This window comes from Narcine bancroftii, chromosome 3, assembly GCF_036971445.1.
Source record: "Narcine bancroftii isolate sNarBan1 chromosome 3, sNarBan1.hap1, whole genome shotgun sequence".
NCBI lineage: Eukaryota > Metazoa > Chordata > Chondrichthyes > Torpediniformes > Narcinidae > Narcine > Narcine bancroftii.
The window spans coordinates 159,049,746-159,338,103 of record NC_091471.1 but is presented as its reverse complement, the minus strand read 5'-3'; the positions used below and the strand labels follow the sequence as shown (position 1 = coordinate 159,338,103).

General features: G+C 40.9%; 5 protein-coding genes across 25 annotated transcripts in view; 3 read left to right on the top strand and 2 right to left on the bottom strand.

The window, feature by feature from the left end:
• The window catches only part of metap1 (methionyl aminopeptidase 1), a 78,600-nt gene extending 21,322 nt beyond the window's left edge, over window positions 1-57,278 (top strand). For 3 of the 5 annotated variants that reach the window (XM_069925625.1, XM_069925626.1, XM_069925628.1), the window contains 10 exons: window positions 29,300-29,351; window positions 32,841-32,947; window positions 37,074-37,134; window positions 40,990-41,081; window positions 42,940-43,023; window positions 47,327-47,465; window positions 48,933-49,064; window positions 52,308-52,451; window positions 55,476-55,541; window positions 56,315-57,278. In XM_069925625.1, coding sequence (XP_069781726.1) covers window positions 32,885-32,947; window positions 37,074-37,134; window positions 40,990-41,081; window positions 42,940-43,023; window positions 47,327-47,465; window positions 48,933-49,064; window positions 52,308-52,451; window positions 55,476-55,541; window positions 56,315-56,481 — 948 coding nt within the window. In that variant the 5' untranslated portion in view covers window positions 29,300-29,351; window positions 32,841-32,884 and the 3' untranslated portion in view covers window positions 56,482-57,278. Of the gene's footprint in view, window positions 1-9,108; window positions 9,245-29,299; window positions 29,352-29,802; window positions 29,897-32,840; window positions 32,948-37,073; window positions 37,135-40,989; window positions 41,082-42,939; window positions 43,024-47,326; window positions 47,466-48,932; window positions 49,065-52,307; window positions 52,452-55,475; window positions 55,542-56,314 lie in introns of those variants that run through there. The other 2 variants (XM_069925624.1, XM_069925627.1) reach the window with 2 other exon arrangements.
• Window positions 57,279-61,426: 4,148 nt separating this feature from the next.
• Window positions 61,427-88,262, bottom strand: LOC138757771 (alcohol dehydrogenase class-3). 2 transcript variants are annotated; one of them, XM_069925622.1, is made up of 9 exons: window positions 88,173-88,261; window positions 83,531-83,632; window positions 82,595-82,736; window positions 81,338-81,425; window positions 74,715-74,934; window positions 68,518-68,778; window positions 67,532-67,667; window positions 64,803-64,941; window positions 61,427-61,619 (listed from the first exon to the last, which is right to left on the bottom strand). In XM_069925622.1, the coding sequence occupies exons 1-9, from the start codon at window positions 88,191-88,193 to the stop codon at window positions 61,595-61,597; spliced, it is 1,134 nt and encodes a 377-aa protein (XP_069781723.1). In that variant the 5' UTR covers window positions 88,194-88,261; the 3' UTR covers window positions 61,427-61,594. The 2 variants fall into 2 exon arrangements, with proteins under 2 accessions (XP_069781723.1, XP_069781724.1); XM_069925623.1 differs by lacking the exon at window positions 68,518-68,778 and having other exon boundaries at window positions 88,173-88,262.
• A 31,296-nt stretch (window positions 88,263-119,558) lies between these two features.
• On the top strand, window positions 119,559-150,498 carry LOC138757773 (protein TBATA-like). Of its 7 annotated transcripts, XM_069925633.1 has the most exons (11): window positions 119,962-120,037; window positions 123,200-123,275; window positions 126,114-126,289; window positions 127,227-127,436; window positions 136,999-137,081; window positions 137,727-137,870; window positions 139,773-139,854; window positions 140,462-140,633; window positions 142,537-142,589; window positions 142,952-142,992; window positions 147,680-147,890. In XM_069925633.1, exons 2-11 carry the CDS (start codon window positions 123,211-123,213, stop codon window positions 147,701-147,703), a joined length of 1,050 nt encoding a protein of 349 aa, XP_069781734.1. In that variant the 5' UTR covers window positions 119,962-120,037; window positions 123,200-123,210; the 3' UTR covers window positions 147,704-147,890. The 7 variants fall into 7 exon arrangements, with proteins under 7 accessions (XP_069781732.1, XP_069781731.1, XP_069781734.1 ...); XM_069925631.1 differs by lacking the exons at window positions 119,962-120,037; window positions 142,537-142,589 and adding an exon at window positions 119,559-119,697 and having other exon boundaries at window positions 147,680-150,498; XM_069925630.1 differs by lacking the exons at window positions 119,962-120,037; window positions 142,537-142,589 and adding an exon at window positions 119,559-119,758 and having other exon boundaries at window positions 147,680-150,498.
• LOC138757775 (tRNA methyltransferase 10 homolog A-like) lies at window positions 141,132-203,416 on the bottom strand. Of its 5 annotated transcripts, XM_069925638.1 has the most exons (9): window positions 203,246-203,416; window positions 197,987-198,259; window positions 195,336-195,498; window positions 194,572-194,643; window positions 182,956-183,030; window positions 175,738-175,887; window positions 152,931-153,036; window positions 152,473-152,689; window positions 141,132-143,234 (listed from the first exon to the last, which is right to left on the bottom strand). In XM_069925638.1, the coding sequence occupies exons 2-8, from the start codon at window positions 198,220-198,222 to the stop codon at window positions 152,508-152,510; spliced, it is 984 nt and encodes a 327-aa protein (XP_069781739.1). In that variant the 5' UTR covers window positions 198,223-198,259; window positions 203,246-203,416; the 3' UTR covers window positions 141,132-143,234; window positions 152,473-152,507. The 5 variants fall into 5 exon arrangements, with proteins under 5 accessions (XP_069781739.1, XP_069781741.1, XP_069781742.1 ...); XM_069925640.1 differs by lacking the exons at window positions 141,132-143,234; window positions 152,473-152,689 and adding an exon at window positions 143,251-145,018; XM_069925641.1 differs by lacking the exons at window positions 141,132-143,234; window positions 152,473-152,689 and adding an exon at window positions 143,251-145,010.
• Window positions 203,417-203,538: 122 nt separating this feature from the next.
• On the top strand, window positions 203,539-274,768 carry mttp (microsomal triglyceride transfer protein). 6 transcript variants are annotated; one of them, XM_069925616.1, is made up of 21 exons: window positions 203,539-203,654; window positions 205,231-205,408; window positions 207,392-207,463; window positions 220,612-220,690; window positions 230,604-230,791; window positions 233,106-233,249; window positions 240,163-240,270; window positions 244,729-244,845; window positions 247,187-247,326; window positions 248,030-248,180; window positions 248,370-248,527; window positions 251,307-251,475; window positions 252,654-252,761; window positions 254,540-254,752; window positions 257,020-257,231; window positions 257,929-258,026; window positions 258,764-258,885; window positions 259,049-259,276; window positions 262,777-262,901; window positions 272,056-272,226; window positions 272,880-274,768. In XM_069925616.1, the coding sequence occupies exons 2-21, from the start codon at window positions 205,373-205,375 to the stop codon at window positions 273,043-273,045; spliced, it is 2,805 nt and encodes a 934-aa protein (XP_069781717.1). In that variant the 5' UTR covers window positions 203,539-203,654; window positions 205,231-205,372; the 3' UTR covers window positions 273,046-274,768. The 6 variants fall into 6 exon arrangements, with proteins under 6 accessions (XP_069781717.1, XP_069781722.1, XP_069781721.1 ...); XM_069925621.1 differs by lacking the exon at window positions 272,056-272,226 and adding an exon at window positions 271,469-271,549 and having other exon boundaries at window positions 272,880-272,968; XM_069925620.1 differs by lacking the exon at window positions 272,880-274,768 and adding an exon at window positions 271,469-271,549 and having other exon boundaries at window positions 272,056-272,142.
• Window positions 274,769-288,358: the final 13,590 nt, after the last annotated feature.

Sequence of the window (288,358 nt, the reverse complement as noted above, 5' to 3'; positions counted from 1 at the left end):
ATCCCAAGGATGTGTCCTTAGTCCACTGCTCTACTCATTATACACCCATGACTGTGTGGCCCGGGTACGATTCCAATCTACAAGTTTGCTGATGATATCACATTTGTTGGCAGAATTACAAATGGAAATGAGGGATCCTTCAGGAGGGAGAGAGATCAGCTCATTGAATGGTGTAATGACAACAACTTTGCACTCAAGGTCAGCAAAACCAAGGAGATGATTGTGGACTTCAGGAGGAAGTTATGGGAACACAACCCAGTGTTACGAGCCCAGAGGACCGCAAAACACAGCAGCAATAGATATTCACCAAGACAAATCGTTACTTAAACAAACATTGCTTTTTAATTTAAAAACAGAATCACACTTTAACTTATCACTATTGACTTAACTATCCTAACTTAACCCCTTCTAATTCTAAGTGCACGTGTATGTAATGTGTGTGTAAGTTCAGAAAAAGTTCTTTGATTCACAGTCCAATCTCACTTCTCATTCCTCCAAGTTCACTGGTTGCAGGCAATTCTTATACTGTGCACACAATTTAACATTTATAAAGTTCACCAGGCTTTGGTGCTTGAAAGGTAAATGGTTCCCACTCAGCAAGGTTCTTGGTGGTTTTCAGAGAGATTTGTTGTTTGTTGGACATCCACAACTAATTCCTTTAAATCGGCCACTTGCTGAAGAAACTTGGCCCCTCAAGGTTCTCCAGATGATAATCTCTTTCTTTCAGGTCACCACAGAGTGCCTTTTTGTTTCCCTTATTTCAGGTGAAACATTATACATCCAGTCCTCTCCTCTTGCATGAACCACAAGGTCTTTGACCAGGCTGAACTAAGCACTCACAACCCGTCTTCCAAATGGGGTTTTCCACAAGCTTTCCAGCTTGTCCTGTTCCAGTTCCATTTGCTGCTGCTGACTGTAGAACTGATCTGTGTGTGTGTGTGTGTGTGTGTGTGTGTGTGTGTGTGTGTGTGTGTGTGTGTGTGTGTGTGTGTGTGTGTGTGAGAGAGAGAGAGACACACACACACACACACACACACACACACACACACACACACACAGAAAGCCCGTTTTACTCTCCCTGCTTGCAAAACCACATGACCCTCCAAGTTCCACTCCAGACAGAATCCGGTTCCAACAAGCTCTATCATCTGTTGCCTTTTTGTAAAGAACAATCCATTAGTGAAGTCTCTTGGGCACTCTCCAAAGCTCCAGCAAAGGTTCTGGGCTGATATGTCTCGCATTAGCAGAGCTCCAGCATTTTAAATAAGATCTGTTTTAAAGTCTTTGTATGTGACCTACACTAAAAACCCTGCCCCAATTTATCTCTCATAAACATTTCTATATTCTGTCACACTTATCTTCATCAAGGGATCAGTGGTGGAGAGTATCAAGAACTTCAAATTCCTGGGTGTTAACATCTCCGGGGATCTATCCTGGAGCTTCCATGTTGATGCAATCACAAAGAAGGCTCGCTAACAGCTATACTTGGTGAGGTGTTTGAGGAGATTCGGTATGTCACTGAAGACTCTCATTAACCTCTACAGGTATACTGTAGAGAGCATTCTGGCTGGCCGCATCACCACCTGATATGGAGGCGCCAACTCTCAGGACAAGAATAAACTCCAAAGAGATGTCAACTCGGACTGTGACATCACATGCACCAGACTTCACTCCATCGAGGACATCTACATGAAGCAGTGTATTAAAAAAGCAGCCTCTATCCTCAAGGACCCCCACAACCCAGGACATATCCTCTTCACACTGCTACCATCGGGGAAAAGGTACAGGAGGTTAAAGATGAACACTCAACAGCACAAGGACAGCTTCTTCCCTGCTGCCATCAGATTTCTGAATAATCAATGAACTTTTCGTGCATTATTATTTTAACTTTTTTTATAGTAATGTTGTAAGGTGATTATAATATGTTTGCACTGTGATGCTGCCACAAAACACTGAATTTCATGACTTATTCATGGCAATAAATTCTGATTCTGATGGATATCAGTACCACTGGGTAGCATTAATTGAGACAGAAATACTAAAGGAACTCAACAGGACTCATAGGGAATAAAGATATATCACCAATGTTTTTGGCTTGAGCCCTTCTTCCATAATGAGTTAAAAGCAGGCAGGTGCCTGTATTAAAAGAAAGGGCAGGGGAGGGAATATAGACCAACAGACAAAAGGTATTAATTGTATAGGGATAGAGCACAGGAGAGAGGAAAGGTGAGGTTTGATTGGGGAGGGGGCTGTTTGCTCTGTGAATGCAGAGCTGGGGGAAAGAAAACAGAGGGAAAAGGGAAGAGACAGACAGACAGACAGACAGACAGAGCTAGATGAGAGGACACATGGAGTCCCCAGACAGAATATGAAGTTTTGTTCCTCCAATTTGTAGGCGGCCCCAGACTGGCAGTGCATGAGACCATGGGCAAGGGAATGGGTGACCACAGAGAAATCCTCACTATTGCGGGGACATAGCAGAGGTGCTTAAGGAAATGTCCTGTCCCTGCAACGTAGAGGAGACCACAATGGGTGCACCAGATGCAGTAGATGACACCTGCAGATTGCGGGGATATAGCTGAGGTGCTTAAGGAAATGTCCTGTCCCTGCAATGTAGAGGAGACCACAATGGGTGTACCGGATGCAGTAGATGACACCTGCAGATTCACAAGTGTAATGTTGCTTCATCTGTAAAGACTGCAGCAGACATGTCTTCCCTTCTCCTCTCCATGCCTTCTAGGGGGACAGTTCCCTCTGTGGCTCCCTTGTCCACTCATCTATTCCCACCAATCGCCCCCTTGGTGTCAACTCTTGTGACTGCAGGATGTGCTGCACTTGTACCCACACCTCCTCTCTCACCACCATTCGGGACTCTAGTCAGTCCTTCCAAATGAAGCAAAAGTTAATTCATGTTAGTGTGATTGGTAACAAAGCATTTGCCAGGTTACTTGTTGTTGAAGGGAACAGAGCAGCAACAGTTTTAAACAGAGAATTTGTCTTATTATGGCCATGTGATAGAGAAACAAGAGACCTGTCAAAGTAATGTTCACTAAGCTTAACAATGAAGCCCATGCAACAGAGAAGACTTCATTTTTACTGAAAAATCAGTCTTTCAAAGCATAAAGAATGGAGAAACACAAATGCTATCTCTGGCAGCTGATGAATATTAATTTAGGGCACAGACTTTTGTAACAGCTAGCATTTATCTATGATTTTAATGTGGCAATATATCCTAAAACTTATCACAATCGCAGATTCAGATATAACAAAGAGCCTCATATTTGTACAGGTAACAAAACACTTGATCATTGTAAAAGGGAAGAAAGGTGTATTTTTTTTAATTGCAGGAGATACAGGAGATCTGAAATAAAAAAGCGAATGCAAAAAGCCCTCAGGGATGTCTGGAAAGAGGAATGTTGGTAACAGTTCAGGTCTATGAAGAGTCTTGGACCTGGAACCTGAACCCTTTCTTTGTTTACATTTCTCTCTTTTGCCTCTTTTCTTGAGTGCAGTTTTTTTGCACTACTGATAAGTAGAAATTATGCCTGGCCCGCAGGAAAAAAGAATCTTAGGGTTTTATGTGATGTGATATATGTACACAGACAATACATCTAAATTTTGAACTTTTAAGTTGTTGCTACTCTACTTGGACCGGAGCAGGCTGAGTGGGCACAGGTGTACAAAATTGGGGGTGTGGAATGATGGTGTAGGTGGGAGATGTGGAAAAATGCCTGTCTTGGCAGAATTAATTATTTTTTTAAAAATTGAATAACTTTAAAGATCTCTCGTAATGGCTACAAGAAATCTAAAGCTCAAACTGTAAAGAAAATGGCTACAACAGAAGCAACAGTAATGGAAGAAACTGAGTTCAACCTCAGTTTTGATTCCTCTCCAGCTTCTTTCGGTGCATCCTCCTTGGGTGAGAATTCCACCTCCAGCGCCACTTCCTCAGGGAATTGAAGAAGATGGCACTAGAGCATGGAGGAAGACTGCAGACATGACTCAGGAACAACTGCGCATGTGTGGATCTTTGCGCATGCGCACAACAGAAGCAGCCTGCATGGAGCCTGCGGGCCCCTGTATCAACCAGCATTGTGGGCCCTGTGTCGACCAGCATTGCTGGCCAGACAAGGGCCAGGCAAAGGTCTCGTGTACAGGCTCAGCTGCTGACAACATCAAGAGAAGAGGAAGAGATCAGAGTAGAAGAAGAAGGATGTGTGCCACAGTCACAAGGAGAGGAATCAAAAGATGAGGGAAGAAGTCAGTACATTCAAGGTAAAGTGGGGACATACTATGTTACTCCAGAACCACTGCAACCCCAAATTTTTCATAAAATTTCTGAGCAAATAATTTTAATGAATGAGAAAATAGATAAAAATTTGCAGAAGTAAGAACAGAATTTACTACACAATTGGGAGGTATTAAGGAATAAGTTACTGTAATGAAAACTAATATGGCAAAATGTATAAAAACTGTTGACAGAATTAAAATTAAAGTTCTAAATTTGAAAATTTTAAAGATTGTCATATGGAAATAGAAGAATGAAAAGATACAATTAATAAGATAAAAGACTCTTTTACAGCGTGGGAGGTTCAGAAAAAAGACTTGTTGCAAAAAGTTGATATGTTAGAAAATCAGAGTAAAAAAAATGTCAAAATTGTTGGACTTCCTGAAGATTTTGAGAGCACTAATCCAGTACAGTTTGTTTCAAAACTAGTTATCTGAAATTCTGAGGTCTGAAAATTTTCCGAATGGACTGGAACTTGATAGAGCACACGAGAGCTCTTAGAAATAAACCGTATCCAGTAATCTATTTTGATTAAGTGTTTACATTACAAGATAGAGAAATTATATTGAAATTGGCAGTTCAAAAGCAAGGGAACAGCAAGGAGTGTTAATGATTCAGAATAATAGGGTATTATTTTATGCAGACCTGAGTAATGCTATTGTTAAGAGAAGAAAATAATTTAATCCAGCAAAATTAGTTTTATGGAAGAAAGGATATAAATTTGCTTTTGATATCCAGTCCTTAAAAGCCTTTTATGAAGAATACCAAGCACAATTTTTTTGGTAATGAATCTGAAGCTTTGCTAATGAAAAATAACCAGAATCTTCAACAGAAAGCCAGAAGCCAACTGAAATTGAAGTTGAAATTGATGATGATGAAGTCAATAGAGATCTTGAAGAAGCTTATCATACTTGATTGACGGACTCATATTGTTTTTGATATTCTTTCTGGTGGAGGCAGACTCTTTTATCTGTCTTCTCCTTCTGAGGCTGTGTGCCACTAGTGGCAAGTGGCACTTCCTGTAATAAAGGGGTTTAGTGCTGATTCTATCAGTATTTTTTGGGGTATTTTAATTTTTTTTATTATTTGGGGATTTCCTACTTTTCCCTATTTGGAGATGTAGTTTATTTTTAAGATTGGCTGTGGAGCTGACACATGCTGTGAGTCAAATATCTTTGAAATTATATTATATTAGTTTGAATTATGTAACATTTAATGTGAATGGGCTCAATAACCCAATTAAAAGGAAGAAAGTTTTAGCTTTTATTAAAAAGTTAAAAGTTGATATAGCTTTTTTGCAGGAGAACCAAGTAACAGAGAAAGAACATCAAAAGTTAAAGAGAGAATGGGTTGGTCAAGTTATGGCTTCGTCTTTTGATTCTAAAGCAAGAGGAGTAGCTATTTTAATTAACAAAAGTTGCCATTTAAATTAGAATCACTGGTTACAGACCCTATGAGAAGATTTATTTGGGAAAATTGCCAAATTTATTCAGTTTTGGACTTCTATGAATATTTATGCACCTAATGTAGATGATGAGAAATTTATTCAGGACACTCTCCTTAATCTTGCAGAAGCAAATGAAAATGTAATAATTGGTAGATATTTTAATTGTTGCTTAGACCCAATGTTAGATAAATCTCAAAAGTCTTTAACAAAAACAATAATTGCAAAAATAATTCTGACCTTAATGAAAGATTTGAATTTAGTGGATATTTGAAGAAAATTGAATCCAAGGGAAAGAGATGATTCATTTTATTCAGATCAATTTGATTCTTATTCAAGAAAAGCTTTCTTTTTAATTTCTGCTCAATTGCAAGGATGAGTTGTATATGCACAATATAAACCTAGAATCATATCAGATCATTCATCATTATTGATTTCATGTTCAAGTTTTGATAAAGTTGACTCAACTTAGAGATGGAGATTTAATTCTTAGTTATTAAAAATGTTGACTTTTGCAATTTTATAAGAAATCAAATACAAATATATTTAGATATAAATACTAATTCAGTTGATAATAAATTTATTTTATGGAATGAATTAAAAGCTTACTTAAAAACTCAAGAAATAAGTTATTCAACTAAGATTAAGAATGATTATCTTAAAGAGGTAAATAAATTAGAGAAATAAATAGTAATCTTGGAAAAAAATTTACAAAAAGATTCTTCCGATAAAAAGAGGGTAGAATTAGTAAATAAGAAAATGCATTATAATTTGATACAGATATATAAAACAGAGAAGTTAATTGAACAAACTAAAGAGAAATATTACGAACTGGGAAAGAGAGAGCACACAAGGTTTTCAATATTGCTAAATTAATCAGTTTAATTCTTGCATCTCAGAAGAAGTGAGATTTAGCCTTAATTTTATCATTAGATGCTAAAAAGGCTTTTGATAGATTGGAATGGAATTATTTATTTAAAGTCTTAGAAAAATTTCAGTTTGGACCAATTGGATTAAGACTTTATATAAAAATCCTTGGGCAAGAGTAGTTACTAATAGACAAATTTCTTCTTTTTAGTTAACTAGGTCTGCCAGACAAGGTTGTCCTTTGTCTCCAGCATTATTTGTTTTGGCAATTGAACCATTGTGTAATTAATAAGTATAGATGTTAGTATTAGAGGAATTAAAGTTAAGAAGGAGGAATTTAACATTACTATGTTTGCTGTTGATATTTTAATTTATATCAGAGATTCTGAAAATTCATTATGTTCATTATATAAGAAATTAGAAAATTTTGGAGAAATATCTGGTTATTAATTGGAACAAAAGTGAAATTATGCTGTTAGTTGAAGGGGATTATGATCGACGTAAACAAATTGCTCAATTTAAATGGACACAAAATCCAATTAAATATTTAGGTATTAAAATTGATAAAAATTTAGATAGTTTATATAAGTTAAACTATTTACCATTATTTCATAAAATTAAGAAATATTTAAATCGGTGGAATGATCTACCTGTAACTTTAACAGGTAGAGTGAATTGTATTAAGATGAATATTTTTTCCAAGGATCCAATATCTTTTTCAATCTATTCCTTGCCAAATACCTCAAAACATTTTAAATATCCTATTGTTAGGAATTTTTTAATGGAATGGAATAATGGCAAGAGAAGCCTTGGAAATTTTAACTTGGAAATTTTAATTAGGTGGTTTACAACTTTCATATTTTCAGAATTATTATAAAACGGCGCAACTGAAATTTATTTATTATTTATTGATTTAAATAATAAATTATCAGTATGGGCAAATATAGAATCAGCTAAAATTGATGAGGAATGTATATAAGGTTACCAATTCTAAGGGAATTGGTCACATGGGTGAATTTGGGCACCATAGTCACGTGGGCCAGAATGGCCTGTTACCATGCTAAATCTCTTTCTCTCGCAACCTAAACGCTAAACTATGTTAACACTCCAAAACAATAGTGAAAAAGTACCACACTCTAAAAGGTGCTGTCTTTGTAACTCAATTTAATTGCAGAAAGATTTTAAAAGATTGACAAAGTTCTAAAAACAAAATGGAAAAGGCTGGAGACATAGCAGCTCAGGCAGTATAAATGAAGAAAAACAGAGGCATCGTTTTCAGTCAATGACTCCTCACACGATAAAATGCTCTGATATTTTCCTTAAAGAGAATGTCTGTGGACCAAGAACAGCTGGTTTTCCCCCCAAACAGCTGTCAGAACATCCTGAACTGGCCTAAACATAAATTACTCTGGTACCGTCAAAAAGTCTGTCTGAACTATTGAAACAATGTAAATAATTATATTATCTGTATTTGCGTCATGGCAAGTTGTCATAATTTAAATATATACTCATGTTATTGGTGTACTTGTGGAGCTGCAACAGTTAAGAATTTCAGTGCAGTTATACATTGTATTTACATGTGTGACGCTAACTTCTGATATTTCACACCCTGGCAGGCTGGTAACTTGGGTAACCCTAAAACTGAGCAACTGTCCTAAATCTTCCCTGTTCCCGTTATTATTTTTAAAAATCAAACCCCCACCTCCCCTTTGCATTCTTTCATATTGCGAGAAACAGAAGTACCTTCACAGAAATTGCTCGAGACAAAAATTGAGAACAAAGAACATTTATTATACAACAATGCAAAGTTGGGTGCTTTCCCCTTACCCTGGGAATACACACATACACTGGGGCTCACCCAACTTTTATACAGTTGATTTCAGTATAGAAATACCTTCCCCCTTACATTCTTCTGCCTCCTGGATGAGTTTGGCATTAGGCAAATCCTGTTTGCCTACGTGCTGTTTCTGTGAACTTGGAGGACCAGGGGGTATCCTGTCGGTGTCCCATCATGTCATTGTCCTTATTCACAAACCTGCCTTTGTTCTAATTCACACCTTTCCGACTCTCAGGGCTACAACCTTCTTATATGCAGAATTTGCTAATTCGTCTAGGGCTAGAAGACCCTTATCTTATTCAGACTAACTTTACTTCCTACATCCTATTATCTATCCTTATCTCATTCATACTGGCGAACTTGCTGATTCTGTCTAAAAGGTTAGAAGACCCTTACCTTATTCAGACTAACTCTACTTCCTACATTCTAATATCTATTCTTATCCTATTCATACTGGCTTTATTCATTACACATATAGTTTCCTCATCTTCATATTTTTATCTCAGTTTTACTCATCTCTCACAATATGTACCTGTAATTTGGGAATGGACCACGTTGAACATGCATTAATTTCCCATTTAACATCTCACCCACACACAGTTACATTCAATCTCACGTTGTGGTCAGTGGCGCAGGCGCAGCTGCCCGGGTCCTCCCACTTCCCGTCGGTCTTTCGGATAGTGTCATGGCGTCGGACGGGGAAGTCGTGAGGCGCGTGTGTGAGACGGACGGTTGCGATAAGGAGGCGCGGCTCCAGTGTCCTATCTGCATTAAACTCGGCATTCAGGGCTCTTTCTTCTGTTCGCAGGTAAACCGTGGGCTTTCCCCTCCCTCCACCATTTGCCAATGATCCCTAGCTTGTGGTTTGAAGCGGGCGTTTTGAATGGGATGGTCATTGAAATCAGAGTCTGGGCTCCTGAGGCCCCGCCGTTTCACTCTCAGCCGGGGCCCTGACCCCATCTCCTTCGACCCCAAGGTTCGCCTTCAACCAGGACCTTTCGTGGGTCCTCCAGTCCCGCACTCTACCTGTTCCCCGGAGTCCTCGCCGCGGGCCCTGCTCTAACTCTTTACACCACCCCCCCCCCTCCCGGGAATTGTGCTGCCACCTTACTCCCTCCTCCCCAGGATCCTGCCCTGAATCCTCGAGTCCCGCCCTCCACATGGCCAGCAATTCCAACTTCACCACTACTTCGTACTTTAATCCTCCACTCTTGTTTCCCCTTCCTAATTCTAACAATCTCTACGTTTTGCATTCTACTCTCACCCACTTATTGCGACTCATTTCACCATCCCATCCCATTCAACTGAATCTCCAGATCAGCCTTTTCACATCTTGCAGCTCTTGCTGGATGTCTATACAGGAAGCACTTAAAGCCCTCCACTGGAGCAATCTACTCCCCCAATGTACTTGCATGGAATGCATACAAACAGTGAGAAGGTGGAGGAACTCAAGTGGGTCAGGCAGCATCCATGGACATAAATGATTAGTCAATATGTTGGGTTGAATTGGATGCAACTAACCTCCATTCTGCACCATTCACCCATTTTGCTTGTCTATCCCACACATAGCAATTCCTCCCAGTTGGCTTTATCAGGAGGTTCATTATTGAAAGGGCTTGATTCTACTTTGATGTGGGTTTATTGATAAAACCTATGTGGGGACTGCAAACTTTTCCACAGATGGGGTAGATGGCTGGTTGGGTGAGGTGCTCCTTCTGCCATTTATGGAGGGATTCCATGGATTCTAATGTTGGTACCATCCTAAATGCTTCTCCACTTTGAGGACTCATGAGGTAGGAACATCAAGAGTTGATGAGAATGTTCATTTGTTTTCTGGTGAGACTTTGAGTATAACTTTAAATATTTTCCTCTGTCTACCTTGTAAAGAGCTTTGAGTGGGTGCAGTTCTGGTTACCCAGTTTGAGAAAGAATGTCATGGAGCTAGAAAAGGTGCAGACAAAAATCGCAGGGCTGTTCATTGGGCTGAAGAGTTTAAGCTATATGATTGTCTTAGACATTTCTCCCAGGAATGTAGGAAGGAAAGGGGGGAATCTTGGAGGCATATAAAATCATGAGGGGCTGAGATAAATATAGTCTTTCTCCCAGTGAGTCTAAAACTACAGGGAATGCATTTAAGATGCAAGGGGAAGGATAGTTGAAAGGAACATGAGGGGCACCATTTTCATACAGAGGGTGCTAGTTATATGGGCCAAACTGTCAGAGGAAGTACAGAGATGGGAACAATTTGCAATTTTCAAAAGTCATTTAGACAGGTCCATGGATGGGAACAGTTTAGAGAGAGATAAGGCAAATGCAGAAACTAGAAATAGCTTGGATAAATAACTTGATCAACATACGTGGAGTTGTTGGGCTGGAAGGGCCTGTTTCTATGCTGTAAGACTGATTTGTGGGTGCCAGTTTTTGGAGTCTGATCTTGGGCAGATAAATCATATAAATTGGTGTAATTAGCACATTATTAATGGAAATATTGGCTGGGATTGGAAACTGATATTGCATTGCTTAACCTAGTGAATTTATAAGATTTTGTGGAGATTCTGTTGGTGGTACCTTTACAATATTTTGAGGTGTTGGCCAGGTCTCAAGCCCAAGAGGACAGAAACTCATTGGCCTGGTATATCATAGAAACATAGAAGATAGGAGCAGGAGTAGGTCATTCGACCCGTCGAGCCTGCTCCGCCATTCAACGAGATCATGGCTGATCTTAAAGTTCAGTACCCCGTCCCCGCCTTCTCTCCGTAACCTTTAATACCCTTATACTGAAGAAATAGATCTAATTCCCTCTTAAATATATTTAATGAACCTGCCTCTACTGCCCTCTGTAGCAATGAATTCCACAGATTCACCACCCTCTGGGTAAAGAAATTCCTCCTCATCTCAGTCCTAAATGGTTTGCCTATTATCCTCAAACCATGGCTCTGGGTTCTGGATTTTCCCATCATTGGAAATATCCCATCTGCATCCATTCTGTCCAGTCCTGCCAGAATTTTATGTCTCTATGAGATTCCCCTCTCAATCTTCTAAACTCCAGCGAGTACAATCCCAATTTGCGCAATCTTTCCTCATAAGTCATTCCAGGTATTAGCCTGGTGAATCGCCTCTGCACTCCCTCCATTGCAAGAACGTCCTTCCTTAGATCAGGTGACCAAAACTGCACACAATACTCCAGGTGTGGTCTCACCAAGGCCCTGTACAGCTGCAGAAAGGTATCCTTGTTCCTATACTCAAACCCTCTTGATATGAAGGCCAACATACCATTTGCTTTTTTAACCGCCTGCTGTACCTGCATGCTCGCCTTCAGAGACTGATGTACAAGTACCCCTAGGTCTCTCTGCACTTCCCCATCTCTTAATCTATTGCCATTCAAATAGTAATCTGCCCTCCCGTTTATATTACCAAAGTGGATAACCTCACATTTATCCACATTGTAGTGCATTTGCCATGTATCTGCCCAGTCCCTCAATTTATTCAAATCAACTGGAGCTACCTGACCCCCTCTTCCGTGCACACAACCCCTCCTAGCTTAGTGTCATCTGCAAATTTGGAGAAATTACATCCAATCCCCTCATCCAGATCATTAATGTAAATTGTGAACAGCTGGGGTCCCAGTACAGATCCTTGTGGTACCCCACTGGTCACCGCCTGCCACTCAGAAAACGAGCCATTTATCCCAACTCTCTGTCTTCTACCTGCCAGCCAGTTCTCAATCCACATCAATACTTTGCCCCCAATCCCATGAGCCTTGATTTTGGAAGCCAGTCGTTTATGCGGGACCTTATCGAAGGCCTTTTGGAAGTCCAGGTACACCACATCCATTGGCTCTCCCCCATCTATTTTACCTGTCACCATCTCAAAGAATTCCAATAGATTTGTCAAGCACGATTTACCTTTTGTAAATCCATGTTGACTCAGTCCGATTCCTTCTCTGCTAGTCATATGCTCTGCTATTACATCCTTAATAATGGATTCCATCATTTTGCCCACTACTGATGTAAGGCTCACCGGCCGATAATTCCCCACTTTTTCTCTACTCCCCTTTTTAAATAGTGGGGTAACATTAGCTACCCTCCAATCCATGGGTACTGATCCTGAGTCTATCGAGTTCTGGAAAATAATTCTTAAAGCATCTGCTATCTGAATGGCCACTTCCTTGAGTACCCTAGGATGTAGATTATCAGGCCCTTGGGATTTATCTGCCTTCAATCCCATCAATTTCACCAAGACCATATCCTTAGAGATACTGATTTCTTTCAGTTCCTCCCTTGCATTAGTCTCTATGTTTCCCAACATGCTTGGGAGGTTATTTGTATCCTCTCTTGTAAAAACAAAACTAAAGTAAGAATTTAATTGGTCTGCCATTTCCTTATTCCCCATTATATATTCCCCTGATTCCGACTGCCAGGGACCTACTCTGGATTTCACCAATCTTTTCCTCTTGATATATTTATAAAAGCTTTTGCAGTCGGTTTTTATATTTGCTGCAAGCTTACTTTCGTAATTTATTTTTGCTCTCTTGATTAATCCCTTTGTCCTCCTTTGCTGCATCTTGAACTGCTCCCAGTCTTTGGTTGCGGTACTTTTTTTTGGCCAATTGATATGCTCTCTCTTTGGACCCAATGCTGTCTCTAATTTCCCTTGTTATCCACGGTTGAGTTGCCTTTTTTGGTTTATTTTTATGCCAAACCGGTATAAACGATTTTTGCAATTTCTCCATTAGATCTGTGAATGCTTTCCATTGTCTATCCGCAGTCAACTCCCCCATAAACACCACCCAATCAATCTTACTCAACTCCCGTCTTATACCATCATAATTCCCTTTATTTAAATTCAGGACCTTAGTCTCGGTTTTAATTTCATCACTCTCCATGTCAAGTGAGAATTCGATCATATTGTGATCGCTCCTACCCAAAGGGCCTCGCACAACAAGATTGCTGATTAGCCCCTTATCATTGCATAATACCCAATCTAAAATGGCCTGCTCCCGAGTTGGTTCCTCGACATATTGGTCTAGATAACCATCCCGTAAACATTCAAGGAATTCCTCCTCCTCAGTATTTTTACTAATTTGGCTAGTCCAATCTATATGCAAATTAAAGTCTCCCATGATGACAGCTGTTCCCTTATTGCACGCTTTTCTAATTTCTCTTTTAATGCCTTCCCTCACCTCTACACTACTATTTGGAGGCCTATATACCACCCCCACTAATGTTTTCTGCCCCTTGCTATTCCTCAGTTCTACCCATATAGATTCCACATCTTCTGAGTTAATATCCTTCCTGTCAATCGTGTCGGTCCCTTCTCTCACCATCAATACTACCCCACCCCCTTTTCTTTCTTGCCGATTCCTCCTAAATATCGTATACCCCGGGATGTTAAGTTCCCAGGCTTGCCCACCCTGCAGCCATGTTTCTGTAATCCCAATCAAATCATATTTGTTTATCTCAATTTCCACAGCTAATTCATCTACCTTGTTCCGAATGCTTCTTGCATTAAGATATAAAGCCTTCAGATTTGCTTTTTTCACCCTCCTTGCTCTTTGTATCAGATCTTGATTTTCAGTAAACCTCTCCAGCATGAAAATAATCACCATTTTCCTTTCTCAATTATCATTCCTTCTACATTCCACAATCACACCCTTCTAGGCTCCCTCAATGATCATTTAACACACCCACCCTGCCCACATTTTGCCTTGTCCACTCCAACTCTATCCACCAGTAAATTTGTGGGTCAATGAAAACTTTTAGTTCTGAGCTTTATAAATTTGTGTTCAACAAGTGGATTAGGAATTTAGAACCACAAGAAGTTAAAGATGATACAGACAGATACTGTGATGTATTTGAATGATAGAACCAACTCCAAACTGACCGGCTTTGTTCCTCTGAACAATACTGACACAAATGTTTGCATAATATTACATCTTCTCGAGGTCCAAGCATGATAAGGTTTGAGCCATCCATTGAGCATAACTGGGAGGATTAGCAAAATACATCTTCTAGCCATTAAAGTGGCAAAAGCTATCACATGACAGTATGACACTGATAATCGACTGTTCTCTATCTCCACAGCAAATAAAGCTGGGATGAGATTGAATTGTAGCTGAGAAAATGTGGGAAAATGCATTTTAAAAATTTCCTTCCAATAGTGATCTAATGCTGAACAGGACCAAATCTTAGTACATAGCTAATTTATCTTTGGATAAATATGCTCTATCTTGAATTGAATAAGTGAATGATGTGCATAAGTGAAGAGGAACCGACCAATTTTAAACACTTGGTCCATATGTCCTTAGAATAGTTTAAGTCACTCTCCCAAGCACTCTTAATTTTGTTCACAGAAATGCAACATTTTTCAGAAATAAATCCATAAATGAATCTTATTAAACCCTTTTGACAAGGATTTAACCAAAAAAATAAGTTAATACAATTACTATCAAGGGAGAATGGAAAAGTAGTAACTTAGTTTCTCAGAAAATCTCAAACCTGTAAAATTTTTTTTTTAAAAAAAGGATATTAGGGAGATTAAATTTATGTGACAAATGCTCAAATTCATAAAACAGCTGTCTCCAAATAAATCAAAAAATGAAGTCATACCCTTTTCTCTCCATTGATGAAAAACACAAATTAGATGTAATGTTTTGAAAACTTAAGTTTAATAAAATATGGCAAACGTTTATGGAATATTTTAATGTTTAATGAATTAAACAGTAATTTACTGTTTTGTATGCAACATGTGAAGTGTTTGTAGTCTCTTCCTGAACTCAATTATTTATATATAAGGCAATTCACCAACGTACTGTTATCCTTTTGGAGGTTTAAGGCGTCCCAATGCTTTTTCTCTCTTTTTAGTTTAGGGATATAGATTTCGGATTAGTTGGTCTTTTTTTTCTGCAAGAATAGGAGATATAATATTGAATTCTGTTTGTTTATTATTAGTTGCGATGTTCATTTTTATTATAGGATGCATTGTAATTACTCTGTACATGCGCAGCATTATTTTTCTCGTAATTCAATAAAAATTATAAAAATATTTGCATAATATTGGATATTTACCAACAAAGAGCAAGAGTTCAGGGCAGCTTTTATTTCATCAACGAGTTACCAAGGCCAGTTTCAGTGCTGCCTGGCTCATGGGGAACATCACAAACTTTAGCTGTTTACAAATTCTAATTGCATTATATCCATATGAGCAATGTTGTGAGGCTAAAGTGTTGTCTTGAATAGATTGTCAAGTATTTGTTCTGTATTATGATTCCTGTTTTTAGTCGCCTCGTGAATTTGATGGAGGTGTTGAAATGTGGGTGAGTAATGTGTAGGATTTGAAGGTATGTTGAATATGCATGTTGTTTGACAGTGAAGTAAAAGAATCCTTTCTCTTTCATTGTGGATTACAGGGAAATATTTGAGAAACTTTGCCATTTAATGTTTTGCAAATGTGAAAAAGATATGTTTGTGTGTTATTCATTTTACTATGACAAGGAAGAGTTTATAATCTTTGTAAGAGATAGGAGTGGGCTTTATAGATTTTTGACACTTTTTTGCCTGTTTGGGGCATGCTATTTAAACTTAAAAAAATGGATTTGGGGGATGTATAGCCTGCCTTTTATCCCTTGATATTTATTCCTATTCTCCCGCACACACCAACACTACTTCCTCCACAATCATCTCCATCTATTTCTCAGAAGAATGTCCTTCTCATGTACTCTGCACTGGAAAATTCTTGCCACTGAGGGATTGCCATTTACTTATTGGCACTTGCTTGTATTTCCTTCCTTTCCTTTTTGGTGCCCTTGACCTATTTTCTGAATATTTAATTATGGCAACGCACGTCTGTAGTGGCAAACCAGCCCGGCTTGTCACGTGCGGTTGGCGGGGCAGCCGCGTCAAGGATGGCATTGTGGGACTGTCTCTTCTGGTCATCAGGATGCACACGCCGGGATTTTCGGGATGGGACCCAGGATGTCCTTAAAGGTTACAGCGCAGAATACAAAATAAAGAAATTGTGAACCCAGAGCTCACAGCCAATTGTCTCAGTCTCTTTCCTGCACTCGCTCACAACCTGCTACATGTCCTGAAGACTCAACGCCTCAGAACAAGCAGTTGTAGGCACCATCCATAGAAGCTGCTGACTTTCTGGACAAGCAGGTCCTGCACTTGGTTCAGCCTCATTCAGACACTGCCAGAGGAAGGTAAATACATGGCTCTGAAAAACCTCCTCATCAGCACATAAAGCCTCTCACAAAGCGAGTGAGCAGCCAGGCTCTTGCACTTGGGTGGTCTGGGCAATTGGACCCCCTCTGCCCTCATGGATGAGATGCTTATGCTGGCGGAAGGGCACAAGCCCTGCCTCATGTTTGAGCAGGCATTTCTCGAGCAGATACCCGAGGACGTCAGACTCCTGTTGGCCGACTCTGACTTCAGCAACCCACGCAAGGTTGTGGCACGAGTGGATGTTCTTTACCGTTTGAAATGCAAAGCCATAGACTCTCAACCGTGTTATGTGGCCACCACCAAGGACAACACCCAAGTCTAGTCCACCACGTGAGCAGGCCCTGCCCCGCCAGATGGAGAGGTCCGATCCCAAATGGTGCTTCCACCTCTAATGTCAGATGCTGCCAGCCATGTTCAATCCCAGGAAACTATATGGCCAGCTGCCTTAAGTGGCTGCAACACCTGGCTGACCAAATAGTCTTCTCCACTTCTCCGGCCACAGGTTCCTCATGGACATGGGGATGGAGATAAGCGTCATAGTCCCTACGGAGCTCGAGATGTGCACGAGATCCCACAGCCCTTCCCTCCGGGCTGCCAATTGAACCTTTGTAAAATGGTGGATTCCTGAATGTTTCAGCGACACCACATTCCAATAGTTCTTCACCCTCGCTTCGCTGGACAAACCCTGCCCGGTGAGATTTCATCCAGGTCCACCTCCACCTCCAGGGCACCTCCACCTCCAGGGCAGACGGCTAGTTCACACTAAGACTTTCTACAAGGTGCCCCTCGGCAAGGTCAACAAACCATCTACCCAACTTGCTTCAGTGAAAACCAAACACAGCTAGTATAGCCACCTCCTTGCAGATTTTCCCTCCATTCTGTGCCCCCAGTTCACTGTAGCCATGTCAAAACATGGCGTCAAACACCATATTGCTACCACTGGCCTGTCGCCTGGCCCCAGGCAAACAACCTTGCCAATGAAGAGTTTAGGCGCATGGAAGAGCTTGGCATTGTCCATTGTTCCAATAGCTCGTGGGCCTCACCCCTCCACTTGGTGCCTGTCCAATGGCAGCTGGAGGCCCTGTGGCGATTACAGACACCGGATCACCCAATCCCCCATATCCAGGATTTTACAGTGAATCTCCATGGTGTAAAGCTTTTCTCCAAAGTCAACTTAATTCAAAGATGCCACCAGATCCCTGTGTACTCAGATGATGTCCAAAAGACGGCTATCATTACCCTGTTCAGCCTGTTTGAATTCCTACACATGCCATTTGGTTTGGAAAATGTGGTGCAGACCTTTCAGTGTCTAATGGATGTGGTCGGCAGGGACTTTTCTTTCCTCTTCATTTACCTTGACAACATCCTGGTAGCCAGCAGCTCGTCTGAAGAGCACACGATGTACCTCCACCAACTTTTCACTCCCCTCACCCAGTTCAGCCTCACCGTTAACCCAGAGAAATGACAGTTCAGCCTCCTGGAAATAGACTTTCTGGGCCACAAAATTACCCCAGCCAGTGCCAGCCCTTTACCAGACAAAGTGGATGCCATCAGGCGGTTCGCCAGACCGACAAATTCGTGGGCATGGTGAATTTCTACAGGGTCATCCCTGTGGCAGCCAAGATTATGCGCCCTCTCTTCACGTTAATGTCTGGCTCGTTGATGGAGCTTAAATGGGAAGATGAGCCAACAGTGTGTTCGAGCAGACTAAAGAAGCCCTGGCCCATGCAACAGTGCTAGTGCACCCATAAATGGATGTACCAACAGCCATCACAACACAGCCATGGGCACTGTCCTGGAACAGTTCGTTGATGGCTCATGGCAACCCTTCGCTTTCTTCAGTCGACACCTGCGGCTGTCCGAATTGAAGTACAGCGCATTTGACAGGGAACTACTTGCCCTCTACCTGGTCATCCACCACCGAATGGGTGTCCGTTCACTGACTACAAACTGCTTACTTTTGTCTTCTCAAAGTCCTCCGACCTGTGGTCTGCCTGACAACAAAGATACCTATCCTACATCTTTGAATTCACCATTGCTATCTGACACCTGGCAGGAAAGCACAACATGGTTGCTGATGCACTTTCCAGTTATGTCACAAGACATTGACTACCATGATCTGGCTCAGGCACAACAGAATGACCCCGAGACACTCAGCCTCAGAACAACAATCACGGGGTTGCAGCTCCAAGACTTCCCACTTGACACCAATGGGACTATGCTCCTCTGTGATGATTCCACTGGCCAGCCCTGCCCTTTCATCCCCACCCAGTAGAGGAGAACGATCTTCAAAATAATTCACAGTTAGTTGCACCTCTCCACCCACATGACAGTGCGGCTAGTATCCGCAAAATTTGTTTGGCACGGCCTGCATAAACAAGTCATGAGTGGGTGAAAAGCTGCACAGACTGCCAGACGTCCAAGGTCCAGCAGCACACCAGGCACCAACTCCAGCAGTTCGATGCCCCAACCCGAAGGTTCCAACACATCCATCTTAACATAGTTGGACCCTTGCCTGCCTCTTGGGAGTCCGTCTACCTATTCAAGGTGGTGGACAGATTCTCGCTGGGTGGAGTCCATACCCATCCCGGATGCCGCCACATAGATGTGTGCCAGGGTTTTCCTCACCACGTGGGTCTCCTGCTTAAGTGTCCTGACATGTTACATGTGACCGGGGGGGTGGGGGACAGTTTACCTCCACCCTGTGGACACAGCTCTCAAAACTCCTGGGCACCCAGCTGCACCATACCACAGCTTACCAACCTTCAGCCAATGGGCTCGTTGAGCATTTCTACCGTCATCTCAAATTGGTGCTGATGGCATGCTCAATAAGCCTATCTGGGTGGATGGACTGCCCTGGGTTCTCCTGGGCATTCACACAGCACCCCTAGGATGACCTCTGGACCTCCTCAGCCAAACTAGTCTATGGAGAGACCATCGCAGTGTCTGGACAATCCCCTCCAGCAACCAAGCAAGACCCCATTGTCCTTGAGAGGCTGCGTGACAAACTGAGCTCCATCGCACCACCTCCATCATTGCAGCATGGTCAACTGCCCTGCAACTACCCGTGGGGCTTGACTTCTTGTGAGTTTGTGTTCGTGCGCAGGGGTGCACACAGGACTCCCCTTTAGCAATCTTATGAAGGTCTATACAAGGTGCTTCACTCCAATGCTTCAACGTTCACCCTTGACATTGGGGGCAAGGAGGAGTTATTCACGTTGGACAGTTTAAAACCAGCTCATGTGGTCTTGTCCCAGCCAGTAGCATTTCTTCCACCAGTGCAGCGAAACACCACACCTCTCCCTCAATGCATCCGAGATCATCAGTAGTGGTTCTTACGGGGGGGGGGGTGGTGTTGTGTGGCGACACACATGTTTGTAGCAGCAAATCGGTCACGCGCAGTCGGTGTGGCAGCCATGGCAAGGATGGCATCGCGGGACGGTCTCTTTCGGTCCAAACTGAAAGGTCACACACACACTTGTGTCATTGGGATGCAAGACTGGTACGTTAGGGGCAGGACCTAGATCAGGCTTAAAGGCTGCAGCACAGAATTCAAAATAAAGCAGTTGCGATACCCGAATTCACAGCCTGTCGTCTGTCTCTTCGCTGCGCTCACTCACAACACTACATAATTATATTAAAATTATGCAGCTCCATTTCTTTATGCAAATACCATATTTGGAGCTTCAGTTAATTAAGCTGAACACTTTTTGTCTTGTTGTTTGTACTCAAAAGTCCATTTCAGACTCCCTCTTCACTGTTATTTAAGTAGAATTCCAATAATTATTACTGATTTATCTTTATTCTCAATTTCATGTTTCCTGTGTAAACTGTATCATGGAATCTCCTGCATTGTTTTTCATTATCAAAGGTTATAGTTCAGTGGTTCTCAACCTTTTTCTTTCCACTCATATACCACTAAGTATTCCTTATGCCAGAAGTGCTCTGTGATCAGTAAGGGATTGCTTAAGGTGGTACGTAGGTGGAAAAAAGTTTGTAAATCACTATTTAAATTGTACTTAATTGACTCGTTGTGTGCACGGTTTAATAACTCCAAAGGAATTTCAATATCAATTGGGTCTAGAGCAATGGTTCTCAACCTTCCCTTCCCACTCACATACCACATTAAGTAATCCTTTAATCACAGAGCACCTATAGGATAGGGATGACTTAAACTGGTATGTGAATGGAAAGAAAAAGGCTGAGAACCACTGTTTTAGTTGCTTGTGGCTTGGTGTCATATTTTGTTTGTCAAAGCCCTATCCAATGAAGTAGCTTAGAACATCTAACTGCATTAAATGTGATATCAATACATGTGATTGTAACGACTTGTATTAAATCTTGAATCCCTTCCACAGGCATAGACTTTGCTCTTTATTGTGCCCTTTCTTTATTTGCTACTTTCTACTTGTGCTCCTCTGACTCAAAGAAATTTGTGTCTAAAACTCTGCCAGAGATTTACTTGGATGGTGAAGATCAATACATTTTTTACTTTGCTGTAATGGTTACCTATATGTACTTGCATATACATTTAAAAAACCCTGGTATCCAGCACCTATGGGGATTGAGAGATGCCACATAAGTTTTTTCCAGTTGCTTGAGACTTGCTCTTACAATGCCTAATAATACACTTGCATTAAGAATAAAAAGTTTAAAAGACAAAAAAAGCCTATACTGCACTTGCATGAATAACATTGGATGAATATATAAACCTTAAAGCCTTTTGCTTTATTTTCAGATACATTCTTTGACAACACAACTTGCGCTGCATCTGCAGGTTCTTCCCCACCCCACCTCCATGGAACTGCCCGAAAGACAGGCAATAAGATTATAGTAATTAACCCCCTCTCCCACGTTTACAGATAAAGCCTCTCACTGGGGCAACTCTTACTGAGCAGGGATAACGAGACACTTTAAGTGAGTCGCCTCAATGGTGAACGGCATCAACTAGTCTTCACACCATTACTGTTTCACACAACTTTATTGAAACAGCTGCTTATGAGCAAAGCATGACCAAAATGGTCCACTGGCTGAATATTTGATCCCTTCACAAAAGGTTTGGGTGTCACTTTAGAGAATATTTAGTTTTACAATTTTAAATATTTACATTTTTTACCTATAATTTTATTCTTATTTATTTTAATTTTTAATTTAATTTCCTTTTTTTGCCAGTTGCTCTAAGTGTGGATGCCAGGGGTTTACTGTATGCAGCATTTTTAATGCAATAGAAAGTAACCAAGTAGTTTACAAGAATATTATTAAACAAAGTATAAAAAACATGGAACAGTACTACACATTTCATTGTATACTTTTTAAAAAACCTTATCTGGTAACGCTTATCTAAACTTTCCTCTCTTGTATATTAATATCTTCTAGTATTTGTCATTTGCATCTTGGGAAGAAGGGGTAAATCTGACTATCCTTTCTTTTGTCTCTCATGATTTTATATCCTTCTCTCAGGTCACCCTTTACCTCTGATGCTCCAGAGAAAACAATGCAAGTTTGTCCAACCTCTCCTCTCTGTTTACACACTCTAATCCAGGCAATATTCTGGTGATCCTCTTCTGAACCTTCCCTAAAGCCTCCAATTCCTGTGTTCTGGTGATTAGAATTGTACACAAAGTCTAATTATGGCCTAGCTAAAATGTTACATTGCTGCCAGGTGACTAGCCAACTTTTATACTATAAGAAACCCTGAATGTGGCAAGTATGACATATATCTTCTTTATCACTCTATCTATTTGTGTTGCCATTTTTAGGGACCTATGGACTTACACCCCAAATCGTCTGTACATCAATGCTCTTAAGGGTCCTACAATTTACATTTGACCTCACAATTGTCTGGATTAAACTCTTGTCTGCTGTTCTCTGCCCATATCTTCAATTGATTTGTATCCTATATTAGGCAAGAGCCTAAAGATGAGCACTCAGTGGCATAAGGACAGCTTCTTTCCTGCTGCCATTGTATTCCTGAATAATCGATGAACCAAAGACACTGCCTTACTTTTCGTGCACTTTTATTGTTAGTATTATTTTATTTTTTATAGTAATGAGGTAAGATGGTTATAATATGAATGTTTTCACTCTGTCGCTGCTGCAAAAACAGAATTTCATGACTTGTTCATGACAATAAATTCTGATTTTTGTCAATATATTGACAGAATAACACCCCTCCACTACCCTTTGTCTTCTATGGACAGGATAATTTAGGGACTTGGTCAAATAATGTACTAAAGTTCATGTAGACAACATCTATTACCTTGTCCTCATTAATCACCTTTGTGATTTAAAAAAAAAATTAAAGTATTAATCATTGCACCCCTTCTCCTTCCTGATCTCGCTGTTTACCATGTCCTTCTCATTTGTCACAGTCACTAAAAGACTGTAGCAGAAAAAAAACTTGGTCAAATTATAAGTTTTGAGCATCACTTTCAAGGAGGAAAGCAAAGGGTGAAAAACTACAGCATGCTGTTGTGCAGAGGGACTTGCGAGTGTTTGTGCATGAATCGCAAAAAGTTAGGTTGCAGGTGTAGCAGGTTATTAAGAAGGCAAATAGAATGTTGGCCTTCATCGCTAGATGAATTGAATTCAGGAGTAGGGAGGTAATGTTGCAACTGTATAAGGTACTGGTGAGACCGCACCTGGAGTACTGTGTCCAGTTCTGGTCTCCATATTTGAGGAAGGATATACTGGGTTTGGAGACAGTCCAGAGGAGGTTTACTAGGTTGATCCCTGGGATGAAGGGGTTGACTTGTGATGAAAGATTAAATCGTCTAGGATTGTATTCGCTCGAGTTCAGAAGAATGAGAGGAGATCTTATAGAAACATATAGGATTATGAAGGGTATGGAAAGGATAGATGTAGGAAGGTTTTTTCAGCTGGCCGGGGAAACTAAAACGAGAGGACACAGGAGGATACAGTCTCAAGATTCGGGGGAGTAGATTTAGGACTGAGATGAGGAAAAATAGTTTTTCCCAGAGAGTAGTGAATGTTTGGAATTCTCTAACCAGGGAAGTGGTTGAGGCTGCCTCATTAAACATATTTAAAATTCAGTTACATGATAGAGGAATTAGGGGATATGGGGAGAAGGCAGGTAGGTGGAGTTAGGTCATAAATTAGATCAGCCATGATCGATTTGAATGGCGGAGCAGGCTCGATGGGCCATTTTTGACCTATTCCTGTTCCTACTTCCTATGTTCCTAAGACCAAGAGAGTTAAGGGGGAAAATAACAGAATGTATATTCTTCTGTTATGCTGATTGGATTCGAGATTGAGAGACTGGACACTGAGGAAACTTGGTACTGGAGTAGTTTATGGTATCACTTAACTGAGTGGTTCATTAATGTTCTTAATATGAGTTGTCAGAATTGGCCTTTCAAGCTGTCATAATTATATATCTATTTTTTTAAACTTCCTCAATAACTCAAGACCACAGTTATAAATGTCATTTTGGGTGTGTGAGTGGTATTTGGAATTTAGTTGTTGACCTTCATGTCCCTTTATCTCTGATTTATTTTTGTGGTATTTAATTGCCTTTGTGAAAATAAATTTCTCAATTGTTAAATGGCAAGTGATAACTGTCAGTGAAACTGTTTATGATACGAGGCCTGTGGATATTTGCATAAAGAGTTATTATTGATCACTTATGATGTATAAGCTTTATGACCATGAACACTTTTTTAGACATACAGAACGGTGATATGACATTTCACCCCATGAGTCAGGCTGCCCAATATACACTCAATTAACTACACCCCCAGTACATTTCAAAGGGTAGGAGGAAACCTGAGCCCCTGGAGATAACCCATGCAAACACAGGGAGAGTGTACATACTCCTTTCAGACAGTTGCTTTATCCAAGATGGTGGGTTTTGGAGAAGTGCTTGTCAAGCAAATGACAATTTCAATTTCATTACACCTCTAACCTTGTGATTTGTAGGTACTGACAAAATTTGGTAATGAGCCTGTACTACCTGCTTCTGCCTCTCACCCGCCCTCCAGAACTGGGGATTCAGTTTTATTAACATCTTTGATAATCAAGGAAAGATGGTTAGATTCTCTTATTGGAGATGATCATTGTCCCATATTAGTTGATTTCGAGTCCATGTAAGAGTAAATAACATGGATCAAAGAGTTGATGGACAGCAAAAATAGTATCAAGTGGATTGAATTAGTGCCATTTGGATGAGCAATAAAAAATGTTGATATCTCTGTAATTTATCAGATATCCAAAATATATTTATTAAAATACACTTGAATATTGACTTTTTTTAAGAATGGTGATTTCTGGGGGAATTTTATTGATAAGATTATATAGTGTATGTTAGATTTGGATTTGTGAAATTGTATTTCTCTTTGGACTGCTGGAGATCTTGCCAGAACAGTTAGTTTGTGCTTATGGGTGTTTTGGCCATGTTGAATTATGCATTTCAAGGATAATGCAGTACTGAATATGGAGATGCCACCTACAACCACAAAAGAAGTGGTGACCTTGCACTTGTGCAGTGGAAAAGCACATACTATTCATTTGATTAACTTTTAGAGGACATCTGTTTGTAACAGCTAATAATGCGACTAGATGTGAAGGCAAGGAAAGTTCGTAAATCTGACACGTGATCTGGATTCCATTAACCAATCTAAATGATGCCAGTTTATTGTGGTTACCTGAGATTGAGCATAAAATCGTAGACTGATATACCACTGCAAATTTAAAAGCGCTATCTTCTATCTAGATGGGGTGGCATAGTTAGCATAGCGGTTAGCTCAATGCCAGTGATCAGGACCGGGGTTTGAATCCCACGCTGTCTGTAAGGAGTTTGTACGTTCTCCCCGTGTCTGTATGGATTTTCTCAGGGGACTTTGTTTTCCTCCCACCCTTCAAAACGTACCGGGGTGTAGATTAATTGGGTGTAGTTGGGCAGCACTGGCTCATGGGCCGAAATGGCCCATTACCATGCTGTTATGTCTACATTTTTTTTTAAATGAAATTTTAAACAACATTAAGGCTCCTCTTCACATCAGCAGAGGCCTTATCCCTGCTATCTTGCGCATTTTCAGAATTGTAGGAACAACCTATTTGATCCTTGTTACGTTGCAGTTTTGAACACATTACTGAGAGAATTGGCATTGCATTTTATATTTAATTGACCAGAAAGCAGTAAGGTACTTCCTGAGGTTGTGAAGGGTCGGGTTTTAGTTATGAACATCAATCTACCTTCCTGTTTGTCATTCACATAAATAATTCTTGCTCAAAAATGTGCCTGTAGAAAGTTGGTGAAATCCTACCAATTTCCTTCATGGCTTTTGGGCATTTGTTGCTCTTTGTAAGGACATTTGCGTTTTGCTCCACTCTATTGCCATCTTGTACATGACCCTGTATTTTTCCCATAATCCAGTAGCTGAGCAACTTCCACCCATTTAAACTATTGATGGAATAGGACTCCACTGCCTTTTAAGGTAAAGAATCTGATTACTTTCTGAATGAAAACAACTTTCTCCATTTTGCTTGAAGGGAATAATTTTCTGTATTTCAAAATCTCTCAATCTTCTATTTGGTTGCTCCTTTACCAGCCTCAATGGGTGAATATTTGTTCAGATTGGATCATGGCACTGCACGGCACATGACTGCTTTGGTGTTCCAAATGCTGGCACCCATAGAACTGTAAAGTGGAAAGGATTCTGTAGCAAGATAAAGCTTGCAGAGGGAAGATAATGGAAAGTTAATAATTCTGAAGCAAAAGGAGAGCAAATGCTATGCAGATGGTGTTTGATTTTTAAAAATATCTTGAATCAGGCTGAAAATTAATTTTTAAAATTAGTAAAATGAAAGTGAATTCAAATATTTTTTTTCCCCAGAGGCTATTTGGTTTGTCTTTGGTAAAGTTAGTGCTTAATAATTCAAGTAAAGAAGACAAGGTTTAGGGAAATAGTGAGAGGTGTGTTAAGAAGAGGTTTTGAAGTTGAGCGAAATTTAGTGTGTTATGGTCGAGTGAAGAATTTGGAGAAATTCCATATGGTGCCAAAAGATCAAGGTGCTGAAGGTGAGTCAGTATAATGGGTGTGCAGATTAGAAATTTGAGACGTTTTGAAATTATTGCCATAGAAGTGGGAAAACCAAGGGTGATCTGCAATTGATGGACAGGATTTTTGTTGTCGGATATTCTGCCAATAATTTCGTACAGTCTGAGACTTAAAAAGATGATGAGTTTAATTCCAGGTTTGTGTACAGCTAGGATTGCAGTGGGTTAGTCCATATTTGTATCTTGACTGAAGGTGGGAATTTTTTTTATAAAGTCTCACTTTGGATTCCTGCCATTAACTAGGGAATGAAGAATATGGAAACTTTTTTTTTACACCATAAATCACATTAACCATGATGCACACTTTTTCCTTTTCACACGTATACAGTGCCATTTTCTCCCCCCCCCTCCTCCCATCCCACCCTCCCTACCTCCCCCCTCCCGTCCATTTAAGGTACAAAATCTAGGATACATTAAACCAGTCAGACAATGTTGTCATTCAATAAAAATACACCAGAAATTCCACTGAGTCCATTCTTTTCATTTCCTTTTCCTTCCGTTAACTTAGGTAGTGATTGTCTCCAGTAGGTTTTCGCTATTGTGTTTCATGTAAGGAAGAATATGGATACTTGATTCAGTGTGCTTCCCTGAACTTAGACTGTTCGAGGGTTCCAGGAGCATGTTGTCCTACTATACTGTAAGTGTCAGCATGACTATCGAAAGTATCTGGATACCTTTGCATCATAGTTCAATCCTGCCTATATTTTAAATCCACCTGAGCACTCTTTCAACCCAATTCCAGTGATGGAATCAGTGAATTACTGGAATACAAGGCAGCCATATTGTAACTGTGGTACATGAAAAGATTGTAGCATTATTAATCTCAACAGGGATCATGGTCTGGAGTTCAGGTTTTCTGGCTTAAGGAGATACAACTTTTATTTGCATATTGGGATATTTTGATTTTCTTTGCAATCAATAAAACAGTTCAAAGTCTATTTACTGTTGTGATTTGGAGAATATGGCAGCATCTTTGTGCACAGCAAGCTCTCACAAAATGCATTGTAACATTGACCAGATAGTCTATTATTTTCTTAAATTTTGATGAGGGATAAATATTGGCCAAGGCCAGTGACAGCTTCTCTGCCACTCTGTGGAGTCAACTTGAAAGAGCAGATGTGGCCACAGTTAAATGTTTGATCTGAATACATTACTTGCATTTTGAAAGTCAGCCTCTGTTTTTGTGGTTCAGTCTCAGGAGTGAGATTTAAGTCCATGAACTTCTGGCTCACTGTCAAGAATGCTACCCACAGATCCTCCTGCTGACGCCAAGAGTAGAACTTGAACTTTCTTGGAGTCAGTGTATGCTAAAATTAATTGGAGCTCCTAACTAAATTTATTCTGTCAAGAACTGAATTGTATTTTTTTTTTTAAATCGTTTGATTGTTCAATACATTACTATTACAAAGTACAACTTAACAATTATAAATGCAAATTTATAAATGTGTATTTACAGATTAGTGCATGAGCATTATGCCTTCCTATTTGGAACTTTATATTTAGCTTATTTCTTCTGAAATAAGCCATTAATGCCCCTTGTAAAGGTTGAGAATTCATTTTAGCCTATAATGTTATTCAGTGCAGTGCCACCCACCATAAATCTGATCAGCAATTGCTAATATTGTAGGAAATATGATCAGCTCTTGTAAAACATTTGTTTACATCAATCTCCACTGCTTAATAAATGAAATTCCTTTTTAAAATTCCTCATCTCACACTATTAACTAAGCATTAATGACTCCTCCGTCCATAAGTAAGCAAGGGTCAAGTAAATTATGGTAATGCTGGTGGGGTAATTAGTTCATCCAGGGATCAGTGAATAAACTGTATGATGTGATTTCATCAGAGACTGGCCCAGTGATTTATGGAAGACATCTGTTCTCCACATCATGGAAATGCCACTAACGACATTTGAACTATGTAGCCCTGTGCAGGGAAGGAAAAGGTGCTTAATTTGCAAAATTAATAATGCTGTTAAAGGCTTACTGTACATGTGTAAAGCAGTCAAGAGAAGTTAACTTTTATTAAAGCAGCATCTCATTTTGAGTTATAGTTGAGTACTTTGAAACTTAAGTTTCCCCATTATATTTCTGGATGCATGAATTGTTATCTTGATGTTTTTGGTCATCTGTTTTTGATGTCAAAAATGAGCAGTTACCTGGCTCAGAGTAATCTGTACTTTAGTCATAATTTTGTGCAAAAGTGCCTCATTCTTAAGAATGCTGATTGCACACAGGGCGAAAGTTATTTGATTTAAATTGAAGTCTATGAAGTGGTGGTAGTTTCAAAAAGTAGCTGTAATTTGAACTCTCTTTTAAGCGAATGCTTGGAATTTCACTTCAAATCTGAAAATTATCTAGAATTGTTCGTGCTTGGCCAGTTTGAAATCATCTTGGGTGTTTGGTGATTTGTTTTGTGAAGTTTATTGCCTGAACAGCCAAGACTGAGAAATAAACTGGGAATTACTAATCTGGACAATGACATGTTCACATTATGCCTTAAATTGTGATGAATCTACTATTTTCATGTTAAATTAGATTTTATTTGTCAAATTTTTCAGGAGTGCTTCAAAGGAAGTTGGTCAACTCATAAGCTGCTTCATAAGAAAGCCAGTAAGTACTTTGAAGGGATTGCCCATGTCTAACATGTGGCAAGATGATTGTTAAATTCTTGAATGTCAGTTTTTGAATCATGTCTTCACCATGATCTTGCATTGTTCCTGAATAATTGTGGCATATAAATGAAATGTAATTAATGCAGATAGGTAAGTCTCCAATGAGAAATGCCAAGAACATGTGAAGATAAAAAAGCATAGTAAATAACTTGTGGATATACCAATTCTAGTAGTTGCAAATGGTTATATAGGAAGCAAAATAAGAATAAGGTGCATGGAAATTTGAACTACGTTGGCTGTGTGATTTGGTCCTAGGCAGATCTCCGAAACTTAAAAATGTTGAGACTCGTGGTTTTTAGACGGCAGGCATGTTACAGCACAATCAAGGAATTTTGCCGCTAGACGGCAATTCCTGCACCGCGATTTATCCTGAAGGACCCCTACGAGTTTTGGAGGAAGCCTGCAGAGTAAATGATACCGGAAAAATTTGTTGACGGTCATCCACTCTACTGCACGTCAAACCACCAGAACTCTTGCACTCAGGTACTTGCAGTCTAAAAAGGCGCCCAGTGTGAACAATCACACGGGTAGTAATTATGTTAATTTTTTTCTGCAATTTTCTTGACATTGCAGTCTAAAAACCATAACTATTTAACATCACCACTGAATGACAGGACCTAACATTGAAGCACTCCATTGTTGCAAGGTAGTTTTTATGTTGAAGACTCAAGTGAACCCATAACTTTCGGACACAATCTGTGAAGCAAGAAAAAACTTTCCACATCAGTGATGAAATGTTTGCCTTTCTCTCTTCTTCATTGCTGCATTAGTATGCTCAATCAGCATTTTCAATTTTTGATTTCTGGCATTTGTAGATTCTTTTGATTTATCAAATTACAACCCACTGAGTCAGAGAGGTCATCCTAAAAGATGCACTAAAAATAATTCTTGAATTTAACATTCAGGTTATTTATTGGGCATGCAGTTTTTAAAAAAGTTGTAATTATTCAAAATGGAAGACTTAGAAATTGTTCAACCTTATTTGTACGTGTCAAGGAAGCAGCAGTCTACTTTCTAATAGGCATATATCTATAACATGTTGTTAACTTCATACTGAAGTGCCTGTGCATGGTTGATGTGGCAAATTGAAAAAATTGTTATTGTAGGATAGTTGAAATGCAATACAGTCTATGCCCTCTCTCTCGAATAACATAAACTTCTTGCGAATAACAGGAAAACTAAATGCAACCGTGTCTGCCTGTCCCGCATCGGACTTGTCAGCCACAAACGAGCCTGCAGCTGACGTGGACTTTTACCCCCTCCATAAATCTTCGTCCGCGAAGCCAAGCCAAAGAAATGCCATTAAGTACTCTCCTTTATACCTAATACACTTGGCCATAAAACTCCCAAGGAAACAGTGGAGGCTGCTTCATTTAATATATTTAAGGCTCAGATAGACATTTTATTTCCATAGTTGGAGTTATGGGGAAAAGGCAGGTAGCTGAGTCTATGGCCTTGTCAGCCATGATCTTGTTGAATGGTGTCGCAGGCTTGACGGGCAAGATGGCCAACTCTTTATTGTTTAAACATCCTTATAATGTTCAAAATAACATGCATGATAAACACATTAAAATATTTAAATACCTAAAAAGAAATATTTATTAGCTAACATACTGCTTCCACTTAATATATGGATACTTATGAGCAATAATGGAGTTTAAAATTATACGGTGCAGCTATGTAAACAAAGAAACCTCTTGAGGAAAAGTACAAGACACAAGTGGTCTGGAAACTGATAACACAATACAGGAAAGTACTGGAGAATCTGAGCCAGTCACACAGCATCTATAGGAAGCAAAGGGATACAATTAATGTTTTGGGCCGGAGTCCTTCAAGTTATGAGCAACAAGAAGGTGCTTGAATAAAAAAGGTGGAGAGAGGAGGGAAGGGGGCGGGGAAAAGCACAGGCCAACAGGCAAGAGGTTATAGGTGGATAAGGGTGGGAAGGTAGAAAAGTAAAAAGCTGAGAAGTGATGGGAAGATAGCTCTGTGAATGGAGGGGAGCTAGAGGAAAGGAGACAAAGGTGGGGAAAGAGAGAGAAGGGGAAGGCCATAATGGAAACCTTAGTTAACCCCCTTCTAATTCTAAGCGCACATGATGTTAATACCATCTCATTGGAAAGTGCCTAGATGGAATATTAGATTTTGTTTCTCCACTTTGATGATTGCCTCAGTTTGGCAATGGATAAGGCCACTTGAGGCATGGGAATTAGGTGTGGAATTGGAATAGTTGGCCACTGGGAGGTACCTGTTGCAGGTGACAAACCAAAGGTGCTCAACAAAACTCTCTCTCAAGCATCCCTGCCTTTAGAAGTTATGAGAAAAGTGTAGTGGCTGATAACTGTGAGGTTGATTTTTTATAAATAAAAGCAAACAATTAGAATTAGTACAGTATTTAAGTTGACTAATGAAGGAAATTAACATAGTGTGACATGTTTCTGGGAGATAAGTTGGGAAAGGTTTGTTAGAGTAGGTCACATAAAAACACTTTAAAACAGATCTTATTTGAAATACTGGAGACGTAATGGCTTCTAACACCTTTTTTCAAAAGCTTTGATGAGTACTCAAGAGGTGTCACTAATGGATTATTGTTTACCAAGGCAACAGATGAAAGAGCAGGCTGGAACTGCTGTTGTCTGAAAGGAGAATTTGCTGTTGTAAGCAGAGAGAGTCAAACAGGCTTTCTCCCAGTCTCAGTGTGTGTGTGAGAGAGATAGAGATAAGCAGAGATCACTTGACAGTGTCAGGCAGCAGAAGTTGCTGGGATTGAAACAGGATAAGCTGGCAAGCTTTTGGAAGATAGCCTGGTTGAAGCCCTTGTTGCTCATGCAAGAGGAGAGGACTGGCTGTCTAATGTTTCACTTGGAAAAAGAGAAACTAAAAGGAACTCTGTGGTGACCTGAAAGAAAGAAGTTATCATCTAGAGAACCCTGAGGGGGGAAGTTTAGTCAGCAAGACACTGAGGTGACTGATGGAAGTATATCAGTTGTGGATGTCCTGGAACAACACATCTCTCTGAAAACTAACAAGAACCTTCTTGAGCAGAAACCATTTACCTTTTGAGCACCTGAACTTTATAAATGTTAAATTCTGTGCACAGTATAAGAATTGCCTGCAACCAGAGAACTTGGAGGAGTGAGAAGTGAGATTGGACTGTGAACCAAAGAACTTTTCTAAACTTACACACATGTGCGCTTAGAATTAGAAGGGGGTTAACTAAGGTTAAGCAAATAAATGGAGTTGTTAAAGTTTGATTCTATTTTCATGTTTAAAGATGATTAAAAGCAATTTTTGTTTAAGTAACCATTTGTCTTGATGAATATCTATTGCTGCTGGGTTTTGGGGTCCTCTGGGCTTGTAACAATGGAAACCGATTATGATGTTGCAGGAATTGCAGCATCAATTATATCTTGTCTTTCCACTTCAGAAAATGAAAAGTCTAAAGAATCCCCCAAGTCTGAGAAAGGTGAAATGAATACAGATCCCTGGCCTGGATATCGATACACGGGAAAATTGAGGCCACACTATCCATTGGTATGTCTCTTACTGGCTTTTAACTCTTGTAAAACAATCAGAAAGGAACATTTGTGAGATAATTGGTTCCTCAAATTAAAGTGGATGACTCACAGGGAGGGCACTGATTCATTAGAACTTGTGGAATTTGACCATCAGAAGAACATGGAAGGGGAGCATTTAGTACATTGATGCTTTCTCTAGGTCCAAGGAAGAACAGCTATTCAGATGCTCCTCTACTTACAATGGCTTGACTTACAATTTTTCAAAGTTACGATGGTACCATAGTGATACACATTCTAATGAAAATATTTTACCTGTATATAGTCACTTGATACTGTAGTTTAACAATTTGCAGCATGGTGGTGTTGGTGCGACTGTCGTTACTGGTAATCACACAACAGCTGATGGATGCTTTAGCTGGTGCTATATTTATTATTTTTAAAATTGTTTTTTTCAGTGTGGAATAAAAAGGTATTCAACATCTAATTCTAAAATAGGCTTTGTTTTAGATAAATTTGCCTGGCTGTAGGCTATGGTAAGTGGTCTGAGCACATTTAAGGTAGGTAGGCTATGATGTTCGGTATGATTTTCAACTTACGATTTTTATGCTTACGATGGGTTTATTGGAACTTAACCCCATCCTAAGTCAAGGAGCATCTGTACAGGTGTACTTGGTTCTACATCCTCATAGTTGAGTGCATGTTCAATTCCTTTCTAAAATTACTTATAGAATCTTTTCAAGTGTAACAGGCCATTCTGCCCATTTGGTCATTTGTGTTCCACTCAAGGAGATGTTTGTTCTGTCTTTGAAGCCATGCAGAATCTTAGACCCAGTTTCAGAACACTTCTCAGAATTTATTTTTCAAGTAAGAAAAATCAGCTTGTGGTTTATTGATAATCTCTCAGTTCTAATAAAATTTTTACACTATCTTTAGTACCACTGTTAGTGATTGATATTTGTACTCTGAACCTTTTTGTTTCTCAACCCTATTTAGATTTCACTTAATAATTCTTACTTGTAAGGATATAACATTCTATTTCACCCATGTTAAAATGTACTTGCTAACAAGTCTGTTTTCCAAGATTATTCATGCCAACATGTAAATTGCTACACACCTCCTAGATATTGATTGCCTTTACCTGAGCCACCAACCCCCATTGCCTGCTTCCTTTAAAACTGATTGGAGAAAAGAAAAAAGCTAAACTGAATCTTGGAACATCCAATGCAAAAAAAAAAATCCATACAGTTAAACCCTTGGCTTCACTTGAGCCTGTTTCATTTCCATACCAATACTTTCTCTTTTATTCTTTTCACTTCTATCTTATCACCGAAGTTCCTGTCTGGCATTTTATGGATTTAGCTTCTAAAAATCATATATTTAATATCGATTGCTTAACCTTTAAGCTTCCTTGTGTCATGAACTATTCAATCAAGATTTTTGGTTATCATTTTTTTAACATATTCAAGAAAGCTGCCCTTGAATTGAACAAATCTTTCCAAATTAGTTTTTCTTTTGTTTCCCTGTTTAGTGTCTAACAACTTACCCACCATTAATAAAGAAACAATAGCTGCAGATGCAGGCAGTCTCGATTAAAGGACAGACAAATGTGACTGATTGTTTCTACTTGTGGATGCTGCCTGACTCGCTGAGTCCCTCCAGCTTCATTATTTTACCACAATCAAAATTTGTCTGACTTGGATGAATCCCTGCTCTCTTATCCGAATAGGTATATAATCTCAACAGTCCTTGGCCAATATTGTATTTGCTGAGGGATTGAAAGATGACAAATGGTGTCTGTGATTGTTTCTTTCTTCTGCTAATATACAACCTGTTTGGATAGAGCACAGTGAAAATATCAAGTGATTTAAAAAATATATATATATATTAGTATAATTTTTCCATCTAGTATTATAGAATCATGAGAAGTTTGAGACTGAAGGAAGTCATTTGACCCATTGTGTTATTACCAACCAAAGAAGAACAACCCAGCTCAGTCCACCTCCCAGGATTAGTCTTTTGTCTTGTTGTTCAGAGCTTGCATGCATATTCAGGTGCTGCTTCCTGGAGCTATGATTAACTCATCAACTTTATTCACTTTGCTAACTTTCACTCCGATCTTAAATTCAGCTTGTTCGTCTCTGGCAACACTCTCCCCTTTCTTGATCTTTCTGTATTCATCTCGGGAGATGAACTCTCTGCAGATAGTTTCTGCAAACCAACCAGCTTCCAGAGTTACCTCGATTGGACTTCTTCACATCCTGTATCTTGTAAGGATTCTATTCCTTCCTTTCAATTCCTCTGTTGTATCTGCTCCAGGATGTGGCCTTCCATTCCAGAACATCTGAAATGTTCTCGGTCATCAAAAGGCGTGGCTTCCCCTCTATTGCCATCAACTCAGCAGCACTTCCTCTATTTCTTGTACATCTGCTATGGCCCCCTCTGTCCAAAATGCAGTAAGAAGAGGATTCCTCTTGTCCTCATCTGCCACCCCACCAACCTCCACATCCAACATTTTAGGCTCCACAATTTATGTGACCTACAACATGACCCTACCACCAGATGTACATTTCTCTCTCCTCCCCTCGCCACCTTCTTCACTTATCCTACTTCTCGCTTCTTGGAATCTAGCCCTGTGACTGCAAGAAATGCTACACTTGCTCCCACACCTCCTTCCACATCACCATTCTGGGCCCTAAATTGTCCTTCCAAGTGAAGCAACACTTGTGAATCTGCAAGGGTCATCTACTGCATCCATGCTCCTGTTGTGCCTCCTTTGCATTGGAGAGACTAAATTTAGACTGGGAAATTGTTTCATTGAGAATGATAACTGGGATCTCCCTGTGGCCAACCATTCTAATTCCACACACCATTCTCACACCAATATGTCAATCCGTGGCCTCCTGCAGTGCCAAACCAAGGATACCTGCAAATTGGAGGAATAGCACCTAATAGTCCATTGACTGCAATTTCTGTTAAATGTCTCCATCAAATCTCTTTCCCTAAATCTTTCTCATTTGCCTCCAACTCTTCCCTTTCCTCTCCATTCAGAGCTACTCCCTCCCCATCACCTCATCTTTTTTTCTCTTCTTCCCTCTCACCTATATCCACCTCTTCTCTCCTTGTCCCTTCCTCCCTCTCACCTATATCCACCTCTTCTCTCCTTGTCCCTTCTTCCCCCTCACCTATATCCACCTCTTCTCTCCTTGTCCCTTCTTCCCTCACCTATATCCACCTCTTCTCTCCTTGTCTCTTCCTCCCTCTCACCTATATCCACCTCTTTTTTCCTTGTCCCTTCTTCCCTCTCACCTATATCCACCTCTTCTCTCCTTGTCCCTTCTTCCCTCTCACCTATATCCACCTCTTCTCTCCTTGTCCCTTCTTCCCTCTCACCTATATCCACCTCTTCTCTCCTTGTCCCTTCTTCCCTCTCACCTATATCCACCTCTTCTCTCCTTGTCCCTTCTTCCCTCTCACCTATATCCACCTCTTCTCTCCTTGTCCCTTCTTCCCTCTCACCTATATCCACCTCTTCTTCTCTCCTTGTCTCTTCTTCCCTCTCACCTATATCCACCTCTTCTCTCCTTGTCCCTTCCTCCCTCTCACCTATATCCAGCTCTTCTCTCCTTGTCCCTTCCTCCCTCTCACCTTTTAGTTCAGGTAGCTGCCTACTTTGTTTCCTTGTACCCTGACAAAGGGCTCAGGCCCAAAACTTTGATTTCCCCCACCCCCCCCCCCCACCCCACCCCCTTTTTCGTGACCTGCTGAGTTTCTCCAGTACTTTTGTCTTCCACGTAAATCTGGTAAGAATTTTCACCCACATCATCCTTTCAAATAGCAAGTCTGGTTTTCCACCTCAATTATGAAAACTCTTTAATAATTAATGCTCATCCTCCAAAAAGTCTTGTGTTCTCAATTTTTGAATTTATTTTGATCTGTATTCGGTTTGTTGGGAGAAAAAGTTTGATTTTCCCCTGGATATTGTGTAAAGAAGCACCTTTGACATGACTCCAGTCAGTCTAATTTTATTTCTTTGTTCTGGACTTCTCAATTTTGACATGAAAGGAAACCATTTAATATAAATATTTGCAAGTGTATTCTAAAATTGAAAGAATGTCTAATATTATGCATTTTATTCTTCATAGACTTCCATGAGAGCTGTTCCGAGTTATATCCAAGGGCCTGATTATGCTGATCATCCATTAGGTAGCCTGATATTCACTTGCAACTAACATAAATTCATATTTATATATCTTGAGACCTTGCTTTGACTGATATCAGCAGTTGATTATTAAGTTGTTTGATGTGTTTTGCTTCTAATTAAGCTTGGAGATCTTGTCACTTGCAAAATTGGAGGCTATCACTAGGTTTTAGTTACTGAATCATTGCTCAGTAACTAATAGATCTGGTATATGTTCATTTGGTGACAAGGTAAAAATGTTGTGGTGGAGATCCAAGGGCCTGCAGAGGCTGGGATCTGGAGTGAAACACAAACTGCTGGAAGAATTCAGTAGGTGAGGCAGCATTTCTAGAAGCAAAGGGATGGCTTGTGGCAGTGTGAGCAGTAAGAGAGAGACACAACCACCACATTGAGGGTTGTTAACGACTGTTTTATTTGAATTTGGCATGTGCCCCTTTAAGGGCAGCGCTGGCTCAGTCACCCTGTGCGTGATGATGTCACAGCAGCTGCCTGGGGCGCATGCCACGCGGGAGATTTGACTGGGGAAGAAACGCCCGACGATGCCATCTTCCCAGGGCTGCCCTACCACATGGCGTTATAAGTGGGGCTGGTTCGCCCTGAGTGAGTGCGTCGTCGCAGGGTGATGTTTCTGATCTAGGGTCTCAACCCAAATATCAACCTTTGCCTCCACAGATGCTGCTTGACTCGGAGTCCTTCCAACAGTTTGTGTTTTGCTGAATGTTGTAGTGAACCAGTATCTGTTGGGCAAGAATCTACCTGGTTTATGTTCATCTTTAAGCCATCTAATTGTCTACCCGACCTCATTTTGCCAAATTAGATGATTGTTTTTGTTTTTTTCCCCTCTTAGTCATCAAGTATCTCTTTATTTACATCTTTGTTATTTGCTTCAAAGCCAGTTCTATATTCTTCTTGCCCATTGAGCAAAGATGTTCTAAGTTACCTGTAAAATGATATAACAAAATTCATGTACCTGCAATCATTGGGCTCTGGTCTCTCCCAGATGTTGAAATATTTCAATGTCCAATCCCTTGAATCTCCATAATGTTGAACCAACTCCCTTGGGTCATCCTTCAGCATTTTTCTTTGATCAAGTATCCTTGCCCATTACATGTAAATGAGTAGGCCAGTCATACTTTGAGCCTGCTTGACCACTCCTTCTGACCATTACCTCAACTCCACATCCCTTGTGACCTCTGGTAACCTTTCCCCCTCTCTTTGTATCTGCTTGAAAGCTACTCAAGACTTTGCCTGCACTGCTCTTTGAAAAGTTCCAAAGCCTCTGCCCTGGACATGTTTACTATTGAAGAAAGGGCATCATGGAGCAGGATCAAAGCTGTTGCTTCATAGTTCCAGTGAGCTAGGTTCAATCCTGACTTCTGTTTCTCCTGCTGAACATGCGAGTTTTCTCCTTGTGTTCCATTTCCCTCCCTCATCAAAACGGGCAGGATTTTTGAATATTTTATTTAAAAAAATTTTCCATCTATGTAATTGTATACTGTACAAGCAAAATTTGATTAAATTTTAAATTACAATGATTACATGATGGTGTAATCCCCACCCCCTTTACTCAACTGGCAGGTTGTTGGATTAATTGGCTGCATTAAATTCCCCAAGTGTGTAACTGAGTTGCAGAATTTGGGGGTGTTGTTGGGTTGAATGAAATAATTAAATTGTGAGATGCAGCATGGTAGGTAGGGCTCTTCTGGCCCAAGAGCCCATGCAGCCCTAATTAACCTACTAACCCCGTACAACTTTGGAATGTGAGGAAAAAAATCAGTACACCCAGAGGAAACCTTCATGGTCACAAGGAGAACATGCAAACTCTTTACTGATTGCAGCGGATTTGAACCTGGATCGCTGGCATTGTAATAGCGTTGTGCTAACCACTACGGTAATCTGAGTCTCTGCCTAATTCCCATGATCAAAAAGAATGCTTCCTTTCTTGAATGAGAGGCACCTTTTATTTTTAAACACTGACCCTTCATTTTTAGATTCTCCTACAAAAGGAAACTTCTTTCCATGACCTCTCAGGGTCCTGTTTCAAATTTTTGAATTAAAAAAAAATTTAGATATACAGACGGTAACAGCCCATTTCAACCCATGAGTCCTTGCTATCCAATTTATACCCCATTAACCTATACCCCTGGAATGTTTTGAACGGTGGGAGGAAACCAGAGCCCCCGGAGAAAACCCACGCAGATACGGGAAGAATGTACAAACTCCTTACAGGCAGCGTGGAACTTGAACCCTGGTCTGGTCCCTATCGCTGGTGCTCTGAAGACGTTGTGCTAACCACTATGCCAACCTTGCTGCCCAATCCAAGATGCTCTGTCTTCCAAATTTTGAACACCCTTTCCTCATTTTAAAAAAAACCTTGCCATTCCCATTATTGTAGAGTTCTGACTAAAGATCTTTGACCTGAAGCCTTAAATCTGTTATCTTTCCACAGATGCCTCATCTGAGGTTTTCCAGCATTTTCTGTTTTTGTTCCACACACTTGTATTCAGTTCCCTTGGCATAAATGATGCATTGTTAGATTTCCTCACTACTTCTGTTTTTTTAATATTCTCATCAATTGTATGTTTAAATCTGCCTCCCATTTCTGTCTAGATTTATGAGCTCCCTGTTTGATAGTACCTGCTTGTAATAAAAGGTACATTGTGAAATAATTTTTTTAGTATAACCTCTAATAAGAAATTCCAGCTCACTACAAGCTGGTAAGAACACTGTTGAACCTAATTTTTCAAAAAGTATCTTCTCAATTGAAGATGCAATATTGAAGATGCAATAATATTCTCATCAATTGTACGTTTAAATCTGCCTCCCATTTCTGTCTAGATTTATGAACTCCCTGTTTGATAGTACCTGCTTGTAATAACAGGTACATTGTGAAGTAATTTTTTTTAGTATAACCTCTAATAAGAACTTCCAGCTCACTACAAGCCGGTAAGAACACTGTTGAACCTAATTTTTCCCACAAGTATCCTCTCAATTGAAGATGCAATAAAGTGTATTTGAATTTATTCCATATTTATTTAATTGTTGAAATAACATCAATTGACCTTGTACACAACAATCTTCTACATTTTTAATACCATTAAGATACCAAATATTTGAAAATTGGTTGTCTTTAGTAAAAGGTATAAGATTATTTTGAATCAAAGGTACCTTGGATGATGTATACCTTTTGTTCCAATTTCATTATTTATCTTGTCCCAGATAGAAATAAAATGTTTAAGCAAAGGTGCTTCTTTCACACCAGTTGTTAACTTTGAATCCCATTTATATATAAATTCCTCCTCTAATTTCTCTCCTATTTTCTCCATCTCATTTTGACCCACACTGGTTTTCCTATCTCTCAAATAAAGACGTAGGAAATCTCAATTGAGCCACTTGATAATAATTCTTAAAATTAATAGGTGACAAACCTCTCAATCTTCTGGATTTAATGCAGAAATACACTGGAGTATATCTGTATTCTCTTGCCATTTAGAGAATTTTTTTTTTGCAATTCTTGTTAACAGTTATAACCTATAGTGGCATCATTGAAAATCTTTATTGCAACTTTTCCAGTGCCTATTGTGTCCTTTGTATAACGATCAAGATTGTCCTCAGTTCTCCAACAGTTGTACATGCAAAGATTTATTTTTCTATTTTCTAATCTTAACGCTTTAGAAATTAAATTAGTGGTTTGTTTGCATTTTTTAAGTGACCTTGACAGGGGGTTTGAAAATAGTTTGTCTTATCTTTCTTGTAGCTTTCTATCCAACTAAGTCTTAAATGCTATTTAGGCTAGTGTGCAGTATGAAAAGAAGTGTGTTGGAACTTTGTGTTAATTTGTGTTCTCTCTATTTTTCAAGGAGTTTCTGAATCTGAACAGTCCTTAAAGGGAACATCCCAAATCAAAATTTTGCCTCCAGAGGACATAGAAGCAATGCGGGTAGTATGTCGCGTGAGTTGTGGAGCTTCATTTTATCTTTTAAGGTGCTGAAATCAGAATATTGCACTGTCCTTTTTGGCTCTTCAATCCTAAATTAGAATATATGATGATGAATTTATTGTTATACACATTGTACAATGTACATGTGCCCTGAAATTTCTGCTGTAGTTGATCAGGTACTTGTACAAGAAAACTAATAGTAAATTAAATTAAATGAGGCAATAAATGCCCAAGATGGTCTAATATTCACAATGATCTTCATTCAAAAAGTGACTTGGAATAGAGCAGACAATTCTTCTGTGGTGTCAGAACAGTCCAAGAGTAGTGTAATAAAGAGCTTAATATTTGCTCAAAACAAACTGTTCTTGAACCTAGAGCCTTCTGGTCTTAAGGCTTCTGTAACAACCTGACTGCAGGAGACAGTGAGAAGAGGTTGTGTCTCGGGTGATGAAATCCTTAATGTTGTCTGCCTTCTTTCTATATGCAGCTTCTCATAAATGCAGTCAATGGATGGGAAGTCAGAGCCTGTGATGATGAATCTGGCTATGTTTGCTATCTTCTGCTGCACCTTAAAACTGTGCCCCCTCGTGTTAGCCATTTCAAACTTATGGGTGAGGGAGAAGCCTCTGGCTATCCACATAATCAATGCCCCTCATCATCTTGGACACTATTTTGTGGCATCTTCTAACTGTTAATCAAATGACTCAGCACTTCTATTTCTGAGATTGTACCATAAAGGGTCACAAAGTGCAAAAGTGCTTTAACAAGTTTGAGAGATTGGACTGAAATGAAACTTACTGTATCCTCTCCAACAATTTTCTGGTTCTTTTGGCAATTAACAGGAATGTTGGTAAACAAAATTTAACACTATGACAGCCATTCTCAACCTTTTTTGGCTATGGCTCCCCTTAGGACTCTGCTCAATGTTTATGGGACCCCTTCCCTGTGAAGCAGCTTAGTTTGTGTCTTCCGTACTTCTCTCCTACTGACTACATAAAAATAACATTTTATGGTTTCAGGCTGTGCCCCTAGTGGGGCTGTAAAGGCCCCTTTGAGTATGACTGACTCAAGAAGTCATTGATTTTTAAAAAAAAAAAGCTTGGTCAAAGTAATGTTTTAAGGGAACAAGAGAAGTAGGGAGTCGATAAGTTTTTGTGAGAGACTTGAAAGCTTTGTAGGGTTGAGACAGTAGTAGAAAGCCTCATTTAAAGATGGCTGCCAGATCCAGATGCTCAAAAAAGAGCAAGCTTCAAAAGGTATTTGCATCCAGAAATTGGGTGTTAATTTTGTTACCAACGTGCAATGTGGTCTTGTTCCTGTGTTTGTTATTTTCATATAGGACTCCCACTCAACTTATCAATTAGAAAGTTGCTGCTAAATGTAATTCCCAGGTAAATCATTGTAAAAAGTCATAGAATTTTTTTTAATGCTGTTGCATAATGTGTCAAAACAAGTTTAAAAGCTAGTTTCCACCTTGTATTAGAAACTTTGAAAATAGTTGCAGAAAAATGCCATTCAGCCCTTTGAGCCTGCACCAATATTATCATGGCTGTTCATATGACTTCAGTACCTTGTTCCTGCTTTCTCTCCATACCCTTTGAGTGCAAGAACCACATCTGACTCCCTTTTGAATATATCTAATGAACTGGCCTCAACAACTTTCTATGGCAGGCATTTCTACATTAGCCAAGAAAAGTCAAGATTCTGAACACCAGTTTAATCATTTAGTTTGTTTTTCCATCAAAATGTGGTGAGACAAGAATTAAGATCTATACAGTACATATAATGCCGTAAAGCAGTTGCAAACTCAAAAAAGGCATTGTGGGCCTTTTTGTGGTGGTAGAATTCACTTATTGTCCTTGCGTTGCAGCTTGCTCGAGAAGTTCTAGATGTTGCTTCGATGATGGTTCGGCCAGGAGTCACAACTGAAGAAATTGATCATGCTGTTCATATGGTATGGAGCTTTTATCTATTGAAAGCAATAGAAAGTGGCTGAAATTGAGCCAAGTTTGGCCAAAACCCCTAACCTGTTAATCTTACCTGTAGCTTTTTCCACTGACTTTGTCATTTTGTTGGGTAGTTGAGCAGGGGTAAGTTTTTTTCTGATCTAAAAGTGAAATACTATGGGAGCTGCAAATTTAAATTAAATTTTGTATTTGGACATGCAGCACAGTAACAGGCCCTTTTAGCCCATGAGCCTATGCCACCCAATTAACCTACAAGTCCTGGTATGCTTTTTGGATTGTCGGAGGAAATGTACACAAACTTGGGGAGAATGTACAAACTCCTTACAGAGAGCGCAGGATTTAAACCCAGGTCACTGGCACTGGACAGCGTTGTGATAATCGTTAAACTAAAATAAAAACAAAGTAAATACTCAAAGGGTCAAGGAGAGAGTCAACATTTCAGGTTGATGGCTCCTGTCAGTTATTAACTTGAAATGTGCATTGTTTCCTTTAACTGAAGGACCCTAAATGTTTCTACATCCTCTTTATTTTGAGCTGACCTGTAGGATAATGTATTTATGGGCAAATAAAGATCTTTATAATGTTCACTTTATCCAGTCAGCTTCAAAACATGATTGTCCCAAGCCCAAAGAAAGTTTCTCTAAACATTCTGAGGGTATGGGTAGAGTTATGCCGACAATGTGAATTGAAGTTTCCCAACATTAAAACACTAACCCCTTCATATTATAAGCACTGTTTCCACTACTTTAATAAATAGTTGTAGCCTTAGAGTTGATGAATCTTGCATTAGAGGACCTATTTAAGGTGAGAGAGGAAAATTTAAAAGGGATTGATGAGCAACTCTTACACCAAAGGTGGTGGGTATATGGAGTGAGCTGGCAGAGTGATAGAGGCTAGTGTTACGAACCCAGAGGACCCCAAAACCTAGCAGCAATAGATATTCACCAAGACAAATGGTAACTTAAACAAAAGTTGTTTCTAATTATCTTTAAGCATGAAAACAGAATCCACTATTGACTTAACTAACCTAACTTAACCCCCTTCTAATTCTAAGCACACATGTATGTACGTTCAGAAAAGTCCTTTGATTCACAGTCCAATCTCACTTCTCATTTCTCCAAGTTCACTGGTTGCAGGCAATTCTTGTACTGTGCACAGAATTTAACATTTTATGTTCACCAGGCTTTGGTGCTTGAAATGTAAATGGTTATTGCTCAGGAAAGTTTTTATTTAGTTTTCAGAGAGAGATTTGTTGTTCCAGGACACCCACAACTGATTTACTTCCATCAGCTACTTCAGTGTCTTGCCGAAGAAACTTGCCCCCTCAGGGTTCTCCAGATGATAATCTCTTTCTTTCAGGTCACCACAGAGTGCCTTTTTGCTTCTCTTATTTCAAGTGAAACATTAGGCAGCCAGACCTTTCCAATTGCATGAACCACAAGGGCTTTGACCAGGCTGAACTAAGCACTCACAACCTGTCTTATAAATGGGGTTTTCCACAAGCTTGCCAGTTTGTCCTGTTCCGGTCCCAGCTGCTGCTGACTGTAAAACTGCAGAACTGATCTCGCTGTGGCCCGTTCGTTTTCTTCCCCCACCCCCACATCTCCCACACAGAGAAAAGCCTGTTTTACTCTGCTTGCAAAACCACATGACCCTCCTAGAACAGCAAGTTCCAGACAGTCTGCGACTCTGACAAGTTCTTTCATCTGTTGCCTTTTTGTAAACAACAATCCATTGGTGAAATCTCTTGGGCACTCTCCAACCCTTTTGCAAAGGCTGTTGGCCCCAACATGTCTAGCATGAGCAGAGCTCCAGTATTTTAAATAAGATTTGTTTTAAAGTGTTTGTATGTGACCTACACTAAAAAAACCTGCCTCAGTTTATCTCCCAAAAACATCTATATACAATACAAACACAACATAATCTTTCACGCTAGGACAATTATTATGTTCAAAACACATTTAAATACATTAACTGGATAGGAAAAGTTTAGTGTCAGTGTCTCCAAAGTGGTCGATATCATTGATAAGGGGTTGATAACATGGGGGGGGAGGCAGTTGATGTAAAATAGCGCCTTCCTTGCCTGTTTCAGCACAACTGCTGCCAACCCCTCTCCCTGGTCCAGCACAGCTGTCATCCACCCCCACCCCCCAGTTTAAGGTGGGGAGGCTTACCTGCCATGAACCGTGCCCTGCCATCGCACTTCCCCTTCATCGCATATGTGCCAGCTGGAAGTGCACAGCCTGCGGATCCCAGGATGCTGCATTTAACAGGTAAGTGCGCTTTCTGAAGGACAAATGTAATGTCTGGCTTGAGGTGCCACCAGACGGAGGATAGAGGTCTGAAAAGCCAGACTGTCTGGCCTATAACTGGATATCTGACCACCCTACCGAGTGTCCCCTGTCCAGCAGCCCCCCCCCCCCCCACAGTGCAGCACCAGATTCCATGACTGGGGGTCAATGAGGGACCATATTCCCTGAAGAGGTTGATGTTCTAAAAAGTTTGAGGACCCCTAGTTTCAAGGGAATACCCAAACACAGGCAAATGGGACTGGTATGATTAGTATGGGCTGTCAAACTTTAATTCTATTTAAGTGCCCACTTATTTTAAACAATTTATTTTCTCTTGTTCAAATTATTGTGGTTAAAAGTACAAAGTATCTAGTGAAGGTAAAAGTTGTCAATAATAGCATATTCATTGCTCCACTCAATTTGGGGAAAAAAACCATTGTGTTTCCTCACTGGCTAACATCTGGTTAGTATCCACCACATGCAAGTACAAGAGTATTTAAATAATAAAGTATTTTACTTAAACTTTACTCCTCAAAGCCTGTAAGTGGTTGTGGAGTTGCAGTCAATAAACAGGCTGCAGTCATAATGGGGCCACACATGCAGAACATTTTAATCATTTGGTGGTGTGCTGCTACCCACTTTGTACTAGCTCATCGTAGTATTATTCTTAAAACACCCACATTAGCACTGTGGTGTAAAGCTACAAACAATTTTAGGTTAGTGTTTTTTTTCCCCAATCATTTGGAATGCAGATCCCATACAGTGCTTGTATTGATTAAGGTATTTTTAAATTAATCAACTGATACAGTGGTGCCAGAGTGGGTCACTCAGAAGGGACCTGGTAAATTGGTACTATTTATAATGGCCTTTGGAAGCATTGGCAGAGAAGTAGATCATTAAGTCCTTCAATTTATTGAGCTTGTGGTTGATCAGTAACCTAGCTCTGTTCACTTTCCTTGGTTTGTTTTTATCTCCCCTTGTTGAGCAAAATTACAGCTCAAATTTAAAATTGTACATCAAACATAGTGTTCTTTAATTTTTAATAATAACTGATTCATCACCAATCTTTATCTCCTTGGCAAATTTGGATGCATGGCTCACTGTGGTATCTTAGTAATTCCTGATATTTATTAATGACTGAAAGCTGTTAGACTGTGTGAATAACCATAATCATTCCCTTGTCTTCTGCGTTACAGCTATTCTAATAAGCTCAGTAAGGTGTTTTAAGATCATTGAGGAATTTTAGCTAGCGAAGGTGGTAGGAGGAGGAGGAGGGGGGAGGGAGGGAAATAGAAGTACTGAAGGAGATGGTGGGCAAGGGTTTCAATGCCATGCCATGTGTATCAGAGAACAAGAGTTTGATGTTATGCCTTGAATTATTATTACTGTATTTTGTAAAAATGAAATTGTAGTGGTATCTGTAATGGAATCTATATAATAAAAGTACTGTACAACTCTGCCAGAGATGTGGGGTCAAAGTTTTAAAAGAAATGACTGTGGCCACTTCCTGTCAAAAATGACTTTATAATTTAACGTTTTTAATTAAGGTCAAGTTTCAAATTGTTGAATAGTGCACTCGCTGGTGTGTAACTTTCACTTAATTTGAGGCATGCATACACAAATCTAGCAGTAAATATATAATATATATATAATGACAAAAATTGCTGGGACATTTCCTTAACAAAGTGCAGGAAATATGCTACAAGTCAGGCAGCATCTATGGAGAGAGGAGTTAACATTTCCAGTCCTTCAGAGCTGTAATGTTAATACTCTTTACAGATACTCTCTAATTTATTGAATATTTGCAGTACTTGCTGTTTTTTACTTCATCCATGTCAATGGATTGCTTCAAAATGTCTTAAATGTGATCATTGAAACAGTTTGAAATGGGGAAATAACAATTAAGGATGGTTATGTGAAGTCTGGTATTTAAACAGTGGATCAGCAGATCGAACTTTCAATGAGAATTGCTAACCACTGGCTACTTTAATTTATTTAGGCCTGCTTGGCAAGAAACTGTTATCCATCACCACTAAATTATTACAATTTTCCCAAGTCATGCTGTACATCAGTTAACGAGGTGATCTGCCATGGGATTCCAGATGCACGGCCGTTACAGGATGGTGATATAGTTAACAGTGAGTATTTGTGCAGCAAGTAAAGATTAATTGTGTGGACCATTGCAAAGTTGGATTGTGTGACTTATTGCTTTCCTTGCTAATACAGCAGAATATCCATTATCTGCCACCTTTGGGGGTTGTGGATGTTTGGTATGCAAATTTTCCAGTTGATTGAGACTCACTTTTCCAATGCCTAACTAATAAGCCTTCATTAAGAATATACTGTTTAAAAGACAAAATACAGTGCAAAATGTAAAGTAATTAAAAAAAAAATAAAATTATTGTAGTCTTTGGTTCATTTAATCAGGCAATTGCTGTAAATTTAAATTTGAACCCCTGTCACTGGTACTGTAACAGTGCTGTGTTTGCCACTAAGCTAATTGTGCTGCTGTCATAATTAAGTCCCGCCAATTTTAAAGTTTTTTTTTAACCATATAGAACAATCCTCAAAACTTAAAAATTTCGCCTCAAAATCACTGGGTCTAAAATCCGAACCTTGACAGCGAAGTTTCATCACTGGTGCCATTTTCCCCTCCCCCTTCATATCCTACTCCCATCCCACCAGGTCTAACACCAGTGTCCCTGTTAGGCCCTGGATGTACACTACCACCTTCCTTGCGCTGACAACCATGCAAGTGGCAACAGCGAAAAGAATGCGTACGCATTGAGAGGGCATTGCTAGTTCAGCAGGGCAAATCTGCATGAGTCCAACAAAATCTCAGTGCTCCCACACGGAGTCCATATGCTCAGTCTTATTTACTTGATTGAATTCTGGATAATTGGGATTCTACTATATTCCAAAGTGCAACTTCACTTATTAAGACTGGACAAAATAGGAGGAAGTATAGGGTGAAGACCATTGAAGCAAGCTTTGCCATTCACTAAGACCTTCTGGCTTCCCTCCAATTCTATTTGAGCTCTAAATACCATTGTGCCCCAAAATCTACCCTTTTGAACATCCACAGTCCAATGGAAAAGAGACCGCAAAGATTTGAAGCTTATTTTGAAAAAAAACAAATTCTACTATTATTTGTTCAATTTAATAATGAGCTGAGCCCAAAACCTCTCTATCACACAACACAGCTTCATGCATCTTTACAATGTCACTGCCACCTCAGTTTGTCAACTGTTTAAACCCCATTTGTGCTTTTGTTACTTCCTGACTGCAGCATTCTAGCATTGCCAAACTCCTGCTGCACTTTGCACCAGTGCTCTGCGTAATTAATGAGATCTTCATATTTTGAAAACTTCAACTTATCATCTGTACTGGTGATTGTCCCTGATTCTTAAACTCAGGGCCATAACCCCTGTCCCCAAACTCCCTGCCTTTCCTCTTAAAAGATACTTCTAAAAGCCTACAAACATTTGTTCACCTATCCTAATATACATTTCTTGTGGTCCCTTGCCTAAGAACAATGTTTGTTGCACAAGATTCAGCCATTGTTCAGAATTTAAGTATCCTACAACTGAATTTTTCTTTTATAGTTGATATTACGGTCTACCACAATGGTTTCCACGGTGATTTAAATGAGACATTTTTTGTTGGTGAAGTTGATGAAGGATCTAAGAGGTTGGTGCAGACAACATATGAATGCCTAATGCAGGCTATAGATGCAGGTGAGTAAATGGCAAAGAACTGATCTATCATGAGCAATAATGGGGACAGTATAGGAGCGAGATTATATATTGGTATATTTCTTAATTGTAGTAACTTTAATAATTTCTGCTTTTACTCAGTATCGTAGAATCAATTAAAACAAGCCTCAAAACTGGGCCAGTGGAATTGTTTGGGCTGCACCCTGTCTTGAATTATCTGCATTGTTCTCGATGATCTACAATTATTTTATATTTAATGTGTTCTACCATATCACAATTTCCAAAGTCAAAGGGTTTCTCTTGAATTCCCTGGGATGTATATACTGTACTTTTGTTTCCTCCCAAGTCAAGTCACCTTTATTTATTGTTCTTATAAATAATGGTGATTTGACTGTCAGAACGATTGTTGCTGTTTTCTCATTTCCATTTTCTTTCTTATTCTGTTCTTATTCTATCGGTTTTTGCAATCTTGAAGCACACTGCCAGATCAGCCTTCCCTGGTGCTGTTGATAATAAAGCTCAGCTGTGGAGTTTCTGAGTTTGAAGGCTTTTAGAAGCATCTAAACGGTGTATTTTTAATGCAGTCAGCAGTCTTCATTGTGTTCTTTGTATTTGTTCAGAGCACCTAACAAGTAGAGCTATAACTTTTATTACGAGGCGCGCCACGTGATGACGTGGGGCTAGATTTGGAATCTCTTCTCTCTCCAAAAAAGTTTCAAAAAAAGAGTTTAAAAAATCTGAAGTGATTAAAAGAAAAGCTGTTGGCCTACAGAACAACTCAGAATGCCACCTAAGAAGGCTAAAACAGTTACTATCTTTCAAGAACTTGAACAAGAAAAGAAAGCAGATGAAGAAGAGGGGCCTACCTTGAAGGATCCTGGCTCTGTCCTAAAGGTAGGAGCTCGTAGGGATAAGCCTGGAGCTGGGGAGACCTTGGATGTGGCTCACCTACCACAGGAGAAATGACTCTGCGCATGAGCGAGTTGCAAATATGCAGAGCGCAGAAAAAAAGGGAGGCAATTTTTAAAAAAGGCTCAAGAAGCCTCCAGCTCCAGCGATCAAGAAGAACAGGAAGAAGAGGAAACCTATGTAGAACAAAGAGTTTTGGCTAAAAAAACAAGAGAAAACAAAAGGGACATGTATCTGCAACAGAAATGAAAAAATATATGGATACTTTTCAGGAATTGACAATGGCAAGTTTAAAAAATGTAATGAAAACAAATATAATTGAAAACAAGGGTTATACAAAAAGGTGGAAAAAATATTGTTGCAAATGGATAAAAAATTTGAAGTGTTGGAAGAACAAAATTAAAGGGAATTAATTTGATATTCAAAATGTTAAAGAACAAGCGAAAAAAGTTCAAGCAGAAACGGCCGCAATAAAAAATCAAGTAACTCAAAAAAAATTGCTATGTTAGAAAACTTCAGTATAGGAAATAATATAAAAATTGTTGGACTTAAAGAAGGCGATGAAGGAAAAGACATGAAGAGATTTTTGCAACGTTGGATCCTGCAATTTTTGGGGGGTAACTGAATTTCAAGGAGATATCGAGATTGAAAAAGCCCATAGAGCATTATGACCAAAACTGCAGCCAGATCAAAAACTACATTCGATATTATAGACAATAGGAGCTGGAGTAGGCCCTTCGGCCTGTCGAGCCAGCACCGCCACTTTACAGATCATGGCTGATCACTGCCATTAGTACCCCTTTCCAGCCTTATCCCCATAACCCTTAACTCCTTTGCCCACTAGAGTCTTATCTAACTCTCTTTTGAACATAATCAGCGAATCTGCCTCTACCACCCTCTGTGGCAGAGCATTCCACAGATTCACACTTCTCTGGGTAAAAAAAATGTTTTCTCATCTCCGTCCTAAAGGGCCTACCCTGTATTCTTAAACTATGCCCTCTAGTCCTCGTCTCCCCCATCATTGGGAACAAGTAATCAGACTTCACCTTGTCTATCCCCCTGATAATTTTGTATATCTCAATCATGTTCCCCCTCATCCTTCTAAACTCCATCGGATACAAGTCCAGTTTTTCTTGCCTTACAGCATATGTCAACCCCGCCATCCCTGGAACTAACCTTGTAAATCTGCGCTGCACACCCTCTATAGCTAGTATGTCCTTCCTCAAAATTGGAGACCAGAACTGGACGCAAAACTCCAGGTGGGGTCTCACCAGGGCCCTGTACAACTGCAGAAGGGCGTCTCTGTTCCTATACTCCAATCCACTCTTTATGAAAGCCAACATGCTATTAGCCTTCTTCACAGCTTTCTGAACCTGCATTCTAGTCTTCAGTGACCGGTGAACAAGTACTCCCAGATCCATTTGCTCCTCCCCACTCCCTAGCTTGTCTCCATTTAAATAATACTCAGCTTTCCTATTATTGACCCCAAAATGGATAACCTCACATTTGCTTACATTGAACGTCATCTTCCATTCAGCAGCCCACTCCCCCAACCTGTCCAAGTCCCTCTGCATTTTCCTGACATCCTCCTCGCACCCCACACCGCCACCCAGTTTCATGTCATCTGCAAATTTGCTCAAATTATTAATTGGACAAATTACTTTGTTATGAAGTGAGGGAAAAGATCCTGGAACTAGCGGTGAAACAAGCGGAAGAGAGGCAATCTCCGTTAATTTATAATAGAAATAAGGTCTTCTTTTACCCTGATAAAAGTTTTGATTTGTTGAAAAGAAAAGAATTCAATGCTGATAAAAATGTATTATAGAGAAAAAGTTATACTTTTGTTTTAAGGTACCTGGCAGTACTGAAGATTTTTGTTCCTGTAGGAAAAATTTTTTTCAGAACCCAATGAAGCAGAAGTGTTTGCAGAAAGAGAGACGACAACTGGGTGATGTTTGAAATGAGAGAAGAAGCAGAAAGATGTAGAAAAAATGTTTGGAGAGAGAATATTAGGGAGGAATGTTCTTACCCGGTAGATCTATGTAAAACTGAAATTGGTCAAGATTGAATAGATCGAAGGCAATAAAAGACAGTATAATATTTTGGGGAGTTAGTTGGGAGCATGAGCCTGGCCTCTGCAGAGACATGCGAGCGGGTGTGATTTCGATCACAACTCCTATAAATTAGGGAAGTAAGGACGTATTACTAATAATGTAAGCCTTTGGGTGGGGGTTCTATCTTTTTCTGTATTTCTTTTAATTTTTTTAAAATAGGAATAAAAATTCTACTGTCTTAAATATTGCTTTGATCTTTTTAAACTTAATTTTACTGAATGTTCTTCAATTTTCCTTGCAGTAAAGCCAGGCGTACGATACAGGGAATTGGGCAATATTATACAGAAGCATGCGCATGCAAATGGCTTCTCAGTAGTTCGTAGCTATTGTGGACATGGGATCCATCGACTCTTTCACACTGCACCTAATGTGCCACATTATGCTAGTAAGTAGTTTGGAATGTTCTAGGGAGTGTAATCCAGTTTAAAACTCCTTGTGGTGTGTATAGCCATCTCTAAAGATTTGTTTCAGTAATTTCTTGTTTCAAAACCACAATATCAAATCTGTGAAGTGAAACCAAACATTTAAATTAATATAAACTTAACTGTGCATTAAAGAAAATTAAGATATAGAATTGTGCCCAGGAGAGCAGAATGGACATCCTGGCTATAAAACATTTATAGTTAATGATTCTGAGAGTGCATCAACTTGTTGGCATAGCAGTTAGCACAATCCTTTACAGCATCAGCATTCTGGACCAGGGTTTAAATCCCTTGCTGTCTGTAAGGAGTTTTGTACATTCTCCCAATGTCTGCGTCAGATTTTCTGGGGGTTCCAGTTTCCTCCCACCATTCAAAACATACCAGGGTTTCGTTTAATTGTGAATAAATCGAGTGGCACAGACTCATGGCCTTGGCGAGTCTGTTGTCTATCTCATTGTCGATCCTTGCATCTGATGAAATGGTGCAGCCGAGATAGGTAAACTGGTTGACCGTTTTGAGTTTTGTGTGCCCGATGGAGATGTGGGGGGGCTGGTAGTCATGGAAGACTACACAAAAGAGTCTGGAAAAACAACCAACTGAAAAACCTCACAAAGATAAGCGTATACAGAGCCGTTGTCATACCCACACTCCTGTTCGGCTCCGAATCATGGGTCCTCTACCGGCACCACCTACGGCTCCTAGAACGCTTCCACCAGCGTTGTCTCCGCTCCATCCTCAACATCCATTGGAGCGCTCACACCCCTAACGTCGAGGTACTCGAGATGGCAGAGGTCGACAGCATCGAGTCCACGCTGCTGAAGATCCAGCTGCGCTGGATGGGTCACGTCTCCAGAATGGAGGACCATCGCCTTCCCAAGATCGTATTATATGGCGAGCTCTCCACTGGCCACCGTGACAGAGGTGCACCAAAGAAAAGGTACAAGGACTGCCTAAAGAAATCTCTTGGTGCCTGCCACATTGACCACCGCCAGTGGGCTGATAACGCCTCAAACCGTGCATCTTGGCGCCTCACAGTTTGGCGGGCAGCAGCCTCCTTTGAAGAAGACCGCAGAGCCCACCTCACTGACAAAAGGCAAAGGAGGAAAAACCCAACACCCAACCCCAACCAACCAATTTTCCCTTGCAACCGCTGCAATCGTGTCTGCCTGTCCCGCATCGGACTGGTCAGCCACAAACGAGCCTGCAGCTGACGTGGACTTTTTTACCCCCTCCATAAATCTTCGTCCGCGAAGCCAAGCCAAAGAAAGAAGACAGACTCATGGGCAGAAATGGCCTGTTACCATGCTGTATGTCTAAATTTAAATTTGTCATTATCTGCAAACTATTTGCTCCAAATGCCAATGGTAAATCCATAGAAGCTAACCGAATATTTCTGAAGCTGATTCTGTGACCTCAAGATAATTTACACATTCATTAATTCCTTATCAGACTAACAAAGCTCCATCTTCAAGTGACTATCTCAAACTCCTGGAGTTATTTCTACTCCTGTTCCAGTGCTGAGATGAACACATGGTGTACCCAATGACGCGCTAGGTAGTGTGGCTACGTCTCTGCCCCAATAACCTGGGTTCAGTCCTGACCTTGGGCACTGCCTGTGTCCAGTTTTTTTTTTCAAATCTCTGATTTCTTCTGGGTGTCTGGCTTTCTCCCCATTTCAGAAATGTGCGGATGGGTAAATTTAATTGGCCATTGTAAATTGCCTCTCATGTAGATGGGTGGTGGGAGAATTGATGGACATGTGAAAAGGAAATGGTATTAATGTGCTGAGAGCCAGCATACTCCCGATAGGCCAAGACACTTCCTATAGAGTAAGGGGAATAACATGAAATTGACAAAATCCTTGTGTAATTTTTTTTATTTCTCTTACTTGGAGTCCATGTTACTTTAATGTAACTGGAAAAAATGAGGTGAGATTTTGATGCTCCCTTTCCTCAAGCAGTTTCTGAGCTCTTGAGTAACATATAATCTTGACTGTTCTTCATTGGTGAGGGCATTGAGTACAGGAGCCAGAATGTCATTGTAGAACTGCACAGTGTTGTTGAGACCATAGTTGGAGTTTTGGTCATCCAATAATAGGAAATAAATATCTTTAATCTGGAAAAGGTATTGACATGATTCATAAGAATGTTGTGGGGATTTGGGGGCTTACATTATAAGGAAAGGCTGGGGCTTTTCTCCCAGATGTATGGGAGGCTGATGGGGAACTTTAAGATTTATAACATCATGAGGGGTATAGATATGGTAAAGAGTCTTTCTCCCAAAGTTGGAGAGTCAAAAACTTGAGGGCATACATTTAAGGTGAAGGTAAGGGGGGGGGGCGGGGGCGGGGGGAGATTTAAAGGGACTTTGGGAACATCGCACAGGGTGGTTAATATGTGATAGAAGAAGTGGGGACAATTGTTACATTCAAAAGACATATTTAAACAGATACATGGATAGGAGAGGTTTGGAGGGATATGGGCCAAATGCAGGCAAATAGGACTGGCTTTGTCAGGATGGGCTGAAGTGCCTGTTGCCCTGCTGCAGAACTCTCAGGGTGAAGTTTGAACAAATTACATTATCGCCTTAATGTAATAGAATGTACAAAAGGAATGCCTAGGAATGGGCTACTATATCACTAATATGTTGTGATTCAAACCATGGCTTCCAATTCAGCCCAATTAACCCTTTTCTCATTCTTCCACTTGCTCCCATTGACCATTCCATCTGTATACTTGGAAATCTAAAAGGCTGACATTGGGAAGGATATGGGAAGAAAACTAAGGAAATGGGGGCAGGATTAAGCGACCAAACCCCTGAAGCCTGCTCTGCTATTCAGTATGATCCGAGCTAATCTGCCCCAGGCCTGTCTTCTCAAAGGCAGTCTGTATGGTAGGCCTGGTTGAGTGTATCTACATGAGGCTACAAGAGCACTTTTAATATTGAGATTTAAAAAAGAAAGTTTAATAGTCTTTGATTTTTTGCAGAAAATAAAGCCGTTGGAGTGATGAAACCTGGTCATGTGTTTACCATCGAACCCATGATTTGTGATGGTAAGTTGTGCTTTTAAATTTCTCCTTTCCTTGGCCCATTGGAAATCTATGGAAAGTTGGCCAAGTCTGCACTGCATTTAATAGAAAGTTTGTAAACTGAGTCGAAAGCATTTCTTTCTGAAACCATTCCCAGTGAGTAAGTGAACTCGGTTGGCAATTACAGATATTAGGTTTTTTTTACTGTTGTGTTTTTGTAAAATGAAGAGTACTGCAAATGAACAGGAGTCAACATTATTAGTGTGATGCTCATTAAGGAGACTGATAGTGGTGGGCAAGAAACTGTCCTTAAATCTGATGATGTATGAAGCCTTGTGAATCCGCTTCCTGACAGGAGGAGATAGAAGACAATGTAGCCGGGGTGGGATTGATCTTAATACATTGGCTGCTTTTCCAAGACTGCTGGAAGTATATTTGGAGTCATGGGAGGGGAGGTTTGAATGATGGTCTGAGCTGTGTTCACAATTCTCTGCATTTTTGAATGGAGCAGTACTTTCCCCATGCCGTGATGCATGCTGACCTGATACTCTTGACGATGCACCTGTAAAAGTTGTTGGATTCCAGGGACGTGCCAAAATCCTGATATTGGTGCACATTCTTGTTTGGTTGTTGCAGGATAGGTTGTTGGAAGAGATGTGGACTGTAGCTGGTGGTGGTTGGATATCAAGATTACCCCTAACAGCACGATGGCCTGAATGGATTCCTTCTGTGCTGTGACTTTCTGTGATTTGTGTAGTCTGTGATGTTAACCCTGTGATGTATTTTCTACATTGTAGGGGCTTGGCATGATGAGACCTGGCCAGATAGCTGGACGGCAGTAACGAAGGACGGCAAACGCTCTGCACAGTTTGAGCACACACTTCTGGTCACAGAGACTGGTTGTGAGATCTTGACACGTCGCTTGGAGGACAATGGACACCCTTATTTTGCTTCGCAGTTGTAGCCTGGTAGCTATACTGCCCTTTCCAGCGGCAGCCTCCTTGATGTCTTCACCTCAAGTTCAGCCATTGCCTTAAGGCACTGATTCATTTGTTATTTTTTTGGGGAGGGAGGGTTTGGATGCTGTAAAGCACCAGATACCCAAACAACATGCCTTTTTTCCTCATCCTGTTTGAGTGCCTCTGCTCCTAACATCACTTCTTACTGCCTGTATCTTAATTATTTCTTGATAGAATAAAATTTGTGGCTCTATTCATGGATTGTGGGCTATTGTTTAAAAGGAAATTGAAGTTCTTGCCGGTGATTCTGAAAGGTGAGCTGGTAAATTTTCTCTGGTAATTTATTCCTGTGAACATGCAGGTGTGAAAATGATGGTGAAAGTTTTGACTCCAGAGGAACCAATCATTTGTAATTTGCTAATCAGTCCTCTGGTTTTCTAATTAAAACCCTGAATACCTTGTTGACTTTATTAATATCAACACTCAAATTTGTGTGACCAGATTGAAGAAGTTATTAACTTTGTCTTGATCAGACACGTGACAAGATTTAACTTAAATATGTAAGTCTTTTTTTTCTGATAAGTAAATGCTGGTCATTATTATTGCTGCTAGGAAATTGAAATTTAGAACGGGGGAGTGAAGTTTTGTCCCTTTTTAAACTTTTAATGTGACCCTTTTGCTGACTTCAAATATGAGATCATATGATGTATGGATTAGATGGTTACGCTGCCCTCACGTTAAAGGCAAAAACTGGCCCATGTAAAGCAACAGAATTTTAAATTATTAAAGAGATTTAACACTATCCTGGTCACATGGTGATATCCTTGCAGTGTGTGTGATGTTTAGATTTGGAGAGTTAGAAAAGTCATCTTCGTAACGTTCAAATATTTAGTTTTCTGAGGCAGAGGTGGAAATGACAAGATGTGAGTAAAACAGACACCCCAACTGTGTCAACTGGCTGATATGAACTTGATTATGGATGAACGGGCAACTTGATGCTTAAAGAATTACTGTCTCAGATTAGTGAATTAATAATGAAATGCACTCACTGAAGCAACATGGAAATAATTAATCTTTCTCACATTGCACTGAATTTCCTGAAATCTTTCAATCTTTTCTTTCAAGTCTAAAAGATGGGTAACTCTGATTGTTTTGTGTGCCAGATGTAGAGGAAAATTATTGAAGATTCCCCACTGATTGCCCTCTTTTGTGAATGTAGCTCCATGGGTTTTGCTGCAGACATCATTCCCTTTGGTTCTAACCCTTCTTGATTCTTGCCCTCCGTACAGCCTAACTCAGCTGGGTTCTTGCTCCTGACCTCTAAGCTGTACAGCACTGAAACAGTCCCTTTAGCACATGTCAACCTAATTATTAACTTGAACTAGTATGCATTTGGTTCATATACCTTTAAATCTAATCCATGTATCTATCTGAATATCTTTGCAATTGTCTCCATCTCTACAGCTTCCTTTGGCAGCTTGTTTCACATACCAACTAGCTGTGTGTGAAGAAGGGCCGTGTTCCTTTTAAATCTTTCCCCTCTCACTTTAAATCAATGCTTTCTGATTTTATATTCCCCTCCTCTGGGGGGGGGAACTGACTATTCACCTCAGTCAATACCCCTCATTTTATATTGTCACCACTCTGCCTCCTGCACTCTAGAATATTAAATGAACAAAAGTCAACCACATCCTAATTAGTTGCCTGAGATAGCAATAAAATGGCTTTTGTTTTTAAAAAGGCTTTTCCTGAAGAATTGTAGTTTGTTGTCGATGTTGTTCACTGCATTGTGGAAGTGGGAGATTATTGTCACAAAAGGACCCTGCAAATGAAGATCCTCAGTCATGTCAGCCGTCGAGCTGAAACTGGGTAAATGTCAGATAATGCATCACCACTGGACTAGAGGTGTTGCATGCAACTTGGACACAGATTGGGGGGGTGGGGGGGCCAAGATCCTCTTGCCTTGCTTCAATTGGAATAAATGTCACAAATTTGTTGGTCCTTGAGAGAAGAGTTTGTCCTTGACAGATTTACCCTCAGTCCCTGTTCTATGTGACATGAACTTAAGGAGCCTTGATTTCACTGGATCTTTATTTCAGTTGCTCCCATCAGTCACAAATGTCACACAATGCTACAGGTGCTATAATCCTGAAATAGCAGCAAAATACAAAAAAAAACTCAACAAAAGCATTATCTGTGGATACAAACCTTTTAAAATGGACTGTAAACCAGTGAGGGTGGTTGAATAATTATCTGAGAAACTGGCTCAATGAATTTTGGATACTTGGAGAGATTCTTTCAAGTTTTTGTTGATTTGTTGTTCTTGTAAATTGATGCTTTTCCCGACATGGTCAGAACCCATATCTATTATCTACTTGTAAAATTCCTTCCAAACCATAAACTTAAAAATGTGTACAGCATATAATAATTTAGTTGACAGGTATGCTGAGGAGAATTTGCCTGAAGTATTAAAGGGAGCATTTGATAAAATTACATCTGGTCTTGTCAGCAGTGGTAAGAGTAAGTTCATTTGAGGAAATTGACTATTTAATCTTCATCGACAACCCCAAATGTATTTGAGGTTTGTACCAAGTCTACAATGGTTCATTTCAGTGGTTTTCAAATCACTCTTTCCCCCCCCCCCCACCAACTCACATCCACTTTAAGTAATCCCTTTGCCATAAGGCAGGGGTTCCCAACCTTTTTGTTCCTCTGTACCTCTTGGGCATTTTTCTAGGTTCCCGTGTACCCTTAAAAATGAAGGATTAAAAACACACAACATTGTGCAATCTGACTGCAGATTACAACACCATGAATTGTACAGTAGTGGTTATTCTCTCAGACCCAATGTACCCCCTGAAAAGTACAAATGTACCACTGGGGGGGGGGGGGGGTACATGTACCCCAGGTTGGGAACCCCTGCCTTAAGGAATTAGTTAAGGTGGTATGTGAAGTGGGGGGGGGGGGGGGGGGGTGGGAGGTTGAGAACCTTTGGTCTGCTCTAGACCCAATTGTTACTGATACTTTGCTTGAGAAAAATTGTCATTGGTCCATTTCCTTTGTGAAACCATGCACGAGTCAAACTTTTTCTTTCCACTCTGATACCACCTTAAGCAATCCCTTACTAATCAGAGCACTTACGGCATCGGGATTGCTTATGGTGGAATGTGAGTGTAGAGGGGCAGTTTGAAAGCCACTGGTTTGGATTAATTTGTCCACTTATCCACTTTGCACCTAAATTACCTGAAAATCAATAATTTTGATCTGTAATTTCTATTTATTTAACATTTGGTGCCAATATCTGACATTTGATGAGCTTGTTTTGGTATACTTAAACCATTCTGGATCACTAGAAGTTGCCACTGAAATGAGCAGTGTTCAATTTTGAATGAATGATTCATGCACACACATCCTTTTGCTTATCTGAATACAATATTACAAAGTGACCATGTGGATTTATCAATCCCATCTGTTGGTCATTAAGTTTTAAAGTAAAATTTAATAAGATATGGATGGCAGCTGAATAAAGATACAGCCAAGGATTAACAGGATGGCCTTTTCCTGGCAAGATGCTCATGTTATGGTTCATTAAGGGATGTTCTATTAGCCTCAACTGCTATTAGTTCAGCTAATGTCTGCAAAGACTGAGAATGAGGAATCTAGATTAGACACCGTTAAATGTGATGGATCTTGAAATAAATTTAATACCAATTTCATTTGGTGTGTCATTATTTTGCAACATGTAAATAGGCCTTTCAGCCCAATGTTCATGCCAGTCAAATTGCCTGCATTTGGTTCAAATTCCTCTAACTCTTTGTACCTGTCTCAATGTCTTTTAAAAGTTACAATTGTCTGCATCTATCACTTTCTCTGACAGCTTGTTCCATAAACCCAAACACCCATTTGACTAGAAATACCATCATGTTCTTTTTGGAATTGCTTCAGATGAGTATTTGAGAATCTTCATGAGTCACTCTCCAGAAGAAGAAACTAGACCATTCCTTAGTTGTCTGATCTAACTGCTACTGCTTTTCCAGGGACTTTCACCTTAAAACTCTGCACCATTTCCCAGGATTTTTTTCTCGTTCAGTTTCTTTCCCCACCCCCAATAAGGTAGTAACAGAAATGTGCTTCCACAGCCACCTCAAAGTTCCTTACATCCAGATAGCAAACGTTGCACATATCAGCACTGTTTAAACTCAAAAACTCCTGATCTGACCTCTTTGGATTTATTTGCTGCTCTCTGTCCTTGCTTTAACTTTTTTTCCCCCCTCCCCCATCATCCTGAACTTTTTCTTGCTACTCACTCAGGATTGCTGCTGTTATGGTTTGGTGAACTGAGCTATGCCTCTTAGCAGCTTCTTGGAATCACTGAATTGTGACCACCCTTGAATATTATATCTAGTCCCCAGATAAACTTTCTTCTGGTCTCAGACCTCAATTGCTAGCCCTATTTATACTCCTGCAGGACAAATACTAATATCAGCCACTGCATTCTTTTGCTAGTACTGTGCCCCAAGGTCATTAAACTATCAAATATTGGGAAGTAATCAAAATTATGTACACTACTACATCATCTTATCCACCCTGTGTACCCTCCTCAGCTCATTGGTGAAATTCCTTAATCCTGGAACCAACCTCAATATTGACTTTCAGTGTGATGAGACTGGGATAGGAGACTAATCTCCACAGGGCTCATCGATTGAACATCTTCACTTGGGGCCATTTCTCACCCACAAATTAATCTGGTGCATTTTAGCTACACAGCCTGCCTTAGGTAATTGAAACCAATTCTCTTTTATGCATTTGAACCCGGCTCAACAGGAACATTCACTTGAAACCCTGTTTAAATTTTAAAATGAAAAAATAGCACTTATGAAAACCCCCTATATGTGGCCCTCTACAAATGTCATTTGGCAGGAACTTTTATTGGAGTGACAGACTCAAAACTTTCAAAGAATAAAGTATCATTTTATTTTGTCAAGTTACTTTAATCTTGCAAAGCAACCATGGCAGTTCAACAGTTAAAGACTGGGTTACCAATATAAACAATCATCAAGGCAATTTTCAAAGTACTTTCCGCACCGATTAAGTCTCTTCTGGATGTTCCGACTGACTTTAATATAAGAGGACCGTTCGAATGCTTTTTTAAAAAAAAGAAAAAAGGATTAGTTTAAACTTGAGATTATACTATTAAAATAATTAAGATTTATTTCCCTTCACCTATCATACAGTGGGATGAGCCATGGATTGTTATGATACAGATGGACTATTAATTCTACATCAAGATTTTTCTTGCAATCCATAACACTAGTGGACTATCTCTTTATTTCCATTGAGGGTCCCACTTTGCAATTTTGCTGTTCACCCTTTTTCCATTCCTGTCGTACTTATAAAGTACTGGGCATCTCCATATTCTATGAATAAAGAACATCCACTGTAAATTCACAATCAAGAAAAACAAATTTTGACAGCAGGTGCTGCTGTCTGGGTAGATAGATGAGTTCTCTGTACTATCTGAAGGCTACAGAAGATCACTCAGTACTCTGGCCAATAGTCTGCCATTCAAGGTTTAAATAAATTCCAGATAATCTGGGATACGACTCTTATGGTCATTGTCACATTGACTTTTGTGAGATCTTGCTCTGTAAACTAGCTGCCATGTCACTACATCTCAACAGTGGCTTACTGATAGTATACTATGGTTTCACAACATCACAGCAGTAAAAGCACAAGTTCCTTCTTCAGACTAGGTTAAGTGGAAAGCTTTGGTTTACTTAGGGAAGAGAGAGCTCCCTGTGGCTGATAGAGGAATTTAGAATAAACCATCCATAGAACATTTCAGCATAGAAACAGGCTCTTCAGTTCATCTAGTCTGTGCTGAACTATTTATTCCACTTAATCCCTCTATACCCATCTCATCCATGTCCCTATCCAAATTTCTATTAAATGTTGAAATTGAGCCTGCAACTACTATTTCTGCTGGTAGCTCATTCCACACTCTCACCATTAAGTGAAGTTCCCCTTGAACATTGTACCTTTCATCCTTAACCTATGTCCTCTAGTTCTTGTCTCAGCCAACCTCAGTGGAAAAAAATTGCTTGCATTTACTCAATCTATAGCCCTTACAATTTTGAAGACTTCAATCAAATCTCACTTCATTCCCTGGATCGCCAAGTTGCGACTGATTTAACTTTTCCCTGCAACTCAGCTCAAGTCCCAGCACATCCTTGTAAACTTTATCTGGATTCTTTCAACTTAATTGATATATTTGCTCTTTTCCAATCTTATTGGTATGTTAGGATAATTTAGTTCGTGGAAAAATAAAGTCTCTAACTACGTAGGTGTAGCTCACTACAAGAGTCACTCAAGGGGAGAGATATCATAGTTTCAGTCCTTGCAAAACAAGATTTTTCTCTACCCAATCCAATGAACTAAAGCTTCAGGATCAGAGGTTTGCAGCGCAGGGGGTTATCACAGCCTATTCCCCACTCAGTCGTTGGCCTGTTATGTATCACCACCTTGGAAGTGTGACAAGTATTTTGAAAGTGACGAAAGGTTCTGCAGTCACCACTCTCGCAGTCAAGAAAGTTCTGGATTTCCTTTGCAGTACACAAAAGTGCTGAAGAAACTCAGCAAATCATTCAGTGGCCATATAAAGCAAAAGGCAGTCGATGTTTCAGGCCTGAACACTCTGCTCAAAATGTTGACTGCCTTTTCTTTCCATGGATGCTGCATGACCTGCAGAGTTTCTCGAGCACATTTATGTACAGCACTAGACCCCAGCATCTGCAAGTTTCTTTTTTTTTTAAAACCTAGATTTACTTTCATCAACATCCTTCTAATCCTTTAACTGGTACAGTACAAGTTCCATCTGTCATATACATGAACTAACAGAGGCCTGTTAATTAAATATGTTGGTTATCAATAGCTGACCTAACTCAACCTTCAGCACAGCCCTGCTCCCTTGGCATCACTTTTCCAAGAACTTCACCCCTTTGCTCTCAACTGACCCTGCCCTGGCACCCCTCCTTCATTCCTAGTGAAATGTCACTCACTCGTCTAAAGTCAGATTTTACAATACCATATACTAAATTGTTCTCAAGGACCCTGTTCTCTGACATCTCTATTAAAAGGAAATAAAAACTGCCTATTCAAACCTCTCATTTCATACACCCCAGTTAAATGTTCCAAAGAAAACTGCCTCAGCCCTGGACCTGGGATGAAGGGGTAGACCAAGAACTCTTGGGGAGGCATAGAAGAAAATTCCCATCTTACTGAAGCAAGGTTTAAGAGGCATTTAGACAGGCACGAATAGGCAGGGGGTGACAGGATATTAACCGTATGCAGGCAGAAGGTAATAGTTTAAATTGACATCATGGTCAGCACAGAACATGGCCTGAACGGCATGTTCCAGAGCTGTTCTATGAGGAGTCAGGATTTTTGTGGAGAGGCTTATGCTCCTGAGATTCCATATCTAAGAAAACACTTACTGGAGCTAGCACATTGAGGCGACTGACACACCTCCACTTTCCAAGAGGTCTGAGGAAATTTGGCATGTCGTTAGATACTCCATCAAACTTCTAAAGGTGAACTGTGGAAAGTATACTGACTGGTTGCATCACAGCACTAATCCACTGTCCCTTTTGGACCTCTCCCTCAACAGTTACTGACACTACTTCAATGGTCCAGCACAAACTGAGGAACAACTCTTCATCTCCTGCCCAACCACCTTTGACTTGATAATTTGTCCAAAAGAGTTGCTCCATTCTCCTTTTACTTTCAGTTTTCAGAAATTGCTCGCACCTGTATTTTACAGCTTTGTTCAGCTCCATTGTTAATTTCTAACTTCCCTCAAAAGTTAATCAGACTGTTCCCTAAACATTGGAATCATCCCTGATAACCCTGGCATCACTCAGTCAACCCTCCCCCACCTTACACTATACTTAAGATGAACATTTTTTTTAAAAAACTCATTCCCAATTCTGATGAAGAATCTTTAATCTCACTTTTCTCTCCAAAGGCTGGCCTGGTTACAGGCTATCCCCATATTACAACTGCCATGGGCTACTATGGACATCCCCACATACCAACAAACTCATTAAAATCAGAAGTCTGACATATAAACATTCACAGCTTTTCTGCACAGTTCCATGGATCGACAGCAAGCCCAATGTGGAAGTGAGCCCTTGATGTGGAGACTGCACCTCTGACACAGCAGTGGTTAGAATGTTGAGCCATTTTCTCAACATGTCTAACTATATAATTAGGAGTGAGCTTCCTACTGAACCACCTCAATTACTTCAGTAAAAACTGTAAAACTTACCTCTTCCCAGTATGCATCAGATCAAAGCTCTCATTGATCTGATTGAATGGAAGTGTGAAACTCACAAACTCATCCACCTTTAGTTTTTTATCCATGTATTCTTTCACCAGCTTGGGAATACTCTGCACACTCTTCCATCCTGTGTAACAAGGACAAATGTCTCAACAGCTACATAACTGCCAGTGACTGGAATGTTCACTTAGAGGAGAATCGTGGAAGTGGATTAAGATAAATGTTCAAGTGAAAAAGGTACACATTTGAAAAGGAACAAAACTTCAGGGTTGTGGGTAAGCCAAGAGAAGAACTACAGAAATCCTGCAACAAAATCTGGTCTTACTGGATCCAAGTTCTATTATCTCCACATATGAACCACCCAGGCAGCATTATTGGCAAAAAGGTTAGTGCAACGCCTTTACAGCGCCAGCAATCAGGATTCAAATCCCATGATGTGTCAGGAGTTCTCCCCGTGTCTGCATGGGTTTTCCTGGGGGCTCCAGTTTCCTTCCTCCATTCAAAAGGTTAGTGGGCAGTAAATTGGACTGTACAGACTCGTGGGCTGAAATGGCCTGTTACCGTGATGTATGTCGAAATTTTTATAAAAATTAAACTCACCATGGATTAAAAATGGATGGATCATCAGTAAAAACAAAAAAAAGATGAAGTTTAACTCAACATTGAGGGACAGTGGCAGAACTGGTTGAGCATCAAGCAACCTGGGTTTGACCTGGATCGTCGGAACAGTTTGCATACAGCTTGAATATACTCTCTGTGACTGCATGCATTTCCAACGCCCCCAAAGATATGCAGAATGGTGGGTGAATGGGCTGCTTAATTGCTCCTAGGGTGTAGGTGAGAGAATAATCTGGGTAAATGTTGATGGCAAAGTGAGGAAATAAAATGGAAACATGTCAGACTGATGTACATGGGAGTTTGATTGTTAGTGTGGACTCAGCTGGTCAACTAAAAAAAAACAATAGATTGCAAAGCACTTCAAAGCCTCTGCTTTCTAAGAAGTCTGAGGAAATTCGGCATTGCATTGAATACTCTATCAAACTTCTACTGGTGCACTGTGGAAAATATACTGACTGGTAGCACCACAGCCTGGTTTGGTAATTCAAGTGACCAAGAAAGGGGCTCCAACCTCCCATCCATTGAAGATATACATCTATGTGAGGCACTACTTCAAGATGTCAGCTGACATCGTAAAGGACCTCCATCACGTCCTCTTGCTGCTACCTTTGGACAGAAGGTGCAGAAGCCTGAAGGCTGGCACCTTTAGGTTCAAGAACAGTTTTTAACCACCACCACCCCCCCCCCACCCCGAACAACTCTTGAGCCTTCCCCTTCTTACACTGATCAGGACCGGTCCACCACCACAAAAGGACTTATCTGAACTATTCCTGTCACCTTATTTTACACGAGAATAACTGAATATAACTTTTTTTGTTGCCTCTTTAATTGAATTGTATTGTCATCGACTTTTAGCTACAGCAAGAATTTCAGTGCATATGTACATTGTATATGACAATAAATTCATAATTATTGTGTCCTATAACTCAATTTTAGAATTTGGTTGCTCACTGGTTTAATAAAAGGTGCTGACATTTGCTAAGAAAGTTTAGTTGAATCTGTGGCTGGATCAAGGTCGAGTTTTAGAGCATGGAAATGGGACCTTTGACACAATTTGCCAGCAAAGATGTCTACATGAAGTAATTCCCCATATTTGGCCCAGTTCCCTCGAAACCTTTCCTATCCATGTTTGTTTAAACATTGTAATTATTCCTGCCTCTACCACCTCCTCTGACTGCTCATTCCACACACACATGTGCTTCTCAGGTTCCTTTGAAATCTTTCCCCTCTCACCTTAAATCGATATCTTTTAGTTTTAGACTTCCCTGTTCTGGGATAAATAGACAGTGACCATTCACCTTCAATACACATATGTGCTGGAGAAACTCAGCAGGTCAGCCATCAACCGGAGGAAGTAAGTACTGTTTCATGCCTGGGCCCTTTATGAGGCCAAAGAAAAACAGCCAGACCTCAAAAAAACAGATGGAGGGTGTGGAATGGGAGGAGGAAGAGGAAGGAATGGCAAGGGAGGGGCAGAAAGATGAGCATAGGCTAATAAGTAATAAGTGGATACAGGTGGGAGTGTAGAAGAGAAAAAAGCTAAGATGTGATGGGGAAGAGGACAATCTCCTTGATAGAAGGGAAGGGGGTGGGGAGCTGGAGGAAAGTGGATAGAGGGGGAGGGAGAGATAGGCATAGGGGAGAGAGGTTAACTGATAGAGTAGAAGTTGATGTTAATACTGTCTGGTTAGAGTGCCCACACTCCTACACTCCAAGAAAGAAAAAACCCAACCTATCTAGTCTCTTCTTGCAACTCAAACCCTCCAGTTCCAGTAACATCCTGGTGAATCTTTCCTGCACCCTGTCCAGTTCAAAGATATCCCTCCCTAACACTGGGCAACCAGACCTCCATGCATTAACGAAACTGCAAGCAATCACTCAGGTGGTGAGGAAGAAGGGACAAGCTGATTAAGAGGACAATCAGGAAGAAAAATTAAAAGATTGTCACCAGGGCTTGTACTTTATGCTTCCCTTCCTCGTTCTCTCCTCCTGCATGGACACACCTTCCAAAATTGCAATTACCAAAAAGGGAAAATGGGAAAGATCGTTTCCAACTCAAAGTTGTGAAGCAAAGTCAGTGTGACAAGCGCAAACATCACCTCCAAATGCAGTTCCTTTCCAGATACGACCAGTCACCAGCTGGAAGGGACGGGTGGCGATTTCATGACCTGCAGGAGCCACCCCTATGATGACACTGGTCCCCCAGCCCTTATGACAGGCTTCCAGTGCTGCTCTCTGTGAAGTGTGCGTGTTGGGGGGGGGGGGGGGGGGGGATGGATTGAGGAATGCAGAGAGAAATAGAAACACAGGAAACAAGACAAGTTAGAGGTCATATAAAAGTTTTGTCATAATTACCAAGAGTTTAGCAATAGCAACAACTTCCATTTCTATAGCACCTTCAATGTGCTCTGAGGTTGAAGAACTTTACAGGAATAACTCCAGCAGGAATCATTGTCAAAAGGCTGGTCAGAGAGAGGTTTTTAAACTATTACACATAGGAGCAGAATCAGGCTATTTGGCCCATCATGTCTGCAACACCATTTGAATCACAGCTGATATATTTTTCCTCTCAACCCCATTCTTCTGCCTTCTCTCTCTGACCATTGACACCCTTACTGACCAAGAATCACAGGTGGCAAAACCCTCCTGAAATCAAGGTTAAAAACTTCCAAAAATTGTCAGCCATTTTGGAAGCTCATTAATCTGAAATATTTTCATCCTCTCTCCAAATATGCTGCCTGACCTGTTGAGTATTTTGAGCATTATATCTCATATTACTGCAGCAGACTCTGGGTCAGGTGAAACTACTGAAGCTGAGTTTCATAAGTTTTTGTTAAGCATAAGGATACTAAAGGTCACAGAACCAGAACGTGCAGAGTAAGTTAAAGGACAGATCAGCCAAGATCTCTCTGGATGCCAGAGTAGATCTGATGAGCCGAACTTTCTCCCCAGAAAAGAACGCTTCCTTTCTGCCTCACTCTTTCACAATGGGCATTTTTGCTGAAACCACGTCTCCTCTCCCCAAATACAAAACGTGTACTTATCTTTAGCAATCCCTCTCAGGCGAGAGGATCTTATCACTCACCATAGTAATGACATTGCCAATACACTCAAAAGAGTAGTCGACACCACCATCAGTTAGTGCCATCAAAACCTCCTGAATGGGTTTCTCGTGGTCCCTGGGGTTCACACATTCTGTCACACCAAACTCCTTGGCCTTTGCAAACTTATCCGTGTTGACATCAACACCAATGATCCGGTTGGCACCTGCAACCTTGCACCCCATGACAGTCGCCAGTCCCACTCCGCCCAGTCCAAATATAGCGCAGGTGGAGCCTGGTTCAACCTGGGATTCAGAGAGAAGCAACGTCAGGCAGGCAAAGACCAACCAATGTCCCAATGCATTTCTGAATAGGATAGCCTTTCCCAATGAGATCACAAGAACACAGGACACCACTTGGCCCCTCAAGGGGTAATCGTTTAACACAAAATCTACTTCCTCCATTTATCCCTTCACCCTGAATAAACATAAAAATACAATCTCCCAATTAAATATACAGGGACTCCCAGGTTATGAATAATCTAATTACAGAAATCTGATATTATACAAGTTCTCCCTTGCATCTGCGTCGATCTGTCCCAAGTGGAGGAGTCTTCATTGTGAGCACCAAATACAATAGTTAAAATCCACTGTCTGGGTCCATGGATGGTGGGAAGACATCTCCAATAACTGCCATAATAACTGGGTTGAGGAGGAGAATGATTGGTGAAGATGAAAGAGAGGGCCAGGGGAGCAGTTCCTTCAGAATGTTGAAAGAGGGGAATCTTATTGAAGGTGCCAGAAATTGTTACCTTTTGTGTTCATTCTGTTGAAGGTGTAGGCTGGTGAAGTGGAAAGTGGGGATCTAAGAAATTCAATGCTGGGAATTACTATCCAGGAGAGCATAGTTGTAGGAAATAGACAAAGAGTGGTCCACAGCTCTATCAAATTTACCCGAAGGGAAGCCACAAATCAGAACGACATCAAATCTTGCCATCTGAGCAAACACACTGAGTCAATGTTCATACATTTAACCATATAACCACTTACAGCACAGAACAGGCCAGTTCGGCCCTACTAGTCCATGCCGTAGCAAATCCCCACCCTCCTAGTCCCACTGACCAGCACCCGGTCCATACCCCTCTAGTCCCCTTCTATCTATGTAACGATCCAGTCTTTCCTTAAATGTAACCAATGATCCCGCCTCGACCACGTCTGCTGGAAGCTCATTCCACATCCCTACCACCCTCTGCGTAAAGAAATTTCCCCTCATGTTCCCCTTATAATTTTCCCCCTTCAATCTTAAACCATGTCCTCTAGTTTGAATCTCCCCCTTTCTTAATTGAAAAAGCCTATCCACATTTACTCTGTCTGTCCCTTTTAAATTCTTAAACACCTCTATCAAGTCCCCTCTCAATCTTCTACGCTCCAGAGAAAAAAGCACCAGTCTGCACAACCTTTCCCTGTAACTCAGACCCTGAAATCCTGTCAACATTCTCGTGAACCTTCTCTGCACTCTCTCTATTTTGTTTATATCTTTCCTATAATTTGGTGACCAAAACTGTACACAGTACTCCAAATTTGGCCTCACCAAAGCCTTGTACAATTTCATCATAACCTCCCTACTCTTGAATTCAATACTCCGATTTATGAAGGCCAACATTCCAAATGCCTTCTTCACCACACCATCTACCTGAGTATCAGCCTTGAGGGTACTATTTACCATAACTCCTAAATCCCTTTGTTGCTCTGCACTCCTCAATTGTCTACCATTCAATGTATATGACCTATTTAAATTTGCCTTTCCAAAATGCAGCACCTCACATTTCTCTCTATTATAAATTCCATCAGCCATTTCTCAGCCCACACCTCCAGCCTTCCTAAATCACCTTTTAATCTACGGTAATCTACCTCACTGTCCACAACACCACCAATCTTTGTGTCATCCGCAAACTTGCTTATCCAATTCTCTACCCCTACATCCAGATCGTTAATATATATAACAAATAATAGCGGACTCAGGACCGAACCCTGAGGAACTCCACTAGTCACCGGCCTCCAATTGGAAAAACAATTTTCTACCACTACTCTCTGACACCAGCCATCCAACCACTGCTGAATCCATTTCACTACCTCCTTATTTATACCTAATGCTTCCACTTTTTTTCCTAACCTCCTGTGGGGAACTTTGTCAAAAGCTTTACTAAAGTCCAAATAGACAACATCCACAGCTTTCCCTTCATCAACCTTTTTTGTAACCCCCTCGAAGAACTCAATCAGGTTTGTCAAGCATGATCTACCCCTGACAAAACCATGCTGATTACTCCCTATCAATCCTTGTACCTCCAAAAATTTGTAAATAGCATCCCTCAGAACACTTTCCATCCCTCAGAACACTTTCCATCAACTTGCCCACCACAGACGTCAGACTTACAGGCCTATAATTCCAGGTTTGCATTTGGACCCTTTCTTAAACAGAGGAACTACATGCGCCACCCTCCAATCCTTTGGTACCACCCCCGTGGCCAGTGACATCCTAAATATCTCTGTTAATGGCCCCACTAACTGTCCACTAGCCTCCCTAAGTGTCCTTGGGAATATTTTGTCCGGTCCGGGAGATTTATCCACCTTTATATTTTTTAACACAGCCATCACTACCTCCTCGGTTATCCTTATATGCTTCATGACCTCCCCACTATTTTTCTTTACTTCAACTGGTTCAACATTTTTTTCCCTAGTGAATACCGAGGCAAAGAAATCATTCAAAATTTCCCACATTTCCTCAGACTTCTCACTCAGCCTACCCTCACTATCTACAAGGGGTCCAATTTTATCTCTCACTAATCTTTTACTTTTAATGTACTTATAGAAACCCTTTGGATTTATTTTTACTCTGTCAGCCAAACCCTCTTCATACCTTTTTTTGGCCTTTCTAATTTCTTTCTTAAGATTCCTTCTACACTCCTTGTAGTCCTCCAACTTCTCAGCTCCCTGCTCTTTATACCTCTTGTACACCTCCCTTTTTCTCCTAACCAAATTTCCAATATTCCTCGAAAACCAAGCCTCCCTATGACTTCCAGCCTTTCCTTTGATCCAGACTGGGACATAACTACTCTGTACCCTCAAAATTTCTTTTTTGAATATCCTCCATTTTTCATTAACATCCTTACCTGAAAATATCCTGTCCCACTCAATACTCCCAAATCCCTTCTTATTCCTACGAAATTTGCTCTTTTCCAATTCAGAACCTCAACTTTAGGCCTCTCCTTGCTCTTCCTTAAAACTACCCCAAAACTAACAGAATTATGGTCACTAGACCCAATTGGTTCTCCAACATTAATGTCCGCTACCTGATCTAGCTCGTTCCCTAACAGGAGATCCAGTATTACATCATCCCGAGTCGGTTCTTCTACTAACTGATTTAGAAAACAATCCTGAACACATTTAACGAACTCCAGCCCATCCAGCCCTCTAACCGTATGGGTATCCCAATCAATGTGTGGGAAGTTAAAATCTCCCATGATCACTACCCTATGATTTTTACACATATACGTTATCTCCCTACAAATTTGTTCCTCTAATTCCCTTGGCCCATTTGGTGGTCTGTAATACACCCCTATTAGCACCCTCTTGCCTCCTTCACCCCTCAATTCCACCCAAACAGCCTCACTGGTCGATCCCTCCATACCATCCTGCCACCTCACGGCAGTAATGTCCTCCCTAACAAGCAGAGCAACTCCTCCTCCTTTTTTACCCCCTAATCTATCACATCTAAAACAAATGTATCCTGGAACATTAAGTTGCCAGTCCTGCCCCTCCTGTAGCCAGGTCTCACTAATTGCCACAATATCGTGACCCCAAGTATCTATCCATGCTCTCAGCTCATCTACCTTGTTCACTATGCTTCTTGCATTAAAATATATGCATCTCAGAGAATGCATCTCATATGCATATGATGTAGATAAAAAGGAAATTATTACTTGCTGCAAACAGGTACTTCGTAATAAAAAAACTACATTAAAATCACCATACGGAAAGATAAAATATAAGATAAATCATGCAAGGAAAAAAAGTGGCATTTCTATAGGGAAAACAAGTCTTTGTGGTGTTGGAACAGTTTATCAATAGGGTAAGACGGGAGGTTTAAAAATCTGATAGCCCTTCGGGAAAAAACTGTTCTTGAACCTAGAGGTTCTGGAATTCAGACTTCTGTACCTTTTGCTTGAAGGGAGCAGTGAGAAGTTTTTACCAGTATGATGGGTGGAGGGAGGGGGCCTTTAGGATGTTGACTGCCTGCTTAAAGCAGTGTCTTCCAGAGATGTCTGCAATAGATGGGAGATCAGAGCCAGTGATGGACATGGTTATGTTTTGTTACCTTTTGTGTTCATACGCATTGAAATTCCCAAACCAGCCTGTGATATAACTAATCAGTATACTTTCAACATTTCAACTGTAGAAATTTGTTAAAAGTATCTGACGATGTGCCAAATATCCTCAGAAAGTAATGGTGTGCCTTCTTCACGGTTGATTTAAGGTGTTGATTCCAGGTATCCTCTGATATATGGAATCCCAGGAACTTGAAGTACTAACCCTTCCCATCTTCTTCCCATCAATGCAGGCAGACGTATGGTCCCTCAGCTTCCCCTTTTTTAAAATCAACGATAACCTCCACGATCTTGGTGTCACTGAGAGCAAGATTGTTGTTCAGTACTGCCCAACCAAGTTTTCAATCTCCATCCTGCAATCTGCTTCATCATTTCCAGTTATTTGGCCAACAACTGTGGTGTGAATTTATAGATAATGTTGGAACCGAACTTGGCTCTGCAGTCATGAGGGAATTTAACATACAGAGTTGAGTTCCTACAGGAGGTTGGTGTGATAAGTATGGGTGAAATACTGTGCGAATCTGTGGAGACGCAATTGGTTGCTAACACTTCCCCAGAGATAGATTCAGTGTAGGAGGGAAGCAAAGAGTTAGAGGGACCATATGAAATTGAAAGGAGGGTGGAAATTGAATGCAAAAGCAATGACATTTGAGTGTTGTATTGTAGTTGGGTGAGTCCTTGGGCTTGTAATATCCCTTAAGCCAAAATCCAAATTAATTTACCTTTGAATGTACTCAATGATATGCACCACAGTTCTCTTAGATGGTGAATTCCAAAGATTCACATTTCAATGCATTCAGAATTTTTTATAATGACCACCCCCCCCCCCCCCCCTAACCTGAGACCAAGTTCCACTTTCCTGCCTGAGAAAATAGTTCTCTCAATGTCTCAGCTACCTTTCATTCTTCAAAAGTCCACTCAATGTGAGCCAATTCTACTTGCTTTCTCCACACTGGACCACCCCAAGAATGAATCCACTGAACACAAACCACACTGAGAGCCGCAAGGGTATTGTTCTTGAGGTATGAACACCTAAAATGAATAGAGCAACAAGTCTTGTAAAATCATCAATAGCTGGCAAGAAACTACAGTATCCTGTCATGCAGAAGGACTGGGAGTGCTTGTGCATGAATCATAAAAGGTTGGTTTGCAGGTGCAGCAGGTTATTAAGAAGGCAAATGGAATGTTGGCCTTCATTGCTAGATTGATTCAATTTAGGAGCAGGGAGGTTATACTGAAGGTACTGATGAGGCCGCATCTGGAGTACTGCCTACTGTTCTGGTCTCCTTACTTGAAGGCAGTGCAGAACAGGTTCACCAGGTTGGTCCCAGAGAGAAGGGGGTTAGCCTATTAGGAGAGGTTGAGTCATGTGGGACTGCATTTGCTGGAATTTAGGAGAATGGGAGGGGGTTATCTTAAAGAAACAAAAAATTATGACAGGCATAGATCAGATAGAGGTAGGTAAGCTGTTTTCATTGGTTGGGGAGACTAGAACTAGGGAACATAGTCTCAAGATTCAGGGTAGAAGATTTAGGATGGAGATAGGAAAGAATTCCTTTTCTCAGAGGGTGGTGAACCTATGAAATTCTCCTGCTCATTGAAGCAGTAGAGGCTACCTTAGTAAATAGATTTAAGATAATGTTGGATAGATTTTTACATAGATGGGGAATGAAGGGATATTGGGAAAAGGCTGTAGCTGGAGTCAAGCCTATCATTAGATCAGTCATAATCTCATTGAATGGCAGATGGCCTACTCCTGCTCCTATTTCTTGTTCTTAGTTCAGTCCTGTGCTCCAGAAACAATTCTGAAATATCTGCTTGAAGAAAAGAAGGATTAAATACGTTATACAAAAATACCTTGGCTACATTGACAACAGCTCCATAGCCGGTGGAAATACCACAGCCGAGAAGACAAACTTTTTCCAGAGGAGCTGCGTTGTCTATCTTCGCCAGAGATATATCAGCAACAACGGTGTACTCGGAGAAGGTGCTGGTACCCATGTAGTGGTAAAGTTGTTGGCCTTTACAGGTGAATCGGCTGGTCTTATCTGGCATCAGACCCTGCCCCTGGGTCACCCTGAGATACAAACCAATAAACATTCCATCAATCAAACCACAATTCTGCCACTAATACAATAGAAAATTGACCATGCAAAAGGATAGATTATAAAGAAGGGCTATGGAACATTTGGCTTCATTGGGCAGGGCATTGAATACAAGACTAAAAAGGTCAGTTAGGCTGCACTTGGTGTATTGCGTGCAATTTTCATTGCTCTATTACATGAAGGATATGGAGGCATTGGAAAAGGTACTAATTCTTTTACCAGGATGTTGCCTAGTTTGGAGGGTCTAGTGAGTAAGGAGAGGTTGTTTTCTCTGAAGTGTCAGAAGCTGAGGGGAGACAATATAGGTGTTTATAAGATCATGAGAGATTGATAGGGTAGACAGAATAATTTTTCCCAGGGTAAAATATATTAGAGGACATGCATTTAAGGTGAGAGGGTGAGAGTTTAAGGGAATAGAGAAGATTTGCAGAGCATATACTTTTTAGAAGCTTTCAGTTAAGCACAACAGATTGTAGAAACAGCAAACAGAGAAGAGTACACAATAGGAAAAGGCCCTTTGGCCCAAATGTTTGTGCCAAACCTGATGTCCAAATTAAATTACAACTCCATTGCTTGCACATGATGGATATCCCTCCATCCCCTTCATATTCATGTGTATACCTCAAAGCCACTTAAACACTACTAATGTATATGGTTCCATCACTACTCCTGTTAGCTCATTCCAGGCACCCACCACTGTGTAAATATGGCATCATGTTCAGCGCAGACATTGCAAAGGCCTGTTCCTGTACTGAACTATATCAAGTCAAGTCACCTTTATTTGTCGTTCATACCATGCCTTGCACAGTATAGACAAAATAGCACATCTCCAGGAACACAGAGCATATTTACATAAATAGAAGTTAAAATAGGGAGGAGTCACGTGATGGATTAGTGGCCGGTCGGGGAACTCCAGCCCTCTCCGGAAAAGTTTAAAAAAAAAACACAGAAAACACAAAGGCACAAACACAAAAATTAAAATAAAATGAAACTAAAGGTGGGAAGAAAATGGCAGCGAAGAAAGAAAAGTCGAAAGCAACGGGAAGAAGAGAAGAAGAAGACATCAGAAGAAGAAGGTGAAGGCCTTACCTGTCCGAGGAGGCCCGCCGCGGAGAGAGAAGCCCGCTCCCTCAGGTCAGTCAAAGTCCCGAGCTCGGGACTACAAAAATGGCTCGCAGAGCCAAGCAAAAGTGCGCAACCGCGCATGACAAAAAAAAACACTGACGGGAGGGGGGACCAGCTGAGGAGTCGATCTCCACAGCTGAGAATGACAGCTACAGCACAACAACAAGAAGAGAACATAGAAAACAACGAGAACAAGAAAGAGAGTAAAAAGAAATCAAGGAAACAACAGATGATCAACCCAGAGGAAGAAGAAGAAGAACATAGAGAAATGAAAGAAGAAGGGAAGGGCAAGACAATGGATATATTTTTTTTAAAGAATATATGGAATCAGTAAAAGAATGGCAATCACAAGAATTTAGTGAAATAAAAAGAAGAATAAAAAGTACAGAAGAAAAAATGAATAGATTAGAGATGGTCATGTCAGATATAGGAAAAAGAGTGGACAAGGTGGAAGAAAGAGAAACAGCCATAGAAATGGAAGTAGAGGACTTAAAAAAGAAATTAGAAGAATCTAATAAAAAAGTTAAAGAGACACAAGAACTGTTAGCTCAGAAGATAGATATAATGGAAAATTATAATAGAAGAAATAATATAAAGATAGTGGGCCTTAAGAAAGATGAAGAAGGCAAGAATATGAGAGAATTTATAAAAGATTGGATCCCCAGGGTCCTAGGAAGACCAGAATTACAGGAAGAAATGAAAATAGAAAGGGCACATAGAACATTAGCCCCTAAACCACAGCCACAACAAAAACCAAGATCCATTTTAGTAAAATTCCTAAGATATACAACAAGAGAAAATATATTGGCGAAAGCAATAAAGAAAATAAGAGAAGACAAAAAGCCACTGGAATATAAAGGTCAAAAAATTTTTTTCTATCCAGACATAAGTTTTGAACTCCTGAAGAAGAGAAAGGAGTTTAATACAGCAAAAGCGATCCTATGGAAAAAAGGATGTAAATTTATGCTAAAGTACCCAGCGGTACTTAAAATAGTTATTCCAGGGCAGCAAAACAGACTATTCTCGGATCCGGAGGAGGCACGAAAATTTGCAGAACAACTACAAAACAGACAGAGAGATGAAGACATGTAACGAGAGCAAAAATGACCACGAACTATATGTATGTGTGTATATATGTGTGTACATGAGTGTATCCGTATTTAAAAGAAAATATATAGAGTATAGATAAGAATTAATAAGGGAAAGAAAGGGAAGAGAGGAAGTAAGGAGGGAATTAAGAGAGTGACCTTTGTTATATATGAAAATTAAAATCTTTTCTGGGGGGGGCTGGGTGGGGAGGAGTTACGGTCACTGCGAAATCAGTTGACGCTTGCGAGTGAATTCGCAAATCCAAATGGAGAGGGGAGATGTGGTTGCCCGACAAGGGATAAAGGGCAACTCAGGAAGGGGAGGGGATAGTGGGGTTAAAGAAATTTTAGATAGGAGAATAAGGGAAATGTTTGATGTTTTAGAAATGTTGTCTTATAAAGTGTTCAAAACAAGAAAGCAGAAATGGATAAGAAGGAAAGGTGATGATGAGGAAACGGAAAGGAAAGATAAACAAAGTATGAAATGGCTATGTTGAACTATATGACTTTAAATATTAACGGAATACATAACCAAATCAAAAGGAAGAAACTGCTAAATTTACTGAAAAAAGAAAAAAATTGATATAGCATTCGTGCAAGAAACACACTTAACTGAAATGGAGCACAAGAAATTAAAGAGAGATTGGATAGGACATGTAACAGCAGCGTCATAAAAAGCTAGAGGAGTAGCTATATTAATCAGTAAAAATGTACCAATTAAAATAGAAGAGGAAATAATAGATCCAGCAGGGAGATATGTAATGATAAAATGTCAGATATATTCGGAGTTTTGGAATTTACTCAATGTATATTCACCTAACGAAGATCAAAAATTTATGCAAGATATTTTTTTGAAGATAGCAGACACGCAAGGGAACATACTAATAGGAGAGGATTTCAACCTTAATTTGGATTCAAACATGGATAAAACTGGGAAAAAAATTAACAGAAAGAACAAAGTAATCAAATTTATAATTAAATCGATACAAGAAATGCAACTTTTGGATATATGGAGGAAACAACACCCAAAGGAAAAGGAATATTCATATTATTCGGGTAGACATAAAACATACTCAAGAATAGACCTATTCCTGTTATCAGCTCGCATGCAAGACAGAGTTAGAAAAACAGAATATAAAGCTAGAATATTATCAGACCACGCACCCCTGATATTGACAACAGAGTTAGAGGACATCCCTCCAAGAATGTATAGATGGAGATTAAGCTCCATGCTACTTAAAAGGCAGGATTTTAGAGAATTCATTGAAAGACAAATTAAAATGTACTTTGAAATAAATACGGAATCAGTGAAAGATAAGTTTATACTATGGGACGCAATGAAAGCATTCATCAGAGGGCAAATAATAAGTTATGTAACCAAGATGAAGATTCATGTAGAAAGGAATAAAACAAATTACCAACTACCAAAACTAATACTGACGCAAAATCAGCTAATCCCTTTTACAATAGATAACCTTTCCTTTAGAGAATGGGAGAAAAAAGGGATCAAAAGAATAGAAAATTGCTTTTCAGGAAATAAATTATTATCCTTTGAACAAATGAAGGATAAATATAACTCACGATACAGTGTTGGCATACTACCAACTGAAATCCTACTTGAAGGACAAATTGGGAAGCAGTCTGAGGTTACCAGAGGGAAGTAATTTTGAATATGTGATTACAGACACAATGATAATCAAAAAATTTATAACAAACATGTATATTAAACTACAAGAAAAGGAGAATGAGGAAACAAATGGTAAAACTAAACAAAAATGGGAACAAGATCTAAACATAAAGATAAAGAAGGAAACATGGGAGAAGTTATGCTCAGGAATTATGAGAAATACAATAAATACGAGGTTATGTATGATACAATATAACTGGATACACAGGCTATATATTACACCTCAAAAGTTAAATAAATGGGACCCAACAGTATCTGACAGATGTTTTCGTTGTAAAAAGGAAATGGGAACAACAATTCATGCAATCTGGATATGTGAGAAAGTGAAAAAATTTTGGGAAGATCTAAACCAGATATTAAATAAAATCACAAAAAGCAATATACCAAAAAACTCAGAGATCTTCCTCCTAAGTAACATAAAAAAACAAAGAATTTGGACTTGATTTGGATGGTGCACAAAAAAGATTTGTTAGGATAGCCCTAGCTGTAGCAAAAAAATGTATTATGTCAGCCTGGAAATTAGAAGATAACTTGAGAATACAACAATGGTATTTAGAAATGAATAAATGTATTCCATTAGAAAAAATAACATATAATTTAAGAAATAATATTACAATATTTGAACAAATATGGGAGCCATACATGAAACACAATAGAGAAAACCTACCGGGGACATCTACCACCTAAAATGACAGAAGGAGAAGGGAATGAAAAGAATTGACTCAGTGAAATTTCTTGTTTATTTTTATTGAGTGACAACATTGTTTGACGGGTTTAATGTATCTTAGATTCTGAACTTTAAATGAATGGGAGGGGAGGTAGGGAGGCTGGGATGGGAAGAGTGGGGGGGGGGGAGAAGGCGACACTGTATAGTGTGAAAAATAAAAAATTTTTAAAAAGTAGAAGTTAAAATATTGAGATATATACAATGAAAGTTCACAGTATACTATCCACATATGTTCTGGGAATTCAGGAGCCTGATGGCTTGGAGTAAAAAAAACTTTGTAAGAGCCCGAGTGTTACAGTACCTCCTACCAGATGGCAGAAGGGGGGGGGGGGGAGGTGTATGAAAGTCCTTCACAATGTTTATTGCTTTTTGCATGCATCCTGTGTTCTAGATGTCCATCATGGTAGGAAGAGAACCCCCAATGATCTTTTCCACTGACTTCTCTATCCTCTGTAGGGTCTTACGGTCGGAAGTGGGTCAGCTTCCAAACCAGGTGGTGATGTAATTGCTCAGGATGCTCTGAATATATCTTCTGTAGAATGTAGTGAGGATGGAGGGTGGGAGAACTTTCCTCAGCCTTCACAGGAAGTAGAGGCGCTGCTGAGCTTTTTTCGCTAGGAGCTGGTGTTAAGGGACCAGGTGAGATTCTCCACCAAGTACACACCAAGGAACTTGATAGTCTAGACGACCTCAACCGTAGAGCTGTCAATGGTCAGCCAAGAGTGATTTCCACCAGGCCCTCCTGAAGTCGACAACCATCTGTTTTGTTTTATTAATGTTCAGATACAGGTTGTTGGCTCTGCACCAGTCCATTAGTGATTGTACTTCATCTCTGTACGCTGACTCATCATTCTTACTAATAAGGCCCAACACGGTCATGTCATTAATGAGCTTGATGATGTGGTTCAAGCTGTGTTTTGATGCATAGTCATGAGTCAGTAGAGTGAACAGGAGTGGACTAAGCCCACAGCCCCGGGGGGCCCCGTGCTCAGTGTGATGGTCTTGGAAGTTCTATTTCCAATCTAGACTGCTTGAGGTCTCCCTGAAAGTCAAGAATCCAATTGCAGAGGGAGGTGTTTAGACCCAGCAGGCTCAATTTCCCTATCAGGTACTGAGGTATAATTGAGTTGAATTCCAAAATGAAGTCAATAAACAGCATTAGAACAGAACATACATGACCTTATCTTTCCAGGTGGGTGAAGGCATCATCCTTAAAGCGGCTGGATATATAATCCTTTCACAAATATATGTCCACAAGTTTCTTGAATACTTGAAGAAATGCCTCTTATTTTTAAAAATTGCATTTGTTTCCTCAACAAATTTCTCTAGAACTGGCATGTTACATGATTGTAGCATTAACTTGAAGAAAGACCTTCACCTTTAATGAAATGCTACTTCAAAGAGAAAGAACAGCAGGAGAGGTTGATAGGATTGGATAATACAAGAGAGTGGGTGGACGTAAGAGCTTACTGTGCCAATGGCCTGATATTATGTTGAAAATTAGGAGACAATTGACTGCTTATTGTGTTAGGGATAGCCAGGAAGTAATGAGGAATCTCTCAGGAATCTGTGATGTCCCAGGTGTAAAGTATTGAAGAGCAGTAAAAGCAAAACAATAACTGCAGATGCTGAAATCTTGGGCAATGAGAAACTAGAGGGACTCAACAGGCCAGGCAGCGTCTGTGGGGAGAAACGGCCAGTCAACATTTTGGGTTGTGACTATTTATCGAACAACAGTAACAGCCTACCTGATCTTCTGGCAGAGATTGGTCTTGGGATTGAGACAAAACTTGCATTCCCCACATTGTGGTATGTAAAGTGGAATCACTCGATCACCTTGCAAACAAGAGAACAGATCATTGGACAAAATTAAAGCCTTCAGCTCTTCGATCCATCACAAAAGTAGTGGGGTTGAAAAAAAATGTCTTATTTTTATTTTTCCATATTTCATTCCACGAGTGCAAGAACCAAGAACAGGACAAGGCTATTCAAAACCTCGAACCTATTCTTATTTCATAAATCAGAGGTGCAGGTGGACCTGAGCGTCTTCATGCAATATTCCCTAAACTTTCATGTAACTTACTGACTTGTAAGACATTAACCAGTCCACTGTTTTGGACTCCTTATCCAAGGAAAGATAATAATTAGCATTAGAGAGGGATCAGAGGAGGTTCACAAGAATGATCACTGGAATGAAAAGGTCACTATAGGAGGAGCTTTGATGGCTCTGAGTTTAGGAGGATCTCATTGAAACCCATCAACAAATGAAAGGACTGGATGGAGTAGATATGGAGAGGATGTTTCTTATGTTGGGGGAGACCGGGACCAGAGGTTATAAAAATACTAGATGGGATACTTGAGATAAGTCATCCCATTTATTTCAATTAGTGCCTTTAGCTCTTGCACATGCACCCAAGACAGCTGTTCCATCATCTCACCCAAAGGCGACTTCCTGCATCCTAACTCTCCTTGTACAGTGGAGCATAAAGCCGCAACTTTTTCCAACTCAAGACGTATCTCACCCAGTGATAGAATAAAAATCTTTTTCTTTCTCTTTTTCTTTCCTGGAAGGATTTTAAAACTGTTGAGTTTTTTTTACTATTTTATTTGGACTGGTCGGCTTGAATTAGAAGAAGCAGAGACTTTTCTCTCTAGAGTGTGAGACGCTAAAGGTGGGATCTTCGAGAGGTTTAGAGTATGGATGAGGTGAATGGACTTTTTCCTCGGGTAGAAGAATCTAAAAATAAAGAGCATAGATTTAAGTAAAGAGGGGAAAGTTTTTAAAAGGGACCTGAGAAGCACCTTCTTCGTACAGAGGGTGGTGGGTGTGTGGAATGAGCTGCCAGAAGATGTGGTAGAAGCAGGGACAATAGCAACAATTAAAGATATTTAGATGGGTACATGGATAGAAAAGGTTTAGGATATAGGCCACACACAGGTTTAATGGGCAAGTTGGGCTGATTTGCCAGTTTCCACTCTGTAAAATGTCATGACCAAATTTTTACCTGTTTTGAAGGAGGTCACTCCCTCTCCAACACTCTCTACGATGCCAGCTCCTTCATGGCCAAGGATAACAGGGAAGCGACCCTCGGAATCAGAACCACTCAGAGTGTAGGAATCGGTGTGGCAGACACTGGTGGCAACAATCTGATAGGCAAATTACCCAACTTCATTAAACAGGAAACATATCTATCCATCAGTGTTTTACAAGCAAATCCAAAACAGAATGACCCGAGGCAATAGATTATTTTCACCAGGAGAAACTACGGCCTGGGGCCAAAAACTAGGAACACTCTTTCAAAAAAAGGTCATCAAGTGAGAAAGATGAGAAGGGATGTTAACTGACCTATATCAAACACCTTCAGCTGTTATTTTGCATTATTGCAAACAAGATAGACAAAAATCCAAGAATGCAATTATTTTGTTACTCAACACATCAAACATCACCAGCATGTTTGCTGTTTATGCATTCAGAGTGTCCGAGAAATCTAACTCACACCAAGCAGACTTCAGGAGAAAAAGGCTTTTTTTCCATTATATCAGCTGGCTGAATTTGGATTAACCAAGGACTCTGAAAGGCTCTCAGCGCCCCCTCCTTTATTCAGAGATACAAGCAAGTTGTCATAGAATGTTATTTACAAAGATAACTCTTACAATCACAAAGGTAGTTAAAACAACTCCAACTGAATAACTGTCAGCATGTTTTTATTTATACAAGATGGAAATTATTGTATAATCATCAGTAAAATTCCATTTGTACAGAACCATAAATACCAGACTAACAGCTATGGCCGCAGTTGTGACAACTCTCCATGAAGCATTTGACTTTTAAAAGTTAGAAATTCAACTTACAGAAGAATTTAAAAGTTACCAAAAGGTTCTTTACGGAAACTCCTAGGAGTTTGAAGTGAGGCTTGTCGTGGCCAGGTTTCACTCATTACCTGAATTCGAACTTCGTGGGCTTTTGGAGGAGCCACTTCCACCTCCTCGATAGAAAGGGGCACCCCTGCTTCCCAAGCGACAGCAGCTTTGCATTTGATAACCTGTCAGAACAGAAGATTTCACCAATTGTTGCAAATGCTTGAGCCTGCAAGACGACATCACCTTAAAATCCACACCCAGCCATGCTAAAGCATCAAAGGGAATGGAAGCCTGGAACTCTTCCATTTAATCCCCTCCTTGCAAAACGGCAAAGATACGGAGGTTAGTTAAGGGAATAAAGTGGCCTATTGGCCTTCACTGCAAGAAGTCTGGACACAGAAGCAGCAAGGTCTTACTGCAGTTGTGTAGGGTGATAGTGAGGCCACAGCTTGAGTATTGTGTGCAGTTTTAGTCTCCTTATCTAAGGAAGGACATTTGTGCCATTGCACCAAAGATTTCAGGGAAGACAGAGCAGCACAGTTAGTGTAGCGGTTAGCGCAACACTGTTATAGCACTAGCAATCAGGGTTCAAATCTGCACTCTCTGTAAGGAGTTTGTATGTTTTCTCCCTGTCTGCATGGGTTCCCTCCAGGTGCTCCACTTTTCTCCTACCATTCAAAATGTACAAGGACTTTGTAGGTCAATTGGGTGTAATTGAGTTGCACAGGCCCATGGGCCAAAATTTAAAGACTGGATAGACTAAGGTTGTACACATTGGAATTTAGAAGGAGAAGGGAATCTCATTGAGATGTAAATTTCTGATGGAACTGGATAGATTAGATGTAGAAAGAACGTTCTTGATGTTGGAGAAAACCAGAACAAGGGGTCACAGTCTAAGGAAAAGGGGGAAGAGTACCAAGATGAGAAACCTTTTCACTCAGTTGTGAATTTGTCATATACCCTGCCACAAAGTTGTTGAGGCTGGTTCATTAGATATGTTGGACGTTGCCCTGCTAGCTGATGGGATAATGGGTATAGGGAGAAAACAGGGACAGGGGATAGAGGCTATATTTTTGGCCCAGGACGTCAGGGCTGGGGTGCTGGGGCGAAGAGGCAGCGGGGAGGGGGGCTGTCAAGCACTCGCCAGCTGATTGTCATCCCTGTTTTCAGGCGGATGCATTCAGGTGCCTAGCGTCAGTGCTCCGGCGATTATCCCTCTCGGAGGAGAATTGGAAAGTGCGCCTTGGCGGCGCCACCTGCTCTTTCAGGTGGCCTCCCGACAGCCGTATGGGGTACAATATGCGGCTTTACAACGGGTATTTTGGCCACCTGAAAGTGCCTAATGTCAGAAAGTGTACAGTCATGCATTAATGGTAGAAAAAAATAAATGGAAATAAAATTGAAAACACGCCGATGAGAAGGGACCTGGGACTCGTCTTGCAGGATAGCCTCAAAGTAAACAAGGTGAAGACAAATGCTGGCAGTCATTTCATGAGGAATAGAATATAAGAGCAAGGATGCGATGTTGAGGCTTTATAAAGATCTGGCTCCTCATTTAAGAAAAATTGTGCTAATTTTGGCAAGGGTTCAGAGGAGGTTCACAAGGATAATTCTGAGAATGAAAAGTTTATCATACGAGAAGCTTATGACAGCTCTTGGCCAGTATTCGTTGGAATTTAGGAGAATGAGGGGGAATCTCATTGAAACATTTTGAACGTTGAAAGGCATCAACAGAGTAGATGTAAAATGATTGTTTCCCATGGTGGGAGAGTCTGGACAAGAGGGCTCAACTTCAGGATTAAAGGGCATCCATTTGGAACAAAGATGCAGAGGAATTTTTTCAGCCAGAACATGGTAAATCTGTGGAATTTGATGCCATAGGTGATTGTGGAAGCCAGATCTTTGGGTATATTTAGGTTCTTGATTAGCCAGGGCATCAAAGGTTACAGGGAGAAGGGCGGGCAGTGGGGTGGAGTGGGAGAATGGATCAGTTAATGACTAAATGGCAGGATAGACAAAATAGCCTATTTCTGCTCGTCTTTTGGTCTAATTATGGTCAATATTTCTCAGAATAGATCTCCATGAAGCTTCTTACATTACAAAAATACTTCATTGCCTGTGAAGCACAGAGTCCACAGAAAACACAAATTGAGGTTTGTTTCCCACCAACAGACTGATAAATAACAGCAAGTTTAAAAGGTTTACTGCTGGGGAAAGGCAGTTTGGAGATCAAGAGAGCCAGAACAGACACAATGGGCCAAATGGCCTCCTCCAAAGATGTAAATCCCCTGTATAATTCAAGTTTAGTACAGGTATGCACCACTTAATATCCATGATAAGTTCTGTGAAACTGGGTGTTATGTGATGTGGACGCTGTGCCAACACTGTATTACTGTATATACTTACCAAAACTTTAATTTTTTTAAAAACTTATGTCAACACTTTATTATCCTATATTGCACATAATTTAACAAAGAGGATCAGGATCATCCACATCACTGTTCTCAACTTCCTTGTCACATTGAGCTTCAGGGCCTCCTTCCACACCTACACTTGTAACCAGTCCAAAGTGCTTTCACCTTGTACTAAAAGGCCAGTAGGTTTTGGACAGAATAAAGTATCATAGAAAAACCTGATGAAAGTCAGTCCTCATTTACCCATCATTCCCATAGAGGAATGGGCCTCTGACTGCAGGCTTTCCACCACCTTCCACAGCCAGAGTGATGGAAATATATGGCAATGACCTTAAATTAAATACAGAACTGCCACTCCAGCATAGATTTTACACTCCATTAAGTTCTTAGTTATGTAAAAAATCTCCAGCGACTTGTCCTGGTCCACGCACGTCAATGTAGTGACCAAGGAAGTGCACTAGCACCTCGATTTCCTCAGAACTCAACACCTATCACTGCATTCTGGAACATATGGCAAGAAGCCTGAACTTGAACCTCAACCATATCTTTTTGGCTCATTGTGCATTGTCCATTGAACCACAGCTGAAATCCTAAAATCCATCTCCCTCACCAAGTCTTTTGGCAGCCAAGCTCTTTGTTTGGTGGGGGTGGGGGGGGGGGGGGGGTTTGCAGTGAAGTGCTGTGCTGCCATCTAGCCAAGAGAGGAAGCTTTTGAGAATTGAACTCAAATTGTGCTGTTATTTTCAGAGAAAGTCATGACGCAATGAGCAGAATTTCTGAATCCAAGTTAAACGTGGCGAAGATTTGAGCACAGAAACTGTGGCAAGATGCCAATACTATAATTCATTAAATAACCAAATATATGCCAATGCGGAGGGTCATGGACTGCTGACTACAGATGACGCAAGATATATGGAGTTGTGTCAAAGTATAAAGTGAAAAACAACAACAGTAAAATGAAAATTTGCTAAAGTTAGCAACCTTTCTAACTAGAGACACACACATACAGGCGACTTCAGCTGCTGGAATATGAGCAACAAGCTGGAAGAACTCAGCAGTCCAACATATTTAGTGGAGGAAACGGATGCTCGACACTTTGTTCCTTAGTTAACTAACATGTGCCAGAGGGAGGATGAGCAAACAGAGAGAGACAGAGGGAGAGAAAACAGTTTGAATCAGAGAAACAGGACTTAATGGGGTCAGAGAAACAGCAATGAACTTTGCCAGTTTTTCTCAAAATTACTATGGATGACATCTTCTAGATTTTAAAGCAAAGCCATATCACTAGTAAATACAATTTTATCTTCTTCTTTGGCTTGGCTTCGCGGACGAAGATTTATGGAGGGGGGTAAATGTCCACGTCAGCTGCAGGCTCGTTAACCGCAGAGGCTGCAGTTTGGACAAGAGGGGGGAAAAAAAACAAACTACTGGAGGAATTCAGCAGCAGACAGCATCTGTGGAGGTAGAAGAATGGTCAATGTCTTGGGTTTGACACCTTGAATTAGGGCTGATTAATTTCAGACAGTTAAGAAAAGCTGTCATGCTTAATACTCTGCAAGATCTGCTGAGTTTTGTTTATTGCACTCGACCCCAGTATCTGCAGACTTCCTTGTTTAACTCCTGTCATGTTTACACCTACTGACAACACTTCAAAACCAAAGGCAAACTGTAAAAGTTCAAAATCTGAAATAGAGAGAAAAGTTCGCAAGTTTTCAACACGCCAATGGTATCAGAGGTAATGTTTCAGATCAGTGAATTTTTACTGTTTTTCTTTCCACAAATGCTCTCACATCCTTCAGGGTCACTCATTGGCTCAAAGTACAGCTTGAGAAGCTGAAGGCTTTCCACATGAAAGTTTTTGCTTTTAACCATTTGTGTGGTTTTTGATTTTTTTTCTCCATTTGCACTCTTAAACTAAAATGTTGCTTATTTAGAAAATGTAACGAGAAAAATGTCTTAGAAACATTACACACTCATCTGGATAAAGCACGAATTTAAATTCACTGTTGCCGTCAGATGGTCCTAACTCATTCTTTGTCTTCTTTCCTGCCCCCGCTACCCCTCCCATCCAACTCCCCTCTGCTACCCGAGAATGAAGATCACATGCCTCAAATAGGCCGCTGCCCACAATCTCCCGTTAGTGCACACCATTCGACCCTCCGTGGAGCCGGCGACCCGCCGCAGCGCTCCGATCAAATGTTGCGCGGAAGTCGAAGGGTGCAGCCCCACCACGGATATATGAGCTGGACCCCTTGTGTCGCCGCCTTCCCCCAAACCTGGCTCCCAGCCCAGACACCGCGCTCCTCACCTGGCCTGCAGTCCCCGCCATGCTCCCCACGCCGCGGGAGGCAACTGGCTGGCTGGAGGGGGGTGGGGCGGGGAAAGCCCGCAGGGTCAACACGTGAATGGTCGGCGTTGATGTCAATCATCAACATCCTGTCTTCTGGCTGGTCGACTGGTGACGTCGTGCTTTGGGGGAGGAGAAATTACGTCACTATTTGAGGGTTGGACTGGAACCGTGTGGTCGAAGGTCAGGGAATGGTAAGGGGAAAGTTCTTAAGACACTGAATTTATTGTCATTCCACTGCACGACAGCATCATAGTGCAATCATTTCTATCAACCACATTTTCAAAATAAATAAAACAGCGCAAGGAAAAGACAAAGTAGGGCAGGGTCTTGGTTCATTGATCATTCAGGAATCTGATCACAGTGGGGAAGAAGCTGTCCCTGTGCTGCTGAGTGCTGGTCTTCAGGGAAGAGGGCATGGCCTGGGTGGTGGGGGCCTTTGAGGATAGAGCCTGCTTTTTTAAGACACTGACTCATGTAGATGTCCTCGATGGAGTGAAGTCTGGTGCCTGTGACGTAGCTGGCTGACTTAACAACCCTCTGGAGATTTCTGATCATGAGCGTTGGTACCTCCATACCAAATAGAATGATCTCCACGGTAACCTGTAGGTGTTTTTGAGAGTCTTCTGTGACATACCAGATCTCCTCAAATTCTTCACAAATTATAGCCGCTGGCGAGCCTTCATTATTGCACTGACATGGAGGCTCCAGGACAGATCCTCGGAGATTTTGACACTCAGGAATTTGAACTCTTGATCCTCTCCACTGCTGACCCCTCGATGAGGACTGGTTTGTGATCTCGTGATTTGCTCCTAAAGTCCACAGTCATCTTTCTGGTTTTTCTAATATTGAGTGCAAAGTTATTGTTGTGACACTACTCAGCTAGCTGATCAATCTCCCTCCTGTATGCTTCCTCGTTGCCATCTGTGATTCTGCCGACAACCACGGTGTCATTGGCAAATTTGCAGATGAGGAAGTCAAGGATACAGTTTCAGGTTCAGAGGCCCAGGGTTTGGAGTTTGCGACCAGCACTGAGGGAATGATGGTGTTGAAGAATGAGCTGTAGTCAATGAAGATTAACCAGATGTACGTGTTGTGTTGTCTAGGTGATCCAGAGCTGAGTGGAGAGCCATCTGCACCTGCTGTGGAGCAATTGTAACAGTAGGCGAAATGGAGTAGTTCCAGACCTCTGCTTGGGTACGTGTTAAATGTGGCCATGACCAATCTCTCAAAGCATTCAATCACAGTAAATGTAAGTGTTGCTGGGCGATAGTGGTTAAGGCAACTCACTCTGCTCCTCTTGGGCACTGGGATGATTGATGCCCTTTTGAAGCAGGTGGGAACCTCCAACTGCAGCTTTGAGAGATTGAAAATGTCCATGAACACTCCAGCTAGTTAGTTGGAACAGATTTTCAGTACCCTGCCAGGTATGATATCAGGGACTGATGCATTGCGAGGGTTCACCGTCTTGAATGATGTTATGACATTGGCCTCAGAGACAGATATCACAAGGTCCTCAGCCTTTTCAGGGATTCTCATAGGCACTGTTGAGTTCTCCTTCTCAAAGTGACCATAGAAGGTGTTCAGCTCCTTGCGTAGTGAAGCATCACAGCCATTTATGGTGTTTGACCTCACTTTGTAGGATGTAATGGCCTTTCTTCTTACAACAGAGGAGTGTTGTATGTGGAAGAAACATGGCCTCCCTGCCTGTCTGGAATGTGTGTATTGTGGATGGTCACGTGTTCTCCCCGTCTAAAACATAATCAGAAGTCACATCACCTGTCAATCAAGGTTGGACTCTGCCCACCAATTAGTGCACACCTTGCCATTGGCCAACCATCACATAGCACATTCTCTCTCTCTGCCTTGTGATCCAAGCTCAGGACATCACACCATGTCAGGTCGCTACTGTGGATATCATAGAACCATAGAACAATTAGAGCACATAAACAGGCCATCTCGGCTTCCCTGGTCCATGCTAAACCATTTCTTTTCTTAGTCCCACTAACCTGCACCCAGCCCATAGCCCTCCACACCTCTCCCATCCACTACCTGCTCATATTCTTTTTAAATGTTCAAATTAAGCCCAGATTTACCACTTCAGCTAAAAGCTTGTTCCACACTCCCACCATTCCCTTTAACCATATAACCATATAACCATTTACGGAGCGGAAACAGGCCATGTTGGCCTTTCGAGTCCACACCAGTTCACTGATTTTGTGCGCCCTCTTCAGGCATTGGTGATTTTAAGTGTAGTGTATCTTTGAGAATTTTAACATCTATCCATAGGTACTCTATACTTTGGATGTGAAATCTCATATAAAAATATTCAAAAACATTGGCTGTGTGGGAGAAGCCAGTGAGTGGCTGTGGACAATAGCTTCTTTGTAAAGAAGTTCCCCCTAAACTTTTCCCCTTTCACCCTTAACCCATATCCTCTGGTTTGTATCTCATCTACCCTCAGTGGAAAAAGCCTATCTATATTTATCAGTCTATCCCCCTCATAGTTTGAAATACCTCCATGAAATCTTCCCTCATTCTTCTCCGTTCCAGGGAATATAGTCCGAACCTGTTTAATCTTTCCCTGTAACTCAGTTCCTGAAGTCAGGGCAACATCCTAGTAAATCTTCTCTGTGCTCTATCTTATTGATATCTTTCCTGTAGTTAGGTAATCAAAACTGCACACAAAACTCCAAGTTTGGCCTCACCAATGTCTTATACAACTTTAATATAACATCTAAGTGCAGTGCGCGCAGTACTGGCCCCACCCTTTACACCCATGGTTCGTGTGCCGTGGCCAAGCAAGCTGGGACGTGGCAGCGAGGTCCTTGGGTCGTAGGTTTTATATCGGAGTGGCCTTCTCCTATGCAGGTTTCTTACCCGGGCTGGAGGGGCCTGCCTCCCCTCCTAGGTCGGTCCATACTGCCCGGACCGGGGCCGAGGCCGCTGCTGCTCTCCCTGTGCCCGTACTGGGGCCGCCGCCTCCCACTCTCTGCCCGGATCGGGGCCTCCGCCTGCCCCACTCGACCGAGGCCGGGGCTGCCGTCTCCCCTTTGCTCCTGCCCGAATTGGGGCCGCCGCCGCCTACCCTCAGCCCGGACCGGGGCCGGGGCCGCTGCTGCTCTCCCTGTGCCCGGACTGGGGCCGCCGCCTCCAACTCTCTGCCCGGATCGGGGCCTCCGCCTGCCTCACTCGACCGAGGCCGGGGCTGCCGTCTCCCCCTTGCTCCTGCCCGAATTGGGGCCGCCGTCGCCTACCCTCAGCCCGGACCGGGGCCGGGGCCGCTGCTGCTCTCCCTGTGCCCGGACTGGGGCCGCCGCCTCCAACTCTCTGCCCGGATCGGGGCCACCGCCTGCCTCACTCGACCGAGCTGGGGCCGCCGTCTCCCCCTTGCTCCTGCCCGGATTGGGGCCGCCGTCGCCTACACTCAGCCCGGACCGGGGCCGGGGCCGCTGCTGCTCTCCCTGTGCCCGGACTGGGGCCGCCGCCTCCCACTCCCTGTCCAGACCGGGGCCTCCGCCTGCCTCACTCGACCGAGGCCGGGGCCGCCGTCTCCCCCTTGCTCCTGCCCGGATCGGGGCCGCCGCCGCCTACCCTTCGCCCGGACCGGGGCCGGGGCCGCTGCTGCACTCCCTGTGCCCGGACTGGGGCCGCCGCCTCCCACTCCCTGTCCAGACCGGGGCCTCCGCCTGCCTCACTCGACCGAGGCCGGGGCCGCCGTCTCCCCCTTGCTCCTGCCCGGATCGGGGCCGCCGCCGCCTACCCTTCGCCCGGACCGGGGCCGGGGCCGCTGCTGCACTCCCTGTGCCCGGACTGGGGCCGCCGCCTCCCACTCCCTGCCCGGACCGGGGCCTCCGCCTGCCTCACTCGACCGAGGCCGGGGCCGCCGTCTCCCCCTTGCTCCTGCCCGGATCGGGGCCGCCGCCGCCTACCCTTCGCCCGGACCGGGGCCACCCCAAGGCTGCTGCTCTCCCTGTGCCCGGACTGGGGCCACCCCAAGTCCAAAGCCCGCTGCGCAGCTCAGACGGCAAAGTCCTCCTCAGCGACAAGATCTCCATCCTCAACCGATGGTCAGAACACTTCCAATCTCTTTTCAGTGCCAACCGCTCAGTCCAAGATTCCGTCCTGCTCCAGCTTCCTCATCAGCCCCTAAGGCTAGAGCTGGATGAGGTTCTCACCCTGGATGAGACATATAAGGCAATCGAATAACTGAAAAGTGGCAAAGCAGCAGGTATGGATGGAATCCCCCCAGAGGTCTGGAAGGCTGGCGGCAAAACTCTGCATGCCAAACTGCATGAGTTTTTCAAGCTTTGTTGGGACCAAGGAAAACTGCCTCAGGATCTTCGTGATGCCACCATCATCACCCTGTACAAAAACAAAGGCGAGAAATCAGACTGCTCAAACTACAGGGGAATCACGTTGCTCTCCATTGCAGGCAAAATCTTCGCTAGGATTCTACTAAATAGAATAATACCTAGTGTCGCCGAGAATATTCTCCCAGAATCACAGTGCGGCTTTCGCACAAACAGAGGAACTACTGACATGGTCTTTGCCCTCAGACAGCTCCAAGAAAAGTGCAGAGAACAAAACAAAGGACTCTACATCACCTTTGTTGACCTCACCAAAGCCTTCGACACCGTGAGCAGGAAAGGGCTTTGGCAAATACTAGAGCGCATCAGATGTCCCCCAAAGTTCCTCAACATGATTATCCAACTGCACGAAAACCAACAAGGTCGGGTCAGATACAGCAAGGAGCTCTCTGAACCCTTCTCCATTAACAATGGCGTGAAGCAAGGCTGTGTTCTCGCACCAACCCTCTTTTCAATCTTCTTCAGCATGATGCTGAACGAAGCCATGAAAGACCCCAACAATGAAGACGCTGTTTACATCCGGTACCGCACGTATGGCAGTCTCTTCAATCTGAGGCGCCTGCAAGCTCACACCAAGACACAAGAGTAACTTGTCCATGAACTACTCTTTGCAGACGATGCCGCTTTAGTTGCCCATTCAGAGCCAGCTCTTCAGCGCTTGACGTCCTGCTTTGCGGAAACTGCCAAAATGTTTGGCCTGGAAGTTAGCCTGAAGAAAACTGAGGTCCTCCATCAGCCAGCTCCCCACCATGACTACCAGCCCCCCCCACATCTCCATCGGGCACACAAAACTCAAAACGGTCAACCAGTTTACCTATCTCGGCTGCACCATTTCATCAGATGCAAGGATCGACAATGAGATAGACAACAGACTCGCCAAGGCAAATAGCGCCTTTGGAAGACTACACAAAAGAGTCTGGAAAAACAACCAACTGAAAAACCTCACAAAGATAAGTGTATACAGAGCCATTGTCATACCCACACTCCTGTTCGGCTCCGAATCATGGGTCCTCTACCGGCACCACCTACGGCTCCTAGAACGCTTCCACCAGCGTTGTCTCCGCTCCATCCTCAACATCCATTGGAGCGCTTTCATCCCTAACATCGAAGTACTCGAGATGGCAGAGGTCGACAGCATCGAGTCCACGCTGCTGAAGATCCAGCTGCGCTGGATGGGTCACGTCTCCAGAATGGAGGACCATCGCCTTCCCAAGATCGTGTTATATGGCGAGCTCTCCACTGGCCACCGTGACAGAGGTGCACCAAAGAAAAGGTACAAGGACTGCCTAAAGAAATCTCTTGGTGCCTGCCACATTGACCACCGCCAGTGGGCTGATAACGCCTCAAACCGTGCATCTTGGCGCCTCACAGTTTGGCGGGCAGCAACCTTCTTTGAAGAAGACCGCAGAGCCCACCTCACTGACAAAAGGCAAAGGAGGAAAAACCCAACACCCAACCCCAACCAACCAATTTTCCCCTGCAACCGCTGCAACCGTGTCTGCCTGTCCCGCATCGGACTTGTCAGCCACAAACGAGCCTGCAGCTGACGTGGACTTTTACCCCCTCCATAAATCTTCGTCCGCGAAGCCAAGCCAAAGAAGATAACATCTAAACTCCTGTACTCATTATTTGATTTATGAGGCAAATATGCCAAAAGCTCTTTTTACAACCCTATCCACCTTTGATGCCACTTTCAGGGAATTATATATCAGTATTCCCAAATCCCTCTGTTCTTCTGCACTTGTCAGGGCCCTACCATTTACCATGTATGTCCTTTCTTGGTTTGTCATTCCAAAATGCAACACCTCACTCTTGTTTGCATTAAATTCAATCTTCCATTTTTCAGCCCATTTTTCCACCTAGTCCAGATCCCTCTACAAGCTTTGAAAACTTTCTTCGCTGTCCACAACATCTCCAATTTTAGTGTCATCTGCAAACTTATTGATCCAATTTACCACATTATCATCCAGAGATAGATGAAAAACATCAATGGTCCCAGCACTGATCCCTAAGGCACACCACTGGTCACTCAGCTCCAGCTTCTCATGTCCACCCATTGTTTTTTTTTAAATTTTTTATTTTTCACACCATAAATCACAATAGCCATGATATACACTTTTTCTCCCCCCCCCCCTCCTCCCAAGCCACCCCCCCACCCCCCCCCTCTCATCCATTTTAGGTATACAATCTAGGTTGCATTAATTCAGTCAGACAATGTTGTCATTCAACAAAAATACACCAGAAATTCTACTGAGTCCATTCTTTTCTTTTCTTCTCCTTCCATCAACTTAGGTAATGTTTGTTCCCGGTAGGTTTTCGCTATTGTATTTAATGTAAGGCTCCCATACTTGTTCGAATATTTCAATATTATTTCTTAAACTATATGTTATTTTTTCTAATGGAATACATTTATTCATTTCTATATACCATTGTTGTATTTTCAAATTATCTTCCAATTTCCAGGTTGACATAATACATTTTTTTGCTACGGCTTGGGGTATCTTGACAAATCTTTTTTGTGCATCTTCCAAGTCAATTCCAAATTCTTTATTTTTTATGTTACTTAGGAGAAAGATCTCTGGATTCTTTGGTATATTGTTTTCTGTTATTTTATTTAATATCTGATTGAGATCATCCCAAAATTTTTCTACTCTCTCACATGTCCAGATTGCATGAATTGTTGTTCCCCTTTCTTTTTTACATCGAAAACATCTATCAGATACTGTTGGGTCCCATTTATTTAACTTTTGCGGTGTAATGTATAGTCTGTGTAACCAATTATATTGTATCATACGCAGCCTCGTATTTATTGTATTTCTCATCGTTCCAGAGCATAACTTCTCCCATGTTTCCTTTTTTATCTTTATATTTAAATCTTGTTCCCATTTTTGTTTAGTTTTACCATTTGTTTCCTCATTCTCCTTTTCTTGCAGTTTAATATACATATTTGTTATAAATCTTTTGATTAACATTGTATCTGTAATCACATATTCAAGATTACTTCCCTCTGGTAAACTCAAATTGCTTCCTAATTTATCTCTCAAGTAGGATCTCAGTTGGTAATATGCCAGCGCTGTATCTCCAGTTATATTGTACTTATCTCTCATTTGTTCAAAGGATAAGAATCTACTTCCTGAAAAACAATTTTCTATTCTTTTAATCCCTTTTTTTTCCCATTTTCTAAAGGCAAGGTTGTCTATTGTAAAAGGGAGTAGCTTATTTTGCGTCAATATTAGTTTTGGTATTTGGTAATTTATTTTATTTCTTTCTACATGAATCTTCTTCCATATATTGAGGAGATGGTGTAATACTGGAGAAGTTCTATGTTGTACCAATTTTTCGTCCCATTTATATAATATGTGTTCAGGTATCTTTTCCCCTATTTTATCTAATTCTAGTCTCGTCCAGTCTGGTTTTTCCCTTGTTTGATAAAAATCTGATAGGTACCTTAATTGTGCGGCTCTATAATAATTTTTGAAGTTTGGCAATTGTAAGCCTCCTTGTTTATACCATTCTGTTAATTTATCTCGTGCTATCCTCGGTTTCCCCCCTCTCCATAAAAATCTCCTTATTATTTTCTTTAACTCTTTGAAGAATTTTTCTGTCAGTTGTATTGGCAATGCCTGAAATAAGTATAGTATCCTTGGAAAAATGTTCATTTTAATACAGTTTATCCTTCCTATCAGTGTTAGTGGTAGCTCTTTCCAATGCTCTAAATTGTCCTGTAATTTTTTCATTAGTGGATTGTAATTGAGTTTATATAATTGGCCTAGATTTTTGTTTATTTGCACACCTAGGTATCTTATTGCCTGCATTTGCCATCTGAATGGGGATTCCTCCTTAAATTTTGAGAAATCCGCGTTATTCATAGGCATTGCTTCACTTTTATTTACGTTTATCTTGTATCCCGACACTTCTCCATATTCCTTCAATTTCTTATATAGTTCTTTTATTGATAGTTCTGGTTCTGTTAAGTACACTATCACATCATCCGCAAACAGACTGATTTTATATTCCCTGTCTTTTATTTTTATTCCTTTTATATTATTATCTATTCTTATCGATTCTGCTAGTGGTTCTATAGCTAGCGCAAACAATAATGGTGATAGTGGGCATCCCTGCCGCGTTGACCTGCTTAAGTTAAATTGCTTTGATACATGTCCATTTACTGTCACTTCCGCTAACGGTCCCTCATATAATGCTTTAATCCAATTAATAAACTTCTCCGGTAAACTGAATTTTTGCAATACTTTGAACAAGTAATTCCATTCTACTCTGTCGAAGGCCTTCTCTGCGTCTAAAGCAACTGCTACTGCCGGTGCTTTATTTCCTTCTACTGCATGAATTAAGTTAATAAATTTACAAATATTGTCTGTTGTGCGTCTTTTTTTGATAAATCCAGTTTGGTATGTCCACCCATTGTTGAATCCATTTCAGTACTTCATTATGAATACCTAGAGTCTGAACCTTCCTGACTAACCTCCCAGGCGAGACATTGTAAAAGGCCTTACTAAAGTCCATGTAGACAACAGACACAGCCTTTCCTTCATCAACTTTCCTGGTAATCTCCTTGAAAAACTCTTTAAGATTGGTTAAATATGACCTATCACGCACATAGCCATGTTGATTAACCCTAATCAGTCTCTGGCTATCCAAGTAATTGTATAACCAATCTCTTAGAACACCTTCCAATAATTTATCTACTACTGATGTCACGCTCACTGGCCTATAATTTCCAGGGTTACTTTTGCAGCCTTTTTTAAACAATGGAACATTGCTGGAAGTGTCACGGATAAGATGTGCACTACACTGAAGCTCAGTCGTTAGTATTGCGATAGGTTGGTACTTGCAGAGAGCTGCCACCCCGTTGGTCAGGGAACCAGGTGTGTGTGTGTAAGACTCCCTGTTTGTCGTGTGTAAGCAGGTTGAGTATAGGTTTACTGTTGTGAGTGTCCAACTGAAATCCGAAGTGAATGTCTATATTTTTGCTTAAGTGATTGAATACCATTTAATGTTCTCCCCCGTTTGTTTCCTGTGTGCTAATAAAAGTTCTGTGTGATTTTAACAGACTCATCTCTCTGTGAACTCACCAAACCCGATACTCTTCTCAGTACACCAATTGGCACCGCGAGCAGAGTTCAAAGAGTTTTGGCCGGACACGTGGAGTCTTAACCATGTGGGAGTGGAAGATCTTACTAACAATGTGGGAGATCGTATTAACAAGCATGTGTGTAGGTGTCCTGTTGCATGCAAGAGTGATTGCGTTCCTGCTCACAAATGGGGGCAGCAGGAGGTGATCCACAGATAGGGAAGGGACCCCAAGGTCAGATTATAAAATTCCAATGACTGTCAAAGATTCAGCTAATTGGTAAGCCACGCCATGCCATTTGATAAGGTTGACAGGTTGGACCCCCACGGAGAGAAGCTATGGGAACCACTTGGTCTCCTTTCTGGGGTTTCCCCAAGACCGGGGGGGTGGGGGGGGGGGTGGAGTTGGCAGGAGCCCTATGGTTACTGATAACCCAGTGGGATATCACATCTGAGTTAAGTAATCAGGGCACACAGAGAAATAGGGAGATAAAATCCCTGCAACACGAGGCAGAGCAGATTGCCCAAGTGACTAACTTAGAAATTAAAGTATGGAGGCAGCTTCTAAGCTGATTGAAATGCAGCAGCTGGAAGCAGTTCGCTGGTCTGACTCGCAGTTTGACTCAGGAAATGTACAAGCCATTATCCAATGGGGGGAGGGGATCAACACATTTGGGGGATGGGTATGTGTGGATGGATGGTGATATCTATGAGGAAAGTGAATCCCATGGCACATTTCCTCCTCCCTGGGTGCCTGAGCCTTTACAAGCCTGACCAGTGACCACACAGTCTAGGACTGCCATGAGGGGACCCTGCCGACCCTCCAAAAGGGGAGGGGTGTAGCAACTATGTTTCAGTATGCAGTGGAGAATGAGAAAATTATCAGACGTGGTCAAGTCGAAGTTCAGTAAAAGTAATTTAATCAAACAGTCACCTGCAGCTTTTTAAAACCCCGCGTGTTCCAAATGACGTCGCATTGTGACACCACTTGGAACCTCCCGAGCCGGTTCCATTGAGCCACTACATGGTGCCTCCCCACCCCCAAAACCAGCAATAGGAGGCTAAACCTCTGGTGCCATTACTGTCCATCGGTCTTGGGCAGTCATCCACCCCTTCACATCGGGGGTCATGGCGAGGGTTGAACAAGGTTGAGATGAGCAGGCTTTAGTCGGCCTGGATGCCCCCCAATGTCCTGTACACAAGTTGTACGATTGTTTCGTAGCACTCTGAAGGGGCCCTCATACAGCCTCTGTAAGGGTGGCCCAAGTGCACTCCTACACACAAACACAAACCCACAGTCCCAGACTTCCATTGGGATGAAGGGTGTTGTTGTTCCATGCCTTGACGTGGGAACTGGGAACTCCTGTCCGCATGCTGCGGGCACAAACTCCCCAGGTACAATGAGTGGGGCTTCATAAACAAACTCTACCGATGAGGAGTTGAGATCCTCCTTGGGTGCTGTTCTTATTGCCAGAAGGATCCAGGACAGCTCATCTGCCCAATCAGGTCCCTGGAGGCAAGCCATAAGAGCAGCCTTTATGTGCCTATGGAAGCACTCCACCAGGCCATTCAACTGTGTGTGGTAGAGCTGCATTCCTAGTAGTTGCGACAAAACATCCCAGAGTGTGGATGTAAACTGTGGGCCTCTGTCGGAGGTGATGTGTGTGGGTAGGCTGAACTGAGATACCTAGGCAGAAATAAAAACTCTGGCTCATGAATTGGTTGATGAATCCGTCATAGGAACTGCTACCTAGTGAATCTGTCAATGACTGTTAACAAGTACCTAGACCCTCATGACAGCAGAAGCGGGTCAACAATGTCAACATGGACGTGGTTGAATCTGCACTGCTGTGGCTGGAAAGGCTGAAGTGGTGCCTTTGGTGCTTTTGCACTTTTGCAGATTGACACTCCATGCATGTCTTTGCCCAGTACATGACCTGCTTTTTGAATCCATGCCATATAAAATTGTCGGCTATCAGGCAGACCATCGCTTGAATTGAGGGGTGGGACAGTCCATGAATATCATCGAAATGCAATATCTCCACACAGTAGGGATGATAGGATGAGACTGACCTGTGGAAACATTGCACTGGAGAGTGGTACCTTGCAGCCCAAAGGCTACATCCTCGAGTTGCAGGTTTTTTTTAAAATTTTTTTATTTTTCACACCATAAATCACATTAGCCATGATACACACTTTTTCCTTTTCACACATATACAGTGACATTTTCTCCCCCCCCCCTCCCTCCTCCAAACCCACCCCCCCACCCCCCCCATCCATTTAAGGTATACAATGTAGGTTACATTAAACCAGTCAGACAATGTTGTCATTCAACAAAAATACACCAGAAATTCTACTGAGTCCATTCTTTTCTTTCCTTCTCCTTCCATCAACTTAGGTAATGATTGTCACCGGTAGGTTTTCGCTATTGTATTTAATGTAAGGCTCCCATATTTGTTCGAATATTTCAATATTATTTCTTAAACTATATGTAATTTTTTCTAATGGAATACATTTATTCATTTCTATATACCATTGTTGTATTTTCAGATTATCTTCCAATTTCCAGGTTGACATAATACATTTTTTTGCTACGGCTAGAGCTATCTTAACAAATCTTTTTTGTGAATCCTCCAAATCAATTCCAAATTCTTTGTTCTTTATGTTACTTAGGAGAAAGATCTCTGGATTCTTTGGTATATTGTTTTCTGTTATTTTATTTAATATCTGATTGAGATCTTCCCAAAATTTTTCTACTTTCTCACATGTCCAGATTGCATGAATTGTTGTTCCCATTTCTTTTTTACATCGAAAACATCTATCAGATACTGTTGGGTCCCATTTATTTAACTTTTGAGGTGTAATGTATAGTCTGTGTAACCAGTTATATTGTATCATACGTAGCCTCGTATTTATTGTATTTCTCATCATTCCAGAACATAATTTCTCCCATGTTTCCTTTTTTATCTTTATATTTAAATCTTGTTCCCATTTTTGTTTAGTTTTACCATTTGTTTCCTCAGTTTCCTTTTCTTGCAGTTTAATATACATATTTGTTATAAATCTTTTGATTAACATTGTATCTGTAATCACATATTCAAGGTTACTTCCCTCTGGCAAACTCAAATTGCTTCCTAATTTATCCTTCAAGTAGGATCTCAATTGGTAATATGCCAGCGCTGTATCTCCAGTTATATTGTACTTATCTCTCATTTGTTCAAAGGATAAGAATCTACTTCCTGAAAAACAATTTTCTATTCTTTTAATCCCTTTTTTTCCCCATTCTCTAAAGGAAAGGTTATCTATTGTAAAAGGGAGTAACTTATTTTGCGTCAATATTAGTTTTGGTAATTGATAATTTGTTTTATTTCTTTCTACATGAATCTTCTTCCAAATATTGAGGAGATGATGTAATACTGGAGAACTTCTATGTTGTACCAATTTTTCATCCCATTTATATAATATGTGTTCAGGTATCTTTTCCCCTATTTTATCTAATTCTAATCTCGTCCAGTCTGGTTTTTCCCTTGTTTGATAAAAATCTGATAGGTATCTTAATTGTGCGGCTCTATAATAATTTTTAAAGTTTGGCAATTGTAAGCCTCCTTGTTTATACCCTTCTGTTAATTTATCCAGTGCTATCCTCGGTTTCCCCCCTCTCCATAAAAATTTCCTTATTATTTTCTTTAACTCTTTGAAGAATTTTTCTGTCAGTTGTATTGGCAATGCCTGAAATAAGTATAATATCCTTGGAAAAATGTTCATTTTAATACAGTTTATCCTTCCTATTAGTGTTAGTGGTAAATCTTTCCAATGCTCTAAATCGTCCTGTAATTTTTTCATTAGTGGATAATAATTGAGTTTATATAGTTGGCCGAGATTTTTGTTTATTTGTACACCTAGGTATCTTATTGCCTGCATTTGCCATCTAAATGGAGATTCCTTCTTAAATTTTGAGAAGTCCGCATTATTCATAGGCATTGCTTCACTTTTATTTACGTTTATCTTGTAACCCAACACTTCTCCATATTCCTTCAATTTCTTATATAATTCTTTTATTGATAGTTCTGGTTCTGTTAAGTACACTATAACATCATCCGCAAATAGACTGATTTTATATTCCTTGTCTTTTATTTTTATTCCTTTTATATTATTATCTATTCTTATCAATTCTGCTAGTGGTTCTATAGCTAACGCAAACAATAAAGGTGATAGTGGGCATCCCTGCCGCGTTGACCTGCTTAAGTTAAATTGCTTTGATACATGTCCATTTACTGTCACTTTCGCTAACGGTCCCTTGTATAATGCTTTAATCCAATTAATATACTTCTCTGGTAAACTGAATTTTTGCAATACTTTGAACAAATAATTCCATTCTACTCTGTCAAAGGCCTTCTCTGCGTCTAAAGCAACTGCTACTGCAGGTGCTTTATTTCCTTCTACTGCATGAATTAAGTTAATAAATTTACATATATTGTCTGTTGTGCGTCTTTTTTTGATAAATCCAGTTTGGTCTAAATTTACCATTTTCGGTACATGCTCTGCTAATCTGTTTGCTAATAGTTTAGCTATTATCTTATAATCTGTGTTTAGTAAAGATATTGGTCTATATGACGCTGGTGAGAGTGGATCTTTCCCTTGTTTTAGTATTACTGTAATTATTGCTGTTTTACATGAATCTGGTAAGCTTTGTGTTTCATCAATCTGGTTGATTACATCCAGGAGGGGCGGAATTAATAAGTCTTTAAATGTTTTGTAGAATTCTATTGGGAATCCATCCTCTCCTGGTGTCTTATTATTTGGTAATTTTTTTATTATCTCTTGTATTTCTACTATTCCAAATGGTTCTGTTAATTTATTTTGTTCCTCTATTTGTAGTTTTGGTAGTTCAATTTTAGTCAGAAATTCATCTATTTTCCCTTCTTTCCCTTCGTTTTCAGTTCGGTATAATTGTTCATAGAATTCTCTAAAGTTTTCCTTAATTTCTTTTGGATTATATGTAATTTGTTTGTCTTTTTTCCTTGATGCCAATACCATTTTCTTAGCTTGTTCTGTCTTAAGCTGCCATGCTAGGATTTTGTGCGTTTTTTCACCCAGTACATAATATTTCTGTTTTGTCTTCATTATGTTCTTCTCCACCTTATATGTTTGTAGTGTTTCATATTTTATTTTTTTATCCGCCAATTCTCTTCTTTTAGTTGTATCTTCCTTCATTGCTAATTCTTTTTCTATATTTACTATTTCCCTTTCCAACTGCTCTGTTTCCTGATTATAGTCCTTCTTCATCTTGGTTACATAACTTATTATTTGCCCTCTAATGAATGCTTTCATTGCATCCCATAGTATAAACTTAGCTTCCACTGATTCCATATTTATTTCAAAATACATTTTTATTTGTTTTTCAATAAATTCTCTAAAATCCTGCCTTTTAAGTAACATGGGGTTTAATCTCCATCTATAAATTCTGTCAATATTAAGGGTGATTGGTCCGATAGTATTCTCGCTTTATATTCTGTTTTTCTTACTCTATCTTGCATACTAGCTGATAACAAAAATAGGTCTATTCTTGAGTATGTTTTATGTCTAGCCGAGTAATATGAATATTCCTTTTCTTTTGGGTGTTGTTTCCTCCATATATCCAAAAGTTGCATTTCTTCCATTGATTTAATTATAAATTTGGTTACTTAGTTCTTTCTGTTAATTTTTTCCCCAGTTTTATCCATATTTAAATCCAAATTCAGGTTGAAATCCCCTCCTATTAATATGTTCCCTTGCGTATTTGCTACCTTCAAAAAGATATCTTGCATAAACTTTTGATCTTCTTCATTAGGTGAATATACATTGAGTAGATTCCAAAATTCCGCATATATCTGACATTTTATCATTACATATCTCCCTGCTGGATCTATTATTTCCTCTTCTATTTTAAATGGCACATTTTTACTAATTAATATAGCCACTCCTCTTGCTTTTGAATTATACGATGCTGCTGTTACATGTCCTACCCAATCTCTCTTTAATTTCTTGTGCTCCAATTCAGTTCAGTGTGTTTCTTGCACAAATGCTATATCAATTTTTTCTTTTTTCAGTAAATTTAGCAGTTTCTTACTTTTAATTTGGTTATGTATTCCATTAATATTCAAAGTCATATAGTTCAACGTAGCCATTTTATACTTTGTTTATCTTTCCTTTCCGTTTTTCCATCATTACCTTTCCTCCTTTTCCATTTCTGTTTTCTTATTTTAAACCCTTTATAAGACAACATTCCTAAAACATCAAACATTTTCCTTATTCTCCTATTTAAAACTTCTTTAGCCCCAATCTCCCCTTCCCCTCCTGTGTTGTCCTTTATCCCTTGTCGGACAACAACATCTCCCCTCTCCATTTGGGTTTGCGAATTCACTCGCAAGCGTCAGCTGATTTTGCAGTGACCGCAACTCCCCCCCACCCAACCCCCCCCAGAAAAGATTTCACTTTTCATATGTAACAAAGGTCACTCTTTTAGTTCCCTCCTTATTCCCTCTATTCCATTTCCTTCCCTTATTAATTCTTGTCTATACTATCTATACTTTCCTCTAAATACAGATACATTCACGTATGCACATTATACATATACACACTTATACTTCTTTACCCACATACATATAAATCGTGGTCATTTTTACTCTTATTACACGTCTTCATCCCTCAGTCTATTTTGTAATTGTTCTGCAAATTTTCGTGCTTCTTCTGGATCCGAGAATAGTCTGTTTTGTTGTCCTGGAATAAATATTTTCAATACAGTTGGATGCTTTAGTATAAATTTATACCCTTTCTTCCATAAAATCGCCTTTGCTTATTGAACTCCTTTCTCTTCTTTAGGAGTTAAAAACTTATATCTGGATAAATGAAGATTTTTTGTCCTTTGTACTCCAGTGGTTTGTTGCACTATCTTACTTTTTCCATTGTCTTCTCCAGTACCTTTTCTCTTGTAGTATATCTTAGGAATTTTACTAAAATAGATCTTGGTTTTTGTTGTGGTTGTGGTTTAAAGGTCAATGCTCTATGTGCCCTTTCTATTTCCATTTCTTGCTGTAGTTCTGGACATCCTAGGATCCTAGGGATCCAGTCTTTTATAAACTCTCTCATATTCTTGCCTTCTTCATCTTCCTTAAGGCCCACTATCTTTATGTTATTTCTTCTGTTATAATTTTCCATTATATCTATTTTCTGAGCTAACAGTTCTTGTGTCTCTTTAACTTTTTTATTAGATTCCTCTCATTTCTTTTTTAAGTCCTCCACCTCCATTTCTACTGCTGCTTCTCGTTCCTGCACCTTGTCCATTCTTTTTCCCATTTCTGATAAGGTCATATCTATTTTATTCATTTTCTCTTCTGTATTGTTTATTCTTCTTCTTAAATCATCAAATTCCTGTGCTTGCCATTCTTTAAATGACTCCATGTATTCTTTAATAAGAGAAAGTAAATCCTTTATCTTGCCTTTCCCTTCTTCTTCTATCTCACTGTACTCTTCCTCTTCCTCTTTTTCTTCCTCTGGGTTGGCCACCTGCTGCTTCTTTGTTGCCCTTTTCTTCTCTTCTTTCTTGTTTTCGTTGTCTTCTGTGTTCTCCTCTTGCTGCAGGTGCTCTGCAGCTGTCGTTGCCGGCTGTGGAGATCGACTCCCCAGCTGGTCACCCCTCCCGTCGGTGTGTTTTTTTTCATGCGCGGTTGCGCACTTTTACTCGGCTCAGCGAGCCATTTTTGTAGTCCGGATTCTACCGACCTGAGGGAGCGGGTTTCTCTCTCCACCGCGGGCCTCTTCGAGCAGGTAAGGCCTTTTCCTTCATCTTCCGTTGTCTTCTCTTCCTCTCTTCTTACCATTGGTTTTGACTTTTCTTTTTTCGTCGCCATCTTCTTTGCACCTTTATACTCACTTTTCTTTTACTTTTATTTCTGTGCCTTTGTGTTTTCCTTTGTTTTTTCCGACTTTTCTGGAGAGGGCTGGAGTTCACCGTCCGGCCACTACTCCATCACGTGACTCCCCCCCCTCGAGTTGCAGGTTTATGACAGTAGTTCTATAAGCTGGGAGTTCATCATCCTGGCACTGAGCTTTGACGAGCGCCTTGTAGTCTACACACGGAGAGAAGGCACGTACTGCTTGAATGAAGAAGCGGGACAGGGCATCAGCCACCACATTACTCTTACTGGAGATATATTTAATCCTGGTTGAAAACTTGGATACGTACGATAGGTGGCATTGCAGGGATCTGATGTCTTCATGAAGACGAATGCTAGCGGTTTGTGGTCAGTAAAAATCGTGAAGTCCCTGCTTTCCAAAAAATAGCGGAATTGTCTGACCGCTAGGTTCAGTGCTAGCAATTCCCTATTTAATGTGTCGTGTTTCATTTCTGGAGGGTGGAAGTGTCTACTAAAAAACGCTAGAGGCTTCCATCGTCCATTGGTGTAATGTTCCAAGACTCCGCCTACTGTCACGTCAGATGCGTCTATTGTCAAGGCGGTTGGACCAGCAATGTTGCCTTCATTAGGGTGTCTTTGGTCTGTTGGAATGCTACTGACATCTTCTTTGTCCATTCGGGTTCTTTGGCATCGCTGGACATGAGGTTTCGTGACATGAGCTGCAGAGGGTAGAAAGCGATGATAGAAATTGACCATCCCCACAAATTCCTGGAGTCCTTTGATGGTATCGGGCCTTGGGAATTTGAGGATGGCTTCTACCTTGATAGGCAATGGAATGACACCCCGGCTGCTGATCTGATGTTCCAAGAACTCAATAGAGGATTGCCTGAATTTACTCTTGGCAGGGTTCAGAGTTAGCCCGAACTCCCGTAGGCAGCGGCAGAGTAAACACAGATGTTTCAGGTGCTCTTTGTGGGAGTGGCTGGTGAAGAGTATGTCATCCAAGTATATATGAAAAGAACGTCCATGCCATGCCTCATTGTGTTCATCAATTGCAGAAATTAATCCGCAGAATTTTTGAGCCCAAAGGCATTCTCTTTTTTTTGAATATTTTTGATTTTTTTTTCAAAAATATACAGAGTAACATTTTAAATATAAAATATATTAAACTTTTTCTTACAAACACAATAAATCCCCTTCCTTACATGCAGATCCATTCACCATCAAAGCTTACATATATTTTAAGTATATAGAGAACAGTTGGGGAAATTACACTTTTGTATATATAACATTTACGTTTATACCCTTTTTTTGTTCCTTTTTATTACTGTATCTGGGCCCCTGTGTGGTCCAGGTATGGTTGCCAGACCTTTGCAAAAGTGTCATATTTATTCCCATAGATATGCATTTGTTCATTTCCACAATTCATCATGTTATAAGTAGAGGGGTGTAGGACTTACAAATGATTAAGATACATTTTTTCGCTACCGCCAGTGCTATTATTATAAATGAGATTTGATACTTGGTCAATTTGTTGCTTATTTCCATAAAATTACCTGATAGATTTAGTTCTGGGTTGCCCATGAAGGCCACTACTGTTATCCTGGTTAATTTTTCTGCGATTTCTTGCCAAAATGGCCTCACCTTTACGCACAACCATGTGGCATGTAGAAAGGTTCCTGTCTCAGTCCCACATCTGAACACACACCTCTGAAATTTCAGTTTTTGATCTGTGTAACTTTTGTGGGGTAAGATATAATTGGTGTAAAAAAATTATACTGATCTAGTCCATATCTTGCATTTATAATTGATGTCATGCTGTCTTAGACCAATCTGACCAGCATTTTTCTGAAATCACCACACCCAAGTCCAACTCCCATCCTTCCCTTGACCTCTGCAACCCTGGTTTTGCACTTTTGCTCTGGAGAGCACAGTACATTTTTATTATAAATTTGGATGTATTCTCCATCCAGACCATTTGTTCAGTTTCACTAATTTTAGGTGGGGTCAAATTTGGTCCCCATCTTTATCTTAAGAACAATCTAAGCTGGAGAAAACAGAAGAAGGTCCCATTGGCCACTCGTATTTATGTTTTAATTGTTCGAAGGACGTAAGAGTTCCTTCCATGTAGCAGTCTTCAATATATCTTATACCTTTGTCATACCACAAATTTAATATTCTATTGCCCATGTTCATGGGAAATAACACTTTTTTACACAATGGTGCTTTTATTGACATCCTTACATTTTTTACCATATCTTCATTAAATTCTGGCCACTTTCTAATCATATGTATTAGAATAGAATTATCTGTCTTTTTCTTTTGTGATTAGACACTCATTTATAGATAAAGTCCTTTGCTTCCCCCTCCTCCATTGAGTACATTCCCATTTGAACCCCAGATGGGCGGTTGTCTTTAGTGAAGAAGACTGCGAGAAATCTAGCCTATGCAGCTGGGTAATATTTTTTGAAATCTGGGTCTAAGTCCTCCCTGCCCGTAGTCCCATGTCAGTTTTCCATTGGAATTCTTGTTATCTTTTAATTCCATAGGAACTGTATAATATGGTTGTTTAGTAGCTTTAAAAAGTTTTTAGATAATGGAATAGGCACCGATCGAAAAAGCTATTTTCATCTTGGCATCACTTTCATTTTTACGCAGTTAACCCCTCCCACTAAAGTAATCGGTAAGTCTCTCCTTTTCTGTTGGTGTCTTTCTGTCTTCCCAAGAAGAACATAATTTAATTTGTACAGATTTTACAAGTTATTGTCAGTTGTAGTTCCAAGATATTTTATTCCACCCATCTTCCATTTAAATTTACTTCATTTTTGGTATCTTTCATATACAAAATTTGTAATGGCATTATCTTATTTTTATCCATATTTATTTTGTAGCCTCATATTCTTCCATATTTTTCTAGTGTTACTTGTAATTTTTCGAAAGATTTAGCTGTGCCTGATAGGTACAATAGCACATCAGTGAATAGACTGATTTTGTATTTTTCTTGCCTGACTTTGAAGCCCTTTATATCCAAATCCCTTCTTATTATCTCTGTCAGTGGTTATGTTACTAAAATAAAAAGCAATGGGGACAGGGGGCATCCCTGTCTGCTAAATCTACTCAAGGGGAACACTGCCGACATCTGATTATTTTTTATTACTTCAGCTTTTATTGTTATTGTCATTATTTGTTATTATTTTAGTTTTTAATCCAATTTATAAATGTTCTGCCTATACCAAATTTTTTCCAGTGTTTCAAATAAAAAGGACAATTCCAAACATTTGAATGCTTTTTCCATGTCAAAGGACCATTCAGATTTTGACATGTATATTATATTAATTTTCCTAGACTATTTGAGGAATGTCTTTCAACAAATCTTGCTTAAATATGCATAAGTTTTGGCAAGTATTGTCCTAACCTATTAGCCAATGGTTTCACTAGTATCTTATAATCAGCATTTAACAGGAATATTGGGGGTTCCTATTTTTTTTGTAACAGTGTAATAATTGTGGTTGAGAATGATTCCAGGAGGATCTGTTTCAACTGCTTGGTCCAGTACATCCATTACCAGGGGCATTAATAATTCTTTTAATTGTCTGTAAAATTCAGGTGGAAATCCATCCTCCCCCAGTGATTTATTAGCCTGAAGGGTGCCCAGGGCCTTTTTGATTTCTTCCCTTGTGAAAGGAGTATCTCATTCTATCCTTTCTCTCTCTTCTAGTTTTGGAAGTTCGACATTCACCAAAAAAAATTCCATTTCATTCTCACCTTTTAGTAAATCTGATTTGTATAATTTTATGTAATATTCTCTAAAATGTCATTAATTTATTTTTGCTTGTATATTAGGGTATCTGTTTTTATAGCATTTATCATTCTTGACGACTCCTCTGTTTTAATATGCCAAGCTAAAGCTTTGTGCTTCCGTTCACCCAACTTATTGTTGTTTAGTTTTTAATATAGCTTTTTCTGTCCTATATGTTTGTATTGAATTGTATCTTAGCTTTTTATTCTCCAATAATCTTCTTGTGGTCCTGTTCTTTGACTTTTTTTCTAATTCTTTAATATCTTTCTCCAAACTGTTTACTTCTGCTAAATGTTCCCTCTTAAGATTTTTTGTATAGGATATAATTTGTCCCCTTAAATATGCTTTGAGCATGTCCCATATCAGAAAACTATTATTAATAGATGGCAGGTTTGTTTCACAAAATATTTCTATCTCTTTATAAATTTGCAGGTCTGTTCATTTAAGCAATGTAGTACGAGGCGCCATTGGTATATATTCTCTTGCTTTTCCATTGTTGCTATAGTTAATATCTGATAGAAGCCTCGCTAGATATTCTGTTTTTATCACTCTATTTTTTAACTGGGCAGACATTAAAAATAAGTCAATCCTTGTATGTGAGTCATGCACCCTTGAGTAAAAAGAGTAGTCTCTATCTGTTGGATTAAACTGCCTCCATACATCGATAAGATTTAGATCTTTCATAAATGTAATCATGGTTTTTGCTGCTTTCACCCTTGTTATTGTTCTTGCTAATTTATTTTGTATTGAGTCCAAGCAAAAATTAAAATCTCCTTCAATCAATATATTTTGTCTTTCCTCTGCTGTTTATTAGAAAATATCCTTCATAAAGGTTTCATCATCATATTTGGAGCATAAATATTCATAAATGTCCATGGTCCTCCATAAATATAACAATGTCCAATTACATATCTTTGAGCATGATCAATCGAAGTATCTTCTGTTAACACTGGTGTATTTTTATTAATTAGAATCGCCACCCCTCTTGCCTTTGAACCAAAGGAAGACAATATTATTTGTCCCACCCATCCTCTTTTTAATTTATCATGTTCCAGTTTAGTAAGATGTGTTTCCTGCAAAAAGATTATATCCGCTTTTAATTTCTTTAAGTATGCCAAGACCCTCTTCCTCTTCACCACCCGTTTATCCTGTTAATATTAGGACTAATAAACTTTAGTGTTTTATCCATACCATTTTTCAAACAGATATTATATAAAAATGAAATCTTTCCAATTTTTAAAATACTATTGTAACATTTCCCTTTTAAGAGGCATTACCAACACTTACATTTCCCCTTTAAGAAACACACATCCATCCCTAGGTCTGATGGTGATGTTAACCCAGAAGTCCACGGATTCTTCCGAAGAAGAAGACAAAACCCTCCCTTTGGTGCCATCTTTTAAAACTGCTCCTCTCCCAGTGCCTTCTTCTTTCCCCCGCCCCCCCCATCGGAGTTTCCACCTTGCTGCTTTCCTTACTACCTTTCTGTCTTTTCAGAGCTCTCCATCTAAACCACAATGGTTTTTCTTTTATCGGTGAAAACAAGATGGTTCAGTACTACTAAATATAAATAAAAAGATGCATCTTTCAGATAGTCCCGTTTTGAAATGGTCTTTTCAGTCCTTTCAGTTGGCAGCTTTAATTTTTTCACAATTTTCTTAAAAATTCTTCCTCTTCTTCTTTACTCTTGAAAATTTGTCTATTGCTTTCTGAGGCATCCACCCTCAATTTTGCTGGGTAAATCATTGAGTATTTGAAGTTTTTAGATCACAGTTGTCTCTTTACCTCATCAAATTCCTTTCTTTGTTTGACGAACACAGGGCTGAAGTCTGCAAAAAAAATCACTTTTGTATTGTTCACTACTAATGGGACATTATTATTTTTTGAATATTCATATAAGATCAGATCTCTCTCCTGGTAACTTAAAAGTCTTACAGGACTGGTTGTGGTCACTGTTCGCCAGTTCTTCTGGGTCTGAGGGTCCAGTGAGCCCTTTCAATTAGCAATTAGCTTCTTTGCATTTAACTTATTTTGTCCCAGCATTTGTGGGATCCATGTTTCAAAGAAACTCTGTCTTTTCCCTCTATTCCTTCTCTCAGTCCAATGATTCTTACATTGTTACATCTGCTGATAATTTTCCATATGATCAATCTTATCCACCACTCCTTTTTTTCTCTGTGTCCCATGTTTTTGCTTTTTATTCCAGTGCCTCTAGCCTGTCTTTTTTTGTCCAACTCAGCCACTGAACAAGTCATTCGTTCCATTAAGTCTTCCGTGACTTCTTTGATTTCCATCACCGTTTCTGATATGTCTCTCATCGTTGATTCCACACTCGTGAAATAGTGCATAAAAATTCAATTTTGTTCAGGATGTTGGTTATATCTCGAGCCAACCCACCCCCAGCTCTGCTGGGTTCAGCCAGTACAAAGGCCTCTCCTGAGTCGCTCATTGGGCTTCCACTTGATGTTCCTGGCTGAGCTGTTGTTTCTTCAGTTTTGGTTTTGGTTGCCTTGGTTGTTTTGGCACTTGTTTTATTCATTTTTGACACTAAAATTCTGGTTTTGAGCTTTCTAACCATCTTGTAAATACTTTTTGTGGAGAGCTTTCAAAGCACATCCGCTCAGCTCCTTAACATGGCCACCTTAAGTTTCCCTACATCATAAATGCTCTTTGTTCTGTAAGGAACTGCTTTAGGTGGTATGTGAGTGGAAAGAAAAAGTTTGAAAACAACTGTTTTAATTATACCTAATTGACTCGAAATGGGCCAATGACAATTTTTCTCAAGCAAAATATTTCTGTAACATTTGGGTCGAGAACAGTGGCTTCTCAACCTTCCTATCTCATTCACATATCCCGGACAAGTCCCCACTTGTTACGAACCCAAAGGACTCCAACTGCTGCTGTAGAACTGACTTCTTTCTCTTTCCCTCTCTAAAAGAGAAATCACCTGTTTGTTTTTCCTCTCTCTGCTTGTAAAACCACATCACCTCTTCCAGGGCTCAAACCCAATCTTTGACAGATCTTATCAGTATCTCTGAGCCTGGACTTCATTGCCTGTACACAACAGATCAGCATTCTTCGTTGCTTCTTCTTCTTTTTTTTTAAAATTTTTTATTTTTCACACCATAAATCACAATAGCCATGATATACACTTTTTCTTTTCCACACATTTACAGTGACTTTTTCTCCCCCCCCCCTCCTCCCAAGCCACCCCCCACCCCCCCCCTCTCATCCATTTTAGGTATACAATCTAGGCTGCATTAATTCAGTCAGACAATGTTGTCATTCAACAAAAATACACCAGAAATTCTACTGAGTCCATTCTTTTCTTTTCTTCTCCTTCCATCAACTTAGGTAATGTTTGTTCCCGGTAGGTTTTCGCTATTGTATTTAATGTAAGGCTCCCATACTTGTTCGAATATTTCAATATTATTTCTTAAACTATATGTAATTTTTTCTAATGGAATACATTTATTCATTTCTATATACCATTGTTGTATTTTCAAATTATCTTCCAATTTCCAGGTCGACATAATACATTTTTTTGCTACGGCTAGGGCTATCTTGACAAATCTTTTTTGTGCATTTTCCAAGTCAATTCCAAATTCTTTATTTTTTATGTTACTTAGGAGAAGGATCTCTGGATTCTTTGGTATATTGTTTTCTGTTATTTTATTTAATATCTGATTGAGATCATCCCAAAATTTTTCTACTCTCTCACATGTACAGATTGCATGAATTGTTGTTCCCCTTTCTTTTTTACATCGAAAACATCTATCAGATACTGTTGGGTCCCATTTATTTAACTTTTGCGGTGTAATGTATAGTCTGTGTAACCAATTATATTGTATCATACGCAGCCTCGTATTTATTGTATTTCTCATCATTCCAGAACATAATTTCTCCCATGTTTCCTTTTTTATCTTTATATTTAAATCTTGTTCCCATTTTTGTTTAGTTTTACCATTTGTTTCCTCAGTTTCCTTTTCTTGCAGTTTGATATACATATTTGTTATAAATCTTTTGATTAACATTGTATCTGTAATCACATATTCAAGGTTACTTCCCTCTGGTAAACTCAAATTGCTTCCTAATTTATCTTTCAAGTAGGATCTCAGTTGGTAATATGCCAGCGCTGTATCTCCAGTTATATTGTACTTATCTCTCATTTGTTCAAAGGATAAGAATCTACTTCCTAAAAAACAATTTTCTATTCTTTTAATCCCTTTTTTTTCCCATTTTCTAAAGGAAAGGTTGTCTATTGTAAAAGGGAGTAGCTTATTTTGCGTCAATATTAGTTTTGGTATTTGATAATTTATTTTATTTCTTTCTACATGAATCTTCTTCCATATATTGAGGAGATGGTGTAATACTGGAGAAGTTCTATGTTGTACCAATTTTTCGTCCGATTTATATAATATGTGTTCAGGTATCTTTTCCCCTATTTTATCTAATTCTAGTCTCGTCCAGTCTGGTTTTTCCCTTGTTTGATAAAAATCTGATAGGTACCTTAATTGTGCGGCTCTATAATAATTTTTGAAGTTTGGCAATTGTAAGCCTCCTTGTTTATACCATTCTGTTAATTCATCTAGTGCTATCCTCGGTTTCCCCCCTCTCCATAAAAATCTCCTTATTATTTTCTTTAACTCTTTGAAGAATTTTTCTGTCAGTTGTATTGGCAATGCCTGAAATAAGTATAGTATCCTTGGAAAAATGTTCATTTTAATACAGTTTATCCTTCCTATCAGTGTTAGTGGTAGCTCTTTCCAATGCTCTAAATCGTCCTGTAATTTTTTCATTAGTGGATTGTAATTGAGTTTATATAATTGGCCTAGATTTTTGTTTATTTGCACACCTAGGTATCTTATTGCCTGCATTTGCCATCTGAATGGGGATTCCTCCTTAAATTTTGAGAAATCCGCGTTATTCATAGGCATTGCTTCACTTTTATTTACGTTTATCTTGTATCCCGACACTTCTCCATATTCCTTCAATTTCTTATATAGTTCTTTTATTGATAGTTCTGGTTCTGTTAAGTACACTATCACATCATTCGCAAATAGACTGATTTTATATTCCCTGTCTTTTATTTTTATTCCTTTTATATTATTATCTATTCTTATCGATTCTGCTAGTGGTTCTATAGGTAGCGCAAACAATAATGGTGGTAGTGGGCATCCCTGCCGCGTTGACCTGCTTAAGTTAAATTGCTTTGATACATGTCCATTTACTGTCACTTTCGCTAACGGTCCCTCATATAATGCTTTAATCCAATTAATATACTTCTCCGGTAAACTGAATTTTTGCAATACTTTGAACAAGTAATTCCATTCTACTCTGTCGAAGGCCTTCTCTGTGTCTAAAGCAACTGCTACTGCCGGTGCTTTATTTCCTTCTACTGCATGAATTAAGTTAATAAATTTACAAATATTGTCTGTTGTGCGTCTTTTTTTGATAAATCCAGTTTGGTCTAAATTTACCATTTTCGGTACCTGTTCTGCTAATTTTGCTAATAGTTTAGCTATTATCTTATAATCTGTGTTTAGCAGAGATATTGGTCTATATGACGCTGGTGAGAGTGGATCTTTCCCTTGTTTTAGTATCACTGTAATTATTGCTGTTTTACATGAATCTGGTAAGTTTTGTGTCTCATCAATCTGGTTGATTACATCTAGGAGGGGCGGTATTATTAGATCTTTAAATGTTTTGTAGAATTCTATTGGGAGTCCATCCTCTCCTGGTGTCTTATTATTTGGTAAATTTTTTATTATCTCTTGTATTTCTACTGTTCCAAATGGTTCTGTTAATTTATTTTGTTCCTCTATTTGTAGTTTTGGTAGTTCAATTTTAGTCAAAAATTCATCTATTTTCCCTTCTTTCCCTTCGTTTTCAGTTCGGTATAATTGTTTTCCTTAATTTCTTTTGGATTATATGTAATTTGTTTGTCTTTTTTCCTTGTTGCCAATACCATTTTCTTAGTTTGCTCTGTCTTAAGCTGCCATGCTAAGATTTTGTGTGTTTTTTCACCTAGTTCATAATATTTCTGTTTTGTCTTCATTATATTCTTCTCCACCTTGTATGTTTGTAATGTTTCATATTTTATTTTTTTATCTGCCAATTCTCTTCTTTTGGTTGTATCTTCCTTTATTGCTAATTTTTTTTCTATGTTTATTATTTCCCTTTCCAACTGCTCTGTTTCCTGATTATAGTCCTTCTTCATCTTGGTTGCATAACTTATTATTTGTCCTCTAATGAATGCTTTCATTGCGTCCCATAGTATAAACTTATCTTCCACTGATTCCGTATTTACTTCAAAGTACATTTTTAATTGTTTTTCAATAAATTCTCTAAAATCCTGTCTTTTAAGTAGCATGGGGTTTAATCTCCATCTATACATTCTTGGAGGGATGTCCTCTAGCTCTATTGCCAATAACAGGGGTGAGTGGTCCGATAATAGTCTAGCTTTATATTCCGTTTTCCTAACTCTCCCTTGAATGTGGGCTGATAACAGGAATAGGTCTATCCTTGAGTATGTTTTATGTCTAGTCGAGTAGTGTGAGTATTGCTTTTCTTTTGGGTTTTGTTTCCTCCATATGTCCACAAGTTTCATTTCTTGCATTGATTTAATTATAAATTTGGTTACTTTGTTCTTCCTGTTAATTTTTTTCCCCGTTTTATCCATATTTGGATCCAAATACAGATTGAAATCCCCTCCTATTAGTATGTTCCCTTGCGTATTAGCTACCTTCAAAAAGATATCTTGCATAAACTTTTGATCTTCTTCGTTAGGTGAATATATATTAAGTAGATTCCAAAGCTCCGAATATATCTGACATTTTATCATAACATATCTCCCTGCTGGATCTATTATTTCCTCTTCTATTTTAAATGGCACATTTTTGCTAATTAATATAGCCACTCCTCTTGCTTTTGAATTATACGATGCTGCTGTTACATGTCCTACCCAATCTCTCTTTAATTTCTTGTGCTCCAATTCAGTTAAGTGTGTTTCTTGGACAAATGCTATATCTATTTTTTCCTTTTTCAGTAAATTTAGTAGTTTCTTCCTTTTAATTTGGTTATGTATTCCATTAATATTTAGAGTCATATAGTTCAGCGTAGCCATTTTATATTTTGTTTATCTTCTCTTTCCGTTTTTCCATCATTACCTTTCCTCCTTTTCCATTTCTGTTTTCTTATTTTCAACTCTTTACCAGACAACATTCCTACAACATCCAACATTTTCCTTATTCTCCTATTTCTATCTTCTTTATCCCCAATCTCCCCTTCCCCTCCTGAGTTGTCCTTTATCCCTTGTCGGACAACCACATCTCCCCTCTCCATTTGGATTTGCGAATCCACTCGCAAGCGTCAACTGATTTTGCAGTGACCGCTCTTTTCCCCCACCCAGCCCCCCCCAGAAAAGATTTCACTTTTTATATGTCACAAAAGTCACTCTTTTAATTCCCTCCTTATTCTCTCTATTCCATTACCTTCCCTTATTAATTCTTGTCTATACTATCTATGTTTTCCTCTAATTACAGATATTTCACGTATGTCCATTGTCTCTATTCACTCTTATACCTCTTTACCCGCATACATATCAATCGTGGTTATTTTTACCCTCATTACCCGTCTTCATCCCTCAGTCTATTTTTGTCTTTACCCACATACATATCAATCGTGATCATTTTTACTCTCATTACCCGTCTTCATCCCTCAGTCTATTTTTGTAATTGTTCTGCAAATTTTCGTGCTTCTTCTGGATCCGAGAACAGTCTGTTTTGTTGTCCTGGAATAAATATTTTCAATACCGCAGGATGCTTCAGTGTAAATTTATATCCTTTCTTCCATAAAATCGCTTTTGCTGTATTGAACTCTTTTCTCTTCTTTAGGAGTTCAAAGCTTATATCTGGATAAATGAAGATTTTTTGCCCTTTATACTCCAGTGGTTTGTTGCCCTCTCTTACTTTTTCCATTGTCTTCTCCAGTACCTTTTCTCTTGTAGTATATCTTAGGAATTTTACTACAATAGATCTTGGTTTTTGTTGTGGTTGTGGTTTAGGGGCCAATGCTCTATGTGCCCTTTCTATTTCCATTTCTTGCTGTAGTTCTGGACATCCTAGGGCCTTAGGGATCCATTCTTTTATAAACTCCCTCATATTCTTGCCTTCTTCATCTTCCTTAAGGCCCACTATCTTTATGTTATTTCTTCTGTTATAATTTTCCATTATATCTATTTTTTGGGCTAGTAATTCTTGTGTCTCTTTAGTTTTTTTATTAGATTCCTCCAATTTCTTTTTTAAGTCTTCTACCTCCATTCCTGCTGCTATTGCCCGTTCTTCCATCTTGTCCATTTTTTTCCCCATTTCTGTTAAGATCATATCCATTTATTTTCTTTTCTGTGTTGTTTATTCTTCTTCTTAAATCATTGAATTCCTGTGTTTGCCATTCTTTAAATGACTCCATTTATCCTCTAACAAGAGCAAGTATATCCTTTACCTTGCTTTTCCCTTTATCTATTTCACTGTATTCTTCCTCTTCTTCTTCCTCTGGGTTGACCATCTGTTGTTTCTTTGATGCCCTTTCCTCCTCTTCTTTCTTGTTTCTATTGTCTTCTGTGGTCTCTTCTTGCTGCAGGTGTTCTGCAGCTGTCGTTGCCGGCTGTGGAGATCGACTCCCCAGCTGGTCCCCCCTCCCGTCAGTGTGTTTTTTTTCATGCGCATCGCGCATGCGCGACTCCTCGCGCATGCGCGGTTGCGCACTTTTACTCGGCTCTGTGAGCCATTGTTGTAGTTCTTTTTCTACCGACCTGAGGTAGTGGGGTCCTCTCTCCACAGCGGGCCTCTTCGGACAGGTAAGGCCTTCACCTTTTTCCTCCGTTGTCTTCTCTTCCTCTCTTCTTTCCGTTGATTTTGATTTTTCTCCTTTTGTCTCCATCTTCTTTCCACCTTTATACTCACTTTTCTTTAACTTGTATTTCTGTGCCTTTGTATTTTCTCTTGTTTTTCCAGACTTTTCTGGAGAGGGCTGGAGTTCACCGTCCGGCCACTACTCCATCACGCGACTCCTCCCTTCGTTGCTTCTTCAAAGTCAACCTGAGCCTCACCATCTAGCTTCACCAAAGCTCTTGCATTTTAAATGAGATGTGTTTTGTGAAGTGTTACTCTGAAGTGTAACCTAAACTAAACCTCCACAATCTATCTCTTTTAAAGACATATTTTACCCATAACTATTTTGACATGCTCCGTAACACCACCTTAAGCAATCCCTTACCAATCACAGAACAGTTAGGGCATGGAGAATACTTAAGGTAGAATTGAGGTTTTTTTTAAAGTTGCCCATCCCTGTTCGAATGGGCCACTTCAAAATGGGCAATTGGCTCAGGGCCTGAGTTTGGCTACTTGTGACCTAAACAATGGCTGCTGTAAGGTGAGTGGTAGAACCTGGGGTACAGTTGATAGAAAAGTGTGAAGATTAGAAATGGGACTACTTGAACATCGTGGGCCAAAGGGCCAGTTTCTGTGCTGTATTGTTCTGCTCGTGTCAAGAGGAATTTGAAGGGCAATGCAGACTTGTTCCTCTGTTGTATATTGCGGGACACCTCTCTTCCCATGTTTGAAATAATACGTGGGTTGTGTTGGAGAAAAAATAAACAGAAATTTGGATTATATTTTATCTTTAACAAAAAGTTACCTCAAGCACTGTTGCTCTCCTTCAGTACTATACTATGGCTGACAATATTTTTGCGTTTGCATCTCTGAAGTGGGATTTTAACCCACAAGCCAGGTCTTGTTCTCCACAGGGGTTTCTGCTCAGGGCAGGGGAGAATCATACGAAGAGGAAATGAAAATTTTACAAAATTGCAGATGCTGGAAATCTGAAATAGAAGCAGGAAGTGCTGGAAACACTCAACCAGTCAGGCAGCATCAATGGAGAAAGGAATAGTTAACTTTTCAAATCGAAGCTCCTAGGGCAGGGATTGGACTTGTCAGCTCCCCTTTGTTGAGGTGTGGCTGTTCGTCACTGAACATTTAGGTGCGTTCACTGTATTGTGAGCTCGCCGAGCACAATGATGCTGAGATCGAGGAGATTTCATTCCGACCTTCCAGCTCAGGGATTTCAATGCGAATGCTCAAGTGACTGGGTGCCTTGGATGGCCTCTGTCCAGTTTGGCCTTTTGACTTGGGGGCGGGCGTTGGAGCCGCTCAAAGAGGGGAACCAAGGTGGATGATTGGGTGTGGTCGTTGCACCTCACGTGCTAATCAGGCGCCGCAGCCCCGGGACCGCAAGGAGCGAGCTGGGCGCCGAGGGAAGAGCCTCTCCGAGCGGAGGTAATACTGTCGCGGGCTGGGACCAAATTCATGAAGAACCGGGTGAAGGTGATGGATTAAGGTGGATAACGTTGTTTCTTTTCACACGAACCGTTGGATATGAGTGAGTGAGGGAAATGGACCTTCTTCCCAAGGCGAGGTTGGAAAATCGGATCGGTTCCAAAGCAGTGAAAGTCTCCCATGTATGAGCCTGGCGTATTTGTAACATGAAGGGATTTATCCCCACCCCCCCCCCCCTCCAAACAAGATTAATTTCGTAACAATTGCTCTTTCTTGAACTGTTTTGTGTCGTTTCTAGGTGCTAGTCCCTGTGTGATTTATGTGCGGAATGGCGAGAGAGGTTGGTTCAGACGAGTATTGTTTTGCCAGGACGGTTAAATCTTAACATAGATAACTCTCACACCCTTAAAGTGCTTTTTGAAAATAAAAGCTGAGGAGTCATTTAAAATATGTGACTAACGCCGTATTCAGATATTATATTCGCGTCTGGGTTTCTTTTCAGAAGCGAGGTGGGTGATTATCCCATCGCGGTTCTTTTGGGAGACTTGGGAACAGAAGCTCAGAGTTTATTGTAACAAACTTACTTGCTACGGCCAAGCGGGAGCTTCGTGAAAGCTGCTACCATAGACATTACAAACCCTGCCAGTTTGAGCCACAGGAACTTTTGACTCTGCAGTCAAGAGAGTGTTTCGTGTGGTGTGATTTTTAGGGAGAATTTGCCAAGGTTTTATATGTGGATGGCTAATGAACGCACTCATTCCTCATACACCCATGATCTGTTTCTGGGTTTTGGACTTGGCCGGCAGTTACTGTCAGAACTGAGGAAGTTAAGAGCTAACCAAATTATTGGGTCTGGAGTCGTATCTATTTAGGTTTCCTTGACTTGAAGGAAGCTAGTGGTTCCGTGGACTTTTAATGGTAATTTCATGGTCACCATTACTGATACTGGCATTTTATTCCAGATTGATTTAATTGCCCAAATTTAAATCCCTTCGTTATTGTGGTGGAATTTACACTCAGGTCTTTGGATAGCTTGCCCAAGGTTCTGAAAGCTAGTCCAGTACTCTGACTGTTACATTTGTAACATCCCTGTGATAGAAGCTTCTGATCCAGAGGTTTAGTACAGGCCACCGTCGGCTGAACTCTGCAGCAGAGCCTTAAAGTTGCTGGTTTAATGGGGCACGCTTTGTAGAAAGATTACAGTGTGAACCGTCACAAATCTGGCTGATACTCAAACTTAATGATTCTCTATCTCGTGCTGTCCTTGATGTACAAACCATTTGATAGCATGTAGTGGAGCTTCTCACAGCCTTATCTTTAACCTTGGCCTTATCTCTGCAAAAGTACTTTGGAAAGAAGGAACAGGAGCCAGAATTCTGTAGCACAGAAACAGGTCCTTCAGCTCATCGTCCTTTTTTATTCATTCAGAGATGTGGGCTTCATGGGCCACATATACATAATTACTCAATTACCCATTCATAATCCCTCTTGAGAGGGAGGTGAAGAGCAGCCTTCCTGAACTGCTGAGGAGATTGAGATGTGGGGGTGCTCATGTTGTTGGAGGGGATTTGGACCTAGCCACAGTGAAGAATGAGCAATATATTTCAAAGTCAGGATGGTGTGTAGCTTGAAGAGTGACTTCCAGATGATGGTGTTCCTGGACTTTTGGTGCCCTTGACCTTCTTGTGCAGTGCCTAACCTTTTATCTGGGATTCTGAAAAATGGCAACCTCCAAAAACTGGCACTTTTTTTGGTAGATGACATCTGCTCATCAAAGATGGAGTTTGGTGCCAAAAGTGACCTTTGCTCAACTCCCATGTATCCTGTAGTGTTCCATGTCAGTAATCCTCCTCCCCCCCCCCCCCCCAACCTATTGTCTCCCACCCTCACCAAACCCAGTCCCTTTTGATCGGATATCTCTCGTATTACCCCACACCTTGATGAAGGGCTCAAGCCTGAAATGTTGGTGAAGCATCTTCACCTTTGCTACGTGAAGGCACTGTTTGACCTGTTGAGTTTCTCCAGCATTTGTGTTTTTTTTCTCACTTAACCACAATGTCAACAGAATCCTGTGTTTTACCTTGCTAAACACTTTATAAGTACCTTACCGGTCAAGCATAATCCTCACTCAACTCCCGTTGGAATATCCTGTCTTGTTCCACTACTTTATAAGTGCCTCCAAATCGCTGTATACTGACATCCATCCAGTATTGCAGAGCTTTCAGTCTGCCCGACGGTTGCCCAATGCGGTATTAATGGCAGTTGTTACTACCCATGATCCCTCATGCAGCTGAAAATACTGTACCAGCACCAGCGCAGAGGAACCAAGAAGGGTGACATTACCGGCAGTGCGATGCGGGTAGGCAGGGGAAGAAGACATAGGTGTGACGTGGGAGAGATAGAGACAGCAGCAATACTCGGGTGGGCGAGGGGAGGGGAAACGGCAGCGTGTCTTGGGTGTGCGAGGGGAGGGGGAAGACGGCAGCGTGACTTGGGTGGGCGAGAGGAGGGGAGACGGCGGCGCGACAGGGGAGGGGGAGACGGCGGCGCGTCGGGGAGGGGGAGGCGGCGGCGCGTCGGGGAGGGGGAGGCGACGGCGCGTCGGGGAGGGGGAGGCGGCGGCGCGTCGGGGAGGGGGAGGCGCGTCGGGGCGGGGGAGGCGTCGGGGCGGGGGAGGCGTCGGGGCGGGGGAGGCGGCGGGGCGGGGGAGGCGGCGGGGCGGGGGAGGCGGCGGGGCGGGGGAGGCGGCGGGGCGGGGGAGGCGGCGGGGCGGGGGAGGCGGCGGGGCGGGGGAGGCGGCGGGGCGGGGGAGGCGGCGGGGCGGGGGAGGCGGCGGGGCGGGGGAGGCGGCGGGGCGGGGGAGGCGGCGGGGCGGCGGCGGGGCGGCGGCGGGGCGGCGGCGGGGCGGCGGCGGGGCGGCGGCGGGGCGGCGGGGGGGCGGCGGGGAGGGGGAGGCGGCGGGGAGGGGGAGGCGGCAAAGGAGAGAGACAGCAGTGCGAATCTGGCAGGCGAGGGGCGGGGGAGGAAGAGATGGCAGCGCGACTTGGACGGGTGGGCTTAAAGGGACTGAAAGCAAAATGATTCTGAAATCCTGAAGATACTTGTCTTGTATATGTATTGTTTGTCTTCTATGTGTTATGTCAGATTGTGTGCCTGCATGTTTTGCACTGAGGACCGGAGAACACTGTTTTGTCAGGTTGTACCTGTGCAATCAAATGACAATAAACTTGTCACCACAGCCCTGCTTTCTACAGGTTGAGCTGCCACAGTGGATCAGCTGTTTGGAAGAAGTAGCTGCCAAACTATGAGAATGCAGTAATTTACTAAAGTTCCCATAGCCTTATTTAAGCAATTGGTTTGGACCGAGACAAAATTTAAGACTGATATATTTACATTGTAAACTTTGGAGATTTTATATTCACACCAGGCATTATCATGGTTAACATTACAACTTCCAAATAGTCTCCTAGAAGTGGATTGATCTTTTGTTTCTCTTCCTCAGTGGTGTGAGCCATGTCTGAGGCTGTAATGACACCAGCGATGAATTTTCAAGTGGGTCCTACCAGTTTCAGAATGAAGTAAGTTTGAGTTTTTCATCCACTTTTTTAATATGGAATTTCAAACATAGAAACACTTGATTAGATCTCTCCTGTCCATGACAGTCCTTATGTTCCATGAGAAACCTCCTCTACCTTGCCTATTCCTCTATTGCTCATGTGTTGGTCCAGATTAAACGTTGCTTTTTTGGACATCTCTCTCACTCTCTGTATATGTATTGTTTGTCTTCTATGTGGTTTCACAATTGAATTAATTAGTGTTGTATGATTATGGCCCATAATTTTGGTTTTGCCCATATAATATTTATTTTCTCCACATCTCTGGTTGAAGTATTAATGACTGGCTCTGGGTTATAGAAACAGGCCCTTCAGCCCATTGAGTCCAAGCTACCTCCCAAACATCCATTTATATTAATCCCATTATTTCATTGCATTTTCATTGACTAACCATAAACTACTCTAGGACCACCAAAATAAAAAAAATTTATCCTTTTATCTCTCTGTTCTCTCTCTCTCTCTCTCTCTGTGTTTATTATGGTAATTTCATTTATCTTGTTTACATTTCAGGGTATCTGTGCTTTATACATGTGTATATGGACTATGAACCCTCATATCATGTATCATATCGACTCCCCTCAGATTCTGCCACGGAACTACACACTAATAGGGCAATTTACCGCAGCCTATCAACCTTGCACACCTTTGAGATGTCAGAGAAAACTGGAGCACCTGTGGAAACCCACATGGTCACAGGGAGAATGTCCAGGTTCTAAAGTGGAGTAAAAGACTACACTTGCACCCACACCTCCTCCCTCACCACTATTCAGGTCCCAAAGTGTCCTTCCAAGAGAAGCAACACTTGTGAATCCACAGGGATCATTCACTGAATCTGATGCTCTGGCTGTGACCTCCTCCACATTGGTGAGACTGAACACACATTGGTAGATCCTTTCGTTAATCATATTAGTTCTGTCCACCGCAACAGCGAGGTCCTCCCAGGGTCCAGCCATTTCAATTACACGCACCAATATGTCTAAAATGCCCTGTGTACTGCCAAACTAAGGCTACCTGCAAATTGGAGGATAACTCCTTTATTCCGTCTGGGCACTCTCCAACCAATGGCATTAACATCGACTTCCAAGTTCCATTAACTCCCTTCCATGAGTCTCTCTCTTTTCCAACTCCTCTGTGTCCTTTCCTCTAGCTTTCCACCACCTTCTGTTCCTTCTATCAGGGCTACCCTTGGACCTCTGTCCTGTCATTTTTTTTTCCTATTCTACCTTCCCACCCATATCTACATCCCTTTGTCCCTTCCTCCTCTCCTGTTCCCCAACCCCCTCCCATCCCCATCTTTTTATTCAGACGTCTGCCTGTTTTTGCTTGTACTTGATGAAGGGCCCAGGCTTGAAACATTGGTTACTCTTTACTTCCTATGGAAGTGTGTGTGATCTGCTGTGTTTCTCTGGCACATTTGTGTATTGCATTGGACCCCAGCATCTACAGACTTTCTTGTTTAACTCTCAGGCCAGGATTGAAGCCAAGAGGCAGGGGCATAAACTATCTTCCTGTTCATGACTTTGTGGGTTATGGAGATTCTCATTCCCAATGCTGTCGCTGTCTGAATTTCTTCATTTTAAACAGAAAGTCCTGTTACCAATAATGAAAGGATTTTTCTACCAATCTCTAATTCTTCTACCAGTAACCTTGCAGTTACTTGATCACTGCCCTTACTTCTAAGGGGAATAGTTGCTTCCTATTAGTTCTACTGGGCTTCTTTTAACTTCATAGAAAATCCACATTTATCAGTCACAAAATTAATTTTGAGATTCCAGTAAATCTGTGGAACTTCAACTATCACCTTGGGAATCTTAACAATGCAGATATGTTCCAATTGCTCCAGACCATTGGTTTTCAAATTGCCCCCCTCAACTCACATCACCTGAAGCAACCCCTATGCCATAAGTGCTCTGTGATTGGTAAGGGATTGCTTCAGGTGGTATGTGAGTGGAAGGGAAGGTTGAGAATCACTGCTTTAGACCCAATTGTTACTGAAATATTTTGCTTTTCCTTTGGAGTTGTGAAACCATGCACATAACGAGTCAATTAGGTATGATTAAAACAATGGTTTTCAAACTTTTTCTTCCCACTCACATACCAGTTTACTAATCAAAGAGCACTCATGGCATAGGGATTACTTCAGGTGAATGTGAGTTTAGAGGGGCAGTTTGAAAACCACTGATCTAGATGAATGTTTGGCATCAGTTTGCAATCATTTGCAATGATTGCATGCACTTCATTGCCTCAGGTGTTAAGAGCTTGTTTATAATTTTTGTTTAATTCTTCCTTTGATTTTCAAGTTCATATTAGTTGTGATCCTAAATTTCTATCACTCCCTTGTTGGTGTGTGTTCTAAGCTTTGGAGTTATCCCATGGATGTTCAGCCTCTTGAATTTGTTCAGAGAGATGGACATCTTTATGGGTCATTAAGACCACTCTCTTTCGTCCATTCGGACACCTTTTCTCTTGAAGATGGTAAATAAATGAACATAGATTTAAAAAAAAAAAAATCAGCATAATTAATACAATTTGACATTGATCCAAAAGAAAGTTTGACTAAGTTATGGAGACAGTTTTACAGCATGTAAATGGGCCCTTCAAGCCAACTTGTCCATGCCAACAAAGTGGCCAAGTGCCTATTTACATATATTTGGCATTTTTATAACTCTTTCCTATTTAAGTACCTCTCCAAATATCTTTAAATGTGTTCAGTTGATGAGTCTTGACCTGAATCCCTTCTTGCTCCACAGATGGTGGTTAACTATGCTAGTGGTTAACTATGCTATTATGTTTACCTTTCAGTAATTTTGAAAATGAGTTTAGAAATGAACAACTGCTGCCTCGAAGCAGGAATGGGCTGCCCTTGCCTTCGCTGGGCAACAGTAGACCTGCAACAACCAACACCTGCAAGTACGCTGTGGACTCTTCGTTCTACACCAGGAACAACCCTCATCCCAAGAGGGTCTATCATATCAAAGGTAACCTGTGATGTGCACAGTAACCCCTTAACCTTCTGGGCCACCAAAGGGGTTGGAAAAAGCAATCACGTGGAAACTGAATAAAATGGAATTGTTATGAATACAACAGTTGAGACATTATGTTGTAACTTTATAAAACACTGTTAGGTCACCCTTGGCGCATTGGTGCAGTTCAGGCCACCACGCTGCAGGAAAGATGTGCTTGTGTGAGAGTGAGGAGAGGGGATTCACCAGGATTTTACTTGGATTGGAGGGCTTTAAATATGGAGTAAAACGGAATATGTTGAGCTTGTTTTGCCTGGAGTGAAGGAAGCCAAGGGGATGATCGGAATAGAAGTTCACAAGATTATGAGAGGCATAGATAAGGTAGTCTAAATCAACTTCCCATGGTAGGGTTATTGAAAGTAAGAGTGTGTAGGTTTTGGATGGGAGGCAGTTTTAATGGGGATCAGAGGGTAGGTTCTTTTTACAGGGAGGGATTGATATCTGGAACTCAATGCCAGAGGTGGTAGTGGGATTGGATACAATTACGCAGCAGGCGAAGCAGCATCAGTGAGAAAGAAAGAATGATTGCCATTTTGGGCTGGGATCCTTCATTAGGATTTTTGATCAAAATCTGGCTCAATGAAGGGCTCTGGCTGTAAACGTCGACCATGTTTTATTTCCCACTGTTGCTGCTTGGCCTGTTGGGTTTCTCCAGCAGCTTGTGTTGGTCCAGAGTCTCTTGTGTCCCTAGCTGTATGAATAATCTATCTATGGTTTAATTTCAATGCAAGTATAAAACTAGTTGGTCATATAAGGCCAGGATCAACAAAAAAATGGTATCTTCTTTGACCTTCAGTTTGCTTAAATGTGTCTCTGAACATTGGTGTAGATTCTTCAGCAAATCCCTATGAGCTTATGTGCCTGTTCAGATTTATTCTTAACTGTGTTGCAGGTTTGAACAATGCGCTGGTGTGTAAGGTGGATGATGGTGTTTGTCACAAAGTACCAGTCAGATCACCAACACCTAAACAAGAGTTCATCAAATCTAAGCGCCCAATCACTGCCAATGTTCCCATCACTCCTCCATACCCAGCACATCTCATCACCGGATTGCCACTGTCCCCGTGTAAAGAAGTTGTTCACCCTGACATCGGCTTGTTATGTGAGTATTAATGGGTCCAAGGGTGTGGTGGGGACTATTCTAGTTCAACAATTTGCCAGCAGACCAATCAAGTGGCAGTGAGAATGCGATACCCAGGTTGGGGAGAAGTGTTTAAAATGAGGAGCTTGTCACGGGTCTTGGCACATTAGCAGCAGACCATTCAAGTGGCAGAGTGAGAAAATTGCACTGGAGCAGGAGCAAATAAAAATAAAGCAGGCACAGCGCAGAGCAGCTAGTGTGTGAGTGGCTCAGTGTAGGAGTGGATATTTGAGGATTTGGTTTGCGAGACTTCAGCGAACAGAGGAGAATGTCCAAGAATTGAGGCAAGGAAAGGATGGGTTTTTACTCTTTTTTTTCTATTTCGTAGATAATGGGAAAGACAGCCAGGGCAAGGACGTATTCCTCTGGCAGAATGCGGTAGTTAGCAAAGCCAACACTATCCATGACTACTTCATCTGTGAGAAGTGCATCCAACTACAGCTCCCTACAAATGGAGTACAGATTTGGAGCGGGAGTAGAAGAACTCCGAATCATTTGGGAGGCTGAGGGAGTGATAGACGGGAGTTGCAGTGACACTATCACAACTAAGAGGCAGGCAGATGGGTGACAGTCAGGAGAAGGAAAGGGAACAGGCAGGCAGTGCAGGGCACCCTTGAGGCTGTTCCTCTCAATAAAAAAGTATACAATTGTGGACACTGTTTGGAGGGGGTGGGGGGGAAGAGAAACAACCTACCAAGTACAAGCCACAGAATTCGGGTCTCTGGCACTGTCTGGCCTTGTGGCTAAGAAGGGAAGGGAGGAGAAGAGTGAGCTGTAGTGATTGGGGATTCATAGATACGGGGACAGATAAGAGGTTCTGTGAAAGAGAGTGAGAATCCTGGAATATGTTGCCTCCCTGGTGCTAGGGTCTGAGATATCAGTGATTGAGTTCACAGAAGGTAGGATGAGCAGCCAGATGTCATGGTCCATGTAGATACCAATGACATATGTAGGAAGACTGATGAGGTCCTGCAAAGAGAGTTCAGGGAGTAAGGCACTAGATTGAAGGGCAGGACCTCCAAGGTTGTAATTATCAGGATTGTTACCCATGGCACATGCTAGTGACGTTTGAAGTAGGAGGATAATGCAGTTTAACCCGTGGCTAAAGAGATGGTGCAGGAGGGAGGGCTTCAGGTTTCTGGATCAATGGGCTCTTTTCCAGGGACCTGCTCCAAAGGGATGGCTTGCATCTGAACTGGAGGGGGCTAATATCCTTGTGGGAAGATTTGCTAGTGCTTCTCTGGTGGGTTTAAACTAGATTTACAGGTGATGAGAATCAGAGTGTCAGAGCAGATAGTGGGAGTGCAGTGGAGAGGGAAAATATGTGAAGACTGCATGTAAATTCAGAAATCAAAGGGTTGTAGGTGGTGGAAATGTTCTCAGGTCATCTATTTCAATGCAAGGAGTATTGGAGAAAAAGCAGATGAGCTTAGAACGATGGGCACATGGAATTATGACACTGTGGCCATTAGTGAAACTTGGTTGCAGGAGGGGTGGGACTGGCAGCTCAATGTTCCAGGCTTCCAAGGTTTCAGATGTGATAGAACAGGGGAGATGAAAGAGGGAGGAGTGGAATTGTTAGTCAGGGAAAATATCACAGCTGTGCTCAGGCAGGACAGACCAGAGGGCTCGTCTACTGGGGCTATATGGATGGAGTTGAGGAAGGGGAAAGGTATGGCCACATTCATGGGGTTGTATTATAGATCACCCAATAGTCAGTGAGAATTGGAGGAGCAAATCTGTAGAGAGATAACAGATGGCTGCAGGAAATATAAGGTTGAGATTGAAGGAAATTTTAACTTTCCACATGTTGACTGGGACTCCCATACTGTAAAAGGACTGGATGGCTTGGAGTTTGTCAAATGTGTTTGGAACATTTTCTAAATCAGTAATAGTTCTCAACCTTTTTCTTTACACTCGTATTCCACCTGAAGTAATCTCTTATCAACCACAGACCAGCTATGACATCCTATGCCATAGCTACTTTATGGTCAGTAAGGGATTACTTAAGGTGGTATGGGTCTGGAGAAAAAAGGTTGAGAACACTGAGGAAGAGGTACCAACTAGAGAGAGTGCAATACTGGATCTCCTCTTAGGGAACTGGACAGGTGCAGGGGTGCAGTGCTAATTGTTTAGGTGTAGGAGCTCACTAAAAACAGCAACAAGGAGGTGCCGAGTATGTGTAAGGGAACATTTTGGGTGCAATGATCAGGTTGATTATGAAGGATAGGTCTGGTTCTCTGGTTGAGATTCTAAATTGGAGAAAGGCCAATTTTGAGGAAATGGGAAAAGATCTAGAAAGTGTGGATTGGCAAGTGGAAGCCTTCAAAGACAAAATTTTGAGAGTAAAAAGTTTATATGTTCCTGTCAGCATTAAAGGCAAAGTTAACAGGTTTACGGAACCTGTTTTCAAGAGATATTGTGGATCTGGTTTGGAAAAAGAGAGAGTTGTAGAGCAGGTATAGGGAACATATACGCCCTATATACGCTCTGTATACGTATACAGAGCCGTTGTCATACCCACACTCCTGTTCGGCTCCGAATCATGGGTCCTCTACCGGCACCACCTACGGCTCCTAGAACGCTTCCACCAGCGTTGTCTCCGCTCCATCCTCAACATCCATTGGAGCGCTTACATCCCTAACGTCGAAGTACTCGAGATGGCAGAGGTCGACAGCATCGAGTCCACGCTGCTGAAGATCCAGCTGCGCTGGATGGGTCACGTCTCCAGAATGGAGGACCATCGCCTTCCCAAGATCGTGTTATATGGCGAGCTCTCCACTGGCCACCGTGACAGAGGTGCACCAAAGAAAAGGTACAAGGACTGCCTAAAGAAATCTCTTGGTGCCTGCCACATTGACCACCGCCAGTGGTCTGATAACGCCTCAAACCGTGCATCTTGGCGCCTCACAGTTTGGCGGGCAGCAACCTCCTTTGAAGAAGACCGCAGAGCCCACCTCACTGACAAAAGGCAAAGGAGGAAAAACCCAACACCCAACCCCAACCAACCAATTTTCCCCTGCAACCGCTGCAATCGTGTCTGCCTGTCCCGCATCGGACTTGTCAGCCACAAACGAGCCTGCAGCTGACGTGGACTTTTTACCCCCTCCATAAATCTTCGTCCGCGAAGCCAAGCCAAAGAAAAAAAGATAGGGAACATGGAGCAAATGAGGTACTTGTGTGTATTTTTTTAAAAAGTTTTTTCCTTGCATTAAGAACAAAACCAGGAAGGCAAAAAAAAAAGACATGAGGTTTCTTTGGCAGAAATGTGAAGGAAATTCCAAAGGTCTTCTACAGATATATGAAGAGCACAGGGTGGTCAGCAAGAAAAGAAGGGCGAGATTGTAAATGTTTTTTTTTTTGCATCAGTATTTGCTCAGGAAACTGGCAGAGTCTAGGGAAGTTAGGAAAGCAAAGAGTGAGGTCATGGAACCGATAAGAATTAGAGGAAGAGGTGCATGCTGGTGGATAAATCCCCAGGGCTTGACAAGATATTCCATTGGATCTTGAAGGAGGCTAGTGTAGAAACAGGTGCCCTGACAGAAATAATTAAAATGTACTTCGCCAGAGGTGAGATGCTGGAGGATTGGCTCATGTTTTTCCATTCTTTAAAAAAGACGCCACAAGTAACCCAGGAAATTATAGGCTGGTGAGCCTGATGTCAGGAGAAAGTAATTTATTGGAAGGTTTTCAGAGATTGGAGTTGGAGGTCTCGGGGCGCTGGAGGTCTCGGGGCGCTGGAGGTCTCGGGGCGCTGGAGGTCTCGGGGCGCTGGAGGTCTCGGGGCGCTGGAGGTCTCGGGGCGCTGGAGGTCTCGGGGCGCTGGAGGTCTCGGGGCGCTGGAGGTCTCGGGGCGCTGGAGGTCTCGGGGCGCTGGAGGTCTCGGGGCGCTGGAGGTCTCGGGGCGCTGGAGGTCTCGGGGCGCTGGAGGTCTCGGGGCGCTGGAGGTCTCGGGGCGCTGGAGGTCTCGGGGCGCTGGAGGTCTCGGGGCGCTGGAGGTCTCGGGGCGCTGGAGGTCTCGGGGCGCTGGAGGTCTCGGGGCGCTGGAGGTCTCGGGGCGCTGGAGGTCTCGGGGCGCTGGAGGTCTCGGGGCGCTGGAGGTCTCGGGGCGCTGGAGGTCTCGGGGCGCTGGAGGTCTCGGGGCGCTGGAGGTCTCGGGGCGCTGGAGGTCTCGGGGCGCTGGAGGTCTCGGGGCGCTGGAGGTCTCGGGGCGCTGGAGGTCTCGGGGCGCTGGAGGTCTCGGGGCGCTGGAGGTCTCGGGGCGCTGGAGGTCTCGGGGCGCTGGAGGTCTCGGGGCGCTGGAGGTCTCGGGGCGCTGGAGGTCTCGGGGCGCTGGAGGTCTCGGGGCGCTGGAGGTCTCGGGGCGCTGGAGGTCTCGGGGCGCTGGAGGTCTCGGGGCGCTGGAGGTCTCGGGGCGCTGGAGGTCTCGGGGCGCTGGAGGTCTCGGGGCGCTGGAGGTCTCGGGGCGCTGGAGGTCTCGGGGCGCTGGAGGTCTCGGGGCGCTGGAGGTCTCGGGGCGCTGGAGGTCTCGGGGCGCTGGAGGTCTCGGGGCGCTGGAGGTCTCGGGGCGCTGGAGGTCTCGGGGCGCTGGAGGTCTCGGGGCGCTGGAGGTCTCGGGGCGCTGGAGGTCTCGGGGCGCTGGAGGTCTCGGGGCGCTGGAGGTCTCGGGGCGCTGGAGGTCTCGGGGCGCTGGAGGTCTCGGGGCGCTGGAGGTCTCGGGGCGCTGGAGGTCTCGGGGCGCTGGAGGTCTCGGGGCGCTGGAGGTCTCGGGGCGCTGGAGGTCTCGGGGCGCTGGAGGTCTCGGGGCGCTGGAGGTCTCGGGGCGCTGGAGGTCTCGGGGCGCTGGAGGTCTCGGGGCGCTGGAGGTCTCGGGGCGCTGGAGGTCTCGGGGCGCTGGAGGTCTCGGGGCGCTGGAGGTCTCGGGGCGCTGGAGGTCTCGGGGCGCTGGAGGTCTCGGGGCGCTGGAGGTCTCGGGGCGCTGGAGGTCTCGGGGCGCTGGAGGTCTCGGGGCGCTGGAGGTCTCGGGGCGCTGGAGGTCTCGGGGCGCTGGAGGTCTCGGGGCGCTGGAGGTCTCGGGGCGCTGGAGGTCTCGGGGCGCTGGAGGTCTCGGGGCGCTGGAGGTCTCGGGGCGCTGGAGGTCTCGGGGCGCTGGAGGTCTCGGGGCGCTGGAGGTCTCGGGGCGCTGGAGGTCTCGGGGCGCTGGAGGTCTCGGGGCGCTGGAGGTCTCGGGGCGCTGGAGGTCTCGGGGCGCTGGAGGTCTCGGGGCGCTGGAGGTCTCGGGGCGCTGGAGGTCTCGGGGCGCTGGAGGTCTCGGGGCGCTGGAGGTCTCGGGGCGCTGGAGGTCTCGGGGCGCTGGAGGTCTCGGGGCGCTGGAGGTCTCGGGGCGCTGGAGGTCTCGGGGCGCTGGAGGTCTCGGGGCGCTGGAGGTCTCGGGGCGCTGGAGGTCTCGGGGCGCTGGAGGTCTCGGGGCGCTGGAGGTCTCGGGGCGCTGGAGGTCTCGGGGCGCTGGAGGTCTCGGGGCGCTGGAGGTCTCGGGGCGCTGGAGGTCTCGGGGCGCTGGAGGTCTCGGGGCGCTGGAGGTCTCGGGGCGCTGGAGGTCTCGGGGCGCTGGAGGTCTCGGGGCGCTGGAGGTCTCGGGGCGCTGGAGGTCTCGGGGCGCTGGAGGTCTCGGGGCGCTGGAGGTCTCGGGGCGCTGGAGGTCTCGGGGCGCTGGAGGTCTCGGGGCGCTGGAGGTCTCGGGGCGCTGGAGGTCTCGGGGCGCTGGAGGTCTCGGGGCGCTGGAGGTCTCGGGGCGCTGGAGGTCTCGGGGCGCTGGAGGTCTCGGGGCGCTGGAGGTCTCGGGGCGCTGGAGGTCTCGGGGCGCTGGAGGTCTCGGGGCGCTGGAGGTCTCGGGGCGCTGGAGGTCTCGGGGCGCTGGAGGTCTCGGGGCGCTGGAGGTCTCGGGGCGCTGGAGGTCTCGGGGCGCTGGAGGTCTCGGGGCGCTGGAGGTCTCGGGGCGCTGGAGGTCTCGGGGCGCTGGAGGTCTCGGGGCGCTGGAGGTCTCGGGGCGCTGGAGGTCTCGGGGCGCTGGAGGTCTCGGGGCGCTGGAGGTCTCGGGGCGCTGGAGGTCTCGGGGCGCTGGAGGTCTCGGGGCGCTGGAGGTCTCGGGGCGCTGGAGGTCTCGGGGCGCTGGAGGTCTCGGGGCGCTGGAGGTCTCGGGGCGCTGGAGGTCTCGGGGCGCTGGAGGTCTCGGGGCGCTGGAGGTCTCGGGGCGCTGGAGGTCTCGGGGCGCTGGAGGTCTCGGGGCGCTGGAGGTCTCGGGGCGCTGGAGGTCTCGGGGCGCTGGAGGTCTCGGGGCGCTGGAGGTCTCGGGGCGCTGGAGAATAGTGGTAGATGATTGCTTATCAGACTGGAGGCCTGTGACTAGTGGTGTGCCTTGGGGATCAGTGCTGGAACCATTATTGTTTGTCATCTATATCAATGATCTGAATGATAATGTGGTAAATTGGATCAGCAAGTTTGCTGATGACACTAAGATTGGACGCATTGTATTCAGCAAAGGTTTTCAAAGCTTGCAGAGGGATCTTGACCAGGTGGAAAATGGGCTGAAAAATGGCAGATGGAATTTAATGCAGACAAGTGTAAGGTGTTGCATTTTGTCAGGACAACTCAAGAAAGAATGTACATGATAAATGGTAGGGCATGGAGGAGTGTGGTTGAACAGAGGGATCTGGGAATACAGATACTTAATTCCCTGAAAGTGGCATCACAGGTAGATAGGGTTGTACAGAGAGCTTTCCGCATATTGGCCTTCATTAAATCAATCATTGAGTATTGGAGTTGGGATGTTATGGTAAATTTGCATAAGACATTGGTGAGGCTAAATTTGGAGTATTGTGTACAGTTTTGGTCACCTAACAACAATAATGTTGAAAGAATGTAGAGAAAATTTACTAGGATGTTGCCTGGACTTCAAGAACTGAGTTACAGGGAAAGGTTAAACGGGTTAGGACTTTATTCCTTAGAGTGTAGAGGAATGAGGGAAGAATTTGGAGGTATACAAAATTATGACGTGCATAGAGAGAGTAAATGTATGCATCTGGTAGGCTTTTTCCACTGAGGGTGAGATACAAACCAGAGGATATGGGTTAATGGTGAAAGGGGAAATGTTTAGGTGGCATAAAAGAGTGAACTTTTCATGCAGAGAGTAGTGGGAGTGTGGAATTAGCTGACTGCTGAAGTGGTGAATGTGGACTCAATTTTAACTATTTATAAAAGGAGCTAGAAGGGATGAGTGGCCACTTCATAGTGGGTGGAACTGTGGCACAGAGGGTAGTTGTCTCACCGCTCCAATGATCCAGGTTCAATCCTAATATCCATGTGGAGTTTGCACATTCTCCCCATGACAGTGTTGGGTTCTGTCCCATCCAAAGCTGCCCCCCCCCCATTATTCTAGTTTCCTCCCACAGGGTGGTGTGTTAGTTGACTGCTGCAAAAGTTGCCCTTCATCTGGTGCGTGACTGGGAGCTAGTAAGAGGAAGGATGATTTGAATCTTGGGGGGAATAGGTAACTGAGATTTGTAGGGTTGCTATGTCAGACTGAATACATTAGATGGACTGAGTGGCCTTTTATCTATGAAAAGAATTATAAATACTTAAAAAGATAAAACATGAGAAAAGGCCTTTCATTTGTCATCAGGTGCTCAGTATCCTGTCGTACCATTCCCTATTTGTATTCCTCACTCAGGCCCAAGCCTAGTTCCACTGAACAGAGTTTTAACAATTAGCCTGGCAAGGAAGTTGGAACTAAAGGATGCATGTTATTGAACAGTTTATATCTCAGGGAGTAGACATCTGGAATTTTTCCCACACAAAATAAATGAAATGCTAGCTCAATTAATAAGCTGAGAGCAATAGGTTTCACTAGATAAGGATATATGGAACCCATACAAATGGATGTTGTAGTGAATGCCCTTCATCTCTTTGAATTGTACAAAGGGCTGAATGGTCTCTTCCTGTTCCCAACAGAAAACAGCCATTTGGGCCAGTGAACCTGTGTGCAAGGTTCCCAATTCCACTCATTTCCCCTCAATTGCCTCATTTTCGTGCCACTCGATAAGAATTCCATTCAAGTTAATTGTCACATGCACCAAGACACTAAGATAAAGGTTGTTTTATGAGCAATCCAGCTGAACATTTCATGCATAGTGCAACAGTTAAGGCACTGTCCAGAGTTACAGAGAGACTGAGCATAGTTTCACTATTTTGAGGTTAATTCAGGAAACAAAGGGAAAGAAACTATATGTGATCTCACACTTGTGAATCTTCTTCCTGATAGGAAAGGATGAAGAGAGTGGGACCAGAGTGGTAAAAACACGAAACTCAGCAGATCACAGTGTACTTTATATAGCAAGGATAAAGATACATAACCAATGTTTCAGGCTTGAGCCCTTTATCAAGGTATGAGCAAAATGTAGGCAGGCGCCCAAACAAAATGGTGGGGAGCACAGTCCCTCAGGCAGGTAGGCAGGTGCCCAAACAAAATGGTAGGGAGGAGCACAGTCCCTCAGGCAGGAGATCATGGGTGGAGAAGGGAGAGAGGGCATACCAGCAAACCAGGGGAAGGGGATGACTCTGTGAATGGAAAAGCTGAGAGTTGGAGGAAAGAAGGCAGAGGGTTGAGGAAGAGAGAGAGAATGGGGAGTAGGCTAGCAGAAACCAGAGATATTGATGTTAATGTCATCCAGTTGTAGAGCGTCCAGATGTAAAATTAGGCGTGGCTTCTCCCATTTTATGAGTGGCCTTAGTGTGACAGTACATGAGGCCATGGACAGACATGTCAGTGCATGAGTGGGGCACAGAATTGAAATGGTTGACTACTGGAAGATCTCTGTCATTGATGCAGACAGAGTGAAGGTGCTCAGCTATGTGGCAAGGGTGGGATGAGTCCTTTGTTGTATCTGTAACCTCTACCAGCTGTGCTTGAAAGAAGTGTTACTTTGGAGCATCTTGTATTTTCTATTGACTGGTTCTAATAGTAAAGTAAAAGAGGTTTTTTTTTATTATGATGATGCATTTCCTCTCAAAAGCAGAAGATGGAGAACTGATCTAATTTGGGGGCTTGAAAATGGTGATCTTTCGGACATGGAAAACATGTTCTCACATGAGGGAAGTCCAGAACTAATCATATCAATTCTGATGAACTATTTCTTTTTGTACCGGGGTGGGGGGGGGGGGGGGAATGGGGTGTGTGGAGCAATGTGGGGGAGGTGCAGAGAGGAATGCTAGAGAGAGAAAGAGTGACCATCTATGTTCGACCTATACTGTCTGACCAGATGAATATTTCCAGCTGTTTCTCTTTAATTTGTATGTACAGTATCTGCATTATAATTCTGGGTAGAAGCTCCTTTTCATGGTCCCTATTCTGCCTTGAGTTTTGTACCAGGTGCCAGTTTTGTGCCAGTCACTCACTTTGCATATTAAGGAATATCTTCAGTAAAAGTTTAAGGATGGTATATATTCTCTTCTGTGGCTCTTTGTGCAGACTCCCAGGCTTGGCGGGAAGCACTGTCTGATTTGACGGCCCGAGTGGGAATCTTTGTTGAACCAGGACGAGAAGTAAAAGAGGTGATTTACACTGCTCGTGACTATTAGTCAAAAAACATCAGCCTAGAAAAAAAATTAAAACCTTAAAAACTGCCTGCAATCCTCTTTCAAATATATCCTAAACATGACCACCTCAAATTGACAGACGATACGTTTTACTCTTTTTCAGCGGTTTTACTCTTTAATCTTTATCTCTGAGCAGCATTCCTGCTCCCTGCTCTACCTCCCCAAACCTCCCCCTACCCCCCTTTTTAAAAAAAAACCCGCTCCACCGTCCACCATCTTTAACCTCTCCTCAGTTCACCCACTAACCCCACCTTGTCTCCTCTTTAAATCTTTCCTCACCTTTCTCAGTCCTGAAGTAGCTCACTCTGGCCCATGAAACCTGTGCTACCCAATTCACCTACCAACCACGTACATTTTGTAGGGTGGGAGGAAACCAGAGCACCCAGAGGAAACCCATACAGGTCCCTAGGAGAATATACTCCTTGCAGACAATGTCCAATTCGAACCCAGATTGCTGCCACTGTAATAGCATTGCACTAACCATGCTGCCCTCTGTTAGCTGTGCTGCCACACCTGCTGAGTTTATTCAGCAGCGTGTGGTTTGCTCAAGATTCTAGCATCTGCAATTTTCACACTAAAATGTAATTATTTTAAAAACAGGAAGAGAAATGGGCCAACCAGTATTCTGGTGAGAGAGGGAGTCTTTGTACTTCACCATCTCGGAATCCCTCCAGATCAAACTCGCGTGCAGGGACGGGCGAATGCATAAGACCAGTTCTCTCTGTGGCTGAACGAGAAATCCTCGTGAGTACTGTTAGGTCTGCTTTGTTCATGAATGAGTGAGACAAACACCAGACTGAGTCGAAATCAGGGTTCTTTGTTCTTTATTACCGGATTGTAACACTTGCAACTAACAATGTTAGTTGGAGAATGCATTCTGCCGTTATCAGCAAAATGATGATTTTTTATACCCTTGGATACGTGCTTAGAACATCATCATATCATTACTTGTCCAATGACTAAAACTGTTGCTATCCTTTCCCTGCTAGCTTCCTGCCTCTCAATCCATCAATGTCTCTCTTATCTTGTAAGTACAAGGATGCATTCACATCTTGTTACAGCCCTGCACAGGGTAACTCCTTACACATTCCCATCTCATGATGTTTTACCTTACAGTACTCCTAAGATACATTGTGTTACCTATTGGCCCAAACCCTTTTGTCATAGTCTTCCAAGTCCCTCACCAACCACCTACAAGTTGCTCATTGGGCTCATGTGAATGCAGCCACCTCCAATCCACCTGCCACCCTGCACTGGATTGGTGTCATTTTTCCTTCGTTATCATTGGATGTAAACTCAAGGATTTCCTATCCTGTGTTCTGTGAGAGTGTCTTCACACACTGACTACAGCCATTAGTGAAGGCATCTCAAAGTCTAGACACAGATGGACAATAAGGAATGGCCTTGTCAGTGATTTCAACACCAGATAAATGAACAAAAATAAATCCCTGTGTATTTTGTCTTGGCATGAGTTGTTAAGGCTCCATAGTATGATTGCTCAATCTTGGTGATCTGAGGTCTCATTCTAGGTTACAACATCATGGGCTCAAAAATCCAAAGGTTTAAGCTAACATCCCCAGCACTGTACCGAGAGAATGCTGCACCAATGGATGTACCAATCAGTGGTGCAATGCACTTGTCAAGAAAATGTAATGATGTGCAATTTGTAAAGGAGGGCCTTTGGATGACGAACCAACGCAGTTGCACAGGCATATATGATTTATTCAGCATCTCAGGAATATAGGAAAACAAGATCCCCGAAAGCCTTCTACGGCCAAACCATGCCTTGTCTAGTTGTCAAATAATTGTTTAGGTTATGGTTGCCCCATTATGGGAAGGATGTGGAAACTTTAGAAAAGGGAACTGAAGAAATTAACCATGATGAAGGTGTGAATTATGGGGATAGATCGAACAAACTTGGGTTGTTTTTTTCTGGAGCATCGGAAGCTGAGGGGATATGTGATATAAGTTTATAAAATTATGAAAGGCATTGATAGGGTTAACGGTCAGAATCTTTCTCCCAGGGACAAAATATTACACACTGAAGGGGATGCATTTAAGGTGAGAGGGAAATATTTAAAGGTGATGTATAGTTTTTTTCTATATACAAAGTACCTGGAATGGGCTGCTAGGGGTAGTGGTGGAAGCAGATACAATAGAGGTGTTTCAGGTGCAAGCAGCAGAGATCTGGTTTAATTTGGCATCATGCTCAGCACAGATGTGATGGGCTGAAAAGCCTGTTCCTGTGAAGTAATGTTCGATGTTCAGTTGCTTTTCAAACCCTGAGAGTTCTGAACTGATCTTTTGAGGGATTCCATTTTCTTCTGAAGCAATGGGAGAGGATAGAATTGTAGATATTTTCTCAAGAGAATCGTGCCCATTTTAAAAAGTCTGATTTGTTGTTGTAACCCAGTAGGGACAAGCATGGGAAATAAGAAAACATGCAAAAGTTGTAAAGCATTGTGGCCACCTTGTATCACTGATGCAATGGACTTCGATGAGTTCCATTTCAATGCAACATTAACAGTCTCTTGTGTCCCACCACAACTAACTGTCTTACTGCTGGCGGTGGGGGTTGTAGGGAAGATGTGTATCCTTGTCAGAGAGTTGGTGAAATGATTGTGTGTCATGTACTGCCCTTCACAGGTCCTGGAGTTGCTATCTCAGATCCTGCAGACTGATTCCCTCCAAGCAGTCCAGCAATGGTTACTTGTAACCAGTCCAAAAGGTTGGTGATCCATCTCAGGATTATTAGAGATTAACCCTCTGAATACATTGCCTTTCTGTTGAACCTTGCTAATACACACTTGTTCCGTAAAGCGCAACAAATGTCATTCCTGGTTTACTTTATTTGCCTCAAAGTAGTTCTGGATGCCTTCAGGAAAGGTGCTTAAAACATCCCAAGTCTTTCTACTGTTGACACCAGGCATCTCCCATCTAGAATAAATAGTAAAATCCCTCTTATCCAGCACCTATGGGAATTGGCAGATCTTGGATAAGCTTGTTTTTTCAGTTGCTTGAGACTTCCTCTTACAATACCTAACTAATACACCTGCTTTCTATACCTGGTAGATATTTGGATTGGGGACTTTTCCCAATCTGCTCTAATATCACTTCCCTTGCCTGGAATAAGCTTTAAATACAAATACTTTTCTATGCAACAATTGGAATGCTCTATTCTGTTAAAACCAATGTAAATATTGTGATCTTCTTGGTTGAAGCAATGTAGTTGCCACTTTTAATTTCTTGTCAGATAATTTTGAGGACTGCCCATTAAACTAGATAAAATGGCGGATCTTCTAATGGTATCCTTCCCACGTTTTATCTCTCTTTAGACAAAGAGGCAGTGTTGGATATGATTTGTATGGCGGTAGGTAACACGAAGCAGGTCAATTCAAATGGGCCAGCGTGTCCCCTGTCAAAGGATGGTTTCGCTTTGCGGCACTTAGCTGAAGACCCAGAAGCAGTATTCCGTGCTCCAACAGCCTGCGAGAGGCGTCGTGCTAGGTTTGTGACCTCTTCAATTCTGCGCAAGATGCATGCTTACTTATTGTCACAGGAGTCCAATGTACTTTTCAAAAGCATTTGGGGAAAGCCAGGCATAGAATGATATGGTCTTGATGCAGGCAAGTGAGATTAGTGCAAATGGGCCAAAAGGATCAACATGGTGGGCCAAAGGGTCTGTTTCTTTACAGTATGACTATTTTTCCATTTCCATTTTGCAATCCTTCTAAATAGTCAGACTTAAAAGCAGAAAATGCTCGAAAGTTTCAGAGTCTGGAAGGTTCTACTGTGCTGTTTTATTTTCAAGAAAAGGTGTGCACATCCATCCATATAAAATTGCTAAAGGGGATTGGTCATTATTTTCTGTGAGAATTTGCTGAACATTAACTAGTTTTTTGTTTTAACATTATAATAGTTTCTACACTTAAGGAAAAGTTCTTAATTGGGTAATGAAGAACTTCACAATCTCTTGAGTTTAAAAAAAAATACGTAAAATATCAGAATCAGGTTTATTGTCATGAACATGTTTTGTGGCAACGGTATTGTACAGAACAAGGTGCAAGATTTACTATAAATTACAATTTTGTAAATATAAGATTTAAAGAAATAAGTAGTGCAAAAGAGAAAATAATAAGGTAGTGTCCATACTGAAATCTGATGGCGGAGGGAAAGGTGTTTTTATAATGATTGTATTTCTTTTATTTTGTGATTCTTTATTTATCGGACTATGAACCAAATCAACCAACAGATTTATCTCTTTAAATATTCAGTGACATTTTCTCTTTTTTCTCCCCATCCCTCCCTTTTCCCTTTTCACCGCCCTCCAAAAACAGTAAATATTGAACATACAAAATACAATAAAACAATATCTTTGTACAAAAGGAATACGTCTTTTTTGTTCGTATCATCTACTTATACACATTAAATCTGATCGTGTTTATCTTCTTATCATTTTAGGTGGTGGTGGTCCAAGGCCTGCTCTTTCTGTTATGTTCCATATATGGTTCCCAGGTTTTTTTTTCAAACATTGTAACTTTGTCTTTTAAATATGTGATTTTTTTTTTCCCAATGGGATACATTTAAACTTGTATTCTGTTAATGTTTATAGTCATATAGTCCAATGTGGCCATCTTGTATCTTTATTTTCACTTCTTTTCTGCCTTTTCACTACCTCCATCCCTTTTTTTCCATTATTTTTTTTTAAGTTTTCCTTTTTAATCTCCATATATGACAACGCACTTAAGACATGAAAATACCCCAACAATCCCCATAGGCAATAACCCTTGAACCCCAAATGAACCTCCCCTCCTTGGACTGCCCCTTGTCGGCAACCACAACTCCCCTTTCCATTCGGTTTGCGAACTTACTCGCAAACGTCAACCAATTTCGCAGTGACCATTATTCTCCCCCCCGAGAACACTATTTTCCTATTCATATAACAAAGGTCTTTTTTTCCCTTCTCTTATCCATCTTTAAATCTATATATACATGATCTTTACTTTATATTTATTACATATTTTTGTATGTTTTCTTGCCGATCTTCCTTCTTGTCACTCCTCCTCCTCTCTTCTGTCCTGCAAATTCTTTGGCTTTCTTTGGGTCCGAGAACAGTCTATTCCGTTCCCCAGGAATAAATACTTTAGAGTACTGCTGGATGTCTTAATATAAAGTTATACCCTTTCTTCCATAAGATTGATTTTGCCATGTTGAATTCCTTCATCTTTAAAAGTTCGAAGCTTCTGTCAGGTTAAAAAAATATTTTTTGTCCCTTATATTCCAACGGCTTATTGTCTTCTCTAACCTTTCTTACCTGCTCCAGTATGTTTTCTCTTGTCATATATCTTAGAAATTTTACTAATATGGATCTCGGTTTTTGATGTGGTTGTGAATGATTGTATTTCTTCAGGCTCCTGTACCACCTTCCTGATGATAGCAATGACAAAAGACATGACCTGAGTGGTGAGAGTCCTTGATGCTAGAAGCTGCCTTCTTGAGACACTATTTCTTAAAGATGTCATTAATAAAGGGAAGACTAATGCCCACGATGGTGCTGGCCAAGCCTAGAACCCTCTGTAGCCTATTCCTGTTCTGTGCATTGGCACTTCCATACCAGACAGTGTTGTAACCAGTCAGAATGCTCTCCACAGTACATCTGTAGAAATTTGCTGCTGCTGTATCTTATTCATGATTACATTGAATGGTGGCCTCAGGATAGGTCTTCTGTTGACTCCCAAGAATCTAAACATTTTTGTCCTCTCCATATGAATTGTTCTTTCATAAAATGTCAGCTGTAAAGTATTAATGAACTTTTTTTTAAACAGGTCACAACAAAGATTGCAGACAATCTTGGAGAAAGAGCCAGGTATTTAAATTCTGAAGCACTGTGTCCTCACGCAATTTCTTACCATTGTGGCAATCTAAACTGGTTTAAGATTGTAATTTGCAGCAACATCATGAATAGAAGATTGCATGGATGAATTGGGCCAAAGGGCCTATTGTATGCAGTAGAACTCGAAGCAATTTCCATGTCATTGAGAGTCCATCTGATCTAAGACACCATAATGAGATCTTGGTATCACCAATGTTTTATACTTCCAACACCATCTAATAACCAAAATAAATTGAATTTTGTATGGATTAATCAGGCCAGATAACGTCTTAACCTCCTTTTCCCTTTCCCCGCTTAGTGCATCAAAAATTTCAGATTAGATAATGTGACTATGAGCAAGTCACACATTAGCCCTGGCAGGGTATTAAGTATTTCTTCCAGCCAGCTGGAAGATTGTTAACAATAGTGGGCAAAGAAGCTCGATGGTTTATCTTTTGTAATATGTGAATGATTTGGACCTGCTGTTGAGTCCAGAAAAGTTGCAGAGATCTAAAAATTGTTCAGGTGGTTATCTGACATGTGAAGCTTTAGACTGCAGAAAGATGTAGCTGATTCAGTCACTTTGGTGGAAAAGCAGAAAATACAATTTAATCTTGGCAAATGAATTTGGGAAGATGCAGGAAGTCAGGGGAATGGAACATTAAACAAGCACTTACCTGTGCGAAGTTTGATGATGATTATTCGAGTAATGGGAGTTGGTGAATCAATGTGAGATCCCATCTGTGCATGGGCAGCCCGGAGGGGAGAAGCCACTGAACTTAAATAAGCTAAACGAAGAACCAACCATAACTCAAACCTGTGACTGAACATGTTTATTTCAACCAAAACATCTTTATCTATAAACAAGAAAAAGAGGGGCTGGGAGAGGTGGGCACGTTGACTCACCAATTCCCATTACTCGAATAATAATCAAACTTTGCACAGGTAAGTGCATGTTCAATGTTCCATTATTCTTTGCAATGTACATTGGTTCACCAATGTGAGAGTTTGTAGCTCAGTGGCTTATCCCCTGCGGGTGGTCTGAAAGTCCATATTCGGTTCAATGGGTCCCCCTTCTACGGCCTTATTCAATCTGCCGCGTGTAGGATGGAAGCGTGAAACTCTGCCCCTCTGAATTTAAAGGTTTGTTGTAGAACCTATTAAAGGTTCTCACATTACTTCATCCCGCCTGGTGAAGGATATCCCATTTAGGGACCTCTGCCTTATGGACTGCCAAGGTCGCTGCTGTTCGAGTTGAATAAGACCCAAACTGAGAAATATCCACTCCAGCCACTTATGACCTCCCGCAGCCATCTGGGGGTAGCCTGCTGATGCAATTTCTTATAGTATATCAAGAGGTATTTCTCATTTAGTCTAATATGTTTTGTATGTACAATGTAACTTTTTAAACAATCCAACACATAATCTTTCATCTTCTCCATATGCATACAATGAAAATTTTGTCCCAATTCCCCCTTGCCTGTTATGTGTCAAAACGTTTGTAACTTGAATGCTAACACAGTCCCCCTCCCAACGAATGTCAAGCCCACCAGCATAATCAGCTTATGGGACAGGCTACGCAAGTCCAAACTGGAAGTTGGTGACGATAACCTTAAATAGTCCAAAACAATCTTCACGTCCCAAATATCCTTGTTTCAGAGTACCAGAGGATGCAAGTGGAACACTCCTTTCATAAATCTTTTGATCGAGGGTGGTTCATCATCTTGTGCCCAGATTCCTGGAGCGTCAAGAAAGCAGCCAGTGCACTCTTTGCTATAGTCACTGCACTGTAGCTGGCCCCCTGCACACAGAACATATCAGTTATAAAACTCAGTACACCTCCGATAAAGGCTGACTGTTCATTCAGTCCGATTTGTCCACAGTACTTTTTCCATCTCCCCACATAGGAGGAATACTGTTTCTGAGTAGATTTTCCCCAAGATGCCTGCAGGATGTCCAGAGTTCTAGGCTGCAGAATGTTTATGTTGATCCTCGCTCTTCCATCCTGCAACCTGACAGACTTAAGTGAGACAATGGATGAAATATCGTTGACACTGGTTGGATTAGCAGACCTCTGCTTTTCATGAATGTTAATGGAATCCCCACCATAAGCCTAAGGAGTTTGGGGAACCAGCATTGGGAAGGCCAATGAGGCACTACCAGCAATCCCGAGGCACCTCTTCCTGTATCTTATTCAGACACTTCGCCACCAAGGCAAACGGGGGAAACGCGTTAAAGTTAAATTTTGACCAGTCTAGGGTAAAGGCGTCAATGGCCTCCACTTGAGGATCCGGCAGCCAGGACACGAACCTCTGAATTAAGCAAACAAATCCATCTCCGGCATGCCAAAGTTGTCTGCTTGCCATTTAAAGTATTTCTTACCCAGAGTCCACTCAGTGCTATTGTTGAATTTCCTGGACATCAGGTCCGCCTGTACGTTGATCCAACCCAGCAGGTAGGTGGCAGTATCCCAAGTGCTCCTCTGAATACACCAGCAGCAAGTCTCAATGGCTAACTTATTACAGGAAGGAGATTTAAGACCTCCCATATTATTGAGGTTGGCCACAGCTGAAATGTTATCTAACCTCAGCAGTACATGAATGTCAGCTTCCCTCGCATAGAAAGACTTTAGTGCTAGAAACTCCACTAGCATTTCCAAATGATTAATGGCTGATTTAGAGGCTTCCCTGTGCTCTCTGTCCATCCATTTTCCCCCAGTAGAGATCTTTAGATTTGTGGCTCCCCGACCTTCGCCACTGGCGTCTGACCTGATCTCCAGATCCTCATTCCTGAGCTCGACCCTCGCGTAATCCCGTGAGATATAGTCGATCCACTATGCCAGGTTGGATCTGGCCTTGCTTGTTAGCCTCATGGGCCTGTCAAAGTGTCCCCTGGCTGCCTTAAGAGCAGATATTTTGTTCCTTTCCAGGAACCTATAATGTAGCAGGCCATGATGTACCGCCAGGAAAACCACCACCAGTTTCCCAATCAACCTGGCCACCTTTCATATGAAGGGACGACACTCTGTCATGATCCCTCTGCAGGCAGACCTGATCTCTGCCACTTTATCCTCTGGAAGGGAAAGTCTCATGTCTTCTATATCAATAATGAAGCCGAGGAATTTTAACCTCTTAGTAGGCACCAACACTGATTTCTCGGGATGTATGAGAAACCCCACATGGCTTAATAATATCGAGGTGGCTGCTACTGCCCTTTTTGTTTCCTCGAATGATCTGCCCACGATAAGAGTATATCCATTACCATGTGACCCTCTTTCCTGAGCCTGGCAAACACTGCTTCAGTGTTCAATGCCCTGGGTGCTGAGCTCAGCCCACTCGACAAATCCTTATACTGCCATAGCTCTCCTTTCCAGGAAAATTTCAAGAACTTCCTGTACTGTGGGCAGACCATGACTGGATAATCTGCAAATCTATTGAGGCCATGTAATAGCCCTTACATTACATATGCAACACAGAATATGTTATCCATTTTAAAATGCCTCAACAAGACATATTCGTTAAGATCAGATAGATCCAGTATCACTCTAGTGCCGCCACTTTTTTTTGGTCATGTGAAGATGCTTGATGCAAACTCCTGTTTTTCAAGGCTATAACATTTTTCCTTTTTAACGCCATGATCTTGGCATGTACAACCTCCATCAGTTGTGTGTTGTGTGTGTGTGTATTCTTGTAATTATCAAGAGTACTCAACTGTAAATGCTTCCTCGACCTGCCTTGTCTGTGGGATGGTACATTCTGGGCCGACCTCTGTGAAGCACTTTGAGCGGGAAAATTCTGCTGTTGCTCTCTCCACAGATGGCGTTCTCCTGCTGATTGTCCCAGACCTTTTCTGGTACACCTCCACTTCCGGAGGGCTACACTGGGACCCAGCAGTCCTGGAATTTTTACTGCTTGCCTCCTTCTCCAGAGGGCTCGTTTGGGGGGGTTTGATTCCATTTGTGTGGATCGCTCTCCTGCAATCTCCCTCAGGGCTCTGCTCCTGCAGGCCCACTATTTTTGTGCATTTTTTGGGGTTGCTCTACTACGATTTCCCAATGATTCAGTGCTTAATTGGTGAATTCACGTGCCAAAAAACATACTGCTCCTCTCAAGTCAATGCAACGCATGTAATGGCTGCACATGGGCGGATGGGATCTCATGTTGGTGAACCAACGTACATTGCGAAGAATAATATGTATTGATTGGGAAGATGATGAGTGGGGCAGTGAAACAGAGCTTTCAATGCAAGCCCATTGATCTTAAAGGTTATATGGCAGGTAGTCAAAACTGCACACAGAATGTGTCCCTTTATTAGCTGACTCTACCGGGAAGGGGGGGGGCATTTGTGTTATCATTCAGGAGGCTGATGGGGTACACAAAAACAAAGGGATTTAAGAAGGTTGGTAGGAAATGGGTTAAATAAAAGGTGCATAGATTTAAAACAATTGGAAGAAAAATTAGGAGTTTTTGTGTATATATAAATATATATTAAAAAAATTACATTGCCCAAAAAGGTGGAGAAACTTTTCTCCTGTTGATGTGTACTTAAAACCCCATGTGCTTCAGGGCACCCTCCTTCTGTAATTCCTTTTTAATTAGCAAGGACCTGATTGTTTAAATGGGGCTAATTATATCATGAATTTTCTGATTTTACTCATGCACTTACATTTTTAATCTTTCAGATAATAAAGATTTCCAAGTACTAGAAAAAACAAAGCCATCCTATCCTTGCCAACAAAATGCCCAAACCAAAACTGTAAAGAAGTCGAAAGCACTTGGAGATGTGAAGAAAATATTCATTGTGCCTTCTTCACCTATAATGGACGGGAAGTTGTGCCATAGAAAGTCTGATTGATATGAAACTGAAAGAACACTTTAGGAGTTTGCAACAAATGAACTTGTAGAGTTATCAGTAAAAATATTATGATGGAAGCATTGATGTGTAGGTTATGTCATCCAACTTCCTTAATCTAAATTACAGATTGGTCCAAGTACTATCTGCTATGTAAAGGAAATACAGGAATTGTAAGGAGCTTTTGTGCCACTGTACTCAATTTTAAAATAGCAATGTGGTTGTAAGTGACTGTGCCATTAAATATGGCATTTCTTGCTCACTGAATCACAGATCCAAAAATACAAGCACTTTATTATTTCAAGATATTTCTGACAGCAATTATTACCTATCCCTAATTATCAATTAAGCAAGTAGCTTTTTTCAATGACCCCTCTCCTCTGGGTTGGGAATCCTGTAAGAGCCCAGACTTAAAATGATTTTCTTTTTGTAAGAACTAAAGACAAAATGTTTCTTGTTTAAAACAATCAGTGCAATTGATCTTAATTTGTAATACAAAATGTTTGCAATTTAAATTCCCATCAGCTGTTTGGAATTTGTACCACCATTAGATTAAGCTGCATGAGCTACCATTAATTTAGTTACCCTACTCCAATTCAAAGTCCAACAACCAAATTCTTTTTAATGCATGTTGATCAACCAACAGGGTGCAATTTGATACCACCTTTGATAGATCTGCTGTTCCATGTTCCATAATCAAATCTCTTGAAGTAGCCCATAACCTATTGAAACCAACTTTCATAACCACTTCAGTGGACTTTCTACATCCCTTCCTTTAAATTCTGACTGCTATTTTTATTCTTAATCTTACTTTGTACTCATGTATTTGAACATATGAGCAATTAGGAGTTATTTTTGAAGTTACTGCATTTGTGCTACTCCAGAATAGTTTTTTTGAAACAGTTTGTTCTCATGAGAATGGAACTACAAATCCATATTTGTTGTTTGTCTTGGATACTTGGAGGGCAGGAAGACTCCACCATAGTGTGGAGCTGGAGTTGTATAGAATCAGACAAATATGGGATGTCAGACTCTTGTCAGTGAAGTAGCTGAGATTTTTAAGATGATCCTAAATCATTGTTTATGTTGTCATTTTTTGACAACAGAAAAGGACATTGAGTCCATGCCAGTTCTCAGAGCAATCCTGTTCCTTTACTTATTTCCCTGTGACCTATTCTCTCTTGCATTCTCACCAGTCCCTCACTATGGGTAGATTAAAGTTACTAATTAATCTACCCATCATGGCTTTGGGGTGAGGAAGGAAAATTAAGAACTGGGAGTGGGGGAAAGGAGAACCCAAGTGGTCATGGGGAGAATGTGCAACTTCACAAGGCAGCACTGAGGTAAATGGGTTGCACAGACTGTTACATCCTTCTCTTTGCCAGTCCACTATTTACCAGGTTTACTATGGTATTAAATTTAACCTCCCATAGTGACAAATGTATCAAAATCTTTCCATTATCACCATTAAATGAAACTAATCTAAGTTTTGTTCCATGTTTGAAGATAGCTTAACAGAAACACAAGACTGCAGATGCTGTAATCTCGAGGGGGGGCGGGGGGAGAAAAAAAACTCAGCAGGTCTGGCAGCATCAGTGGATGGCTGAGGTTTTTGTGGTCTTGATGAAGGATCCTGACCTGAAAATATTGGACATTGTTTTTTCTCCCACTGATGTTGCTTAGCCTATTGAGTTCTTCCATCAGATTTGGTTGTTTTTTCGCTAGCTTTCACAATCTTTGAGTAGGTTATGCCTAAATTAGTACATTTTTTTTAAACAGCAGGAACTATTCTGCATTTATGTTCTTTTGAAATTAAGGGAGAATTTTAAAAATAAGAGTTATTTCTGTCATCATGAATATATGATGGCTCTTTACGCACACACTTTCATATTTTACCAAAGGTCTTTCAATATTAACAACTGGGACTTTCTTGGAGCTGACACTGTTTAAGATTAAATTGCAATGACATGCAAGAACTAAGATTTTTTTTCCGTTTTGCATGATTATTAATCTGTTATAAGAATGTTAAGCAATTGTGGAGGAAATCAAACGACAAGATTTGTACAGATAGCTAACATTCTGCTTTCAGATTGGTCCATGTTTCAGGACCAATCACAGTGATGTAGTGTTGAAGAGATGTGAAATGGATATGCCTTCACAGAAATACCCAATCAATGTTGTTAACCATAATTACTGAGGCATCATTTTTGGCTGATTTGGGTCTAGACTATACAATTATGTGTAAAATAGATACCTAAATACAATTTATTTTGCATATTTATGATTTTTGTAATCACATTGGTATTTGTTGTTCTAATAATCTACATATTTGGTATTTTTCATTTTTGTCAGTTCTAAAACTAGGCACCACCTCCAACTCTCAGCCCAATTTAGAAAACTCTCACTTGATATCAGCAGAATATCAGTGTTTTCAGTTTAGCTTGTCCAATTGCAGAAGCAAGGCCTTGTGCGATGAACCCATGCATCAGGCATGATGATAAGATAATGAGTGAGAGATAATGCAAATTGTCTGACATATTTACATTTTTTTAATGAGTTCTTTTGGCTCCAGTAAGGAATACTGATGATCATTACAGATGCCATTTTACTATATTGATGCTGAACTCAAATAAAAGGTTTCAACATTCAGCACTTGTGTTTTACTCTAGATAAGTAGTGTTACATGTGCCAGGAGGTTCTCCCAGTTGGCTGAGAAAGCTTTTGCAGAATATCAGGCCTGATATGTTTGACTTGGTTCGATGGCATAATTATCACAAATACTACAACACAAGGATATAATCCTTAAAAGCAGATTTTTTGACTTGCTTTTAAAACCAGAGTTGAATGTGTCTGAAAATCAGTGGTTGACGAAGAGGAAGTAGATTTAAATGTGACTTTTGTAAAGGGGATCAGAGAGCAGAAAAAGAAAAAAAACCATACATTATAGGCAATGTTTCCTGTAATGTTTAGTTGTCAGCGTGTCCAAAAATCTTATGTTGTGCAAATTTTTTTTTCCTGTGACCAATGTAACTTGAAATTGTTGCAAGATCATTTTCAAGGTAACTAACTTTTTTCTGGGCATATTAATTTCCTTTGCAGCGGTTGTAAAGTGTGTGTATGTGTGTATACACAGCTTAGAGGGAACAGTGGTTATATAGACAGATGAAAGTACAAATAGCAAGACTCCCAAATCAGACCTCTGTAATATAAATCCTGTTGCAGTGGCACTATTGGCACCTTTCACATAACAAGATATCACCAACTACTTCAGATCATGAGGAATAAAGGAATTTTGAGAATCTTGAAAATAAAATTGCAGATTCAAGGAGGGAATTTCAGCACTTTTAGTAAATTAAGATAATTTTAAAAAGTAGTTTGGTGGAAAGGGAAGGTAAACATCTAGAAGTCATAGTGGTACAAGTAGCTGTTGCATGTAAAGAGAGTTGAACAGCAGATTAATGAGTAGTGTCTTTGAGTTTTGAATCTCTGGGTTACTTTTAGCAGCATGTGGGAGTGAGTAGAGGATTAATCTGATAAATGTATGGCTAAAATGATGGTGTCGGGAGGGAGGGTTTTGGATTTCTGATTCTCTTGCACTAACAATGGGGAAAGGAGTGAACTGAAATGTCCATGATAATTGCAGGGAGATTTGCCAGTACTGTGAGACACTGTAGATAAAGAATTGGAAGGGAGATGTATTTACAGCACCATCAAACTGGGTTTGAATCTGGCACTGTCGGTAAGGAATTTGTACGTTCTCCCTGTGTCTGTGTGGATTTTCTCCAGCATTCTGGTTTCCTCCCACCTTTCCAAAATAAATGGGCTGGAGGGGCCTGTTACCATGCTGCATGTCTAAATTTAAGAATGAGAAAGCAGTTCATTGAATAATGCAATAGCCTACTCTTGAACAACAATTTAAAAAAAAACAATTATTTGAACTGAGGTTATCAACAAATGAAACCAAGCAATTTTTTTTTTTTAAAAGTTTTTTCCACAGTCAAACTATTAATTACATAATCCTGAGATGGAAGATGACATTTCTGAATTATTTTGATAATCAGGTTGCTAATTCAATTGTTCAACAGTGTAGCAAACTGAAATCAAAATAAGTACTGTATATTACTTGGCAACCATCAGCTTGGCCCTTTTTAAATCAATATTAACAATTTAAAAGTGGCCTCCCTACTTACTCTTATTAATCTTTAAACTATGTGTAGTATTGTATGTACTTAATTTTCAGAATAAATTGACAATAATTTCCACTTGGTTGTGACTTCGTAAAGTAATTCAGTACATACAAAATCAGAATGAACTAAAAAAAAGTTTGTGGCCCTGATTGAAGACAATGTCATTTTAACATTTCAGTAACTAGATCAATGATTGACGAGCTTCAGTGGGAATGATAAAATAGTGTTCATTCTTCACTAAAATACTTTCAATTAATAAAATTAATTTTACCAGAAGTATTTCTCTGGACTCAGTGATTTAAATATCACATGAGCTAAGAGGATTGAGAAGCCAAATTGAAAGACTTTCTTTTGCATCATTTAAGCCATACAAAGGACAAAATAAATAAAATTGCAGTCAAGTATGGAATCAAATTGAGAAAGGGTTATATTTTACCACATTGTTCTTCCATTATTCCTAAGCTTCTCGTCTTATGCACAAGCTTCTGCTGCCATCCTAGTTTCTGCCGATTCACAAGTGTCCGAGTCAGCATTGTATTGTTTGGTGCTACAAAACTCTCCTGCAGGAACTGCTCCTTTGCGCTGTGGCAGGACTGTGAAAAAGGCTTTTTCCCAATCTTGTTTTTCCAAGTATGCTAGGATTATCTCAAATACTGCAGGAATTAAAATAAAATAATTCCCATTTCACAATCGAACTACACAACTTGAAAACTAGATAAAAATAGCTTTCTGTCATTTACACCTATTGGAGGAGGCAAAAAACAGTACATAACTTTTGTCACGATTAGCCATTGTTATCTCGTTAATTATTATTACAGACTTGCATGTAATGTACATTTAATATACAAACTAAAAAAATGTGCACATATGTCACAAAGAAATCATGGTACTTACCATGATTTACGGTTAAGACTTTGCGGCTATTCATTTTCACGTAACTTCCAAGAGGAAGTTGGGCGTGCGTGATTCCCAATTTCTCGGCATTGTCATGTGTTAAACCCTGGAATGGCAGCCATGTAAACATGAAAAGTCACATATTTCAAAGCACTTATTTTATTTTGTTTGTAGAAATGCAATTTTAACATTTTAAATTTAAAAACACAACGAAATAGGAGCAGGGTCAACCATCCTGCTTTGTTACTCAATAAAATAGCTGAACTGTCCGTGGACAGTTCAGGTTTATTTTTAAGAGTACATATTGTACATGACATACAATCCCAAGATTTTTTTTTCTTCGGGCCAGGCAGAATTTCTACTTATTGGAGTAGACAAGAGAGAAATGTAAACAAGAAGGTAGCACAGACACTGTGCAGTAGAGAAAATAAATATTCAGTAATAAATAATGTGCAAAGTAAGTCCTTAAATGAGCCTCTGATGGAGTCTGATGGTGGAGGGGTTGCAACTGTTCCTGAACCTGGTGATACTAGCCTTATGCCACCTATACCTCTTTCCTGATGACAGCAGCGAAAACAGAGTGTGTTCTGGGTAGTGTGGATTTTTAAAATATAAATATACACAGTAAAATCTTTAATATCACAATATATTAAACTTTTTCATACAAAAAACTGCTCCTTCCTACAAAATATAAATCCACACACTGTCAGCTCACATTTATACTATCCATAAAAAAATCTATGTAGGGAAGTCGCAATGTTTATATTGTAACAGCATCTGTATTATCATTATTATAATTGAGCCCCTATATGGTCCAAATATGACTCCCATATCCTGACAAATGTGTCATACTTGTTTTTTTTAGATTGTATGTAATTTTCTCCATATGTATACAACTATTTATCTCTGCAGTCTATCGTGCTATGAGCAAGAGAGAGTCAGACTTCCAAGTAATTGCAATACGTTTCTTAGTCCCTGCTAAAGCTACTTTGACAAAAGAAGTTTGGAATTTAATTTATTACTTATTTCAATAAAATTACCCAAAAGATTAATCTCCAGGTCGTCTGTGAAGGGCATTACTGTTATCCTTGTTAATATTTCAGCCATATCCTGCCAAAAAGGCCTCACCTTCACACACAACCACATAGCATGTAAAAACATTCCTGTTTCAATACCACATCAAAAACACATCTCCAATATTTCAGATTTTAACCTATGTAGCTTCTGTGGTGCAAGATATAATTGGTTAGAAAGTTATATTGAACCAATCCATATCTTGCATTTATAATTGATGTCATACTATCCAAAACACCAATCAGTCCAACATCTTTCTGATATTACAACACCTAAGTTTGAATCCCATCTCTCTTGACCTTTGTAAACCTGGTTTTGCACTTTCAGTCTGGAGAGTATAGTACATTTTTGTTATAAATTTGGTGTATTCCCCCGCCAGATCATTTGCTCCATTTCACTAATTTCAGGTGAGACCAACATTGGCCCCCCATCTTTCTTTCAAGAATTATTTTAGCTGGAGAAAACAGAAGAAAGTCTCATTAGCTACTCCATATTTCTGCTTTAATTGACCAAAAGACACGAGTCCACTTTGTCATACCAGGAGTTTAATATTCTATACCTATCTTCATAGGCAACAACACATTCTTACATAATGGTGCTCTTAATGATATCCCTGCATTTTTTTCCCCCAATACTCTCATTGATTTCTTGTATTAATATAGGATTATCGGTCTTTTTTGTTATTGACTTAACACTCCACATAGATAAAATCCTTTGCTGCCCCCTCTTTCATTGAGTATGATCCTATCCAAATCCAACAAAGGGGGGGGGGGGGGGGTGTGCTGCCTTCCTCAAAGAAAGATGAAAGAAATCTGGCCTGTGTTGTCAAATAATAGTTTCTAAAATCTGGTTACCTAAGCCCTCCTAATTTATAAACCCACATTAATTTTTCCATTGAAATTCTCGGCACTTTATTATTCCATAGGGATTGCCTAATACAATTATCTAATAATTTAAAGAATTTTTTGGCAAAGAAATAGGAAGCGATTGAAAAGGATATTGGAATCTTGGCATCACTTTCATTTTGATACAGTTAACTTTAACCAAAGTAATCGGCAAATCTTTCCATTTCTGCAAATCCTTCTCTATCTTCTCCAACAGGGAGTATAATTTAATTTATACAAATTTTGTAGGTTATCATCAATCATGATTCCTAAGTATTTAATCCATCTACTTTCCATTTAAATCTATTTCCTTTTGATATCTTTCATAATCAAAATTCATCAATGAAATTATCTCACTTTTATCCGTATTAATTTTATAACTTGAAACTCTTCCATATTTTTCTAGTTTCTCCAGAGATTCAGCTGGATCAGATAAATATAATTGCAAATCATCATCAAATCGGCTGATTTTATGTTCTTCTTGTCCAACTTTGAAGTCGCTAATGTCCGGATTTCTCTTTATAATCTTTGCCAGCAATTCAATCGCAAGAATGAAAGCACTGGGAACAGGGGACACCACTGTCTATTAAATCTACTCAAAGGGAAAACTGCTGACGCTTAACTATTAGTTATAATTTTGGCTTGTGGTTTAAGATAGAGTTTTTATCCAATTTATAAATATTCTACCTATTCCAAATTTCTCCAAGTTTTAAACAAGAAAGGTCATTCTGAACAGTTAAATGCCTTTTCTGTGTCAAGGGACACTGTTATACTGGAATTCAATTTTGATTTAGCCATAAGTATTATATTGAATAGCCGACCAAGACTATTTGAAGAGTGTCTTCCTTTTACAAATCCCACCTGATCTGTATGTATCAATTTAGGTAATACTGTCCCAGTCTATTAGCTAACACCTTCGTCAATATCTTATAATCAGAACTCGCTTCTTCCAAAGCTTTCAGCTTTTCTTGCATTTTAATCAAGTCAACTTCCACTTGGCCCATTTGTTCTATTAAATCATCAACTAACTCTTTAAAAAATTCAGTCATTTTCTCTGACATATCTCTTATTGCTGTTTCAACAACTGCAAAACGATTGCATAAAGTCTCCAACTTATCAAGGATATTATTCTAGTCACGCGCCATCCCACCATCACTGCCAAGCTCAATAAGTCCCAAGACCATTCTTATGCCACTCCCTTTTGGGATTTCACTCAATGTTCCTGCTTGAGGGGGGCGCGTGGCAAGATGGCGTAGAGGACAGACGTGCGGTCCCACCCTCCCTCAGCTAGTTTTTAAAGCACCAGTTTTTAAAGTTTATAAAAGAGATTAAAAGTTATATTTTTATTTTGGGGAACATTAGTGAGTTAGAATGGCTACTAATGTAAAATAAACGAAAACTCAACTGCAGAAGAAATTACCTTTTAAAAGTGCTGAAGAATTGAGGCCTACCTGTTCAATTGAAGCCACGGACCTGACGTTTGGAACCTACAAGGCGCAGAGGACTCCTACCCGGCTAAGTATGATGCCAGCACTGACCTTGCCTCTGCAAGATGGCACCTGCTTGACGACGAGTTCAGCCGGTGCCGAACCATGCGTCCACGATGTTGGGCGCATGGGCGACCCGGCTGAGAGAAGAGCCCTTGAGCCCGGGCTGCCATCAGGTGGGCTGGGGATGTGCAGAATGGCGTCGGAAGTCACACCTTGTGCAGTTCCTGGCCTTACCGGGCATGTGCGGTGCTTCAAGGGTCTGGGACCTGTTGGACCATGTGTGGGCTGTGGGTGGGGCCTGAGCGGCGCCATCCCAACGTGGTCAGGACGCCGTCGTCGGGTGTACAGACCCACAGTTGCACCGGGAGGGGTCTGACAACGCTGGAAGAAGCAGACTTGCCTTTACTGAGCATCTTACAGGAACAATTGGAGGTGGAGACCAGAGAAGGTAGGCCTCAAAAAGTGGAACTGGAATGGAGTCTGTGTTTACAGTTCTGGAAGGGATTGCTTATCAAATCGACAATATGTGTAAAGAAATGACTTAAGGATTTTTAGAAGTGACAACCAAAATAACTACTATGGCTGAAGATAAGTCTGCAGTTAAGAGTGATGTTAATCACTGTATTAAATTAGTGGATACAGTGCAAGAAAATTTTTTACAAATTGAAACAGCTTTTCTTGAATGTAAAGATCAAGTTGAACGTAATAGGGAAAGAATGGAAAAAATGGAAGATTCCTTTGTGGATTGGGGAATTCAGAAGAAAGACATTGAAAAAAATTGATTCATTGGAAAATCAAAGTCGGAGAAATAATGTGAAAATTGTGGGTCTCCCAGAAGATATTGAAGGGTCCAATCCAATAAAATGTTTTAAGAACTGGATTCCAAAGGTGTTGGGCAGGGGTGTCAAACTCAAATTCACGGAGGGCCAAAATTAAAAACTTGGACTAAGTCGAGGGCCGAACTAAATATTTATTGAAAATTTTCAACAACATCTGCATGTTTTCTCTTCTTTCAACATATGTAATGTTAAACTTTAGGATATAACTTTAGGAGGATAATGTTACAGGTCAGGAGTAGGTAGCTCAAGTTCACCCTTTGCTTGACCTGAGGGAAACATATTTGGTCCCTGTGGAGATGTAGTCAGCATTCACAGGCTGTGTCCATTTTGGCCTGCATCAGGATTCAGCATTTCCTGCTCACTCCTCAGGCTCTAGGCCTCTATTCACCCTCGACCCACCATCCCTCTACCTGACCAGTCCTTTACCCAACCTCTACTCACCCCTCACTCCACTTGCTCTGCCTCTACCCACCCCATCCTATACACGCCCCTCTACTGCCTCTCCCCTCAACCTGTTCCTCCCTCTACCCGTCTCCCACCCTCTAATCACCCTCCCCTACTCGCCCTGCCCCTCCCCTTTTACCTCTTCCCTATCCACCCCTCCTTCTACTCATCCCTCCCTCTAACTGCCCCTCGCACCACCATAACTTCCCCTGCCCATTACTCCTCACCTACACCCTCTGCCCACCCCTGCTTACCCACCCACTCAGGCCCAGCGCGCTGCCGATCAGCCTTTGCAGAACAGCGGGGGCCGTGCGCAGCCTGCATTTACGTCGCGCCGACAGGAAATCACAGGCGCTCGCCAATCCGCCACACCGCTCGACAGGTGGGAGAAGTGACTGGTTGTGCAGGGAGCCTTCCAACTGGCTTGCTGGCTGATGACATCGACAGACTTCTCGTGTTACTATTTTGTTTTCTCAAAGTTTGCACGGTCAACCTGCAACACTCTTGCTCCCTCTGCTTCCCGTAGATCTGATGCCCGGGTGTTGTTATGATTCCCAGCAGAAGGTTTGTGGAACTTTACCATTCTGGATTCCTTTTTGAGAATATTCTGGCCATCTTTTAAGGGGGGTGGTTTTAGGGGGGTGGTTTTAGGGGGGTGGGGATAGTTAGGGGGTGGGGAAGGATGTGCAATGAAGGGGGAGGATGGTGGGGGTGACATTACCAAAAAACAGCATCAGCTCTCGCTGCAGGGCGGGCCACCTCTAATACATTTTTGAAATGATCTTGCGGGCCAAATATAATTATATCGCGGGCCAATGGGCCAGAGTTTGACATGTGTGGTGTTGGGCAATGAGTTTTTTTTGGAAGGCTTAGAATTGGAACGTGCATATAAACCGTTACGAAAGAAACTGTTACTGAGACAACCGCCACGGGCGGTTTTAATTCGTTGCTTGAAATACCAGGACATAGAAATGATATTACGGTACTAAGATAGGTGGAATAGTGGATAATGAAGAAGGTTTTTAAGGATTGCAGAGGGATTTGGGCTGCTTAGAAAAGTGGGCTGAAAAATGGCAGATGGAATTTAATGCTGATAAGTGTGAGGTGCTTCATTTTGGTAAGAAGAATCAGAACAGGACATACGTAGTAAATGGGAGAGCATTGATGAATACAGAAGAGCAGAAGGATTTAGGAGTAACGGTACATTGTTCCCTGAAGGTAGAAACTCATGTGAATAGGGTGGTGAAGAAGGCTTTTAGTATGCTGGCCTTTATCAATCATTGCATGGAATATAGGAGTTGGGAAGTGATGTTGAAATTGTATAAGGCGTTGGTGCGGCCTAATTTAGAGTTCTGTGTGCAGTTCTGGTCGCCTAATTATAAGAAGGATATAAACAGAGTGGAGAGAGTGCAGAGAAGATTTACCAGAATGTTACCTGGGTTTAAGCATCTAGAGTACAGGGAGAGATTGGGCAGATTAGGTCTTTATTCTTTGGAGCGTAGAAGGTTGAGAGGGGATTTGATAGAGGTATTTAAGATTATGAAAGGGATAGACAGAGTGGATGTGGATAGACTATTCCCGTTAAGAGTAGGAGAGATTGAAACAAGAGGACATGAGTTAAGAGTTAAGGGGCAGAGGTTTAGAGGTAACTTCTTTACTCAGAGAGTGGTCGCGGTGTGGAATGAGCTTCCGGGAGAAATAGTGGCGGCAGAGTCAATTTTATTATTTAAGAAAAAGCTGGACAGGTCTATGGATGAGAAGAAGGTGGAGGGTTATGGTCATTGTGCAGGTAGGTGGGACTAGAGAGGAGTGTTTGGTTCGGTGTGGACTAGAAGGGCCTAATGGCCTGTTTCCGTGCTGTAATTGTTATGTTATGTTGGCGGTGCAGAAAGCACGACAAAGTCAAACTCCAATGATGGTCCAAAACAACAGAGTATTTTTCTATGCAGATTTGAGTCAAGAGATTATTAGGAAACGTCGGGAATTTAACTCGGCTAAAGAAATATTGTGGCGGAAGGGTTACAAATTTGCATTTCGTTACCCTGCAGTCTTTTATGGTAATTTTCAATCTCAATTTTTTGAAAATGACCATGATGCATTAATTTTTGCTAATTCACTACCTGATTTGCGAGGATATGGAAGATCTTCGCCGCCGTCGCCTAACAAGAAGACAAATGGAAATGGGAATGGGAAGAACAGGAAAAATGGGAAGAATGGAAAGAAAGAAGTTTTAACACAAAGTCTTATTGACATTGAAGATCCGGAACAATCATTGGGAATGGAGTCACTGGGATGAATATATTTACAGTATTTGATTGTGTTGATGTGAATAATGTATTTCTGACTGGCGGAGGGGGATAGCACTGAAATCTTTGATAGTCATCGCAACTAGTGGGGTTTACCACATCCAGTTTTTTAGGGTGTTACTACCTTTGGGTAGTGTTTTTTGGATAGTTATAATATCTAGGGGAGGGATAGTGATTTAAGTTATTATAAGGGGAGTGATATTTTGTAGTGAGAGATTATATTGTTAATTTGTAAGGATGTTTAATTTGAAATTTGCAACTTTTAATGTTCAGGGGTTAAATAATCTGATTAAGCAAAAGCGAGTTTTGGCTTATATTAAGAAAATGAAAATTGACATTGCCTTTTTACAAGAAACTCATTTAACTGAAAAAGAATATTTGAAATTGAAGAGAGATTGGGTTGGACATGTGTTCTCTTCTTCATTTAATTCTAAGGCAAGAGGTGCAGCAATTTTAATTCATAGGAATTTGCCTTTTGAATTACAAAATATGGAAGGAAATGTTGGACGGGTCTTAAGGGTGAATTGTAAAGTTTTTGTTGAACCTTGGACTTTGCTCAATGTTTACACACCTAATGTGGATGATGAGCGTTTTATTTCTGATGCTTTTTTTTAAAAAATTTTTTATTTTTCACACCAAAAATCACATTAGCCATGATATACACTATTTCTTTTTCTCACATATACAGTGACTTTTTCTCCCCCCCCCCCTCCTCCCAAGCCACCCCCCCGCCCCCCCTCTCATCCATTTTAGGTATACAATCTAGGTTGCATTAAGCCAGTCAGACAATGTTGTCATTCAACAAAAATACACCAGAAATTCTACTGAGTCCATTCTTTTCTTTCCTTCTCCTTCCATCAACTTAGGTAATGTTTGTCCCCGGTAGGTTTTCGCTATTGTATTTAATGTAAAGCTCCTATACTTGTTCGAATATTTCAATATTATTTCTTAACCTATATGTTATTTTTTTCTAATGGAATACATTTATTCATTTAAATTTAGTAGTTTCTTCCTTTTAATTTGGTTATGTATTCCATTAATATTTAAAGTCATATAGTTCAGCGTAGCCCTTTTATATTTTGTTTATCTTCTCTTTCCGTTTTTCCATCATTACCATTCCTCCTTTTCCATTTCTGTTTTCTTATTTTCAACTCTTTATAAGACAACATTCCTACAACATCCAACATTTTCCTTATTCTCCTATTTCTATCTTATTTATCCCCAATCTCCCCTTCCCCTCCTGAGTTGTCCTTTATCCCTTGTCGGACAACCACATCTCCCCTCTCCATTTGGATTTGCGAATCCACTCGCAAGCGTCAACTGATTTTGCAGTGACCGCTATTTCCCCCCACCCCGCCCCCCCCAGAAAAGATTTCACTTTTCATATGTCACAAAGGTCACTCTTTTAATTCCCTCCTTATTCTCTCTATTCCCTTACCTTCCCTTATTAATTCTTGTCTATACTATCTATATTTTCCTCTAAGTACAGATACATTCACGTATGCACATTGTCTCTATTCACTCTTATACCTCTTTACTCGCATACATATCAATCGTGATCATTTTTACTCTCATTACCCGTCTTCATCCCTCAGTCTATTTTTGTCTTTACCCACATACATATCAATCGTGATCATTTTAACTCTCATTACCCGTCTTCCTCCCTCAGTCTATTTTTGTAATTGTTCTGCAAATTTTCGTGCTTCTTCTGGATCCGAGAATAGTCTGTTTTGTTGTCCTGGAATAAATATTTTCAATACCGCTGGATGCTTTAGTATAAATTTATACCCTTTCTTCCATAAAATCGCCTTTGCTGTATTGAACTCTTTTCTCTTCTTTAGGAGTTCAAAACTTATATCTGGATAAATGAAGATTTTTTGCCCTTTATACTCCAGTGGTTTGTTGCCCTCTCTTACTTTTTCCATTGTCTTCTCCAGTACCTTTTCTCTTGTAGTATATCTTAGGAATTTTACTACAATAGATCTTGGTTTTTGTTGTGGTTGTGGTTTAGAGGCCAATACTCTATGTGCCCTTTCTATTTCTATTTCTTGCTGTAGTTCTGGACATCCTAGGGTCTTAGGGATCCACTCTTTTATAAACTCCCTCATATTCTTGCCTTCTTCATCTTCCTTAAGGCCCACTATCTTTATGTTATTTCTTCTGTTATGGTTTTCCATTGTATCTATTTTTTGAGCTAGTAGTTCTTGTGTGTCTCTTTAGTTTTTTTATTAGATTCCTCCAATTTCTTTTTTAAGTCTTCTACCTTCATTTCTGCGGCTACTGCCCGCTCTTCCATCTTGTCCATTTTCTTTCCCATTTCTGTTAAGGTCATCTCTATTTTATTTATTTTCTCTTCTGTGTTGTTTATTCTTTTTCTTAAATCCTTAAATTCCTGTGTTTGCCATTCTTTAAATGACTCCATGTATCCTTTAATAAGAGAAAGTATATCCTTTATCTTGCCTTTCTTTTCTTCTTCTATTTCTCTGTACTCTTCCTCTTCTTCTTCCTCTGGGTTGGCCATCTGTTGTTTCTTTGGTGCCCTTTCCTCCTCTTCTTTCTTGTTTCTATTGTCTTCTGTGGTCTCTTCTTGCTGCAGGTGTTCTGCAGCTGTCGTTGCCGGCTGTGGAGATCGACTCCCCAGCTGGTCCCCCCTCCCGTCGGTGTGTTTTTTTTCATTCGCATCGCGCATGCGCGATTCTTCACGCATGCGCGGTTGCGCACTTTTACTCGGCTCTGCGAGCCATTTTTGTAGTCCATTATTTACCGACCTGAGGGAGCGGGTTTCTCTCTCCGCAGCGGGCCTCTTCGGACAGGTAAGGCCTTCACCTTTTTCCTCCTTTGTCTTCTCTTCCTCTCTTCTTACCGTTGCTTTCGATTTTTCTTTTTTTGTCGCCATCTTCTTTCCACCTTTATACTCACTTTTCTGTAACTTTTATTTCTGTGCCTTTGTGTTTTCCTTTGTTTTTCCCGACTTTTCTGGAGAGGGCTGGAGTTCACCGTCCGGCCACTACTCCATCACGTGACTCCACCATTTCTGATGCTTTTTTGTTGTTAAATCAAGCTAATGAAAATATCATAGTTGGGGGAGATTTTAATTGTGTTTTGGATCCTTTACTGGATAGACCTCGAAAAAGTATAAAGAAATCAAAGATGGTGACACAAATTGGGGCCTTGATGAAGGACTTAAATTTGGTGGATATTTGGAGAAGGGTCAATCCTACGAGAAGGATTTCTCTTTTTATTCGTCCCGACATGATTCATTTTCTAGAACAGATTTTTTTTTTTAAAAAGTATCAGCACATTTACAAGGAAGAGTTTTATAGGCAGAATATAAAAGTGGGGTTATATCGGATCATTCTTTATTATTTTTCTCTTGAGTAAGTTCAGAATTGGTACGTTCATCTTATAGATGGAGATTTAATACAATGTTGTTGAAAAGTCCAGAATTTGTTACTTTTGTTAAGGAACAGATTACTTTGTTTTTGACTGAGAATGCTAATTCTGTAGATAGTTGTTTTGTATTATGGGATGCATTAAAAGCTTATTTAAGAGGGCAGATTATTAGTTATACTACTAAAGTTAAGAAACAGTATATGGCAAAGAGTTTGGAACTGGAGAAGCAAATTGCTGAATTGGAGAAGGAATTTCAGAAAGATGTAATGGAAGATAAACAGTGGCTTTGGCTAATTTGAAATTACGTTATAATACATTGCAAACTTATCAATTTGAGCATTTAATTAATCGATCTAAGCAACGTTGTTATGAGTTGGGTGTGAGGGCACATAAGGTACTAGCGTGGCAGTTAAAGACGGAACAGGTTTCACGGACTATTAATGCTGTTAAAAAGAATTCAACAGTTACTTATAAACCTCAAGAAATAAATGACCAGTTTTATTCATTTTACAAAAAATTGTATATTTCTGAGGGGGAAACAGGATAGTGATTCTATTGAATCTTACTTATCTAAATTAATGTTACCAGCATTGGAAGAGGAGGATGTTATGGAATTGGAAGCTCCGTTTACAGAATTTGACATTAAGGGGACGATTGATTTTCTGTGGAATTTTATAAAAACTTTTATGAAGATTTATTGTCTGTGTTTGAGGAGGTGTTACAACAAGTAATTGAAGAGCATGAGTTGCCGGAATCTTGTCTTAGTGCTTTAATTACTGTGATTCCAAAAAAAGATAGAGACTTGTTGAAAGTGTCTTCGTATAGACCTATTTCTTTACTGAATGTAGATTATAAAATCATAGCGAAAGTGTTAGCAAATCGACTTGCCAAGTATTTACCTAAATTAATACATATTGATCAAACAGGTTTTATTTAGAAATGAAATGCTTCAGATAATATTCTTCGATTAATTACTTTGGTCAATGCATATCGACAACAGCCGAAAAAGCTTTTGACGAGGTTGAATGGGATTTTTTTATTTAAGGTGTTGGAAAAGTTTAAATTTGGCCCTTTTTTTAATTGGTTGGGTTAAAGCTTTATATACGAATCTGATTGCCAGGGTGGTGACAAATGGTCAAGTTTCATTACCGTTTAAATTGACACGTTCAACCTGACAAGGGTGTCCATTGTCACCAGCCCTGTTTGCATTGGCTATTGAACCGCTAGCTCAAACAATAAGACAGAATGAACAGATAAGAGGGATGAGAGTTATGGATGAAGAGTAAAAGACTAATCTATTTGCAGATAAGGTTTTTATATATTTGACAAATCCAGAACAATCATTGCCGCATTTGCGGGAATGTTTATTAAATACGGAACATTATCTGGATACAAGGTTAATTGGGATAAGAGTGAAATTTTGCCAGTTGGAGAAGGAGATTATTCAGAATATAAAAATATTATTAAATTGAAATGGTCTGATAAAATTAAATATTTAGGAATAATGGTCAATGTTGATTATCAATCTTTATACAAGTTGATTACATTCCTTTATTAAAAAAGATTAAAGCAGATTTAATTAAGTGGAAAGATCTCCCATTAACTTTAATTGGCCAAGTTAATTGTATTAAGATGAATATTTTTCCTCGAATTCAATATTTATTTCAATCAATACCATATTCTCTTTCAAAGGGATTTTTTCAGGATTTAAATAAAGCTATGAGAGAATTTTTATGGAAAGGTAAATTACCTCAGGTAGCATTATATTAACTTACTTAGAAGTATGCGTAGGTGTGTTTCAATTACCCCATTTTCAAAATTATTATGAAGCAGCCCAGTTGAAATTTATTAGTAGACTGATGGATTTGGCCCAACCCCCGAGATGGGCTAAAGTTAAGATGGCTTGTATTTCTGAAGTTGAGGTGCATCAATTTATATTTCGATGGAATGTAAATTTGTTGCGGGAATGTAATATGCAGATATTAAAACATCTATTCAAGGTACGGACTAAAAAAAGTAAGATTTTAGGATAAAAAGATAAACTGTCAATTTTAACTCCACCTACGGCTCCTAGAACGCTTCCACCAGCGTTGTCTCCGCTCCATCCTCAACATCCATTGGAGCGCTTACATCCCTAACGTCGAAGTACTCGAGATGGCAGAGGTCGACAGCATCGAGTCCACGCTGCTGAAGATCCAGCTGCGCTGGATGGGTCACGTCTCCAGAATGGAGGACCATCGCCTTCCCAAGATCGTGTTATATGGCGAGCTCTCCACTGGCCACCGTGACAGAGGTGCACCAAAGAAAAGGTACAAGGACTGCCTAAAGAAATCTCTTGGTGCCTGCCACATTGACCACCGCCAGTGGTCTGATAACGCCTCAAACCGTGCATCTTGGCGCCTCACAGTTTGGCGGGCAGCAACCTCCTTTGAAGAAGACCGCAGAGCCCACCTCACTGACAAAAGGCAAAGGAGGAAAAACCCAACACCCAACCCCAACCAACCAATTTTCCCCTGCAACCGCTGCAATCGTGTCTGCCTGTCCCGCATCGGACTTGTCAGCCACAAACGAGCCTGCAGCTGACGTGGACTTTTTACCCCCTCCATAAATCTTCGTCCGCGAAGCCAAGCCAAAGAAAGATATATCAATCAGCTTATTCCTTTTTCAATGTTTAATAATCATTTAAAGAGTTGGGACTCTAAGGGTATAAAGATGTTACAGGATTGTTTTGTAGAAAGACAGTTTCTTTCTTTTAATCAATTGAAAGAGCTTTTTGATATTGCTGAAAATTCTTTGTTTGTTTATTATCAACTTCGAGCTTTGGTGAAAGATATGTACGGTAGAGAGATGATTTTACCTATATTGACAGAATTCGAGTCTTTGATTTCTTCTATACCAAAAAGGGTTATATTTCTGTTATGTACCAAGTATTACAAGACAATATGGATAAACCGGAATGGGAGAAGTCTAAGCTTAAATGGGAAAATGATTTAGCCTTTGTTTTTCCTGAAGACTATTGGGCAGATATGTGTCATGACAGTGTTACTAAATTGATGCATGAGCGGTATGGAATGGTTAATTATAACTTTTTACATCAGTTGCATTTAACACCAGAGAAATTGAAAAAATATGGTTTTAGTAATTCAGACTCTTGTTTTAGATGTGGTGTATGTACCAGTACTTTTTCTTTTTTTACATGCTGTTTGGTCTTGTGTTTATGTACAACCATTTTGGCAAGAAATTAGGTTAACTTTGGAAAAACTATATGACATTAAGTTACCACTAGATCCATCTATTTTTTTAATGGGATATTATTCCTTTAAAGGGTTGGATAAATTTCAAATTGCTTTTGTACGCTTAGCATTTTCTGTAGCTCGAAAATATGTAGCAAGTACATGGAAAGATAATATAGTGATTAATATAATGCGATGACATAATGAATTGAAAGCTTGTAATGTTATGGAAAAAATTACATATGATCTGCATGATAATTTTTTTGTTAATAAGTGGTTACCATATTTGGAATATATGCATTTAGATGTATTTTGATTTATTATATATTCTTAGTTTCTGTTTATATATTTTTGGCTCTCCTTAAGAGAGCTGGCTGATGGGGTGGGAGGGTGGGTGAGGTCTTTTTTTTCCCTGTTTTTAAAAAAAATATATACACTTATATAAAATTGTCTATATGGAATGTATGCTGTATGATTACTAATGATCTTTTAAATAAATAAAGTTTAAAAAAATGTTCATGCTTGAGTTGGCGTCTCCTCCGATATAGGTTTTTGATGTCTCGGCTTCTTAACTGTTCATTTTGTTCATCCACAGTGAAAAAATTCTTAACTTTAAACTTTTAAACCGTCTTTTTAAAACTCTAAGGAGAGCTCATCCAAGACATGTCTGCTAGTTCTTTCGCATGACCATGCCCCAGTGGCGTGGATCCTTGATGATTGTTGCTGCTCTCTGATGGAAGTGTTCCATGTAGATTTTCTCAATGCTGGGCTGTGTCCAGTGCCTTTTTCAGGGTTCTCTGCTCAAAGGTAGTGGTGCTCCCACATCAGGCAGTGATGCAGCCAATCAGCACATTTTCCACGACATACGTGTATAAGTTTGCCAAGGTTTTCGACGTCATGCCAAATCTCCGCAAACTCGTCTGTTCCCCACAACCCTTAGTTATCCTACTATTCAAAAAGACTATCTGTGTCTTAAAATACATTCAAAGAGGAAACTTCCTTTACTTCTTTGGCAGAGGATTCCACAGATATATTACAAAAAAAAAAGAAGTTCACACCAGTCATGTCAGCTCTGTATAATGATAAAATTTCCTATCCAACATGTATTTTCTATAATTGAGAAAAAAAACAGAAAAAGAAATACGATTTGGACTTTCAAACTGGAGAATTGGACTACTAAGTTATTGAGCAGTTTTAACTTACTGAATGAAGTGAGCCAGACTGCAGTAATCTGTGGAGCAGATCACTGGAGATGCATGGGAGGCTGTCAGAAGACAGAAGCATGGCAAGCAGGCTGGCATCAGGATTAGACTGAGTTAACCCATTCAAACCTGCACCCCCTATAGCCCAATTCACAAATGTAGACTGCTTGAGAAAAAAAATGGATTACTTAAGGCTGCATCTGAACTAGAAAGAACGACAAGGCTGCTGTGCTCTGGTCCTTACACAAGTGTGGCTCCAGGACACCATTCCAGATTCAGCAATCCATCTAGATGGTCTTCTCTCCTTTCAGGCAAACGGAGATGCTGCTGCTTCTGGCTAGACTTGAGGAGGGGTGTGTGCATTTACATCAGTGAGAACTGGTGCACAAGAGTACCTGGTGGTAAAATACAGACCCAGGGAATTCATGTTTATGCTGATTGCCACAGTTTACATTCCGCCTTCGACAAATGAGGGTGAAGCCATGAAAGAACTTTATGGTGCCAACTGTGAAGCCCAGACATTTCACCTTGAAGGTTGTGTGATTGTAGCTGGCAACTTTAAACACATCAACCTGAAAACTATTATGGTTTCAACAGAATCATTTCGACACCAGACAAGAAAACACCCTAGATTGAATGTACACTAACATTCCTGGTGTTTATAAAGCTCCCACCTTGGATACATGAATCACATATCCATCCTACTAACCTTGGCATACAGACCATTGGATAAATGAACAAAGTCAGACTGCAGGGAGACCAAGATGTGGCCGGGGTGGGGGAGGCACAGTAGTGCTACAAGACTGCTTCGAGGCCAAGGATTGGAGTTGTTTCTGAGAGGCATTCACCTACAACAGCTACGTAAACATCGATGAGTACATGAGCTCAGTGATAGGCTACATTAGCAAGTGCATCAAGAATGAAAAGGAGATCAAATGCTACACCACAATGCTAATTGAAAACCATGGTTGGCAGAGATCAATGCACTTCTCAGATCTTGAGATGCAGTCTTCTGGACAGGAGACAAATTAGCATTAAGATCAGCCAGGGCTGAACATCTCCGTGTAATCCAGAAGGCAAAGTCTGGGTATGCTCAGAGGATCCATAATCAGCTGACTGACACTGGCAACACGAGGTGCATGTGGCAAGGTATCTAAACAATATACAGATCACAATACAACCTTGCAAGTCAACAACAAGGACACCTCCCTTCTGGAGAGACTGAACATCTTCCACACATGGTTCCATGAGAAGAACAGGCTGACGCCAAAGAACATTACAGCACAGGCCCTTCAGCCCACAATGTTGTGCTGACCCATATATACCTACCATGATAAAAACCTCTCCCAACCTTATAACCCTCTATTTTTCTTTCATCCATGTGCCTTTCTAAGAGTCTCTTAAATGCCCCTATTGTTCCAGCCTCCACCACCATTCCTAGTAATGCATTCCAGGCACCCAACAACTCTGTGTAAAAAAAAAAACTTATCCTTGATGTCTTCCCTAAACTTCCCTCCCTTCAGTTTGTACAGATATCCTTTGGTGTTTGCTACTCCTGACCTGGTAAGAAAGTACTGTCTACCTTATCTATGACTCTTGTAATCTTGTAGACCTTTAGTAATTCACCTCTCATCCTTCTTCATTCCAAAGAGAAAAGCCCCAACTCTGCTAACCTTGCCTTCTAAGTCACATTTTCCAATTCAGGCAACATCCTGGGTTCTGTACCATCACCAAAGCTTCCACATTTTTCTTGTAATGAGGTGACCAGAATTGAACACAATATTCTGCGTGGTCTCGCCAGAGATTTATAGAGCTATAATGTTACCTCACAACTCCTAAACTCAATCCCCCAACTAATGAAGCTTAGCATACCAAAAGATTTCTTAACTGCCCTATCAATCTGCATGGCAACCTTGATAGAACTATAGATTTGGACCCCAAGTTATTCCATAATGTCAAGTATCCTACAATCATGTATTCTGCCTTCAGGTTTGACCTTCCAAAATGCATCACCTCACACTTATCCAAATTGAACTCCACCTGCCACTTTTCCACCCAACTTTGCATCCTGTTTTAACCTATGACAACCTTTAATTTTTAATTTAGACATACAGCATGGTCACCAGCCCTTTTGGTCCATGAGCCTGTGCTTCCCAATTACACCCAATTGACCTACAGCCCCCATTATGTTTTTTTTAATGATGGAAGGAAACCGGAGCCCCCTAAGGAAACCCATGCAGACGTGGAGAGAACGTACAAATGCCTTACAGACAGCATGGGATTCAAACCCAGGTACCAATCGCTGACACTGTAACAGTGTGGTGTTAACCACTATGCTAACTGTGCAGCCCTAACACTATCCACAACATCTCCAACCATTGAATCATTTGCAGATTTACTGACCCATCCTTCTGCTTCGTCATCTAGGTCATTTATAAAATTCAGAGCAGGGATCCCTGAACAGATCCCTAGGGGAACTCCACTGGTCACAGACCCCCAGGCAGAATACTATCCATCCATGACTACCCTCCACTTTCTACAGGCAAGCTAATTCTGAATCCACATAGCCAAAGTTCTATGGATCCCATGCCTTACGAGTTTCTGAACGAGTCCATATACATCACATGCATCACCTTATCTTCATCAATTTCTTTTGTTACTGCCTCAAAAAACTCAATTAGGCCTGTGAGGCAAAGCCTTCCCCTCACAAAATCATATTTACTTATCCCCAGGATTGTACTTCTCTAAATGCTCATGAATCTCATCCTTAAGAATCCTCTCCAATAGTTTGTCCACCACTGACGCAAGACTCACTGAATTCTCCTCATTACATTTTTTAAATAAGGGAACCACATTGCTATTCTCCAATCCTGCAGTATCTCCCCTGTGGCCAAGGTGGATGCAAAGATCATTGCTAATGACCTGCAATTTCTTCCCTCCCTAATGCAAAATCTAATTTATGCTTCCTTCTTCTTAACTAGCTGCCTCAACTGTTTTGTCAACCATCTTTTCCCTGTCTCAGTGGAACAGAATCCCAGGCAAGTGGTCTTCCACATTACTTCTGTGCTTTTTCCCCCCAAGAAAATCTATTCTTAATTTACTCTCCCTAGTTCTTGCCTCATCCCATCATAATTAGCCCTTCCCCAATTAAACACTATTATTTGGTCTGCTTTTATTCTTGTCAGGAATCCTTCCTGGACACACCTGACAAATTCTGTCCAATCACTCCCTCTTGCAGTAAGGAGGTGCCAGTCAATATTTGGGATGTTGAAATCTCTCACAACAACAACTTGTGTTATTTCACATCATTCTAAAATTTGCCTACTTATCTGTTCCTCGGTATCCCAAGCGCTATTTGGGGACAATAGATTACTCCCAATACAGTGATTGCTCCCTTCCTGATTCTGACTTCCACCTACACTAACTCAGAAGACAGTCCCTCCATAGTGTCCTCCCTTTCTGCAGTTATATTAAAGCATCTAAATCCCAGTACCTGGTAATCCTGTCCTTGCATCAGTCATGTCTCCGTTACAGCTATATCATTATAATTCCATGTACTAATCCATGCTCTAAGTTAATCTTTAGTCCTAATACTCCTTGCATTGAAATAGATACATTTCAAATTCTCCAATTGACTACTTTATGGTCCCTATCCTGTCTGTCCTTCCTCACAAACCCACAACACACTGAATCAACTTTTCCACCTTCTAACCTATCTTCTGCCCTCACATTCTCCCTTCCTCCTTCCCAAACTAGTTTAAACTCTACCCAACAGCTGTAACAAACCTGCCTCCAAGGATATTGGTCCCTCTCCAGTTCAGGTGGAGCCCATCCTTTTTGTACAAGTCATACCTTCCCAGAAGAGATCCTAACGATCCATAAATCTGAACCCCTGCCCTGTGAACCAACTTCAGCCACACATTCATCTGCCACAATTTCCTATTCCTACCCTCACTGGCAGTAAGATTACCACCCTTGAGGTCTGGCTTTTCCATTCTCTATATTCTCTCTTCAGGACCTCATCCTTAATCCAATCTATGTTATTGGTAACAATGTGGATCACAACATCTGATTGCTCACCCTTCCACTTGAGAATGCTGCAGACTTGATCTGAGATGTCCCTGATCCTGGCACGTGGGAGGCAATATGTCATCTGGGAGCCTAACTATTTGCCCAACATCGAATCCTCAATCACTTTTGCTCTCCTCTTCTTCCCCTTCCCTTCTTAGCTGAAGGGCCAGACTCCGTGCCAAAAACCTGACAACCACAACTTGTCCCTGGTATATCATCTCCTCCTCCCCACCCCCAAACAGTATCCAAAACATTATACTTATTGTTGAGGGGGAACAGCCATAGAGGTGCTATTCCCCTTCCCTCTCCTAACAGCCAACAAATTATCTGTCTCTTGGCTTTTGGCTGTAACTCTCTCCTTATAGCTTCTGTCTATCACTTGCCCTGCCTCCCGAATGATCCAAAGTTCATCCAGCTCCAGCTCCCTAAAACAGCCGGATGCACATCTTGCAGGTGAAGTTATCAGGGATAATTGTGCTCTCCCAGATTTCCCACATCCTGCAATTAGAGTATTCCATTGTCCTTGCTGCTATCTCCACTACCTACTCTTTGTTACTATGCAAAGATCTTACCTGACCTTATCTATTATACATCCTCAGCTTCTGCTCTTTGAAGCCTCTTGAACCAAAGCCTCTCAATCCCCACTCCTACACTGAGCCATGCCTCTCAAACCAAAGCCCCTAAATCTCCACTCCTGCTTTGAGCCAAGCCTCTCGAGTCAAAGCCTCTAAATTCCTATTCCTGCACTGAGCCAAGCCTCTTGAGCCAAACCTCTAAATCCCCACTACTATAATGGGCTACTCACAGACTGGCTGTTCTGCTTGAGGTTCTCCTCTTTTTAATGCCTACAGCTAATTGGTCAGTGGAGAAATTTAAACAAGCACCGACCTCTTCTGCTGTATTTTCATTGCTCCTCTTCTCATTCACAGTTCCGATCTCTCAGTCCCTGACAGCTCCATCTCCCCCTGAAGAATAGGCTTCTCGCATAGCCACAGCCAAGATGAGGAGAATCCTATCTAGAGTGAACCCACACAAGGCAGTGGGGTCCAGACAACATATCCGGTCAGGTTCTGAAGGACTGTGCAGACCAACTGATGGACGTTCCTTACATCATTGCAGCAGTCCATCTTCCCCACAGGTTTTAAGGTAGCCACCATCATCCCAGTGCCAAAGAGGATGACAGTAACAGGTCTCAACGATTACCGCTCAGTGGCACTGACCTCCACCATCATGAAATGCTTCAAGTATCTGGTAATGGTACATATCAAAACACACCTCCTAGAGACATAGGACTCATTTCAATTTTCCCACAGACAGAACTGTTCCACTGATGACGCTATAGCTTTTTCCCTCAACTCCGTGCTGACCCACCTGGAGAACAATGCCTCATATACCAGGCTGCTGTTCATCGACTTCAGCACCTCTCTCTGTAAATGGATTTTGGACTTCCTCACAAAAAGACCAGAGTCTGTCCAGGCTGGCAGCAGAACGTTGAGCACCATCACATTGATCACTGTGCTCAGCCCGTTTCTGTTCATGCTGCAATGTCAAATCCAGCTCCAACAGTCATCAAGTTTGCAGAATGACACGATGGCCTGATCAGCAACAATGAGTCAGTCAGAATTTATTGTAATTTTTAAAACCGTAAAACAGTCATAAAAAGGAAAATGCATTTCTCCAGGACAAGGTGTTACTTAATAACAAATACTATACACAAGACCAAACAAAGAAGTGGGTAAAATGGCACCGTAGCAAGAGGCAGCTGCAAGCAACTGCCGCGCAGCCATCTTGAACCACCATCTTATCCCAGCCTCCCACTTACAATTTTATCCCTTACATTAGATTTAACTTTAAAACAAATTACTCATCAGAATGTACAAAATAATGGTGAACGGAACAGGTTTATAGACCGAAGCCAGTGCATGAGCTCAGTAAGATAGGATAGCAATGTCCAAATCAGCATAAAGTGACTCCTGGCTAAACAGTTGCCACTCCCCCGTCCAGAGGGTGCTGCAGCCTTCCGCGGTTTCCAACGACTACCGGGCCACAGATGGTAGCGCAAGTCCTCCAGCCTATTTTTCAGGGAAATTCCCCTCAGTCTACAGTTCCTCGGCACCTTGGCCCCGGCATTGGGTGCTGCTATACCCGCATTCCCGGCTGACACGCCCGTCATGGGTGCCCACCGTTCCAAACACTCAGGCTAATTCCTTAACTCTTCACTGTTCTTCCAACCAACAGGATGGTGCCACCAGCAATGCAGAAGGCCCTCACCTTGAGGCTGCCGGCCGCTGCCCTGCTGACTTCAGCCTTGAGGTACTCCAGCTTTCTCCACCTACTCTGCTCACTGCACCACCATCCCCGACACTGTGGGTTAATTCGTGACCAATGAGCTCTCTACCGCCAGCACCAGCCATTCAAGTCAGACCTCAACAACTTCAAGAGATCTGCTTCTTTTGTGATGTCTCCAGCATTGCCTTTCCTGTTCCCCATCGTTCCAGAGACCGTCCTCGATTCATTTCAGTGTTCCTTCACGGCACCTACTTAGGTAAATGTAACACCAGTGTCCGGAGAGGTCACTGTGAGCTGCAGTCGTGTCACCATCTTGGATCGCAAAACAGTAAAGAGGTGGAAAATCTTGTGAAATGATGTGAGAATAACAATCTGAGTCTCAAAGTGGACAAGATGAATGAGATGACTGTGGACTCCAGTAGGATTAAGGACGACCACCCTCCACCACTCATTAATAGCTTGGAACTAGAGAGTGAAAAGCACCAAGTTCCTCGAAGTCCACTTAAGAGGTGACCTATCCTGGATATACAACATCTCCTCACTTGTCAAGAAGGTGCAACAGGACTTCCTTAGAAGGTTGAGGGCCACCATTCCGTCAACTTTCCACAGGAGCTCTATCGAGGGCATCCTGGCCAGCTGCATCACAGTGTGGTACAGTTGCTGGAAAGCATCAGATTGGAGGTTAATCCACAGGACCATAAAAATAGCAGAGAGGATCACTGGGATCTTCCTCTCCCTAATGATGTAATTTACTGGGATTGTTGTTTAGAGGGCTCGCAAAATCCAGGAGGACCCATATCTCTGTCCTCGCTCGCAGTATCTTCTAGCTACTCCCGTCAAGAAAAAGATACAGAAGTTGAAAAGCTGAGGAATGGCTTTTCCCATGAATAGAAAGACTCCTGGTGAACTGCTAAAACAACTCTCCACGATGCTACTATTTACTGATAATATTTATTTTAATATACATACACATATGTACTGTGTATATGTATCATTGGTCTATATATGTGTTATATCTATAAATATGTTTATACTGTTCTGTACCATGGACCAGAGAACGCCATTTCATCAGGTTGTACTGGTACAATCAGATGACAAACTTGAACTCTCTGGGAGAAGCAGTTCCTCCTTATCCACCCCCTAATCTTCTTATGTTCACTAGTTTTAGTCTCATCCACCAGTGGAAACAGCTCCCTGCTTCTATATTATGTGTTCCTTTCATAATTTGAAAAGTCCCCACCCCATCATTCTAATTTTCAGGCTTCTCAATCTCTCTTTATAAGCTAACCCCATTTCCAGAATTAACCTCTACATCGCCTCCAAAGTTAGTCCAGCTTTTCTCAAGTAAGGCAACCAGAATTAAACGCAACACTTCAAGTGCAGCCTCACCAGTACCCTGTACAGTTGTTACAGACCCTCCCTGCTTTGAACTTAATCCCTTTAGCAATGAGGGCCAACATCCCATTCACCTACACTTGATTACCTGTTGCATCTACAAACTATCCTTTGTGATTCATGGACAAGTACACCAATCTCAATCTCAATTAATGTTGGCTTTAAAGGTACGGATGTTGCACTTTACCTTGTGGTGATTATGGTCCACCAAGCCACCAATGACATAAGCTTTGCTTGCATCCAGCTCATTAAGCATGTTAGGGGAATCAGAAGTGAGATAAACCAGATCTTCATTCTTTATTACTTCAATGAAATGCTTTGCAGTAACAGTGATTCCCTGAAAAAAAAATACAACAAAGCAAGACATTACTGCAACATCAAGTTACAATAATATCTTTTGGCATTATAAAATGTCCCAATGCACTTCACAGGAGTTACATCATGCAAAATTTTCTCCAAGCCATAATCAAAAATATTAGGATAGTTGATGACGTTTGGTTAAAGAGTTTGGTTTTTAGCAGCATCTTGAAATGGGTCAAGAATGGAAAGAAGAAGAAAGGGAGTCACGTGATGGAGTAGTGGCTGGTCGGGTGGAACCAGCCCTCTCCAGAGAAAAGAAAAATAGTGTGAAAAAACAGAGCCCAATAAACATACAAGCTCAATACAGGAAGAAAAAGATAAAGTTACAGAGAAGAGACAGAAGATGGCACCCAAAAGAGAAAAAGTAAGATTAACAGTGAAAAGGGAAGGAGGAAAAGCACAGGAGAAGAAAGAAGAGAAGAAGGCCTTAACTGCACGTTGGAGCAGAGAGCCACCGTGGAGAGGAGCGGCCGATCTCCGGTGTTGGTGAGTCCCCAAAGGAGCAGTGTCCTCACGACCAGCGGACTACAAAAATGGCTCGCAGAGCCAAGAATTAGGTGCGCAACTGCGCAAGTAAAAGAAAAGTTTAACGCTGGCAGGAGGGGAACTCAGATGAAGAGCGGCCAGCTGAGAGACGCCCAGTATCGGGGCGTTCGGCTGGGGGAAGCAAGCAAGAAAGAAAAGAAGAGTGGTGAGAAAGAGAATGAAGGGCTGGAAGAGGGCGAGCAGCAACGGGGTGATTGGCAGGGGGATGACCTACGGCAGGAGGCCCAACAACAGAAGCAGCTCACCAGAGAAGGATGAAGACACACAGCGGCACAGAGCGGCACAGAGCGGCACAGAGCGGCACAGAGCGGCACAGAGCGGCACAGAGCGGCACAGAGCGGCACAGAGCGGCACAGAGCGGCACAGAGCGGCACAGAGCGGCACACAGCGGCACAGAGCGACACACAGCGACACAGAGCGACACAGAGCGACACACAGCGACACACAGCGACACACAGCGACACACAGCGACACACAGCGACACACAGCGACACACAGCGACACACAGCGACACACAGCGACACACAGCGACACACAGCGACACACAGCGACACACAGCGACACACAGCGACACACAGCGACACACAGCGACACACAGCGACACACAGCGACACACAGCGACACACAGCGACACACAGCGACACACAGCGACACACAGCGACACACAGCGACACACAGCGACACACAGCGACACACAGCGACACACAGCGACACACAGCGACACACAGCGACACACAGCGACACACAGCGACACACAGCGACACACAGCGACACACAGCGACACACAGCGACACACAGCGACACACAGCGACACACAGCGACACACAGCGACACACAGCGACACACAGCGACACACAGCGACACACAGCGACACACAGCGACACACAGCGACACACAGCGACACACAGCGACACACAGCGACACACAGCGACACACAGCGACACACAGCGACACACAGCGACACACAGCGACACACAGCGACACACAGCGACACACAGCGACACACAGCGACACACAGCGACACACAGCGACACACAGCGACACACAGCGACACACAGCGACACACAGCGACACACAGCGACACACAGCGACACACAGCGACACACAGCGACACACAGCGACACACAGCGACACACAGCGACACACAGCGACACACAGCGACACACAGCGACACACAGCGACACACAGCGACACACAGCGACACACAGCGACACACAGCGACACACAGCGACACACAGCGACACACAGCGACACACAGCGACACACAGCGACACACAGCGACACACAGCGACACACAGCGACACACAGCGACACACAGCGACACACAGCGACACACAGCGACACACAGCGACACACAGCGACACACAGCGACACAGACACACAGCGACACAGACACACAGCGACACAGACACACAGCGACACAGACACACAGCGACACAGACACACAGCGACACAGACACACAGCGACACAGACACACAGCGACACAGACACACAGCGACACAGACACACAGCGACACAGACACACAGCGACACAGACACACAGCGACACAGACACACAGCGACACAGACACACAGCGACACAGACACACAGCGACACAGACACACAGCGACACAGACACACAGCGACACAGACACACAGCGACACAGACACACAGCGACACAGACACACAGCGACACAGACACACAGCGACACAGACACACAGCGACACAGACACACAGCGACACAGACACACAGCGACACAGACACACAGCGACACAGACACACAGCGACACAGACACACAGCGACACAGACACACAGCGACACAGACACACAGCGACACAGACACACAGCGACACAGACACACAGCGACACAGACACACAGCGACACAGACACACAGCGACACAGACACACAGCGACACAGACACACAGCGACACAGACACACAGCGACACAGACACACAGCGACACAGACACACAGCGACACAGACACACAGCGACACAGACACACAGCGACACAGACACACAGCGACACAGACACACAGCGACACAGACACACAGCGACACAGACACACAGCGACACAGACACACAGCGACACAGACACACAGCGACACAGACACACAGCGACACAGACACACAGCGACACAGACACACAGCGACACAGACACACAGCGACACAGACACACAGCGACACAGACACACAGCGACACAGACACACAGCGACACAGACACACAGCGACACAGACACACAGCGACACAGACACACAGCGACACAGACACACAGCGACACAGACACACAGCGACACAGACACACAGCGACACAGACACACAGCGACACAGACACACAGCGACACAGACACACAGCGACACAGACACACAGCGACACAGACACACAGCGACACAGACACACAGCGACACAGACACACAGCGACACAGACACACAGCGACACAGACACACAGCGACACAGACACACAGCGACACAGACACACAGCGACACAGACACACAGCGACACAGACACACAGCGACACAGACACACAGCGACACAGACACACAGCGACACAGACACACAGCGACACAGACACACAGCGACACAGACACACAGCGACACAGACACACAGCGACACAGACACACAGCGACACAGACACACAGCGACACAGACACACAGCGACACAGACACACAGCGACACAGACACACAGCGACACAGACACACAGCGACACAGACACACAGCGACACAGACACACAGCGACACAGACACACAGCGACACAGACACACAGCGACACAGACACACAGCGACACAGACACACAGCGACACAGACACACAGCGACACAGACACACAGCGACACAGACACACAGCGACACAGACACACAGCGACACAGACACACAGCGACACAGACACACAGCGACACAGACACACAGCGACACAGACACACAGCGACACAGACACACAGCGACACAGACACACAGCGACACAGACACACAGCGACACAGACACACAGCGACACAGACACACAGCGACACAGACACACAGCGACACAGACACACAGCGACACAGACACACAGCGACACAGACACACAGCGACACAGACACACAGCGACACAGACACACAGCGACACAGACACACAGCGACACAGACACACAGCGACACAGACACACAGCGACACAGACACACAGCGACACAGACACACAGCGACACAGACACACAGCGACACAGACACACAGCGACACAGACACACAGCGACACAGACACACAGCGACACAGACACACAGCGACACAGACACACAGCGACACAGACACACAGCGATACAGACACACAGCGATACAGACACACAGCGATACAGACACACAGCGATACAGACACACAGCGATACAGACACACAGCGATACAGACACACAGCGATACAGACACACAGCGATACAGACACACAGCGATACAGACACACAGAGATACAGACACACAGAGATACAGACACACAGAGATACAGACACACAGAGATACAGACACACAGAGATACAGACACACAGAGATACAGACACACAGAGATACAGACACACAGAGATACAGACACACAGAGATACAGACACACAGAGATACAGACACACAGAGATACAGACACTGAAATTCTTGGTCTTCTTCCTCCTCTTCTTCTAAGGACAGAAGAAGGTAAAATAGAAGGACAAAGTTTAGATAAAGCCTTTTTCGAAGAACACTGACTGAATTCCTGAGTTTATGGTCTCAAATGCTGAAGACACAGCACACAATAACAAAGTGATTAAAATCAAAACATACATCAGAGCAAAATCACTACAGTCAGAGATCTGGGAGAGTAGCAAAGGTCTGAAGAAATTACAAAGATTACAATGATAATTAAAAGATTTATAACAAACATGTACATCAAATTAAAAAGAATGGCTATCATTAGAATTTAGTGCAATCAAATGAAAAATGAAAAGAACTGAAAACAGAATGCAAAGCTTAGAGTTGGTCATGACTGAAATAGGGAAAAGAGTAGAAAATGTGGAGGAACGAGAAGCTGCTGTAGAAATAGAGATAAATGATTTAAAAGGGAAGTTGGAAGAGAGCGAAAAAAAATTAAAGAGACACAAGATTTATTGTCACAAAAAATTGACGTATTGGAAAACTACAGTAGGCGAAACATAAAAATAGTGGGCCTGAAAGAAGGCAAAGGTCAGATATGAAGGAATTTACAAAAGGATGAATCCCAAAGGTGGTGGGAATGACAGATTCACATGAAGAAATAGAAATCGAAAGGGCATACAGAGGGCTAGTACCGAAACTGCCACCACATCAAAAATCGAGATCCATATTGTTAAAATTTCTAAGATATACGTTAAGAGAAAACATACTGGAGCAGGCAAGAAAGAAGGTTAGAGAAGACAATATGCCGTTGGAATATAAGAGACAAAAAATTATTATTTTTTTTTTAATAAACGCGGACATAAGCTTCGAACTTTTAAAGAAGAGGAAGGAATTCAACACGGCGAAAACAATCTTATGGAAGAAAGGGTATAACTTTATATTAAGACATCCAGCAGTACTCAAAGTATTTATTCCTGGGGAACGGAATAGACGCTTCTCAGACCCAAAAAATGCCCAAGAATTTGCTGAACATTTTCAGGACAGGAGAAGAGAGGAGGAGGAGTGACAAGAAGGATGACCGGCAAGAAAATATTCAAAAATATGTTAAAATATAAAGTAAAGATAATGTATATAAAGATTTAAAGATGGATAAGAGAAGGGGGAAAAAGAGAAAATAGGCGAGAGCTTTGTTATAAGTATAGGAAAATAGTGTTCTCTGGAGGGGGCTGGGGGGGGAGAATAATGGTCACTCCGAAATCGGTTGACGCTTGCGAGCAAGTTCGCAAACCAAATGGAAAGATGGAGGAAAAAAGAGAAAATGTCACTATGAATATTTAAAGAGATGCATCTGTAAATATATTGGTTGATATGGTTCATAGTGCGATAAATAAAGTATTACAAAAAAAATGGAAAGAAGACTGAATTCCTGAGTTTATGGTCTCAAATGCTGAAGACACAGCACACAATAACAAAGTGATTAAAATCAAAACATACATCAGAGCAAAATCACTACAGTCAGAGATCTGGGAGAGTAGCAAAGGTTTGAAGAAATTACAAAGATTACAATGATAATTAAAAGATTTATAACAAACATGTTCATCAAGCTGCAAGAGAAGGAAAATGATGAAATAAGCTACAAATCCAAACAAAAGTGGGAACAAGATCTAAACATAAAGACAAAAAAAATGAAATATGGGCAAAGCTTTGCTCCGGAACTATGAGAGATATAATAAATACAAGGTTACGCTTGATACAATATAATTGGTTACACAGGTTATATATCATGCCCCAAAAGTTAAATAAATGGGATCCAACAGTATCAGACAGATGTTTTCACTGTAAGAAGGAAATGGGAATAACAGTATATGCAATTTGGGCATGTGAGAAAGTGGAAAGGTTTTGGGAAGATCTAAATCAGATATTAAATAAAAATCACAAAAAGCAACATACCAAAAAATCCAGAGATCTTTCTTCTAAATAATAAAAGTAAAGAATTAGGCCTCACACTAGATGAAGCGCAAAAAAGATTTATTATGATAGCCTTAGTTGTAGCAAAAAAATGTATAATGTCAACTTGGAAATCAGAAGAGAGCCTGAGAATACAGCAAGGGTACATGGAAATGAATAAATGTATTCCATTGGAAAAAGTAACATACAATTTAAAAATTAAGACACATTATTTGAACAAATTTGGGAACCGTACATGGGACGCAACAGAGAGGGCCTACCACTGAACTTCACCCCCTAAAATGATAGAATGAGAAGAAGACGAAATGAACTGACCCAGTGTGTAAAAGTAGATGACACAATTTTCTTGTTTATTTTCATTGTGTGATGACATTATTTAATGGTTTTATTGTATTGTATATGTTGAACGTTTAATGGGTTTGGAGGGGGGTGGGAGGGAGGGAGGGGGAAAAAAGGGGAGAAAATGACACTGTGTATATTCAAGAGAGAAATGTTTGTGTGTATTTTAATTAATATGGTTCATGGTGTGAAAAATTTAAAAAAAATTAAAAAGAAAATTACAAAGATTGGGATTTGAAAACAAAGTTGGGAATTTTAAAATTCAAGTGTAACTGGACTCAGAGCCAAGACAAGATAGCTGTCGTGGCTTTCCCTTTTGAAAATATATATCTGCACCCTTCTCCAAAACAGAATTTACAATCAAGACCAAGCACTCTTGTCTATTGGTATGAGTAAACATGCCCAAGTGAAGCAAAATGTGAAGACCAGACCCAAAGGTTTAAGAGAAATCAGCAGGAAAATTATTCTGTGCTGGAGGATTTTAAGCTAATTTGAGGACTGCTCAGCAAGTTCTGACAAAATATCCAGTCAGAACACAGACTAGTGGAAGCAATGGTCATTTGACCAATCAATCACAACTAATCCATGAGAGCTTTTTTTGTACCTTCCAGTTTACCCATCCTTTGTCATTCTCATCCATATTTTTCTTCAGCTGTCCATTATGACTGGTTAAATACATCTAGTGCAAAAGGAATATAAAAATTAATATCTACTCAACAGGTCCTGAGTTTGTTATCATAATGATAAACTGTCAACATTTAGCATCACAGGTTCTGGAGAACACTGACAAAGTCACATTGAAAAAAATCCAGAAGTGTCTGTCACTTGTTACGTGGCTGGACAGAATCATTGTTTCTCCAACATATTCAGAGTAATCTTCTGAAATCAGTCAACTGATTAAAACTTAGCATTATCTCTATATAAAAAAAATAACCTAGAGATATTCTGCTTTATTGCACTAAAAAAACCCCACATTTTAACCCCTTAAAATAGTGTATTAATTTACCAAAAAAATTTTTTATATCAACTTCAACCTTAATATTATGTATGTCCCAATATTTAACTCACACTTAAATAAAAAAGTTATTTTTAACTCCTGGTTTGGCATCTATGACATTTGGCTGCTCAACTTAGTTGATCAGACAATTGTTGGTAGATCCCAGATGTTACTCAGAAATAGGTGTTGGGAAACAAACAAAAATAGAGACACCAAGATCTTTGAAATATGCTATTTTCAAGGTTAACTTTCCTATCACTCTAGTACCTGGGCCCATAAAGTTCTCCTCATCCATAAATTACTTTGTACCATTCCCTTCTTTTTTTTTTTAATTAAATTATCTTTGCAGACTCAAAGAACACATTTTTTTCCATTAAATACTGCCTGGAACCTTTTATATCTATCAGAATTGATAAGAATATCCTCATTTCACATTATAGAAAATGTTACCCCTGTAAATGCAGCCCTCTCAGTTTGGACGGCACAGTTAGCACAATACTATGGCAGTGCCGGCGACTGGATTTGAATCCAGTGGTCTGTAAGGAGTTTGTACCTTCTTCCTATATCTGTAAGGGTTTCCTTCGGGTGTTAAAACTTATTGGGATTGTAGATTAATTGTTGCATTTGGGGAGCACAGGCTTGCGGGTCTGTTACCATGCCATTATATCTAAATTTAAATATTATGAACAAGAAGTCTGGATAAATGTCCTCAAATCTCAGCAGAGTTTCTGAAACAATTGCCAAATCAAATCCTACTCTGGATACCCAGGCATACCAATCGAAATTCAGACTCCTATGCAATACTTTCAGATGAGACAGGAAATCAGCCATTGCCTATCTTTGAGAGACATGTAGAGCAGGCGTGGGCAAACTACAGTCTCTGTGCCAACTGTTGCCCATTTTTAAATGGTCGGTTAGAAAAAAATGGCAGCACTGCTGGAGCTGCTGTAAAAGAAGCGCAACCATTGGTGCAGACCTACAGAGAACGAAGTCTCAGCTCTCCCCCGTGCGTTCCATCTGGCCAGTATAAGTGCCATTGGCTCTGTACAGGCTTTAAGTGGACAGTTAAAGGAGTCAACGGTGATTGTAAACTGTCGGGCTAATATCATTTAGCTCATGGCTCCTTAATTTTTCTGTATGTGCCCCATAACCAAAAAGGTTTGGCCACTCTGATGTAGAAAATTCCACTGGCAATATATCAAAAACAGCAATGATATCAGGACAATGTCCACTTTAGAAGACCAAAAAATTCGCTAGGAGAAAGAATTACACATAGATCAGGGAGAAGCGATAAAAAGGAGTGTTTGCAGAGTTTGGGGTAGGATCTTTTCATAGTGGCCCAGAGTGGGTAGTGGAGATGGCAGCTAGGGCAGTGATATGCTCCAGTTGCAGCATGTGGGAGATCTGGGACAGCATGAGTATCCCTGATGACTATACCTGCAAGAGATGTACTCTGCTGAGGGTCCTTTATGGACCTTGTTAGGGAGCTGGATGAACTCCGGATCATTTGGGAGGCTGGAGGAGGGGAGGGGGGTGTTAGTGATAGACAGAGCTATAATGAGATAGTCACACCTAAGAGACATGTGACTGGGTGACTGTCAGAAGAGGGAAGGGGAATAGGCAGTCAGCATAGAGCACCTGGGACATTCCTCTGAACAATAGGCATACTGCTTTGGATACTGTTGGGGGGGGGGGGGGGGGGAGGTGGAGGTATGGGACAATCTGCCAGGCTCAAGTTGTAGTGGTCGGGTCTCTGATGTAGAGTCTGACCCTTCAGCTCAAAAAGGAGTAGGGGAGAGGAGAGCTATGGAGATTGGGGATTTGGTAGTCAGGGGGATAGACAGGGAGGTTCTGTGAACAAGACAGACTCCCAGATAGTAGGTTGCCTCCTAGGTGCCAGGGTCAGGGACATCTCAGATCGAGTCCACAGCATTCACAAGCAGGAGAGTGAGTAGCCAGATGTTGAGGTGCACATTGGTACCAAAGACATCAATAGGAAAAGAGATGGCAGGAGAACGGCAGAGCAGAGCTGGAGTTTCTGTGAGAAATTAGGAAGGGGCAAGACAACAATATTCCAAAAAAAAAAAAAAAAAATTTGAAAAGAAAAATAGCACAATTATGGCTGACAAGAGAAATCAAAGCCAAAGTAAAAATCAAGAGAGGCCAAACAAGGAAGTAAGAATACAGGTACCCACCACTATTCAAAAGTTCGCTTTGCGCCATTTCACTTTTACGAAAGATCTTCATTAGTACCTGTTTTTGCTCACTGAAAGAAGATTTTTGCTTTTATGAAAACAGATACCCGAGCAGCGAGAGTGCCGCCACCAAACTCCTTCCCCGGGAACTACACTCAGCATCAAGCCTCATTAGCTTTGAACAGAAGATGACCCTCTTCTTCTGTCTCCTACACCCCAGTCTCCTGTACCTCCCACCACCCCAACCTCCGTCGACTCAGCCTAACAAACCATCATCACACCTCTCAGCTTTCCAGTGTGCTTGCTGCTTTCCCTATTCTGGTAAGTGAAACGACACTGTACATACATTATTTCTATTTTATATAGGCTGTGTACCATATGTGACAGCATACAAGGCCCACAGGCTTATAAGACACCCCTCAATTTTATCAGGAAATTTTAGGAAAAATTTGTTTGTAAAACTTGGACAAAACATGCAACTAGGACAATGGTAAAAATTGTTTTAATAATACTGCTGAAATTAACAAGAGAAAACCTTTTATAAGAGAACATTAAATCAAGTAACTATCATAAACAAAAACACAATAAAAGGTTTGGAGAACATCAAAAACTTTAGTGGCTTTCTCTACATTGGAGAGACCAGTCACACAATGGGAGATCGCATCGCTGAGCACCTCCTCTCTGTTCACAACAACAGAGACATCCCAGTAGCCAACCATTTTAATTCCGAGTCACTCTCGCAGAATCACATGTCTGTCCATGGCCTTGTGTACTATCCCACCGAGACCATCCACAAATTGGAGAAACACCACCTTATTTTCCTACTGGGCACTCTCCAGCCAGAAGGCATTAACATTGACTTTACTGCTTTCCACTAAATTGGCTCGCCTTTTCTTTCCCATTCCTGTCTTTCTAGTTCTTCCACCCACCCAGCCATCCCTCCCTCTTTTCACCACCTATCATCTCCTGCCTATGCCACCCCCCCTTCCCCCTCTCTTTTGTTCAGACACCTGCTGGCATTTTCTCATACTTAGATGAATGGCTCAATCCCAAAACATCAGTAACACTGACCTGCTGAGCTTCTCCAGCTTTTTGTGTTTTTACTTCAACCAGTGTCTACAGATTTTTGAGATTTACTTCTTCCTTTCAAAAAAATTATCAGTATCAACACCTATCAAAAAATATACCAATTAAAATAGAGGAAGAAATAATAGATCCAGCAGGGAGGTACGTAATGATAAAGCGTCAGATATACTCAGAATTTTGGAATCTGCTCAACGAGGAGGATCAAAAGTTTATGCAGGATTTTTTTTTGAAGATTGCAGACACACAAGGAAATATATTGATAGGAGGGATTTTAACCTTAATCTGGACCCAATGTTGGATAAAACTGGACAAAAGACAAGCGAAAAGAATAAAGTAGCCAAATTTATGGTTAAATCAATGCAGGAAATGAAACTTATGGATATATGGAGGAGGCAACACCCAAGAGAGAAGGAATACTCATATTATTCAAGTAGGCACAAAACTTACTCGAGGATTGATACGTTTTTGCTGTCAGCCCATATTCAAGGGAGAGTTAGGAAAACTAAGTATAAAGCTAGACTACTATCAGATCATTCACCCCTGTTATTAGCAATAGAACTGGAGAACATCCCACCAAGAACATATAGATGGAGGTTAAACTCCATGCTACTTAAAAGGCAGGAATTTAGAGTTTATTGAACGCCAAATTAAAACACATTTTGAAATAAACACAGGATCAGTGAAAGACAAATTTATTTTGAAAGCCTTCATTAGAGGGCAGATAAGTTATGTGACTAAGATGAAAAAGGATTACAATCGGGAAATCTTTGGCTTGGCTTTGCGAACAAAGATTTATGGAGGGGTAATGTCCACGTCAGCTGCATCACCTTTGTTGACCTCACCTCACAATCAGGAAATAGAGCAGTTGGAAAGGGAGATAGTAAGTACAGAAAAGGAACTAGTAAAAAGGGATGATATAGCGAAAAGGAGAGAATTGGCGGACAAAAAAATAAAATCTGAAACATTACAAGCCTATAAGGTGGATAAGAACATAATGAAAACAAAGCAAAAATATTGCGAACTGGGATTAAAAAAAAACCACACAAAATATTAGCCTGGCAACTTAAAACAGAACAAGCTAAAAGAACGGTTCTGGCATCAAGGAAAAAGGACAAACAAATTACATATAACCCAACAGACATTAAAGAAATTTTAAGGAATTTTATGAACAATTGTATCAAACTGAGAACGAGATGATAAAATAGAAGAATTTTTAGCTAAAATTGAACTACCAAAATTGCAAGAAGAGGAACAAAACAAACTAATAAAACCATTTGAAATAGAGGAAGTACAGGATATATTAAAAATGCTGCCAAACAATAAAACACCAAGAGAAGATGGATTTCCAATAGAATTTTATAAAACATTTAAAGAGTTATTAATTCCTCCTCTCCTGGAAGTAATGAACCAGGTAGAAGAACACAAAACTTGCCAGATTCATGTAAGATAGCAACAATTACAGTAATACCAAAGAAGGGGAAGGATCCATTAACACCAGCATCATATAGACCAATATCTCTACTTAACTTAGACTATAACATAATAGTGAAATTATTAGCAAACAGATTGGCCGATTGTGTACCTAAAATAGTAAAACAAGATCAAACTGGATTTATTAAGAAAAGACGAAAAGTGGACAATGTCTGCAAACTTATTAATCTAATTCACGCTGTTCACGGAAATAAGAAACCAACAGTGGCTGTTGTTCTAGACACAGAAAAGTATATAAATTGGATTAAAGCATCGTATAATGGACCATTGGCGAAGGTAGCAGTAAATGGATATGTGTCGAGTCACTTTAAATTAAGTAGGTCAACTAGACAGGGATGTCCACTATCCCCCTCATTGTTCGCCTTAGCAATAGAACCTTTGGTAGAACTGATAAGAATTGAAAATAAAATAAAAGGGATAAAAATAAAGGAGAAGGAGTATAAAATCAGCTTATTTGCAGATGACATCATAGTATACCTAACAGAACCAGAGGTATCAGTAAAAGAATTACATAAGAAATTGAAGAAAGATGGAGAAATATCGGGGTACAAGATCAACGCAAATAAAAGTGAAGTGATGCCAATGAGTAATGCAGATTATACAGAATTTAAAAAAGAATCACCATTTAAATGGCAAGCACAAGCAATCCGATACCTAGGGATCAGGTTAGATAATAATTTAACCACTTGTACAAACTAAATTATCAACCACTAATAAAGAAGTTGCAGGAAGACTTAGAACATTGGAAAGAATTACCGCTAATGTTGATAGCGAGGGTAAACTGCATTAAAATGAACATGTTCCCAAGGATATAATACTTATTTCAAACACTACCAATTCCTTTAACAGAATATTTTTAATGAACTAAAGATAAAGAGTAAGGAAATTCTTGTGGAAAGGGAGGAAACCAAGGGTAGTGTTAGATAAATTAACAAAGAGATATAATCAAGGTGGTTTGCAGTTACCAAATTTTAGAAATTATTATAGAGCTGCACAATTAATTTATTTATCAGATTTTTACCAGACAAGGGAAAAACCAGACTGGACTAAGATAGATCTAGATAAAATAGGGGAGAAGATACCGGAAAATATACTTTATAAGTGGGATGAAAAGCTGGTGCAATATAAAAACTCACCAGTACTGCATCATTTACTTAATACATGGAAGAAGATCCACTTAGAAAGGAAAAAAAAACAAATTACCAAATACCAAAATTATTATTGACGCAAAATCCGCTAATCCCTTTTACAATAGATAACCTTTCCTTTAGAGAATGGGAGAGAAAAGGAATCAAAAGAATATAAAATTGTTATTTGGAAATAATTTATTAACATTTGAACAGTTGAAGTACAAATATGGAATAACTCATGGTACAATGTTTGCATATCATCAATTGAAAGCTTATTTAAAGGATAAATTGGGAAACAGCTTGAGATTACCTGAAGGAAGCAGCATTGAATATGTGATTACAGACACAATGATAATTAAAAGATTTATAACCAACATGTACATTGAGCTGCAAGATAAGGAAAATGAAATAAACTATAAACCTAAGCAGAAGTGGGAAAAGGATCTAAACATAAAGATAAAAAATGAAGTATGGGAAAAGTTATGTTCTGGAACTATGAAGAATACAATAAACACAAGGTTATGCATGATACAGTATAATTAGTTACACAGGAAATATATTACTCCTCAAAAATTAAAAAAATGGGATTCAACATTATTGGATAGATGTTTTCACTGTAAGAAGGAAATGGGAACAACATTACATGAAACTTGGGCATGTACGAAAGTGAATACGTTTTGGGAAGAACTAAATTAGATACTAAATAAAATTACAAAAAAATAACATACCAAAAAAACCAGAGATATTTCTTTTAAGTAACATAAGAAGTAAAGAATTAGGCCTCAAATTGGATAAAGTGCAAAAAAAATTCATTATGATAGCCTTAGCGTTAGCAAATAAATATATAATGTCAACTTGGAAAATGGAAGAGACCATGAGTATACAGCAATGGTACATGGAAATGAATAAATCTATTCCATTGGAAAAAATAACAATTAAAAAAATAAAGTCACAATGTTTAAACAAATTTGGGAATCGTACATAGAACATATCAGAGAGAGCTTGCCTATGGCCTCCATCCCCTAAAATGTGAGAATGAAAATGATAAGACAAAATGACTAGATGCAGTGTGTAATAGATGATGCATTTTTCTTGTTTATTTTCCTTTGTGTGAAACTATTGTTTTATGGTTTTATTGTATTGTATATGTTGAATATTTATGGGTTTTAGAAGGGGGTGGGTAGAAGGGATGGAGGGTCAAAGGGAAAAAAGGGAGAAAAGACCACTGTGTAAATTTAATGAGAGACGTTTGTACATATTTTGGTTGATATGGTTCAAAGTGTGAAAAATAAAAAATTATAATTAAAAAAAAAAGCCGTTTCGGCCCACGAGTCCGTAATTAGGTATGAGTTAATTCTGGGCATGACCAACCTCTCAAAGTAGATGTGAGTGCTACTGGGTGATAGTCAATAAGGCAGCGCACTGCTCTTCTTGGGCTCTGGATGACTGATGCCCTTTTTTCAAAATAATATTTTATTTATTTTCCATACATGTAGTTAGCAAATAGTTAATACAATAATAAAATGCAAAAAATACACATATTTATAAACCCTCCCCCATTACCCACAAAAAATTATTTAAAAGTATAATAATATAGTAATGTAAAATAAAAAAAAGAAAAGAAAAAAAAAGAAAAAGAAAATCTTCAAGTGTTACTCTGAGATGCACAATCAAACACACAGGACATTAACCAAGCTTCTATATAGTCAATTTAGAGAGGATCAATATTGGACTATGCTCTTTTGAAGCAGGTGTAGCAATGAGAGCTTGAAAATGTCCATGAAGACTCCAGCTAGTTGGTTGGCACAGAGATTCAGTATCCTGCCATGTATGGCATCAGGGCCTGACATCTTGCTAGGGTTCACCCTTTTGTGAGATGTTCTGACATTGGCCTCAGAGACAAATATCACAAGTTCACCAACTTCTGCAGGGATTCTCATTGGGACTGTTGAATTCTCCTTTTCAAAGCAAGCATAAAAGGTGTTTACCTCATCAGGTAGTGAAGCATCACAGCTATTTATGATGTTAGGTTGCGCCTTGTGGAGATCTGGATCACTGATCTTAAACCTATTTACCTTTCCCTCAGTAGGTTGTGATTCCTTTGATTCATCCACAGCTTTTGAAGGTTGGGGTACTCAGGGTATGTGCGTGTGGGCACACACTCATCCACACAGGTCCTGATGTAGTCGGTGACAACCGTGGAACCCTCATTTAAGTTTGAAGGTGAGTTCTTGAATATGGCCCAGTCCAATTCATAGCAGAGGAATTGAATGAGCATTTTGCATCAGTCTTCACTGTGGAAGACATTGGTTGTACTGATTTTTCAAGGGTGTCAGGGAAGAGAGACGAGTGCAGTCACAATCACCAGAGAGAAGGCGCTTGGGAAGTTGAATAGTCTAAGGGAAGATAAGCCTCTCAGATCAGATGAATGCACCCTCGGGTTCTGAGAGAAGTAGTTATAGAGATTGTGGAGGCATTGGTAATGATCTTCCAAGAATAAATAGATTCCAGCATGGTTCCAGAGTACTGGAAAATTGAACAGGTCACTCCACTGTTTAAAAAGGGTCAGAGACAGCAAAAATAAAATTATAGACCCATTAGCCAAACATTGATGTTGGAATCGATTGGAGGTGCATGACAAAATAGGCCAAAGTCAGTATGGTTCCCTTCAGGGAAAATCTTGCCTAACAAAATTACTCAATTTTTTTGAGGAAACCACAAGTAGGCTAGACAAAGCAGATGAAGTGGATTTTGTATATTTAGACTTTCAAAATGACAAGATGCGAGCCCATAATATTACAGGAAAAATACTAGCATGGGTAGAGCATTGGCTGATCAGCAGGATCCTAGTAAAAACACAATGCTAGAGAAACTCAGCAAGGATAAAGATACATAATTAAAGTTTCAGGCTTGAGCCCTTCATCAAGGTATGAGCTAAATGTAGAGAGGCACACAGGAGGTAAATGAAGGAGGGAGGGCATATCAGCAAACAGGGGGAGGGGAAATGGCTCTGTGAATAGAAAGGGAAGGGGTGGAAAACTGGAAGAAAGAAGACAGAGGGATAGGGAAGAGAGGGAATATGTGACTGGGCTAACAGAAACTGGAGAATCAATGTTAATGCCATCTGATTGGAGAGTGGCCAGATGGAATATTTGGTGTTGCTCCTCCGATTTACCTGTGGTCTTGGTTTGAAAGTACATAAGGCCATGGACAAACATGTGAGGACAGGAGTGGGATGCAGAATTGAAATAGTTGGCCACTGGGAGATCCCGGTCATTGAAGGTATTCAGTGAAGCGATCTCCCAGTTTGCATCCAGTCTCTCAGAGAAGTCCACAATGGGAGCACCGGATACAGTAGATGACCCGCACAGATTCACAGGTGAGGTGTTGCTTCATCTCGAAGGAATGTTTGGGGGCCCTGAATGGAAGTGAGGGAGTAGGTGTGGTTGCAAGTGTGGCACTTTCTGCTGCTGCAGGGTAAGGTGCTAAGGAGGCAATTTGTGGAAAAGGACAAGTGGACAGATGGAGTGGTACCTGCAGAAGGCTGAAGAGGGGAAGATGTGTCTGGTGGTGGGATCATGTTGTAAGTGACGGAAATTGCGAAGGATAATGTGCTGGATGTGGAGGCTGTTGAGTGGTGACCAGGGAAATTCTGTTTTTGTTATGTTTTAGGGTAGAGGGGGCCAGGGCAGGGCCAGGATGAAGAACATCTTGGATGAGTTGTACTGGAACTCTTCATTTTTGGAGCAGATACAATGGAGATGGAAGAATTGAGAGAAAGGAAAAGAATCTTTGCAGGGGACTGGGTGTGAAGAAGTGTAGTCATGGTATTTGTGGGAGTTGGTAGGCTGTTAAAAAAATGTCTGTGGAAAGCTTGTCTCCCAAGATGGAGACAGAGATCAAAAAAGTAGAGTGTTGCTGGAGATGGACCAAGTGAATCTGAGGTTAGGAGTGAAAGTTAGCAGCAAAGTAAATAAAGTTGATGAGCTCATAACAGGTGAATGAGGCAGCACCAATGTAGTTGTTAATGTAGCAGAGGAAGAGGAGGAGGCTTGTCTGTGTCGGCTTGCAGCAAGGATTGCTCCACAAAGCCAACAAAAAGGCAGGCATAGTTGGGACAAATGGCTAATCTTTTGATTTACAGAAAGTGGTATGAGCCAAAGGGGAAGTTATTGATAGTGATCCTATTGTGGATGGCTACTGGTTATTCGTGGTGTTCTGCAGGGTTCAGCGTTTGAGCCACTTTTTAGGTTGCATGTTAATGAGTTGGATTGCAGAATAAATAGCTTTGTGGCAAAGTTTGAGAAGATACAAAGATAGATAGAGGAGGAAATGAAAAAGAAAGAGAGAGTAAAATGGGCAAAGAAGTGGCAAATAAAATATAATGTTGATAAGTGCACATTGGTGGAAGGAATAAAAGGGCAGACTATTATTTGGATGAGGAGAAAATTCAAAGGTGCAAAGAGACTTGGGACTCCTTGTGCTGGATGCCCTAAAGGTTAACCTACAGGTTGAGTCAGTGGTGAAGGAGAATGCAATATTGACATTCATATCTAGAGGATATGAGCAGGGATGTGATGTTGAGACTTTATAAGGCACTGGAAGATTCCTGGAATGAACAGATTAGCAAATGGGGAATGCATGACAGCTCTTGGACTGTTCTCCTTAGAGTTCAGAGAGGGCACCTCATAAAAGCATTTAGAATGTTGAAAGGCTTGGACATCTACTCTGGGCAAGTTGTTGTTTCCCTTGGTAGGGAAGTCTAGGACAAGAGGGCACACTTCAGATTGAAGGACACCCATTTAAAACGAAGATATGGAGGAATTTCTTTATCTAGAGAGTGGTGAACATCTGGAATTTGTGACCACAGGCAGCTGAAAAGGCAGAGATTGATAGGCATCGGAAAAGCCAGAGTATCAAAGGTTGTAGGGAGAAGGCAGGGGAGCAGGGCTTAGCGGGAGAATGGAAATAGCTCATGATGGAATGGTGGAGCAGACCTGATGAGCCAAATGGCCAACTCCTGCTCCTATATCTTATAGTTATGCTCTTGTGTTTACCACTCAGATTAAACTCATTGAAGCAGAATATCAAGATATACTCACATTACAGTTTGTGGGTCTATTCTATGTGTAAAAATTATTTCTGTATAACAACAGTATTCACTGCTTTGTTGGATATTAAATGGTTTGGGATATTTCTGTCTGGTAAAAGTAAATGTTAGGGATACTAAGTACTAGAGACAATTGGATATGAGAGTGAAATTCAACATATTATTTTTCTCATCTCTAGAAAAGCGACTGAAACTGGTTGGGAAACCTCACCTTAACAGGATGTGCTGCTTTTCGATTTTCTGCATAACACCTCTGAATCTGATTATGAAGCTTTTTGATATCCTAAATTAAATAAAACCATTTTAATCACCATGCATTTGGTAATGTTGTAAAATAGATCAAAAGTTTGATAACAAAATAATATAAACAAAGCACACAGTGGACACATACAAATCACATCTCATTGTTAGTTCTAAAAACATTCTTCTCAATACTAGAAAAATCTCATTCAGTGATGGGACAACAGAATGAGAAGACACAGGAAATTCAGAACACGAGTACTGAACATTTTTACAAATTATTTGGCTAACTTCCACTTTGTTTTTAAACTCAGACAAAGAGTTCATAGAAAAGGGAACTAAGAGAAATGAGTACTTTCAAAGGAGAGAAGGAAGTAGAGGACAGAAATTTTAAATTAAGAGAGATGTGGAGTACATATTTTAATTTACAAGTTTTCCGCTCTACAAGACATCTGGGGGAGAGATGAGAAAGGACACATAGCACACTAAGTGCTAACCCACTGATTTGTTAAAACTCTCTCGGCCTCCAGTTTGGACACTCAAAACGAAGTACCCCTTTATACTTAAAAAAAAACATCAGCTCAGACTGTACAGTTATAGTTTAGAAACCAGTTATGAATCTTTATCATTGCTGGTGCTCCTGCAGCTAATACCAACAAAGCTTGCTATAATAGAGCGATTCCCAGGCTGGAGAGAGCAATGAATTCTATTAAAAGTATTTCAACTCCTCCTTACCTTTAACGCCATCAAACTATCAAAGCTACAATCCAGTACCACACGAATGTTACTTGGAGTGACATCCCTCTTTAAATATTTCCTTGCAGATTCTTCAATCCCATCCTCGTTTCGAGTTTGACGTTCCCGTCTCTTTTTCACTTTCTTCTCTTTACGTTTCTGCCTAACCAGAGAAAGTAAAAGATCAGTCAAAAAGATGAGTTTAAAATTTTAATTCCACTGTTATTGGATGAAAGAAACTAGCTCATTTGTAACAATTTAATATAAAAGTTCCTATTATTATTATTTTGAACTAAGTTGGACAACACCAATGGTGACTGCAGAGGCATTATTGAGTGGAGAAACTAGGAAGTTGTTGTTACATTGTATTTTCATAAAGTTTGTTCCTCTGGTATTTTGTCGAGGTACTTTGATTGGGTTGAAATTGCAATTCTTATCAAGGAAATAGCACATGATAGTTAAGAGACACAAGAAACTGCAGATGATGGAATCTTGAGCAAACAAAATGGAGGTCAAATAAATAACTGCTGGAGGAACTCAGCAAGTCAGGCAGTATTCATGGATAGAAATTGCCTATCAACGTTTTAGTCCAGGATCCTCAAAAAAGGTTTCAGACTCAAAATGTTAATAGTTCATTTCTCTCCATGGATGTTGCTTAACCTGCTGAATCCCTCTAGTTCCTTTATGTTTGCACATGAACAGTTAATGTGCAATTTTGCTATTCCCGACAAAGGTTTTCAGCCTAAAACATTGACTATTTATTGTCTTCCATGGAAACTGCCAGACCCAGTAAGTTCCTCCAGTATTTTGGGTGTATCTCCATCTTTTCTTGTTTACTAAATTTCTCACAAAGTTCATGTGTGATACCTTAATTTCTTCCACTTTCCTGCACTAAAAATCAACTCAAGTTTATTGTCATCTGGTTGAACAAGTACCACATAACAAAACAGTGCTCTCCAGTCCTCGGTGCAAAACATGCAGACACTCAACCAGACATAACATGCATACAGACAAATAATACATATGCAGGACAAGCATTTCATCTATAAAAATAAATAAATATTGTTTTGTACAAATGAGAGTTGGATGGTTATTGTGAGCAGTTTCTTTGGTTGTTCAGCATTCTCACTGCCCTTGGGAAGAGTTGTTCCTCAGCCTGTGGTGCTGGCTCTGATCCTCCTGTATCTCTTCCCTCATGGAAGCATCTGAAAAATGCTGTTTGCAGGGTGGAAGAGGTCCTCAACTTTCACTAGAGTGAACTCTTGATCCTTCTGATTGATGGAAATAGTTTTGCTAAATGTTGGTGTTCATGTTTTTCTCATCTCCATGTTTTTTTTTGTATGGTTTGGCAATAGATTAACAGAGTGTATCAAAAAGACACAAGAGTTATAGGAATTTTGAAACAAGAGGGAGGTATATCTTGCATTCTCTATTAACACTGTTACAAGATCAAACCAGCAACCACAAAGAAGGCATATCACACAGGGGTAAAGATGAACAATTACTTTATTAACAAAAAAATTCACCTTCAAACTTTAATTCAAAATCCAATTTTTTTTAATAACAATGCCCTCTGGTTACTATGCAAAACTGTGTAAAACTAATAAATTCCCCAGCCTAAATATAACATATGTAATCAAAGTCTAAGCTACACTTCCAATCAGCCCACAGAAAAACTTAGACACAAAACAAACAAAACACACAAAACTTCGATCTCAACTGAAGCAAAGATCATAAACAAAATTCAGTTTGTTTGGTAAACTGAAGCCAAAAGATATTTGAAAGAGAGAGAGAGAGCAAAAAATTTGAAGTTGTCTTGTTGCTTGCAGAGAGGAACAACTGGCTTGGTCGGGATCCTTCTGGCTGCCTTCAGAATGTTCATCATTTTTGAAAATCCCAACATTCTAAACTGTCCTTCAGACCATGACTCAAGCTCTGGGCCTCCTTCCACTCTACACTCTACTTGGTTTATCATCCAAGTCCAGAAATTTTTAGATCATTCTCTGCACATGCTCAGTCCATCTCCCACTCTCTCAGCAGTCCACCTTCACCTTGGCTCTCTAAGGCAAACTGTCACACAACACATAGGCCAATACACAACACAGAACTCTGTAACAACACTTTCAACAACTTTTGTATTCAGTCATCCTATTCCAGGAGGTTCTTTTTCCATTTTCTCTTAAATCACCCTCATTTAACTATAACCAGACTGCTCTGAAAGTACTAAATGACAGTCCTTTTATTGTTTCCAGTCCTCTCTCTTTTCACATTCACTTGTTTTCTCACTTTTCCAGTTCTGATGGAGGGTCACTAGAAACAAACAAAGGTTCTCCCCCTACTTATGCAGCCTGACCTGCTAAGTATTTTTATAGACTTAACAGTTACAACTACTCCTTATATTTTCATAGTTCCATTATTCAACAGGGTACTTACCTTTACTTCCCGAAGATCTAATTTCTTTCAGCAGTGTACTTTTGCTTCACAACTGCTGGTGTTATTAAAAGAAAATAAAGGATGCAGATTATAGCTTGCAAAGTATTGACAGAAGTAACAACATTCCATTTCAGAAGAATTTTGACATTTATTCAAAGAAGAGTATGTGGGACCTAAAGAAATTAAAAGCGAGACATACTTTGTCCAATTATACATACTTGCGTTGTTCTTTTTGTTCGTGCCATCGTTTCTCTCTCATTAACTTCTTCATCTGTCTTTTTGACATGGGTTCCCTTCTGCCAATATCCCATTCATTCTCATTCACTTGATTTTTCTCATCCATGAACTTGCAGTTACTGATTCCGTGCTGTTCTAGTTTTTTATCCTTTGAATCCATGTCTTCCATTAAGGCTGCAGTAGGTTCTGCCCCTTCACCTTCTTCCTGAGATCCCATTATGGATAGGATTTTTGCTACCTCATCACATTAAAAGCTGGGGAAAATAAATACATTTTGGATTTAAATCATAAAGAAATACAAATATAATGCAAAAACAAGACATCCTTGTTTCAATGTTTTAGTCCAGGATCCTCAAAAAAGGTTCCAGACTCAAAATGTTAATAGTTCATTTCTCTCCATGGATGTTGCTTAACCTGTTGAATCCCTCTAGTTCTTTTATGTTTGCACATGAACAGTTAATGTGCAATTTTGCTATTCCTGACAAAGGTTTTCAGCCCAAAACATTGACTATTTATTGCCTTCCATGGAAACTGCCACACCCAGTAAGTTCCTCCAGTATTTTGGGTGTATCTCCATCTTCTCTTGTTTACTAAATTTCTCACAAAACATTAATTGTGCAATTTAGGTAGGCACAAACCTCGATGTTATGAATACTGCCCTAATCACTGATTACCTCACTTCTTTGTAGCAACATTATCTCGATATACAAAGCTGCCATCTCTTCAATAAAAGTAGAGGTAGGAAAATAAAAGAAACTGACTAAATGTTAATTAAGATGCTGAAAAATGGCAACACTGGCAGAGCTGTTGTATTGGCAACACTGCCACTGATGAGGACCCACGGAGAGTGGAGAGACAGCACTACCATGGGCTCCAACTGCCCATCCGACTGCTGTCAGCTCTGTACAGGCTTTAACCAGCCTGTTAATGGAGCCGACAGTGATTTTATTTTAAAATTCTATGATCAGCAGCAATCACAAGGGGTTGCATTTCTCAATCTCTGGTCCATGGCCTGGTGTTACAAGACAGTCTGTTGTGACATGAAGACAAATATATAATAAACTAATATGCAAAACAAGGTTGTAAATATTACGACAAATCCTATCAAAACAGAACAAAGTCTTGTTGGTCTGGGAATGGGCTCAAAACTAGCCAGCACCCATTCCCATTGGTGATCTGAGTTTGTCCTTAGTGGTCAGTCCTAAATAAAGGAATCAATGGGTGAAAAAGAGGTTGAAAAGCACTTACTTTATACAAACAGGCCAAAAAAAGGGGGCATGGATGGGCCATCAAACCCCTCAAGCCTGCACCACATTCAACAAGGCTGATTATGCTGGCCTCAACTACTCTTCTGCACAAGTTCACATCCCTTGATGATCCCATCCTGACCATGTCTGTGGATGACGTGCGTGTTGCCTTTAGGAGTGAATCTGAGGAAAGCATTTGGTCCGGATGGAGTACCTGGATCTGGATTAAAGATCTGTGCTGTCTAATCTACCAAGGTATTCACGGATATCTTCAATAGCTCACTCCAGCAGCGTGTGGTAACCACCTGTTTCAAACAGACATCATATAGAAGCCCAAGAAGAGGGTTGTAACCTGCCTGAATGACTATTGACCAATAGCATTTATACCAACAGTGATGAAGTGTTTTGAAAGGCTGGTGATGAAGCAGATCAGCTCCTGTCTGAGCAGTGATACAGATCCATTTTAGTTCATCTATTGTAGAAAGAGGTCTATGGCAGATGCCATCTCACTGACTCTACACAAAGCCCTGGAACACTCAGACACTGCAAAAATGCATACATCAGGATGCTCTTTATTGACTACAGTTTGGCATTTAACACCATCATCCTCTCAAAACTGATCAGCAAACTCCTAGACCTGGGAGTTAACACCCCAATGTGTAATTGGTGCTTCCTCACCTCCAGATCACAATCAGTGAAAATTGGTAAGAACTTCTCCTTCACAATCTTCGTCAGTACAAGAGCACCACAGGGCTGTGTTCTTAGTCTCCTGCTCTACTCACTTTACACTTATGACTGTGCAGCTTGGTACCACAATAACACCATCTACAAATTGCCAATGATACAATGGTCATGGGTTGTATAAAGGATGGGAATGAGTCAGCATACAGGATGAAGATTGAAAACTTGGCTGAATGGTGCACCAACAACAACTCAATGTTACCAAAATTAAGGAGCCGATTGTTGACCTCGGGAAAGCCAGAGGTATACAATCCAGTGATCATCAGGGGAATCAGAGGTGGAGAGGGTGAACAAATTTAGGTTCTTGGGAGTCACTATCTTGGAAGATCTTTCCTGGACCCAACACACTAATTGGATCATGAAGAAAGCACCTCTACTTCCTCAGGAGTTTGCAAAGGTCTCTAGAGGTGTGGCGGAAAGCATGCTGACGAGCTGCATCGTGGTCTGGTATGGGAACGTCTATACCCCTGACCATAAAGCCCTCCAAAAGGTAGTGGACACAGCCTAGGACTCTTCCCATTATTGAGTGCATCTAAAGGGAACTCTACCATTGGAGGGGAGCAGCAATCATCAAAGACCCACACCACCCAGCACATGCTCTGTTCTCACTACTGCTATCAGGAAAGAGGTATAGGTACCACAAGACTCATACCCACCACTATCAGACACCTCAACGACAAAAAACTCAATAGAGATTCATTTAAGGACTCTTCCTTGTGCACTTTATTGATTTTCTTTTGTTCTCTCTATATTGCAGTTTGTTTACTTTTGTTATCTATTTACAGATCTTTTACTTGTTTATATTGTGTAGTTTATTTTTTACACAACCAATTAGTGGCAATTCTGCTGCACCCGCAGGAAAAAGGAATCTCAGGGTTGTATGTGATATCGTGTATGTACTTTGACAATAAATCTGAAATCTCTCACCCTCAATTTCACCTCTACCCTCAATGGACTATCCTCAGCTCGATGCACAGTTACCAGTGGACCCTCACTCTCTTGCTACCACAGTTTGGTACCTCCCTCACCACGATCTGCCACAAACTTCTCCTACACTTCATCTGCCACAGGATCCACCATTCAACCGCCAATTCTACACACACCTGGCATCCATCGAGGATCAGAAGCTTATGTTCCTGGAGAGTCCGCCTCGGAGACCTCCCATGTAGGTCTCCACTCAGTGGTTTACAGTACCTAGCTCCTGATGTGGGTCTCCATCTTGGCCCCAGCAACCTACAGGATCAAGCCTCTGACATGAACTTTCACCCTAAACTCGGTGACATACAGAACTGAGCATTGGATGCGGGTTTCCACAGCCTACAAAACTGAGCCTGTCGCCAACTCCACCCTCGCTCGTGAGTGCACAGGCCTCTCTCCACCCTGACTTTCTCAACCCTCCCCTGGACTCTTCCTACTGTCCACTTCCTGATCCACCCAACCCTCCTCCCCAACACCCTCCATCCCATTGAACCTCCTCCAAACTCCTGCCTGGTCTTCACTATCCCCTCTTGGAGACTGAACCCTCTGTTCAGTACAAGTCAACCTTTGTCCCCCTTAGCCCACACACGCCTTAATGAGTTTCACGCACGCCATGATGCTGAACTCTTCTTCCATTGGGTCTAACTCCAAGCCTACTCCCACAACCACAATTCTCCCCCTCCCCCCCAACCACCACCACAATTCTCCCCCTCCCCCCCAACCACCACCACAATTCTCCCCCTCCCCCCAACCACCACCACAATTCTCCCCCTCCCCCCCAACCACCACCACAATTCTCCCCCTCCCCCCCAACCACCACCACAATTCTCCCCCTCCCCCCCAACCACCACCACAATTCTCCCCCTCCCCCCAACCACCACCACAATTCTCCCCCTCCCCCCCAACCACCACCACAATTCTCCCCCTCCCCCCCAACCACCACCACAATTCTCCCCCTCCCCCCCAACCACCACCACAATTCTCCCCCTCCCCCCCAACCACCACCACAATTCTCCCCCTCCCCCCCAACCACCACCACAATTCTCCCCCTCCCCCCAACCACCACCACAATTCTCCCCCTCCCCCCCCAACCACCACCACAATTCTCCCCCTCCCCCCCAACCACCACCACAATTCTTCCCCTCCCCCCCAACCACCACCACAATTCTCCCCCTCCCCCCAACCACCACCACAATTCTCCCCCTCCCCCCCAACCACCACCACAATTCTCCCCCTCCCCCCAACCACCACCACAATTCTCCCCCTCCCCCCCAACCACCACCACAATTCTCCCCCTCCCCCCCCCCCCAACCACCACCACTAGAGATCCATTCTAGATCCCTTCTGCTTTAAGCCATCTTCCTCCTTCTGGACACATTCTGGTCTTCTGCCTGCTCTGGACCTTTATATTTCCAATTGCCACCGTGACATGAACCATATTGACTTCCTCACTCATTCCAATCTCACCCCCTCAGAACACATGGCCCTCCACTCTCTCCACACCAATCAGAACCTCACCAACAAACCTGCAGTCAAGGGTGGCACTGTTGTGGTCTGGCACACTGACCTCAACCTGATGGAAACCAGAGGACAACTTCTCAGACACCTCCTCTCACTTTCCCCTCCAACAGGATCCCACCAAAAATCAAACCACAGTATCAGTTCCATCTCTGAAATCATCACTTCTGGTCACCTCCCCACCTACATCCTGGACACCCTCCATCACTTCAACAGCTTCCAGTTCCCTGAACTCGTTTGCCTCATGTTTATCATGGATATCCAATCCGTATACACCTCCATCTCCCGTACTGAATGAAGGTCTCAAAGCTCTTCGTTTCTTTCTGGACAAAAGAACCAATCAGTCCCCCTCCACCACCACCCTTGTCTGGCTGGGAGAGCTTGTCCACATCCTCAATAATTTCTCCTTTGACTCATTCCACTTCCTCCAGGTTAATGGAGTAACCATGGGTACCCATATGGGCCCCAGCTACGCCTGCCTTTGATGGTTATGTGAAGCAATTATGCTTTGGTGCTGCCTCATATATCCATGACCATGAACTTTGCTGCCAACTTCCACCTCAAGCTCAAATTCAGTTTACAGGATCAAGAGGTGATGGGATGCTGAACAGACGAGGGTGGAAGAGGTCGAGTGAGTTGGAGGGCATCATGGTCGGCATGACCACACACCGCCGCCGCGAGCACAGGTTCAAACCCCGAGTGGGAGTAAAACGTTGACCGCATCCGAGTGCCTAGTCATTGGGACGGCGGATTTACCTGCTCACAAGCCGCCCTCTTACGATGGGAACTCAGGTAAGCAGCGAGGATTACCCTGAATCACAGCTGCCGATGCCACGGCTTCGTCCGTCGCCACCAGACCGAATTCAACAAGAATATCTGCAGATGCCCACCACCTCCCCGAGCAGGGAACGCATGGTTTTGACGTCATCACCCCGCGCCCACTGGGGTGGGAGGGGTGGAACCTCTCCGTCACGCCGCGAATCAGAGTGGACGCGCCGATCGGACCCGTTCCCATGGCGACGCTCGGAGCGACCAATCAGCGCGCGCTCGGCGTCAGTGGCGGGACTCTGGCAGTCTGTCAGCGTGCGGTGGAGATCTGTCCTGTTCCCTGCCTTTGTGAGGCGATGAACGGTCAGCCACTGTCCCAGGACAAGTAGCACCATCGGTAAGGCCATTTTCCGTCCTTTTCATCGCATAACGTTTAGAGTGCTTCCAGAAACAATGTGCGTCAACTCACTAGCAGGCAATCATTCCCAGAAAACTCACAAGCAAAGCACATACCGGGTAACTGCAAAGAAAATCCGAGAATTTATAGTTCAAAAATGGCTTTTCCTGGTTCCCCTTTCAAATTCCTCTTCCTGATTTTCACCCAACACTGCCCTGCCAAAAATTCTGAAGGGTGATTCTGTCTCTCCCTCAGAATGATGGGAATAGTGGCTTCAACAATCCTGTGTTGAGGTGGTGCTGGGATTAGAGGGGGTGGGGGGGAGGAGTAGGGGAGATTTGATTGGAAACTTCCTGCCCTATCTTTTCTCCTCCTCCTGGTGGCTTCGATTTTGTTGGTAGACAAATATCCAAAATTGTAGAGGGAAGAGGTGATAATTTGATAGGGAGATTGGGCTGGAGTCTTGATGCACTATGTTTGGGCCTTGTGTCGAATTTGCAGTAGGTGTAAAGAGAACTGTCACATCTGAGCATAGTCCTGGGAACATCAACTACTCCACCTATAGATCTCTGCCATTGGTTTTATGGTGACAAGTTTCCTGCAGCCCACTGGTTACCTAATTATTTGAATCACAGAATTCTGCATCACAGAAACTGACCCTTTTGGCCCACATCTTCCATGCCGGCTGTGATGTTTAGCTGCTCTAATCCCTTTTGCCTGTGTTAGACCTGTGTCCCTCTATATCTTTCTTGTCTAAGTACCTGTCCAAATGCCTTTTAAATGCTGTAATTGTATTTGCCTCTCCTGCCTCATCTGGCTGTTTCTTACAGATAGCCACCACCCTGTTGAAAATGTACTCCTTAGATCTTCCATCTCACCGTAAACCATTGCTCTTGAGTACTAGGCTCCCCTACCCTGGGAAAAAGACTCTGATGCTATCCTATCTAAGTCCATCATAATTTTATAAACCTCTATGAAAGCTCCCCTCAGCCTCCTATGTTCCAGTGAGAATAAGCCCAGCTTATCCAATTCTCTCAGGCATTATTTGGTGACTTTCTTTTTATTCATTCAAGGGATAGTGTCTTTGCTGAATGAGCCAGCATTTAATTGCCCTTAAAGGTAATGCTAGCTTTTGGAACCTCTGCAGGTGTGGGAGTTCCAGGATTTTGACCCAGCAACAATAAAGACAATAAAGAAACTTGTTAATCAGAACACCTCCATTCTGATCAAAGTCATTTTATAAATGTATTACAAACAACAAAAGTCCTAGCACTAATCCCTGAGATATACCACTTGTGACTTCCAATCAGAAAAATACCCATACAGCACTACCCTCTGTCTCCTATCACCAAACCAGTTTGGATCCAGTTTGTTGATATGTGCTCTAGCCTTCTAGCCCATGCTTATAGACTGGATCTTGTTAAAAACTTTACTGAAAAGTCCACACAACCAATGTTCACAGCACTGCCTTCATAATTTAAAAAAAAATAATGAATTGGTCAGTCTGTTTCTTAAATAAGTAATTTAAATCAATTAAAATCAGTGCAATCTTTTAACTTCTGATCATTTTCTCCAGGATTGCTGGAAGCAATTTCCTGGGACTTGTCTTCATTTTCAGGAGGCTTCAAGAGGGTTCTGGAATTCTGATGAGCTGGTGTGATAAATGGATCATGACCTCATGTGGATCAATGTCCTCAATTTACAAACCTCTCTGAAACATGGACAGAAAAGTTACCATAAAAAAAATTACATGGGTGAGTTTGAGGGCTTTTTGTTGTTAAGTGTATGGATGTTTTTCTTTCAATAATTATTTAAAAATAGATTTAACTTGTTTAAATTGAACTTCCAGGTATTACAGTGTGTTTCCTTAACAAAGGAAAATGACCATCCTTGGTAACACTGAACTCAACTTGGTGCCTGACCAGCTGACATGTCTTCAACATTTTCTTGTTTTGCTTCTCTAAGCTTTGGTTGTCAGTGCTTTTTCTTTTGTTCTCAATTCCTTCCCTTGTGTGTGTCCATCTCTCTTATAGCAAGTTCAGCTTTTTGTCATTCAAAAAGTGAATTAAATCATATTTATTTCTCTGCATGTCGCAAAAACGATTGTTCTCACAATAACCTTTCAACTAATTACCAATTTAAAAAATTTGTGCATGGGCTGTCTAAATTATTAAGTTAAAAACATAAAGGAAATCACAATGTTCATTGCATAAAGTGAGCATAAAAGATTTCTCAGTACTTTTTAAAAAATGTCATTCCTATTTAGGGGAATATATTACCTCTCCTTAGCCCTTAATTTGTCAGTCTGAAATATTTATAGGCTCCTAACCTTTACTTGTCTAATAATTATCTATATGTTTTAACATTCTGGCACAGGCCTCTTGATGCTTTATCAATTCTCTCACTCTCTCTTGAACCACATTCACCATTTTATGATGTGCTGCTGTGAACTAAACTGCATATTTCAGACCTGTGAAAATTAGCATATATTTCTGAGTCCATGTTCACCGTGTAACTGATATCATGGCACTCGTTTCCTACAATGCAAGGCATCCTCGTGGCTTCTGCATTCTTCAAAAGAACTTGGAGAGGCTGCAGAATGAGACTCTTCTTTCCATGTTTCAATATCATTTTGATTGTTTTTTATTCCAGAAATATGTTTGTTCATTTCAAAATCTCAAATCTAAATATTGTTGGACTTGAAAATTAACACGTTTGTCAGTCTTTAATGAAACTCTGCTCCAAACTCTTGACATTTTATATTAGTGGGATGAGGCAAAAAAATGGTTCGGCATCGACTAGAAGGTCTGAAAGTAACTGTTTCTTTTCTGTAATATTCTATCGTTTTATGTCTGTAAATATATTCTAAACATTATAAAACTGATGGATTTCTTAGTGTGTGCCCTCTTGTGGCTCCAAGAAGTCATTGCTACCTAACTGTTTTGAAATATAAATTACACAATCCATTGAATCCCTGCTGAATAGTCCAGCGATTAAGTTGTTATTGGATGGAAATATAATTCTCTGGAACTTTTAAATTCTCAATTACGTTTTTCCCTTGGGGCAAAAATAGGTCAATGCCATGGAGTCATTCCAAATGCCACACATCCAATTTGCATTATTCAATAATTGGAAGGGTTAAAGCTTCTAAATGTTGTTGACAAAGAGACCTAGCTAAAACTCTGTCCACCTATCACCTACCAGGCTCCATTTCATCTCTTCCTCTCACTTCTTTATATGGACAAATTTCCCTCTATGCTGTTAATCCTGATTATGGGGTTATGAGCCAAAACGTCAACTATCTGTTTGCCTCCACAGATACATACTGATCCACTGAGTTCCTCCAACAATTGTTTTTTCACTCCAGACTCCAACTTCAGCAATTCATTGTGTCCCCATTTTACCACTCCCCTGTGAATACTTTTCAAGACCTGGCCAATTTGAAGAAGTTCTCCTCTCTTCTGTGGAGTTCTGTAAGTCCCTTTCTTGTAGTTCTTCTTTTGTTGTTTCCACTGGTCAGGCAACACTCTCACCTATCAGTTACCAGCCACTTTCTCACTACTTCATCTCATTGCCTTGTACTCTCTACACTCTGTCCTGAACCAGAATCACACCCTGAAACATTGACTATTCCTCTGCCCCCACAGATACTGCTTGACTCAAAGAGATCGTCCAACAGTTTATCTCTTGCTTTAGATTTCAGCACCCATAGTCTTTTGTATCTTCTCTGACTACAGATAAGGTGCCAGATGACTGGAAGACAGCAAATGTGGTGCCTTAATTCAAGAAGAGGCACAGGCCTGAGTCAGGTAATTAACGGCTGGTGAGTCTAACCCTGATGTTTCAATCCTGTCATCTTTAATTCTTGTCAGAAATTTTCTTCATTAGAAACTATTTGACTTGGTTTTCTGGAAGTTCATATAAATTGCATCCATAGATATTCCTGTTATATTAGTTCCTTAAAAAAATCAAGTTAGATTCAAAAGGGACAAAATGGCTTTCCTTCATCATTTTAAATTTCTACTGAGTTTGTTGCCCATTTTTTCATAGGGGTTTTCATTCCTCAAATTAAATTGACAGTATTGAAGCAGAAATTATTCATCTGCAGTGATATTTTCATCTTCACTGGCCTGAAAAACTCCAGTTCTAACTGACTCGCAGAACATCCCCACACCTACTACGAAACTATGGCATTTAAGGAACTAACATGCAAACTGTATTCTGTGTCCTCACAGATCTGTGACCTCTCACACTCAATTATGACCTGCTTTGTTTAGTGGGATCATGGTCAGGGTCACTCTCAGCTTCCAAACTCAGGAAGCTGGTCACTGTAGCTGCTGGGGGCATGTGGCTGCTTTCCGCAGGTTTCCCTGAGCATGTTGTAAAAAGGAACATGATTGTGCAGGATGCTGTTCTTCACTAGTCTGTCAGGTTGCTTTGACTACTGTAAGGTAAAACATCATGAGATGGGAATGTGTAAGGAGTTACCCTGTACAGGGCTGTAACAAGATGTGAATGCATCCTTGTACTTACAAGATAAGAGAGACATTGATGGATTGAGAGGCAGGAAGCTAGCAGGGAAAGGATAGCAACAGTTTTAGTCATTGGACAAGTAATGATATGATGATGTTCTAAGCATGTATCCAAGGGTATAAAAAATCACCATTTTGCTGATAACGGCAGAATGCATTCTCCGACTAACATTGTTAGTCGCAAGTGTTACAATCCGGTAATAAAGAACAAAGAACCCTGATTTCGACTCAGTCTGGTGTTTGTCTCACTCATTCATGAACAAAGCAGACCTAACACTACATGGGAACACACACCCACTTGTGGCATTCATTTATATGTTTTGTGCAAAACAGCACTGTAGGAGCAAATGGCAATCTGCTGGAGGAATTCAGGTCAATCAGCATCAGTGTGAGAAAAAGGATGGTCAATGCTTCAGGTCAGAACCCTTCATCACAGAACTAGTTTGTACTCCAGATTCCAGCATCTTCAGTCTCTTGTCTTGATCCAGCACAATGGGATACCTAAATCAGACTTTTCCCTGAGATGGTCCACCATTATCTCCTCAGGACAATTAGGACCAATCTTAATTTCTGGATTTTCCAGTGATACACCTTAATGAATGAATAAAAACAACTGGTAAGAGTGCTGCTTGCAGTGTGGTATGGCATGGTCCTTTGAGTAGGCTACCCAGATCTCACCAGCTCGATTGTAAAGAACTTGAAGCACCTCAGAGGCATAAGTTACTGCAAATACTGGCATCTGAAGGAACTCAGCAGGTGGAGCAGTACCTTTGGATGAAAAAGAATGGTTGATGTTTTGGGTCAGAACACTTCATCAAGAGACACCACATAAATGCTGAGCTGAAACTGACAATATCAGTAGGAACATTTCAATGCATTAATTGTTAAGATTCTCAACTTTCTCAAACAGCATTAAGGTAACCTGTAATGTTACTTTTATGGCACAAAGAGGCATGGAACAATTTTTAGGTCATCCTCAAAGAATTTTGTGTAGTGTTACATACACCTAACCACAAGAGGGAGTAACAGTTCCACCGAGTCCACAGATATTTTATTCAGCTCAGTGTAGCGATGATAAGTGAGAAGATTTTATAGGCTAATAACACCAAAACTAACATTAAACAGTAACATTTAACACTAAAAATTCAATTGGGGTCTCACAGGGACATAACCAAGCAAAATCTGAGTTACTTAAGATATTAGATCAAGTGAGAAAGGTGATACTGAATAAAGTGGCAACATAAGACACAGAGAGGGGTGAATCTGGCATTCTCTACCCAAGGAAGCAGTAGAGATTGCCTCATTAAATTTCTTTAAGACAGATTCATTTTTGAATAGTGGGTGATTAAGGATTATGGAAACATACAGTAAGTGGAACTGAGTCCACGGATGCAGAAAGTAGTAAACTTAGGTCCATCACGGGCTCTGACCACCCATCCATTGAAGGCATCTATGCTCAAAAAGGCAGCTGATAGCACTCTGGTTGCAATCTCTTCTCACTGCTACATTCAGATAGGAGGTATGGAAGCCTGATGCCCAACACCTGTAAGTTCAAGAACAGTTTTTTTTCCCCCAACGAACCTCCATGTACCACCCTAATTATGGACTATTCGAACACCACAAAGATCTGTCTGTACTACAGCAATGCCTCTTTTTTTTCTCTTGCACGAGTGTAACTGTGAATATGATCTATATTTATCTTTCTGTATGGTAATTTAATGTATACTATTGGAGTTTGTGTTTCTGTTACCCACAAAGTACCTGTGTGTTTGCAGCAAGTAAGAATTTTGATGCATCTGTACATTGTATTTGCATGTATAACAACAATAAATTTATTTTCCTTATCGGTGTGATCTGATTGAATGTTGGAGCAAGCTCAATGGACCTGATGGACCTACCTTGTTCTTGCTTATTATGTTGTAGAAATGAAAGGGAAGAAATTTTTGGATTCACCAGCTAAAGGCATTGTTACTATGGGTTCAGCATTTAAAGTTCAGGATATGTAAGATGATCTATAAATAAGGCCATAAAATTATAATTAATCCATATCTACATTCCCAGATAGGCCACATCTCTACTAATTTGTTGAGGCAATCTATCACTGCCTCAGTGTGTAACTCAACAAGTGGAATCTTAACAGCCTTCTCATGAAGGAGGTGAATAGTAAGTGAATCAAGTAGGTTCTTATGTAGAGGAGAGTGCAAAGCTCAAGGGTTATTGGCCTGTATTCATTCAAGCAGCTGAATCGTATTCCACAATGGAGACATTAGGAGCCTATAGAATAGATTCCACAAAATGTTTGTGTCATGTAGGTGTCAGTGCTTTCTCGTTCATTCATCAACAGGTTCAATGGATGTTATCTGCACTGCACATGAGCTTCAAGGAAAATTCAGTCTTTTCTAAACTCTTTTAACTGCCAACCAAGAGGGTTTAGAGAATCCTTCAATAAATTCTTACCTCTCCTGTTATCATAAACAATGGTCTATTCATTTCATGCCATTACTTCAATTAGCACCTACTTGTGAAATGTATATAAAAGTCTCTAAAGATCTTGCGATGTTACTGAATATGAATTCTTCTGTCTTTCAAATAAGATCTATTTACAATGTGTGTATGTATGTAACCTACTTTAATTTTACCAAATTCCTCCCAATATTTATCCATTACACCTGGACTCACTTCATGTTTACCATGGACATCTAATCCCTATACCTCCATCCCCCAATCTGAAGGCCTTAAAGCCCTTTGTTTCTTTCTGGACAATAGAACCAACCAGTGCCCCTCCACCACTTCCCTCCTCAATAATTTCTCCCTTGACTCATCCCACTTTCTCCAGGGCAAAGGAGTAGCTATGAGTACCCACATGGGTCCCAGCTATGCCTGCCTTTTGTTAGCTACGTGGAGCAACCATACTACAAGCCTATACAGGCAAGGTCTCTCAATTCTTCCTCTGCAACATTTATAACTACTTTGGTGCTGCCTCATGTACCCATGATGAGCTCATTGACTTCATGCACTTAGCAGCCAACTTCCACCTCAAGCTCAAATTCACTTGGTCCACCTCTAACAACACTCTCCGATCTCTCTGTCTCCATCTTGGGAGACCATCTCTCGACACAGATATTTTCGACAAACCCAACTCCCACAGCTACCTTGACAGCACCTCTTCCCACCCTGTCCCCTATAAGGATTCCATTCCATTTTCAATTCCTCTGACTCTGTCGCATCTGGAATTCCTTGTCAGATCATCAGAGATGTCCTCATTCTTCAAACAACATGGTTTTCTCTAACACCATCAACTTGGCACTCACCCACATATCCTCCATTGCCTGCACATCTGTCCTGGCCCCTTCTGCTCCCACGTGCAACAAGGACAGGATTCCTCTTATCCTCACCTACCACCCTCCCAGCCTCCACATCCAACACATCCTCCTCTGCCATTTCCATCACTTGCTATGTGATTACACCACTCAACACATATTCCCTTCTCTGCCATCTGCAGGGACTGTTCCCTCCATGGCTACCTTGTCCACTCCTCCCTCCCCACCAATCCTCCCCTTGGTACCTACCCCTGTGACCACAGGAGATGCTTTACTCGCACCCACACTGTCATTCATGGCCGGAAGCAACATTTCACTTGTGATTCTGCAATGCTTATCTAATGAATCCAGTGCTCCCGTTGTGGTCTCCGCTACATCGTAGAGACTGGATGCAGACTGGGAGATCGCTTTGTTGAGCACCTCGGCTCTCCACTACAATAGCATGGATCTCACAGTGGCCACCCATTCCCTTGCTGACATCTCTTACCATGGTCTTGCATACTTCCAGACTAAGACCACCTACAAATTGGTGGAACAACACCTCATCTTCCTACTAGGCACCCTTGTGACAGAGTATATAGATTTGTTTTTGTGAATGTAATGGAATATATATTTGGGAGATAATTGGTAAAATTAGAGTAGGTTACATACATAAACACATTTTAAAACAGATCTTATTTATAATACTGAAGAATTCAAGTTCAGTGGACTTTACAGAAACTATGGAGAATGCTATGCACATTTTACAAGTAGATGCTAATTGAAATGATGTAATAAAATGAATAGACCATTGTTTTGGACTAGAGACACTCTGGCTGTTTGAAGTATCTTTAGTGCTCACAGAAAGGTCACTCCTGGGTTTTTCTGAAGAAGGTGGGGGTTTTTGCAAGTGAGAGAGTCACATGGGTTTTCTAGCAGTCTCAGTTGGAGAGAGAGAGAGTGAAACAAGCTCTCTCAGCTAGTGTGTGTGACACTGAAAACAGCTGAACAGTGCAAGCCAGGAAGCTTGTTGGACCTAAAGGAAAGCTCCAGAGCGGTGGATGGCTGGAAGTGCTATCTGTCTGATGTTTCTCTTGGAATAAGAGGAACAGAAAGGAACTCTGTGGTAGTCTAAAAAAAAGAGGTTATCTTCCAGAGAACCCCGATGGGGCAAGTTTTGTCAGCAAGACACTGAGGTGACCGGTGGAAGTACATAATTTGTGGATGTCCTGGAACAACACATCTCTCTCTGCAAATCTCCAAAGAACCTTCCTGAGTGATAAACATTTACCTTTCGAGCACCAAAGCCTGTGAACTTTATACATGTTAAATTCTGTGCCCAGTATAAGAATTGCCTGCAACCAGAGAACTTGGAAGAATGAGAAGTGAGATTGAAATGTAAACCAAAGAACTTTACTGAACTTAGACACACATTACACACATGCACACTTAGAATTAAAAGGCGGTTAAGTTAGGTTGAGTAAGTCAATAGAGATAAGTTAAAGTTTGATTCTGTTTTCATATTTAAAGATAATTAAAAGCAAATTTTGTTGTGGTGAATATCTATTGCTGCTGGGATTTGGGGTCCTTTGGGCTCATAACAGGAGATAAATTGGGAAAGGTTTGTTAGAGTAGGTCACATACAAGCACTTTAAAACAGATCTTATTTAAAATACTGAAGCTCTGCCCCATGCTAGACATATTGGCTACTCAGCAAAAGCTTTTGAAGAATGCTCATGAGACTTTACTGATGGATTGTTGTTTATCAAAGGCAACAGATGAAAGAGCATGCAGGAGCCACTGCTGTCTGGAAGAGAGCATGCTGTTGTAAGAGGGTCATGTGGTTTTGCAAGCAGAGAGAGGAAAAAAACAGGCTTTCTCTCAGAGAGAGAGAGAGAGAGAGAGAGAGAGAGAGAGAGAGAGACACACATACACACACACACACACACACACACACACACACACACACACACACACACACACACACACTCACTCTTATACAGTGTTATAGCCAGCAGAAGTAACTGGGATTGGAACAGGACAACCTGGTAAGCCGTTTGGAAGAAAGCCTGGTCAACGCCCTTGTGGTTCATGCAAGAGGAGAGAACTGGCTGTCTAATGTTTCACTTGAAATAAGAGAAACAGAAAGGAGCTCTGTGGTGACCTGAAAGAAAGAGGTTATCATCTGGAGAACCCTGAAGGGGCAAGTTTCATCAGCAAGACACTGGAGAGGCTAATGGAAGTACATCAGTTGTGGATGTCATGGTACAACAAATCTCTCTCTGAAAACTGACAAGAACCTTCCTGAGCAGTAACCATTTACCTTTCAAGCACCAAAGCCTGGTGAACTTTATACATGTTACATTCTGTGCATGGTATAAGAATTGCCTGCAACCATTGAACTTGGAGGAATGAGAAATGGGATTGGACTGTGAATCAAAGAACTTTACTGAACTTACACACACATTACACACATGCGCGCTTAGAATTAAAAGAGGGTTAAGTTAGGTTGAGTAATTCAATAGAGATAAGTTAAAGTTTGATTCTGTTTTCATGTTTAAAGATAATTAAAAGCAAATTTTGTTTGAGTCACCATTTGTCTTGGTGAATATCTATTGCTGATGGGTTTTTATGGGTCCTCTGGGCTCGTAACACCTCCATATTGGATGGCATTAAATTTGACTTCTCTGACTTCCATTAAAACCTGCTTAAATCCTCTCCCCTGCACCACTTCTTTCTCTGTCACCACCCCCTACCTCTGTCTCTCTCTTCCCTGACTCGCACAGACATAATAAATTCTGATCTCTCCACTTAACATATCCAATTAACACCTTTTGTTGGTCTGGATTTCTCCCTTAGCCGGCATTGTCCGAATTCTGAGACTTTCTGAGATTTCCTGCTTTTGGGTCATTCTGCTTATTCCTTGAAAAAGGGCTTAGGCCCAAAATGTCATCAATATATCTTTGTCTACTATGGACACTGAAAAAACCAGCTGAGTTCCTCCAGTATTTTGCTTTGTTTTTACTATAATCACAACGTTTGCAGACTTTCATGTTTCACTCACCGGAGATCTAATCCTAATACATGATGCACTCTTGTGTTATAATTCACATTTCTTTCTCAATCTTTGTAGCAATACTGCACTTCACTACCACAGACTACTCACTTGGTGCTAAGCAATAGAACATATGGCGAAGTGTCAGTTCTCATTCCTTTAGCATCCAAGATCATTCCAAGTTGCTGTAGTTCCTGACAAACAAATATGGAGCTAATCTGATAGACAACTGCAAATGCTGGACATCTGATCTAGAAACACAAAATGCTGAAAACAAAGAGTAGGTCAGTCAGCATCTGAGGAAGTATGAATAGAATTAACATTTTTAGCATTTTCTGCTTTTAATTTTATACAAAAAAAATGGATCTCACATTCAATTGATAAGGAATACTAGGAGATGAAGAGATTAATATTAGACTACTTTGTAAAATGGATGCCTGTACTTAAGTCAAATGTTAATTTACAGATTTAATTTTTTTATATATGACCCTCCTTAAGAAATATATATATATATATATATATATATATATAAAAATTAACACACACACATATGATATTGTGTTGTGAAGAGTACTTTTGGGGTAATCATTTTCTCTTTTTTTACTATATTTATTCGAATCTTTCCATTTCCTACTTTTTTTTTCTTTTTGGGGAGTTTAGGGGAGAGGAGGTGGGAGGAATCAAACACCTAATATATGTATTTACAACCTTGAAATTGATTGCATTGTGGATGAAAACTTTAAAATAAAATATTCAAAAAATAAGAATGGATCTCACAATAAGATCATAAAGAGTAAAGTTTCCCACCACTTTGGCCAACTATGCAGCATAGCTCCCTAACAAAGGTCCGGTGTGATGAAAAGTCAATGATACATAATGTTGACAGTATTTTTCTTTGCTGCCTAACCGGCAATAATTTCCAAAACATTTTCCACATCTCAAATGCCATCCCTTAACAAAGAACACACAGAGCAGTACAACACAGGACCATGATGTCTGTATTGGACATGGTGCCAAATTAAACAAAATCTCTTTTGCTTGCACAAGATCCCTCTTGCTGCTTATTCATGTGTGTATTTGGAAGCCTTTTAATCACTGCTATTGCGTCTGCTTCTATCAGGGATCTACCATTCTTGTGTAAAAAGAAAACTTTCCCCACACAACTCCTTTAAGCTTTCTCTCCCTCCAGCGTGTATCCTCCAGCATTTTTACCCTGGAATAAAGATTCTGGCTGCCTACCATATCTGAACTTCAATTTTGATTACAAAATCCCTCACATTCACCAGTATGCCAGAAGATGCTAGCACATGATTGCTTGGAGGGGAGAGGGAGCACAGGGGCAGCATCAAGCACCTTGGTATTTTTTGGAATACATGAATCTATGCAAAGTCAACAGAGGGAACACAGAACCTCCCAACTAGTTTCCTTATGTGCCTAGTCAAGCACTTCCAGCCCTATCTCAGGCATATCCCACATTATACTCTTGAACCACTTCAGAAGCACAGGACTGGAATGTAAGCAAATCTTTGCCAACCATTTGGGACTGCATTAAAAAAATGACTGAATTACCTGGGGCTGAAGGTACCCCCCCCCAAGTCGATATATATACTGAGCCTATTACCCTAGCACCTTTAGCAGCAGAGATGTTGATTGGTGTTGTCAGAGACATAGATATAGAGTTGAAGAAAAAATCCAAAGAAAAGTGAGATTCAACACAATCTCTCTGCACCTCACATGATAGAGATGTGGTAAAACTTGAATAAAATACATTTTCTGTTGTGCCTTCTATGACACTGATTTCTCCCAGCACATTTAAGAGACAATTAAGTACTTTGGAATAACAGTGTTGTAAGTTAAAATGTTTACAATAATAATTTTCCACAGATATATAATCACAAAATTATATTTGTTTTGTTGAGGTAAACAAGTGAGACTGTGGATGCTGGGAAACTGGAGTAACACCTAAATGCTGGAGGAACTCAGTGTGTCAGGTAGCATCTATCGGAAGAAATGGAGAGTGACTGTTTCAGGCTGAAAACCCAATATATCAGGAACAGCATGAAATGGACAGGAGGCATGCGTAAAAAGCAGGGCGAGGAGAAGGGAGAGCAGTTACAGGGGTGACAGGTGATGGGTGAATATAAGTGGGAGGGGATTATAGAAAGAAGCAGAGGGGGTGAGGAAGATGCATGCTGATAGGAGGAAGAAAGGAGGTGGGGAACTGGAGGCAGGAAGGTGTGGGTGATGGGCACAGGAAAAGAAAAGAAAGAATTAGACCAGCGAGATAAGGTAAACCAAGGAGGGGATGGGGAATCATGGTTGAGAAAACGAGTTACTGGAAATTGAAGATCAATAGTGATGTGTTCAGCCTGCTTCTGTTCATGGTACTGACCCACGACTGCATCAGCAGATCCAGCTCCAACAGAATCATCGTTTGCAGATGACACAACAGAAGTTGGCCTCATCAGCAACAACGATGAGCCGTGCAACAGAGAAGAGATGGGAAATCTCATGATATTGTGTGAGAATAACAACCAGTGTCTTAATGTGGACAAGACAAAGGAGGTGATTGTGGACTTCGGAAGTACCAGGAATGACCCCTTTCCCTACACATCAATAACTTGGTAGTGGAGAGTTTAGAGAGCACCAAGTCATTGGAGTCCACTTACAAATGACGTCTCGTGGACACACAACATCTCATGTCAGGAAGGTGCTTGCTGAAAAGACTCAAACGGGCAAGGCTACTGACCACCATTATGACAACCTTCTATAGGAGCTCTATCAAGAGCATCCTGACTGGCTGCATCACAGTGTGGTATGGTTTTGAATTGGATTGGAGGTCAATCTATAGGACCGTAAGAGTGGCAGAGAAGATTACTGGGGTCTGTCTCCCTTCCCCCCCACCATTGACGTGATCTACTTGGGATCGTTGTCTGAAGAGGCATACGAAATCATGGATGACCCTTACCACCCCACACATAGCATTGCATCGTCAGCTACTCCTGTCGAGAAAGAGATACAGGAGTATCAGAGCCAACACCACTAGGCTGAGAACTCTCTTTCCATGGGTAGTGAGGATGCTGAACGACCAAAGAAACTGCTGACATTAACCATTGGAGACTCTCATTTTTATGTAATAACATTTATTGATGTGTTTTTATATATTCTTTGTGTGTGTGTGATATATATTGTATGTGTATATGTCTGGTTGTGTGTCTTCATGTTTTGCACCAAGGACCAGAGAATGCTGTTTCGTTGAGTTGTATGTGTGGAATTGAATGATAATAAACTTGAACTGTCTAGTTGGAGACTGCCAAAACAGAATACAAGGTGTTGTTCCTCCAATTTGCATGTGGTCTTATCCTGGCAGGACAATGGGCTATGGAAAGTCATATGAAAATGGAAGTGGAATTAAAATGGAAAGACATATAAAAATGGAAGTGGAATTAAAATGGCTGGCCAACAGGAGATTCTGGCTGTTGTGGAGAGTGGAGTGAAGGTGCTCAATGAAGCAATCTCCTGATCTGTGTCCGGTCTCCCAGATGTAGAATGATCTGATTGGCATATATTGAGGGATAAGTATTGATAGGGGCACCACAAAGACTCCCCTATTGATCCTTAGAAGAGTAGTGTGAGATATTTTGCATTGAGCTAAGAGTAGGTGAAGCTTTGCTTCAACATCTAATCTGAAGGATTTGCCTCATCTCTTCGTAAGGTAAACATAGACATAGAAACATAGAAGTTAGGAGCAGGAGTAGGTCACTCGACCCTTCAAGCCTGCTCCACCATTCAACGAGATCATGGCTGATCTTAAAGTTCAGTACCCTGTCCCCGCCTTCTCATCGTAACCTTTAATACCCTTATACTGAAGAAATATATCTAATTCCCTCTTAAATATATTTAATGAACCTGCCTCGACTGCCCTCTGTGGCAATGAATTCCACAGATTCACCACCCTCTGGGTCAAGAAATTCCTCCTCATCTCGGTCCTAAATGGTTTGCCTATTATCCTCAAACCATGGCCCCGGGTTCTGGATTTTCCCATCATTGGAAAGATCCCATCTGCATCCATTCTGTCCAGTCCTGCCAGAATTTTATAGGTCTCTATGAGATCCCCTCTCAATCTTCTAAACTCCAGCGAGTACAATCCCAATTTGTGCAATCGTTCCTCATAAGTCATTCCTGCCATTCCAGGTATCAGCCTAATTGGAGTCATACCTGTTTCTTTTACTTTCCCCATTCTGTTTCAAAGTTTAATTCTACTCTGAATTCACCAATTTCAAGTGGGGATTTTTAGATTTTATTCCCCCACCCCTCTCATATATATTTCTTTCACAGTTTGCTTTGATTCATCAACTACACACAAAAGTTAAACCAGATCAGAGCTTGTACAATAAATGTCAGGGCCCTTGAGAGAGTTGTACCACAGAGACATAAAGGTACAAGTACATAGTACCTGGAAAGTGAAGAAGCAGGAGACAAAGTGGTGAAGAAGGTGCATGGCATGTTTGACTTCATTCGATGGAGCATTGTGCACGTGAATTGGTACATCGTGCTAATAACTATAGGATATTGGTTGTAGTTTGGTGATCTGGAATATTGTATGTAGTTCTGGTTGCACAACAATAGGAAAGATATGATTAAGCTAGAGAGGGTAAAGAAAAGATTCACAACAATGTTATAGGGCTGGATCATTTGAATTCATGAGACCAGACAGCTGGTGCATTTTTCCCTGGAGAATAAAAGGCTGAGGTTTACAAAATCATGAGGGATATAGATTGGGTGAATAACCACAGTCATTTACCCAGGATAAGGGAGTCAAAAACTAGAGGACGCAAGTTTAAGGTGAGATGAAAAAGATCAGAACATCAAATTATCTTACCTCCCTCTCCAAAGACTCCATCTGCATCTCTTGCTGCCTAGGAATGGTCATCATACCCTGGCTACACTTTGTTCTCCCTTCTCCGTCATGGAGAGGTTGCAAGAGTATGAAAACATGCACCAACAGGCTAAAGACCGGTAAAAGTCAGGTACCTGAATGAATCAGACAACAGTGTTCTCATGCTGCATTAGTGCTAATTGATCTCTTTTTCATTGCAACTCTATACTCTGTCAATTGCACTCTTCTGCTTACATGCCTGTATGAATGGTAGAACTAACCTGTTGGATTACTTGCAGAAGAACCCTCCTCATTGTACTTAGTATAAAGTAGGAATTAATCTTTAAAAGGGACATGAGGAACAACTTTTTCATACAGAGGAAGGTGATAATATGGAACATGCTCCCTGAGGAAGCAGCATGAGTGGGTACAATTTTGACATTTAGGAAGTTAATGAATAGGAAAGATTCAGAGGAATTTGGTCAAACCCTGGCAAATGAGATAAGACGGTTGGCATGGACAAGTTAGACTGCAAGGCCTATTTCCATACTCCATAACTCAATGAGAATAAGACATTGGAATAGTCATGTCTAGAAGTAACAGAAAACATGAGTAAAAACTTTAGTGGCAAATAACTTGGCATGAATGATAGTGCACAATATTACAAAGATGAAAAATAAGAATCTGAGTGATGTGATTGAAACCACATCTTGAAGTCAGATTGCCTCTGAGCTTGTTGATAACCTTGTTCAGTTACAAAGATTTCTGGGAGAGAAATTGTGAGGGACTAAGTCTGTGGTGGGAATTGAGGGCAGTAATTTTCAGTCTTCCCAATCATTGATTTCCCCATTATTTAGAACAGGACAAAAATTTACTCTCGAAGAATTTTAAAAAAATTACTTTCATGGAATGTCTGTGCAGCATGGTGTTCCTTTTATCTGGGATTTCTTTTTGCCCCATCTGATTTCTGTGACAGGGTTAGTGTAAAATCACAGCTGTTTAATGTTTAACTCAGGCGTTCAGAGCCTCTGTGGAGTTTGGAATCTGACCTCTTCTGTTTAGATAGACGTTAAACCTGGCTTCACACACCCTACAACTAGCAGCCCTCTTCTGTGGACCTCTCCTTCTCGCCCTCTTTTTATATCTTTGCGGTTCTTTAAAACTAAAATTTCTAATTATTCCTGTTAACTAGGATATGGTGTTTCGAAAGATGTCAATGCTTTGGGTGCTGTTGACCCTAATTATCTCTTCTTCTGCGACCTCCACAAAAAGTAAGTATGCGCTGGCCCTACTGATGACAGGCTCTTTGCATGTCCTCGGCATTCATTCTGAATGTATTCTTTCATCGTCTTCAATAATTAAATTGACAAGTTGCTCATACAATAATTTAAATCCAATGATTTTCTCAACACGTTAAGTATTTCTCTCCTTTTATGTCCATCTATAATTTGGAAGATTTGAAAGTAATTTGGTGTTGAGTTAGAAGTGAAAGAGAAGGACAATAAATCAATGAGAGAATTTCAGAAATGTCTTTACCTGTAGATTACTGAGAATGTGGACTCATTCCAAAAATGAATGTTTGAGACAAACTGCACGATGTATTTAAGGAAAAACTGGATAAGCACATGATGGAAGAGAGAATAAAGGAAATTGTGATTGTGGGATTAGATTAGGGGGTGGGTGATTTTTCATATGGAGCATAAACGTCAGCATGGAGTAATTGGGTTAATGAAGGCTGCAAACTCTGTTCTTTTACAGAATATCTGTTAAGTTCATGAAATGAATGGTTTTCATTATGTTTAAAATTTTTCATTTTAAATTGAGGGTGCAACAATCAGTAATAGTTAATGGCAAAGCGAACTTGAACAATTTTTTTTGTCTGCTCTCAAATTTTAATTTTCATCAGATTGCTGCAAGTTAAAATTGGGCGTGTTGTTTTTATCCCATTTGGGTTATACTGAATTCTAAAAATCTTCTACGAAAGTGACTAATTTAATACCTAGTATAAAACTAAACTGGTAAAAGGGTTAACCATATTACATTGGGATGCTTCTGGAGAAGGAAAGGCTCAATTATTTAAATGGAAATGATTCTTGAAAATAAATGAATTGAATTCCACAAATGTGCTAATAATTGTCGGTCTCTAGAGCAGGGGTTCCCAACCTGGAGTACATGTACCTCTAGTGGTACATTTGCATTTTTCAGGGGGTACATTGAGTCTGAGAGAATAACCACTACTGTACAATACATGGTGTTGTAATCTGCAGTCAAATTACACAATGTTGTGTTTTTTTAATCCTTAATTTTTAGGGGTACATGGGAACCTATAAAAATGTCCAAGGGGTACAGAGGAATAAAAAGGTTGGGAACCCCTGCTCTAGAGCAAGACTAAACTCCAATTTAGAGAGGGAGGTACATGGAGTGCTTGGATTAAGATACATTGTACCAAAGGTAATGAATTTTGGAACAAACAAGCAGTAATGTGAAAATGTTTATGGAAGGACTGAATGGATATTTAACATATTAGTCAGCTAGGCTGTAATGATAATGAAATGTAGGTGTATCCTCTTTCCTATACTCAGACCTATTGTAAAACACATTTCATAAATTTGACAAAAAATTTCTGTTGTACTGGTTTCATGGTTAAACAGCTGTAAGTTGAACACTCAGTTGGAGTTAGAAATAATCTTGCTGGTTTATGTGGGGTGCAGTTTGCACACCTTGTTAAATTGGAGTCAGACCTTTGTATCATTGCATCCCAAAGCAGAGAACGAGGCCTATCATGCTTGACATATCTCTTTGAAAGAGCTATCCTTTTAGACCCATTCCTCTGTTCTCTCCTTATATCCTAGTAATTGTTATTTTCTCCTTTTTATACAGTCACTCTCATAAATCTGTTGCACCTATTCTTTCAGGAGGTACATTCTTGATTGGTGTAACTTGGTGTGGGATTCACTTCTAGTTTGTGAGTGAAAATATAAGCTGTGTTTTGGAGAAAATTAAATCATGAACAAAGAAATACTTTTATTTGTTATTACACACCACATTGCAAATGTAGCCAGATATAGGTGCATTGTTGGGACTGTTTGCTATTTTCTTTTTTTCTCGCTTGACATAATATGTGGCTTGTGCTGTTACTATTCAACTTCCACCTCATCCTCCCTCTCAATGCAAACGGCTAGACTGAGATTACAAACATAATACATGTATGACAGAATACAATGCAATGATTTAAACATTGAATTTTCCATTTTCTGGTATTCCTCTCCTCCATTGTTCTTCTCCCACACTTACCTGTCCAGCTAGTTCTCTTTGTACATCTTTTCCATTTCCTTCTCTTCCCCTCCCCCCCCATCCCCATTTCTATAGAACCATAGAAACAGAAACTGCCCCCTTGGGCCCTTCTAGTCTGTGCCAAATCATTTTTTTTTTGCCTAGTTCCACTGACCTCCACCCACTCCATAGCTCTCCATGCCATTCCCATCCCCATACCTGTCCAAATTTTTCTTAAATGTTAAAATTGAGCCCACATTCACCACTTCAGATGGCAGCTCATTCCACACTCCCATTACTTTTTGTGAAGAAATTCCTTCTCATATACCCCTAAACTTTTCTGCTTTCACTCTTAACCCATGTCCTCTGGTTTTTATCTCACCTACCCTCAGTGGAAAAAAGCTTATCTGCATTTACTTTGCCTACCCCCTCATAATTTTAAATACCAGTACCTCTGTCAAACCTCCCTTCATTCTTCTGTGCTGAAAGGAATAAAGCTATACTCTGTTTAACCTTTCCTGTAACTCCTTCCTGAAGTCCAGGTAACATCCTAGTTAATCTTCTCTGCATTCTTTCTATCTGTAGTTATGTAACCAAATCTGCATACAATACTCCAAATTTGACCTCAGGAATGTATTTTAGAACTTTACCATAACATCCCAACTCCTATACTCAATACTTTGAAGGCCAATATGTCCAATGCTCTCTTTACAACCCTATCCACCTATGATGCCACTTTCAGGAAATTATGCATCTGTATTTCCAGATCCCTTTGTTCTACCGCACTCCTCAGTGTGTGTCTTTTCTTGGTTTGTCCTTCTAAAATGCAACACTTCACACTTATCTGCATTAAATTCAATTTGCCATTTTTCAGCCCATTTTCCAAGCTGGTCCACATCCCTCTGCAAGCTTTGAAAATCTTCACTGTCCACAAGACCTCCAATCTTAGTGTCACCTGCAAACTTGCTGATCCAATTTACCACATTATCATTCAGATCATTAATATAGATGATAAATAGCAATGGTTCCAGCACTGATCCCTGAAGCACACCACTAGTCATAGGTCTCCAGTCTGAGAAGCAATCTCCACCACCACTCTCTGGCTGCTCATGTCCAGCCATTGTTGAATCCAGTTCACTACTTCATCATGAATACCTAGCATCTGAACGTTCCTGACTAACCTCCTATGTGGGACCTTGTCAAAGGCCTTACCAAAGTCCATGAAGACAACATCGACGGCCTTTTCTTTGTCATCTTTCTTAGTAACATCCTTGGAACACAACCTACCACACACAAAACAATGTTGATGATCCCTAATAATTTTCTGTCTATCCAAATAATTGTATATCCGATCTCTTAGAACACTTTCTAATAATTTAACTACTACTGATGTGAGATTCACCGGCCTATAATTTCCAGGGTTACTTTTGGAGACTTTTTTAAACAATCCCATGGCACCACATCTGTGGCTAAGGATATTTTAAATATTTCTGCTCGAGCCACTGCAATTTCTACACTATCCTTCCTCAAGGTCTGAGGGAATATTTTGTCAGGCCTTGGGGATTTATTCACCCCATCTGGTTTAAGACAGCAAGCGCGTGCTCTTTAATCTGTATAGGTTCCATGATCTCACTGCTTGTTTCCCTTACTTTCCATGACTCTGTGCTTATTTCCTGAATGAATACTGATGAAAATAAACCATTTAAGATCTCCCTCATCACTTCTGGCTCCATACAAATCAACTATTCTGATGTTCAAGGGGATCAATTTTGTCCCTTACTATCCTTTTACTCTTAATATGCCTGTAGAACCCTTAGGATTTTCCTTCACATTATCTGCCAAAGCAACTTCATGTCTTCTTTTAGCCTTCCTGATTTATTTCTTGAGCTTTATCTTGCATTTTTATATTCTTCAAATACCTCATTTGCTCCATGTTGCCTATACCTGCTATTCACCTATATCTTCTTCTGAACCAGATCCCCAATATCCCTTGAAAATCAAAGATCCAATGCCTGCGAACCTTGCCTTTAATCCTGACAGGAATACAAAAACTCTGAACTCTCAAAATTTCACCTTTGAAGGTCCTCCACGTACTTCGCACATCCTTGCCTGAAAGCAGCATCCATGCATTCAAGATTCTTTCTCATTTCCTCAAAATTGGCCTTTCTTCAATTAGAATCTCAATCCAAGGCCCAGACCTGTCCTTCTCCATAATTAACTTGAAACTAATGGCGTTATGATCACTGGACCCAAAATGTTCCCCTAAACATACTTCTGTAACTTGTCCTGTCTGGCTACTTAATAGGAGATCCAGTATTGCACTCTCTCTAGTTGGTACCTCTATGAATTGATTTAGGAAACTTTCCTGAACACATTTGACAAACTCTAAGGCATCCAGTGCTTTTTCAACATGGGAGTCCCAGTCAATATGTGGAAAGTTAAAATCTCCTACTATCACAACCTTATATTTCCTGCAGCAGTGTGCTATCTTTACAGATTTTATCCTCCAATTCTCATTGACTATTGGATGGTCTTTAATACATCCCCATGAGTGTGGTCATACCTTTACTGTTCCTCAGCTCCACCCATATATCCTCAGTAGATGAGCCCTCTGATCTGTCCTGCCTGAGCACAGCTGTGATATTTTCACTGACAAACAATGCCACTCCTCCCCCTTTCATCCTTCCCCATTCCATTGCATCTAAAACAATGGAAGCCTGGAACATTGAGCTGCCAGTCCTGCCCCTCCTGCAAACAATCTGCCCATCATCCCCTCTCCATCTAGTTCCAACCTTTAGAACGTAGAACACTACAGCATAGTACAGGCCATTTGGCTTTCAATGTTGTGCTGACTCATATATTCCAATCAAAATAAAAAGTTCTAAACCCTTACTACCTCGTTACCTTCTATTTTTCTTTCATCTAAGTGTCTTTCTAATAGTCTTTTAAATGCCCCTAATGCTACAGCCTCCACTATCATCCCTGGCAAGGCATTCCAGGCACTCACAACCCTGTGTAAAAAAAACCTTTCCTCTCATGTCTCCTCTAAACTTACCTCCCTTTACTTTGTATATATGTCCTCTGGTGTTTGCTGTTCCTGCCTTGGGAAAAATCCCTGTTTGTCCACCCTGTCTATGCCCCTCAGAATCTTGTAGACCTCTATTAAGTTTTCTCTCATCCTTCTTTGCTACAAAGGGAAAAGTCCCATCTCTGCTAACCTTGTCTCATAAGACTTCCTATAATGAGATGACCAGAAATGAATACAATACTCTAAGTGTGGTCTCACCAGAGATTTGTAGAATTTCAACATGACCTCACGATTCTTGAACTCAATCGCCCTATTAATAAAATCCAACATCCCACAGGGCTTCTTAACTATTCTATCAACCTGCACGGCAACCTTGAGAGATGTATGGATTTGGACCCCAAGGTCCCTCTGTTCATTCACACTCTTAAGTGACCAACCAGTAACCCTGTACTCAGCCTTCTGGTTTGACCTTGCAAAATGCATCAACTCATATTTATCCAGATTGAACTCTTTCTACCATTTTTCCACCCAACTCAGCATCCTGTCTGATCCTTTTGTAACCTACAACTACCTTCAGCACCCTCCACAACTCCTCTAACCTTCTATCATTTGCAAACTTACTGATGCATCCTTCCACTTCTTCATCTAGGTCATTTATAAAAGTCACAAAGAGCAGGGGTCTCAGCGGAACTCCTCTAGTCACTGTCCACCAGGCAGGATATCTTCCATCCACTTCTCCTCTGCTTTCTACATGCAAACCAATTTTTTATCCACACAGCCAAGGTTCCATGGATCCCATACCTCAAGACTTTCTAAAGGAGTCTCTCATGGGGGATCTTGTCAAATGGCTTATTAAAATCCATATCTACCACATCTACCATCTTCATCAATTTTATTTGTTACCTTTTCAAAAAACTCAATTAGGCTCGAGAAGCATGACCTTCTCTTCACAACTCCATGCTGGCTATCCTTGAGTAGACTGTACTTTTCCAAGTGCTCATAGATCCTATCCTTAAGAATCCTCTCCAATAGCTTGCATACCATTGATGTAAGGTTCCCAGGATTCTCTGTGTTATCTTTTTTAAACAAGGGAACCACATTTGCCATTCTCCTATCCTCCGACATCACCCTTGTGGTCAAAGAGGACTCAAAGATCATAGCCACTGCCCAGCTATCTCTTCCCTCACTTCCCACAGTAACCTGGGCTATATCGTATTCGGCCCCAGGGACTTGTCAATCTTGATGTTTTTAAGAAGATCCAACTCTTCCTCTTTCTCAATCTCAACATCGTCTCACCCTAGCACACAAGCCTGTTCTATTCCGACTTCACCCTGATCAAGGTAGTTTTCTCTTGTGAATACTGAAACAAAGTATTCATTTAGGACCTCCCCGACCTCCTCTGACTCCAGGCACATGTTGCCTCCTTTATCTTTTAGCAGCCCCAAATTCATTCTTATCATCTTTCTGTTCATCACATACACATAGAATGCCTTGGGGTTCTCCTTAATACTACTTGATAAGGCCTTCGAGCTCTCCTGAGTTCCTTCTTAAACTCTTTCCTGGCTACCACCCCTCCCTTGTACTGCTATATAATGGTAATCCATCCCTGCCCTGGCTCCTAATGAAGGGTATTGACCCAAAACATCCACAAACACCTTTTGCCTCCACAGGTGCTGCTTGACCTTCTTGAGTTTTTCAATGTTCTGTTTTTCGTGTGTGGTGTTGACTGGGGTGGGTGGGGGGGGGGGGTGGGGGGGGAGGGGACAATGACTTCATGATAAATCGTGGGACTGAAGGGATGCAGAGCCAAGTTCAACCCATTTTTTGGCCATTTTCAAAGCTTTTTCCTTTGATCAGTGTTATTTCCATGTTTATTTTAATTGAGTTGTAAAAGTAACTTTATACAAAGAAATAGACCAATGTGCCCATACAGTATACCTAGGACTAATGTTATTGTTCCATGCAAGCCCCCCCCCCCCCTTTCATTTTACCCCATCACCTTGGAATTTCTATTGAATTTACTAAATTAAGTATATCCCCTACCTAAATGGTTCAATGATATGGTGAGGTTGGAGGGAAATAGAAATATATAGTTCATTGATTTATTCTGAATTTAATTTTTTTAATTCAAAGTTTTTCAAACTTTCCTCATTGCATGATGCAGAAAACTGAAGTGGTTTGTAAGCCCTGAGAGTACAACATTTGAACTTGAACTTGCAATCAGTGGATTTGTAAATGTAATTCTGAGTCTGTACTATTAAATTTCACCCCAAGATTTTAATCTTGACAAAAGTAACCTTTGTGCTTGTTTTTATGGTATGTGACAACATGACATTTGATAAGCAGCTGAATGGGCATTGTTCCATTCTGAAGACATTAGTTTTTAAAGACAATCAGTTTTATTTGAATGAATAGGTACTTCACAGTATCACTGGTATGGCAATCCTCATGAAACAACAAATTTATTCAGTTATGGAGTTGGCCATGGAGTATGTAAGAAAGCATGGAAGATTAATATTTTCCCCATGTATAATGCTTTAGTATATGACTCTAAAGCATGGATTCGTTAATCCTTGTGCAAGGGTCGTTTAAGTTGCTTGCATAATATAACTTGCATTAATATAATGCTTTCAACATAATAAAACTTCCAAGATACTTTGCAAAAGCACTCTCACTCAATCAAATGGGGAATTAGAGCAGTGTGGACCAAAGTTTGGTCAAAAAGAAAGGGTTTTAAGGAGAGATGAAATGACCAAGTGTTTTAAATTTCTAGGCAGATGGGATCCTGGCCAATTTTTAAATTAATAATACTCATCTCCCTACACCCACAACCCCATCAACAATTTGAGATAGGGAAGGCATGCAAAAAGGGCAATGTTACAAAAGTCATAGGGGATTTCAATATGCAAATTTATTGGGAAAAGCAGGTTGGTACTGGATCCCAAGAGAAGAAATTTATCTCGTACCTTCAGGATGGCTTCTTAGAAAAGCTTGTGGTTGAGCCAACCAGGGAAAAGGCAATTCTGGATTGGATATTGTGTAATGATAGGGAGCTGAAGGTAAGGGAAATCTTAGGTGGAAGTGATCATAATATGATAGAATTTGCCCTGCATTTTGAGAAGGAGAAGCTAAAATCAGAGGTGTCAGTATAGCAGTGGAATAACTGGCACATGAGCAGGGAAGTTGGCAGAACAGCAATGGCAGGAATTTCTATGAGAAATTAGGAAGGTACAGGACAGGTATATTCTAAAAAAGAAGAAATATTTGAATAGGAAAAAAATCACACAAGAGAAGAAATGCCAAAGTATAAACAAAAGTCATTCAAGGAAGCAAAAATCAATGGGAAGATAGAGGACTTGGAAGTTTTTAAAAGCTTACAGAAGGCAACTAAGAAGGTCTTTAGGAAGGAAAAGATGAACTTTGAAAGGAAGCTAGCAAATATGAAAAAGGACACTCTAAGCTTTTTTAAGTATATTAAGAGTAAAAAGATGAGAATAGATATAAGATTGATGGAAAATTATGCTGGATAAATTTTAATAGGAGACACGAGGAGATGGTAGAGGAACTGAAAGAGCATTTTGTATCAGTCTTCACTGCGGAAGACTTTGGCAGTATACCTGACTTTCAAGGATGTCAGGGGAGAGAGGTGAGTGCAGTCATGATCACAAGAGAGAAGGTGCATGGGAAGCTGAATGGTCAGCTTCAGATTTTGAGAGAAGAGAGATTGTGGAGACATTGGTAATGATCTTTCAAGAATCAATAGATTCTGGCATGGTTCTGGTGGACTGAAAAATTAAAAAGATCACTCTGCTATTTAAAAAGGGGAGGCAGTAGAAATGAAATGATAGACCTGTTAGCCTAACATTGGTGGCTGAGAAGTTTTTGGAGTCATTTATCAAGGATGAGGTTATGGAGTACCTCTGGAGGTGCACGACAAGGTAGGTTAAAGTCAGCATGATTTCCTCAAGGGAAAATCTTGTCTGACAAACCTATTGCAATTGTTGGAGGAAACCACAAGCAAGCTAGACCTGCCATTCTCTACATTTTCTTTGGCTATGGCCCCCTTAGGACTCAAAATTGATGGGCCCCTTCCCTGTGAAGCAGTCAATCCTTCCATATTTCTCTCCTACCAATTACATAAGAAATATAAAAAAACTTTATGATTTCAGTCTGTGCTCCCCTTAAATATGGTTCCCGATGAGAAGGGCTCGGCTAAAAAAGGAGATGCAGTGGATGTTCTAAGTTTGGATTTTCAAAAAGTCTTTGACAAAGTGCCACAAATGTGACTGTTTAACAGGATGAGAGCCTATGAATTACCGGAAAGATACTAGCGAGGGGTAGAGTATTGGCCGATCAGCAGGAAACAAAAAGTGGGAATAAAGGGATTCTATTTTGGTTGTCCACCGGTTATCAATGGTGTTCCGCAGGAGTTGATGTTGGGACCACTTCTTTTTATGTTGTATTTTAATGATTTGGATTGCAGATTGGTTTTGGGGCAAATGATACAAAAAAAAGTGGAGGGCAAGGTAATGAGGAAACGCCAAAGATGCAAAGAATCTTAGATTAGGAGAATGGGCAAAGATGTGGCAAATGCATGGTTATGCACTTTACTAGAAGGAATAAAAGGGTATCAAAGCTTATGGGGAGAAGGTAGGAAAGTGAGGCTGAGAGAGAGAATGGATCAGCTCATGTGGGAATGGCAGAGCAGACTTGATAGGCTAAATGGCCTACTTCTGCTCCTGTATCTTATGGTCTTAATATTTTGTTAATTCCCTTTTTTAAAAAGATATGCAATTCCCCTTGCTGTTGAAACTACTTCCGCTGACCTTTGTGTGCTGCTGTGAAACCCATCATCTATTATAATTTAATTTTTTTTTCATCAGTGCGACAAGGTGGGCCAAGGTTTAACGCAGGGAAGATATACAAATACCATTACTTCGTGGAGCTCCAATTACACAGAGGAGGAGAAGCAATTGAAGAAAGTGTAGGATTTAAAATTGTATCCAACATCAACATTGATTTGTTGTGGAGAAACTCAAGCAATGAAGATGACCAACTTATTCGAATAGCGGTATGTTTTGTTTATTGGTAACTATTTCAATCAAAATGTATTGAAGGAATCCACTCAGTCTGACTTGCCAGTTTTTTATTGGGTTCATTTAGGGGAGAGAGGATATGTGAAAGAGAGATGAAGAATATTGTAATCTGAACTCCTTTTGCTTTCACCACTTGATTTTCACCACTTTTCCTCTCCAGCTACTCCTTGAAACTGATAATCCCTATCACGATGAATGTGAATATTTCATTTTCAAGGGCATCATCATCAATCATTCTCCTTCCCTCCCTCCCCTCAATCTGCATGCACCTCAAAGTAAATACACTTTGTTCATTTCAACGTTGTTCTAAATTTGACATGGCTTTCATTTATTTCAGATGAACCCCATGTCTTGGGTAAACTTATACCTCTCATTTTTTTCATTTTAGATTGGTCACAGTGTTTGAGCTACCGAAAGAAAATAGACACACACATTAAGAGCAGTTCAGTTTATACAAATGTTTATTACAAATTCAAAAGCTGATTTCTAACTACAATATGTAAGCCCTTCCCAACTATACTTATCAACGCTTGGACTGGTCCCAACTGCCGAAGCGAGGCAACGACTGCACACTTGTAGTAGGTTGTCAGGGCGCCGGTAGCAGCTTCTCCACCTCCCCCGACCGGGACTTTGGCTGGACTCTAGAAGTTCTTCTTCTTGCTGAGAGATGTTGCCACCTCTCGGAGAGTCTCAAACTTCAGCAGCGGGATCATGGCTTATATTACCCAAAAACTGCTTACCTAAGCACCTATTCCCAGCACAGCAAGAAAGATAAGCGAGCAAGCTAGCATGCTAGGCTTCTATCGAATAACATAATTTTCAGCTTATCACTTTGAATACAATGGTTTATTTTGCATCAAGGCTAGGCCTCTGACAGTCTGTGACCAAAACAAGCAGTAAGATTAAATTTTCTTGGTACACAGATGTCCTTTCGTCAGATAACTGCATCTCTGGCCCCTCGGTGGAATTTAGCTTATGTCTGGTGATTCTAAAAAACAAGCAGGTTCTCAGCCTTCCAGAAGCAAAGGCTGCAAAATTAAAAAACACGGTTAGAATCTTCCATTACACCCCAATGTTCACCTCTTCCTTGTCAGATTCATTTTGGCATAGTTGCATGTGTTATGAACAAGAAGTCCAGCAGCCTAGAACAGTGATTGGGAGGGGAGACACAAGCTCAAAAAGAAACTCAGATTCAGTTATTTCAATGAACTTGGAATTAGAAAGCAGTTCTCAAAAATGGAGGCCTTGAAGCAGCCGAATTGCATTTGTTAATATCATGTGGAGAAGGAAATCGGCAATTCTACCTGGCAAGATTCAGATCTATAGCAATATGTTTGACTCTTAAGTGGCCTATGAAATGGCTCAGTGAATCACTTAGTTTAAAGTTTTTTCAGAACAAGTAATGAATGTTGCCTTGCTAATGACACTAACATCCTCTAATAAAGTTGCAATGAGGTTCCAATAGCCCAACATTCCAATTTAAAAAAAAAGCTTTAATCTTTATCTGCAGCAATGGTTCCATAATCTGTAACGTTTTGCATCGGCTATTTTCATAGTTACCCCTTTTAGTTCTCTGGGATGTGAATTATAAAAGCCTGAGAATTTATTGGCTTTCAGTACCTTCATATTGTGTTTCCATTGTAAGGTACAAGCTTCTACACACAAAAAGAAAAAGATTAGTGAAAATTAATATACGTCCTTCAGAATCAGAAATTGAAGAATTTAATCTTAGGAACAAAAGTGGCAGGGCATTGGACAAATACTTTGATTCTGTCTTCATAGAAGAGGATACAAATGTCTTTCCAAAAACACTAAGGAAATCAAGCGCATATATTTGCAATATCTTGCAAATGAACAAAAGCAAATGACTTCAAACTTGCAAAGGCTTCATCATGGAATTAAAATAATTATATTTCCACCTATCATGCCTGTGAAATTCCAGTCCATTTTGTTGCACTTGCTTCTCTTTCCCCAGATCCCTAATACATTTGTCTTTCAATGCAAGCTCAGTTTCCTTTACAAGGATTTTACTAAATCTGTTTCCACAAATGGTCTTAACCAGCCTTGGTGGGTTATTTTGATTTCAATTTCACAATTCTTTTGATTGAGAAATAATTGCTGTTTTTCTCATACGATAAGGCATGTAGAAATATCAACTGCTGGTTATAATTCTGTCATTTAAAGTGATGTGTGGGAGATTAGACTGCTGGTACAAGTGCACAGGCTACAGATGAATGATTTTCCCTTTGTTTTCTTCCATTTAATTGATGTAAAGCCTCCTTTTCCTAGGTAACTGATGTCAAAGTTGAAAATGTGAGTGAACGAACAGATGATAAAAACATCTTTAAAGGCCTCAATGAAGAAGGAATCCTTGGAAAAAGTAACTTAGTATCCTTGAAGAAGCCAGTCCTCATCCATTGGATTAATGGAAAGGTACCATCTCTACTGTTACCTTTTGCGATTACCCTGACTTGATAGGATAGTTCTGTAAATGTAGACAAGAATGTTATTGTCCTCTTTGAAGTCTGAATTGCAGTGTTTATTTGCCTCATATTCTTTACTTCATTCTATTATAACTAATTTAATATTTCTGGTCTTTTTATCAACCCCTAATTCTCGTCACTCAACCACTGACCAAGTTTAATAATCAAAAATCACTTCCTGTAATGAATACCTTTCTCTCAGGATGACTGGCATTTTCTTTCAGAGAAATTGGAGAGTCTGGGTTTGTTTTCCTTGGAGGTAAGAAATTTTGAGGGAATCTGAGGGGACCCAGAGAGTAGTGAAAACTGTCTGAAAGAATGTTTTCCCAGAAACACTAAGGAAATCAAGTGCATATATTGTTTTTACAAAATTTTGCAAATGAACAAAAACAAATGACTTCAAATTTACAAAGACTTAATCATGGAATTAAAATAATTATATTTCCACCTATCATGCCTGTGGAAGTTCTTTGAAATTCCAGTCCATTTTGTTGCATTTGGTTCTCTTTCCCCAGATCCCTAATACATTTGTCCTTCAAGACAAGCTCAGTTTCCCTTACAAGGGTTTTACTAAATCTATTTCCAAAAATGGTCTCAACCAGCCTTTGTGGGAGCACCAACTTACGGTGGATTATTTTGATTTCAACTTCCAATTCTCAATGTTTAGAGCACTGGTCTTGTAAACCTGAGGTCATGAGTTAATTCCTCGTTGGAGCCTCATTTCTGTGAGGGGCTCTGGACAAGTGGTGGCTCACTGTCTTTCTTATGGCAGACAGTTAAAGAATTTCATATCTGTTACATTCTAAATGTAGTATGACATGACAATAATGGAACCTTTACCTTTAGAATGGCGGAAGCAATGCTGACAGCATTTAAGAAGTATCTAAATCAGCACTGAAATCACTTAGTCATAGAATACGAAGAACTGGAATATGGGATTAATAGGAATGGAGTGCACTGGTCTGTTTGGGCTAAATAACCTGTTTCTATACTTTGTGACTGCGCTTGGCTTTAATATCATAATTAACTTACACTAAATAACATGATGTGTAATAATTAGACAAACAGGTGAGTGAACAGCATTGTTAAGAAACTGATTATCAGTATATATTTAGTAATAGGTCAAAATTCAGTACAGTGACATCTCCTTTTTCGCTCTCCTCTGAGGTAGAGGATTAAAGACACAAGTCCTGATCCAGAGACTTGAACAAAACAACCTAAACTGGGTGTATCTGAGGGAGACATTAAACCATAATTTTTCAGAGGTGGGCTCAATAAACCTGTGTCATTCTCGAAGACCAGGGTTGTGTTCATTATCATATTGCAGTTTGTCAGAACATGTTTAGAAGTTGGATGCTATGTTTTATACATTACATCAATTACAGCATTTGTAAGGTACTTAATTGGTTCTAAAAGATTATCTTAAAAATGAAATTGAATATTAAAAATAGTTGAAGAAATAAATGTGAAGGGATATGAGGAAAGAACGGGGAGCAGGGCTAGTGGATTTCTTTTTGGAAGACCTGGCCTAGATTCCATCAAACTCATGCCAGCACCCAGGACAGATGTGGTACAGAGTAGTACAGCGAGTCAAGCTGCGGCCTCATAAATAAATAATCTTGGTTCTGGCCTAACCTCCAGGACTGTCTTTGTGGAGATTGGGCATTCTTTCTGTAATCACATGAGTTTTCTCCGGGTGCTTGAGTTTCCTCCCATATCCAGAGATGGGTGTTAGTAGGTTAATTGGCCACTGTATGTTTCCCTTTGCATGTAGGTGAGTAGTAGAATTTGAAAGGTGGAGCAGAAGTTGTTGAGAATAGAATGATGAGGTAGGATTAGTGTAAATATGGATGCTTGCTGGTTGGTGGTGACTTGGGGGCCGAAGGCCCTGACTCTGTATTATATCTCTCTCTGATTCCAATCCCATAAATCTCACTTCACTCTCCTCATCCTTCCTGCCCACCCCCTCCCCCATCCTCCCAGACTACCCACCTACCTTATGGACCATTTATAGTAGCTAACTGTCTTAATGCCTTTAAGAGGTAGAGGAAACTGAAGCTTCTGGGGAAAACCTACATAGTCACAGGGAGAATGCGCAAACTCCAATTAACACAGTGCTGGAGGTCAGAATCGAACCTAGGTCACTGAGCTTGAGACACCTGCACTACCTATATTGGCTCTCTGCCATCTTTCTGTACTATTCTGTAAAACTATTTTGAAAAATAAATATGGTTGTGAAATATGTCATTGAAAATTAGGGTTGTTTTCTTTTAAATTCATGCCAAGTGCCAAAGCAGTATGAACAACTTTGAATTTAGTATGCCCAGAGAACAAAATATAAGGCAATAGCTGTTGGGATGTCTTAAAGCTCTGCGAAGAAATTAATAAAACCCTGCAGAATTATATTGAATATAAAACAATATGGTCAAGGCATTTTATGTTATTTCTTTGAATAAATAACATTTGGATACCAGAAGAGGACGTAACTTAGAATGAAAAAGAGTTTCATCCAAAAGTCATGAAGAATATTAGGATGCCTGGAGAGATCAAGGCATGGAATGGGCTCAAAAATAGAGTAGATATACAAACCACCAATTTACATCAGGGTGATTGGGTAATGCTTTTAGAAACGATGCAGGCTACTTGTCTGGGTAAATGGGCCACAGTGGATCAAATATTTGTCTCCTTTTCTATGCGACAATCTTGTAGCTATGTTAAATCAATTCTTTCATAATGTACTTTCAAAAGAAATCTGTCAGCAATGAACTGTTTACTGTTGTAAGTAGTACCTTGATCTCCTAGTCATTATCTCACCAATTTGATCAGGGAGTTGAAGTAGTAACATCTCGATTGGGATTAACCAATGAGACTGTGACACTTGAAGCTCAATAAGCAGAGAAATGCTTATAGTATGCAGGAATTTGCCAGGCATGTGTATTCAAAGTTCACTAGAATTTACAGTCAATGGCCAGTAAAGAATGAGCTGTACAGTTACTGATCGTGTAACAGATTATCTTCTGTGTATTAATCAATTTTTTCAGCAAATAGTGCCATATCTATAGTTGGATACTCCAGTATTGAAAAAATTCCCCTAGAGCACCATTTCAATAGTTTAAAAAAATGGTGCTTTTTTGTATGTTACACACTCTCACATCAATTACATAAATATTAATGAAAGAGGTTAGAAAGGGAGGGAAGAATCTGTCAACTTCTCAGTTGGCATGGGAAGATGGAGCACTGTGAGCAGATGAACATATCAGATGACCAATGGTGCCATGAACCATGCAACTTTATTTAATAATGAGTGTAGTAGATACTGGTTCACACTTATTATTCATCCCTCATTGCCCCTGAACTGCAGGAAATGTCAATCACATGTATATATGTAGAGACATCTGTGGCTCTAAGAGGTATGGGATGGCACATTTCCTTCCCCGAAAGATCTGAGTGAACTAGGCTTTATGAGAATTCAGTAGTTGTACAGTAACCATTTTCTATTTAATTATTGGAAGTGTATTTCTCCAGTTGATTTTATGTGATTTGAACTAGTGTTTCCCAACCAGTGGTCTAGTTGCTCTATTCATCATGCCACCATACCACTGATAAAAGTTTAATGGATATGACCAATCAGACAGAGTGAGCAACCTGATTAACATTGGAGTAAATCTTCAAGTTGTGCAATTAAATTCATTGAGTGAAATTGACCAATCTAGGCTTCCTCATCCAAGGATCTTTACTTCAGTCCCAAGACACACATGCAAAATCCAGATTCAGGCTGAATCTGCGACAAGGTGGAACTGCTGGATGTTAATACTGATTACGTTAGTGTCCCTGCATCTTACTGGGCAACATGATCCCAGGGAATTTGACAAGAATATAAACAAGGTGGAGCATCAGTTGCAATCTTGTTTAAAGGCAAAGAAAATTCAAGAGGTTGCATGATCTGAAGCCTCTTGAATTATTGCGTATTTTAATAAAATTCCTTTGTAATAATTTCCTTCTCAATTAAAAATGATTCTGCAATAGTTTACAGGATAATTATGCTAATTGTAGTGAATGGAACTCTGGTTGCTTTGGAAATTAGTTTTACAAAACTCATTGAAAGCTTGCTAACTCAGCACCCGAATGGTGTACGCTAACCCAGTGACGCAATACTTGATAGGGTGTTAATTGCATGTTGAACAAGGTTCATCTGAATTGTTGGTTAAAGTTCAAGGCCTTGGCTCCAAGCGCATTCTAATTAGCAGACAGACTAACGTGGAAGTCCAAAAGACAGATATCGTCCTTCCATATTTTCTTATAATAGACGTTTAGGGTTAGTAGATTAAGTAGTCACGTGGATGTATTTGGGCAATGTATGCTCATGGGCTCTATCTCTTAATTAAAAATTAAATTACAAGGATCCCATTTTACCTCTGCTGGATTATAGAACAACCCCATTCTCCCACTAAACTTTCCTGTGACCTATTCTCCCCACAGTCCTATTATCTTCCCCCAGATGCTATAATCTGCAGGCAATTTATTTTGGCAATTAACCTACTATCTCTTCCGGATGACAGAGAAAACTGAGTCCATACCCATACAGTCACAGGGAGAAAATGCAAAGTCCAAATGGACAGCACTGGAGGTCAGAGTTGAACTCAGGATGCCAGAACTGAGAGGCAGCACCTCCGCTTCCTTTGCCACTGTTTCCTTTATTTTAAATTTAGACATACAGCACGGTATCAGGCCCTTCTGGTCCATGTGTCCATGCTGCCCAAATACAGCAATTAATCTCCAATCCCTGCACATTTTGAAGGATGGGAGGAAACCCATGAAGACTTGGAGGGAATGTACAAACTCCTTACAGACAGCGCCAGATTCGAGCGCAGGTTGTGGCATTGCAAATGTTGCACTACCACTGTGCTAACCCCTGCACTAACTGTGCTGCCCATGTCTTGTAGCATAATTTTTTTTAATGATTCAGCTCTGTTACAGGCCCTTCTGAGCCACAAGCCCACTCTGCCCAATTATACCCTTGTGACCAATCAAGATACTAAGAAACTGGAGCAGCTGAAGGAAATCCACGCAGCCACAGGGAGAACGTACACATTTCTAACAGACAGTAGCAGATTGAAAGTCAGGTTGCTGGCACTGTAATAGGATTGTGCTATGCTACCATGCCGCCCCAATTTTTAAAAATGGAAGATACATTTGTGACATTACAGTCACCAGTTTCATATTTAAAACAGAAAGTATCCCCCATTCTCTTTATGTGTAGTCCTTCTGGTAAACTCCCATTTTAACTCCTAAAGAGATTCATTGGGAAAAGCTATGACCTGAATATACCCAGATCTTAGTCTTTCCAGGGATTTATGGGGACAGAACTGGTAGATGATCTGTGAATCGAAATATTTCATCATAGTCTTGGTAAACATTCAAATTTCTCCTGTGCCTGTCCTAACTCATAGCCAGACTTGTTTACCCATTATCCATTATGTTTGATGATCTAACTTTTAGTCCAGAAGCACCAGTTTTAAAACTCTTGTAATTTTCAAATCATTGAATTACTTTGGACCCCCCACCTTCTCAAATTTTACTCATATAGTCAATAAAATATTGAGAGATTTCTGCATTCTTCTGAGCTTCTACAATTTTAATTTTCCACCAATATCATCTTCAACCACCTGGCCTGAAGCTCTGGAATTCTCACCCATAATCTTTCTTTCTTTCTTTAAGATGCTCTCTAAAATCCATTTTTAATCTGTTTGGATCTCTCTTTCTGTAACTGTCAATTTTTGTTTTATTAACAGTGAGGCAATGTGAGATGTTATTACTACAGTACTATAATTAGATTTTTGTTAGATGATCGTGAATGTGAAATTGTTATGGAATAAGTTAATAAAATTGTGGTTAAAATATATCTTAAAACGGCAAGATTTTAAGGTTTAGTTGTAAGCTCACATTTCACAAACAAACATATCATTTGCATGCAGGAGATATGCAAGGGGTAGACTTTGTGTCTACAGTTGGCTTTGCAGAGACAATGGAAAGTGCTTGTGAGAGTTTCACAAGCAGGTGTTAATGGACCAGCATGTTTGAACAGTGTCCGGACTCAATAACTGAGAACTCTTTTGCTTTTAAACTGGTGCCAGAGTTTTAAAATTTTTGGTTGAAGTTGTTGTCCCAAGAGGGGCCACGTGGTTTTGTAGAGAGAAAGCATCCACAGTTTGTGTGAAGGCTGCAAGTTGGCAGACCTGCTGCAAGGGCCTATTTCAAGATGGGTTTTGAGTTCTGAGTTCAGCCTATTCAAAATCTCTGTAATCAGGTGCCGAGGTTGTGGCTGGTTATTGTGTTTCTCCTAGAATAGAGAAAAAGAAGAACTCCTTGTGGTAACCTGGAAGAAGTGTTAACTTTTGGAAAAAGTTTTGGGAAAGTTTCTTCAGTAAGACACTTCAGTTGCTGATTGAAGGAGACCATTTTGTGTGTCCAATTAACAATTTCTCTCTGAAACCAACAAAGATCTTCCTAGGCTGTAACAACTTAAAGCACCAGAGCTTGGTGAATATAATATGTTTAATTCTATGCACAGAATGGAAGATTGCCTGATACCAGTGAACTTGGAGAAGTGAAAAGTGAAGGATTGGACAGTAAAAAAGAACTTTCCTGAACACATAAACATTACATACATGTGCGCTTAGAATTAGAAGAGGGTTAAGTTAATAGCAATGAGTTAAATATTGATCTTATTATTCTGTATTAAGAAAATAAAACCATTTTTGTTTAAGTAGCCACTGTCTTGGTGAATTTCTATTGCTGCTGGTTTTGAGTCCTTTGGGCTCGTAACAAAATCAACTATGACCTGCTTCTTTTCCATTCTCCAGGTGAAGACGTTTTACTCATTTTCAAATGAGCCAGTGGTATTTCAGAATATCAAGAGAGGCCTGGCCAGCTTATTCCAAGTCCAACTCAGATCCACAAGTATTAATGAGGTAAATATTTGATGCAGTACTCTTCATATCCTCAGAATAGTAGTGGGAGTAGAGGAGATTTATTTCAATGGTGGACAAGGTTTTGGAGAAGATCCAGAAATCCTCTCCAAGCATTTAGAGAGGCATAATCTGATTTGGGATAGTTAACATGGCTTTGTCAGGGGAAGGTCGTGTCTCACAAACCTGATTGAATTCTTTGAGGATGCAACAAAGCACATTGACAAGGGTAAAGCAATGCATGTTGTGTACATGGATTTCAGTAAGACATTGATAAGGTTCCCCATGCAAAGCTCATTCAGAAAGTAGGGGGACATGGAATCGGCAGTGTGGAGGAACTGTGAGATTTTGCGATCTGTGTCCATAGGACATTCAAGGCTGCTGCATGGGTTGATACTGTTGTTAAAAACCTATATAGAGTGTTGGCCTTCATTAGCTGTGGGATTGAGTTGAAGAGCTGTGAAATAATGTTGAACCAATATAACTGATATAAGACTTCTTTAGAAGTAAAACATGAAAGTCTGCAGACACCATGGTAGAAATAAAAACACAATGCTGGAGAAACTCAGCAGGTCAAACTGTGTACTTTATATAGCAAAAATAAAGATACATAACGAATGTTTCAGGCTTGAGCCCTTCGTCAAGGTATGGACCAAAATGCCAGCAGGTGCCCACTTACTTAGACCTCACTATAGGAAGGATGTAGATGCTTCAGAGAAATGAAGGATGTTGCCTGGATTGGAGAGCATGCCTAATGAGGATAGGTTGAGTAAACTTGCTCTTTTCTCCTTGGAACGAAAGATGAGGGGTGACCTGAAGATGATGAGAAACATTGATTGTGTGGATGGCCAGAGGCTTTTTCCCAGGGGGGAAATGGCTAACATAAGGGGACATAGTTTTAATGTGCTTGGGAGTAAGTACAAGGGAGGCATACAAGAGGCAAATTTTTCATACAGAGAGTGGTGGGTGCATGGAATATGCTGTGAGCAAAAGTGGAGGAGGCACATATAATAGGATCTTTCAAGAGTCTATTAGATAGGTACATAGAGCTGAGAGAAATGAAGGGTTATGCAATCAAGAAATTCTAAGAAGTTAGTAGAGTAAGTTATTAAGTTAGTACAATGCTGGGCCAAAGTTCTTGTACTATGCTGCAGATTTCTATGATGTATGTTCAATGAGAAAAATCATAATAGCATATCTAATTAAAATTTACTATTCTCTTCACTGTAATTTCTTTGTTTAAAGCAACAGGTGGGCGTTGCTGGCATGGCAGAATTTCGTCTCCATTCTTAATGAGCCTGGGAAATATTTATTTATTTGTTTATTTTTCTATTCCTTACATTATAATTTCCTCGTTGTGGCATTTTTACATGTTAAATACACAGAAATTATTGTTAATGTGTTATATATTTCTGAAAAGCTTTAGCAAGCAAGTCTTTCTCTGTATCTGTACATCGTAGTTGTGTATATCGACAATAAATGCTTCATTCATTCATTCGCGATGAGCTGCCTTCTTAAATAGCCTCTGCCTTGTTGATATTCCCAAGTAACTTTATGGGACATTTAAAGTCAATCACATTGTGTAAAGTAATGTAATGTCATTTTTCCAAAGAACATCATGTGGGTTGTTATTCAAGATTTCAGTAGCCCCATAGTCATTATGCTGTTCCTTTTATTCCAAGTTTATTTAGTTTGGCAGTTGTGTTTAAACAATCAACTATGCTTTGGTTTCCAAGCCTCCAATTTTTAAGCCTGGTAAAAATTAAAATTATTTAATAATTTATCACTGATTCTCTGTTTCGGGAGTTAATTTATTTAGTTCAGGATCCAACTGAACAAAGCAACTAGATAAGGGGACAGTTGACCTGTCAAGAGACTGACAGTGAAATGTTTTCTTAATAACACTTCCTGCCATTGTACTGGAGCTATTTTATCAATGTTGACATGCATTATGATGCCACAGTAATTTTGTGGGAATAGAATTTGTGACATTGCACCAGTTATGAATAGACTATAAACTCTAAAAGATTAGGATGAAATTCTGGGGAAATCCATTTGTTTCTATCTAGGATCTTCCAAAATACAATTTCCACATTCCAAGAAAAACTGATCTAATTTACTGTGGAGTCTAACTATCTGCCACTGGTTAGACTTGCTTTAAATCTTTGCTCACAAATTTACTGAATGCACTTGGTAATTCACAGTATTAACAGGTTTGCTTCAGCAATTAGACTGAAGGAGATAAATATTGAGTGAAAAATATTAGGAAGGTTAGTAGATGAATTAGAGTGGGTGATCAATGTCAGATAATGTAAAGAAAGTGAAAAGCTGGGGCGCAGAAGGTAGAAATAGAGGGCACACAGAACAGCTGCCAATTGCAATCTGTTCTACACCTCAACTTGATTGACTTCAGTGGAAGTCTGTTTATTTTCTGATTGCCTGGAAGTAGACAGATACTGGCTGACTAATGAGTGAGTCTGGGTTAGGTTCTTGAGAGGTAAGAGCACAAGATGAAACCTTTTTTTTTTGGATGGATTTCAGATTTATTGTTGGAGTACATTACATACATTACATTACATTCTTTTTTCCTACGGGCCAGGCACAATTACCTATTGGTCATGAAAAAGAAATGTATACAATCTACACATGTAAACAGATAACGAAATGTCAACAAACTGACTGCATACAGAGAGAGAGAAAAAATCAATAAAGTGCACAAATCCGAGTCCTTAAATTAGTCTGAGGCACCTCCATACTTTGGACCTTTTCTTTTTTTTTAATTTTTTATTTTTCACACCATAAATCACATTAGCCATGATATACACTATTTCTTTTTCACACATATACAGTGACTTTTTCTCCCCCCCCCCCTCCTCCCAAGCCACCCCCCCACCCCCCCCTCATCCATTTTAGGTATACAATCTAGGTTGCATTAAGCCAGTCAGACAATGTTGTCATTCAACAAAAATACACCAGAAATTCTACTGAGTCCATTCTTTTCTTTCCTTCTCCTTCCATCAACTTAGGTAATGTTTGTCCCCGGTAGGTTTTCGCTATTGTATTTAATGTAAGGCTCCTATACTTGTTCGAATATTTCAATATTATTTCTTAACCTATATGTTATTTTTTCTAATGGAATACATTTATTCATTTAAATTTAGTAGTTTCTTCCTTTTAATTTGGTTATGTATTCCATTAATATTTAAAGTCATATAGTTCAGCGTAGCCCTTTTATATTTTGTTTATCTTCTCTTTCCGTTTTTCCATCATTACCTTTCCTCCTTTTCCATTTCTGTTTTCTTATTTTCAACTCTTTATAAGACAACATTCCTACAACATCCAACATTTTCCTTATTCTCCTATTTCTATCTTATTTATCCCCAATCTCCCCTTCCCCTCCTGAGTTGTCCTTTATCCCTTGTCGGACAACCACATCTCCCCTCTCCATTTGGATTTGCGAATCCACTCGCAAGCGTCAACTGATTTTGCAGTGACTGCTATTTCCCCCCACCCCGCCCCCCCCAGAAAAGATTTCACTTTTCATATGTCACAAAGGTCACTCTTTTAATTCCCTCCTTATTCTCTCTATTCCATTACCTTCCCTTATTAATTCTTGTCTATACTATCTATATTTTCCTCTAAGTACAGATACATTCACGTATGCCCATTGTCTCTATTCACTCTTATACCTCTTTACCCGCATACATATCAATCGTGATCATTTTTACTCTCATTACCCGTCTTCATCCCTCAGTCTATTTTTGTCTTTACCCACATACATATCAATCGTGATCATTTTTACTCTCATTACCCGTCTTCATCCCTCAGTCTATTTTTGTAATTGTTCTGCAAATTTTCCTGCTTCTTCTGGATCCGAGAATAGTCTGTTTTGTTGTCCTGGAATAAATATTTTCAACACCGCTGGATGCTTTAGTATAAATTTATACCCTTTCTTCCATAAAATCGCCTTTGCTGTTTTGAACTCTTTTCTCTTCTTTAGGAGTTCAAAACTTATATCTGGATAAATGAAGATTTTTTGCCCTTTATACTCCAGTGGTTTGTTGCCCTCTCTTACTTTTTCCATTGTCTTCTCCAGTACCTTTTCTCTTGTAGTATATCTTAGGAATTTTACTACAATAGATCTTGGTTTTTGTTGTGGTTGTGGTTTAGAGGCCAATACTCTATGTGCCCTTTCTATTTCCATTTCTTGCTGTAGTTCTGGACATCCTAGGGTCTTAGGGATCCACTCTTTTATAAACCTTGAAGAATATACCGAACTGTGGTTCACAACTCTTGTGTGGATGTAAGTTTCTTCCCTCTAATGTTGCCCTCTAAATCTCTTGCCTTTTTTGTAGATAAAAACAGCTTCTACTCATTTTCCTCTTGTTTTCCATTTCCATTGTGTTTCTTTGTAATTTACATTTCAGTGCATCTGCTTACTCTTGCTCCTGCAACCATTAGGTTGATGTATCCGGGAAGTGCAAGGTTAATTACCAGGCACATCGTAACCAGGTAACCAAAGTGAAGAAATTAAACAGCTGCAAGGTGGCACAGAAAGGATTCACCAGTCACAGCAAGGTCAGTGTCAACAGTACATTTATCTCTTAGATTTCTAAAATTTGATATCTAAGTATATTACACACAGGTGTATTTATTCTTACAAAAGCTGGGTGATTTACGTGGAATGACACTAAATTTAGAACACAGAAATAAACATTCAGTACATCAACGTGTTTATTCTGTAGACAAGTTTGTTCTCACTTCAGTTAATCTCACTGCATCAATAAATCCTTCTATTCCTTTCTGCCTCCTGAATTTAAATACATCCATGATATTTTCTTAACAGCTTCTTCAAATGGCAAGTCCTAGAGTCTTACCATCTTTGGGGTAGAGACAATTTTGATTTATTAGTAGCTATCTTATATTTATGACTTCAGTTTTGTCCTCCCCACATTTAGAAACATCTTTCCTGCATCTGCCCTATTGAATCCTACCATAATTTTAAAGTTTTTTATTATTTAGGGGGAAAGATCCTATTCAATCTTTCCCAACAGCTGGCACTTGTCGTAAAGGCTTTTCAGGTCCAAGAACTTTTGTAGTCATTGCAACATGTCCATGCCTGAGTGCAGTGCTGCCGGACCTCACCAGAGAGCCGCTCCGGCACCTAATGGGGCACTCCAGCACCTCATTGCTCCATGTATTTCCCCCCCCCCCCACCCCACCCACAAGCTGCTGAGCACTATTTTAGATACTGTAAGGTAAAACATCATGAGATGGGAATGTGTAAGGAGTTACCCTGTACAGGGCTGTAACAAGAAGGGGAGGTGTCCTTGTACTCCTGTTAGGTAAAACATCATGAGATGGGAATGTGCAGGGCTGTAACAAGATGTGAATGCATCCTTGTACTTACAAGATAAGAGAGACATTGATGGATTGAGAGGCAGGAAGCTAGCAGGGAAAGGATAGCAACAGTTTTAGTCATTGGACAAGTAATGATATGATGATGTTCTAAGCACATATCCAAGGGTATAAAAAATCACCATTTTGCTGATAACGGCAGAATGCATTCTCCGACTAACATGGTTAGTCGCAAGTGTTACAATCCGGTAATAAAGAACAAAGAACCCTGATTTCGACTCAGCCTGGTGTTTGTCTCACTCATTCATGAACAAAGCAGACCTAACAATACACAAGGTAAGATACCTATTTCTTCCATGACCAGTCGTCCTCCTTTCTCATCCTACTATTCACTTTCAATTATACAATGCCAAATACAACTTAGCGGCTACCAAGGCCAAGTCTCACGAGACCTCTTTGTTGCCATTTTTGGTGAGCTACAGCACCTAAAACATTAGCGCTGCACCCCTGCCTGACTGTAATGTGTAAATAAATGCTTGCAAGTCAAGGAAAATACCGAATATTATGACAATTTAAAACCAAGAAGCTGAGTGGTTGTCCTTCAATCAGAGAAGGGTAGCTTAAATAGAGGGATTCAGAGTTCTGGCTTTTATATAGTGTTTTACAGTTTCCATTGGAGGTGGACACTAACCAGAGAGTGCAGATTTAAGGTAATTTCTAAAGAACCAGAGAGGAAAAGATCCATTTATTTTGTATGGGGTTGCTGTAATTGAAATGCACTGCCTGAATGGACAAAGGAGGAACTATTCAATAGGAACTTTTAAAAAGGAAACAGAAAAATGTCTCATGTAAATTGATATTGGAAAGCAGGAGAATTTGAGAGTTTTTTTTGGAAGTGATGCACAATATGTCAGGTGTCATCTTTTATCGCTGTTAAATTTCATTTAAAAAATTTTCTGAGAAATTATGTTAAATTGAATCAAAAATTAGAAAAATTAATTGCAGGAAAAAGTGTATGCCTATTTCCATTTGCTTGCAAAGCAAATATTTGTTGAGGTGATCTTGGATCTGAAAGGGAATGGCAGAGATTTTCTGTTTCATGGTAGGTTGGAGATGGGAAAGTTGTAGAAATAGGGCATAAGGTGTGCCATTGATGGATTGTAAATGTCTATCTGTCTTCTGTGTGTGGGTGCAGGTTTTTGTGTATGTGCAGGTTTGAGTCTGAAAAGGAAGTCACATTCTTATCTATCTGCATTTATCATTCATTCATCATTTAATACTGCCGACTTCTAGGGAACTGTTACAGTGTTATTTAAATATTACAACTTTTGACAATAACCTGAAGAGCTGTGTGTGTGGGGGGTGGGGGGGGGGGGGTGGGTGGAAAGAAGAGAGAGAGAAGGAAATGCAATCCAGATAATTAATGAAGGGCATTAAAAAAAGTTCAAGGGAAGTCTGGAGAAGGATCTGGTTGAAGTTTAGAAAATCCCATTGGAGTGCAAGATCTTGAAATTTTTTTTACTGCTTTTGTTTTTAATACTGCACAGATTTTGTTTTGCAGGTATTAGGAGTTAATACAACATCATTATCAATGAGTTTTTATGTATTTGAGAAGAATTTAATTCATTCAGTATTATCAGAGGAGCATCACCTGATATCTCTCAATCTCCAAGATGAACTTTCAACCAAAATTGTATCAATGTAAGTACACATTTAAAATATTTTGACAGGGAAAGGAAGTCTCAAATCTCTGTAGTCTCTACCATGATTATGAAATGTTCTGAAGAGCTTTACTATGCTTTTGAAGATTTGGCACTGTTGTCATAAGTTAGGTTCAGGCACCATAAATGTTTTGTAAAGCCACTCATGGAATAATTTGGTAGATACTTTTGATAATTTCACTGCTCTTATTTGTGGTTAATAAATAGTAGTTTCTAAGTCTTTATACATTGACAGTGGAAATTGAATTTATTTGTCAGATATTACAGCTTTGTTGAAGTAAGACAGAAACCAGCAGAGGATGGAAATCTGAAATAAAAACATAAGTTAGTAATTATTTTATTCATTCAAGGGATTTGGGCTTTGCAGGCTGAGCCAGCATTTAATTGTCCATCCCCAAATGCCCTTGAGAAATGTCTTCTTGAACTTCTCATCAGGTCAGGCAGCTATTGTAGAGAGAGAAAGAAAGCTGCCTGTGATTTCTTTATTTCTCTCTTCTCAAGTGCTACCTGACCTGATGAGTATTTCGAGCATTCGTTTTCCTCATGCAGAGATCCACTGACTGCAGTGCATGGGTGGAACTGCATTGTATGGATCTACTGCGATATAATTCCATTAATGTACGCAGTTAGAATGTACTGTGGGCATACTGTATCTGCTGTATAAACTATTTCTTCTCTCTTAGACAGAAGTTGGAGTTTCTGATGACAGAGGTTGGGCCTAAAGAAATCCAAGGAGATCAGATTAGCAATATTGTTAATTCAGTGAATCCCAAATATATCCCCACCTCTATAATTTCTGGAGTAGTCAAAGCAAGATGCAAAGAATGTCCCTCAGTGAGTAGTCAAATTGTTCTTGTATTTTAAAATCCTTTCACCAGTGCTTGGAAAGGAATTTGCCGAAGGAATATTTCCTCATTCTTGTCAGCTGGTCAAATTCATACAGAAATCCCTTGAAAAGGATAATACTGGCTAAAGTGTTCTAAACCTTTAAAAGATTCAATCTGTTGCACTTCACTTTTGCAGCTTGTCGAATACTGGCAGAGTATTCGTAAAGAATTGGAGCCAGAGAATCTCGCAAAGGCCTCTGCCTCCAGGAAATTCTTATCTTTGGTTCAAGCTCTCAGAAAAGCTAAAAAGGAAGAGATCCTGCAAATCCTAAGAAATGAGAGTGAAAGTAGACTGTGAGTCACATTCATTTGTTTGCTTCTCATTCAGGCACAACTGTTCATATAAAAACAAGGCACATTGTTATGAACCTGAGCTTCTGTTGCAGAATGTGGCATGCTAAAGTTTCAGATTGTAAATCTTTAATGTGCAGATTAAATGTAAGTGTTATACATTCCCCTTTTGCTGGATCTTATATCATGGGAATCAATATGAAGCATGGAGCAGAGTAGCATTGGGAATGCAGGCAAAGAGGGTTCTACACATAAAAACATAAGATTCTAGAAATAATCAGTAGGCTTTGAACATCTGTGGAGTGAGAAACAATTACTATTCAGTTTGATGACCATTCTTCAGAACTGGAAAATGTTAGAAATTAAACAAGTATCAACTTGTAAAGAAGGATGGTGGGGTTTGCAGAGGTCAGAGAGGACAAAAGAGGAGATGTAAATAGGAAGAGATGAATGAAATCTGAAATAACCTGGAGGGGTAAAAACCCTGAATGTTTGAATGTGAAGTGTAAGGCTGGAACGGCTGATTATCAAAACTGTTGAAGTCACTCTTGATTACAGAGGCCAAAATGTATCCATCTCAAGGATGAGCATTATTTCTTAAATTGAGCTTTGTTGAAATATTGTAAATGATGGAGGGGAGTAAGAGTGGTCAAGGATTGGAGAATTTCAGTGACTGAAAGTTCAGGTTGTTCTTACAGACAAAATGGAATTGTTTGACAGAGCAATCATTCAGTCTGCATTTAATTTCCATAAGCAAAAGCTTTTATAAATATGTCAAGAGGAAAAGATTGGTGAAATCCAGAGTAGGTCCCTGGCAGTCGGAATCAGGGGAATATATAATGGGGAATAAGGAAATGGCAGACCAATTAAATTCTTACTTTAGTTCTGTTTTTACAAGAGAGGATACAAATAACCTCCCAAGGATGTTGGGAAACATAGAGACTAATGCAAGGGAGGAACTGAAAGAAATCAGTATCTCTAAGGACATGGTCTTGGGGAAATTGAAGGGATTGAAGGCAGATAAATCCCAAGGGCCTGATAATCTACATCCTAGGGTACTTAAGGAAGTGACCAGTCAGATAGCAGATGCTTTAAGAATTATTTTCCAGAACTCGATAGATTCAGGATCAGAACCCATGGATTGGAGGGTAGTTAATGTTACCCCACTATTTAAAAAGGAGGGTAGAGAAAAAGCGGGGAATTATAGGCCGGTGAGCCTTACATCAGTAGTGGGCAAAATGATGGAATCCATTATTAAGGATGTAATAGAGGAGCATATGACTAGCAGAGAAGGGATCGGACGGAGTCAACATGGATTTACAAAAGGTAAATCGTGCTTGACAAATCTATTGGAATTCTTTGAGATGGTGACAGGTAAAATAGATGGGGGAGAGCCAGTGGATGTGGTGTACCTGGACTTCCAAAAGCCCTTCGATAAGGTCCCGCATAAATGACTGGCTTCCAAAATCAAGGCTCATGGGATTGGGGGCAAAGTATTGATGTGGATTGAGAACTGGCTGGCAGGTAGAAGACAGAGAGTTGGGATAAATGGCTCGTTTTCTGAGTGGCAGGCGGTGACCAGTCGGGTGCCACAGGGATCTGTACTGGGACCCCAGCTGTTCACAATTTACATTAATGATCTGGATGAGGGGATTGGATGTAATATCTCCAAATTTGCAGATGACACTAAGCTAGGAGGGGTTGTGTGCACGGAAGAGGGGGTCAGGAAGCTCCAGTGTGTTTTGGATAAATTGAGGGACTGGGCAGATCCATGGCAAATGCACTACAATGTGGATCAATGTGAGGTTATCCACTTTGGTAATACAAACCGGAGGGCAGATTACTATTTGAATGGCAATAGATTAAGAGATGGGGAAGTGCAGAGAGACCTAGGGGTACTTGTACACCAGTCTCTGAAGGCGAGCATGCAGGTACAGCAGGCGGTTAAAAAGGCAAATGGTATGTTGGCCTTCATATCAAGAGGGTTTGAGTATAGGAACAAGGATACCTTATTGCAGCTGTACAGGGCCTTGGTGAGACCGCACCTGGAGTATTGTGTGCAGTTTTGGTCACCTTATCGAAGGAAGGATGTTCTTGCAATGGAGGGAGTGCAGAGGCGATTCACCAGGCTAATACCTGGAATGGCAGGAATGACTTATGAGGAAAGATTGCGCAAATTGGGATTGTACTCGCTGGAGTTTAGAAGATTGAGAGGGGATCTCATAGAGACCTATAAAATTCTGGCAGGACTGGACAGAATGGATGCAGATGGGATGTTTCCAAGGATGGGAAAATCCAGACCCGGGGCCATGGTTTGAGGATAATAGGCAAACCATTTAGGACCGAGATGAGGAGGAATTTCTTGACCCAGAGGGTGGTGAATCTGTGGAATTCATTGCCACAGAGGGCAGTAGAGGCAGGTTCATTAAATCTATTTAAGAGGGAATTAGATCTATTTCTTCATTATAAGGGTATTAAAGGTTACGGAGAGAAGGCAGGGACGGGGTACTGAACTTTAAGATCAGCCATGATCTCGTTGAATGGCGGAGCAGGCTCGAAGGGTCGAATGACCTACTCCTGCTCCTATGTCTATGTCTAGGTACCAAATGCCATTTACTAAACTTAGCAATGCACACAGTTTCATCAAGCTTTTGGCATCCATTCAAATTGGATTTAAGATCAGGATGTGCCACAGAAGGAATTCACTATTAACACCGACTGCATGTGCCTGTCCCAGCAACATGTTCACCCATCCGTTGCCTCTTCCATCTTCTTCTGGCAGCCCCCCATTAGTCGATGCCGTGACCTCTGCTCACACTGAGGCTTCTTTGGCAGCAATGATGGAGTTCCTGGATTTCAAAAACGACAGCAGTTTCATCCTGCAGGAAAGGTTCCTGTATGCCTCTGGCTTCGCAGCTCACCCCACAAAAGAATTGCTAAACGCCTTAATGGTTAGTATTTTTTAGTTTTACAGTTGTCGTGTTGTTAGATTGTCAATGATTCAGCACGAATTTCCTTAAAATTACCCTTCTGATTGATACCAAAAGTTTACAGTGTATGGGTGCCTGGCATCATGTCCTTTGCCCAATTGGGCATTCTGCTTCTGAACAAAGTTGAAGGGCTATGCGGATAACAGTTTAATTTTTCTGATTATATATTAGATATTGTAGGATCAAAAAATGAGCCACCTCTCTTCTCCCCACCATCACAAAGCACTAAAATAAATGCAGATTCTCTCCTCAGCGAACATCCCACATGCTTCAAGTTAAATAAGTGATGTTACTAAAGGACAGTTAGGAATTAGAGCTACTTGCACCTGAGAACAGAAAGGCAAGGACTCTTAATTAATAAGGATTTACTTTTAAAATAAATTTTAAAGTTGTTTTTCTCATGTTCATGGATATGTGGGTCATTGCTGACAAACAATGACCGAAATACCTCTCAAACTGACTGGTTTGTTTTACCAATTCAAAGAGCAGGTGCCAGTCAATCACATGGGTAGATCAGAAGGCAGATACAAGTATTGGAATCTCCCACAAAAAGCAATGTGAAAATAAATGGATAATCAAATTCAGGGGTTTTGTTTGAATGATAAATATGGACACAGGAGAGATGTTCTCTGTATTGTTCTAACAAAGTTCTGGTGGATCATTTACTTCCACCTGAGAGGTTAGGGGCTCAATGTACTATTTGACCAAATAAAACTTGAAGTTATATACAACATGAACCTAAGCTAATTTCCAATTTAATTAATTATTCAAATAATTACTCTAACATTATGCTTTAAATCTTTTACAAATTTAAACGTACAGCACAATAACAGGCCATTTTGTCTGTGCTGCCCAATTTACACCCAGTAAACCTACACTCCCAGTACGTTTTGAAGGGTGGGAGGAAACCGGAGCCCCGGAGAAAACCCACGTAGACAGGGAGAACCTACAAACTCCTTACAGGCAGTGCGGGACTCAAACCCCAGTTGGTCCCGATCACTGGCATTGTAAAGGCATTGTGCTAACCGCTATGCCAACTCTGCCACTAAGGTCAATGTACATGCCCATTCTTCTGATCCATTATTTATTCTATAGTATCTTTTAATACAAAGTTTTTCTGTCACTTCTTTTAAAACCAGGGGATACTTGATGGTAAAATTGGGAGTGAGGATATCCGAGAAACAGTTATTATTATCGTTGGAGCACTTGTCAGAAAATTCTGTGAGAAAGGACAGTGTGAACTACCGGTGAGTACAGGAAATATGTCTATTTTTTTAAAATTGGAGAGAATTACATCACTTCTGTAGCACAAATTAACCTACTTGGTTCAACTAATCTACAATGATGTTTACGTGCCACGTGAATATCTTCCCAATCCTTGGCAGAAACATCATTTTCTTTTTCCTGTATATTGACAAGCTTCTAATTATACACATCTATTCTTTTACAGTCTCTGCGCTCTGGGTGAATAATTTTCTCCAAGATTTATTAGTAACTATCTGATGTTTTTGGTCCCTTGTTCAGATCTCCATCAGGTTGGCCCTGAACTATACAGAACTAATTCCCAAAGAGTTCCATCTTTTCTGATATAAGCAGCCTTCCCAATGAAGAATTGTATTATATGATGAATATGAAACTGTGCAGGAGTGAAGTTATTGGTTATTATTGACAATGTATGTGTAGTTAATGCATTAATTTTAATTAGGCAGCCTTGGAATGGTTAAATTGAATCACAATGTTCATTATTACCATTCAAAATCATCAATTTTTCTCCAGCTTTTATCAGAAGCCTTAAGATTTTGCCAAATTCCTGTCAGGTAATAATTGACACAACACAAGATATTTGGGGAGATGGTTAATGTGAGATAAGAGATAAAATTGAAGTTGGTTCTGGAAGGAAGATATAGGTTAGGAAGATAATCCAGAATCAGGATTTTATTGTCATGAATAAATCTTGAAATTCAGTGTTTGCAGTAGCATCATAGAGCAAATATTTATATTATAACCATCTTACAACATTACTATAAATTAAAAAAAATAATAGTGCACTAAAAGTAAGGCAGTGCCTTTGGTTCATTGATTATTCAGGAATCTGATGGCAGTGGGGAATAAGCTGTCCTTGTGCAGTTGAGTGCTCATCTTTAGGCTCCTGTACCTTTTTTCCCAATGGTACCAGAGTGAAGAGGGCACGGCCTGGGTTGTGGGGGACTTTGAGGATAGAGGCTGGTTTTTTAAGACACTGCCTCATGTAGATGTCCTCGATGGAGTGAAGTTTGGTGCCTGTGAAGTCGCAGGCTGAGTTAACAACCCTCTAGAGTTTATTCTTGTCCTGAGTTTTGGCGCTTCCATACCAGGCAGTGATGTCACCAGCCAAAATGCTCTCCATGGTACACCTGTGGAAGTTTTCGAGAGTTTTTGGTGACATTCTGAATCTCTTCAGACACCTCATCAAGTTTAGCCACTGGCAAGCCTTCTTTGTGTTTGCATCAATGTGGTGGCTTCAGGACAGATATTCAGAGATGTTGACACCTAGGAATTTGAAATTCTTGACTGTCTCCACTGCTGAGCCCTTGATGAGCACAGGATTGTGTTCCCGACTCCCTCCTGAAGTCCACAATCATCTGCTTGGTTTTGCTTCCTCATTGACATTTATGATTCTGCCGACAACTGTGGTGTCATTGGCAAACGTAGATAGCACTGGAATTGTGTCTGGCCACAATTCATGGATATAGAATGAGTAGAGCAGTGGGCTAAGCACGCTTCCTTGGGGTTTGCCTTGTTTATAATCAGTGAGGAGGAGATGTTGTTTCCAATTTGTACTGACTGTGGTCTTCCAATGAGAAAGTTAAGGATCCAGTTGCGGGGTGGGGGGGGGGGGGGGTGCGGTGTGATGGGTACAGAGGCCTAGAGTATGTGACTTAATTCCAGACCTTTCTTAAGATCCCATTGTGAGGAATAATTCAAAATATATTGTGCATGTTATATTTTAAATTTCATTATCTGATACTGTACCTTTTCATTTCAGGCAGTGATTAAAGCAAAAGAAATGATTCTGGATGGAGCGGAAACAGCAAAAACGGAATCTGAGATTCTGATGTACCTTCTTGCTTTGAAGAATGCTCTCCTTCCCAATGCAGTTCCTATTTTCCTGAAACATGCAGAGGCTGGCTCTGGACCTATCAGCAATGTTGCAATCTCTGCCATCCAGAAGTATGAACAGGCATTCATCACAGAGGAGGTGAGATTCTACTTTAGTATTATGTTCATAGAAGCTTAACAAGCAAGACTATATGGCCCATTGAACCAATGCTAGCTTTTTAAAAAGCTATCAGTTTAGTCAGTACCCCAGCCATATCCCCATAATCCTGCAGATTCATGCTTGCAAATTAGACAGGCCATTTTTAACCTTTCATAATATGTACTCAAACTGAGTCCATGGGTAAACTACAGTATGAACACCAGTATGAACTAGCTGGTGGTTAGGTATGAAAACATTTCGAGAAAATGAGGACATGGGGTATATGTGCTTGTTGGTAGTCCCTGAAAACCGAGACACGGAGTATATGCGCTTGTTGATAGTCCAGGAAAACAGGGACACAGAGTCTAAAGGTTAAAGGTACCGCCCTTTCAATTTCTCTTGGTTCATGGAGGTACCTCATACTTTTGAATACCAGGGGCCAAAAGCCTTCCTCTTAGAGACACAGTAGATGGTGGAATCTGGAGTAAAAAAAAACAAGAACTCAGCAGATCGAACATCACCTGTGGAGGCAAAGGGACAGTCAACATTTCAGATTGAGACTGCGCCTGTTCTGATGCAGCTCTTGACCTGAAATATTGACCATCCCTTTGCCTCTGCAGCTGTTTTTCTAATGAAGATCCTTCCACAAACCAATTGTTACCACCTATTAATATGATGCAAATCTGCCCAAGGAAAAGAATGGTTTAAATGTTAATTGCTTTAGTATTGGGCAGTTAGTGGTACTGCCTCGTAACTTGAGAGATTGAATTTGATCCTGGCCCTTGGTACTGCTGGTTGGTAGGTTAATAGGCTGCAGTAATACATACTTAGTGGAGGTGGGTGACGGGAGAATCTGGGTGAATTTGATGGCACACGAGGGAGAATGGAGTACAAGGAAATAAATGAGATACTGGAAATAATAGGATTGTTCTCAAGGCTAGCATGGACTCAATGGGATGAATGACTGATCTCCTGTGTTGCATGAAACCATGAAACAATAGGGAACTATCCTCTTTACTGAAACTCATCCTCCAAATTTGAGCTCCGCCCATATCCCTCGTCTTCAGATACAAAGTTTTTTTTTCATTCTTGAGTGCAGGACCTCACTAACATATCTGGACATTAATTGTCCATTCTTTGTTGCTCTTGGTGCAGTAGTCACTGTCATAATGTAGATAGAGCAACCAATTTATACACAATACAATTCCATAATCAGTGACATGATGGAATCTAGATCAAATGACAAATTGATGGGGAAACTTTGCAGGTCAATCAATATCAATGGGAGAAAAAGAATAGTCAACAATATTGACCTGTTGATTTGATATTGGGATGTTGGTAGAAAGATAAATCTTGTCTTAGAACATCAGAGAGATCTTCTATCATCATCTTTGAAATATTGGCATGAAATATTTTACGTCAACACCAAGAAAACAGGCAGCACCTCTGGAGGTGCAGCATTCCTCAGGTGTTGCACTGGGAGCATCAGTATAGTGACTTAGGAGTAAGGATATTACACACTTCCAATGTGAATCATGCTGGATCCCTCTATGCATAGCTGAAATGAGATTAATTCAATCTATGTGCGGTAAAAATGGCCTCCAAGTCTCAGATTTTCAAAGTGTACCTTCCCATCTTGTGCAGACACTGCATAAGGACTCCCACTTTCTGAATCCACTCCCTATTTTAAAAAGTCGACTTGTTTATTCCTTCTGCCAAACTGCATGAACATACATTTCCCTACACTAGATTACATTTTCCACTTTTTGCTCATTTTCTCAACCTGTTCAAGTCCTTCCTACTTCTTTGACACCACCCTCCCCTCCACCTATCTTCGTATCAGCCACAAAATTTAGCCACAAAAACATCAATTCCGTTATCTAAATCATTTATAAACCCAACATTTATTGACCACATGGTGGTCAGACAAAGAATTGTTGGAGAAACTCAGCACATCAGATGGCATCCATGGGTAGAAATGGTCAGTCAATTTTTTGGGTCTGGACACTCCATCAAGATATCTGCAGTTTTTGTGTTTCTCTATTATATTGAACCACTTCAGTCTTTCTGGTGAAGAGCTTCCAGGCAGATAAATCTAAATTTTGATCTGATGACAATGAATGAATGATGCTATAATTTCCAGTTAAGGGAATTTGGAAGTGGTAGTACTTCCTACACCTACTGTCCTTGTCCGATTAGGTGGTATGGGCTGCAAGTTTGGGAGGTGTTGTTGGGGAAGCTCCCTAGCATGTCTTATTTCTGACCAGGTGAAAAAGGTAATGAACAGGATCTACCACCAGACCCGAGGGATTCATGAGAAAACTGTGCGAGTGTCTGCTGCAGATATCATCTTTAACAACAACCCCTCATACATGGAGGTCAGAAACATTCTCCTCTCCATTGGTGAACTTGTACCTGAGATGAATAAATACATACTTGCAAAGATTCAGGATATTCTTCGTTTTAAGCTTCCGGGCAGGTAAATGGGAATTTTGTTGATTTGTAATTTGTATTTTATCAGAGCAATAAAAGTCGATATGATCTGAATTGTATGCCCCTGTAAGGAGGGAGGAAACAGATTTAACAGGAACTTTCAAAAGGGAATTAGATAAATTCTTGAAAATAAGATCTGGGGAAAGAGCAGGGGAGTAGGATTAACTGAAAAGTTCTTTCAAGGGGCAGGAACAGAATCAATGGCCTATATAGTTTCATTATCTTTTTTAGACCACCTTAGGATTCTTTTCCAATTTTATACTCTGTAGGAAGGAACATTCTGCCCTTTGTCTAAGGTTAACATTAAAGTCGCTACTACTTTGACACTTTAAAGCAGGCTTTGTTATTCCAGTGATATCAAGGATCACCTGTTGATTCTTATTCGTGGTGGGGGGGGGGGGGGATCCTCCTCAGTGGTAGAATTGATGTCAGCAGCCTGCCTTACATGGTAAATAAGATCCAAGAAGGAAACAAGGCTGGATTCTTGGTGGGAGTTGGACCCTGATAGTCTTCATGAGTGTATTCAAACTAACATTTGTTAAGAGTATCACGTGTTTGAAAATTGGACAGGTTTCCTGAAAAAACATTCCTAGTTTATTTTTTAGTTTGGTCAGTATAACTAATTCTGGAGATCTCAGGAGATCTGTAAAGGTAAACACTATCTGTTCCTTTATTGTTTGCAGTGACATAGTGAAAAAAGTTCTGAAAGATACCTTTGTTCACAACTATGACCGTTTCTCCAAGATTGGCTCCTCATCTGCCTACTCAGGATACATGAAACGTATGTCAAAACAACTACTGCTTTTATTTGTACAATACCTTCAATACAAAAAAAATCTGCTGATGTTCAACAGGAACATTGTCAATTTGATGTGAAATTCGTGCTTGTGAGCTAATCCAAAGTGGAAGGGGTTAAGGACCACCCAAAGGAGGAGAGTAAGGAAGGGATTTGCAGAGTTTAAGGAAGTAATTCAGAAACTGTGGCTTTAGCACTTTATGGCATTTGCTGCTGTGGGTGGATCCACTAAATTTAGGATATAAAAGAGAGTACAATTAGATGAGAATGGAGATGTTGTTGAGTTATGGGATCAAGGAGAATGTAAATGACAGGCAGGATTTGGACAGAGAACGAGGGTTTTGAAGTTGGCTCTGGTCATGCAACACTTTATTATCAACCAACAAGTAAGGATTGTAGGTGAAGGTGGATAATGGACGGAAGTTGAGGTGATTCACCACCAATGGAAATAAATAGTGCCATCGTGGACATACAATCCTGGAACCTGTAAAGAAAAAAAGTGCTTTAATAATACCTTTCAGTGCCACAGGCTTTTTGAAATTTAGTTACCCTTCCCAGAGCTCCGAACATTTCATTCCATGCTGAATCAGTGGCAGGTAGATGGGAGTTTCATTTATTTGTAATTTGTGTTTCAACACAGCAGTGAGTTTATGTGATTTGATGTGTAAGGATAGTAGAAACAGATTTAACAGGAGCTTTCAAGATGGAATTATGTTTTTCAGAGGGCATTGACTCTAGATCCATATACAGTCTGGACATCCTGTACTCCGAATCAGGAATCCTGAGAAAGAGCAACATGAACATCTTTGTATTCAGCCAGGAATCACAACTCCATGCTACCCAGGTGCATAGAATGCTATAATTCTAACTGGTTGCAATTAATTATGCATGATCATTGGAACCTATTGTTTATACAAAGGACTTCCTCCATGTTGCCTTAGACTTGGAATATTTTCTTATCATTGCATTAGAATAGCTTGAGTGTCCATTGTAATTTTCTTCTCCAGGTTGTCATTGAAGCTCAGGGATTAGAGACCTTAATAGCTGCAACACCAGATGAAGGGGAGGAGAATCTTGATTCCATGGCCGGCATGTCTGCAGTATTGTTTGATGTCCAGCTCAGGCCTGTCACCTTCTTTCGAGGTTACAGTGACTTAATGGCCAAGATGTTTACCACGACTGGTGACCCAATCAGCGTTGTCAAAGGAGTCATTCTACTCATTGATCATTCCCAGGTATCTGTCAGTCTTCAAAAATTCTAGTTTAAAAATCAGGTAGCTTCTTTTATCTCAGCCAGAGATCTTAATCAGAATGTCATCTTTAATTAAAGTACTCCCATCACCCTGATCACAATGCCTTCTCAATGCTTCCTTTGGGCAGAAGATATACAAGCCTTGGTTCAAGAAGTTTCTTTCCAATTGCTCAGATTCTTGAACTACCCTTGGATACACTAGTCAGAAATTTCTGCACTATTGCATGTCACCTTTTGTATTTTGTAATTTTTTTGTATCTTTTGTATTTTTTTGTATCACTGAATATTTATGACGTTTTGTATATAATTGTCTCTTTAAATTTAATTTTTCAAAATGGTTGGGTCCGGGCCTATTTCAGATAAAAACAGCCCAGTAGCAACAGCAAATCACATCTAACAATGTTTAAACAACAATGAACAACAAGGGAAGGCATTTTAAGCATTAAAATCATGTTTAATTCCCACCGCCGATCACTGACACCTCCCCACCAAGGCAGTACTACCGCCGGGAGCCTCAGATCCCCACTGCATCTGGGAGCCCGAAGTCCCTGATGCCTCCGGGAGCCCAAGGTCTCCGCTGCCTCCAGGAGCCTGAGGGCCCTGCTGCCGCCGGGAGCCCGATCTCTCCACTCCTCCCAGGAGTCCGATGCCCCCATTGCCTTCAGGAGGCCAACATCCTTGGTCAATTTGGCTCCGAAAAAAATTTGGATAAATGAGGATTTCCCATTTAAAAATTTTGGGTAATTGAGGATTTCAGAGAATCCAATTTTAGATCATTGGAGTTATACTGTACTATTACAATTTTTTTTCATACCTGTTCAGATTCAGAATGTAAGAATTTTGGGCTTATGTACATTGTACAATGTGTATGACAATAAACTCATTGTCACATTGTCTAGTGCAATGGTTCTCAACCTTTTTCTATCCACTCACATACCACTTTAAGTAATCCCTATGCCATTGGTGTTCTGTGATGAGTAAGGGATTGCTTAAGGTGGTGTGTAGGTGGGAAGGGAAGGTGGAGAATCACTGCTCTAGACCCAATTGTTACTGAAATATTTTGCTTGAGAAAAAATTGTCATTGGCCCATTTCCTTTGGAGTTATGAAACTGTACACATAACGAGTCAATTAGGTACGATTAAAACAGTGATTTTCAAACTTTTTCTTTCCACCCACATACCACCTTACTAATCACAGAGCACCTATGGCATAAGGAATACTTAAAGTGGTATGTGAGTGGAAAGAAAAAGGTTGAGAACCACTGGTCTAGTGCAAAATAAATTACACAGAAGTCAGTGTAATCCTTCCCATAAAATGGAAGCATGCATCAGTGCTTTCATTGTTCATCCAATTTTCCCTTTGCTGCAGGGTTTACCTGCCACCTACAAAACGCAATGCAGTTGGAGGGGAGGGAGTTTCAGGCTGAATGACTAACTATTATATTTCTAAACTGAGATAGTGCCCAACTTGGAGGGGAACTTGTAAGTTGTGGTGCTGCCATTATTTACCATTTCAGTGGAAAATGGCTTTGGCATCATTGTGAAAGAACTGGTGAAACAAGAGACTGGAGCAAATCAAAAACAAGCTGCTGGAAGACATAGTGGGTTGATCAGCATCTATGGAGGTAAAAGGATAGTCAGCATTTGGGATATGATCCTGAATCAAGACTGAGAGGTTGGAGGGAAGGTTCGCTTGTTCTCAACCCAAAATGTCAGTCATCCCTTTACACACATGCTGCTCAACCAAGCAAGTTCCTCCAGTGGTTTGTATTTACTGTGGAGGCAAAGTAAACATAAGTGTACAGACATTGGGCCAATGGGTAGATAATTTAGCACCAAACAGTGAGGAAATCTCGAAAGGGTGCAGAAAAAAAAATTATTTCAAAAATGTATTCCTTACTTCAGGCAGGAACCCCTAAATCAAGACAAAGGTGGGAATCAGATTTGGGAATAGAAATTGAACTATTTTGCTGGTCCGACTAATATTAGGACGTCATGATTAACATGATTAATGTAAGGTATCGGCTGGTGCAATATAACTTATTGCATCAGCTAATACCTTACTCCAAAAAAATTAAATAAATTGAAATCAGAAATATCAGACCACTGTTTTCGATGTAGTCAAGAAATAGATACTTTCTTGCATTCAACTTGGTCATGTCCTAAAGTGAGGCCTTTCTGGGAAGATCTGTGTAATCTCTAGGAAAAAATAATTACTGAAATTATTTTTATTGGGGAACTTAGAAGATGTAAGACCTAAATTGAGGTTGTCAAAATATCTATTAAAATTCATTAAGGTCACTTTAGCGGTGGCCAGGAAATGCATAGGAGTTACTTGGAAATCTGATCCCCAACTAGGTTTATCCTGCTAGAAGATAGAAATGCATAATGGTGTTCCCTGGAGATTGCCTATAACCTCAGAAAAAGGTACGATGTATTTCCAAGAATATGGCATTTATACCTAAGGTACATCAAAGTAAGTCTTTAACGAATCCCCCCCCCCCTGTCTTCCCCACAACCCCCCTAGTGCTCGCAGCACCAAGGACCTTGGATAAGTCAGGTTATTTGTCCCTTGATGGGAGTGGCATTTATACTAGGTGAAGCCAATCTTTTTTTTTCTTATTCTTTCTCTTTTCTTACTTTTTTCCCTCTCTTTTCTTCTTTCTTCTTGTTTCTTGGGGGGAAGGGGTGGGAGGGTTCCTTTTATTTTGTTCTTCTTTCTCTCTATTATCTTCTCCCTTTGATTCAACATGGACATTGAATTTGCGTTTTTGTAGTATTGTTGTAATTTTTCTTTCTTTATAATAATCGAATCATGTTCACTCTTTTTTCTCACTTTCTTTAATATCAACATATGGATCTATATTTGCATTATTTTAATTTGATTGATATTGATGTTTTTCTTTTTGATTATTCTTTGTTTTGACTGCACGTTGATTGAAAATTCACAAAATAAAATATTTTTAAAAACAGTGAGGAAATCAACTCTTCCTATATCTCATTGTTTGCGAAGAAATTAATCTATTAAGTTTAAAGTGGAAATTTGAAATAAAATATTCAAAGATAGACAGTAGGCCAGGTACCAGCTGTGAGGGAATAAAGAGAGAAAATTGATTTCAGGTTTGTGATCTATCATCAGTTAATCTTAACTGTTTCTGTCCATGAATGTTGCCTTAGCTGCTAAGTATATCCAATATTTCAAATAACCAAGGCTGAGGAAAATCTACTTTAGTGTCAGCCAAAAAGTAAACTGCTGGAGGAACTCAGTGAGTCAGGCAGCATCTGTTGAGACAAGGGTATAGGCCACGTTTTGGCTCGAGACCCCCTTTGCCTCCAAAGATGCTGCCTCACCTGCTAAATTTCTCCATCAGTTTGTTTTTTTGCTCCAGAATTTGCAATTTCTTGTGTCTCTATCTTTAGTGTTAGGATAGTTTTGATCATTTTAAAACAAAATTGAAATCTGTCAATTTCTTTTTGTTTCAGGTCCTTCCATTGCAGTCAGGATTGAGGGCAGCTGTGGAGTTCCAAGGAGGTTTGGCCATTGACATCTCGGGTGGAATGGAGTTCAGCCTATGGTACCGAGAATCTAAAACCACTGTCAGCAACAGGTATGAGGTGGACTCCGTAGCCTGCTTTACGTTGTGGTACTTACTGTAGAAATGTAGTAAGTGAAGGCCCTTTAGTCACTCAAGCCTGTTCTCCCTTTAAAGCAGTTCACAATTGTTGATATCTTCATTTCATTTCCTCTCATGACTCGAAATCCAGAAAACCTTAGAATCTTCATATAACACTGAAAAGCCCAAACACCCTGTTATTCCTTTGGCAGTTCTTTGAAAGAGTTGCACAGGTTAGTCCTAAATCCTATTTTCTCCCTACAACTACACAAATTAATTCTTACCTAATGACATAGTCCCAGCACAGAAACAGACACCTCACCCTGCAATATTCATTCTGATCATTTTGTCGTCCGTAATCCCATTTACCCCATGTTGTTTTATGTCTTGCTTATTCAAGTATCTGTTCAAACACATTGTAAATGTATCTGATTCCACCTCCTCTTCTGGCAGCTTGTTCAGTTATCAACCACTCTCAGTGTAAAAATAAAAACTCCTCTCAGATACCCTTCAAACTCCTTCCTCTCACATTTGAAACCCTTACCACTGGAAAAAGGTTCTGATTACCCTGAACCTCCTCTGTTTTGATTATCTACCCTATCTATGTCTCATATCATTTTATGTATTTCTATTAGATCATCCCTTAACCTCCTTCGCTCCAGGGGAAACAAGATGTTTGATCTCTCCCTATAACTAAAGTCCCCCAATCCAGGCAACATTCTAGTGAATTTTTTGAAAGTTTTTTTCTGATGGTGCATGCTTGAAATGACAACAGGCCTTGATGTGAAATAATTCCTCCTCATTCTCCTCTGGTTCTTCTAATAATAATTTTAAACATGACTTTGGATTATTGACCAATGCACTAGAGGAACTGGTTTATCTGCCAAACCCTTCGTTCTTTTGATTTGATCTGTCCTTGCCATCCTCTGCACAGAAGAAAACGATTGCAGATTGTCCAGTTCCTACATGAAGTCTCTCATACATCTGTACCCTCTTCATTGTCTTGACATTCTTCCTATATGTGGTGCCTAGATTTACATATAATCCTTGATCTGAGGCCAATCCAGTGATGTGCAACTTTCATGTATTCCTGTGTTTATTGTACTATCTTAAAGAACAGGTGTAGAAAAGATCGTAAGGGTTAGAGTAACGAAGAAAATTGAAAGTGAGGATGTTATTTTACTAAGGACTGGCAATCAATGAACACATGGCTCAATGGTGAGCAGACATGGCGTGAAGTAATCCTTCTGTTTGTAAAACCAGGAATCTCATGCATGTTCTTATCCAGCTGATCTGCTTGCTATACCTCAGTCAGCTCTTTTACTGTCAGCCTTACCTTCATATTTCCATTTCACTCTCATCAGTTTCTACTGATTTCCTCTGCTCTTTCTTTATGTAGGAAAGGTTCCCAATATCATGTATGAATGACATTACTCTCATTTTGTGGTTCCAACTTGTTCTTGGCAGACTCGCACTATCAGAAGAGATGGGTTAGAACCCATCTAGTGTATCAAATCCTTTATTCTTTCTATTAGATCACCTTATGTATACACAAGTCTAGATGATCCAACTCCTTCGCACAAGTAAACTCAACAGGGGCTGATCTATTTTGGACTTGAGCTTGGAGAGGAGAGCCTATTTCAAACTTGTCCTCTATACTCGTATGTTCCTGGTGAGAATGTTTACATTGTGTCGCTGATACATTTACAATTAGCTGTACAGTGATTGGTATCGGTTTTCTTCATTTCACTTTCTGTGTGGGTCTGCACTAATGTCATAGATATAATGTGGTTAGTTGTAATGCCAGGCTCTTTTGATCTCTGAGATGAGCTTTAGATCATCTTGTTGTTTGCCAAGTCTCAGCTTGATCTGCCCATCTGCTGAAACCTTCTTACTTGATTTTGTTGTTTGTTGATCAGTATAATACTTTTCTGTCATTTTCCAATCATCAGTCGTTCTCTGTTCAAACTACTGCTTGGTTTTCAATCTCTCCTGGAGCCAGCACCTCAAGATATCCGTGAAAGGGGAGGAGTCACATGATAGAGTAGTGGCCAGTAGGAGAATACCAGCCCTCTCCAGAAAAGAAGAAATAAAGTGAAGAAAACACAAAGTTCAAGAAACACAACAAATAAAAGATAAAGTTGTGGAGAAAAGAAAGAAAATGGCACCCAAGAAGGAAAAAGCAAAAACAATGGGAAAAAAAAGAAGAAAAGAGGCCGGAAGAGAAAGGAGAAGGCCTTACCTGCATGAAGAAACAGGGAGCCATTGTGGAGAAAAGAGCCCGTTCCCCAAGGTTGGTGACGACCCCGCAGAGTCGCGACTTCCCGACCGCTGGACTACAAAATGGCTCTGAGCCAAACAGAAGTCCGGAAAAAGAAAACACTGACGGGAGAGGGGCCCAGCTGAGGAGCGAACTAACACAGAGCGACCAGCTGAGTGATGCCCGACAGCAGGGCTCTCAGCTGGAAGGAGAGGAAAGCGACAGGAAAGGGAGTGATAGGAAAAAAGAACAGCAACAGGAACCCCATCAGATAACTAGCCCAGAAGAAGAGGACCAACACCAAGAAGCCATGCAAAAAAACACCTAGCAAAGTGAGGGAAGCAGCTCAACGAGAAAGTCAGAAGAGACACAGATACAAGGAAGAGAAGTAGAAGACACAAACACAGATGCAGACACAGAAGAAGATCAAGTTCTGCACAGAGGAATAGAAGGTAAAATAAATGGTCAGTATATAGATTTTAAAATTTTCAAGAACAAATGAGAGCATTAAAAGAATGGTTGACATTAGAATTTAGTGAAATGAAAAGAAAAATAAAAAGTACAGAAGAAAAAGTGAAAAGATTAGAGCTGGTCATGACAGAAATAGGGAAAAGAATAGAAAATGTGGAAAAATGAGAAACGGCTGTAGAAATGGAAGTGAATGACTTAAGAAGAAAATTGGAAGAAAGTGATAAAAAAGTTAAAGAGTCACAAGAGTTGTTAGTTCAGAAAAATGATATAATGGGAAAATTATAGTAGGCGAAACAACATAAAGATAGTGGGCCTAAAGGAAAATGAGAAGGCACAAATATGAAAGAATTTATAAAAGAATGGATCCCAAAGGTCCTGGGAATGCCAGAAATACAGGAAGGATTGGAAAAAGAAAGGGCACACAGAACACTAGCCTCGAAACCACAGTCACAACAAAAACCAAGATCTGTTTTAGTAAAATTTCTGAGATACACGACAAGACAATATATACTGGAGAGGGCAAGGAATAAAATTAAAGAAGATAAAAAACCATTGGAATACAAGGGTCAAAAAATATATTTTTACCCAGACGTAAGTTTTGAACTCCTAATGAAGAGGAAGGAGTTTAACACAGCAAAATCGATCCTATGGAAAAAAGGCTATAAATTTATGTTAAGATATCCAGCTGTGCTTAAAATATTTATCCCGGGGAAATATTCTCGGATCCAGAGAAAGCATGAGAATTTGCAGAATGCCGGTAGGACAGGAGAGATGAAGAGATGTAACAAGAATGAAGAACGATGACAAACTACATATAAAGATGTAAAAATAATGTATAAGTAAGAACTAAAGAAGAGAAAGAAAAGGGAAGAAAGGAAGTAAGGGGGGAAAAAGAGGGGGACCTTTGTTAAAGGTGAAAAAAAAAGTCTTTTCTGGAGGGGGTTGGGTGGGAGAGAATAACAGTCACAGCGAAATCAGTTGACGCTTGTGAGTGGGTTCGCAATCCAAATGGAGAGGGGAGTTGTGGTTGCCCGGCAAGGGACAAGGGGCAACTCAGAGAGGGGGTAGGACACTTGGGGTTAAGGGAATTTTAGATGTGGGAGTTGTTGAAGTATTTTATGTTTTAGAAGTGTTGTCATACATTGAAAACTGAGAGATGAAAATGGGGAAAAGGGGGAAGGTGGTGGTGAGGAAAGAGAAATGAGGTATAAACAGAATATGAGATGGCCATGTTGAACTATATGACTATAAATATTAATGGAATACATAACCAAATTAAACAAAAAAGGCTATTAAATTTCCTGAAAAAAGAAAAAAATTGACATAGCATTTGTGCAGGAAACGCATCTAACTGAAGTGGAACATAATAAATTAAGGAGAGACTGAGTAGGGCACGTAGCGGCAGCATCATATAATTCAAAAGCCAGAGGTGTAGCTACATTAATCAAGAAAAATGTACCAATCAAAATAGAGGAGGAAATAATAGATCCAGCAGGGAGGTATGTAATGATAAAGTGTCAGATATATTCAGAATTCTGGAATTTGGTCAATATATATGCACCTAATGAAGAGAATCAAAAGTTTATGCAAGATATTTTTTTGAAGATTGTAGATACGCAGGATAATATATTGATAGGAGGGGATTTTAACCTTAATTTGGATCCAACGTTGGATAAAACTAGACAAAAGATGAGCAAAAAGAATAAAGTGGCCAAATTTATGGTTAAATCAATGCAGGAAATGAAACTTGTGGATATATGGAGGAGGCAGCACCCAAGGGAGAAAGAATACTCATATTATTCGAGTAGGCATAAAACATACTCAGGATTGATATGTTTTTGTTGTCAGCCCATATTCAAGGGAGAATTAGGAAAACTGAATATAAAGATAGATTGCTATCTGATCACTCACCCCTGTTATTAGCAATAGAGCTGGAGGACATCCCACCAAGAACATTTAGATGGAGATTAAACTCCATGCTACTTAAAAGACAGGAATTTAGAGAAGTTATTGAACGGCAAATTAAAACGTCCTTTGAAATAAATACGGAATCAGTGAAAGACAAATTTATATTATGGGATGCAATGAAAGCCTTCATTAGAGGGCAGATAATAAGTTATGTAACTAAGATGAAAAAGGAATACAATCGGGAAATAGAACAGTTGGAAAGGGAGATAGTAAGTACAGAAAAAGAACTGGCAACAAGGGAAGATATAACAAAAAGAAGAGAATTGATGGACAAAAAAATAAAATACAAATGTATAAGGTGGAGAAGAACATAATGAAAATAAAGCAGAAGTATTATGAGGTAGGAGAAAAAACGCACAAAATATTAGCCTGACAACTTAAAACAGAACAAGCTAAAAGAACTATATTGGCATCAAGGAAAAAAGGACAAATTACATATAATCCAATGGAGATTAATGAGAACTTTAAGGAATTTTATGAACAATTATACCAAACTGAGAATGAGGGGAAAGAAGACAAAATAGAAGAGTTTTTAGCTAAAATTGAACTGCCAAAATTGCAAGAAGAGGAGCAAAACAAGCTGATAAAACCATTTGAAATAGAAGAAATACAGGATATATTAAAAAAACTGACGAACAATAAAACGCCTGGAGAGGATGGATTCCCAATAGAATTCTATAAAACATTTAAAGAGTTATTAATTCCTGAACCAGATAGAAGAAACACAAAACTTGCCAGATTCATGTAAGACAGCAATAATTACAGTGAGACAGCAATAATTACAGTAATACCAAAGACGGGGGAAGGATCCACTAACACCAGCATCATATAGACCAATATCTCTACTTAATTCAGATATAAGATAATGGCAAAATTATTAGCAAACAGATTGGCCGACTGTGTACCAAAAATAGTAAAACAAGATCAAATTGGATTTATTAAGAAAAGACGAACAGCAGATAATGTCTGTAAGTTCATTAATTTAATTCATGCAGTTCAAGGAGATAAGATACCAACAGTGGCTGTTGCTCTAGATGCAGAAAAAAACCATTGACAGGATAGAATGGAATTATTTATTCAAAGTATTACAGAGGTTCAACCTACCAGAAAAATATATTAATTGGATTAAAGCATTATATAATAGACCATTGGCGAAGGTGACAGTAAATGGATATGTATCGAACCAAATTAAATTAAGTATCTCCCTCACTGTTCGCTTTAGCAATTGAACCATTGGCAGAACTGATAAGAACAGAAAATAAAATAAAAGGGATAAAAATAAAGGAAAGGAGTATAAAATCAGTTTATTTGCAGATGACATCATAGTATACTTAACAGAACCAGAAATATCAATAAAAGAACTACATAAGAAATTGGAGGAATATGGAGAAATGACGGGGTACAAGATCAACCCCAATAAAACTGAAGCAATGCCAATGAGTAATGCGGATTATACAGAATTTTTTTAAAATCACCATTTAAATGGCAAACACAAGCAATCCGATACCTAGGTATTAGATTAGATAATAATTTAAGCCACCTATACAAATTAAATTTATCAACCATTAATGAAGAAATTACAGGAAGACTTAGAACATTGGAAAGAATTGCCACTAACATTGATAGGGAGGGTAAATTGCATTAAAATGAATGTCTTCCCAAGGATACAATACCTATTTCAATCGTTACCATTTCCCTTAACAGAGAAATTCTTCAATGAACTAAAGAGAATAATAAGGAAATTCTTACGGAAAGGGAGGAAACCGAGGATAGCTTTAGATAAATTAACAGAGTGGTACAAACAAGGTAGTTTGCAGTTACCAAACTTTAAAAATTATTATAGAGCTGCACAATTAAGGTATTTATCAGATTTTTATCAGACAAGGGAAAAACCAGTTTGGACTAAGATAGATCTAGATAAAATAGGGGAGAAGGGACCAGAACATATACTTTATAAGTGGGATGAAAAGCTGGTGCAATAGAAAACTTCACCAGTACTACACCATTTACTCAATATAATTTGGAAGAAGATTCACTTAGGAAAAAAGCAAATTACCAACTACCAGAATTATTACTGACGCAAAATCAACTGACCCCTTTCACAATAGATAACCTTTCCTTTAGAGAATGGGAGAGAAAATTGTTTTTTGGGAAATAATTTATTAACATTTGAACAAATGAAGTACAAATATGGAATAACTCATGGTACAATGTTTGCATACCATCAACTGAAAGCCTACTTAAAGGATAAATTGGGAAGCAGACTGAGATTACCAGAAGGAAGCAGCTTTGAATATGTGATTACAGAAACAACGATAATAAAAAGATTTATAACAAACATGTACATCAAGCTGCAAGAGAACGAAAATTATGAAATAAGCTATAAACCCAAACAAAAGTGGTAAAAAGATTTAAACATAAAGATAAGAAATGAAATATGGGAAAAGTTATGCTCTGGAACTATGAAGAATATAATAAACACAAGGTTACACATGATACAATATAATTGGTTACACAGGTTATATATCACGCCCCAAAAGTTAAATAAATGAGATCCAACGTTATCAGATAGATGTTTTTGGTGTAAGAAGGAAATGGGAACAACAGTATATACAATTTGGGCATGTGAGAAAGTGAAAAAGTTTTGGGAATATCTAAATCAAGTATTAAATAAAATCACAAAAAGCTACATACCAAAAAAATCCAGAGATCTTTCTCATAAGTAATATAAGAAGTAAAGAATTAGGCCGTAAACTGGATGAAGCGCAAAAAAGATTTATTATTATAGCCTTAGCTGTAGCAAAAAAATGTATAATGTAAACTTGGAAATCAGAAGAGAACCTGAGAGTACAGCAATGGTACATGGAAATGAATAAATGTATTCCATTGGAAAAAATAACATATAATTTAAAAAATAAAGTCACATTATTTGAACAAATTTGGGAACCGTACATGGAACACAACAGAGAGGGCTTGCCTCAGACCTCCGCCCCCTAAAATGATAAGAAGACAAAATGACTTGATCCAGTGTGCAAAAGGAGATGACACAATTTTCTTGTTTATTTTCATTGGGTGATGACATTGCTTGATGGTTTTATTGTATTGTATATGTTGAATGTTAAATGGGTTTGGAGGGGGTGGGAAGGGGGGAGGGAAGGTAGGGGGGAAAAAAGGGGAGAAAATGCCACTGTGTATATTTAAGAGGGAAATGTTTGTATGTATTTTGATTGATATGGTTCACAGTGTGAAAAATAAATAAAACAAAATTTAAAAGATATACCAATGCCTCTACTTTCTAAGGAGTCTGAGGAGATTTGGCACCTCGTCTGATACGCTATCAACAGGTGCACTGTGAAATGTATACTGCTTGGTTGCATCACAGCCTGGTTTGGAAATGTAAGTGCAGAAGGCCGCAGAAGATAAAACACATAGCCAGGTCCATCACATGCTCTGACTTCCCATCCATTGCAGACCACTCACTGTGAGGCACTGCCTCAAGAAGGCTCAGGCCTGAAGGGTTGGTTAACCTTTTTACTTCCTATGAATGCTGTTTGACCTACTAAATTTCTCCAGCCCATATGTGAATTGCACAAAAACCCAGCTTGTGCAGATTTTCTTGTTTAACTCCATAAATGACTCCCATCACCCTGGTCATAGCCTCTTCTTACTGCAATCTTCGGTCAGAAGGTACAGACACCTGAAAACAAGCACCTTTAGGTTCAGCTGGATAAGAGCGTGTATGAGATCCCTAGTTTTATAAACAAGGGAATTACTTTACACAAGCCTGCTCACCATTGAGCCCTGTATTCACTGATTTCTACTCAGTAAATATCATCCTTACTTTCAAATTTCTTTCCAACAGCTATCAGGCTCTTGAACTTCCCCTTGTTACACTCACCTGGGGCTTCGACACCAGAAAAGGACTGTATGCATGAGGATAACTGTGAATATTTATTATTTATCTACCTAATTTATTTATTGTCTCTTTTAGTTTCAATTAATTAGTTTACTATTACCGGTATAGTGTTTCTTGACAAATACATCTTTGACTGCAGCAATAAGAATTTTGGTGCATATGTACATTGTGCAATGTGTATGAAAACAAATTCATTACCATTATCCACCTTGCACCACGTCCCACTTATCCTTGAGCCCCATGTTATAAGCTTTTTGTACATCGTGTTCTTTCCTAACTCTCATCCTCATTTCAAATCCCTCCATGGGTCTAACCCTCTCTATAGTTTTGCATTATTTCTTTATAATTCTTTCTTTAGATACTTGAGTAAGCACCTCTTCAGCTGAGAAAAGCTAGACATTTTTTCCACATAAAAGAGCATCAATTAGAATAGAGTGTGGATAAATGTGATGTTAATGAGCACAATGTTGCCTGTTGTGGGTTCATGGTTCATTGTTACAGTCTAAACCAGACATTTTTTATTTGCTCTCAAGGGGTGCCATGGTCATAATTGGCAATATCACAGTGGACTCGCTGTTTGTGCAGAGTGGGGTGGAAGTGAGTGTGGAAACGGAGGCTTTACTTGATTTTGTCTCAACTGTGAAGTTCTCAGAGTACCCATTCCTTGTCTGCATGCAGATGGTCAAAGACCAGTTCCCTCTCAGGTGAGAAGCAAACCAGTTTTATTTTGTTAATGAAAGAGGGGGCTGAAGCATGACTTGATGGAGTCTTTCAAAGTCATGAAGATGTTCAGTTGATGGGAAATCTGGATGGGACTGGAACCAGGATTCAAATGGGTCCAACAGAGAATTCCCAGGGGTAAGGAGGATATGCAACAGACCCTCAAATTAGGCAAAAAAATATAGAAGTAAATAGGATAGAGTGCAAAGGAAAGGGCAGGAGGGAGTCCTTTTGATTATAGAGACATAATGGATCAGCTGGGCCAAGTTTCCAACCTGTAGATGATGCTAGGATTTCAGTACATTTGAGGGATGGTACGAATTTGATGATTAAAATTGGTTGTCTCCTTCTTTCATTTTGTTCTCTGTTAAAGCTGTAGAGGAGGTTCTGTTTAGTATACCATTCACTGCCAGTGGTAGAACTTTTTCTCTATGACCTAAGGATCTTGTAATAGTCCTGGATATTTAGAGTAAAGCAGAGAACATTGAAAGCAGTTAGAGGAAGGAAGGAAGAAAGAGATGTGATTTCTGTTTGATAATCTTTGGAATTCCAGAATATAGCCTTGATTAAAGATTTTGAAGGAAGCAGGCTGAATGGAGTACACCGAGGAGCTTACAATGTACTTCTGATTTTACAGGCAATTTGTGACGAAGTATGAAAGCTTATCATCAGAAAAATCCTATGTCTCTCGGAGAGGCAGGAAAACTGTGGTACCTGGATCAGAGTTCCCTCTCCACCAGGAAAACTCTGACATGTGCAGAAGAGTCTTTGCAATTGAGTCGGACTCATCAAATTGGTTCTGAGATGGGATTGGTGGGGTGGGGTGGGGGAGGGGGGGAAAGAGATGAGAAGGGGTGATTTGTCACTCACTGCAGATACTGCAAGAAATAAAAGCAAACCAGAGATTAATGGAAGCTGGCACCAGCTGCTGAGCAGCCAGAGAGACGAGTCTGAATTGTTAAGTAATTCTAAATGTGAAGAGTTGTCTCATTTTGCCTGTCTGTTGCTGCATTTTTGAAAACTTATGAAGTGAATGGTTTTAACTGACTGAAGGCAGGAAACAACCAAAAAAGGGAAAGTCATCCAGCATTTCTGTAGCACCTGTTGTAATCTCTTTCAAGGCCCCCCCAAAGTGCTTTTCAGCCAAAGAAATACTTTTAAGGTGTTGTCACTCTGGTAAAATAGGTAACACGGCAACCATATCATAGCAAGTTCCCACAAAGAGTGAAAGATAATGCTATAATAATCTGCTTTCATAATGCTGCAATTGAGGTCATCTCCATGACTCTGTTTATCCAACTCCTCACGTGCCCTTGCTTGCTATTAAATATTTTGCTGCTTCAGCTTCCTATTGAATGTTTTAGGTTAAAATTATTTCTTAGTTTTCACTCTCCCTGCCACTATCAGATTGTCAAGAGCAGCAGTTCAGTGACTAGTTTCAGTGGAACAAGAATAGAAAACATTGGGAATATTCAGCAGGTCAGGAAGTACCTGTGGAGAGAGAACCAGTTAATGATTCAAGTTGAAGATCTTCATCAGAATTAGTAAAATAGGAAAACACAGTTAGCTTTAAGCTAGATAGAGTGAGAGGATAAAGGAAATATTTCTGATAGGATGATATCTAGGTAGCTGCGGGGATCCCAATGTTTACAGAGCCATCTGGCAATTTTTTAATAAGAACATTTGGAGAAACCAAGCAATGGGGAATGTTAAAGCTATGGGATGCAGGTCAAAGCTTTTGCTGAAACAAAAGGAACGATGGAAATGATTTCTGATCAGTTTCAATGGGCTATTGAATTATAGACATGGAACAGAAGGAAACCACTTAACCCATGGGGTTATGCATGCTGAAGGAATGGCTTGTCTTCAAGAGTATCTGGCCTCCCTTCCCTCTACAGGACTGGTTTTCCAGGTGATCCATATCTGGGAAATGATGAGCATGAGGTCATTTTAAAGGGTGGACAATGCCAGTGCTTCAGTTACTGGAGAAAGGAAGTTTCTCCCCACAAATTCACTGGGATTTGAGTCTGTGTGCAGGCTGAGGCCATGAGCTGAAAGTCTCTGTGATGGGTCCACTGCAGAAGTTGCCAGGAGTAAGGGGAGCATGTACTGGACAATGTTGGGGAGTGTGGAAGAGCTATTCACACTCCTTCCGTCTGCTCATGAAAACTGTTTTGAGTATTGCCAGTAGAAACTCCTGATACAATGAATAGAAAGGTTCACAGAACCATCTTTTTCTCGAATCCAACCCTGACTAAGATTTAAAACGAGAATCAAGTCTACAGAAAACACACTGTTGCTTCCAGGCTGACATTTAGAATTATTTTTTCCAATTCTGATGAATTTATTTTCCCATTAAGGCTGTGTGTTAATTTAATACCTTTGTGATGTTTACTTTTTTATGTCTATTTAAAGTTTTTTTAAAACAGGGGTGAAATTCAGACACGGTCAATGATATATAATTGGAAATAAAGTAAGTGGTTTGAGTGAAAAGGAATTAAACGCAGTATTTAGACTCTTGTACAATAGCAATGTTTGTGATGTGTTTACAATAATTGTGTGAAATCATTTTGTAGAACATCAATTTTTAAAAATCTCAGCTGGTTTATACTTCCTATAGACACTTCTCCTCACCAATACTATATAACTGACATTTGGGCCTCTGGCCTGGCCTTGCCATCCTTAAATTTTAAAAATATGGATAAACAGTACAGTAACAGGCCATTTCAGTCCATGAGTTCGTACCACCCAATGTATACCCAATTAACCTACACCCCTGGTATGTTTCGAACAGTGGGAAGAAACTGGAGCCCTGGGAGAAAACCCAGGGAGAACATACGATTTGAACCCTCGTCCTGAGCACTTGCGCTGTAAAGGAGTTGCACTAACCACTATGCCAACCATGTCTTTGGCCAGGCATATTCCAAGAGGTCTTACACATGCTCTTACTGATGACATTTTAATGGCGGGTAACAGGAAACTACACTTTATCTGATTGAGTGATTCTCTAACTCTCCCTTGGATATGGGCTGACAACAGGAACAAGTCAATCCTTGAGTTGATTGAGTGATTCTCAATCAAGCAGCACATCTCCAATATTTTCAAAACACAAAAAAAAATCAATTAAAATAAGAGTGATATTTGTTTGGTTCCTGTATGATTTCTGTCCTCACAAAGGCCTGAAGATTCATCTTCAGTTCATGGAGGAGTTGACAACTCCCAGTTAGCAGTCACCTGACATTGTCCGAAATAACAGTTATGTAGGCACTGAAACTCAGAATGGAGCTTGGAAAATTTAGGCTTTGAACCAGATGATCTTCCAGTAATTCCTGGTTATTTCAAACTTTTTTTTATTAAATGTTGAGTAAAATATGGCAATGTCTGAAGCCCAATTACAATATTAAAAATAAAATAGGAACTTTGGGCTGGAATTAAAATAAGGAAATTAAAACTATAATTTTTGAAGAAGACTTTTCTCTAAAAACATAAAAACTAAAAGTTGGGAACATTTTTTTAAAAGTGCTAACAGTACCAAAATGAGAATGGACCAAGATTCAAGATACTGGTATAATCTAACAAAAAGCCACGCAATGTTCCTTGGGACTGAACAGGAAAAAAAACGAAACAGTACAAAGACCCTTTGGTGTATAATGTCTTTGCTGACCATAATGCCAATTTTCACAACTCATCTGCCTGCACGTGCTCTATACCCACTCTCCCCCACACCCTGCCTGTCAATGTGCCTAAGTCCCTTTTAAACATTGCTCTCATATCTGCTTTTCCACTTCCTTGGCACCTATCACTCTCTGTGTAAAAAGAGATCTTATAAATTTCCTTTAAACTTGAATCTTTCTCACCTTAAATCTCTACCCTCTAGTATTTGATATTTCCACCCTGGGGAAAAAGACCAGCTACTTATACTTTCTATCCCCCTTATTTTCTTATAGACTTCTTTCTGATCTCCCCTCAGCAACCTCCATTCCAGAGAAAACAGTTCAAGTTTGGCCAGTCTTGTAGTTTATATCCTCTAATCTTGGCAACATCCTGGTGTATCTCATTTGACCCTCTCCTTCCTATAATGCAGCAAGTAGAACTTCACACAGCACTCCAAATTGGACGAAGCAAAGTTTTACATGGCTGCAATATGACTTGGTAACTTTTATACTGAGAGCCCTGACTAATGAAGGTAGGTATGCCGTTCTTTATCATCCTGTCTACTTGTGTTGCCACCTTCAGGGAGCAATGGTCCCTCTGTAAATCAAGGGTTCTACCATTTGTATAATTCCTGCTTACATTTCATCTCCCAACCCGCATTCGTCCAGACAAAACTCTGCCTTTCCATTTCACTTCCTATATTTCCAATTGATCTATACATTGCTGTATCCTTTGACAATCTTCCTCATTATCCACCACACTGCCAATTTTAGTGTCATCTGTAAACTTGCTAATCATCCCACCTATATTTTTGTCTAACTCATTTTTATCTATTACATAGGTCCCAGCATGTGTGTGAAACATCACCATTCATAGACGTACTGTCAGAATAACACCCCTCCAGCTCTAGCCTGTCTTCTACCGACCAACCTAATTTTTAAAGCAACCTGCCAAATCACTGTGGATCCCATATGTCCGAATCTTTTCAATTAGGTTGAAATCCACAGTGCCTATCATCTAAAATGAAAGACCTTGTTGAATATTTGACTGAAGTCCATATATCCTCTGTTCTATCGTCATCAATCCCACAACATTGAAACTACTCCAACTTATCCATTCTGACTCAAGTGTCTTTCCTAAACTCATCCCAATTTTCTCATTTGGCCCTTATCCTTCCAAAAGTCCTGTCCATGCAGCAGTCCAAATATCTTTTAAGCTTTGTAATTGTCCCTGCCTCTAGCACCTCTTCTCAAAGTCACAAAGCTATGATAATTTTCCGTATTAAGTCCATGCATTTCCAGATATGTGTAGATCCTATCCTTAAGAAACCTATCTAATAATTTATCTACCTCAGATGTAAGGAGTAGGTATAGCCTACTTTACTTTAATCTATAAAATTCAAATCTTTAATCTGGCATTTTGGTGTATTCAATTAAAGTAATAAGGTTAACATACATGAACATGTACAGTTTCTTTGTGAAGTTTTGGATGCTTTAAAAAGTGAACTCTTGGAAAACAACTGATAAGACAAAATTGGAAAGTTGTCACAAACAGACCTCCCAGATTAGACAGAGCCTTACATACCCCTTGTCCAAACTAACCTTCTGCATTCATTGTATGTGGTATGGCCTCCTCATCATCAGTGAAACCAAATGCAGATTAGGTGACCAGTTCGCCAAACACCTGTGCTGTCTGTGGGACTAAACTAGAGTTTCCTGTAGCCATCCATTTCAACTCCCCCAACCATCTCTGTCCTTTGCCTCAGGGTAAGACTAAACATAAATTTGTACTCCTCCTGGACAGCCTTAAATCTAATGGCATGAACAATGGATTTTCTAATTTTAAGTAGTCCCCTACCCCCATCTGATACCACTGATTCAATCTCTTCTTTACCTACTTTTTTTCCTCTTTAACTTTTCAACTCACTGCAATGTTTTCTCCCTCTTCCTCTCCATTTTTTTGTCCTACATCACCTCTGGGGCCCCTTCCCCAGCTTCTTTCCCCCTTTACATATGCAATTCCAACTGTTCTATCTTAGTTTTGATAAAGGATTCAGACCAGAAATGTTGGCTGACTATTCTACCCACGGATGCTTTTTCACTGTGATAATACGGATTCTATCACCAATGTGTATATGTATATATTATGGTATAGGATGGTTGTGATTGGCTGAGAGCATAGCCAAGCCTAAGGGTTGCTCCTAGCCAGATCCAGATCATTCTAGACTGGTCGACCTACATGTGATATGCTCCAGTATTCTAGTTAATAAAAGCCTTGGTTTGGATCAACAAGTCTTTGATTCTTTTGACGTGCACTACAATTTTATTAACTAGAAAGTTTTCAAAGGATGGATGTATGCTGCGACCAGGACGCCTCAACATCAACTCGCAGTCGGTTACAGCTCCAAATGACTTTAAGCACTGGGTGAGGTGTTTTGAAGCTTACCTACAACTCTGATCCTGCTGTGGTGGAGGACGGCCATCGACTACTAGTATTAATGTCTATGGTGTCCTCAAGAGTCTATGAGAGCATCCAGGACACAGCCACTTATGCCGCAGCCATGAAGGTGCTGAAAGGACTCTACGAGCGACCAGTAAACAGGGTCTACGCCCGGTACAAACTAGCAACCAGGAGGCAACTACCTGGTGAGTAGTACTACCCTATAGCCAAGCACTAAGGGCACTGGGCAGATCCTGTGCCTGCACAGACAGAACTGCTGCTGAGACCACCGACGATCTCATTCGGGATGCTTACGTGGCCAGGGTCCGATCAAATGAGGTGAGGCAGTGCCTGCTAGAGCACAGGGGAGAAAACCTAGAGGACATGATTCGGATCGCAGAGACAATGGAGGATGCAGTCTTAAATATGGACGCTTACTCTCAGGGCTAGACCCCACGCTATGAAGTGAGTAGGATGTCCTACTACCCCACGGCCCACCGACGGCCTGTCAGTCGCCGCTACACTACCTGATACGACCCCGAAGTGCTACTTCTGCGGGAAGGACAAGCACAGCAGGTCCCAGTGTCCGGCGAGGAAAGCCAGGTGCCAGAAGTGCCTTAAAAATGGCCACCTTGCTGTAGTCTGTTGCTCCAAAATGGCCACTGTCAAACACAGCACTTCATGTGAGGCCCAAACGTCACCCTCCCATTCAAACATCTCTTCTTCAGAGCTCTCATCAAATGAGAGCAAGGGCTCCACCGCGCGGCAGCGCCTGATGTCACAGGGAAATGACTGCCCATGCCCCGGCTTCAACGACCGTGCTGCCACCATCACCGCTACTGATGCTGCCGACCAGGTACCCGCCGCCGCGGCCACCACTACCGATGCTGCCGACCAGGGACCCGATGCTGTCGACCAGGTACCCACAGCCGCAGCCACTGCCACCGATGCTGCTGCCACCCCCCGACGCTGCCGACCCGGTACCCGCCGCCGCTACCGCCAACTGACTGCCCCACCACCGACGACTGCAAGCAGCGACCCCCAGCACTTACCGTTGGCTGGCCGACACCCCCAGCAGGCTGCAGGCAGCAGCCCCAGCTCCTCAATACTGACAGCTCCAGCCCAACTGCTTCTGTGATGTCACCACGCACACGTAGTGCACTTCAGGCCTGACGCTGCGTGATGTCATCACATAAGACTCCACTGTTCCCAGCACAGGTCGCTGCATCAGTGACCCTGGACCAGGACTGCCCCCATCCCCTTACAAAAGCAATGGAACTGATTAAAGTGCATGGCCACCATACTAATTGCTTATTTAACTTGGGGTCAGCCGAGAGTTTTATTCGTCCAGACCTAGCCCACCGTTGCACACTGGTTATTCTCCCCACTGACCAGAGGATTTCATTGGCGTCCAGGTTGTACTCAACTGGGGTAAAGGGGTATTTTGTGGTGACCCTGAAAGTCCAGGGCATCACATTTACCAATTTTAAACTTTAGTCCCCCCCCAACTGTGCGCTCCCATATTGCTGGGACTGGATTTTCAGTGCCAGTTCTGAACTGTTCCCCTACACTATGGGGGGCCCCACACCCCACTCTGTCTGTAACCACGCCACCCCGGAGGCCTCCTGCCAGTGACAGCCCAAGCCACCCGCCCCCGCGCCCTGGCGCCCCACTGTAGCCTCTCCACCCTCCGGGTCGCTTCTCCAGCACTCTTAGCAAACCTCACCCCTGGCTGGAAACCAGTGGCCACCAAAAGCTGGCATTATAGTTACGAAGACAGGAAATTCATCACAAGCGAGGAGCGCAGACTGCTGGACGAGGGCATTATCAAACCCAGCTCAAGTCCCTGGAGGGCCCAGGTGGTGGTTGTTAAAAACGGGGAGAAGCCGCGGATGGTGGTTGACTACAGCCAGACAGTCAACCGCTTCACGCTTCTGGATGCGTACCCACTCCCGCAGATCACGGATGTGGTGAATTCAGGTCACCCAATATCATGTGTTCTCCACTACTGACTTACATTCGGCCTATCACCAGCTCCCGATCTGCCGAGAAGACCGACTTTACACAGCCTTTGAAGAGAACAGGCAGTTGTATCAATTCCTCATGGTACCCTTTGGGGTCACGAATGGTGTCACGGTTTTGCAGCGGGAAATGGACTGGATGGTAGACCAGAATGGACTAACAGCTACTTTCCCGTATCTGGACAATGTCCATCTGCGGCCATGACATGCAGGACCAACATGCCAACCTCGAGAAATTTTTTCAGACTGCGATTCAGCTGAACTTAACCTACAATTTTGACAAGTGTGTCTTTCAGACCACACGGCTCGCAATTCTGGGTTGTGTGGTGGATAATGGGGTGGTAATGCCAGACCCTGACCGTATACATCACATCATGGACTTGCCACCCCCCCACACCCAAAAGGCACTCAGATGCCGCCTGGGTTTCTTTTCATACTACGCCCAATGGGTTTTACACTCTGCTGACAAGGCACTGCCATTTGTCAAGACCACCTCCTTCCTCCTGTCAACCAAAGCCAGAGTGGCCTTCGACCGCATCAAATCAGACAACACCACTGCATGCCATCAAAGAGTCCATTCCGTTCCAAGTAGAGAGTGATGCATCCAATATTGCACTGGCGGCCACTTTGAACCAGGCCGGCCGGCCGGTAGCCTTCTTTTCCAGGACTCTCCAGGGCCCTGAGAGCCGACACTCCTGAGAAGGAGGCCCAGGCCATAGTCGAAGCAGTACGTCGTTGGAGACACTACCTCACTGGCAGGTGCTTTACACTGCTGACCGACCAATGGGCGGTCTCGTTCATGTTTAGCAATACCCAGTGAGGTAAGATCAAGAATGACAAGATCGCTAGGTGGAGAATCGAACTCTCCGCCTTCAATTATGACATACTGTACTGGCCTGGTAAACTCAACGACCCGCCAGATGCGCACTCCAGGGGGACTTGCGCCAACATACAACTGGACATGCTGCAGAGACTCCACGAGGAGCTCTGTCAACCAGGGGTCACTAGGTTCGCGCACTTTGTTAAGGGTCGCAACCTGCCCTACACGGTCGAGGAGATTCGCTCCATGACCTGAGTCTGCCTGATGTGCGCTGAGTGCAAGCCCCACTTCTTCTGTCCGGAGAACACCCACGTCATCAAAGCCACCCGCCCCTTTGAACATCTAAGTGTGGACTTCAAGGGGCCCCTACCATCGACCAACCATAACACCTACATTCTTACAGTGATCGATGAGTATTCTCGCTTCCCGTTCGCTGTGCCCTGCTCATACAGGACTGTCTCCTCAGTCATAGTGACCTTGCACAGCATCTTCGCCATCTTTGGGTAGCCCAGTTACATCCACAGTGACCGGGGGTCCTCGCTTTTGAGCGCCGAGATGCAGAAGTACCTTCTGGAGCGTAATATTGCTTTGAGCAGGACCACCGGCTATAACCCACGCAGTCATGGGCAGGTCGAAAGAGAGAATGCCACCGTCTGGAAAGTGGTTACGCTTGCCCTCCGGTCCGAAGGCCTCCCTGCCGCTTGCTGGCAGGATGTGCTCACTAGCGCCCTACACTCTATCTACTCCCTCCTATGCACCGCGACCAATGCCACGCCCCCCATGAAAGGATGTTCTCTTTCCCGAGGAAATCCGAATAGGGAACAACCACGCTGGCGTGACTCACAGTTCCTGGGCCTATCCTCCTGCTACACCATGTCCGGTACTCAAAGAACGACCCTTTGGTTGACCGAGTGATGCTGCTTCAGGCGAACCTGCATTATGCATACATCGAGTACCCGGACAGGTGGAAGGATACAGTCTCGGTAAGGGACCTAGCCCAAGCCGGATCGGACCCAGCAGTGCTCCCAACTCAACCTCCTCCAAATCCTTCTCCCGTAGGTCATGTGCTCGAACAGAGGAATCAGCACCACCCCACCAACTCAGGCCAGCCTGTTGACCACGCCGTTGGGGAAATGAGCGAAGCAGTGGCTGCACCCAATGAACCCACCAGTGACACGACACGAGCGACCCAAATCCCAGCACCACGGCGGTCACACCGGACGATCAGGCCCCCTGACCATTACAGCCCCTAACCTCACACCAGTTTTCTCCTTTTTTTTTAAAGTCCTCCATTCACCTCGGGGTCAGTTCTCAAAGAAGGGGTGAATGTGATAGTACAGATTCTATCACCAATGTGTATATGTATATATTGTAGTGTAGGATGGTTGTGATTGGCTGAGAGCTTAGCCATGCCTACTGGCAGGTCTTAAAGGGTGGCTCCTAGCCAGACCCAGATCATTCTGGACTGGTCAACCTGCATGTGATACCCTCCAGTCTTCTAGTTAATAAAAGTCTTGGTTTGGATCAACAAGTCTTGATTCTTTCGACGTGCACTACACTGACCTGCTGAGTTTGTCCAGCAACTATTTGCTCAAGTTTCCAGCCTCTGCCACTTGTGTCTCTGGAAAGTGGATGCTGCCTTTAAAATTCTGACATATTGATGTGAAAAATGTACAGATAACTGTTAAAAAATGTCTCATTCAAGGTGTAGAATTCAGTCATCTCTCTCAAATGGCTGCACACTGGATAAGGTCTTCCTATTCCAGAGTTTCTTGAGTGGCCTAATGTTAGCAGTGGACCTTCCCCTTAATCCTGTGGGACCACAGAAGCTGAAAGGCAAATGCAGGAGTTAAATGATTTGAGTGCTGCTGGGTGCAGATCATTAGTATTATATTAGCATTCAGCTCTGCCAGTCCACGTAGGTTCTCCTGCTTCACTTAAGCCTCTTCCATCCATCTCCACCAGCAGGTCCTTGAATTTCTTCTTTGCCTCCTCATAGATTTGGAAGGGACCTGAGACGTTCCCTCTTTCCACTGGGTATATGGAAGAGGAAGTAGGAACAGTTGTAATATTTAAAATACATATATGAACATGGATAGGGTTTAGAGGGATATGGGAAAATCAAGGCAAATGAGAATAGCTTAGTTGGTATGGTGAAGTTGGGCCGAAGGGTCTATTTCCGAGCTGTGGAACTCTAGGACTGAATGTTCCAGAGATACAGCTCGAACACAGGCAAGTTGTCCGAGCTTCGGTAGACTATTTGGTTGGCACAGGCAAGCTGGACTGAAGAGTCTATTTCTTCGCTGTAAAAATGATTACAAATGCATCTCTACTTTTCCACTGAATAATCCATGTGGAAATGAATCAACAATCGCTTTTCACAAAGTAAGACTTTTAGATGCTTTAGTAGTATTGATTAATTGGGAAGGTGGGCAAAGCAATGGCAGGTGGAATTTAACTCAGACAAGTGCAAAATGATGTACCCCAGTGAGTTAAAACAGGACAGGACTTATAAGGTGAATGCCAAGGTTATTGGGGAGTGTCACTGAACAGAGAAGTAAGGGTGCTTCCCTGAAAGTGGCAACACAGGTAAACAGAGTAGTGAAGAATGCTTGCTTTCACTAGCCATTCAAGGACAAACCAGGGAACTATTCTTTTATTTGGCCGGTACGCCAGGTGTCCGTAATAGGAATGTTGCTGGAGGGGGATTCAGAGGGAAAGGATCTACAACATGTGCAGGGGATGCCTTTGTGTGTAGGAAGTAGTGACTCATGAACTTGATTAAGTTTTTCAAAGAGATGACCAAAAGGATTGATGAGGGCACTGCAGTGGACATTAATATGGTCTTTAGCAAGGCCTTTGACAAGGTGCCACAAGGTGAGATGGCTAGTTGGATTCTAAACTAGCTTGCAGAAGGATTCCGAGGGTAGTAGTGGAGAAATTTACAGATTGGAAGCCTGTGACCAATGGTGTGCTGCTGGGTTCACTGTTATCTATATTAATGTAGCTAACATGATCAGTAAATTTGCACATCACCAAAATTAGTGGTGCAGTGGACAATGAGAAAGGATATACAAACTTAGAAAAGGATCTAGATCAGTTGGGATGGTGGAATTTAACTCTGACAAGTGTGGAGTGTTGCATTTAGTTAAGTCAGCCCAAGCCGTGCACCGTACTCCTGCACCCCTCTCTTCTACAATATTCTCCACAGTCATGCACCGTGAATGGCATGACTGTGGAGAATATTGTAGAAGAGAGGGGTGCAGGAGTACAGGTGCATTAAAAATCTGAAAGTGCCAATGCGTGTGGACAGGATGGTGAAAAAAACATTTTGGCACAGTACTGAGTACAGAAGTTGTGACATCATAATAATTGTACAAGTCGTTGGTGAGACCGCACGTGGAGTGTGCAGTTGTGGTCTTCCAACCAAAGAAAGGATTTCATTAAGTGGTGAAAAGGGTGCAGAGCAATTCATCAGAACATTGCTGGGATTGGAATAGTAGGGTCTTAATTCTTGAGAGAGTAAGAGGCCAAAGGGTGACTTTTTGAGAAAGTGTAAAAAAAAAATCACGAGGGGCATGGATAAAGTAAATGCTGACATTTTTTTCCATGGTGCAGATGATTTTAGGAGATGGTATAGATTTAAGGGGAGAGATTTAAGAGAGATTTTGGGGCAAGTTTTTCACTCAGAGGGTGGTCTGTATTGGAACTAGCTGCCAGAAGAAGCTATAGAAGTGGGAACAATTATGATAGATAAATAAGACAAATATATGGATATGAAGGGCTTGTAAAGATACGGACCAAATGCAGGCAAATGGGAAAAGTCCAGAATGCCAACTTGGTCAGTATGGACGAGTTGGGCTTTACGGCTGTTTCATGCTGTGTGACTCGATGACTCTTGCATTGAGTGCAAGAGTTGGGATGTCATGTTTATGGTTATACTAAATGTTGATTTGGCCATACTTAGAACATTGTGTGCAGTTCCAGTCACCACATTACACGAAAGATGTGAAAACACAATGCTGGAGAAACTCAGCAGTGCACTTTAGAGAGCAAAGATAGTTTTTACTTCAATCATGGTTCTGCAGACTTTAATGTTTTACTTTTTACCATAGGAAAGGTGGTTATGTTGAAGAGGATTGAGTGCACTGGAGTTATAAGTAGAGATAGAACAGCTGAATTTGTTCCCCATGGAATGAAGGTTGACTTTACAGAGGTTTATAAAACTATGAGAGGCCTAGTTAGGGTAGATAGCCAGAATCTTCCCATGGCGGGGGATTTTTAAAAATTTAAATTTAGACATACAGCATGGTAACAGGCCATTTCAGCTTACAAGTCTGTGCCAGCCAATTTACACTGAATTAACCTACACCCCTGGTATATTTTGAATGGCGGGAGGAAACAGGAGCCCCCTGGGAAAACGTACAAACTCCTTATAGATAGCGCGAGATTCGAACCTGGTCCTGATCGCTGGCGCTGTAAAGGCATTGTGCTAACCACTACATCATCTGGACCACCCCTTTAAAACTAAAGGGTATAGGTTTGAGAGGGGGGAATGTTTAATAGGCATCTGAGGGAAAAACATTTCACACAAAGAATACTTGGTGTCTAGAATGAGCTGCCAGGGGAGGTGGTGGAGGCAGGAACAGAAACAACATTTAAAGGGAATTTGAACATGGTTAATGGCAGGATTCAAGACAGTATGGAGGAACAGAGATCTTGGGGTCCAGGTCCATTGATCCCTAAGGTTACCACGCAAGTTGATAGGGTGGTTAAGAAGGTGTATGGTGTGCTGGCCTTCATTAGTTGAGAGATTGAGTTCAAGAACCATGAAGTAATGCTGCAGCTTTATTTCACTCTAGTTATATAAACTCTAGTTCTGGTAGAAGCTTTAAAGAGAATGCAGAGATTTACCAGGATGTTGCCTAGATTGGAGAACATATCTTATGAGAAAAGGTTGAGTGAGCTAGGGCTTTTCTCTTTGGAGAGATGGAAGAGGTGACTTTATAAGATTATGAGAGGCAGAGATACACTACCCTTCATAATGTTTGGGACAAATACTTTTTTTCCCCCTTTGCTCCACAGTTTTAAATTTGTAATTAATTCACATGTAATTGAAATGCACATTCCAAATTTTATTCAAGGTTATTTGTATACATTTTGGTTTGACCATGTAGAAATTACATTAGGTTTTATACATAGTCCCCTCATTTCAGGGCACCATAACATTTTGCACATTTGGCTCCACAAGCATTTGTGATTACTCAGGCATGTTTAATTGCTTCACTGGTGCAGATATAAGAGAGCTAGGCTTGCTTCTAAGCTTTTGATCACCTTTGGAGTCTGTAGTTGCCATTGTTCTACATGAGAACCAGAGTTGGGCCAATGAAAGTCAATGAGGCTGATAAACAAGAATAAAACAGTTAGAGACATTGCTCAAACCTTAATCAATAGTTTGGAACAATATTTAGAAGAAAGAGTGTACTGCTAAGCTCAGTAATTGCAAAGGGACTGGTATCCAAGGAAAACCTCAGCTGCTGATAACAGAAGAATTCTCATCATAATGAAGAAAAATCCCCAAATGCATGTCTGATAGATCAGAAACACTTTTTAGGAGGCAGGAGGTGTGGATATGACAATGAGTACTGTCCGCAGAAGACTTCATGAACAGAAATACAGAGGCTACACTGCAAGATGCAAGCCCCCAGTTAGCCACAGAGAGGATGGCCAGATCTCAGTTTGCCAAGAAGTACTTAAAAGAGCCTCCAAAATTCTGGAAAAAGGGGTCTTGTGGACAGATAAGACTAATTGAACCTGTATTAGAATGACGGCAAGAGCAAAGTGTGAAGGTGTGGGGATTTCAGAGATAAGATTTTAAACAAGAGATAAGATTTTTTTAAACAGAGTGGTGTATACCTGGAATGGATTGCAGAGGGTGGTAGTAGAGGGTAGAACAAAAGGGGCATTTAAAAGATCCTTAGATAGGCACACAAATGCAAGGAAAATAGATGATTATGGGTGTGTGGTCGAATAGGTTTAGATTGATTGTGGAGTAGGTTTACAAAGGTGCAAATATTGTGGACTTAAGGGGCTGCACTGCACTATTCTATGAGCAGGTGACTGAGCAGAGGGAAATTAATTAATGCTGGCGTGGAATTCTGATAGATCAGTACAATGGTTGACATAGACATAGTGGGCAGAAGGGCCTGCTTCTATGCTGTATGATATGGTTATCTTATTTTATCTCTTTATGGGATGTATCACTGTCATTTGTTGCCCATTGCAAGTCACCCTTGAAAAGATGATGCACAATAAAGTTTTGGAAAAATTCAGTAGATCACATACAGGAAGCAAAGGATAACCAACTTTTCGGGCCTATGCTCCAAACTTCAGAACCAATCACAACTGCTTCCTCATGATTATCACCCTCAGTCTTGTCTATGTAACAAAGAGTTGACTGGGATAGGAATGGCCTGGTCAACATATTCTCAATCCCTTACAAGTTTGGCACTGCTAATGCAGATTAAGTTTCAGTGAAGTTATGGCACTAACTGGAAAGTTTCCTGTTGCAGTTCAGTGTCAGGATTCCTGACATAGATACGTCACCTTAAATATCCTTGTTGCAATCTGGGGATACCTATGGTTCGCTGATCAGAGGTTCAGAAAGTTTTAGAATGTCCCATTATCTTTTTCTAACAAACGTTGCCAAATTCATTGCTATCGTAGATGGCCATCAAATTACTTGCTGGATTTTTCCCTTGGATCAAAAACACGAGGGTTTAGTGGAAGATGTTTCTCATTGTTATACTGACTGCACCTTCCAAACCTGCAGCCCGGGTCGGCAAATGTGAAACATTGCCACTTGCAGATTCATCTAAAAATCACGTTATCCTGGAGGATCACAACAGGTCAGGCAGCATCTATGGACGTCAGCATCTCAGGTGGAAAGCCTGCATCAGGACTTAGAACATAATGGGGAGTAGAAGTCTCAGTCACCACACCTCTGAATCCTAATGCAAGGTCTTGACCTGAAACATTCACCATCCCTTTGCCTCCATGGATGTTACTCAACCCATTGAGATCCTCCAACAGCTTATTTTTTGCTGCAGATTCTAGCATTGGCAGTCTCTTTTATCTCCATCCTGCATGTTATCCTGACTTGTAAGCACATTGCTACCACAT

Bases quoted from the DNA above. Each gene is read 5' to 3' on its own strand.
- LOC138757773 (XM_069925631.1), top strand. From the start codon at position 123,211: ATGTCTGAGGCTGTAATGACACCAGCGATGAATTTTCAAGTGGGTCCT. The intron at 126,290-127,226 runs GTAACCTGTGAT...ACTGTGTTGCAG, and splicing joins GAGGGTCTATCATATCAAAG to GTTTGAACAATGCGCTGGTG. The intron at 137,082-137,726 runs GTGATTTACACT...TTTTAAAAACAG, and splicing joins CAGGACGAGAAGTAAAAGAG to GAAGAGAAATGGGCCAACCA.
- mttp (XM_069925616.1), top strand. From the start codon at position 205,373: ATGGACAGAAAAGTTACCATAAAAAAAATTACATGG. The intron at 220,691-230,603 runs GTAAGTATGCGC...TTTTTTCATCAG, and splicing joins TTCTGCGACCTCCACAAAAA to TGCGACAAGGTGGGCCAAGG. The intron at 272,227-272,879 runs GTGAGAAGCAAA...CTGATTTTACAG, and splicing joins AAAGACCAGTTCCCTCTCAG to GCAATTTGTGACGAAGTATG.
- LOC138757771 (XM_069925622.1), bottom strand. From the start codon at position 88,193: ATGGCGGGGACTGCAGGCCAG. The intron at 83,633-88,172 runs GTGAGGAGCGCG...CTGTTCTGACAG, and splicing joins TGGCGGGGACTGCAGGCCAG to GTTATCAAATGCAAAGCTGC. The intron at 64,942-67,531 runs GTGATGTTTGCG...CTTGTTACACAG, and splicing joins GAAAGGAACTGCATTTGGAG to GATGGAAGAGTGTGCAGAGT.
- LOC138757775 (XM_069925638.1), bottom strand. From the start codon at position 198,222: ATGGGATCTCAGGAAGAAGGTGAAGGGGCAGAACCTACTGCAGCCTTA. The intron at 194,644-195,335 runs GTAAGGAGGAGT...TATTTAATTTAG, and splicing joins ATAGTTTGATGGCGTTAAAG to GATATCAAAAAGCTTCATAA. The intron at 153,037-175,737 runs GTAAAGTGCAAC...CTGCCATTCCAG, and splicing joins TGGACCATAATCACCACAAG to GGTTTAACACATGACAATGC.